General features: G+C 44.9%; 7 protein-coding genes and 3 long non-coding RNA genes across 14 annotated transcripts; 3 read left to right on the top strand and 7 right to left on the bottom strand.

The window, feature by feature from the left end:
- Positions 1-25,085: 25,085 nt before the first annotated feature.
- On the bottom strand, positions 25,086-26,933 carry LOC136479397 (zinc finger BED domain-containing protein RICESLEEPER 2-like). The gene has a single exon (XM_066477273.1). It carries the CDS (start codon positions 26,931-26,933, stop codon positions 25,086-25,088), a length of 1,848 nt encoding a protein of 615 aa, XP_066333370.1.
- Positions 26,934-28,617: 1,684 nt separating this feature from the next.
- LOC136481514 (protein GL2-INTERACTING REPRESSOR 1-like) lies at positions 28,618-29,460 on the top strand. Its single transcript, XM_066478853.1, has 2 exons — positions 28,618-28,644; positions 28,781-29,460. The coding sequence occupies exon 2, from the start codon at positions 28,796-28,798 to the stop codon at positions 29,171-29,173; it is 378 nt and encodes a 125-aa protein (XP_066334950.1). The 5' UTR covers positions 28,618-28,644; positions 28,781-28,795; the 3' UTR covers positions 29,174-29,460.
- Positions 29,461-67,251: 37,791 nt separating this feature from the next.
- On the bottom strand, positions 67,252-68,091 carry LOC136481515 (uncharacterized). The gene is made up of 3 exons (XR_010764736.1): positions 67,981-68,091; positions 67,521-67,644; positions 67,252-67,374 (listed from the first exon to the last, which is right to left on the bottom strand). It is a non-coding gene; the product is annotated as an uncharacterized lncRNA (long non-coding RNA).
- Positions 68,092-106,468: 38,377 nt separating this feature from the next.
- Positions 106,469-107,149, bottom strand: LOC136483229 (uncharacterized). The gene is made up of 3 exons (XR_010765363.1): positions 107,032-107,149; positions 106,866-106,958; positions 106,469-106,743 (listed from the first exon to the last, which is right to left on the bottom strand). It is a non-coding gene; the product is annotated as an uncharacterized lncRNA (long non-coding RNA).
- Positions 107,150-111,430: 4,281 nt separating this feature from the next.
- LOC136481516 (uncharacterized) lies at positions 111,431-114,667 on the bottom strand. Its single transcript, XM_066478854.1, has 3 exons — positions 114,195-114,667; positions 112,255-112,886; positions 111,431-112,172 (listed from the first exon to the last, which is right to left on the bottom strand). The coding sequence occupies exons 1-2, from the start codon at positions 114,614-114,616 to the stop codon at positions 112,427-112,429; spliced, it is 882 nt and encodes a 293-aa protein (XP_066334951.1). The 5' UTR covers positions 114,617-114,667; the 3' UTR covers positions 111,431-112,172; positions 112,255-112,426.
- Positions 114,668-117,610: 2,943 nt separating this feature from the next.
- Positions 117,611-118,203, bottom strand: LOC136479398 (actin-binding protein wsp1-like). Its single transcript, XM_066477275.1, has 2 exons — positions 118,197-118,203; positions 117,611-118,044 (listed from the first exon to the last, which is right to left on the bottom strand). The coding sequence occupies exons 1-2, from the start codon at positions 118,201-118,203 to the stop codon at positions 117,611-117,613; spliced, it is 441 nt and encodes a 146-aa protein (XP_066333372.1).
- A 1,426-nt stretch (positions 118,204-119,629) lies between these two features.
- Positions 119,630-123,245, bottom strand: LOC136481517 (uncharacterized). Of its 3 annotated transcripts, none has more exons than XR_010764739.1 (5): positions 122,735-123,245; positions 121,595-121,706; positions 121,344-121,424; positions 120,724-121,056; positions 119,630-120,062 (listed from the first exon to the last, which is right to left on the bottom strand). It is a non-coding gene; the product is annotated as an uncharacterized lncRNA (long non-coding RNA). The 3 variants fall into 3 exon arrangements; XR_010764738.1 differs by having other exon boundaries at positions 119,640-120,062; positions 120,944-121,051; XR_010764737.1 differs by having other exon boundaries at positions 119,641-120,062; positions 120,944-121,056.
- Positions 123,246-129,682: 6,437 nt separating this feature from the next.
- Positions 129,683-192,072, bottom strand: LOC136483523 (disease resistance protein RGA5-like). 3 transcript variants are annotated; one of them, XM_066480607.1, is made up of 21 exons: positions 191,938-192,072; positions 190,964-191,848; positions 188,328-190,406; positions 179,781-179,885; positions 179,444-179,672; positions 179,155-179,300; positions 177,950-178,037; positions 177,722-177,868; positions 176,558-176,645; positions 176,191-176,464; positions 175,979-176,078; positions 175,618-175,884; positions 175,459-175,536; positions 175,277-175,378; positions 175,146-175,195; positions 174,939-175,038; positions 174,752-174,850; positions 174,531-174,650; positions 130,109-130,184; positions 129,981-130,025; positions 129,683-129,839 (listed from the first exon to the last, which is right to left on the bottom strand). In XM_066480607.1, exons 2-20 carry the CDS (start codon positions 191,788-191,790, stop codon positions 129,982-129,984), a joined length of 5,019 nt encoding a protein of 1,672 aa, XP_066336704.1. In that variant the 5' UTR covers positions 191,791-191,848; positions 191,938-192,072; the 3' UTR covers positions 129,683-129,839; position 129,981. The 3 variants fall into 3 exon arrangements, with proteins under 3 accessions (XP_066336704.1, XP_066336703.1, XP_066336705.1); XM_066480606.1 differs by lacking the exons at positions 129,683-129,839; positions 129,981-130,025; positions 130,109-130,184 and adding exons at positions 170,807-171,530; positions 171,628-171,777; XM_066480608.1 differs by lacking the exons at positions 129,683-129,839; positions 129,981-130,025; positions 130,109-130,184 and adding an exon at positions 171,809-172,660.
- LOC136483524 (disease resistance protein RGA4-like) lies at positions 157,376-161,469 on the top strand. Its single transcript, XM_066480609.1, has 3 exons — positions 157,376-158,249; positions 158,804-161,108; positions 161,234-161,469. The coding sequence occupies exons 1-2, from the start codon at positions 157,438-157,440 to the stop codon at positions 160,983-160,985; spliced, it is 2,994 nt and encodes a 997-aa protein (XP_066336706.1). The 5' UTR covers positions 157,376-157,437; the 3' UTR covers positions 160,986-161,108; positions 161,234-161,469.
- Positions 161,660-163,451, top strand: LOC136483525 (5'-3' exoribonuclease 2-like). The gene is made up of 4 exons (XM_066480610.1): positions 161,660-162,412; positions 162,525-162,595; positions 162,828-162,956; positions 163,041-163,451. The coding sequence occupies exons 1-4, from the start codon at positions 162,305-162,307 to the stop codon at positions 163,207-163,209; spliced, it is 477 nt and encodes a 158-aa protein (XP_066336707.1). The 5' UTR covers positions 161,660-162,304; the 3' UTR covers positions 163,210-163,451.
- Positions 192,073-213,193: the final 21,121 nt, after the last annotated feature.

The following is a 213,193-nucleotide window of genomic DNA, read 5'->3' on the forward strand; positions in this document are numbered from 1 at the left end:
AGACCTCTTTACCGAGTGTAACACTCGGCAAAACGACCATATATTTTCAGTTTTTATGGTTCGGTCACGTATAAAGTACCCCACTCAAATAAACATTACGTGCATCACACATAGTTCACAATAAGCATCACATGCAGTTCATATAGATATATCGACAACACATAAATGCAAATAAACTTCAGAATCACAAGTAGGTTCATTCACAACCACAAATGCAAATAAAATTCACTGACTGCAACGGTGTCCGCTGAGTAGTCACTGAGTAGTCACACGTAATCCACAAATGCAAATGCAAATAAAATCACAAGTAGTCAATGAGGAGGCCATAGTGTCCACTGTGACCACGCTGGGTCATAAGGCTCATTCGATGCCGCTGATTGATTTTGCACAATGGAGAAGAGATAAATCATTCTAGTTTCTAATTTATTTCTAGTTTCTAGTTTATTTCTAGTTTCTAGTTTCTAGTGTCTGGGCATCTTTGTAAGAATGATTCTGCATAAACTAGAAACAGTGATTATAAGGTTGTGAAGTAACTTACGGTGCCTAAAACAGTATTTGGAGCAGGTTGAGGAGGAGGGACAGGCATCGGTGGCGGAGGTTGACCGATTGCAGTGTAAACACCCCTCATATATTCACACATCTACAGCCGTTCTGCCTCCATCCTCTACCACTCTGCCGTGGTCAGGGAGCGGCGGCCACATAATCTATTAAAGATAGCAGCACAGTGAGTTACATTAAATTTGACCAAAAGTAATTTTGCTCTAAATTTCAAATAGAAATGATTAATAGGTAACACTAATAATTTCATCTGCCGTGGTCTTCTACTCTCTTTTTGTTAAGCAAATGGCATAGTGTCTGTCAAGAGGAGTTAATACAATTAGCGTCTAAGCATTTATCCCTTAATATATTTTTTTATTCAGATTTCATTGCCATCCAAGTTGATCACTAGCTAATTGTTCTACCTTTTGTTCAGATGAGGCAATCTGGTATTTACAGTACCTTCGGCCGCGCGGGAGGCGACAGGCGCCAAAACGGCGGCGTCGGTGCGTGGGCGCCGACCGCCGAGGGAGGGCGTCGGCGCGTGGGCGCCGGCTGTCAGGGCGAGGGCGCCGGGGGGTAGGTGCGCCGGGGGGGCAGCGGGGTCCTGGGGCGGTGGGGCGCCGGGGGCACGGGGCGGCGTCGGGGTCCTAGGGCGGGGCTCTGGGAGGCCGGCGGCGAGAAGCCGGGGGCAGGGGGCGGCGGGGGATGCGTGTGTGCGTGTGGTGCGTGTGCGGTGGCTATGTGTGTGGGTGAGGCCGACCTAGGGTGGTTATCAGGAGGTTTGCCCAGTGCCTTGATCTAGCACTCGGCAAACACATTTTGTTTTGTTTTTCATTTTCAAACCCTAAACTATTGTGCGTGTGTGGGGCTGATGAGGGGGTTTGCCAAGTGTCCGTAGGGGGCGGCAGGGGATGCGTGTGTGCGTGTGGTGGCTGTGTGTGCGTGTGTGCGTGTGGGTGAGGTCGGGCTGGGGTGGTTATCAGGAGGTTTGCCGAGTGCCCGTGATCTAGCACTCGACAAACACATTTTGTTTTTTTTTTATTTTCAAACCCTAAACTACTGTGCATGTGTGAGGCCGGTGATGGGGTTTGCCGAGTGTCCCAGGTCTGGCACTCGACAAACGTCAACTTTGCTGAGTGCCAGATAATGGGCACTCAGCAAACCTAAATTTTTTTTTCATTTTCCTCCTTTTTCAGGCCGTGTTTTTTGTCAATTTGTTTCAATGTACTTTGAAAATACCTTGTCAAATTGACTCAACAATATATATTTGGTTTTTCTAGGAATATTATTCCATTATTTTATATAGTTATAGCTCAAATTTAATTTATATCAATTAAAATTCTATAATTACACTTAATAAATTAAAATTATCAAACGGATCCAAAAAGGTACCAAAATTTCGCATGAAACAATCTATGTTTTCTATTGCCTATACAAAAAGTTTTGAAGACAAACCCCAATTTGACCGTCATTTTGACTCCAAATCTTACCGAATTCTTCTCAACGCTACGATTCTTTTTCTGAGATGCTTTGGTTTGTAAACATTGTACGTGATAAATTATACGAAACCTTCTCAAATTTTTACCACAGCCTCCACGTATGATATCATCACATCATGACAAATCTCATGATTTTCGGACTTCGTTTGCTTTTTTAGAATTTAAAAATTATTCGGCCATACATTCGTGGTCGTGTTTCCTCGAGAAGATGATCGAAATTTCTTTTCATTTCCCGGGTAAGGCCTCACAATGGACTTAATAACATGAATACTTTTTTTCTACTCATTTTATTCTATTATTTGAATCACTTGCAGTTCAAATTTGACTTATACCAAAAAATTCCTTGAAATACAATAAATTAATTAAATATAGCAAACAGGTCCAAAAATATACCAAATCTTAACATGGAGTACCACATGTTGTATGTGGAGAGCAGAAAAAGAAGGTCAGAAGAGAAAAAAAACTTGTTTCTTTGTTGAGTGCCAAACAAATACACTCGGTAAATATATCTCTTTGCCGAGTGCAAAATAATTACAGTCGGCAACCTTATTTTTTTGCCGAGTGCCAAAAAAAAATACACTCGGCAAACATATTTCTTTGCCGAGTGTATTTGTTTGCCGAGTGTTTCCACTAACGGACACTCGGCAAACGTACTCACGGAAGGCACATGGACTAACGGTTGTCCACGTGGCGTTTTTTTGCTGAGTGCCTAGCTTTTGCCGAGTGTTTTTTTTTGTTTTGCCGAGTGACAAACTTTGCCGAGTGTTTTTTTGCCTTTTTTGCCGAGTGCATTTATTTTGCCGAGTGTTTTTTTAAAGCACTCGGTAAAGAGCTTTTTGCCGAGTGCTCGATATAATGCACTCGGTAAACATTCTTGCACTCGGCAAATACCTGGTTTCCGGTAGTGGTCGTTGCATTATAATTACAGCAAGATTGTGCTCTGCGTGCCGATGCTCAGCCCACCGCGCGCTGCAGCTTTCCACGCTCGTCTCGGCGCACACATCCTCCAACTCCTCCGTTCGGTCCGCCGGCTGCACGACACAGCTGATTTGCTCGGATAATCGGATGGCCCCTATTTGCTAGCCCACAGGAAGTAACGAGAAGCATCGGTGGCGGGATGCCATGGCAAAGCCACAGTGCTCCACCAGCGATGAGGCAGTCGTAGTGGGCCCGCTGACGCATGAAAAAGATCCTCCAGGATTCAGAAGGAACAAATTTGGATGCCGCCTGGTCATTGGCTGGAGCCGCGTGAATAGACAAGATTTGTTATATTATGGGCCATATACATGTAGGTCTGGTAGTTGGTATACTGGTGACGATTACCTAACATTAGGGTTACGTAAACCCCTTATTAAACACCTTTATGATGAAGTGAATCCCTTGATTTATTCTATCATGTAGTTACAGGCTCGAGGGATATACCTAGCGGGTGCGCTCGCGCGCCCCCGTTGGATACCGACCTGAGGCCCCCTGGGGCCTAGTTTTCCTGAGTGACAGGTCACACACTCAGCTCCTAATCATCACTGGTGGGGTGGGAGGACGACGTGACTCGGAAGACAGAGACCTAGGACCCATCGCTCGGGGATTCCGGCTGAACAAATGTGGCTCAACAGACGGGACCCAGAGGCCCTCGCTTAGGCCACCTTATGGAAGGGCTCGACCAGGCAAAGTTCCTTTGATGTGTGGCGTCCGGGGGAACTGGCGTGGATGTGCGCACCAGGGGGAACATGGAATCTTCTAACTCGCACCTGCCATAGGGCAGCCATCTGACATCTGAATATATATTAGTGCCACTGCTTCAGCTTTAGCATGGCGTTGTTCCTTCGCTTTAGCCGGGCACCGCTTGCCTGATTTTGCAAGGGTCATGCCCGAGGCATGAGAAAACAGGACACGGGGCTTACGCGCCGGTTGAAAGGTTCTATGGATGACTAGAGGAGGAAGGTGAATTGCCTATTTAAATTCTCTATACAAATACAACAACACTAGGCAAGATGATTAGTATAAGAGACAAACCTATTTAGCCACTACTTTCCTAGCGTATTCATTTCAATACAAGCCCTTCTACACAGCTCTAGAAGCACACAAGCTATTAGAGGTAGCAACTACAACTAGTGGGCTACACAAATTAATTAAGCTACTAAAACTACTCTACTCACCAGAGGGACACCACTGCTCTCTAACTATCACACAAGCACAATAAAGCTACTAAAATGGGAAGGGTGGTGGCATTGACAGGAGAGAGAGAGAGAGAGAGAGAGAGAGAGAGAGAGAGAGAGAGAGAGAGAGAGAGAGAGAGAGAGAGAGAGAGAGAGAGATGAGAGGGAGGTGGAGGTAATGGTCATGAGAAAGAGAGTGAGGAAAAGAGGCATGGAACTTATGTGGGCTCATGTTAACAGGTGGGCCAAAATTATCTAAAAACCCCCAAACCTAGGTTGAGTGCCCAAAATTGAATGGTACTAACAGTTCAAGTGCCAAATTTATAAGGTTTCGTAGTTTGCAATAAACTTTGAAAAACACTAGAGTTGGGGAAATAATTGGACTTATACAAATTGCTGGGGGTGTATATCATATGTTAGGGATCCATTGAGTTTGTTCATTGCCCAGTTTCATAGCCTAGAGGCTTGTGAGATAATGTTTAGGATCCATTTTTAGCCCCTAGAGTCTCTTTTGTAAATACAAGCCCTACTAGGGGAAATAATGAAAACTATCCCTCTCACCTCACTATATAAGGGAGAGAGAGGCAAGGTGAAAGAAGACCTTTCGCCCATCACTCAATTAGCTCTCTCCATTTCATTCTACTCTTCTCTCTCATGTTGGTGTTGTACACAAATAATTATAATGCATAATTGAGGAACTAGGATGCTACATGTCTCACATGCGACTAGGTGTCCCTTATCGAACAAATAGTTTTTACTATATATAAAACATTTTTATTTACCCCTTTGTCGTGGAACATTTATCTTGTTTGGACATAGCTAATTGTTCTAACAAAAGAAAAATATTATATGAAAAGGAAAGACATATATACTCTCATAAAAATTTGTTTCAGGATGTGGCTAGTTTGTTTCTAGTTGCATATGCAATAGACAACATTTAGATAACTAACTTTTTAGACAAATAGAGAAAAAACTTGTGGTTTGCCATGATTTAGGTCGAAGCATGAAATATTCTGTTAGAGAAGATCACCCTTTACTAAGTAATGATGTGAGGTATGAACCAAAAATTGAACGCCTGATGCTATTCAGACAGAATAGGGAAGTGCATCTACTGAAGGATTGCTCATTTGATGCTTTTGAAGCAGAACAAGTGGTTCGCAGACAAATGTTTGATGAACAAGAGATAGCCGACATGATGTACCTTATCGAGCCGAATATGCTCCATTAGCTTCAGAGCTTTGTTTGATGGAGGAGATCTTCAGACTTTGAAGTGGCGTGATAAGTCCTCAACAGTGTGCTTGTTTACTTAGACCACGCTACTTAGACCACGCTAAGCTCTTCTTCATTACTGCCATTGACTTCTTATTCACCAAAAATATATTTCTAAGTGGATGTAATGGAATCTATCACCTGCTAGATTGATGGGGTAACCTTCGACAATTGGAGACACTAGATTTGAAACACACATGCTTATGCAACATATCTAAAATCATCACCAAGCTTACAATGCTACAATATCTTTTTGCTCACGATTCGAGTCCTTATTGTGTTAACTCAAATAAAAACGTACTAAATGATCTGCCAAAGATTTTGTGGGGCATTTGTGCACCTAAGCTTCTGAACAATGTCGAGGAACTAGATGGTGATCCAAATTGGTAGGACGTGTGCACTTTCTAGTGCCATGTTGTGTTTCCTACTTTGGCATCAAGGAGACAATCTATTTGGTGTTGTACTGCCAAGAGGTGTTAGGAAGCTGAAAGCCCTATGCACACTGTTTGTTGTGAACATCAAAGGCAACGAAAAAGCTATCATACAGGACATAAGAAAGCTCACCCAATTGCGCAAGTTAGCTGTGACCGACATTAGTAAGAAAAACTATCAAGAGCTATGTTCCGCTCTTGTAGAGCTTAGCCACCTGGAATCGTTGTCAATGCAATGAACCACCATCATATCCTTAATTTTATCCATAGAATGTGATGGGCAGTGATGAAGAAGTATCTTGAAAGCGGTTTCATTTTTTCTACAGACGTCTTCTTTAGGAGGCCGATATCCATTATGCGGCATAGCTGCATAGGTGTTACATCATGTATACAACTTAACCGTACACCACTTTTAGCAGTGGCTCCTAATGTGGCATCTCTTCCACTGCCAACACCTTTTACCATAACTTTTGCTTGTTGCAAACCCATTGTATGAATAGCGTTCTCTGTTGTTCTTTGACCAGCATAGGTTGATGTTTTTCTTGAGATTTTGAATCCACAAGTACCTGTGGAGGACTAGAAAATGACCAAACCTTGTGGGCTTGTGAGTTGTGAGAAAAAATGCAGTATGAAATGTACCCCTTATTGTTAAATAAGATGATAAGATCATGCACTTCTCTTCTTGCAATTCATTTTACTAGGGGCATGTAGTGGAAATGTTGCAATAACTACTATACACCTTGATACTCTCAGTGAATCAACAATTATTACACAGGATCTACTCTCATGAGTCTCTAGACACGCATGATTTTTCATGCTGCATAGGTGTGACAGGTCACTATGTTTTTAAAGTAAATCGTGAACACATAACTAAAGTTGTCAGTTAGGGATCCTAGGCAGGATCCAATCCAACTGGATCCTAGAATCATGATCCAATTAGACTTAGGAAAGTATACATTTATATATATAATTTGTACTAAGATGAAATTCAAGGCTGATGTAATATTTATCTTGACAAAAAAATAGTTGATTCTTTTTGTAAATCATTGAGGACTTAGTAACATTATTCTCAGTCCACACATTTTTATTTTAAATAATAGTTTATTGTTATATAATAGCTAGTTTGACTATCAAGAATATGTATGTTATATAATAGCTAGTTTAGGAAAACATTGTGTATGTAAGAATATGGAGAACAAATTTAGAGAGGAAGGAAATCAGTTTCTCTTTTCTCTTATCTTATTTCCAACAAATAAGCCCTTCTATATATAGCCATACATGTGAGATGAAGTTACAAAAATTGATGCTAGGAGAGTTACACCATTGACGTAGAAGGTTGTAGCTTTGATGGTATAGGGGTTATGGACATCCACATTAATATTTCATAACACTCCCCCTTGATGTCCATTAATTGGTGAATTGCATGCTTCGTTAAAAACCTTGCCAAGGAAAAACCCTATGGGAAAAAAACATGGCCAAGGAAAAAAGAGTATGCACATATTCACTACCCATAATGGCAACATCACTTGATATCTTTTAGCCGTCGCAATCCAATACCATGTGCCAATTTCTTGAATACTGAAGTAGGGAGTGCCTTTGTGAACAGGTCTGCTAGATTCTCACTTAAATGAATTTGTTTGACTGTTATAATACCATCCTTTTGAAGATCATGAGTGAAGAAAAACTTTGGCAATGAAGTATATGTTTTATCCCATTCCAATGTCTTCTAGTAGGACAGGAGCTATATCTTGCTAATAAATTAATAGCAAATGCAATATCAGGTCGTGTATGAGTAGATAGATACATTAGTGCTCCTACAACACTTAGATACGACACCTCAGGACTAAGAATTTCACTATCACATTCCGGAGGTTGAAAAGGATCTTTGGTTACATCAAGGGATCTAACAACCATTGGGGTACTCAATGGATGTACTTTATCCACGTAAAATTGCTTTAGTATTTTCTCTGTGTAAGTCGCTTGATGCAAAAGAACTCCATCTTTAAGATATTCTATTTGCAAACCAAGGAAAAACTTTGTTTTCCCCAGATCCTTCATTTTAAATTCCTTCTTCAAACAATATTTCACCTTAGTGATTCCTTGAGGAGTACCAATTAAGTTTAGATCATCAACATATACAACTATGATCACAAGCTCAGATCTAGATATTTTTATGAGTATACATGGACAAATAGTGTCATTCTTATACCCTTCTTTTATCAAATACTCACTAAGACGATTGTACCACATTCTCCAATATTGTTTCAACCCATATAGAGATGTGTTCAATTTAATTAAATATTGTTCTAGAGAACCTGCTCCTGGCAGTTTAAATCCTTCTGGTAGTTTCATATATATGTCACTATCAAGTGACCCATATAAATATGTTGTAACAACATCCATTAGATGCAAGTTAAAATTCTCTTTCATTGCCAGAATTATAAGGTATCTAAAAGTTGTTGCATCCAACACAGGAGAGTATGTTTCTTCATAATCAATTCCTGGTCCTCGATTGCTTCACTTGACTTCTTGATTGAGCCCTTCTTCAATATTGAGTTCTTTGATTGTCTTGTCATCAACCATTGGGGTTGTCTTCACTCTTCATGCATTGTAGCCTAGCGTTAACACCCAATACTCCAACCCATATGGTAGCCACACATGTCATGTTGTCCTCAATTTTCTTCTTCATCCATGCTTGAGGAATTTGTTCATTTTCATGCTTTCTGACCTACATTAACATGTTTCTCCAAACACACATACATTAAGGTTGTAATTAACCACCGAAACCACTTACTTGATAGACCTAGAAGCTCAAAGAGGGGGTGACATCACAGACTCATTTCCTAAACTTGTGGTTGCCATGTAGCCAACAAAGAGAAACAACGAGCAGGGACAATGTAACTTGGCACTGGTGGTGCAAGAAGGTGGAGGTTGGCGCATATCCATGGAATTGAAAATGTGTGTAGGCAGGTGTCATGGTGCTACATGGCAACTAGTGGACACACGACTATGGAGTCAGTGACGTGGATTAGGATAGTGTACGGAGCCTAACGGGAGAACAAACTCATGATAGCATGTAGTATAGAGATAGAATTAGGAAACACCTCACCCTTAGATTGGGGGTGACCTTTCATAAACATAGCCAAGTTGGCTTGGTGTACAAGAATACATGATGTATACAACACATATATAAGCATATGGCAACATATATCTAACATTCTTGCACCTCCAGATGCTTCACTAGGCTGAGCAGTCCCCAACTCTTGAGATCATGGAACACCAGAGCGGCCGCATATTGAGCAAAAGATCATGCTAAAAGCATAGATAATTTCACACAGTCCATATATCTATAGATCTAAGCATATTTGTACACTGCATATCTTTTTTCATAAATCCAAAAGATTAGCTAGAGATTCAAAATAAACCATCAACATAGTGAAAGTGAGTACTACAACTCATTCCTAGACTAGCCTACACTACCCTTGCTTGCTCATCACCGCCATCGCAGGAGACCCCATGACAACCGGTTTTCATCCTCGTTGGTGATCATCTACAGTAATAACAAAGGTTACCACTGCCAGTTTGCAACCGGCGGAGATAAGTTACTATCACCCATGGCTTCTATAATGAAAATATTTAAAAATAAAAACAACCTAAAGGAGGTGCTCTAGTCGTTGGCATGGGATTTTCCATGCTAGGGCCACCACCGCTTAGAGGGTGGACGCCGATTCGCCGACTGCTAGGTGCCTAGGTCCATAGTCACGCCGACTATCGAGCAGAGGCCATTGTTGCACTGAGTGAGAGCCACCGCCGCACCAGGAGTCTCTGTTGTATACACTAGTAGAAAACAGACCTTTTGTCTCGGCACCATTTTTGGAGTTACTCCCGGCATTTTTTGAACCCGGGAGTGAAGGAGATTTAATCCCGGCTATACCCTCGAGCCGGAGTAAAGGTCGCTGCCCAACGCTGCTGGCTCGGTAGGCAAACCTTTAGTCCCGGTTCAAGGCTATAACCGGGACTAAAGATCGACATTTAGTCCTGGCTAGAGCCACTAACCGGGACAAATGTTTAGTCCCGACTAGAGGCTTTAGACGGGAATAAATATTGCTCTTTGTTCCTGGTTATAACCTCTAACCGGGAATAAAGCTTCCGCCAGTAGTTATTAAAAAAAATAGTTTTAGTTTATTAGTTTCATTTATATTCTTTTCTTAAGTATACTTTGATTTTTAGAGTCTTTTGTTGAAAAAATAGTTTTAGATTTTAGGGGAAAATTATAATTTTCACACATAAGTTTTTAAGTTTTATTTTACCGTATTTCGACGCAAAATTCTAGTGTTTTCAATCTATAATTCACCGTATTTTGTCTCATGCGGCACAAAGAAAAATGTAATAATAAAAATAATTATCAGAAAAACCTAAGATCTTGTGTGGGCCCATATTTTGGGGGTAAATGACTGCCAAAAAAATTTCAAGCCATTTCGACATAGGCGGAGTCGATGTGCTTCACAGAGGTATATAGAACCTTTCGTCGAACCCAATCTATACACCTAGATTCTCTGGGATTCTGAGGTCCATGTGCTTTCCAGTGCCGGATTGGTCTCAAACTTTTCTCAAGACTGCAAATGCCATGTGTGGGGCCACCGCCAAGTTTGAGATTTTTCTGAGCTGGTTTGGTGCTTTTTGCACTTTAATTGAATTTCCGCGCGAATTCACCGATTAATTATACGTTGAACTGAGTCCACCCCCGAAAAGATCTGGAATGGTGCCAAACTTTGACAAATGGTCTCTTGTGCCCTAGGTGACAAATCTCTGTGGAGGTCGACGCAAAATTCTAGTGTTTTCAATCTATAATTCACCGTATTTTGTCTCACGCGGCACAAAGAAAAATGTAATAATAAAAATAATTATCAGAAAAACCTAAGATCTTGTGTGGGCCCATATTTTGGGGGTAAATAACTGCCAAAAAAATTTCAAGCCATTTCAACATAGGCGGAGTCGACGTGCTTCACAGAGGATATATAGAACCTTTCATCGAACCCTATCTATACACCTAGGTTCTCTGGGATTCTGAGGTCCATGTGCTTTCTAGTGCCGGATTGGTCTCAAACTTTTTCTAAAGAATGAAAATGCCCTGTGTGGGGCCACCGCCAAGTTTGAGATTTTTCTGAGCTGGTTTCGTGCTTTTTGCACTTTAATTGAATTTCCGTGTGAATTCATCGATTAATTATACGTTCAACTGAGTCCACCCCCGAAAAGATTCAGAATGGTGCCAAACTTTGCCAAATGGTCTCTTGTGCCCTAGGTGACAAATCTCTGTGGAGGTCGACGCAAAATTCTAGTGTTTTCAATCTATAATTCACCGTATTTCGTCTCAAGCGGCACTAAGAAAAATATAATAATAAAAATAATTATCAGAAAAACCTAAGATCTTGTGTGGGCCCATATTTTGGGGTAAATGACTGCCAAAAAAATTTCAAGCCATTTCGACATAGGTGGAGTCGACGTGCTTCACAGAGGTATATAGAACCTTTGGTCGAACCCTATCTATACACCTATGTTCTTTGGGATTCTGAGGTCCATGTGCTTTCCAGTGCCGGAATTCGTCTCAAACTTTTTCTCAAGACTGCAAATGCCCTGTGTGAGGCCACCGCCAAGTTTGAGATTTTTCTGAGCTGGTTTGGTGCTTTTTGCACTTTAATTGAATTTCCGCGTGAATTCACCGATTAATTATACAATTATTGATGAAGAACTTAAAGATTTACGTTAAAATGATGTGAAAACAAATTTCTTGTCGAAAACCAATAGATTTAATGATTTTAATTAAAGTCTATATTTTTGCATTAACGAAAATAGTGATTATTAGTTGCATTATGTTCAATATTTATAATTAAAAAGATAATAGTTTAGGTCCCATATTTTTCTTCTGTGCAGTAAATCAAAAAAATTTATTACCTTTTAAAAAAAATATTATGCCTAGTATTTAATTTACTAAGCAAATAATAAGAATTTAACATTTAAATAAAAAGAAATATATATAATACACTAACCAACCAAAAAACTGGCGCGAAGTGAATTTTCCAGCCCCCTTTAGTCCCGGCTTCGATCACGGCCTGGGACGAAAGGTGGGCTGCATTTGGCGGCCCGCCAAAAATTACCTTTACTCCCGACTGGTGGTTGGAACCAGGACTAAAGGACCTTTAGTCCCGGCTGGTTATTGGAGTCGGTACTAAAGGTGGACCTTTAGTCCCGGCTGGTGGTTGGAGCCAGGACTAAAGGTGACCTTTAGTCCCGGGCAGTGTTAGGAGCCAGGACTAAAGGTCCCTCTCCTATATACGCCAGCTCCATTCTCTTCCTCCTCTCACTTCTCATCTTTGACTTCATCGTCATCAGTGAGTCGCGCCGCCGCCAATCGCCGCCGATTCGGCTCCCCGTCACCAAATCGTGGATCCCGGCCACCCCGATGTCGCCCTCCTCGTCGGCGGAGCCCCCGACACCGCGCCCATGACTGGAGGAGCCCCCGAGACGACGCCCCACGCGCGCTGCCTCTCACCGCAGCCCCCACGCCGGCCTGCACGCGTCACCGGCCTCCCCACCGATGGTGCCCCCACAGGCACTCCATGACACCGGTGCGCGCCTCCCCACCGACGATGCCCCCCCGCAAGCACTCCACGACGCCCGCGCGCCGCCTCTCGCCAGCATCTGCACGACGCCCCGTGCGCGCCGCCTCTCGCCGCGGCCCATGCCGGCCTCCACGCGCCACCGGCCTCCCCACCGACGGTGGCCCCCCCGCGGGCACACTCCACGCGACGCCCGCGCTCGCCTCCCCGGCCACCGACACTGGCCGTCCGCCCGGCGTGGGCACCACCGCCCCCGGCCATCAATAAGTATATAATTATTTATAAATTTTATTTTTTATATATATGAAATGTATATGGAAGTATATGAAATTATATGTATGAAATGTATAAATTTATGTTATATATAATGTTATATATAATACTAAATTTCATTTTATATGTATGAAATTATATGTATGAAATGTATAAATTTACAAGTATAATACTAATTAAATTTCATTTTATATGTATGAAATTATAATAATGGGTTATATATATATATGAAATGTATAAATTTATATTTATATCTATGAAATGTGTATGAAATTATATGGCTAAACCCTAAACCACCCTATATATATGTAATCCATTAAAATTATATATATGACATGTATAATTTTTACTTAGGAAAAAATCTATTGTGGAGTATGAAAAAAATTATATATCTATGAAATGTGTATGAAATGTCTATGAAACCCTAATTGCATAATTATTGTTTTATAATTGTTTAGGCTCTCTATGGCCGACCCGAGAGACGATGACCTAGAGGCGGAAATGATGGATATTATCAACGCTGGCACTAAACATTGTGCTGATGTTGATATTGACCAGCAGGAAGACGACGGGAGTCAATACTTGAATCTCGATCATATTGTTGAGGAAGTTGTTCATGAAGATAATTCCGGCGAGGTATATATTTCTCAATATCTAGCTCTCATTTATTTATTATGCATACATGTAGCCCACTGGATCAACCTTCGTTTTATAATACTTTTTGTGTTTCTATGCGTACATAGCCGTCTAGATCGACGACGACGACAAGGGAACACAAAGAATGTTCGAGGGGCCAAAAAGCCATTGGAAGGCCACTACATCATCTTAGAATTCAACGTGGCTACAGGCGAACCACTAGGACAATATGCATAGAAATTCGTGTACCACTATGAGTACCTTGTAAGGGACAAGCTCCCGATCAATGCCCGTGAATGGAAAAAAATAACAATGCTCCTCATATTAGTTATGTCTCTGATAAGGACAAGGAGCTGATTTGGCAAGATGTTCTTGCACATTTCATGCTCCAAACAGATGATTATCATGAAGACATCACCCACAAAAGGTTGACGGAGCGAGTTAGGCACTGGACAATGAAGAAGATGGCCACCCAATTCCAATCTTGGAAGAAGCAGCTGTACAAATCATACATCAAGAAGAACAAGACTCCAAATTGGAACGATAAGGGCCCAATCGCGAAGGCAAGGCCTTACTGGGAGGAATTTGTATAGTACAAGATATCAGAAGAGGGTGCAGAACGGGCGAGAAGGAACCAAGAGAATTCTAGACAAAAGCAATACCACCATAACATGGGATTAGGTGGCTACGTGACTTCCGTTCCCAAGTGGCAAAAAATGGAAGCAGACCTTATTGCCAAGGGGGTCATACCTGAATTAGCACCGTGGCCTGAACGCACAAAGCGTTGGTTTTTAGGTCATGGGGGAGGATTGGACCCAGTCACCGAGAAGCTCGTCCATGGCACAAAACTCGAAAGAGCAACAGAAAGGTTGATTCAAATTCTAAAAGCTAGAGATAGTGGACTATTCTGGCCCAACAGAGAGAAAGATGAACTAACATATTCCATAGGGACTACTGAGCATTGTGGACGAACTAGAGGCAAAGGGGCCATTCCATGGGTGCAAGGTTTCCCTGAATGGATCGATTTGTATAGAAGCCGCCAGAGATGGAAGGATGAGGAGGCAGAGAGGATCCACATCTTGCAGCAATATGTTATTGAGTCATGGGAAGCGGTGCTTGAATCACAAAGGCGAGAAAAAGAAATGCAAGCGAAAATGCAAGAGGAAGTCGCAAGGCAAGTGCAAATACAATTGAGTGCCCACGGGATTACAACAGCTCCGGGAATCAACATTAGCTTCGATCAGTTGAGAAGCAGTTGTGCTTCTACGGAGCTGCCTGATGCCATAAAAGATGCAGAGCTGCGCTTCCCCGTGGATGACGTCACTGAACCTTTTACATCATGTGAGCTGCACATTCCAAAAGATAATGGCACAGTGAAGGTGGCTATTGGTGTTGTAAACCCTATCGACCGTACCAAGACACCAAGAATCCATGGGGCAGTAGTACCAGCTGGATATGCTACCGTCTCGGTGGATAAAGCTATTGAAGGTTTTAGCGATGTGCCTCTTGACATTCATGGAGGTGATGGGGAGAAGACCGTGGGAGAAGTAGAGAAGTCATTCATTGCATGGCACAAGCGCTACATCAATATTCCCAGGAAGCCGTTGCCGCACAATAGGTACAGATGAAAGTGAACGAAATAATTTTTTTATTAATTTTATATTGCCTCTTAAATAACAATTGACTCATTATCTTCTGTACGCACACAGCAGGGCCTCCCCCAACCTAAGTCTAATAGTACAATCACCAGACTAGCATAGTGCTCCGGGCGGTGGTTACGATGGGGTAGAAGACACGGCTGCATCCCCACCATCTCCAAGACGGTCTCCACCACCGCCGCCACCACCTCCAAGGCATTCCCCAATGCCGCCTCGAAGGTCTCCAATGCCTGTTCCCCTACCTCCTCCCATGAACCAGGGAAGACGGCTGCAAACAAATAAGCCATCTACCTCGTCGGCGAAGACGACCAAGAAGGCCCCCGTGAAACCAAGGCCAATTCCATAGAAATTGCCTAGTGAAATGAGTAAAGAGGAGTTAGATGATGCGGTTAAAAAAACATCGAAGCATTCTTCTCAGGCACAGGGAAGAGGAAGCAGCAGGAGCAGAAGCACTTCCACCTACCTCCAGCTAAACTAAGGCGGATGGTGGAAGCTGAGCAGAAAAAGAGGTGGCAAGCTCGTAAGCCCTCGCCACCATCAGACTTTGACCGCACTCTTAGCAAGATAATCAAGAAAGCTGCTAAAGCAGGGAAAACTGTTGCACAACTCGGAGAACAAGAATTGCAATCAGTCCCTCCTCTAGTTATTGCTAATGAATATGGTTCAAACATAGATATGCTAGATATGATGGAAATACCTGCTGATAAAGAAGTGGATATGGTGGAACTTGCTAACTTTTATGCTATGAGAGGTATCGACCTTGGCGATTTCCTCTTCGAAAGTGCGCTGGTAGCAGATGAATGGCAGAAATATGAGCATGGCAGGAGTCTATGGAATCCTAAGACCATCAATGAACTGGGTACACAATTGTTCAAGCTAAACACCTTGTACCTCGACGCGTGTCACCGGAAAGAGTTCTATATTTCTGTCAGAATCAAAGACGACCATTGGTTCCGTGGCGATGACGTTATGTACATTGAGTTAGCTGAATTACACCAACTAGTCCACCGGAACTCTCTCGATAAGACTCTCATCAGCTGCTATTGTCTGTAAGTGATTCTTTCTACTAATTAATAATAAGTCGCTACATACGTACATGTCTGTGTTTATTATCCTCACTCTATATATATGATGCAGGTTTGAGATGGGAGAGTGCAAAAAGTAAGGGTGTATTGATATTGATTTCATTGATCCACATATCGTATTCAAAAACCCTAAACCCCAACCAACATGGAAAGCAGAAACGGAGGACAATATCAAGATGTTCTTAGAGAAGCAATGTGACAAGAAATGTATACTCTTCCCCTACAACTTCAGGTAAGTGTTCATAATGTCGATGATCGTGTATCCATATATATATATGTTCACAGTACCTGTGAGCTAATTAATGAGTGTTAATGGACATGGCAGTGAACACTGGATATTGATGGAACTCGATCTGGAGAAAGGTCTTCTAGTCATCTGGGACTCGATGAGAAAAGAGCAAAAAGAGTTCCAAGAGATGATAGATATTATTCAGAGGTAATTGCAGTCTCACTAGCAAAACTATTCTAGTCTCTCTGCATGCAAATTAATGGTCCAAATATTTTTTATGTTATTTGGTAGTTGTTGGGAAAAGGTCTGTCAGGAACACCATATGAAACGCAAAGTGCCACTAAAAGTAGTGCTATACAAAGTAAGTACTATATACCTACCTTAGTTCAATTTCCCTATGCTCGGATGATGACGAATCTTTTTCTCGTAAAGTGGGTTCTGCTGCAGCCCAGGGGACCAATCTCTGTGGATACTATGTTTGCGAGTTCATGAGAGTGTGCTAAAAAAGAACTAGTCTAGAGGAAAAAAGGGTAAGTGTACACATATGTATATATATATATATATTTGTGATAGATACAATTTATTTATCATTATTCTTGATACATATATATATATATACACACACACACACACGCACTAATATACTTTTTCTTCATCTCATATCTCAAATTGAAGACTCGTTGGTTGAAGGAAAAAACCTTGGACACACACCATCTCAAAGCAATCCAAGAGACAATAGGTGGATTTCTGAATGATCAGGTCTTAACTCCCGGCGGTGAGTTTTACTATGACCCAAATATGTGATGATGAAAGCCAAATTTCATATTGATCCAAAGAACATGTGATGATGAAATGTACAATTAATGCAAACTTTACATGTGACGATGAAATGTAATATTATGTTTTAGTTTACTTTTACTTGTGTTGCTTGCGTGCATTGATCGAGCGAAAACTTTACAGTACGCGCGCGCATACGTATATTACTTTGCAGCGAATAATGCGTATTCGAAAACCAAATTAAAACAAAAAAGAATCATCAATTGAAATAAGCAGGAAAAGAAAAAAAGACCCTTTAGTCCCGGTTGGTAATACCAACCGGGAATAAAGGGGCCAGCCCAGGCGCCGGCGTGGCTACCTTTTTAGTCCCGGTTGGTATCACCAACCGGGACTAAAGGTCCACTTCTATTCTCGGCTACTAACCCTTTATTCCCGAACTTCTATTCCCGGCTGCGTAACCGGGAATAAAGGGGGTTGGCAGCCAGGAATAGAAGCCCTTTTTTTACTAGTGATAGGGTATGCCTCCACGCCGAGTGTCGCCTTCACGCCGTCGGGGGACATCATCCTGCCAGGGGGCTACCTCCATGCGGGGTGCCGCCTCTGTGCTAGGGACGCCACATTAATTATGGTGTTGCCTCCATGCCAGAGGCCACCTCCGTGTCGGGGGCAATTGCGAATTTGCCATGCCAAAGAGGAGGAACGTGTGAGAGGGAGGGAGCCAAGGAGAGAGAGGAAGCCAGGAGGGAGAGGGAGGGAGGAGAGGAATGGGAGAAAAGTAACTGATGGAGGAGAAAGAGTGGCCAGTTGAGTGGGGCCTGGAATCCTTATGCTCCGTGTGAGCACCGTATGGTGACACGCGGGCACATGGCCCATCCTGTTAGCCACAATGAAGACGCTAGAGTGACGCTAATCCATGCCACTCGATGGGCCCCATGCCTAGGCACTTTTCACCGTCGGTTTAAGTTCGGAACCAGTGGTAAAAAATGATTTTTACCACATGTTTTAATAAAACCGATGGTGAAAATACTATTGGTAAAAACCAATTATGTACTGCACTCAAAGAAAAGGCTGTCAATGGCTACTACTGTGATTTGGTGTCTTACTATATATTACTCTATGAATTAATATGGTCACGGTTTGAATCATTAATCAATGATCATGCCATCATCACATCATCATGACATTGTTGGCATAGTACGTGGAGTACTTCCTCCGTCCGCAAAAGAATGTAATTATGTGATTCGTGCTGGTCAATATAGCTTAAGTTTGACCAAGTTTATAGTAAATAATATTAACATTTATGTCTCTAAATAAATATATTATGAAAATATATTATGTAACTAATCTAATGATATTTATTTCATATCTTTTTTTATATAAATTTAGTCAAAGTTCAAACTGTTTGACTTCTCAAAAAACGAGAATTGTATTCTTCTGTGGACAGAGGGAGTACACTTTACTAGGTCATTAACCTTCTATAGCTAGCAAAGCTCATGTCGTCCTTGGCCTGTGAACTTGAAGGCATCTGAGACGGAGCAATGAATTGAAGCGTGCAGTTCTCTGATTCACAACACTCACTGCGGCATCGTCGCCACTGCACGCTCGCATTGGTTTTTACTGCGGCCGGGATGCATGGATGATGGGGGTGCATCGTTTGACCGCGCGTCCCTCCACTTCTTTATTGTTGCCGCAGCGGTGGTTCAGCTCAGCTCAGTTCATCGATAGATCATCTCAGAGATAGGGTTAAAGACGGGAGCAGCGTGTGCTCAGCAGGAGATCGTGTTCGTGTACGTGAGGTCTCCATTGCGAAATCATTGTCGTGGAATCCCATATCCTGGCACCAGTACCGACAGCGGATACTGCGCTTGCTGCCTCGCAGGCAGGCGTCTCCCGGTCAGCGCGCTGCGTGATGTACATACACTGTTCATATCATTGAAAAGCAAAGGGTTTTTGTAGTACCAGTGTTGGATCAGGTAAATCCAACCAAAGTTTGTCATATCGATTAACAGTGTTGTTATCACTGAGGCCCCAAAATTGAGTCTTAGTGTTGTTATCACTGAGGCCCCAAAATTGAGTCTGGGCACGAATTTGACCCACATTTGAGCTGGGCACGGTCGTATGTTTTATGTGTTTCTTCTAGCTAGGTGATGAAATGAAATTTGTAAATATTTGGCATGGCATGGCACCCTGTCGCGCGCAGCACCGATTCTAGTTGTATACTGCAGTAATAACCTGCAGAATCTCTGGTATTGCGAGAGGATCTGGTTTTTTCTTTTACTACCTGGTAGACATAACTACTCTGAGTTTACTCTAAAAAAAAAACTACTCTGAGAGGGTGTTTGGATCCGGTGATTAAAGTTTAGAGGTGTCATATGAGGGTGTCGTATGGGGTGTTCGGATACTAATAAAAAAACAAATTACAGAATCCGTCAGGAATCCATGAGACGAATTTATTAAGCCTAATTAATCCGTCATTAGCACGTGTTACTGTAGCAACACGTTGTCAAATCATGAACTAATTAGGCTTAAAAATTTCGTCTCACGAAATAGTTTCAATCTGTGTATTTAGTTTTGTAATTAGTCTATATTTAATACTTCATGCATGCGTCCAAATATTCGATAGGACAACGACTAAAGTTTAGGAGGTGGAACCAAACACCCCCTGAGTCAACCCAACAATGTGGAAGCCTTTTGTTAGATCACAGTGGCAAGAGAGTACTGTAGTAAGCTGTGTACTGCCTCTACCATCCTAAAAAAGATTTCATTTTATTTTTGGATTTATCAAACCTTCTTACATTTGGCATTATGACTATATAAAATTATATTTCAGGGTTAATGTAATGTTTTTATTCAGTATACATATCAGAAATGTTAGGTTTTTTTGTATAAATTAGATCAAATTAAAAATTACTAGTCTTCTCTTTTGTATTTTTTCGGACGGAGGGGAGTACCTGACTGAAGGATCAGAGCCTGCCCCCGTTTCATCACCAAGAGATCGTCCAAAGCAGTTGCAGCCTGCAGCAGCTATAGATACGTACCGAGATACTCACTCTGCCATGAAACCAAAGCTGCGACGGATTTCTGCTGATTCAAAGCTGCTTGCTGCTGGAGACTGCTGAGACGTCATTTCACAACTTGCACCTTTATTAATTTTCTTGTTAATAAATTTTCTGAAACACTATATAAAAAAAGGATCTGAGTTATTGCTAGCTTTTTCTGCGAGGCACATCAAATGAAGTGGTGAAGTTAATGTGCTAGCTGCTGCTGGATTCCTATAACTTCATTGCAGGGCAAAGGGGGGCATTGAAGGTGTTAGCTACTAGGCTGAAATGCAAAGACATGTAGGGCATCGCCGTTCAATTAAAGCATGTATTTACCTAAAGTGGCACATCTTCTATTAGGGGGTATTTGTTTCTCTCCTAAACTTTAGTAGCTGTTCCATCGAATGTTTGGACACATGCATGGAGTATTAAATATAGACTAATTACGAAACTAATTGCACAGCTTGCGACTAATTTGCGAGACGAATCTTTTAAGCCTAATTAGTCCATGATTTGACAACGAATTGCTACACTAAACATGTGTTAATGACGGGCTAATTAGGCTTAATAAATTCGTCTCGTGGAGTATTGACGGATTTTGTAATTTATTTTTTATTAGTATCCGAATACCCCATACGACACTCTCACGTGACACCTCCTAAATTTTAGTCACCGGATCCCAACACCCCCTTAGAATCCATTTATTCATGAGAGAACCAGTGGCTCAGTTGATGCACATTTATTTGGATAGATGGAATCCTTTAAAGTTTCTTTGGCTAGCTAGCTTGGAGGTCCGGAATCCTCTATTGATGAAGGGCATTCAAGGTGTTGAGATTGTCAAGGGTTATGGCAATGTCTCTTTGATAACTAAAGGAGCACCCTTGTCTTTTACTGCTAGCATATATAAAAAAGGAATTAAGCATAGAAGTTTTTATTAATAATACTAAAATTTGGACTCGTAAAATACCTTAGGATTTTTTTATTATTACCATAACCATAAACAACCTAATAAGATATTTAATTTATGAACAGTTTTTGTAGGATTTGATCCCAAGACCTCAACCCTTGCGTGATCCTTCCATCAACGGAGGCTATTTTTAGTGTCGGTTTTCTTAAACGTATCCCATGTACGTAGAAACCCATTTCATTTATGGCTAACTTAGACAACCGCTTTAACAAAAGTTATGTTTTTTAAAATAAATCTAAGAACTTTTAACAAATATTTAGGCATCTAAATGATTTCAAATGAAAAAAACAGTTCAACTACAAAGTAAATCTTGTCGAGCTCTACAATTTGATATAGTATTGTTTTCATCTAACTTAATATGAAAAAGTTATCAAAATTTTATATACATACCATTTTGAATCGGATTTCTATTGCTAATTTTGTTAAGCAACCGCCGTTAGAAATTAATTGATTCCTAGTGGCGGTCACCGTAAGACAACCTCCTCTAAAAATAGGCTATTTGTACTAGCGTTAACGTAAGTCGTTACCTCCAATGAAAATATCTATTTCTAGTGGATGTAGCTTAAATCAGCCGCTAGAAGAAATAGGAGAATTTCTATTGGGAATAAAAAAAATAGACCCCTGATATAAATGATTTTCAACTAGCGGTTCTTGGTCATACATACTGTACTGGCATCTACTTTTGTGTACCATCACCGTTAGTGAAAAAATAGGTGACGTCTGTATTTTGTACTAGTGCAGCCAACTTTACTAGGTTATTTTTTAAAAGAAATGCACTATTAAATTCTCAATTTAATATAAAGCTTATGTGCTTGCCACAACCTTCCTTTTCGTTGGTTTGATTCATTTCCTTTGGTTCAATACCGCTAAGGTACAATATTACAGCTAAGGTGTTATTCCTCAACCGTTATTTCATCTTAACAAGAACAATTACATTTTTTTTTGCGATTGCATAGTACAACTCAGACACTCACAATACACGCACACTAACCCCTATGAAAACATGCACACAAACCCTACCTCTATGAGCATCTTCGAAGACTGTGCTAGCAAATCTTCAAGATTGACGAAGTCATCACATACGTCTCGCTCTCGATGGAAACGTCACCTACCGCTGAAAGCACAAAGTCGTTAAATCATGTAATATTCGCTCCCACGGGAGTCGAAACCAGGACCTGATGTGCTACTGAGGCTCTTGCATTACGTGATGTTAGACATATGAAACTAATGCATATGGTAGTAGTTGAAAATCTTGGTGATCACCTTTCACCTAGGGCCTGAGATATTTTTATTTGGCATATATTGGTATTAGTTAACTGCTTTAGTTAAGTAGATATGAGGCTGGTCATGCTCAATTTACTTCTGAACTTATGTGTTAATTAAAAATATCATTAATTGCTGGATTGTCCTTGGAGCAAGGTACATTTCCCATTAGTTTTGTGTTGCTAATACTGAACACTTAGCTAACTTCATATATTCCTTGACCAAACTTTCTAAACATATTTTTGTGCTGAAACTAACTTGCTAATAAACTTACTTATAAACTTATGTGGTTTTTAAAATTCTAGGTGACCACCATTATTTCGTGAGTTTAATATATTTTTTGTTATTTACATTGCCACTACTATAGATCTCATTTTCGGGGGCGCTCACAATAGATTTATAGGGGCAGTTCTCCCAATCGCCTCTACCCAAGGATCTCGAGAATTCAAGTGTTTCCTAGGGTGGGTTTGCTACCAACCATGGAAATCGATAGCCAAGGGTCTCTAGTAGCATGGTAATATTGATGAATACTACTCTAACTAGTTGAGATATCAAAGAAAATTTTCTAAATGAAGGGACTGACGCCCAAGAGGGTGGTTGAATTAAGTCACTTAAAGACTAAGGCGAAAAACCATTTATAAAAACTACACAAGATTTATCTAGATGTGCACTATAGATTTTTCTAAGTATTGTTATCTCTGACACTTAAAATACTTCCATCCTATCAATTATCCTCTTATGTGTTGATAGGTTTTAAGTGATGCACACTCATATGAGAGTTTGCAAGCTTTTAAGTTACTTAATTCAACCACCCCTCTTAGGTGAACTAAGAAGTGTTAGAGATAGCAACACTTAGCAAGACTTTTCAGTCCCTATCAACTATCACTCATATGAGAGTTTGCAAGCTAAACTAGGAAAGTAAAAGAACAAAGCTAAGGAGCACAAGAATATAAGTGATGAATATAAGAGGGTTAGAGAATGCAAACTCTCATATGACGATGCGTTTACCAAGGTATCGGAAGGCTCACGCTTTCCCTCAGTCCTCGTTGGAGCCCCTCGCAAGGATGCGCTCGCAATGGCCATGCTTTTAGTTGGGTAACTCTGTGGATAGCTCATGGGTCTTTGCCACGCATAAGTGGGTCTCTGTCAAGCCTCTCACAGATTGCTCCCACCGTCTTCATTTATTAAAGCTTTAGCCAAAATGTCGAGGGTCTCCCTCATCGTACACCATCGGCATCCACTCCACAAACATGGTTGGAGTGGTCTCTAAGACTTCTAGGCCTCAAAAATGTATAACCATTGTGCATGCTAGCACCGATAGCAAAGAGGTGTGCAAACCTCAATAAACTCTAGGCTGACACCTAAAGCAAAGTGTAAATATGCAGCCTAAACTAGGCTAACACAAGCTAATGGTTTAGCTAATTGTATGATGAAACACACGTCACAAGTTTAAATTATACCTCCCATCACCGCTGTTTGTGCTGAAACAAACATCATATATTTAATTATGAACTTATTATGTGTTAGCAGTAAATCTTAGTGACTAGAATCATCACTGTTCATAATTAAATTTAAATACCAAATTTATGTGGTGGCAAAGCAGAACCATATCTGAATTTATTCTGACCAAAATTTCTAGTAATAAGTTAGCATACCGGCTATGAGTATACTTGGCCATCGGGCCGGCCCGGCTCGGCACGGCCCGGGCATGGGCCAGGCACGACCCGGAGGATGTCGGGCCAGCACGGCACGCCGTGCCTCCCGTGCCGTGCCGCTGCGGGCCTCGTGCCTTGCCATCAGCCCAAGCACGGGCCTGTGGGCCTAAATCCGTGCCGTGCCGGCCTGCTAGGCACGGCCAAATCACCAGGCCATGACAGCCCGAGGCCCGTAGGGTTCAAAACACATAAAAAAATTCATCTCAACAAGAAGTATTCAAATTTGAAGTATTTTTTCTCAGAAGAGCTTCAAACCAAAACCAAAACCTTACACACAGAGAACAAGAGGAAATTAAAAGGATAAATGAGCTGTGTGCAATGCTGCCTCATTAAAAACCTTTCTGGGTAAAACTCACCCTTGTGAGAAACCCTAGAAAGGGAAAAAGAGTGAAACACAGCTCTTATAAGTCTTAAACATGTTCAAAGGTTTACATGATACATCACAGATACATATCATAATCAAGTCTCAGGCTCTCAGCTCACCTCTCAAGTCTCACACTCTCACTGTCTCAATCTCAACTCTCAACTCAAGAACCACCAGATGCAGAAGCCACAGATGCAAATGTGCTAGTAGAAGGAGCGCCAGAAGTAGATGTATCTTCATCAAGATAGAGATGCTCGAAGTAGTCTACCAGTTCTTGGTTGTCAACATCATGCTGCAGTCTTCTTTCATCCAGCTCCCGATCTTTTATGCAAACAAGCATCTCCACATGTTTAGGCAATATTCGACGGCGTCGCTCCTCAAGTATTCTTCTTGTCAAGCTGAAACAAGATTCTGAAGACACTGTTGAAACAGAAACTGACATAATGTCTTTAGCCATGATAGAAAGCATTGGATATGTTAGCTTATGGTCACGCCACCAGAGAAGTAGATCAAAGTCATCCTCATATGTAGTGACATTGTCACTGTCCAGATAAGCAGATAGCTCTCAAGCAGCAACAGAAGTAGATGAAGGACTGGGAGCAAAGGCAGGGGAAGGTCCAACAACACCAGATGCTCTAGGGCCTCCAAAAATTCTTCCCCATGCCTGCTTCCTCTTACCTACGATGTTTGCAGGATGTGCAGCCCTCCTTTGAGACCTAGCTGTACCAAACTTTTCTTCATACTTGTTAAATAACTTGAAAATTTCAGTTTTCACAATACCATAATAAGAACTGTGGTCAAAACCAGTTTTTTGTTGCATTATGGTAAGAACATTAAATAACCCTCTCATTTTACCTCTAGGATCAAGAATGAATGCAAATGAATACAACAGAGGTATGTCCTTCCAGTATTTTAGGTATTTAAGCTTTATAGGATAGACAATGGAAAATAGATTCTGATCCTTTGAACTTTCATGCAAATGAGTTATAATATCTAGCAGATGGTGCAGAATAAGTGGACTAGTTGGATAGTAAACACCAGAAAGAGTGACTGTGGAGTCATAAAAAACTTCCAGGAATTCAAGTATTTTATCAGCAATATACCAGTGATTTGCAGTTAACAACGTTGAGCCATAGTTGGAATTAATGAACACAGAAAAAACATCCTTATATGGAAGCAGGTGTTTAAGCATAAGATATGTAGTATTCCATCTTACATCCATATCCAAACCAAACTTTCTAGGTCTAACACCCTTAGCAATACAAAAGTTCTTGAACAAAGCAATCCTTTGATTAGATGAATTCAAAAAGTTAATAGCAGTTCTGAAATCCTCAGTGTAAGGTTTGAACCTTTTTAAGCCAGATTTTACTATCAGATTAATAATATGGCAAGCACAACGTTGATGTATAAGATGATACTTAACCTTATTAGGATCTGAAGGTGTAGGTGCAAGTTCAGAACCCAGATAACCAGCAAACATAGGTGTCAATGTTTCCATAGCCTTAGCATTGGAAGAAGCATTGTCAAGAGTAACAGAGAACACCTTGTCAAGCAAACCAAATTCTTCAATCACACAAGCAACTTTTTCTGCAATATTCTCACCAGTATGTTTTACCTCAATCAAGCGGAGACCAATTACCTTTTTCTGCAACTCCCAGTCAGCAGTCACATAGTGAGCACCAACACTGATATAGTCTTCCTTTGCATTACCAGACCAAATGTCTGATGTTAGACCAACAGAAGAAGCACCAGACAATACACAGTTCTTAATTATATTACGTCGTTCATTAAAAAGTTTGCTAAGATCTCTAGTGGTGGTCTGTCTAGAGACCTTAACAAACCTAGGATTATGAGCTCTAACAATGTATTCTTCCCAAGCATCAGTCTCACCAATTCCTAAAGGCAGATCAAGCTTAGCAATCAAACGACATAATTCAGATCTAGCAACTTCAGGTTTATAATCACAGTTATAAATAGAACCATCAGGATTGTATGAAAGCCTAGATTGAACCCTAGCACGTTGATCTATTTTAATCCTACATGATTTTTGGTGCCTTTTTAAGTGACCAGTGCCAACAGCAGATCTAGCAAACAAGGTAGATTTGCACATCTTACAAACAGCCTTGGTGCAAATTCTAGAACCATTAATAACCTCATAGATCTCCTCAAAATCAGCCCACACAGGCGATTTGCGCTTACTAGTGTTACCTATACCAGCAACCGAAGGAGCAGAGCCGTTGGAGTTCGCAGTAGCCGTCACCCCGTCTCCACCGTCCGCGTCCACATCGATTGGAGCAGCAGAGCCATCCCCAAGATCGAAACCAAACAATGCAGCAGCGTCGGCTCGAGTGTCGTCGTCGTTCTCGCCCTCTGGGGCCAGGCCAACCGGAAGGAGGCCATCCTCGTTAGCCATGGTCGCCTCTCCAGCCCCATTCCTCGACGGTGCGGGTGGTCGCCTTGCTCGCTCTAAGCCGCAGCTAGAAGACGATGCATCGGCTACTGACCTGCGAAACAATGGAAGAAGAAGAAATCAAAAGCATACATTGAAAGAAAAAAAGAAATTAGAACATGGTTAGGGTTAGGGTTAGGGTTAGGGTTAGGGTTAGGGTTTCACCTGCGTAGCCGGAGCCCGGTGCCGGAGAAGGACGACGAGCACCCAGAGCCCAGAGAAGACGACACTCAGTCAGCAACGACGGCGGATGGCGGAGGAGGGACAAATAGAGACAACCAACTCACATAATCTACGAGATCTAGAGGGGAGATAGGGAGAGGGAGAAGGGAGAGGCGGAGTAGGGAGCTGCTCGCCGGCGGCAGGCGGATCATCGAGGTCACCTCACCGGAGTCGAGGAGGATGGAGCCGAGACCGTGAGAGCCGAGAGCGAGGCCAGGCGACGGAATGAGCAAGGGTTCGGGGTGTGAGAGCCGCCGCGGCTGCGGCGTGCGCTTATATATGAGGAGGGGGGAGGCGTCGAGGTCACCTCACCGGAGTCGGGGAGGACGGAGGCGAGACCGCGAGGGCAAGAGCCGAGACCCGAGAGCGAGGCGAGGCGAGAGAGATGAGAGCGAGGCGACAAATGAGCTAGGGTTCGGGTGTGAGAGCCGTCGCGGTCGCGGCGTGCGGCTTATATATTAGGAGCGGGGGGAGGCGGGACGGTGGGCCGTGGGACGGCCGCGCTGGGTGCGCTGCGCGTGGGGAGCGGGGGAGGGGGTATGCCGGGCCGCTGCTGGGCCGACCGACTCAGGCCGGGCCGGGCCGTGCCAGCCCATAGGCCTGAGCAGCGGCCCAGGCATGGCCTGCTCCCTCGGGCTAGGCTAGCCCGGGCCCGCACATCACCGGGTCGGGACGTGCTCGTGTCGGGCTAAAAAACGGGCTTCGTACCGTGCCGTCGTGCTTCGGGCTGCATGGCCAAGTATAGCTATGAGAGATAGGAACATAAATGGGATGATGCGAAAGAGCCTGTAGTCTACTGGCTACGAGAGCCTCAGTAGCACCTTAGGTTCTGGGTTCGATCCTGTGGGAGTGAATATTTTAGGATTTAACAGCGTTGTGCTTTCAGTGGCAGGCGACGTTCCCGTTGACAACGAGGCGCCTGTGGTGACTTTATCAATGGGGTGATGTGAAGGAGATAGATGGAGCAACTTTGTTTGTATTGTATTTTCCCTCCTCCACCCCCCTATATAGTAGGGCCCTCGAATCCATTGAAGCCCCACAACCAAAATAAAATGAAATAAATAGGGTGAAGCCCCACAACCAAAATAAAATAAAATAAATGGGGTGATATGAAAGATGAGATGGCATGGGGTGGTATGAAGGGGAGAGATGGAGCAACTTTGTTTGTATTGTATTTATATACAAAGTAAATAATAAAATAAATGGGGTGATGGATGTGAAGGGGAGAGATGGAGCAACTTTGTTTGTATTGTATTTATATATACAAAGTAAATAACAACATTCACCTCCCCTCCTCACCTTCGTAACAGGTTCCTGGAATCCATTGAAGCCCCACAACCAGGAGGGCATTGACCTCCCCTCCTCCACCTCCCTATATAACAGGGGCCTAGAGCCCCACAACCAGGAGCTGCAAGCCGCATCTCCTTCCTCTTCGATCCTTCTCCATATTCAGGTAAATAACATCTGCCGTAACATCTCGATCATTGTTGTGTTCTTGATTACTCCTTGGAAGCCTTCTTGTTTAACAAACATCATATCAGCCGTTCAATCATTGGACCCTTGTAAATCTTGTTCGCCCGGCCGTGCAGTGCAGGCAAGCCGCCATGAGCAACGGCAACCGGAGCAGCGGCGGGAGGGGCGCGAGGTTGGAGCTGCAGCTGCACCTGTCGCCGCCTCCGGCCGGAAGGATGGAGGTGGACGGAGGCCACGGCAGCGACTCGTCGTCGTCCCCGAGCTCGTGCGTGTCGTCGGACTGCAGCCCAGGGAGCAATTCGCCGATGGTGATCGGCGCCTGCACGCGGTGCATGATGTACTGCATGGTGGCCAAGAAGGACTTCCCCACCTGCATCAACTGCAAGCAGCCCTGCCTCGTGGACCTCCTCCACGGCGCCGGTGCCCGTGCCGGTGCCGGCGCCAGCGCTGGCGGCAGCGGCGGCGCCGCGGGCGACGGCGGCGACAAGAAGCGCGGCAACGGCAAGTGAAGGACGGTCAGTCAGCGTGCCCCGTCCAGTGGATGCTCATACGGATGGTTAGCTCAGGTCCGGTTGGGCTTGGTGCGCTGATCTCGAGGCGCGGTGGGGGAGTGGCCGCCGTTGGATCATCCACTGGACGGACATGGCCTATTTGGTTTAGTGTACTAGGCTAGCATAGTACTCCTAGCTGCTGATGTTATTACTAGCGACCTTTATTTATGATGTTGTTGGTTGGTTAACCGTGGTAATGGGTATGTGATCGCCGGTGGTTCAGTGGTATTATTGTTGTGGGTAATGGTTTTTAGGTGTAACAATGCTCAATTTAACTTAAGAAGAATGCGATCTATCAAGGGTTGTTTCTAGAAACGACAATGCATGCACACTAACCAGTAACATAATAAGTTTTAGGGTGTGCTTGCAACGTGACAATTTCAACTGGCCAGCGAGCTTTTAATTTTAGGCTCTAGTACATCTATTTGCTGATGTTGACCAGTCAAAAGGATCTACTCGTATTTGCTAACGTTGACGGGTCAAAACGATAGGCATACCATTCAATGATCCATCACTTAGGCCGGTGTTTGGTTCCTCGTTCTGAACTTTAGTCGCTGTTCCATCGGATGTTTGATATATGTATGAAGTATTAAATATAAACTAATTGCACAGTTTGCGACTAATTTACGAGACGAATCTTTTAAGTCTAATTAGTCCATGATTTGACAATGGATTGCTACAGTAAACATATGCTAATGACGGGCTAATTAGGCTTAATAAATTCGTCTCGTGGAGTATTGACGGATTCTGTAATTTGTTTTTTTATTAGTATCCGAACACCCCATGCGACACCCTCACGTGACACCTCCTAAATTTTAGTTACTGGATCCAAGCACCCCCTTACAAGTTTTCTTACTAAAAGACATCTATGGTTGTTTTTTTTCTAATAATGGAAAGAGGTTTCCAGCTTCATCCTGGAAGAGGAATCAGAGATCTTATAACAACTCAACACATCAAAGCAAACGAAGTTTTTAAGATAAGAACACTCAAGACTTAGTTGTAAATGATGAAGCCCATCCATAGGACGCAGAGTCACATTGTTGCAGTCTCCAAAGTCAGGCAAGCCCCTACCATGAGCACTTGTCGAACCTCACATCGTTACAGTTGAGCCCAGAACCAAAGTCAGGGTCCTGTCCCCCTAAATAAAACCTGTAAAAGAGATTTGGATCGACAATTGTCAAAAGCAACTTTGTTTCTTATTATCCATATTGACTATAAAATGACTTTCACTACGTCAGAATACCCCATCACTGCCGGTTCAAAATACCCCATCACTGCCGGATTTTGAACCGGCACAACTATACCGGCAGTAATAAGGGTAAGCTATCACTGTCGGTTCCTACAAACCGGCAGTGTTCTTCAACTTTACTGCCGGTTCATAAGACCACCCGGTAGAGCTCAGTTCCAACAACACTGTCAGTTTGTGTTTCAACCGGCAATTTTGTAGTAAGAATCACTGCTGGTTTGTGACAAGAACCGGCAGTGATGGCTAAGTCAACACTGCCGGTTTGTGGCTCGAGCCGACAGTGCCATCACTACCGGTTTTGTTGCTAACCGACAGTGATGTTTACGATAACACTGCCGGTTTTCTGATAACCGACAGTGATGTCACGTTCGCAATTTATTGTTTTATAATTGATTTTAATTTATATTTTTTCGTGGAATCGGGTTTCGCTTTATATACGCTACGTAGACGACAGGTACATCAATATTAAACATTACAAATGTTACGGTTACAATTCAAATGTTCTTATCCACATCTCGATCCCTCAAAATAAAAAAAGAAATATTCTTGGACTTCACACATGCTTCTCAGACTTCTTACAATAATCTTGCGAGACGCTCTGGGCCATACTAGTCCTTGTACTTCACGGATTGTGCAATGGAAAAGACTCCATCTTTTTCCAATACCTCGGCTAAGATGAATTTTGTCAGCTCCGATTGCAGTGCGATGATCTCCATGTCTAACAACCTTTCATGGTTATATTTCTTGCGCTGTCGTTCAAAAAAGATGATATCCAAAGAGGAGCAGTAAATCATTTTGTTGAAATTTTAATAGACATAAATGAAATGGGGATTATACACACCAACTTATCGGCTTCTTCCAATTTCCCGCCGATGTAGCGAAGCATTGCCCACATTATATAATACATGCATTCATTGTTTCCTGCCAGCTGTGATAGGTACTTCCCCTCCATTTCGACAACCTTAAATGGGACTGACATCCCACCGATATGTCTTCTTCAGACACTGAGCAACATTAAAAGGAGAAACATTAGAAAGCGGTATGTGTGATTAGAAAATAATATGTTATTAGGATCGCTTACTAATTCAGTACTGCCACCAGTGCATCCAGATGATGAAATGGTTTTTTCTTCGAGTCCCACACCTCGAGCAGGTTTTTGGCAAGATTAACACAAATGAAGACGAAATGGTTGCTGCAATCACATAATCCTAATTATCGAATAATCTTAACAAAAAAAGAAGCATAAAATTAAAAGCCGAGAACACATACTCGCAGTTGTAAGCTAGAAGTATGTGGATTTTCTTCTTCATCGTGAATTCGTCAAAAACAACAATCAATCTCTGTTTCAGGTCTTCCACATCACATCCATAGAGGCCTAGACATGTCCTCTCATTGACTCGCATGGGGTCCAAGAAGCCTATGTAATCCCATTTGCTTTTTAGAATGCAAAATTTTGCTACACACCTACATAAAATCATGGGAAGTGCTCAAAAGTTAACAATTTGTGTCTCGAGAGAGTAGTTAATTGTAAAATCGTGCGTGTAGGGTACTTACATAGTCCACAGCGTCAACATTTGAACATCGAGAGAGCATTTCTGGTATAGCTAGAACAAGCACTCCCACTCGACATCGAACTTCTCTTCTTCAGGATAATGGAAAACATGTGGCAAACGGATAATAACCTCAAAACCAAAGTCAGGGTGGGAGCATATATGTTATCAGATTTTTATACTCATGATCAGGAATCAAAAGATTGCGCCTTTCATACTTCATTGCCGGTGTTGCCATCCCTTGTACATCATAATAGATGGTCGCGGCCTCTTTCATGGTTAATCCTGGGTTGTCTTCGACGTACTTCTGTATGTTCCTTAAATCTTTATTGTGTATTTCTTCGTCTCTTGTTGTAGCGTATTTATTTTGTGTTTGCCTTTCGAATTCAGACTTAAAAAAAATGAAGGCAGTGAGGCACAGAGATTGAAGAAACTAACAATCTTCCTTCGAGATGTGTGCTGTAAATTTTTCTTTTATCATGGTGGTAACACTGCCACTGAACGGCCTTTTTCTTTTCTTTTGGTCCACTTTGGGAGCATTAGCGACTGAATCCAAGGACCTTTTCTGCGACTACGAGGATGTTCTTGATCTTGTTTTGGGCTAAGGTGGAGGAGGAGGATGACGATGAGAATTCTGTTTTCCCAGCGCTGATGAAGATGGAGGAGGAGGAGGAGGAGTCTCTTTTCTTGGGGCTGATGAAGATGGAGTTGGACGAGGAGGAATAGAAGGAGACCTCTGTCTTCTTAGGGGTGATGGCTCCAGATGAGGAGGGGAGTGATCTCTATTGAGAGATGGTGAGTGATCATCGTGGGTGGGCGAAGACTCGCGGTCGTCCTCATCATCAGAGGACAATTGATGGTCAAGCTTAATGAAGCGCTTGCGCCAGGCCACTTGAGAGGCCTTGTTTTGACCAAGTTTTGGCCTGTCTTCCGCTACGAGGTACTCAATGGGTATCTTGTTATACTTCTTATCAAGTATTCTGTCAATGGTGACGTGAGCGTACCCCAGTGGAATTAGGCGGCCATTAATTGTCTCGTCTTCCGCAGGCTAGGCCTGGCCGAGCGCCACCTTGTCCTTTGTCCATTCCTGACGGATGTATAACCTGACATTGATGGGTTCAGTGATGTCGTCCACCGGATGAGGCACATTCGCCTCTTCTTCATCGAGCGGGGTCGATCCACAGCTGCTGCGACCCCTAAACTATGGGCTAAAAGCAGTAGGAGTGGGGTTTTGTGGTACTACTGACCCCTTGGATAGCAAAATTTGCTCGACTCGTGCTTCAATGGTCGCCTCAATCTATGCTTCCATTCTATCTTCCATCTCTTTTAGTCTCCTCAAATACTCTACCTCCTGTTTTGCTCTACCCCTCGAGCGGCTCCGGTAAGTGTTAGATTCTTGGGGGAATGCTAGTTTCCAAGGAACAACACTAGTTCCTCTAGTGTGGCCAAGGTGCTCCTTGGTTCCGAGTGCTTGGGTGAGTACGTCTTTCTCCCTATTAGAAGTGCGAGTCCCTTGCCTCACTTTCTCAGTTACCTAGGAGATCCTCTGGATGAGTTCGCTCTTGGGTTGATTTGAGGAGCTAAAGCTCCCGTCCTCAGCATGCCATACATTTCTCCCCATATAGTATAATACCGATCTAGGCTCCCAATCGGCGGTCTCAACCTAAACATCTTCCTCAGCAAGGTGATCCATCTTTTGAAGTTATGCTTCAAATTCTAGCATCTTTTTGGCGTAGCCACGAGAGCTAAGATGATGAGGATTCGTCGCTTTCTATGAATTCTCTTTATTCTTTCTGCTCAGTTCTAAGTACTCCTCGGATAACCTGTATTCCTTGAAATCCTACCAGAAGTCCTTTTGCTTGCTAAACTATCCACCATCGAAATCTGGCTCTTTATTTTGGAAGGACAAAATTCTTGTATAATGTCCCCTTGAAATTCTTAAAGCATGTCCCCATGATTTCTTTTGTTTTTTCTTGACTAACTCCCTATCATACTCAGCTAGGAAAGTGAAATACTCTGGGATCTTGGCATCCCATATGTAATCCTTCTCGCTTTCGAGAACCCTCCACCGGTCATCATCTTTCCCAATCCACTTCCTGTACTTAATCAGGGATGAAGTCCCTAACAAGTAACTCGAGGATAGTCTTGTATTTGGTCAAAGCTATAGGCGGTGAGAGTGGATCCCTGAATTCATCGAACTCAGTAATGTGCCAGTGTGCATTCCTAGCAACAGGAATCTTTAACACGCCTTGCTTGGATCTGGCCTTCCTGCTACCTGAACCCTCTGGCTCCTCGACCGACGGAGGCTCCTGCTAGAGACACCAAGTAAGCTATGATCCTCTCAATTGATTAGCATGTGTGGCTACATAGTCACATGATACCAAAGTTACCTGGCCATCTTGGTCATTTTGACCCAGATCGAGTAGGCCGGATGGGGTTCATGGTTGCTCGTTCTCACCGACCTGATTGACACCGTCACCGTTTGTCGGATCATGCGGCTCTCCAGTCCCAGCGATATCAGCCACTTCTTGTTGCCGATCTGTTCTTCGGCGACGAGGTAACAGGCGACGATGAGTCATGGCTGTGACACGATTGTGGTTAGTTTTGGCCGCGGACAACTACTAATAGCATATGTTCATATATCTAATATGTTTAATGCAAAGTCTAATAATAAGTCCACATACAACAAAGTCAAATAATAGCATATGTTCGCCTAGAACAAATTCATTGTTTGATTGACCACATACAACAAAGTCCACCTACTGTTCTATGAAACTATGCCTACATCAACTTCCAAATAAGAAAAGCGATGACCATAGCCATAAATAAAAACATGACATCTTTCCAAGACCAAGGAGCAATTCTCCTAATCTTCACATCTCCGGCGGGTGGCTTTCTCTTGATCTCCAGTGCCAGCAGAGGGCCATGGTTTGCATTTATTGGACCATAGTAGGCCGGTTGCCCATGGTTTGCAAGGTAGGCCGGATGACTATAGTAGGCCCTCAAAGCTTTAGCTTCTGTGTTGTATTTTTTGTGCAAATTACCAGGATAGCGATTGACTTGAGCATAGCAATCTTCCCAGGTTCAATAAATCCCAGGCATGTGACCAACATGCACTACATACCATGCCATGGTTGTCTATACATTTAAGTAAATTAGGCATGTAGTAAGTGGTAATGGTAACTCATTGAACAAGAGTTATTATTTAAGTTATATGGCCAAACTAAATCTATTTAATGTTCTTTATCCTTGACATGATAAAAAATTACCTCAATAATTAGATTGTTTATTATTCAGAGATCAATGTGGTTTAGTAATCATACTTGTTGCTGCTGCCGAGCCAATTTTAAAAGTTGTTTTTAACTTTTTTTCTGGAACAAACATCTATAGATGCCTTTTTTAAGCATGCTATATATTCCATCAAAATCAATTGACACTCTACCTATAGCGATTATACCTGTACACATTTGACAAGAATCCATCATTGCTTAAGCAAGAGCAAAAATTCTTATGTAATTCTTACATAAACAGAACACTCCCTACCGTCACAAATAAGACATCCACAGTCATTAACGTGTACCTTTGACTGCTAGTTTTCATTGCTTGCAATAATTACAAAGTACAGAGATATCATAACATTATGCAACTACTATTTGAGATAGATATGCTCATATCATTGTCACATATTCAATCTAACTATGTCAAGAGGTGTTGATGATCAATGTTTAAATACTTAGACTACACACAACGCAAAAGGTCACTTAGCTGTGACTCGAGGGAATAACTTATTGCGACAACATGCAAATAACACCAATGGTTCTTAAATAGTTTAGGGCCATGATTACTAGGTCCTCAACAAATTAGTAGGTAGCATAATCTCTTCAGAGAAAAACTAACTGATTTATGTAACAGCATGTACATACAAGGATAGCTAAACCAAGGAGTAACAGCATGTAACTCAATTGAATAGGAATCGACTGCTATTGGCAAGACAACAACCGTGGGGCATTTCATCAAACACTTAGCGGGCAGTGAGCCACACACTCACCGTGGGGGTGGGAAAGCAGGTGTCCGCACGCTCCTGAAGGCCTCGACGGTGCTCTGGCGTGGGGCGGTGGACGGCGTGGGGAGTGCTCTGGCATGGGGCGATGCACGAGCGTCGGCGTCGAAGAAGAGGAGAGCGGGGCTGGGAACGTGACGAGGGGGGCGGTGGATGGGTGCTTCGGCGTGGGGCGGTGCATGGGCATCGGCGTCGAAGAAGAGGAGCACGGGGCTACAAACGGTGGCGCAGGGGGCGGTGGACGGGTGCTCTAGCGTGGGGCGGTGTACGGGCGTCGGCGTCGAAGAAGAGGAGCGCGGGGCTGGGAACGGTTAAAGCGAGGTTGAAATTTGGATAATTTCAACCCGCGCCGGTCTTTTATACCAGACCTCATCACTGCCTGTTCTAATTATAAACCGACAGTGATGGAGGTACATCACTGCCGGTTGTAAGTATAAACCGACAGTGATGTAGAAATATCACTGTCGAGGCCATTTTTTAAACCGGCAGTGATTGTCGTATAGCGGTTACAGCATAAGTACGTTATCTTTTCCACTTCTTTCGAATACCTCCTACTGGCTCAATGGTTAAGACCCCATAACTTAGCCCCCTGATACCCGTGTTCAAATCCCAGGTGGCACAATTTTTTTGATTTAATTTTATAATTTATTAAGCAATCTAAAGGTCAAAAATAAAAAATAAATAAAACTTAGCACACATCCTATACTAAGCATCACTGTCAGTTTTCAAAATAAACCGACAGTGATAATCAGCATCACTGTCGGTTTCTTCTCATCACTGTCCGGTTTTTTGAAATTAACAGTGATGTTTATATATATTAAAAAAATTCTTTTATATACTGAATAAATAGAAGCATATGTATTCCTATGTCGAAATAGCTTGAAATTTTTTTGGCAAGCTTGTAAACCCCAAATTAAGATCCCACATAGGATCTTAGGTTTTTCTAATCATTTTTTTATTTATTATATTTTTCTGTGTGCTGAATGAGACAAAAGAGGGTGAATTTCATCTTGGACCCAATAGATTTTTTTCATCTACGTCCACAAAATTCTTATCCCCAGGGCACATTAGAGCCTATGTAAAAGTTGGCATCATTCTGGATCTTTTCGTAGGTAGACTCAGTTCAATCTATAATTAATAGGTGTCGTCGTGCGGAAATTCAATTAAACCTCAGAAAGTAGCAAACCATCTCTGAAAAATCCTAAACTTGGTGTTTCCTTCACACGTGGCACATGCAAGCCTGATAATAATTTTGAGACCAATACGACACCGGAATGCCTATGAACCATAAAAACCTTGATAACCTATGTGTATAGTTACGGTTCGATAAAAAGACAAATGTACCTCTGTGAAGCATGTATACTCCGCCTATGTCGAAATAGCTTGAATTTTTTTGGTAAGCATGTACACCCAAATTAAGACCCCACACATGATCTGAGGTTTTTCTAATTATTTTTTTATTTATTATATTTTTCTCTGATGCCAAATGAGACAAAAGAGGGTGAATTTCATCTTGGACCCAATAGATTTTTTCATCCACGTCCACAAAATTCTTATCCCTAGGGCACATTAGAGCATGTGTAAAGGTTTGGCATCATTCTAGATCTTTTCATGGGTAGACTCAGTTCAACCTATAATTAATAGGTGTCGTCACGTGGAAATTCAATTAAACCTCAGAAAGTAGCAAACCATCTCCGAAAAATTCCCAAACTTGGTGTTTCCTTCACACGTGGCACATGCAAGTCTGAAGAATAATTTTGAGACCAATACGACACCGGAATGTATATTTCTAGTTGCCCAATAAATGTTACACGAATTGCATGCATGACAATAATTAAACACATAAAGCCGTACATATTAAAATTAGAACCCAATTAAACTACGATCTTAAAAACCTAGCTAAATAAATATTAATTACTATCGAAATCACTGCCGGGATTGATCGGGCCATGCACACTAACATGCCTCTGTAGCCATATATGGTAATTGATGTCACGGATTATGTATCCGCTTGTATCGATGAAGTCCAATGCCCGTATGAGTGCACTCTCTCGTGCCTCATAATACCGAAAGAATGGTCGACCATAGATATAACCTACTAAACAACCACTGCCCCTGTTAGTAATTCTTATGCAGTACTAACGTCCTTCTATAGCGAGCTAGGCCGAGGTTTCCATTGTAGAAGTCCCAATCGTACCCGAGTTGCTCCGTAGCTTGGTCTAGAACGGCCCACAAGCCACATGCAGCATAGGTAAAGGTCCTATAGCACAATTTGCATGCGGAAGAAAAAGAAAAAAATTAGAGAATATTATTACAATAATAAACAACAAATAACCACGACTCAGGTATAAGTGACCATTTTACTACATCCGCATGGTTGTAGCTCGCAAACCATTCGCTTGCTTACGGGACGGGGATATCACCAGCATTCAAAGCAAGTGCCTTGAAGTGCTAGAAATCATGCACATCATAGCAAATACGTCGAAGTGCCTCTAAACAAATGCGCACGACACTTAATTGGGCGCTTATCACGTCTGGGCTCTATATTCCCGTCCAGTAGATATGGTTTCGATGATTTGAACCCCTCACAGGGATGAAAAACTGAGTTCACACATCCATAGCCAACCACTTGTATTAGATGTCGTGTTCTCAACGATGTCCGAGATAAAGAACCAGCTAAGTGCTGTTCACAGCCAATCTATTGGGGATATAGTCTGCGACATATATGCATGCAACAATGATATTAAACTAATTACACTTATTTGTTAGCATAAAAAAACAAAAGATATTGAAAAATATTTCATACAATAGCTGGAACAGGGAACCGTGGAATAGCCACATTAGGAGCGAATGGCTCATCGCCAGGGTGGAAACCTGATTCTTGTGGTGGGGGAGGTCCGTTGTTCATACCACCTGATCAATAAAATGCAAAAAATATGAACATAAAATATATGCACAAAAAAAATTCCAAGTAAAATGTGGCAGCATAATTAAATATAGATCGAACGCAAGGAAGAAGAATATATATAAACATAGAATGTAAAGAAACATGAATATAAATATAGATCAAATGAATATAGATAGAATATTGGAGAAGACAACATATCAATACCATTGAAAAATGTAGGAGCCATAACCAAATCACGTAGAGAGAGAGTGGATGTCTTGAGAAGTGAAAGTGAAACGTGAGAAATGAGACTGAGAGAATTCGTGGGTGGGTGGGATCGATGTATGTGGCCGGTAGTTTGTTTTATATAGGGGGCATGAACATCACTACCGGTTTTTAAATAGAACCGACAGTGAAGGTGGCCGCATGTGTGCACCATTTTGGTGGACTACGATGCATAACGATATCTGTGGTTTGTTGTGAGAGGAAAACATTGTATCATGGCTGATAAGGCCTAGCTGAAACCAACATATATGGAGAGGCTAGCTCCTGGCCGAGGGCCATTTTATAGGGGCTAGCAGTCGTGGTACATTTTTATTTCTGAACTAAAGTTGTCAGGGTAGGTGGGAGCAGTGTTCCAACTATTGTGGTCATGGGAGTACTATTGGCATGTGAGGAGCATCTACACATCACTGTCGATTTTAGTTTAAAAACCGACAGTGAATTGGGCCTTCTGTGTCGGTTTGAGCAACCGACTGTGATAGAAGCTATCACTGCCGGTTTTAAAACCAAAATCGGCAGTGAAGGGCCCTACTGCCATCGTAGCCTTTTAGTAAAAAAATATAAAAAATGACTATCGGTTTGGAGCCTGCCATCGCAGCGCTATCACTGCCGGTTTTAAAACTAAAATTGGCAGTGAAGGGCCCTGCCGCCATTGTAGCCTTTTAGTAAAAAAATATAAAAAAATCATAGTCTCATAGCCTTTTTATAAAAAAATATATAAAAAAAATTCTAAGCCTAGGATTCGATCCCAGGTCTCAAGGTTCTTAGTTTGGAGCCTTAACCACTATGCTAGAATAGAGATTACGTTAGAATTAGTTGTTCTTTTTCTTTTATCCTATCATAATGCACTACTAAATAATAAATACAAAATCAAAAAAGTTTGGCTCGCCTGGGATTTGAGCGTGGGTCTCAGAGTACAGAGTGCACGGCCTTAACCACTGAGCTAGGATAGGTAGTTCGCTTAGTTTGCTTTTCTTTATTTATTTATTAATAGAAATAATGCAGTTAGTTTATATTCTAAAATAACACAAAAATTTGTGTCTTGATTATTTAATTCTATGATAATTAATTAATGGTCTATAATTATCAAATAATAGTGTTTGTGAACATCATCTTAATATTTGATTACATAGTCAATAATTAAATTGTAGAGATGCGCATAAAATATAAATTAAATATTCAGTGCGAATTACTGATACAACGTCTGCATAATGATTACATAGTTAACAATAATCTAACTATCTTTAGGTGCATCAACAATGAGGGCCTCATTGTGATCAATTTGTATGTAAGCGGGTTCGTCACCCTCTTGAAGGATAGGTAGGGGTACGTTCACCCCGAATGGAGGTATTTCCTAATAGCCCATGTAGTCTTCTTAGTCTGTCACTCCATCGACACCGACAATCTTCCTTTTCCCTTCTAGGACTACTTTTAGCCTTCCTTTTGTCTAGTTGTCCCTTGCATAGAAGACTTGCATAACATCTCTTGCAAGGACGAAGGGGTCGTCTCTGTATGCGGTCTTAGTGAGATCAACGGTAGTGAACCCTTTGCTGTTAGTGTTGATTTCCTCAAGCCGGACCCACTGGCAATGAAAAAGAGCTGCCTTCAACGGATTGTAGGCTAGCTCCCATATCTCCTCTATTGAAACAATAGTATGTCGCCTGCATGTTACCTGTTTTGTCGTGAGCATCAAAACGAACACCATAATTTTGGTATGTGCTCTTTCCATCTTGCTTTTTTGTGTAAAATGTGAATCCATTGATCTCATACCCTTGGATACTTAAGATATGTACTCAAAGGTCCATTGGCTAAGGCATCTAGTTGATTACCCAACTTTATTCCAAGCAAGCGACGTCGCAACCAGCTGGCAAATTCCTCCTTATGTTTTTTATCCAGCCAAGCCTATGGCCTGCTCGGAATACCAGCGATTGCCTATGCTCAGTCAATGTATGGCATCATACCATCGGCTTGCTGGAGAACATCGAACTGTGCCTGTCTGAAAGAAATAGGGTCGTCTACTATAATAGATTTCTCCCCGATTGTTCCTCTGCCATGTAGTCTTCCCTCGTGACGAGATTCTGGAACTCCGACCCTTTTGATGTCCAGATAATATGTGTAGAACTCAATAGCCTCCTCCGTTGACCATCCTTCAACCATGCCCCCTTCTGGCATAAATCTATTCCCAACATACCTCCTGAAAACTTTCATCAGTCTTTCGAAAGGGAACAACTGATGCAGGTACATTGGGCCAAGGGCTCTAATTTGGTCTACAAGATGAATGAATAGATGCAATGAGATATCAAAGTAAGTCGACAGGGAAATGCATCTCAAGCCTAATGAGAGTTTCGGCTATGTCTCGCTGTAGCTGCTCTAGCATGGACACATCAATCACCTTTTTTGAGATCGCGTTGAAGAACGAGCAAAGCTTTATGATTAGGGGCACATGGCCTTTGGGGGGAGGATACCACGCATGGGCAACTAGGGAGCAGTTGAGTCATAATGACATGACAGTCATGGACCTTCATAGGGCCATAGTTGAACTTGAGTTCTCTCATGTTCACTAGCCTCTTCGGGTTCGCACAGTAGCCCATTGGGACTTTGAGTTCATTGAAGAAAGAAATAAGCACACGCTTTTGTTCCTTCTTCAATGTCCATGACGCAACCAGAAGTTCGAACTGGCCATTCTCTTGCTCCATGGGATGCAGCTCTTTCCTTGATTCCCAATGTGTTGCATGTCTAGGCGTGTGGCTAGTGAATCCTTAGATGTCCCACTGGTGTCCATCAAGGTGTTAAGAGTGTTAGCGCACATGTTTTTAGTGATGTGCATGGGATCAAGACAGTGGCATACACTCAGAAATGGCCAGTAAGGTAGTTTCTAGAAAACCGATTTTTTCTTTCCAAACTGCTCCCATTAGGCGTTGCTACTGCATTGTCCCCCTTCCCAAGGACAACCTCTAGTTTGTTGAGTTCTCGAAGTATCGTAGGCCCGTCTCGATATTTTGGAGCTAAGCGTTCCTCAATAGTACCGTTGAAATCTTTTCTGTTCCTGCAGGTAAGGGTGATCCTTAGGTAGGAACCTACGGTGTCCCATATAAACTATCTTTGAGTTATTTGGCAGATTTACCTGTATCAGGTGTCGTCCAAGCACTCGACACATACAGTATAGCCTTTTGTCTTCTCTCCGGACAATGAACCTCGACCTGGCAGGTCGGTGATTGTAGCGATAAGTACTCCCTTGATCATGACAAGTTCCTTTTTGTACTCGTCCCAAACATCCGGCACAGCCCTTTTCAAACATCTCCACTAGTTTGTTGATCACTGGTTCTAGAAACACATCGATGTCATTCCCAGGTTGTCTTGGCCCTTGGATCAGTAGTGGCATCTGGATGTACGACTGCTTCATATAGACTGAAAGGTCCTTGTGTGGTTTTGGTAATTGAGTGACAACCTAGGTGGACTAATTGTGTTTATGTGAGATACACCAGTGATTAGTCCACAGGTACATGTGTGTGAGCAACATATGCCATGAAGGTGAAAATGGCTTGGAGATGTTGCAAAGCTCACACATGTGATGATGAAGGAGCTTAAATGCACATGAGACATGACATTGAGTCATGTGATCAAGGTGGAGAAGATCAAGATAAGACTTGGCTTGATGGACCGGTTGCAAGCGTGAAGGGCAAGTCGAAGGCTTTGGAGTGATGGACCACGTGGCGGTGAAGCTTGAGCAAGACTTGGCACCGATGGACGATGGCAACGGTGAAGAGCAAGTGAAGTCAAGATCGATGAACCAATATGATCACGTGATGATATGAAGTGGATCATATCATTATTGATCGTGTTGGTGCATGTGTTGCATCGACATTGGAAGAGATGGAATGGAATGCGCAAGGCAAAGGTATAACCTAGGGCATTTCATTTCACCGGCTATAGGTGTGTAGAGAAGTTTATGATCGGGTTTAGGATAGATGGCCGTACTATCAAGAGGGGCAAACTTGTTTGCATATCGGTCATCTAGTGCCACTCGAGTGATCTAACTTTGCATCATTGCTAGGATCGAGTGGCGTGGCAAGTTGAGTGGCTAATCCTTTGAAAAATGATTGTGAAAATGCTAACACACATACACATGATGGTGTACACTTGGTGGTGTTGGCACATTTGCAAAGGAGAAGAAGTTGGTGATGAAAACTGAGTAAGTTGCGCTGGTTACAGAGTGATCAGGACACAGTCTGGTATGGTGATCCGGACCTGTCCGGTATTCGGCGGCGTACTCAGCGATCAGACACGTCCTGATCGCCACACCGGACGCGTCCGGTGTGAATCAAAAAAAGTAGAATTCGGCAGAGCAGTCGATCGGACTGCTGGTAGCGTCCGGTCTGGTGTGATCGGACGCGTCCGGTCGTCGGTGGGCGCTTACTGTACTCGACCGGACGCTGAGGCTCAGTGTCCGGTCGGCCCTGGAGGCTTACTGGACTCGACCTGGACGCAGCGGTGTAGCGTCCAATCGTTTCAGACTATGCGTCCAGTCGTCTTGTCAGAGAGCCGTTGGAGGCAACGGTAGGACATGTGGCGGTCAGACAGCTACCGAACACGTCCGGTATAGCGACCGGACACGTCCGGTATGCACGATCGGCGCGTCCGGTGCAACGTCCGGTGCTGCGTCTGGTCGACCCAAAAAATACCCAGTGAAGGGGTAACGGCTCTATTTGTTCATGGGGTTATAAATAGAAGCCATGGTCGGCCTTGGGCCAGTAGGAGAGCACACTAGAGCCTTGGTGGCTTGTGTAGTAGTGCTTGGGAGCCCTCCATCTCACACATACTTGATAGCGATCATCCGATTGTGTGAGTGAGCGATTCTAGTGCGATTGCATCGTGAGGTTGCATCGAGTGGCACTAGGTGATCGAGTTGCAAGCCGACGGTGCTGGGAAGCCCGTAAGAAGCTTGTGCGGCGCTCCAGAGAAGTGCTTGTGAGGGGCACTTGTGCTCGCCCTACAGGAGTCGTGAAGAGCAACTTTAGTAAAGCATGTAATTGAGCTACCCTCACTCAAGGGGTAGGTTCTTGTGGTGCCCGACGTGCGGGCTTAGCGGGTGATGCTAATTAGCCGCCGAACCACCAAGTGAGCGGTCGACACAACGGGGACTAGTGTGTTGGCAAACACGTGAACCTCGGGAGAAAAATCATCGTGTCAACCTTGTTCTTCCCATTGGTTTGCATCCCCGTTACACAAGCTTGCAATTATTCTCATATACATTAAGCTTGTGTTGTTGCTCTCATAATTAGTTAGCTTGTGTAGCTTACTATTTACCTTCTTGCTTGTGTAGCATAGAAGTAGCTCCCTTGCGTGGCTAATTTAGTTTGTGTAACCTTGTTAGTCACATTGCTTAGTTTGTGTAGCTAAGTATTTGCGCTCTCTAATTCAGCATTGGTTGCCTTGTTATTGAGCATTGCTAGTGAGCTTAGGTGGCTTTGTGCTTTTGCTTACTAGCATGTGTAGGAGCTCCCTTGTTGCTTAAAGTACTAGTGGCATAGGTTTGTGTGACCTAGCTCCTAGCATTGGTTAGGTGAGCTCTAGCTAGCCCGGCACCTTTGTTGCTTAATTAGTATCTTTGGAAGGTGCTAGAGAACATAGATAGAGGGGTATAGTCTTGGCTAGACTGATCGTCTTAATTCCACACTTGTTTTGGTTAACCGACGCGATTAATTTTAGAAAAGACTATTCACCCCCCTCTAGTCCGCCATCTCGACCTTACATAGACCCAAGGTGGAAGGTTGTATATACAGAGCATCACTGGCCAGGTGCTATGATTGCTTCTAACCTGGTCGAAAGGATTCATCCCATCTGTGCTCAAAGCAAACCAAAGGTGCCTTACCTCTCCACCGATGTCCTTATAAAACATAGTATTGACAGTCCTCCAGTCATGCCCATCGGCGGGGTGCCTCATCATTGTATTTTTCTTATGCTCGTCGTCATGCTAGCGCAATAGCTTAGCTGACTTTGCACTTGCAAACAGCCTATGCACCCGGAAAGCTATAGGGAAATATCAAATGACCTTTACGGACCTCCTCTGGTCTTGGTACCCTTATCTCACGGTCCTTCCTTGTACCGTGGAGCTTCACACTTGGGGCACTTGTCTAAGTCTTTGTATTTTTCTCCACGGTACAATATGCAATCATTGGAACACGCGTGGATTTTTTCAACCTCGAGGCCAATGGGGCAGATCATTTGCTTGGCCATGTATGTCTTTTCTAGCAACTCGTTTTTTTTCTGGGAGCATTTTTCTTATTATACCTAACAACTGATCAAAGCCTTTATCGCTCAATCCGTTTGTCGATTTGAACTCTAACAGCATGATGTTGGCTTCCAGTTTGCTCATTGGACAATTCCTATACAATGGTGTTTTGCCATCTTGTCTCATTTTCTCTAGCTTTCTCAGCTGTCTTTCACTAAGACATCCGGTCTCTACATTACGTAGCAGCTGAGAAATGCCATGTTATCCTCGGTATCGTCAGCTAGTGTGTTCCTAAACACATTATTAATTGTGGCCATAGGTTCCGTGTTGACACCGGGTCCCTCGTCAGCATCGTGGATGGCTATGTCAGGCATGTCCACAACATCATCGTTTCCCTGCAGAACATTCACACCAACCTCGCCATGCATAGTCCATATTGTATAGTTTGGCATGAACCCCTTGGTAATCAAGTGCGATTGTATAGACTCAATTTGACGAAAGTTTCAATGATTCTTGCAATCTTTGCATGGGCAGAAGACAGGGTTCCCATTCCTAGCATGGGCTTTGGCATTGGTGATAAACTGGCTGATGCCATGCATGTACCGCTTGTCTGTTTGGGACAGATGCATCCACTCTGGATCCATCTCTGGACAAAAAAATACTGAGACAGTAATTACAAAGAATTAATAAGAAATCGAGCTTCATGAACAACAATTGTAGCTCGAAAGTACCATTTTTGGAAAACATTATTGTACACTAATTATTGAAAAATTGAAATTGGTAGCCCCGGCCCTGTAAATTGAAAATCATAGTAAAAAACAATTATTGCACAATATTGAAGAACAACTATTCTACTCTACTTCTAAGAACTAATTATAGCATCACATACTAACAATGATGATCTTGACCACCATGGAATAATTAGCTAGGAATTTAAATGTGTTCATAGACACCAACCTTTTGGATGATGGATTCACCACAATTTGAGCCTTGCACAAATGTCCAATTAGAAAAATGCTCTCTAGAATGGAGAAAGAACTAGAATGAGAATCAAGCAATGTAGCCATCAAAACAAAGCTAATTAAGCAACAAAATCAAAGGAGTGGATGTTTGTTACTAACCTTAAAGCAAAAAAGATCAAGCCATTCTTCAAAATCCAAGCACTAGCTTCATGGTGAAGAGCAGCCGCAACAATGGAGAGAAGGGTCCAAACGCGCGCCTCTGTTCTCGAGATGGAAGAGAGGAGGAAGGAGAGGACGGCTGCAGCCTTTTTATGTTGTAGGCTTATCACCGTCGGTTCTTGGCTAGAACCGACAGTGATAGTGCCCAATCACTGTAGGCTCTTGGCTTAAACTGGCAGTGATGAGTGCCCGCCAAAACACTACCGGTTCAAGCCAAAAACCGGCAGTGATGTGGTCCTTCACTGCTGGTTTTAGCCCAGCACCAATCATTTTTTTCATTTTCAAGCTCATAACCGGCAGTGAAGGTACATCACTGCCGGTTCTCACAAATCCGGCAGTGATGTGCAAATCTGGCGTAGTGTTTCGCACCAACCAATAAAAGGGGTAGAAAAGTTTTATCTTTCCAAGAATACCATTAACTGAATAGGTGTTGGGCATTTCGAGGTAGATTAATTCCTAACACCATGTCGACAAGTCTCCATAAAAAATGGCGTGTGAGCATTGAAGGAAAGTGTGTTGGATGGTTTCAGGTTTGCCACAAAAACAGCATGACCTATCTTCATTTTGGTTTCTCTCCTAAATTGTCCTTAGTGAGAATGACCCCTATTTTAAAGAACCAAAGAAAGATTTTAATCTTCAAAGGGATCTTTAGCTGCCAAACTACTTGTGAAACTTTTAAACCACTACTGATTAGGTAAATATACATTGAATTTAACTGTGAATGATACCATTTATTTAGTTTCCAAAAATCCCCATCATTACCATGTTATTAGCCACTCTCGCTACTAGGTGATTCCATTCTAGTAGCTTGTTTCCCACTAAAACTGTTCTAAACTCAACATTAAGTAGGATCGTGCTTAATACATTGCAAGCTTTGCTTGTTTCCTACGGGCAATATTGAACAATGTTGGATATTAACTTTTTAGGGGTTCGTCTCCTAACTAGGTATCTTCCCATAACCTGATTTGGTTGCCATCATTTAACCTGAAGGCAACCAAAATCAAGAAAGTTTCTTTTACACCCATGAGACTCATACAAAAATGAGTCTCATGCTATTTTCTCAACTTGTGACAAGGTCTTACCTTTAATATATTTGTTTCTCAATATCGACAAATGGCCCATTCATTACTTAATTTAAAAAGCAACTTGCTCAGTAGTCGCTTATTTTATAAATCAAGGTTCATAATGCCTAAACCCCCTTGTTCATTCTTTGGGTTGACCTAACATAGGCCAATGAACTTGTCAATATTTCTTTGTATGATTGCCATTTTGCCAAAAAAAAAATCTTGATCTATAATACTCTATTTTCTTCGAAACACCTCTAGGGATCGCAAATAAACAGAGCATGTATAAACATCGAAAGGTTTGACGATACAGAATTAATGAGCACCAGTCTACCTTCAATCGACAAATGCTTTCCTTTCCAATTGCTAAGTCTTTTTCTATTCGTAGCATCTAATATGCTCAGGGGTGCTGCTAGCGTATAGGTGACCCCACCGTCATGCTACATCACCCACCTCCCATCACCGTTAGTGAGAATGAATTTCTTGATTTTGACCTTGTCTAACTCATTTTAGTGAGAATCAATTTCTTGATTTTGATCATCTATCTCTTAATTGCAAACACATGTGGGTTTCTCTGCACATGTACAGTAAGTGCATATAGACCCATTATTACTTTTAGGGAGTTTCACATCAAAGTGCTAATGTCTATATTGAGTTATGGATACCTTGAAGTGAAACAATTTATGATTGTCAACCCTGAATTTTATTTGAGTTTGGAATGATGGCATTTGGATAAAGGACTCTGATTTAAGTTCTTTCTATTTCTGAAACTAAGTATCGAATGTTGTATTGTAAAGGGGTTGAAATTTGCTATATTGTAGGTGTCTATGATAAATGAACCCTGTGAGACACAAACTCAACCCTTAGACATTTATCTATTTCCGTTTTATATCGAAGGTCCAATGATAGGTGCACTGACTAGACGCCTCATCCAAAGTCTAGTTAGTTCGCTCAGGTTGGTTGCTAGAGTGTGCTAACTTTCTAGAACAGGATGTTTGATACTTAATGTACCAGCTAGTTTTTGGTTGTGGAGCTATATCTAGTCTCTCTTCGCCAATATACAAACAAAATTGACTTGAGCTCATTTAATCCTCAACTCCTCCTATCTCTTCTGATACCCTTTGTAAGACTTTAGTTGCGATTGAATGGAGAAGATTGGGTTCAGCGATTCAAGTGAACTTAATCTCCTAATTTCTAGAGCATTTGTATACTCCTTCAAGTTTAAATTTGATTTTGTTAATCTTGGATTCATGGAATCCTATATAGCAAGGAGTTTCCCTTGGAGCACACAATTTCTTGTGGTCTACTCTGGAAAAGTTTGTGTTAACCACATTGATTTTTAGTAGAAACCCTCGTGATTGATCTTTGTGAACTGCCTAAGAAGAGAATAGAGTTGGAAGAAACTCAAGACCTTCTTGGTCTCCTCAACAACAATGACCTAGGCATTATTGTGGTTTGGCCGAACCTCAGGTTCAGTCTTGTGCCCTTGTATTCATGTTGTTGTTGTCCTTATTCTTGATTGACGTTTAGGATTGAGACTCAATATCTTCATACATGTGTGTTTGGCACTACTACAAAAAGCATTTGTAGGGGCAGCTGGCGATGGTTTGTAGAGGAGGCTCAGCCAGCCACCCCTATCATACCGTCTCTACAAATCATGCATTTGTAGGGCAGTTCCTAGACCGTCCTTACAAATCGATTTGTAGGTGCGGCTACAGTACCTAGCCGCCCCTATAATACCTATTTGTAGGGGCGGCTATAGTACCAACCGCCCCTACAGTACATTTTCCCGCAAAAAAAATCAAATTACCAACACGTGCTCCCCCAAATCATCATGTGACGAGTAAAATACATGATCAAGTATCCTGGCAAACTTGACTGTAATATTGTGGCTCAAACAAGATTGTTTAGCCAAAAGTTTCTAAACATCTTCTATAGTACAAGAATCACAATAATAACAAACATACTCATATTATGACAACAAAACATATATCTATATCACAAAAAGACCAAGCAAGCACTCAAGTGCTAACAAAACAAAAAACAGAGGTAGTATGTGTAGTACAAGTAGATATATCTAACATGTAATAAATTAGCAAAGAGGGTCAGAAGTTTCTTCTCATTTCATCAAGAACTAATAATTCAAACATTGAAATAAGCCCTGGAGATGCAACAAGTGCAGGTCGGCTTTGAAGGATATCGCACGGCTGAGCTCCGCTATTGCATCGTTCTCCTTGTGGCTATCCATCAACACTATGCAAATCAAAACCAAAACAATGTTTTAACCAGATTTATATGTTGTGCAGAGCAATACATGAAAGGCATGAAAAAGATGTATCATTGTCTAACACGTTATTCATCTTAGCACTTTCACAAAGACATGAGTGAGTACTTTCACAGGTACTGAGAGTTTTCACAAAGATGAGGTTGTTACGCCTGTGCATATTTTTATCCTAGCACAGGGTGGCTCTAAGTTTAGCATAGTTTGCTTGGATGAAATTATCTGAAAAAACAAGCCAAAGCTGAATTGTTGTGAGAGAAAAACATTGTTTCGGCTGAAAAAAGAAGCCGAACAAGCCGGCTTTTAAGGTAAGCCGAACGAGGGCCAAATCTACTTGATTCTCGGCTGCTGCACTAGTCAAAGTGGTGCAGGGTTCAAAACTTGTGACCAATTTATGTTAAGAAGAGGAATTCTGCAAGGAAATCCAGGAAAGGACAAGTGTTTGCAGCGATAGTCCAATGAACTTCATGTTGAACAATAAAGAGAAGGTAATCACCACCAGGGCAAGCAGAGTAAAACATGAGTAATTAAGTGCACTATGCTTAAAATAAAGTTTCAGTATTAAAGCTATATTTTAACGATGGCTACAATATCAGACATTCTAGATAAGAAACATAGTATTTCCATTTCAATCAATACACTTTAAACCGTAAAACATGGGGCCAGTAGCAATAGGTAAAAGTTATTCAAAAAGGAAGACAGCTACCAAAAAATGGCATTGCAAAAAATAACTCAAGCAACAATGACAAATTTGCACAGACAATTTGCAGGTTCAGAACTGGAACCACATTCGGCTACATTCAGTAGAAATAACTCAAGCAACCAGGCAGAGATTCAATACCAATTGAAGACGTGGCATTGCAAAAAATGAGCTCAAACTCATTTCCACTTGTTACAAGCTAGGCAGTAGGCAACGAGTTATATTCACACAACATCTCACCATTTGAATCCTACGACACAGCTAACGAATACCCTATGTCCTTTCTACATAGTGGGCAATGCCAAATCAATATGCCTGGCTAGAAAACATAAACATCACTTGATGCTACGGGGTATATAAAAAGTATGAAGAAGTATTGCAGCTTAACATATCGATTTCATGGAATGTTTACAGCAACAATCACAAATTGGATACAACTACAACACATAATCACCTATTCTGAGCTTCTACGACCAACCTACATTATGTCAATCAGACAAAGCAAAGCAATCAAAAAATAGAACTCCAAAAGTAAGATCAGCCATTACCTTCTTACCGGGCGTGGGCTGGTACGAGAAGATGAACTGGAGAAGGCATGGCACGGCGTGCGGGCGGCCGAGAACGGCGGGAGCCGACCCAGGGGTCCGCCACTAGGTGCGCGAGCGCCCTGGCACCCTCGGCCTCCGTGGCCCCCCGCACAACGCTCTCGAGTAGCCAGTTGAGGACGGCGCCGCCAGCCCACAGAGACAATGGCCGCGCGGCGTGCGGCGCTGGCGGCCGCGATGTCGGCGAGCAGCACGGCAACCCGCAGCTCGAACCCAGACCGCACCTCATGGTTGGCAGACGAGAGCATGGACAGGAGCGACTTCTAGAGCACCTGCGCGGCTGTCCACGTGTGCTGCATCCGCTCCACAATGTGGCCCGCGGAGTCCCTGGACCGCTGCAGTGTCTCCTTGAGGTTGTCGGTGGTGAGGTAGACCGTGCCCAGCGACGGCGAGGGAGAGCGTGGAGAAGGCGACGCGATCTGGTCATGCCACAAACCTAACCAAGCCACAGTGATCCAATACATGGAGTGAGATCTAAATGACGCGAATAAGCACAAACCTGTAGGATGAGCCCTCGGCATCAGCGGATCCGACCTCGTTCCCATCGCCGAACGCAGATCTCGCGCTGCTGCCACCATCTCGCCGTCCTCCTTGAGCTCGCCGAGGAGCTCCCGCATGGTGAACGGATGGGACCCCTCCGACCCCAGCGCCGCCTTCGCCTCCTCCTCCACTTCCTCCTCCTCAAGCTCCGGCGGAGGCCCCTCCGGCTCTCGCGCGCCGTTCACGAGATCCTCCGCACCGGCTGGCTTGGTCTCCGTGGGCTCCTCCATGGTCACTCCTCGGGGCTCGCTCGCGCGTGTGGCGGGATCTAGGAGTGGAGCCGGGAGCCGCGAGCGCGTGGTGGTCACTGGTCTCGTCTCGTCTCGTGCCCGCACGTACCACATGGTCAGTCACTGCGCGAACAGAAACCAGCGTGGGCCTGAGGTGGGCGTCGCGTCAAGGGAGGGGAGGGACGATGGAGCCCCTAAGAGAAGAGGGAGGGAGGAGAGCAGAGACAAGAGAGAGAGGGAGCCGCCGCCTGAGAGAGGAGGGAGAGGGAGAGGTGGATGTGGACTGCGCGAGAGGGAGTTAGGGTTGGAATTTTTTTTCTCGGGCTGGAGGTGGCTGCATATATAACAGCGGGCATTTAATTTATAGGGGCGGCTGGTGATTCAGCCGCCCCTACAAATGGACGCAGCAGGGGCGGCTGGTAATACCAGTGGCCTCTACAAATCGACTCATTTGTAGGGGCGGCTCGTATGAACAGCCGCCTCTACTGTGCCATTTGTAGGGACGGCTGCTATGCTGAAGTCCGAGTACGCCACTGTAGAGGCGGCTCCAATGCCAGCCGCCCCTAAAAAAAGCCCGTTGCTACAAACTATTTTTCACGTAGTGTGGATGAAGGTGATACTTGGAGAAAACTAGATACATCACTCTTCACTTGTGGTAACTTGTAGATGGGTCAAATTTGTAGAACAAGTAGGGGTTTCCTCTCTAGACGGGACCTCTAGTTTTCATAACATAATCTAGTCTAGACCAGATCATCCTGCCGTTGAAATCAAACACTAGGTCCTGCATATATTTAATACTCTATGAGTGTTTTAAATGCAGCATATTTAGCCTATTCGTACAACAAAGCTTTCATTGTACAAATGCTAACTTTGCTTATGTAGATGGTGATTTGAGCATTTTGCCATATGTAGTTGCACCCAACCCAACATGCAACAAGTTGTTGAACCTACATCGCCATGTTTTCCTCTTAAACATACTACAACTAAAGAAAGGGAGTGGCGTGGAGATATCCAGTGATCTCATTTTTTATGAACTTTACGGATACTAGATCGTAAGTACTTATGATCCCTCTATTTAAAAAAGGTTGTTGTCAGTGTTTTCCTAAACGCTAAACGGTCCATTAAACGGGCTAAACGGCCAATTAAATGGGCTAGATGGATGATTAAACGGAAACGACATACCACTGTGTAGCGTTTACACGGTGTTTAAACGGGCTAAACGGCTGTTTAGGCGAACAATGGTTGTTGTTCTAGTTTTGTCTAGGGTTAAACATTTCGGTCTTTGACAATCAAGTAGCTAGAAATTAATGTATTTAACATAATAATAATATTCAAGCTTTTAGATTTACCGTGAGAAATACTTTCATGACATGTAGTTTGCATGTTGTCAAACTATACAAATTTATAGGAATTGAATTGATAATGGCCGAAAATTGAAATGTTCGACTTATGGTATCACGCTTCACGCGAATACATGTGGTTCTTCCGGTTCATTTTTTTAAACAGAACTGCAGGAGAGCTACCTATTGTATTAAAAAGAAAAGAGCCTAGAAAGGCACTGTATGAAACATGTACAAAATTGTACAATGGAGCCAAAGCTCTAAACTCCTCGTCTCAAGAGGGTTTCTTCAAGCGTGCAATAATAAGTTAGAGACATGTTTTGCTCTCCGCCATTGTCCATAGGCCCGCTTCATCCTTGATTTTCTGGAAGAGTTGCATTGGCCCGGACTCCTTGCACTCAAAGATTCTTGCGTTTCTTTCATTCCACACCTCCCAACAAACAAGAATGATGATGGATCGGAGACCTTGTCTCGCCGCCGAAGGTGTGCGATCAATGTTGTCCCACCAAGTTTGTACCAAGTCTCCTAGAACCCAGGCCGAAGGTCACAGCTGCTCATTACCCAACCATATTGCAATGCCCTCCCAGATACGCCTAGTGTAGCGACCGTCTTGGAATAGATGGACGTCAGATTCTTAACTATAGCTGCAAGGGGCACACTCCATTATTCGGCCATCTCCGTGGTTGTAGCCTATCAGCGGTCCATATTTTGTTTTGGATGGCGAGCCATGCAAAGAATTTATATTTTGGCGGCGCCTGGACTTTCTAGATGAGTTATTTGAAATTTATCAGTGTTGCTCCAACAAATTGCGCGTGGTAGGCCAATCCTGTTGTGAATTTTCCATCCTGGTTAAAATTCCAGTTGATGTTGTCCTCCCTGTCAGGATGTAGTTGGATGTGCCTAAGAGCGCTCTACAGCTGGACATATTCCATGAAGTGTAGGGAGGTGAAGTGTGCATGTCGCTGGTCTATGTCTCTAATCCACGCTCTGTTGCGCATACCTTCATTGAGTGACTTGTTTTTGTTTTTTTGAAATTTGGAAGATATTTGGCGCTAGATCTTGGGGCCTTTGACCCTGTAGCCAGGCATTGCTCCAGAAAGATGTTCTCATGCCGTCGCCAACTGTGATTGAAGTTGCTGCAGCGAATAGGAGCCTATCAGTCGTGTCACACGGCGTGTCAAGGTTGTTCAGCATCCTCCCTTCTTCCTCCCATTCTTTCCACAGCCATATGAGACGTAGTGCTGATTCAGTTGGTCTTGTGGAACGTGGCCAATTCACTTTGCGTTTTCCCTCAGTTAGCTTGTCGGATCCAGCCCACTAGGAAGCTCTTTCTGAGGTTATCAATTTCCTACTGCGTGGTTTTAGGAGCTCTTAGTGATATGAGGCAATACACAACTTGTGAGGTGAGGACCGCCTTGACTAAAGTGGACCTTCCAGCATGGTTAATATTCTTGCCATTCCAAACAGTGAGCTTGCTCATAGCTTTGATGCGAGAAGATGATGTTGGCGAGAGGGCAGCCTACCCACTCTCTCCATTTTGGGGGGAGTTGCACACACCGCAGACCGCCAGTGGGCAAAATCGTATAACTGAGGAAAGCAAGCGCAGCATCATTACTGAAATACAACCCATTGATCGCTGCATCGAGCTAGCAAGCCAAGAGGCTCCGCGCCAAAGCCCAAAGGCCATAGAACGAACCTGTGCTGTGCATGGTGTGCCGCAGCTCTAGCGACCACGAAACACAGGCGCGCGAACAGAGGAACACAAATGTGTATGTGCAGTGCAGGGGTCATTGATATATACAGTGGTAGCTATACATGCTATGCATTCAGTACCACTACCGTACCAGACTTGGCCTCATGAAGCGGCGAGCTTGAATGCACACACAGCTGGAGAGAGTAATAGTGCTGCCTGGAGGTGGGGGAGGAAGAGGACGAGGAGCGTGCGGAGGTTTATTTATCCCCGTCAACTCTACGTCACTTCGTCTTCAAGCTCCATCACAGACCTGCCGGGCGGCCTGAGTACAGTTGTTCACTGCCCGCGCGCTGCTGCGCGTTTTAAACGCGACGCACCTGCCCGCGGCCTACTAGCTCTCTGCGCTGCGCGTAGGTGGATTACAGATGCTGCATTTACTTACAGATCAGGGAACTAAAGCCCTGGAGTTCTTAGGGTTAGAGAGCGACCATGCTGACACTGCCATCAGCTGCTATTACCCACCTTTACTATTATGAAACATAATAATAGTTATTACATCAATTCTATTTTCTAAATAACTACCCACCTTTGCTATTACGTAAAAAGCATCATAAAAATAACACATGACTCTACATTTAAACTACCCACATATGACTTTAAGAAACATGGTCTAAAGTATATCTAAATGTGCATCAATTACCCATGTCCCCTTATTATGATAGATAATTTACGTAACCCAATTTTTGTCTTATTATTTGAAAAAATAAATAAATGTTCTTTCAAAACTAAATCTAAAGATTATCAGCATCTTCTATTAATATTAATATATTAAGATTTGATTAAAGTAAGTGTACATATTGTGCCAGCACTGTATGAGCGATAAATAAACAAATAAATATATATTATGTTTCAACACAAAAAAATATTTCCTTAACAAATCATATAGGAATGATACTAACAAATTGTTTAAAACCATATGATTCACCATAACATATAATTTATATAGGTTGTTACTTTAGATATATTTATATATTTTAACTAAATGTTTTACACATCTATATTGATATTATAAACATAACTGCACATATAATTCCTTGAGATAAAATTTTAATCATCTTAAGAATTATGGAAGACCACTGGTGGCTATATTTTTCTGGTCCTTTAAAATTACTTTAGACTACAAATTCGATCATTATACAACTTAAGTATTATATTTCTCTTGAGGTTAGCAATACTACCCCTATCCGAGATCTAACTTGAAGCTCTATCACTTATGTTAAGTGATATGGTGTATGTTTTAAATGATAGGTGCAAGGCGCCGACGGAAGGTGGCACGGAGGAGGAGCGGCGGCGGCGGCGGGCGGCGGTGCTGGAGCTACTGCTCGTGGCCGTCCGGCGCTCCGTGGTGGCGTGCATGGGCTACCGGAGTTAGGTGGCAGGAGGAGGACGACGATGCGATGGCGGCGCTCGGGGAGATGTAGATCGGCGGCGCTCGCGGGGCGGCCGCGTGGCTCTCACTCAGATCTGGCGCAACCCTAAGCCGTCGACGGTGAGAGGTACACCTTCGACCACTCCTCTTACCAGCCTCTGGCATCGCGGTGACCCTCTCTCTCTGGCTGGAACTAGCAGATCATTCATCCGCGCGGGGAGATCCGAGGAGGTTCCATCGAGATCTGAGGAGCAATAAAAACCTTGCTAATGATTGCCTACTCATTTCACCTTGCTAATGATTTTTAGTATTATAGATTCTGAGGCCCAGTGTGCTGTTTTCGTTTCTTTGCAACAGAATATGCCATATTTGGAGATGATAAAATCCACCAACTAGAAAGTGAGTTCTTATTTTTTAATGTACTTGAGATAATCATTTGTGTATGAGATATATGTGATGAGCCTACTGTGTTTGTGTTGCTAGTGCTTAGTAGCTTCTGTATTGATCTAGTAATACTTCTCTTGATCAATGTGACATGCTAGATCTGTGTGATGAGCCTATTGTGTATGTACTGGTGCTTCCATGTTAGGTCTATTACTTAAATATTGCTAGGGTACCCACCATTGTGATGAATAAAAGAAAATGAAGTTCACATGTGGATAACTAAAATAGATATCATCTAGTATTGGTCAAATGGAACTTCAACTGCAATGATTTGTACTTCCCAGTCCTTTCATTTTGTCATTTTGTTTTGCTATTCAACTTATTCACATGCAGCAGGGTGACTGGATCATCTGCAGATGAGAGACTCCATGGTAGAAGTAGAGTTGCATTGGAAAACAGGAACTATCAGAATCAAGCCACATGTTGAGGTGCTGGTGCTGGTCTCATTTCAAGACTGAATGGTTGTGTAGCATGTTGGTTGTTCATCTTTTGAAGTGTTTGCCTGTGCATACACTTAGGTTGGTACTAACCTTTGGCTAGTTCTTAGTGGTGTGGATGTTGAGAGCTTTAGCTAGTACTAAATGGTTGTTAAATGTTTTGGACATCTTATATGTATTTACGTTGATGCAAACAAGACATCTTTGTATGTAATGGATTTATGTGACTAATCTATCCTGTCTATATATCAATGAGTAGTATATATGTTCTGGTCAGATTTGAATTATATATATATGTTCTGGTCGAATTTGAATTGTAAATTTGAAAAAAAATTTACGAAAAAATATACTCTAGGGGCGGTTGGTACTGTAGCCGCCTCTACAAATCGATTTGAAGGGGCGGCTGGTACTGTAGCCGCCCCTACAAATTGATTTTGTAGGGCCCTACAAATTGCCCCTACAAATTAGTTTGTAGGGGTGGCTACAGTACCCGTCGCCACTATAAATCGATTGGTAGGAAATGCCAAGACATTTTTAGGAAATGCCAAGACATTTTTTTTTGAGAAAAAGGAAACGCCAAGACAATTTGTTGAGAGGCACACACGCAAGTTGCCAAGCCCAACAACAATAGTCTCGGCAGCATGTTGGGCGGGCCGAGAGTATGGTTGCAGGCTGGCCCAGGTAAACGGACGGATCGGGACGACGAGTCACAAGTGATCCACAGACAGTTCAAACTTCGAAGAGGCTTGCCGATTGACAACAACGGATATAAGATAGGGAAAAGTTGCATTTATGCTGATTATATCTCATATTTTTCTTGTCTAAATTTTTTTTATATAAAGTGCATTGACCTTTGGACATATTCTACATTTGATTAACTTAGAGTTGGTTCCGTTCGCACTAAATGAACAGCTAGTGGGAGCGGCACCGCAGATGCCTTTGACACTAGTCTCGGTCTCTGGATATATATATTTTTCAACTTAATTTACTAGTTGCTATATATATATATATATATATATATATATATATATATATATATATATATATATATATATATATATATATATATATATATATATATATATTAGGGCACGCACGCACAATGCAACGAATCTTATAAAGACATTGTGTAATACTATATTAGCACAATGTTATATATTTTTTTCCATATTAGTCCTTGTTTGCATGTTATCAGATTAATCTCAATCCACATGTGTTGGGGTGGAATTTAGCTCAAGTTCTACTCCAATCCATTTGAGCACATGTGGATTGATGTCAATCCGACCATGTCCAAACAAGGTCTTAGGGAATACGTACGGTGTCGGCAAGCATCTCTTTAGAAGCACAATCTACAATAAAAAAACATTTGAAGGCACTACGTCAAAAAGCATTTCTAGGGGCGGTTGTAGACCATTTGTAGGGGCAGTTTACCCAGCCGCCCCTATGTAAGGGTCTCTACAAATCATGCATTTGTAGGGGCGGCTCTTATTACCAGCCGCCCCTAAAAATCAATTTGTAGGGGCGGCTGGAAACACCAGCCGCCTCTACAAATCGATTTGTAGGGGCGGCTCCTACTAACGGGTATTTGTAGGGGCGGTTCAATCTAGAACCGCCCCTACAGTACGTTTTCCCGACAAAAAAATCGCTTTTTCAATTCAAAAACGCTTTGCCGAATGTCCCACAACCAACGTTCCGAACCGTGTTCGCGTTGCCGAACGCCCCGTGACCAGCATTCGCGTTGCCGAACACCCTGCGACCGCGACTACAAACATAAGAGTATTCTATAAACTACAATTACAAGTCCAATTCACATGAATATATACAATCCATCATTAAATATACAAATTCCATACACATTGTTATCAACGTCCTAGAGCTAGCCTTTTTGTCTCACGAAGGTGTTGGTACTGAGGATTTGTACCTAACTCAGACTCTCGGTCATGGTAGGCGCCTCTGACGTGTACAATCTGGTCCAATATGAAGTTGCAAAGGTCGCCAACGAGCTCTAAGAGTTGGTCATCCTTGTATGGGTCTCTTTTCATTCCTTTCTCTTCTCTCCACTACAAGAAAACAAGTTTCGGTTTAGTATTTCATACCATTTACAAAGTTTTTATACTATGGGTGAAGAGGTTCAAACTTACCCTTAAGGGGTGTCTCCTGTAGGCACCGGTGTTACCCATTATAGAACATATATAGTATCCACAATGTACACTCCCAGGCTTCTGCTTGGGGCACTATGTGTTTTGCATATGAAAATGTTTAGTAATGCTTTTGACAGACATGTAACGGAGTACTGAAGAAGTAAGTTACACTTACCGCACATAGTGTTTTTATAGCCAGCTTTTCCTTCCTTGCTGGATCATGCCTTCCATAATGATTAGTGACATAGAACCTAAATGCTCTATTCGAATTATTTTAACAAATACAACTTGTTAATATCCAAAAGTGAACGTTACAAGTATGTATACAAACATATAAGCTAATGAGGATTGTCGATATGTATACGTCTTGAGAATCGATATGAAGTCTTTGTATGTCACCATGTCCTTATCTAATGAATCAAAGACCCATGCCATGCTCCTCCTGACATCGATGGCTATACAAATCTAGTGGTTGCTGCATGGATTTAATCATAGAACTAGATAAGCCCTTTTGCATCGAATGAAATATATCGAACAAAGCTTTAAGTATAGAGTTGAGCTTACTCGAAGTTGTATGGTAGCCATATAGTATAGTGGTGTTGGAGATTTTTGAAAGCCAAGACAATGTATGCCGCAACCTTAAGGGACTCTTCCCTTAGCTTCATACTACGGATGCGCTCTTTCTCCCGAAGAGTCTTTGCATCTGCTAGCTCTTTGGCATCCAGTGTCCACCATTTAGGGTAATTAAAATTTGTTTGGGCTATAGCTTGAGGGTCTACATACTCGGCTTTCACACTTGGCATTTGTTTGACAATGTGCACTTGCATTCTACAAATCACGGCGTTGGTTAGTTACAACATAATTCAAAGATTACATTCATATCATATCGGGAGGACAAGGACTTACAGGCACCACGTGCGAATTAGATTCATCTCCATTTCTCCCAGGTGAAAGCATGTGTGCATGTCATTGAAGTCAAAGACAATTTTCCCGACTGGGCTTCCAAATGTGCCGGTGGGAAAGCATGCTTGTATGATATCTATGCTCGTTGGGAGAACACGCAAGTACCAATCATGGAACCTTCTCATTCCAAGTGGTAGGCGATGGATGTCCCGGTTTGGTAGGAAGGGCTTGCCTCTTTCATATTTTTTCGGGCAATCCTTTGACCATTCGATGGCATCAATATTTGGATACTACTTTGCAATTTGGTGGAGTTTGCTACTGACGGCCTCCTCAGAACCCCGTGATGGGACTTTTTTAACTTGGTTTTCAGGCTTAAACTGATCATGGGAATACCACTTGGACACCGACGAGACATCTTTGATCAGAACATAAACTGGCCTTATGTTGATTGGAATCTTCTTTCGGAGTTCCCATTCAGGCACGTCCTCATCTTCTTGTGCATCACCTTCTTCAGGAGACACTCGTTGTTCATGTATCGGTTGTGCTTGTTGAGAAGACTGTGGTATCTCATGATGCACTTGCCCGGTATGAGCTGGAGAAGGTTGTGGCATCTCATCAAGCACATGCTCGATAGGAGGCGGGGAAGAATGTGGCATCTCAGGAATGTGGGGGTCATGAGACGGTGAAAATATCTCCCTGTCCTCAACAACTCGCTCCAAATATGGGAGAGGGAGAGGCGGCGAAGAAGCAGTCAATATAATGTCCCGTTTGTGCCAGAGGATGAACTGCCCCATAACGTCTACGAGTAACACCAGCCCCTCGGGAGTTGCGTAGTCTATCCTCCACTGCATGAACTCGGGCTTCACTGTATGCACCTCGACCCTAGTGTATTCCGACGGTATCTTATTATTGTGGTGTAAGCCACCGGGAGGATGTGCCACACCCGTTGCCACCTCCATCACAGTGTTCTGCCGGCCGCTGAGAAACACCAAGGTGCAACTAGTAGGTTCCCATATGAGATCGACTGGGGTTGTGGCTGCAGTGGAACCTTGGCTGCTAGGAACTTTCAGAGGGCTACCAACTAATGCCAGTTCTCCCGACAGCGTCACTAATATACGTGGCTCCATAGACATTCCTTGCTCCTCCAGCGCCTTCGCAACTAGAGCCTTCACTTGGAGCTCAAGACTAGTCTCCCGGTCTTGGCCATATTTCTTGTACATGTGCCTGTCCTCTTCGAATCCTTGCTTCCAGGTCATCCTTTTCCCTAGCCCCCTGGTGCGGCCTGTGTGCTCCTTGTTTCCCAAGCCAAGGCTAAGCTCGTCCCTCTCTCTGGAAGGATTGAATGAGCCCGTCTCTTTGTCTTCAGCATATTTCAGTATCCTTGATACCGCTTCTTGGGTCTCCGGCTTATCAAACTTAAGATTACTGCCGGATGGTTCTGTACTCCTCACATATATCCAGTTCCTTGAGCGTACCTTCAAGTTCGTCACATCGATATTCCCAGCAGCTGTGGCCTCTTCATCCATCTTCCTAAATTGCTCTTCCTTGGCATAGTAGCCACTGGGGCCTAGATGATGGTGGTGTTTGTTCCTCTTCGCCAGCTCGGTGTTACGGGCACTCCAATGCCTCCGCTGAAGTCTTCTGAGCCACGAGCTCCTCCCATTGACTAGGAGTTATTTTGCCAAACTCATTGAAGGGAGTTAACCCCTTTTGGATATACTTCGTGTTGAGCTCTGACCTCCAACGTCGAAATGACTCTCCCATCATCCTGATAGCATTTTTTTACCAATTCGTGCTTACCCTCCGAAAATCTAAAATTGACCTTCAGATGCCTATCCCATAGTGCATTCTTTATGTTCTCTGGTACCTCTTTCTAGTTAGGGATTGATGGGTTTAATTTATCTCTTACTAGGGCCCCGATCGCATTACAGAATCGTCCTCTTAATTCCTTCGGCTTAAGGATCTCCCTACTGGCCCAACCTCCGTTATCACATAGCAAGCCTTATCTAGATATAGATTTCCTTTTCTATCCCCTCGTTTCCTCTTAGGCTTGGTAGTCGTGGTTGTGTCTTGAGTTTGTTGAGCAGAGCCATCGTGATCTGTCTCTATGGTTGTTGCCTCTGCTCTCCTTTCCTCTACCCTGTCTTGTCCAGCAAGATGTCGCGGACGTCGACGTCGTCTTTTCTGAGTTTTAGGAGGGACCTGTATATAGGACAGGTCAAAGTGTTAGCAGAGGTAACACAGCCAAAGCTTTAGCAAAATTTACATGCTAAGGCTTCTTCCCTACCTCCTCGTTCGGGTCAAAATCCTTGTCTAAATCTTCCTCCATTGGCCTCCTTCTTGCTTCGGGTGGGAAAGGATTCTCGGGACTTTCATATCCCTCTTCTGACTCATCATCCTCTTCTTCTTCGCCTTCAGTAGCCTCTCCTTCGGGGCCTTCCTCCTCGTCACACTCCTCCTGAGTAAGCATCACTTCTAGATCCTTTTCTACCTCGTTATCGAACTGTTCCTGAGTAAGCTGGTCCTCTAGTGCTTGCTCCTCAAGGGTTGGATGCTCATCATGCTCGGGGCATCGAGCTGCACTGTCTGTTGTCCGCGACATTATTTCGCGCTTTGTTCTAAAAGATGCAAGAAAGTGTGCTTTAGGTACGCGAGAAGGTATAAGAAATAAAAAAGGTCTATAAACCAAAGTAGTCCTATAACAGAGAAGAGAGGAGAAGGTAATGTAGGGGCGGCTACTAATGATGCCAAGTTCCTCACAAGTTCTTGATCATCAGCTCATATTCCATATAATGTATGGACTTGGACAATTTCATCATCGGCAAAACAAAGGAGAGGAGAGGAGAGGGGAGATTTGGAAAAAAAAGCAACAGCTGCTTACACTACACCACAGCCCCAGACTAGGGACGTACCGTCGGTCGGTATAGGTCGATATAGCGATGCTCCGTCGGTCGGTATAGATCTATGCCGACACTTACTTGCAGCCGCTGAAAGTGGCGTAGGTATAGCCTACGCCGACCGACAAGTTTTTAGCGACCGACAGTCTGACGCCTTAGGGGCTACATACACCGACACATAGTTTGAAGCTATAAATACTTTTAGCAACTAACAATCCAACGCGAATCATTCACATAGAGACAATATATATGTTGCTAATCAGCAGTACATAATAACCCAAAAATAATATATTATCAATGCACACGCATTCATTACAAGATATATTAACCATAACTGATTCATTCATATATGAGTAGCCCAATGTAAGGTCGGTCAGATTCAAGTTCATAAGTACAAAATAGATTAGAAGCTCGCAAACATGAAGTTTGTGCATGAGCAAGCCATCAACATCCCTACATCTACCTCATGTGACCAAAAGTCATACATCCACCACTTGTAACCAAAAGCTTAGCTCACTAACACCTAAAGCTCACTACTCAAATTTCACTAACAGTGAGCTCAGAGTCTTGTCTCTAATAGGTTCAAAACAAAACACAGCTTCGATGAGCCCTTTTAACTTGTCGACACCATCAGGTACGCTGCCTAGGCCTTGCAGGATGGCTGAAATGCAATATGAATATCCAATTAGCGACAATTTTTACCAAAGTTGGAGAAAGACAGCCAATAAGATCAACTCCAAGAGGTTCTCTAAAATTAATAGCCAAATTTCATAAAAAGGAAAGTTCAATGTCGCAAACCATTGTAAATGAAATAAATAAGTAAACTGATAGTACCTAACTCAAAGCAATATACAGATTTAGTATATGGGCTGGCACCGGAGGTTAACATATAAGATGATGAATTAAACATAGTCTATACATGCTGATATAACTAATAAAATAACCATTAGCGTGTAAATACTAAATATGCAGTGTCAACACAAAATATTGTTGTCTAGATGATATTTAACATGAAACAAACTAAAAGTTGGCAATACATTCTTTATACACCATTTATAGAATAGGAAATCATGTGATCCTATAGTCATTTCAACTACATGATATGTAGAAAGCCAAAGGAACAAAACCTGAGGAACGGTCCTCCTCCTAACAATTCGAACTCCAAAGCAAAAGGTTCGGGCATCAACTCTTGACAAGCTAATTTTATTGGTCCCTTCTCTACTGCATGTGGTTACCTGCAAAAACATACAAGAATGACAATTTTAACCCATGAACAGAACTTGAAAAAAGAATTTCAGAGTAATACAACATTGCGATCAAATTATCATATCAACTACAAAACTGAAACTAGGTCTCCATATGCTAGAAATGTGCACCCAATTGCTTTCTATCTCTGAATGTACAGATAGAAGAGTATAACTTGAATCTTGCCTCATAGCATGTTTCATATCAGCACTAGAAATCTCTTGATAAAACCTGACAATGGCTATTGCATCATGGACTTGCCTCAAATCAACTACAGGGCTATGTGCTAATGTGTTATTCAATTTTTTGGGGGAAATGATCTATTAATATAATGCCATTCTGTATGCTCATGGTTTATTTCATATTATTTTTATGTTATTTTGCTTTTTTCCAATGGCATTCTTTAGCCTTACAATCCTACTACTCCTATGATGCAGATTGCAGGCTAGCATCATTGAATATAAACTTGTGTGTTCAGCCAATTTAAGGCAAGACGCTTTCTACCAAAAAAGAGAAAATAGTATCCATGGATCCTCACATACACCACATCGCAAGAATGACATGATACATGCCACAATCCAGCTCGATGTAGAAGTAAACCATGCGCTTCACTAGCTAAAGAATGACATGATACATGTACAAAAAAATGTCAAATTGCTAATGTGCTCAAATCTTGTTAAGAGTGTCATATAGTGATAAAGAATGCTACTAACTTCAGTCATATATAGGTTGACATTATAGACAAAAAAACAAGGAACAATCGAGCTTGGTTTCCCTGTCTGAGCATCAAGTACAAACAACTGGAGGGAGTATAAACCATAAGAGTAACCTCAAGTGAATGGAAGGAGTATAAGCCGCAAGAGTGAAGACCTCAAAACAAGCTTAACGTAGACATACTTAATGTTACTAACCCCTTCATATACTTCACACAAAAACGGATGAAAAACAAGCCTGTACTGTGTTCTAATGGAGTTCAGTTAAAAGGTACAACTGACCCAAAAGAACATGCCCAAAAGATAATGGAAACGCTTGTTAGACCCCCACCTAAAAAAACACCACCACCACCACCAAATGAAATAAAGAGGTAGTACCAAATGTCCGTCCAACCAGCATCCGGATCCTACCAGCGGGACAAAGTAAGAATAAACTCACCAGTGGTCCATCATCCCGTCCATTTATCCCTAGTAACTGAGAACCGTCCCTAGTAACTGAGAACCGGGCCTGGTCATTACTCGTACAGGAATACCTGAACAAACAGAACTAAATATCACACTGGCAATCACTTAATTTCGTAAAAATATCAATGTAAATTAAACCTATATGGCTCAGTATACAACATATAAGCCAAGATTTGAGCCCAAATGCATTTTAATAAATCCAATTTATACAATAAATTTTTATGCATTACCATTCACTTGCAATTCTGCATATTGAGGCCATTGCATCCTGAACTGGACTTTGTCATTTATAAGAATGCACCAAACCTGTCCACAAACCAACAACACAATCGGTAGTTAACAGGACTGTGCAATAGAACCAATCGCTTTTTCTTTGTTGGATAGGACATGAGAAATCTTAATACATCAAATCAAGACGTTTTTGACAGAAGCTCTCAATGTGCAATACTCAAGTCTCTATTGCACACACAATTTGCAAATGATTTACGTAGATAACTCATAAGTCGGGTAGACATGAGAAATCAAAGATATTTGATGTTAGAGAAAGGTCATAATCATACATAGCTATTTTCCATCAGCAAAATCACCAATGTACCATGCATGCACAGCTAAAATATTTATTTATGGCATAGCAGCATCATGTCATTAATAAAGTGTGCAAGATTTTTTATCAGGATTGAGGCAAATGAAACTTAGGTTGTGGAGGAGAGAGCAAACCTAGAGATCATATTCTAGTCTCTGGACTGTTTCTCTATCTGCTCGGGAAAGTTGGAAGGTCTTCTCCACAATTTGAGGTACACTTGCTCTAGAGATATGAAGGTTTCACAAGGAAACATTTATGCATCAGCAACACAGTAACATCAATGTAGATAGTATACAAACTAAAATAGCAGAATAGTTTAACCACATATATCATACGTTGGATGATGTGTCAGACTGATAATGCATCTTTTAAGAACAGACCAATGAACATTGTATGGCACTACATGCAAATGAGTACTAGTGTTATACATTCATATCAATGAGCAAAAGCTTGTATTACCAATCAACAAGACTGCGAGGATTATCATGTCAAATCTAACAGAGGAATTTAATTACTAACCAAAGGTCCTAAACTGAAGTATATATGACTGTTGTTGAAGATATTAGTGTTTGTTGATTGGGTAACAAGGATATATTTATGTATAGCACAACATCAATGGCATAATATAGATATCCATATGGCTAAAATAATAATTCTTGACAACAATGGAGCGTCAATTTCCCCTCAAACCTAAAATTGACATTAGCTATGACACGTGTAATGTACTTGTATTGACAACCCCCCCCCCCAAAAGAAACAATTAAAGAAATGCACATTAGGTAAGGGAATGATTATTGTTGTACGGTAAACTATTGCCACTCTTGAAAAAGAAACAAAAGTGAAACAAAGAAAGCCAAATAGATTGTAGCAGAACATACGGGCTGCACGGCTAAGTCGGCACAATTCACAATAAAAATGAGGTGGAATATCAGGGCCAGCACCCTCCGTGGGCTTATCTGGAATGAGTACGCAGGTAATATGCTGCCAAACCTGGCATTTGCCATCTTCGCACTGCAGGAAACAAGATGCAAGAAAAAAGATTAACAAGGCGCATGACACCAAAACAAACAGGTTGTCGTTAAGATAAATTGTTTCACATCCTATGTGCTTTTCAAATGAAAACAAAATACATGCACATATATAAAAGGGTAAGATACCTTGATCATATTGTCATTTAGCATTGTGCTATTGCAAAGGCAGCGGACCTTAGCCTCTACATGGTAGAAGTCAGAAGATTCCTCTTTGGGCCTGAAATGATTGAAATCTGATCGACTGTGGCTCCTGGAGGGAATTTTTTTTGGAGAACCAGCGGACCTTAGCAGTCAGAAGATTACTTCAAAAGCATTTATTTGGAGGTTGACAAGAACTGCAATGTTGGAGTAAATCAGCAATTCAGCACCATGGCTATAATGAGGAAGGGGCTCCTAAAAGCATAAAAGAACTACAATACTGACACAAATCAAATTAACAGGAACAGAAGATAAGTTGTGCATCTAAATCACATAGCATCCGAACTCAGATGCTTTTAAAAAAAATATTTTGCTGAACAAGCATCGTGGGCTCGTGGCATATGACCAAATACAAAATAATTTACAAAAGTAATGAGCAACATAGCACCTTGCCAGGCACTGTATTATCAGAGGACTCGAGCTTCACCAGTACTTGCCAGCCCAATGTGTAACGCGTCGTCTTCCTCCAGCGTTTCCTACAACGAGCTGAACATCAGCCATGGCGGACGGTCAAACAATGATTCAGAGGGGGTATTCACATGCCAGGGAAGAACATAAGCAAATTGTTGAAGACAAGGACAAGCAACATCTTAATTACCTCATCAATCAACTGGACCGGCGTGACTCTCGGGGGTCCAAGCAGGCAGGCGGCGTTCTCTACATCTTGGGTCATGAGGCGCTGCTGGTTGGGGACAGGGGAAGGGGAAGGGGAAGGAGGCTGGCGTTGCTCCCTCCTTCTGCACCTCAATCTGGGGTCACGAGGTGCTGCTGCTTGGGTACAGAGAAAGGGGGCTGGCATGGAAGGGAAGGCTCGGCAAGGAAGTGGAGGATGATGGAGGATTTGGTTGCACGTCGCACGGCTGTGGATCTAGGTGGCCGTGCAGGGTTGGCGAGCGATGCTAATCACGCAGCGGCGGAGTGGGGCGACGGCGGTGGCGGCGACAGCAAAGTTGGAAGGCGGCGGTGGAGGCGGATTTGGGCGGGCGTGTAGGGATTTGGTGGGCGCGAGACTACGATGGAGGTGGTGGCGATGACAGCAGACTGAAGCAATGAAGAGTTAGGGTTAGGACTAGAGAGGGTAGAGAGTGGTATTTGGGCCAAAAAAAATTACCGTGAACGGGCCTTTTTCCTTTTCATTTTCCTGCGAATGAGTTTTCTCTCGTTTTGAGCCAGCGCGCCAGAGGCACGGACCTATACCAACCGAAGGTTGGTCGTCTTTGCTTATCTATCGCGACTCATGGTTTGACTCTACAGGCAAATATCTATACCGACCGATAGTCCATTGCAAAATGCATATTTATCGACATTTGATCTGTTGGCTAGCTATACCGACCAACGGTTCAACGTTATTAGTATATTTATAACGACACACGTGTGACGCTATATTAGTGTTGTGGTGTAGTGTTAACAAACATAGAGAGGAAAAGGTGTAAAAAAGCAGCTACTGCTTCCCAAACATAGAGGATAGGAAAGGCGGCAAAAATAGAGGAGAGGGGAGATTTGGCAAAAAAAAAAAGCAGGTGCTGCTTCCCAAAAAAGCAACAGCTGCCATACTGACTTTGCTCGATCACACATGAACATCATATGCTTAATATCTTCTGAACCTAATAGGCAGATTGGACAATCAGAAGTAGTAGACAGTAGTAGTAGGGAAGTAGTAGAATTAGTTGACAGAAGTACAAGTAGTTGATAGAAGACAGAAGTAGAAGTAGTAAACAGTAGTATTAGGGAAGTAGTAGAGTAGTAGTAGAAGTAGCAAAAGCTGCTTAGGAGAGGAGAGGAGTAGAGTGGAGTAGAGGAGAGTATAGTAGTAGAGTAGTAGTAGGAGTAGCAAGTAGTAGTAATAGGAGTTGTAGAAGACCAGCCAGCAGCCAGCAGCCACTAGTTGATAGAAGACAGAAGTAGAAGTAGTAAACAGTAGTATTAGGGAAGTAGTAGAGTAGTAGTAGAAGTAGCAAAAGCTGCTTAGGAGAGGAGAGGAGTAGAGTGGAGTAGAGGAGAGTATAGTAGTAGAGTAGTAGTAGGAGTAGCAAGTAGTAGTAATAGGAGTTGTAGGAGACCAGCCAGCAGCCAGCAGCCAGTAGTTGATATAAGACAGAAGTAGAGGTAGTAAACAGTAGTATTAGGGAAGTAGTAGAGTAGTAGAAGTAACAAAAGCTGCTTAGGAGAGGAGTGGAGTAGAGTGGAGTAGAGGAGAGTATAGTAGTAGAGTAGTAGTAGGAGTAGCAAGTAGTAGTAATAGGAGTTGTAGGAGACCAACCAGCAGCCAGCAGCCACTGGTACCAGCCAGCAGCCAGCAGCCAGCAAGCACATTACAACCAACACAATTAATTTCTTATAGTGGCCGATCTCAGCCCGATACTGCCTAATAAGTAGAGTAGTAGTAGGAGCCAGTAGCCAGCAGCCAGCAAGCCCGATTACAGCCAGCCAGCAGCCAGCATTGATGGTTACAACCTGTTTAGCAATGGAAAGTAGTTTAATATCATTGGGAAAAGCAGAGAAAGCGAAACTAACCTACAATCTAAGAACAGAAAAAACAAAGAAAGATTATAGAAGAATGATGTAAAAATTGCCTAATAATTTGAATTATTTTGCCTTGATCCTGCCACAATATTGGCTGGTTAGAGTATATTTAGTTGCTTATTCCCAATGAAGCTCAGTAACTAATCAATGCACATGTACATTTAGTTGCTCTAAATGCTGATTATAGACACTCACACGCACTAGCATTCAGTTCATGAAAAACAACAGTGGAATGACTATAGGCATTTAGATAACTCTCACATCAGGTAGCATTCAGGTATCAGGTATTAGGCAGTAGCATTCAGGTATCAGGTAACTGGAATTTAACTGAAACTAAGACACATCAATGCAGTAACTAGTAGCATTCAGGTACCAGGTAGATCACAACATTAGGTAGATCACAGCATCAAGTAGTTCACATTCAGAAAATAGCACTGAAATTGAAACTGAAATGAGCACTAAAACTGAACTGAAATGAGCACTAAAACTGAACTGAAATGAGCACTGAAAATTAACTAAAATGAGCACTGAAACTTAACTGAAATGAGCACTGACACTTAGCTGAAATGACCACTATCCAGTTTTTAGAAATTTAATAGTACTGACGAGGTTTACTAACAGTAGCAGGTTCACAACCATACTCAGTTCGTCAGTAGTTCAGTACAGGCCTACAGGGGGAGAAAAGGCTTCTTTTCAAGCTCTAACATCCACTACTCAGTTAGATAGGCTAATTATTTCTATTTTCAAAAAACAAAAAGAAGATGCAAAAGGGACATGAAACAAATGCACTGCAACTTTAAGCTTTCCACACACTTAATCTGGAAAGACCATGTCTTCCTATAGTGTCTGACCATTCTCGTGCTCATAAATAACATGATTCGGATCAAATACAAGTACAAAACCAAGCAAACCAAGTTTGGGTGATCAACAGAAACACAAAATTACTGCAGACTTGCTAGAGCACCATTAACTAGTAAACTAGCATACTTCAAAGACAGTAAAAATTAGGAAATCTCTTTCAACATAGGACATGCGGCAGCAATTTACTTTTTGGAACAAAAGCTGAGATCAATTCAATGATACGACTAAAAACCCACCAATAGTCCTATAGATGCATCATGACAGAGAAGTGACCTGGAAACCAACAAACTGACCATGTGTCATACAAGTACAGACCACTGGCCCCTTGGATATGTTTGTGATTAAATTCCAGGTAATCCACTAACTGATTGAATACCATAAGTGTGCTAGAGACATGTACTGAACTGCACCAGTGGAAGCAAAGTAATCAAGGTAGCAGAGCCCGAGCACCAAAAATGTATGCATAGCACATCAAGGTCAACTTTGCAATATATCATATTCCTATATAAATGAGATAGCATGGATGAAGCCTTCAAAGACTTTTAAGCACAGGAAGAATTTTAAGCTGCTTTTGGAAGGACTAACGTAGGACTGATAAGCATTGCCCTATATAAGAAACTAGTATCCATTAATTCATCATAATTAAAAAATTCCTAACTTCTTCAAGCATTTAACTACATTTCTAAACCGGTGAGATGGACAATATGAAATCCACAATGGTCCAGGCAAACTAAACTCACATTCGAAATACATTTCTGCATTTAACTACCTTTAGCTCAGTATTTTCAGCAACCAAATTCGAAATACAACTTTTAAAGTCCTCCAAATCAATAATGGAAACTTAACTGAAATGAGCACTGAAGACAAGAAGAAGGTTCAAGGGACGGAACAGACCTGAGCTGAGGGCCGGGCGTGGGTCGTCGGCGTGCGGGGGCGGGCGCCGGGGGCCGGGCGCGGGTCGCCGGGGGTCGGCACGCGGGGGAGGGCGCCGGGGGCCGGGCGCGGGACGCCGGGAGTCGGTGCGAGGGGGCGGGCGCCGGGGACCGGGTGCGGGTGTCGGCGTGCGGGGGCGGGCGCCGGGGGCCGGGCACGGAACGCCGGGGGTCGGCGCGCGGGGGAGGGCGCCGGGGGCCGGGCACGGGATGCCGAGGGTCGGCGCGCGGGGGAGGACGCCGGGGGTCGGCGCGCGGGGGAGGGTTTAAAGTGGATGTTCAACTAGAGTCATCTGGATGTTGCAAAGTGTAGTCTCACACACATGCATAAAATGTAGTCTCATACACATACAAAAATATGTAGTCTTACACACGTACATAAATATATAGTCTCACACGCATGCATAAATGAAGTCTTACAAACACACACTTACACAAACACTCCACGTTCAACAACTAGCTAGCCCGCTGTAATGACTTTTCCTTTGACACCTTTTCGTTCCTATGGCATTATGTCTTTGGGGAGGTTCTTTTCCACAACACTGATCTTCTTAGGAAAGTCTATGAATAGCGGCATCTCATCGTACTTATTGTAAGCTTCAACATCATCCACGCCATCGACTCCAATAATGTGTTGTTTCCCGGAGGCAACCACGTGCTTTGTCTTCTTCTTCGGGGGGAGGTTACTTTGTGGGTCAGACATATAGAAAACCTGTGCGACACGTGAAGCGAGCACCCAAGGGTCATCTTGGTAGCCTAGATTCTCGAGGTCCAGGACTCTCAATCCGATCTCGTTCAGTTGGTGTTGTTTGATCCAGCGGCATCGAAACAGGGCCACCGTTATATCCCTTCCATAGTCAAGTTCCCATATCTCTTCAATGATGCCAAAGTATTGGATCTTTCGCCCTAATCCATCGAGAGCCTCTATTCGAACGCCGCTGTTTTGGTTCACATATTTACTATCCTTTGCGTGGGTATAGTACATGTACCCATTGATGTCATAAGCATTCCAAGATGTCACTTGTCTCGATGGCTCCTCCGCCAACCTACTGATGGTAATAGAGTCTATGGTTTCTTCAGGCGGTATGTTTTGGTCCTTCAACCATGTAGTTAGTCATTGCTTGTGCTGTTTCATGACCCAATCATCTGAACGGCCATTTCTCTCCACCATAATGATAGCCAAGTGTTCATCAATATACGGTTGCATCAGTTGTGTACTCTGCAAGACACTGTAATGCGCCCGACTCACCTCTTTGTAATCATGGTCGATGAACACTTTTCTACCACTGGTGCCCTTCCCAGCCAGCCTACCCTTGTGACGAGAATCGGGTTTACCAATCCCTTTCTGTACTTTTAGGTACTCTTGACAGCACTCGACGACTTCTTCAGTACTGTAACCCTCTATCATGGAGCCCTCTGGGTATGCTCGATTATGCACGTATCGACTTAAAATCGACATGAACCGCTCATATGACCACATTTCATGCAAGTAGCAAGGGCCAAGCGCCTGTATCTGATGAACCATGTGAATCATGAGATGTGGCATTATATCAAAAAAAGCAGGAGGTAAACACATCTCCAGTTGGTTTTGTGTCTCCACCACAAATTCATGTAGGTCACTCAGCTCTTCCTTGCCAATCGTCTTCTGTGAGATCTTTGAAAAGAAGTAGCACATGCGGGTGATGGCCATTTTCAAGAACTCTGGCTTTATAGCCCTAATTGTAATAGGTAGAAACACTGTCAGCATCACATGGCAATCGTGAGCCTTGCAGTGTGTTATTGACAAGTCCTTCATCGACACTAGCTTCTTCACATTTGCTGAAAACCTAGTCGGGACTTTGATCCCCCTTAGGAAAGTGCATATAGCTCTCTTCTCGTCTGGTGTTAGGTTGAAGCACGCCGTGGGCAGAGTGTATTTTCCATTAGCCTCAGGTACCGAGTGAAGCTGTGGCATCACGTTTAGCTGCACCATGTCTTTCTGTGCTTTCAGACCATCCTTTGACTTGCCTATGTTCATCAAGGTAGCAATGAGACTCTCAAAGACATTCTTTTGCACGTGCATAGCATCAATGGTATGGGGGACCTCCAAGTCTGGCCAATAAGGCAGATACTGAAAGAAGATCAATTGTTTCTTGAAAGGTACGCCTTCGACAGGAGGTGTGCTTCTATCTCTATTGGTCCCATCCAGATTCTTCTTTCCATAGATGACATGTATGTTTTTCACCATTCTGTACACATGTTCTCCGTTATGACGTCTCTCCAGAGGGGGTTCAATCTCCGGGGCGTTGTCATAAAATCTAAAGAACAATTTGCTGCGGTACTTGTGACTTGTCTTTAAGAAGCGTCGGTTCCTTAGGTAAACTATCTTCTTGGATGCATCCAGGTACACCCATGTAGTACCATTCAAGCAAACCAAGCATCCCGTCTTCCCTTTGATCTGTCCAGACAAAGCAAACAACGCGGGGTAATCATTGGTAGTAACAAATATTATTGCTCTACATAGGAAGTCCTCCTTTCGGAACGCATCGTACATCTGCTCCCCATGCCTCCATAGCCTTTCCATTTCTTGCATCAAGGGCTCGAGGAACACGTCTATATCAATGCCTGGTTGTTTAGGGCCAGAAATAAGAATAGTGAGGAGAAGGTACTTTCTCTTCTGACACAACCATGTTGGAATGTTGTACATGGTCAAGATCACTGGCCATGTGCTGTGGTTGCTCATCCTCTCATTGAAGGGATTCATTCCATCAGTGCTCAGGCCAAACTGTATATTTCTTGGGTCATCGCTGAATTCTTTGTGCTTCTCATCAAACCTTTACCACTGACTACAATCAGCCGGGTGTGCAATCTTATCATCATCCACCTTGCGCTCATCATCCCACCATGTCATGAGTGCGGCTTCTTTAGGGTTTAGGAACATATGTCTCAAGCGGTCGGTCACTGGTAGGTACCACATTACTAGAGTAGGAATTCTTCTCTGTTTTGCATCGTTGCCTAATGGAGTGTCCTCTGGGGGCTGAGATTCTTGTACCACCTTTTTTGTACCCTTCTTATTCCTCTTTTTCCCCGTGGATGGTTCGTCCCCACCGTAAAGGTCATTGTTCTTGTACCGGCTGGCCCCACACCGGGGACATTTATCCAATGACTTGAACGTTTCGCCACGATAAAGTATACAGTGGTTGGGGCATGCATGTATTTTTTCAACCCCCATTGTCAATGGACTTATGACCTTCTTCGCTTGGTACGTGTTGGCGGGAACTGAGTTTGGTTGTGGCAGCACCCATGACAGGAGATGCAATAGATCATTGAAACTACAGTCTGACCAGCCGTACTTAGACTTTAGGATGAGCAGCTCAAGCACAAAACGTAGTAATGTCCAATGTGTCGGACAGCCCTTTTCAACACCATACACAGTCTCCTTCGATGCTTTTGTCACTCTTTTCAAATTTTCTAGATCTTTCGGGCTATTTAGTAAAATCTCTGGTCCAAGGGTTCGAATCATGTCATCTAAATCATCTTCAACTCCGACACGTGCTCCACCATCATTATTGGCACCACATTCGTCGTTACCATCCCAACCACCAGCATCACCACCTTGTTCATTGCCAAACTGAAAATCCATTCGTGCATCAAGCTCTGTTGAATATTGGGACAGGGATTCTATGGTTTCGTCGTCGTATTCCTCCTTATCCTCGTCGTTAACAATAACCGTTTCACCATGATGAATCCACACTGTGTAGTCCTCAATAAATCCTCGCATAATCAAATGTGATCTGATGATAGTTACATCTATCCATGCCATACGGTTCTTGCAATCTTTACAGGGGCAAATAATTGTATCCTTATTCTCTTTCAATGCCGTTGCATGCTTCGTTGCGGCTTCAATAAATTTATCCACCTCTTCACGGAAATCTGCTTTGAACCTTAACGAACCATACATCCAAGAGTTCCCGTACTCCATCTTTTACAACAACAACAAAACAAACATTAAAGGACTACTTATTCAGATATATATAAAAATAAATCAAAGTAATAATTATTTGAGAATAATTGTATATACCTCAGATATATATATGAATATAAATCTAATATAATTACATGAAGCATACAAACACACCATGGTAGAGAAAAATTAATTAATGGTCCATTTATCCATAAATAATTAAAATACATATTTATTGATTACAATAAACAATTTCAAAGACAACAATTAGCAATAATTATACTTTACCCAATATCTTTCATACAAACCCTAGTCCAATTTTATCAAACATAAATTTACAAAAATGAAATTAATAAAAAAACCAAACCCTAGATCTAGATCACATGCACATGAAACATCCATAAAACTAACTAATGGTTCACTAAAATCAAGAAACATGGACCAAATAAGGGTATGATCTTGTTCCCCTCCCTAATTTACCCTAGTACATTTAAAAGTTTGGTCTAATTTGCTCATAAATAGCTCAAGCACCATAGAAGAAAGAGAAAAACAAAACTCTAATTACTCACTAACCAACCATTAAAACTTCAAAAAAAAGTTTGGAATAGCATTTTCTTACCTTCTACAACCTCTCCACCAAAGGATTTGAGACTAAAACCTTCCCCCCTTAGTAGAGCAATTTTTAGGAGGTGCCCAAGGCCTCCCCACCTTTTTTTCACGGGTTGGAGTGAGTGGCCCGAGGAGGAAGAAGGAGTTGCATCTGTTTTATATGGAGGGCATTTGTAGGGGCGGCTGGTGATTGAGCCGCCCCTACAAATCGGTACTATAAATACGGGGCCATTTGTAGGGGCGGCTCAATCACCAGCCGCCCCTACAAATAGCATTTTCAGGGGTGGCTGGTGATTGAGCCGCCCCTACAAATCAGACCCCATTTGTAGGGGCGGCTCGTAACACCAGCCGCCCCTGCTGTTCCGTTTGTAGGGGCGGCTGGTGTCTGGTCACCCTAGCACGCCACTGTAGGGGCGGCTCCATCACCAGCCGTCCCTACAAAAAAATTTGAACCGTTGCTAAAAATCATTTTCTACGTAGCGAGGCGATTATTAACAAGTCAGGAGAATCGGTTGTGGCCATTTGCGCCGCGTGTGGAGACCTTTCCGGGTGCCCGGCTTTAGCAGTCATACGGGAGCCAGTCCAAGCGTCGCTACCTCGCGGAATGGCGACTCCATTCACGAGCACCCCCAAAACGTACGAGCTAGACTCTCCACCGTGGCAGAAAAACGATTTAACTGTACATAAACAGTCCATAAGCATCTAGCGTTGTACAAGCTCTTACAATATCATGTGTATATATATGGGGAAAAAAACGTAGCGAGCATATCGGATAGGCGCCCACGTTGTGCGAAAGCCAATTCATAGAGAGGGAGAGAGAGGAAATATACCAAAGTCAAGACCAGTTTTCTATGATATATAAGGAGGCCTTATAAATTATGGATGCACATTAATGTCCATAACGTGCCAGCTTGCATGGAATCTTTATATAATATTTAATCTTCTAAGCACTATGTCAAGTCTTGATGCCCTAGTATAATTAACATATACCCACTTTGTCGTTGTTTGATCAATGTGCCGGCCGGCAAGGGGCGGAGCTTGCTAAGAAACGCTGGGGTAATCGTCACTTTGGAACAGTGCAGAACATCGATTCTCACGGATTTACCTGAAATCTGTCGTCGGTTCCAGTTGAAACCGATGCTCAGGCCTTGCTCTCCCACTGCGAGGTGCGTGCCGCCGAGCTCCTCTCCTGTCCTGACCAACTAACTGGGTCAAAGGACCAAGGCGATCGAGAAGCAGCTTTAATTTGCAGCCTGCGTGCAGGCCGCCCTCCATCTTCCAGGTTAGTGACAGATCGTTTTACTCTTAATAATCCGTGCTGTTCTAACGCTCTGCTTATTAGGAAACGCTTGTACATGCTCAATATCCCACTCGTTGTTGCGACTTAAAGACGCGCTAGAGGCAGAACGTATGACAGGCAGTTAGGCACACCACTATACTGCAGCATGCAGTGCTTTCCCTTCTTTTCCCTCTTTCATTCGCGCACAAATAAACAGGAAGCAAATTGACATCTGTTTCTGAATTTCTATTCAAAACGAACAAGAGATCTGTATCTGTATGTGTGTAGATTTAACAAACGAACGAGTTGCCCAGAGAAGACACGGCCACCGGCGGGCACCGAGAAACGGCACCGGAGTCACTGCGCGTGGTCGATCGACTTCGTTGCTTGAGGGCGACGGACAAGTGGGCCGTCGGTGAAGACGGACGCAGCCCATTGCGGCGGCGCGCTACCAACATCACCGTTACAGAAGGGGATTTATTTGCTACGCAAAGTAGTGATTTATTTGAACTAGAAACACGATTCTAGGAGACAGAATCTTCTATTAACAGAGATGGTTGCAAAGTATCGTGGTCTTCCAAAATACCAGTGATGTTCTTGAACTACAGAAACACTATTCTAGGAGACATGCTCTTTTATTAAGAGAGATGTCTAGAAAGTATCATGGTCTCCTAAAATACCTAGTGATGTTCAGAACCGGCCAGTCCATTTATGCAGACAGTCCAAAAACAACCAAGCCTGTAGATGAATTTTCAGAGGCAGGGCTCTTACAAAGGTCATCTTAAAAAATGACCTTCAATATAGGCATACCTCTTTTTTCTTTGCAAGTATAGAGGCATACCTCTTTAAGTGTACTGCCTGTATAAATTGATTAACACAGGAAGAAGTAGTTGTCAGTTTGTCACAAAAAAAATATATAACTTTTGGGAAGACGAATTTTACGTCAACATTGTAGAACTCAACAAGGTCTAAATCTTTATAGTTGACAAGGTTTTTACATGAAACTATTTAGACAGTCAAAATTTAGTTTTTAACACTCAGATTTTATAAACTACGCTTGCCTTCAACTCCCATCTCAGCCGATTGCGGGTGAGTATTAAGTTGCATGCACCGACCAGTTCAACCCAAAAGCTTAAGCTGATGAAAAGAGGTGATGAGCAATTCACTTATATTCCAACATGAGAAATAAGCACTAATAGCATAATGCAATAGTGCTTGAAGCACAATTACTACATATTTTATAATCAAGTGTTATTGTGTAACTTCTTTTACACCTGCATGCTTCCTTCTAGTACCCAATCCCGGAGTAAATGGGATTTAATTTGGAGCTAGTTGTAGAAGCCACTCTCTACAGTATTAGTGTATCTACCAATTTTCTTTATTAGTTTGGTTTTATCCTTTTATCTCTCATTATGTATTTTTCAGTTCGGTTTTATATATTTTTTTATCTCTCATTATGTCTTTTTCACCCTATATATATATGCAGACTGTGCAGAAGGGATTACATCTTGGCATATCTATATAATAGAGATGTTTTGCCATTCTAGAGTGGCACCAAAAGTCATGTCACTAGAAACATTGAAAGAAATTACAAACAATTTCTCCATAGATCGAGAACTTGGTAGTGGGACGTTTGGAATAGTTTACAAGGTAAGCATGCATTCATTTGTTCTCAGCTACAACTTGCTAGTTGCTATAAAGTATTGTGTTCTGCTAACAAAATGTTCACTGCAAAGCCCTTTTAGCTCAGCTTCAATTCAATAGGCATATAGCTAGTTCTTTTTCTAAACAATTGGAATAATCCCCAATAATAGTTGGAGTCATATTTTCTAGAAGAAATTCCATCTATAAACATCGCATGTATACAATTTCTTTGACATGGCACACTTATATGGCTGGTGGCCACCAATGTTGGTTGAGCGAACTATTAGGGTGTTTAGGTTTGAGGAATGACTCCGTTCTAGACGAGGTGGTGTATCATGAGTTCATTTATCAAATTTAGTGATTTGACTCCATTTCTTATAATAGTAAAAGTTATTAGCTTGTAAGGAATAAGGTGACTGATGGATCAACCCATTATGTTCCACAAACCAAACAAAAAGTTGAGGACTGAGAAAATGATGGACTAACTTATTCCTCAAACCAAACACCTTATATATGTCATGATCAAGGACCTTGGTGGGCTGCTACACATGATAACTTCAAAATTTTGGTTTTTCATTAAGATTGCAATGGGAATGGCTCCAGCAGAACAAACTCACACATACACGTCAGCTTTGCCAGCAAGTACGAAGGGCATCTTCAGGGTTAAAATTTTGAGACGATAACACATCCAGTACGGGAGAGATTTTTGGTGCTGAAACCAACAAATAGGCCCTACTTTTGTTATATTGTAAGTATCAATAGTATTGCAAAAGATCCATCAGTGTCAAGTGTAAGATATTTTGATTAGGGAGTGCAAGATGGGGAAGAAATAGCTGTGAAACAACTTCAGACTCAAGGACATGATGATCACGAGGAGTTCATGAAGGAATTTGAGAACCTTTGGAGACTCAGGCATCCAAATGTTGTACAACTACTTGGCTACTGCTACGAAATAAAACGTGAAGTTGTTGCTCTAGGTGATGGAAGATTTGTTTGGGCTGATAATATCTATAGAGCTCTGTGCTTTGAGTATATGCACAATGGAAGCCTAAGGAAACATCTTTACGGTGAGATAGTCCTATAATGTTTCGCATATAAACTGATTATAATTACATTTATATATTTCTATTCATTTATTTATTCAGATGAATACCATGGACATGACTGGCAGACACGGTTCAAAATTATCAAGGGTACCTGCGAAGGTTTAAAGTACCTTCATGAGGGACTTGAACGTCCTATGTACCATTTGGATTTAAAACCCGAAAATATACTACTAGATAAAAATATGGTGCCAAAACTTGCTGACTTTGGCTTATCAAAGTTCGTCCACAACATCCAGACTCAAGTTACACAAAGTTGTATAGGAACGAGGTAAATTTTTGTGGACTTTGTGTAAAATCATTTTGTGGACTTTGTGTAACTTGAGTCCATTTCGTAAAATCATTTATTTTATATGTTTTGACTAAACATTGGTTTAATAACACTATTGTATCCATCATTCATGATATCATGCGCAGGGGATACTTGCCTCCAGAATACATCGAGGACAATTTAGTTTCCAATAAGCTAGACATTTTCAGCTTGGGTGTTGTTATGATAAGGATAATTGCTGGATTTGAAGGCTACTTCAAGAAATTTCAAATGTCTTCCCAGGCATTCATTGAAAGTGTAAGGAATTAATTTCCATGATACCAAGACATCCCAAGTTTATATGCAAACTTACGCACACTTTTCAAATTTCTGTTGCATTTTGGTGCACTTATTATGTGTATCAATCTCGTATTATAGGTCTATACAAATTGGAGAGATAGGCTAAAGGGAATGTTAAGCTGCACATCACTGGAAGCTGAATGCCATCAAGTGAAGGGATGCATTGAAATTGCAATAAACTGCATCGATGCTGACCGACAAAAGAGACCTACAATTGGGGTGGTCGTATGTAGGCTGAACGAATTAGAGCATGTGATAGATATGTCTGCAGCACCATGCCAGCTGCAGCAAATCAGTGCAACCGTGGGACCTGGAGAGAGTAGCAGTGAGGTAAGTTGCTGCTGTATATATATTACCCTATAAAACATTTGCTAGTTCCGAGGAAGCAAAACATGCTTAGGTATCCACTTCGAGATGATGGAAGTCCAATAACTGATCTCTAATACATACTACAATTTAGTTTGCAAGAGACAAATCCAAATTTTGCAGTTGAAATTATAGTTACGAATGAGAAATGCTTAATCTTGAGCATGAAGTGGTATCGATCCGGCATGCACACACACAAAATGACAAAAGAAAAGATTGGAAAATGAAAAAAAAACTAGACGCCTTGTGAGGTTAACGAGCAACTTGAACTTAAGTATACATAATCAAGCTCTGGATATGTAGATCTAGTAGTGGAATTGATTGAACAGTACTAAATTAAACCATATTTTCTCCCAAGCATAACAACACAATTAAATTAATTATATAAAAAAATAAACATTTTTTTGACAGACCTACCAGTAATAATAATAAAAGGAATCTAACCGAAAGTAGTCACACAATGCAAGTTTTCTTATTAAAATTGCAGTATTAAAATCTAGGCGTCTTTTTACTTATTTTGGTGGAATATATTGTGAAAATGCAATTTACAGATCATTACTTTGAAGATGTATATGTGCTCTATTGTTTTATACCATGTGCAAAATGGGACTTATTACTTGGTAGTTAATTGAATGTATACCTCAGCTATATTAAGATTGAGAGTGTGTTGTTTACGTGTATCAGACCTACTATATATACTAACTACCCATCAACCTGTGCGTTCGCACAGGCTGTTTTTTAATAGTCGTACCATATATTTCTTAGGACTATAGCAACCATGTGTGGGCTAGTAGGTAAACAGGTTTTTTAGATCATTATTATGTGATATTTGTATAAAGGATACTAACTCTAGCGTGAACGCTGGCCTGTTGATACTATATATATAATGATCCAAACACCTGAGATTATGAGTAGGATAATAATATTTTAACCACCGAATTATAATGACACTCACATATATCACCATCGAATTGGGTGATGTGATTATGCAGTCAAACGTGTGATGGTTGGTTAGTTATGGAAGTACAATTCTGCATACCCCATTGCAAAAGTGGAGTAATGCTTCAGGTCTAACCATTTTTATTCACTTTTGTAAAAACACCGATCGTAGAAGAGGAGAAATGTATCTACAATCCCTGTAAAACCCACTGTAAAACTATATTCACTAAAACAAAACGTGTAAAAACTGTAGTTTGGAAATTTTAGCGCTGCATATTTTTTCCCCGTAGCTAGTGTCTAATCTCCCATCCATATATAACAGGCACCACCCAATCTAGAATGCGGTGGTTTCCAAATCAAACATCCCATATGGTTCATGAAAATCTGATAAAATTTGAGTGGTGGATCATTGGTCGCAGATACACGTCCCCATGTCTAGCAAGCTGCTGGAAATGCAACCGCTGGAGCTCGGCCTGCCATTCCAGCAATACAAGTGCAACGGGGTCCAGACTCATGGATGCGAGGAGCCCAACAAGATCCTTGGCAAGGTTGATGGTAAGAATTTACAAAGAATACTTTCTAAAATGCAAATTTCTTTTTTTTAGTACTGGTTGATGAGTGTATAGCAGAGAATTAGAGGTAGAGATAAAATTAGAGATAGAGATACACACCACTCTTCCCATGCTTTCATGTTTTGCTAAAGAAAATTCTTTCTTCTTACTTTTCCCATTCTTTTGTCGTCGGCAGCATGCAGGTGTGTACCAAAGCAGCCTAGACGTACAGCAACGGCATGCAACGGTGTCCGGCTATAGGGACCCGCACACGGTCATCAACAAGCTGAACAGGACCAGCGAGCCGGCTCAGCTGTGGGGTTCTTCTTCCTCCATGCCCGACGTGGTGAGCCAGATTCAGAAACTGGAGCTTAATGCGGTGCAGAAGGGGCTGAATGTGCCGCAGCAGCTTCAGTCGATGAGCGGCAAGATGCCGTTCTCGGCGGCGGCGCCTGAGGAGGACCCCGTGTCCGTCGTGTTCAACCTCCCCAGGAAGGACAACGAGATGCATGTACAGGGAAACGGCAACGGTGGCGGAGGAGCGAGAAGCGAAAAGCACGAAGGAGAACAACACGGTGGTGGAGCTGGAGGCGTCCACGACAGCACTGGCGGTGGTAAAAATGGAAACAGTGGGCAACCGCAGAACACAAAGGGTGTCGCCCCAGGCGCCGCCGCCGCCGTTGGCGATGGTCCGGGCCCGTTAGGTGGCATGCCGCCGCTGGTGGCGGGCATGATGGGGCCTAACATGAGGGTGGGCAGTGCTGATTTCCCCGGTATGTACCAGATGGGCGGCGGGTTCATGGACCATCTCCATGGCCACAATGGCAGCATGCAGCCGGGTAGTGGCAACGGCGGTGCCTCTCAGGGCATGCCGGCCGGTGGGATGCCAGCGTCGGGATCCTACCAGGGAGGTGCCAGCGCAGGTAGGAGCGAGTCTTCCGGGCCGGAGATGCGGCAGGCTGCCGCGGCGACCGGGAACCTTCTGGTGCTGCAGCAGCAGCAGTACTACATGGCCTTGATGCAGCAGCTGGGCCTGGGCATGTCGTCCGGCAGGATGGAGACGTTGTTGACTGCCATGGCGGGCGGGAACCTGATGCAGCAGCAGTACTACACGGCCTTGATGCAGCAGCAGCAACGGTACATGCCGTCGCCCTGGGCGGAGACGCTGAAGGCTGCCATTACGGCCGGGAACCTTAGGGCCCAGCAGGGGTTCATGGCTTTCCTGCAGCAGCAACAACGGGACGTGTCGCAGGACATGCTGCAGGCTGCCATCGCGTCCAGGAACCAGATAGCCCAGCAGTACACGGCCGCCATGCACCAGCAACAAGGGGACATGTCGTCCTGGCAGGAGACACTGCTGGTGGCCATGGCATCCATGAACCAGGGTTCTGGGATTCAACTAGAGAAAAACCTTGGACCAAACCGAAATGGGTGAATTTCATAAATTTGAGAGTAGGATTCAGTTTGTGTTGAGTGTTCACTAGTGAAAATATTTATGTTCAGACAATACTTGGGTGAATTTTAGCCAAAGTTTGACCTAAAGGTACAAGAGGAAACGAATGGATTGTAGTTTGATAGTGTTAAACTTAGGCTTAATTAGGATCTTATTTAGCCAAACACATGAACACACATAAATCAATTAATTAACTCGTAATTGCACATTGACCAGAGAGATGTAGATGTGCACCTAAATTTTTTTTAGAGTTGTAGGGCATTACACCCCGGCCTTTCAATTAGCCTTTCAATTAATATCAAAAGACCAAATCCGTTTACAGCACAGTTTATCCAGAGAAAAACCCCAGCTCCATCCGGAAGCGGGAAAAACACCGAAGGGTCTACCAACCAGGATAACAAGACCTGATGGAGCTTAAAGACCAGACACAAATTCAGCTAACAGAGCACGACTAGCCACCCCTATTACATTCTCAGAAAATCATCATTCAGAGCCCTCCACCATGGTAGGCTCGGGGAGTTCAGCAACACCGAGTGGTTCCCCGGCGCCTGAAAACCATCCTCAGGGTCATCAGCAATCACACCTCTGAAGAGCTTTGCGCCGTGCTTCTGGGAATGTCGGGTAGCCAAGACACCATCCTTGCTGAAGTCTTCAGATTCCTCAGGAAACCATATCCAGTAGTCCCCTTTTGTCCGCCAGGCACAGAACTGTCCAGTTCTGAAGGGGGGGGGGGGGGGGGGGGGGGGGGGGGGTGGCGGGCACGGGGCCCTTGGCACCCCCTGACGTGCTGCTAGTCTCTCTAGTATATACTAGTTAATATCCATGCATTGCATGTATGCTGTTAATTAGGCTCCTCCCATTCATTCCAAACGTGTGTATAAGTGTATTTGAGGTTCAATAAGAAGCAGCCCATTTACACGAACATGTAATTGCTGCTGCTCCCTTCATCGACTGAATATGAAGCGTCGGGCCTTCCTTCGTTTCTCGCCTACAAAGCGTCCAGCCTTTTTGACTTTCTTCGTTTCTTGCCTGTTCAACTGTCCGTCTTCTCTTCTGCTTGACTGCTTCACCGGTTGGCGGACATCGCCATGATGGTACGGTTGGAGTGGGAGGCCAAACCTGAGACACCACGCCATGTCGCCACCGCTGCCCTAAATTGACGCCGTCGGGCGCCGGCTGCTGATCTGCCGTCGAAATTGCCTTCTGTACCGGTCAGGCCACCAAAAGCAGCAGGTAATCCGCAATCCATAATCATGCAGTGTTATACTTTTATCTAGTAATTAACGGTCACTTTTATTCTTTTATCGAATTGCCTATGATCTCATTGGTAGTCGTAGAGTTAAATTTAAGATAATAGATGTGCAATTTTCTTTTGGTTAATATTTGTGAAATATATATTACTATTATATATGTGACTAAAACTTGGTATGGTTTACTAGTTCTAGTCTTGTACATGGCCCCCCCCCCCCCCCCCCCCCCTATACTCAATTCCTGGCTCCGCCCCTGCACAGAACAGACAAGTTCCATCGTCCACTTTTCTTCGTTTAGCTATCTCTAGGAGGACTTTGTACAGCGATTGGGAAGAATAGGTGCCTTTAGAAGTGAACTTCCAAATCATTTCATCTTCCTCATCAGAAAGGTAGACCGTAGAAACTAATTCAACTACTTCTAACCAGGACTGGTATAGATCTTCACTTAAATTCCTCCTAAAGGTGCACCTCAAGTTGTAACCATCCCACAAATCTGCAACTGTCTTACCATGCTCGTTAATGATTCTATAAATTGGCCAAAACTGTATGGCTAAGCTAGAGGAACCTAACCAGGTCCAGGTGTCTTCCCAAAACCTCACCTTTCTTCCATTTCCCACTTTCCAAAAATATCCGATCTTAGCAGCCTGGGTGGCCCACATGAAACCCTTAAAGAAACTAGACGCATTTTTAGTTCTGGAGAGCAGCACATTCAGCTTTAGAGTGTCATATTTAAAGTCTATTAACTCTTTCTAGAGTTTATTCCTATCTGAGTTATATCTTTTAAGCCAAGACGCTAAAAGACATAAATTTAGTTCCCTCAGATTAGGAATCCCTAAACCACCATACTCCTTACACATGGAAACTAGCTCCCAGTTTGCTAGGTGGTATCTATGCTTATTTTCAGAGTCATCCCAAAGAAAATTACCCATGTGGGTGTTTAACATTTTTATTGCCTACTTAGGAAACTTAATAAAGGATAAAAGATAGACTGGAATACTAGAAATTGTCAAAATGTAAAGGAATTCCTAAGTACTTAATTGGAAATTTGCCAACAGGACAGGAGAAAATATGTGCTAATCTATGCACTTCATCAGCTTCCAAATTAATTGGCACCATCTCACTTTTGTGGAAATTGATTCTCATTCCTGAGACTTGTTCATACCACATAAGTATACATTTAAGGTTTTCCAACACAGAGTCCTCTGCTTTGGAAAATAAGATTGTATCATCTGCATATTTCAGAGCTACAATCCCCCCACTCTAAAGTCTTCTAACAGTCCTGTCACAATCCCCTTATCCACAGCTTTCCTAAGCATCCTAGATAAGCCATCTTCTACCAAATTAAAAAGGAATGGGGACAATGGGTCTCTTTGCCTTAACCCCTTTCTAGGTTTAAAGTAAGAGCTTTCTTCCCCATTCACCATAATACCCAAAGATCCTCCCTCAACAATAGGTTTAAACCAGTTTATCCAAATTGGGTCAAAACCTCTGGCTTCTAACATATCAAACAGAAAACTCCAAGACACCCTGTCATATGCCTTTTCATAATCCAATTTAAGAATAATCCCTGGTTCACTACTCTGATGAACACTGTGAACCAACTCATGAGCTACTACCACACTCTCCAAAATGTATCTACCCTTAATAAAAGCTGATTGGGTTGGGGCAACTATCCTTTGCATCACAGAGGTCAATCTAAGAGTTAACAACTTCGAAAAAAATTTAAAGCTACAATTTAATAGACTTATTGGCCTAAACTGCTTCATGTTTGTTGCTTATCCCACCTTAGGAATTAAAGTAATCAAAGCAAAATTAAGTCTCTTAAGGTCAAGCACACCTTTATGAAAATCATCAAAAAGAGCAACCACATCATTTTTAATGAGATTCCAAAACTTTTGGTAGAAGAGGAAAGATAAGCCATCAGGCCCAGGGGCACCTTCTGGATAACAACTAAAAATAACTTCTTTAATTTCGGTTTCCGTAAAAGGAGCTATGAGCAACTCATTTTCATTCCTAGAAACCTTATCCTCTTCCTCCCAAAAATCCTGACCTAGCTTGAAGGCAGGGTCTGGATCTTTAGCAAAGAGGTTCTTATAAAAGTCTACAGCAACTCTCATCATCCCATTCTGGTCATAAACTAGGTCCGTACTGCTTTTCAAACATTCTATCTTCTTCTTCCTACTTCTCTGGTTAGCAACAGCCTGGAAGTAAGCTGTATTCTTGTCCCCTTCAAGAATGTTTCTATCCCTAGAACGTTGTCTAATTTTAATCTCTTCTAAAGCCCAGATCTATTCCAACTTGTCCTCAATTTGCTCTAACTCTCTCCTCTCATCATGAGACAGATCCCTGATTTCAGCTAGGCCTTCCAGCCTAGTGAACTCCTTAGACAATTCTACTTTGGATTTATTTTGGGCTGCCACCTCATTTGCCACCCATCCCCTGATCATCCTTCTCAAAGTCCTAACTCTAAATTGCCATCTATCTATACTGTTAGAGAAAGAGCAAGGAGTTCCCCAAGCTTTTTCTACTACACTACCAAAAGGCTCCTTTTCTAGCCACCACTTTTTAAATCTGAACCTTTTTTGCCAAAGCAAGTATTAGCCCCAGAATCTAACACTAATGGATTGTGGTCACTTGGAAATCTGTCTAAAGCCTTAACACTGGACAAAGGAAAGGCAGCATCCCACAGACCTGAGACAAAAACCCTATCAATTTTGGCTAAGATGGGATTTCCTGATTATTTGTCCAGGTAAATCTTTTATTACTGGGATTAAGCTCAAGCAGAGCCCACTTGCTAATCCAATTATTAAAACCATCAACCCACCTATGATTATAAACACCAATGCTTTTATGAGAGGCAAACCTAACAAGGTTAAAGTCTCCACCAACCATGGTTGGGTCATTCCAAGAACCCATCACAGTTTCTAATTCATCTAAGAACTCTTGCCTAAAAATCATCATAAGCTGGACCATAAACAACCAGTTTCCATACAAAACCATTAGACTTGTTAGCCAGCATCACAATGACACAAAATTTTAAAACATCACCAACTACCATGTTGAATTTATCCATGTTGGCACCAACCAGGATTCCTCCTGCAGAGCCTTTAGCTTCTAAATGATGCTAGGCAAAAGGAACATTACCAGATAAAGATTTTAGAAAACCCAAAGAGAGTGAGTTTTTCTTGGTTTCCATAATACCTACAAACTCAGCATGAGAATCTTTGATCCTACTAATCAGGGCTGGTACCCTACCAAGTTTACCCAGACCTCTAACATTCCACAATAGACTTATCATTTATACTTTTTCTTATTCTTTTTCCTAGGGCCTACTTTGGACCAACCCAATTCCTGGTCATCCTTAAATTGATTAGGCTTTCCATACTGATCATTCTTCTGAGGTGTACTAGTTCCATTATCTGGTTTCTCTAATTGGGCCTGAGAACACAATCCTGTGTCTAGAGTGTTACTGGAACAACCACAGTGACTACATTTAGCTTGCATATCTGCTATTCTAATTGAATCCAAATCTACCATCTTATCTAAAATAGGATTTCCATCCTCTATTCCAATGCCAATATCCATGGCCATAGATATTAACAATTTTTTAGAGACAACATGGGATTTGGAGGGATTTTTCTTATACCTGCATTGTCTTCAAAGTTCCACTTTCTCTTGAAATCCTGAGCATTTTCCAAAACAGTCTTGCCACTATCAATGAGTCTACTACTCCTCCTTGATGGAATTACAGGGCCCCACTGTTGTTTCTTGTTAACCTTACTTTGTCTTTTCTAGGTAACTATCAGATCTGTACTTCTCCTTATCCTCTGTAGTGGGCTGAGTCCATGCTACATCTCCCCCACTTTCATCCATCTTTTCTGTTGGCTGAGAAACTTCACAATGAGGGCCTTGATTCATCTGCTGTGACACCACAGATCTATAGCTATTACTATCAGTATTTTTGACAAGAAAGCTTTGGTTCTTCAACTGCAGGTCATAGATCCATTCATCAGGCAACTGGGTTTTCTCATTGTCATCCTACAAAATCATGGAGCTATTATCTTCTAAAATTTCATCTTCAGCATCCTCTCCCTCCAATTCCATAGCCCCAAGCAAACTTGCACGGTCAATTGCCAAAGAATCTTTCTGAGGTGGAAAATCATCCTCAAACAGCAGAGCTTTTTTAGCAGATTTGCCACCAGCAGAAGAACTACCACCTCCCTGTGGTTTATCAGACGGTTCAGGTAACTCCCCCTCCTTTGGTTCCTAGCCATCCTCCTCCTTTGGTTCATCATCCTTGATGTGACCACGCCAGCATCGACCACCTCGGCGAGCTTTCCGACCACCTCGGCGACCTTTCCGACCACCTCGGCGAGCTCTCCGACCACTTCACCGACCTCGGCGACCACCTCGGCGACCTCTCAGACCACCTCGGCGAGCTTTCCGACCACCTCGGCGAGCTCTCTGACCACCTCGGCGACCTCTCAGACCACTTCGGTGATCTCTCCGACCACCTCATCAGCTGATACACCACTCCAAGTCCCTACTGGATCAATCACTCGTAGCCGCGCCAAAAAGATACAACAAGAGGTGCACGCGCTACTTTGTGAATTTCAATTAAACATTGATGGTAATTTCGAGCTACCTAAGTCGTGCATGTTGTTATTACTCAGGTTCTCCGAAAAGGAAGACAACGATATATCCAGGATGGATCAGAGAGAAGAGCTATGTTCGAGTCAATCTAGTGTGGCGTCCGACCAGTTTTAGTGTAGACTGCTTCGAAGCTCAACAGTCTGCATGAAGCTAAAAGATCCCGTGCAAAACTGAAGGAGTTATGACCAAAATAATGAAGTCTGCACAGAAGTCCAGAAGACACGCGGAAACTGAAGGCCACTTCATAAAAGCTCTAACCAGTTGACCTTCCACTTCTCCGACGTGTTATCTTCAGTTCACATCTATCTTAGAGACTTCTCTTTGTATAAATACCACCTCTAGGCTATTAGAAAGAAAACTTTTGATGAATTGATAATTCCAGTGATATTGCAGCCGAGCTGCCGAGTGTTTATGCAACCCTTGTTCTTCCTTGTTCTTCCTAGACTTGTGAAGAGATTCCTCTGGGATCCACTAGTTCGTGCTTTGCGGGTTCCAGTACGGCTGCCCTGCCTTGTGTGGATTAGCTCCGGTTGTGGTTCTGTGGTCGTTCGGAGATCAAGTCGAAGTCTTCGTGGTTTTGGTGTCTCTCTTCCCGTCGCCTGGTCGCATCCAACCTTGGTCAGGTATAAAGCTAGTTACCCCGCTGTTCTTCAGCAAGTTACCCTTTTATTCCAGCTGCCTTGCTGCAAGTTACCTTGATCGTGACCTACTGCCGTGAAGATCGGGCCAACCCCCGTACTGAAATAGTTTCAGTACCTATCATCTGGTATCAAAGCTTTGGATTGACACGGTAGGTCTTGTCGTCATCCACATCGTTATCCTTGTTTATCCTATAGTCCAAGACCACACAAAAGTACCTATAACCTTTTCGCAGTACTGTTACGTTGTGTTTTGTGTTCATCGAGTGCTAGTCGCCACCGTTTATATATATAATTTGAGTTGTTTAGTTCGTTACCGCCGTCAGTGTTATAAAAAAATATATATAAAAAAAGAGAAGAAAAGGAAAGATTAGTTTAAAAAAAGAGAAGTGAAAAGAAGTTGAAGGATCTGTGTTGCGGTGTATTGCTGAAAATTTCAGTTTACATATTTGAGTTGGTGGTGATCTTGTTAGCAGCAACATCGTATCTTTGATGCACATCAAACCACTCGGTTGGCAGTACCGTAGCCCTCCTTGATAGCCACCCATAGCTCCACCAAAAACCTAAACCGGGACGTTCGATTCGTAATCCTTACGACCTCTCTACCACCTCCGTTGAAGCTGCCACACCAGCACTGTTACGGTCCTTGAGATCAGGAAAGAACTTGGGTAAGTAAAATGTGAGATCGAGTGTTTTCACAAATTTACATATTCCACTTTTTGTTGCAACTAGTCTAACATGGCAGGATCCAATTCGAGTATTCATGGTGAAAACCATGGAGATGGGGAGCCCCCTGTCACACGGGCTGAGGTGCGCCACATGGCAAACTCGCTGGTGGAGGCGATGGAGAGGATGCTTGACGCTCGTCTTCCCACGGAGGGAGGCCGAGGACCACATCGTCGTCATGAAGAAAATCACCGGGAGGAGTCTGGTGATGAGAATTCTGGTTTTGGCCACGGGTTTGACCGCATCGGCGATGGCCATGGGGGACATGGTGGTGGTCGCCGTGCTGGTCTTGATAATCAGCGTGGAGGCCGTCGTGCACATGGACGTCATGTACGGTTTGAAGATGAAGATGAGGTTCATGATGAGTATGAGGCAGGATTTGATGATAATGAAAATCCTTTTGGTCACCATAGGCGTTTTGGACAGCCACATGAACATCGGCGTGGTGCTGGTCCTGATGGGGAAAATCATCGTGGTCGTCGCAATAGAGATGATCCGGACAGCATTGCTCGTGTAAAGTTGAGTGTTCCAAAATTTTCAGGGAAAGAAAATGCTGATGCTTATCTTGAATGGGAGGAGCAATGTGATCAGATTTTTAGAGTGCACAATCTTTCTGATCAGAGGCGTGTCAACCTTGCTTCTGTTGAGTTTTCAGGTTACGCTCTCACATGGTGGAACCAAGTTCAAGAAAATCAACATGTGTTGGGACGTGATCATATCAACACATGGGCTGAGATGAAGAGAGTGATGAGACGACGCTTTGTGCCATCAAGCTATCAGCGTGACCTCCGTAGTTGGTTACAAACATTGAGACAAGGATCAAAATCTGTTGATGACTACTTCAAGGAGATGGAGTTATTCTTGGTGAGATCTGGAATTAGAGAAGATGAAGAGTCAAAAATGGCAAGATTTTTGAATGGTCTCAATGAAGAAATTTCAGGTTTTGTTGAGATATTTCCATATCATAATTTGCAAGACCTTGTTGATCAAGCTATGCGCACTGAGAGGAAAATTCAGCAAGAGGGATGAAGAAGGTCATATGGGAGCCAATCAATTTCAGCTCCGTGGCATCGACAGCAGCCCGGCATCTCTGTTGGTGGGGGAAGATCACAAGGAGTTGCTACTAGGCCTTCTCCATCCATTGGTGCTGCAAAGACCACAGTTTCTACTACTTCTTCACCTACAGTTCCGCAAGAACAGCGACGTCCTACAGCAAGCACAGCAACCCCTTCTGTTGCATCAGCTGCTGCTTCTTCTTCTCATACCCGAGGCATTATTTGTCACAAGTGCCAAGGTCGAGGACATATTGCTGCTCAATGTCCTAGTCGAAGGATCATGATTATAAATGAGCAAGGTGAATGGGAATCTGAAAGTGAGCCTGAGGAAGAAGCTCCAAGATATGATGAAGAACTTATGCAAGATAAAGGTGATGAAATTCAACCTGATGAAGGAGACAACAATTGCTTCATTTCTCACCGAGTGCTTAGTGTTACTGCTGTCCGAGAAGAGAATAATCAGCGGCACAATCTTTTTCACACCCGGGGCATGATCAAGGACAAGTTGTGTCAAATCATTGTTGACAATGGCAGCTGCAATAATATTGCAAGTCGAGAATTAGTTGAAAGAATGGGACTGAAACAGTGACGCCATCCTTCTCCATACAAGATGCAATGGTTAAATGATTGTGGTGCGCTACGTGTAACAAATATTGTGACCGTTCCCTTCTCCATTGGGCGGTACAATGATCAAGTGGAGTGTGATGTGGTTCCAATGGAAGCATGCCAATTGCTGTTAGGAAGACCTTGGTTGTATGACCGAGATGCTCAGATTTGCGGTCGCGCCAACAAGATTGTTCTCATGTACAAAGGAGAGCGCCTCACTTTGCTTCCCTTGTCACCGGAGGAGATTGTGAGAGATGATTTGAAAAGAAAACAGCGAGAGAGCGAGAAACACCTACGAGTGACCCACAAAAATAGTGAGGGAGAGATTCCAAAGCCAAATAAAACCCCACAGCCTCAAAGAACCAAGACAACGGAAAAAGAGGGATTAGTTATGATGGCTAGGAAAGGGGATTTTAAAGAATTGAGTGAACCCAATGCTGTGTTCTATGTACTCCTGTACAAGGACAGTTTTCTTGTCACTAACGACTTACCCTCTACTTTGCCAAGTGTTATCTTTGATGTGTTACAGGAATATGAGGATGTCTTTCCAGATGAAGTGCCACCAGGACTACCACCTAAGAGAGGAATCGAACATCAAATTGATCTTGTGACCGGTGCTCCACTCCCAAACCGTGCTGCCTACCGCACCAACCCTGAAGAAACCAAGGAGATTCAGCGACAAGTGGAAGAATTGATGAGAAAAGGGTACGTACAAGAAAGTCTGTCACCTTGTGTTGTTCCTGTCCTTTTAGTGCCTAAGAAAGATGGGTCTTGGCGGATGTGTGTGGATTGCCGAGCAATAAATAACATTACCATAAGGTATAGACACCCCATCCCTCGTTTAGATGACATGCTTGATGAACTTAGTGGTGCTATCATATTCACTAAAATTGATTTAAGAAGTGGATACCACCAGATTCGCATGAGAGAAGGAGAGATGAATGGAAAACAGCCTTTAAAACAAAATTTGGGTTGTATGAATGGTTGGTAATGCCTTTCGGGTTAACTAATGCACCAAGTACATTTATGAGATTGATGAATCATGTGCTTAGAGCTTTTATTGGCAAATTTGTTGTCGTTTACTTTGATGACATCTTAATTTACAGCAAGTCTCTTGATGAGCATGTTGAACATATCCAATGTGTGCTTGCTGTCCTACGTGAACAGAAATTATATGCTAACCTTGAAAAGTGCACCTTTTGCACCGACAAGGTAGTCTTTCTTGGATTTGTTGTTACAGGACAAGGAGTGGAGGTAGATGAAAAAAAGATCAAGGCTGTCTGGGACTGGGTGCCTCCACAGAACGTGAGCCAAGTAAGAAGCTTCCTTGGACTTGCTGGTTTCTACCGGCGGTTCGTGAAGGATTTCAGCACTGTTGCTGCACCAATTAATGAGCTGACAAAGAAAGAAGTGCTTTTCAAGTGGGGAGAAGCACAACAGAAGGCATTTGAAGAATTGAAGATGAAGTTAACAACAGCCCCAGTCCTAGCACTCCTAGATTTTGGTAAGTCCTTTGAAATAGAATGTGATGCAAGTGGAGTTGGGATTGGAGGTGTGCTCATGCAAGAACAAAGGCCAATTGCATACTTCAGTGAAAAGCTAAGTAGTCCAACTCTAAATTATTCAGTTTATGATAAAGAATTATATGCTCTTGTTCGGAGTCTGGAAACTTGGCAACATTACCTTTTCCCTAAAGAATTTGTGATACATTCAGATCATGAATCTTTGAAACACCTTAAAGGACAACTGAAACTGAATAGAAGACATGCAAAATGGTGTGAATTTATTGAATCATTTCCCTACATTGTCAAGTACAAGAAAGGAAAAGAGAATGTTGTGGCAGATGCTTTGTCTCGACGTCACACTTTGCTAACCCAACTTGACACTAAGATTCTTGGATTAGAAAGCATAAAGGGTTTATATACAACCGATTCATATTTTGCTGAACCATATTCCAAGTGTCGAGATGGCAAAGGATGGAAAAACTTTCATGTGCATAATGGGTTTTTGTTTCGAGCTAACAAACTATGTATTCCAGATTGCTCTGTTCGAATTTTACTTATGCAGGAAGCCCACGCAGGAGGACTCATGGGCCATTTTGGCGCCAAGAAGACAGAACAAGTCCTTGCCGACCACTTCTTTTGGCCAAAGATGAGAAGATATGTGGAGAGACATGTTCTTCGCTGCGAATCATGCCACAAAGCTAAGTCTCGTGTGAACCCTCATGGATTATACACCCCTCTACCTATCCCTACTGTGCCTTGGGAAGATATCTCCATGGATTTTGTTCTTGGTTTACCTCGAACCAAGCGGGGAAGGGATTCCATCTTTGTTGTGGTTGATCGTTTTAGCAAAATGGCACACTTTATTCCATGCCACAAGAGCGATGATGCTTCACATATCGCTGAATTGTTTTTCAAAGAAATTGTACGACTACATGGAGTGCCACGAACCATTGTTTCTGATCGTGACACCAAATTTTTGAGTTACTTTTGGAAAACTTTGTGGGGAAAACTAGGAACACGGTTGCTGTTCTCTACGACGTGTCATCCACAAATGGATGGACAAACTGAAGTTGTGAACCGTACTCTATCAATGCTACTGCGAGCTATCCTCAAGAAGAACTTGAAACTTTGGGAAGAAAGTTTGCCACATGTCGAGTTTGCATACAACAGGGCAGTACACTCGACCACTAAATTTTGTCCATTTGAAATTGTATATGGGTTCAAACCCACTGCTCCCATAGATCTTTTGCCTTTACCTATGCAGGAACGTATAAACTTCGATGCAAGCAAGCGAGCCGAGTTTGTTAAGAACCTTCATGATAGAGCTCGGACAAACATTGAAAAGATGACAAAGATGTATGAGAAGCATGCCAATAAAGGTCGAAGGAAGGTGTTATTTGAACCAGGAGACTTGGTTTGGGTGCATCTACGCAAGGACAGATTTCCTGAACAACGCAAAAGCAAGTTGCAAGCCCGAGCTGATGGTCCATTCAAAGTGCTACGCAAGATCAACGACAACGCTTATGAAATTGATCTGCCTAGTACTTATGGTGTGAGTACCAGTTTTAATGTGGCCGACCTATCTCCATTCTTGGGATTGGAAGAGTCGAGGACGACTCTTTTTCAAGGGGGGGAGGATGATGTGACCACGCCAGCATCGACCACCTCGGCGAGCTTTCCGACCACCTCGGCGAGCTCTCCGACCACCTCGGCGAGCTCTCCGACCACTTCACCGACCTCGGCGACCACCTCGGCGACCTCTCAGACCACCTCGGCGAGCTTTCCGACCACCTCGGCGAGCTCTCCGACCACCTCGGTGATCTCTCCGACCACCTCATCAGCTGATACACCACTCCAAGTCCCTACTGGATCAATCACTCGTAGCCGCGCCAAAAAGATACAACAAGAGGTGCACGCGCTACTTTGTGAATTTCAATTAAACATTGATGGTAATTTCGAGCTACCTAAGTCGTGCATGTTGTTATTACTCAGGTTCTCCGAAAAGGAAGACAACGATATATCCAGGATGGATCAGAGAGAAGAGCTATGTTCGAGTCAATCTAGTGTGGCGTCCGACCAGTTTTAGTGTAGACTGCTTCGAAGCTCAACAGTCTGCATGAAGCTAAAAGATCCCGTGCAAAACTGAAGGAGTTATGACCAAAATAATGAAGTCTGCATAGAAGTCCAGAAGACACGCGGAAACTGAAGGCCACTTCATAAAAGCTCTAACCAGTTGACCTTCCACTTCTCCGACGTGTTATCTTCAGTTCACATCTATCTTAGAGACTTCTCTTTGTATAAATACCACCTCTAGGCTATTAGAAAGAAAACTTTTGATGAATTGATAATTCCAGTGATATTGCAGCCGAGCTACCGAGTGTTTACTCAACCCTTGTTCTTCCTTGTTCTTCCTGGACTTGTGAAGAGATTCCTCTGGGATCCACTAGTTCGTGCTTTGCGGGTTCCAGTACGGCTGCCCTGCCTTGTGTGGATTAGCTCCGGTTGTGGTTCTGCGGTCGTTCGGAGATCGAGTCGAAGTCTTCATGGTTTCGGTGTCTCTCTTCCCGTCGCCTGGTCGCATCCAACCTTGGTCAGGTATAAAGCTAGTTACCCCGCTGTTCTTTAGCAAGTTACCCTTTTATTCCAGCTGCCTTGCTGCAAGTTACCTTGATCGTGACCTACTGCCGTGAAGATCGGGCCAACCCCCGTACTGAAATAGTTTCATTACCTATCAATCCTTCTCCTTGAGATTATCCTTAGGATCATCATCATCTAATAGATCATCTTCCTCTAGTTCCTCTACCCCTCCAGAGTCACCATCAGTGGAATTACTAGCTTGGACATATCCCTCAGGCTTGAAGGAGATTTTGTACACCCCAGCCTTGAACACATAAAGTCTTTCCCTAGGAATTCTGGTAGGATCCTTGTAGAGAATTTTCACTCTGACCAAGCTAAAGAAGCTATTAAACACTGAGTGCTAGTCCAACTCTATCATCAGACCAAGACTTGAGGCAACCTCACTCACAGTGTTCCAATCAACCCACTTAGGGGGTATTCCTTTGATCTGGACCCATACCTCAATCAAACTCCCAACTGGTTCCACATCACCATTCCACACACTCAAAGAAGCAACTACTTTGGGTCTATTCAGCTGAAAGAGAGAAGCCTTGCCAATCACAAAATCCTCAACCTTCCTGCTAGGAGGAAATCTGACAATGTAGCTAGCCTCATCAGTTTTCTTCAACTGCCAATTCCAGTCCTTATCAAACAATTCCCTTAGATTTTCTAGAATCCCAGCTTCATCTATATCCCCCTCCACAATATTTAGAACCCCAAAGTTGTCCATACTTTTCCAGTGATTGAATTTGTTGTCCCTTGCTCCCACATCAATGTGATAAAAGCCAAGTCCTATGCAAGCACTACCATAGTACTGAGCACCCATTGGGGTTTGAGCCATTCAGGGCACTGCTCCACCACATGATCAGTGCGTTGACAATTAAAGCAGACCTTGGGACGATTACAGGTAGAATTCATATGCCCCATCTCACCACAGTTGAAGCAGACAACATACAGATTCCTATTCAGAGTAGCTCCCGCATTATCTCCCACATCATCAGCCTGTCTATGACCCTCAGCTCCAGGAACTCCCTCTCGATGCTGCTCCCTCACATTTGTAGCCTGATCCAGACCCTGCCCAATCGGATGCCTGGCTGGTTGCTGTTGTCTCCCCCTACCTCTGCCAGGATTGCCGCCTCCTCAAGGTCGGGGAGCATCAAACTGCCAATTGTAGCCTTGTTGAGGGGGGGTGAGGGTGCATTTGACCTTTATTAGGGAAGAAGCTGAAGGGTGGCGGCGGTGGGTGATTGTAGAAGGGCAATGGGGGCTGCTACGGGAACTGGTTCCAACCTCCTCCACCCCAGGTCTCCTAGTTCTCGTCAGGGCTATGAGGTCTGGGACCACGACCCCTTCCTCTTCCCACCATGGATTCCTTGACGAAGCTCTTCCGCTTCCCTTCACCCCAGATATCTTCGGCAAAACTCAGCTTGGACGGCGGCTCATCCCACTTGTCACCCTCACCAACTGGGAAGCAATCCGTGGGCTCGAAGGTTTTGGCGAGCCACAGATCACAGTGGATCCACACGAGGCTCTTGTCCCTCACCTCCTGAACCCTGCTAGCCCCTGAGTTGGAATTGGGGACGAACCACAATTGACCCCAGAAATCCTAGATCTCATCTCCCTCCAATGGGTCCCGGGTTTTGGGTTTGGATGGAGACGGCGCCCGAAACCGCGACCACAATTGATGCGGTTCAGCCACCTGCTCCTTCCGCAGCACGCTACGTCTCTCCCTTCCGGAAACGAGACTGCCAACCGGGCCATGGTGGGAGGCAACTCGCTTGACGTGGGGGAGTCCCGCGCTCCCTGATAGGCGAGTCGGGGAGCCTCGTCGTCGGCAAAATTTGATTTATAATATTTTTTATATAATTTAAATTGGAAAGGGTGTTGCATTCATGCCTTTGCATTTAATATTTAATGTCTGAAAAATGAATTACAAAATTCGAGTTAAGCCTCAAATAGGATTTTAATCTATTTGCAAAAATAAAGTTTGAAAATATTAGTTCTTATAAAATTCGCTTGAGCCAATGATTAATCCCTTGAACCCAATCTTTATCCATCTCACGTGATCACATCTTGTCTTTCTAGCTGTCAACAGTACCAGTCATACTTCTTTTCTTCTTGTTTCTCCTATTTCTTTTCCTTTTCCTTTGCACGTGATCCACATCTTTAGCCAGCAAATCTAATTTTCTATTCCTTCTTCATTCTTTTGGCAAGCCATGTCCTCCAAGTTTAATCCTATATTAATCCATCCTAAATATTATTTATCTATCTCTTGATCTCACGTGTATCTGGACTACTTCTAGACCATGCCAACATAGCGTGCTCTCTCTCCTTGCATTCAAGTTCGTCATTTCTCATCCGTTTCCTGGCTGCCTTGGTCGGTCAGCAATGCATGTGCATGTGCACATGCATGGCATATTAGAGGGCACTAATGAGTAAATTGCAATCGTTACGAGCTCCTTCAACAATTGTCACCACCGGACATGCAAACCGCTGCCTACTAATGGCATTTGGCAATAACAGAAGCTCCACATTTGCTCAAGATTAATTCTGCATGCAGACCTCTCCGTCTCCCTCCTCGCAGCTATAAAAGGATGCTTCCAGCAGGACCATACATATCGCTCCTCTCCCTCCTCGCGCTCCCATCACGCCGCTTCACTGCCGAACTCCATCAAAGCTCCAGCAAGATCACCACGGCCAAAAGTTTATTAGCAGACTTCTTTATCCTTCATTTGCTTCTTCCTGTACCGGCTGCATTTTTCTGGCATCCACCGGCGGCAAGCACACCGACGAGCTTCGCTGCTGCACATGATCTCGATCAAGGCGTCTCCGCAGCTTCCATCAAGAGCCCGTCGCCGGAGGGCCTCGCCAATGTCGACTCGTTGATGTCCATCGCCTCTTGGCCGTCAACTGTGAAGCATTGGTGCGAAGCATTCTTATCCTTGTCCTTTCATGGCTTACAACCCACTGCAGACGGAGTTCACCTGTTAAGCATCATCCATAGGGTGCTTCGGTTATTGTTTATTCCTTATAGAAGCTAGCATGTTCATTCTCTTGTACTAGACCCAAATGTCAGAAATCGCACACTTCATTGTATACCAGCTTAATCTATCTAGCCTTGGCATGCATGTCTTGATGCCGTACACAAATAGAGAAGCTAGTAAGCTTATAGATGAGAAAGCACGTGCATCATATTTATCTTGATGATGCCAGCACCACACCATTCTAATGTTATATACCTTTTTCATCTAAGATATAATTCCAATAGTCCTATTAATATCTCTTTTAGCCATCTAGCCCATGATACTGTTTATTCTTCGATATCACTGCCATCCTTTTTGTCAGTCATTGATATATCTAGTCCTAATTCATTTCTGTTTATAATTTACATTTATTCCAAAAATATTTAGTTTATTTATAAAAAATGTCAATTTTAATTTAAGTCCATAAAACTTTAAAAGCTCATAACTTTTTAACCGCAGCTTTGTTTCTAGTGGTTTTTGCGCTCACGCGATTGTAGAAACAAGCCCTACGTGGTAGTAACCTTTATAGTTAGTGTTTCTCATATTTGGTGTACTGTTTTTGTTTAGGTAAACTTGTTATGCTTGTACCTTCTATTGCTATTTATCGAAGAAGGCTTGATCAAGGTTGAACATGAAGGAAAGATCAAATGTTTGAACAACTTTTTGGAGGCAAGTGTCCTTGACCATACTTGCACCTATATTTATTTTATTTTGAGTTAGAGTAGTTAGACCATTAGCTGCACGCTGAGTCATAAACTTGAATCTCATATTAGGGTTTACTATAACTTGTTACATCATCCTTGAAAACCCGGTTTGGATGGGTAGTTGTCATGCTTAGCTTGCAGTCTTGGGTTTGGGAAGGTTATAACTTAATCTTGATTAATGATCTATGAAACGTGGAAATGGTATTGTTTTTAGCAACATGGTGACTAGGAATCCGGTAGGATGGATGGAAATGGTGGTGGTATGTTGTCAGAATTTGGTAAATGTTTTCCGGTGGATTGTTGAAATTGGTGGAATGGATTGTGTTGGTTCCTGCTTGGATTCTAAGGACCAGTTCTCGAAGCATGTAACCCGGCATAACAGCGCAGCCACGAGGTCAATATGGTACGACCTGGCCAAGTAATTAGTTTTCTCCAAGTTATGCTACATCGGGATGGTTTGTGTGGCTCAAGAGGGGTCACCTGGAGTCGTTGACTTATGTACGGGGGAGAACCTTAGAGGTAGGTGTAACACAGACTTGGAGGGCCTTTGTAAAGGCCTTGTAGTGTGACCCTGTTGGGCTCCAAGGCAGTGTTTAGCGTGATGGGGAAACATGACTCGTGAAACTATGCAACCTCTACAGAGTGTAAAACTGATATATCAGTCGTGCTCACGAACAAGAATGGCCTGGACTCCTTCGTGATTAGATGGCTCTTGGTTGGGTGGTTCCTTTGGTTAGGGAATGGTTGGTTCAGATGGCTGTCTCCGATGGTATCCGAGTGTTGGTTCAGGTGGTTCTTTGAGGAGAAGGCAGATATCACTTAGTAATTAGGTGCTAAGGATTTAAGGTAAACTTGTGTCGCTTAAGTGCTTGTGTCAAACCTTGTAATCCTTTCTGCCCTCATGTCATACTTTCCTACACCCATGAGACTCATCCGAGAATGAGTCTCATGCTATTTTCTCAACTTGTGACAAGGTCTTATCTTTAATATATTTGCTTCTCAATAAATATTGACAAATATTCCATTCGTTACTTAATTTAAAAAGCAACTTGCTCACTAGTCGCTTATTTTATAAATCAAGTTTCATAATGCCTAAACCCCCTTGTTCTTTGGGTTGACCTAACAGAGGCCAATGAACTAGTCAATACTTCTTTGTATGATTGTCATTTTGCCAAAAAGAATCTTGATCTATAATACTATATTTTCTTTGAAACATCTCTAGGGACCGCAAATAAAGAGAGCATATATAAACATCGAAAGGCTTGACGATACTGAATTCATGAGCACCAGTCTACCTCCAATCGACAAATGTTTTCCTTTCCAACTACTAACTCTTTTTTCTATTCGTAGCATCTAATATGCTCAGGGGTGCTGCTAGCATATAGGTCACCTCACCATCGTGCTACGTCTCCCACCTCCCATCACCGTTAGTGTGAATCAATTTCTTGATTTTGATCTTGTCTAACTCATTTTAGTGAGAATCAATTTCTTGATTTTGATCATCTGTCTCTTAACTGCAAACACATGTGTTTTCCTGTTTGGTCAAAGAGATATATGAGGGTTTCTCTGCACATGTATAGTAAGTGCATCAAGACCCATTATGAATTCTGGGGAGTTTCACATCAAAGTGCTAATGTGTATTTTGAGTTATGGACAGGTTTCATACCATGAAGTGAAACAATTTTTGATTGTCGACCTTGAATTTATTTGAGTTTGGAATGATGGGATTTGGATAAAGGACTCTGGTTTAGGTTCTTTATATTTCTGAAACTAAGTACGGAATGTTGTACTATAAAGGGGATTGAAATTTGCTATATTGTAGGTGTCTATGATAAATGAACCTTGTGAGACTCGAACTCAACCCTTAGGCATTTATCTATTTCTGTTTTATATCGGAGGTCCAAATGATAGGTGCATTGACTAGATGCCTCGTCCAAAGTCTGGTTAGTTCGCTCAGGTTAGTTGGACCGAATCGTGGTCTGCCCTTGTGGGTTGTTTTGAGGATGCTAGAGTGTGCTAACTTTCTAGAACATGATGTTTGATACTTAATGTACCAGCTAGTTTTTAGTTGTGGAGGTATATCTACCCTAATTTTTTGCAATTTGGTCCTTTTTTTGAAGAAAACTTATGTTTGGCCCCCTAGGAGACGTAAACTCATCTTTGGACCCTGAGGGTCGGCGCTAGGACTCATGGCTCCGAGGTAACACGTCTCGGCACCACAGATCTTGGCTCCGAGGTGCTTGGCCATACACAGCAGGGCATCCTAGGTGGCGTTGACGTGGCCGGTACCTCGGAGCCACAGATCTTGGCTTCGAGCTCGGAGCCATAGATCTTGGCTCCGAGCTCGGCGTCAAGATCTATGGCTCCGACCTCGGAGCCGTGGATCTCGGCTCCAAGCTTAGAGCCATGGATCCTGACGCCGAGCATGGATTCAAAACCCACGGCCAAGTTTCCCTTGCCGAGGCTGCTTTCATTTCATCCTCCTCCCTCTCGGGTTCTTCCTCTCCCTAACCCGCCCAATCTCTTGAATCGACGAATTTAACCTTGGATACTTGGATTTGATCCATACATCTTCGCGAGCAAGGTATCCTCTCTCCCCTTATCAATTTTTACGCATTGATTTGGTATATATTACGTCTATTTTGCAACCCTAGATACGTTATTACCTAATGTTTGAAGTGATTTTTTTATTTTTTGTATTATGTAACGGTAGGATGCCAATGCATGGTAAAGCTAGTAAGCCAAGGTAATCTCTTATCATCGTGTTATATTATGTTTTCATTTATGTGCAACAAATGGAAAACCCCTAGGTTTAGGGTTTAATGTTCATTGCTTTTGGTTCTTAGAACAAATTTGGTTCAATTGTAGTTATGACCGGATGACCGGAAATGCCTTCGACCCATTGCCTCTGCCTAGTAGTGTTCTAGTGCCCATGTGCTGGTGCGGTGATCCTTGCAAGGTAGCCAAGTCCGATAAAGAGGACACATATAAGCAGATGTATTGGATGTGTGCCAATTTAGCGTTTGAGCCTACACTTCATCAGCGCCGCATTAACAAGATGGTGAGAAATTGATGTTGTGTAATAATTATTTTGTGTCAAATGAAGTCTTGCATGATTTATTTGTTTTGTTACAATTGCATTTGTTGCAGACCCCTCCACCGCTCTGTGATTTTGAGCAGTGGATCGACACTGAGATCAAGCTAGAAGACAAGGAGTGGATGCAGAAACTGTTACGGTGGGAGGCAGAGGACAAGGAGATGATAGAGAAGAGACGCAGAGAGGAGGCTCTAGAAAAGGAGCACAAGGAAGAAGAGGAAAGGAGGCATGTTGCTTCGTACAGGGAGGAGAGGGAGAGGAAGCTTGAGCGTGCGCTCCGAGCGAAGCCAGCGATAGAGGAGAATCCCGATGCCCAGAGGAAGGGAAAGTGGCCTCGTTGCGCTCAGTAGTCTTCATGACTTGCTAGTTCTATGGTTTATTCATGAACAATGTTGTCTAATTTTGGACTTTGCATTGTGTTGTCATGTAATGCACTTTAAGTATGGACGTACCTAGGACATGTTCTGCGTTATTTAGTTTGTCGTCATGTACTTCAAATGTTGTTATGTTGATTAATGTGCTCTATTATTGGACCTTTCATAGTGTTGTTGGTTTCATTATTTGTTGTCATAATATTGAGTTTAATATTACATAGGTAGTGAAACGAGTTCATGTAGTGCCACTACAAAAAAAAGTTCACTTCTGAGACGATTCATTTTTGTCACAGTACATGCAAATAACGTCATCAAAACATATCTGTGACAAACTTATGATGAAATTCTGATCGTCATCTTTGTAGCGTCACATTTGTTGCACGGTGACGCTTTAGTGTTTTTCGTCACAGATAGAGTTACATCCATGACGCTTTCCCCTCCGTCACTGATCTATTTCAGCAGGTGTTCTAGTGGACACGTGTATGATGGAGATGTGTACACGTGTATGATGAGGATGTCGACACGTGTTTGACGAGGAGGTTGACACGTGTACTGTTTGCAGGTTGACACGTGGCGCTCTCGTGCTCGTTTACGTGGCAGCATGTAAGATGACATGGCAAGACGTTGGAGATGACGTGGCAGCAAGTTAGAGATGACATGGCGACTGTTACTTAGTGACGTTTGTTTTCGTCATAGTACAGATTTGACGAATTCGATATAATTCACAGGCAGTACCATTATTGTCAGGCCTGAGCACTGATCCCATACACATGCAGCACAAGTTTATTCATCAAGCACCAACATAGTTTCATACAACACAAATTTATGTTCAAATACAACCAGAGTTCCCTAACACGGGAAACAAGTTCACACACATCCAACAGACCAAGTTCCAAAGCAAAGGTACCAAACCATAGACAAGTTCACAGGCAACATAACTGATAGACCAAGTTTAGTAACTTATTATGAGGACCAACAGCACCACCACTCCACTGCTCAGCAGCACTCCATGGCACTCCAAGGAACCCGAGCTGCACAGGAGCAAGCTAAGTAGCTCGATTACCTGAGTTGAGGTTCAAGATGCGCTGAAGTAACAGATCATTAGCTTCTTGTTTCTTCTTGAACTCCTCCATCTCTTGCTGGGCCTTGCGCACTTCTTCTTGGGTCTTGGCCATTGATTCTTCTGTTTCTTTAGCTTTCTTCTTCAGGTAGTCCAATTCTTCTTGAAGTAGATCAGCCCGTTGCTTTTCGGCCTGCACCTGTTCTCTTAGTTGTGCTTCTCTTGCAGCTGATGCAGCTAGATTTGCTTACTGGTGTTTCAATACCAGCATTCTTGAGGAATGTAGAGGCTGCACTGGTTTGTGAGAGAACCTTGGAGACAATCTCAGTACTAGATCTTGGTGTTTCTAAATCTTGAGCAGGCTGGGCCAACATATTTTCCATGGCAGCCTACAGCAAACAGGTGGAAAAAGGATAAGATAACTATGGAGTCCATTTCACAAGCAGACATGAAAATCATCACAAACATATTGATGTATATATGTTTAAGTACATGAACACAGTTAACAATAACTTCACATGGCACATCAGAGATGAATATCCTATCCATTTCACAACAACAATAGGACCATGCACAGAAAACATATGACTTCACATATAAGTGTATACATATGAACATTTAGTCTATGTACTAATCCATCCAGCAATTATATAGGAACAACTTTCGATTTGACAGGCACAGACCATGCACAAAGAACATATGATTGCATATATAGGTGTAAACTTATGAACATCTTGTCTATGTACAAATCCCATCCAGCAAGCACATAGGTAAAATTTTCCATTTCATAAGCATAGATAGAACCATCCACACACAACATTTAAGCATATGAACATCCTTCCATGTACTAATTCCATCCAGCAGCAACTGTACATGAGCAAAAATTGACATATATACCCTGTCCATCAATCACATATGCAGGTACTTACAACTGTTTCTTTGACCTCTTCGCTCATGCCCTTCTTCTTGCTGGTATGGCATTCCTTGAACATCTCCACTGCATCCACTTCTCTATCCTTGGTTTTCTCCCTCTGTATTAATTTTAAGCGTGAAATGCAGGAAAATTAGCTTTTGTATCTAGACTAATTTATAGGAAATAGATATGCATGTTTTCATAAGATACAATGTATTGAACCAGAGTTGTAGCACTTACATATGCATACAAATGTGAGATGTAGCTGTGAGATCCCGTCGCTTGATGGTGCCTGACCTTAGCACGGTTTTTCTTGTTTTTCTCAGCCGTTTCCTATAAGGCAAACATGTAAGTTTCAGACACAGAGATGAAACAGTAGAGTTTGTTGTTTGGACCATCATCGTACCTTTGCTTTTGCACTGGACCACAACTTCACGAGTTCAAGCCACTGCTCATCAGTAAGATTAGCAATAGGGGAAGTTGTTCTGACTTCATTAGCTGGTATACCATTGAAGTACTTCTTCTTCAACAAATATCTACTCTGGCGTACAGCACTTTGGAGCATATTGTTGCAGGCTTTCACTGTTGGCTCATGCTTGTCATCAACTGCCAACCTAACCTACAGAAGTCAATCACCCATCAGATTTAGGTATTAGCATTTGATATAGCAACTTATATGAAGTACCAAATACATATGCAAGGTATCAAATTACTTACAGACAACTTGCCCATGAATTCTTTCAATTGGCTTTCATCATTCTTGTAGTGTTTCCAGTGAGTTAGAATGGGCATGTTCTTCCTAGTGATAAGGCCAGCCTCAGAAGCTAGCTTAGCAGCTTGTACAGGCTTCTCTGGCCTCCTCTTGCCTTCAGCAATTTCAATTGGCAACCTTCTTCCCATAGATTGTGTCATATTGTCAAGCAATTTGCCTTTTGTTGGCGGCCTTGGTTTTCTTGGAGCACGTTGTTTACCTACATTGTTGGCACTTATAGAATTAGAGTAGTCCAAGTAGTAAAGCAAAGAATGTGAGGAAGCTGGTCTGTTACTTGCCTTGAGGAACAATCTCTAACTCTTCTGAGGCCTCAGCTTCATTTGATTGTGCATTTATTGGGTCATCAAAAGCAGACCAGTCCAGAGCAGGTTCTTCTTCATCTTGTCCCCCAGTGGCTGCGGCATTCTTCTCTAGTGGCAGCTCCTCAGCCACAACTGCTGGGTGGTTGGTGGTGTACTTCTTTCCAGACCTTGTTGCAACTCCAGGAGTTGTCTCACTCACTGCAGCTGCCCTCACTCTTTTCGTGCCACCTGGAGCCATCTTGGCCTTCTTCTTCGATCCTGAAGCCCGCTTGTTGCTGCTGTCAGATTCCTAATATAGAAGGGTAAACAAATCTATTGTTAGAACCTGCATGAAAATAAGTCTCACAAAATACAACGAACAGCATAATGTAAAGACACCCCACCAAGACACTTTCATCTTCTTCTTCCTGGCCCTCTTCAGCTCCAGGAAGATATTCGGATGAATCTGACCCCTCCCCATGAACTTTCTTGTTTCTTTGCTTGCCCTAGATTCAGAGAACTTTCTTTTTCAATGCTATTTTGAAGAGAAGAAGCCAAGGTACGGAGACCCAATGCTTCCATCTTCTTCTTGTTCTCCGCGACTTGCAAATCCCGTAGCTTTTCATAGTACCCTATTTTAAACAGATTTTAGTCAAATTAATCCCTAGACTATAAAACCTAAACCCTAACCCTAACCCTAACCCATAAACCATAGAACCCTAGACCCTACCTAGTCAACTAGAAGAACCTGGGCTTGGGGGGCATTCGGAAGTACCTGGGCTTGGGGGGCTGAGGCGTTTTATGGGCCGTTTAGGCATTGTTGATGGCGAGTGTCTTCGCTGGAGTGGATGTCGTGGTCGTCGTCGTGGTGTCTCCGGTGATGTAGTCGTATGGCTCCTCCGTCATGGCTCCATTGATTGTCCCTCTTGCGGCGGAGTGGATCTGAGAGCAGCGACGACGGCGTGGATCTGAGAGCGGCGACGGAGGCGTGGAGCTGAGAGCGGCGACGGCGGCGTGGATTTGAGAGCGACGACGGCGGCGTGGAGCTGAGAGCGGCGACGGCGGCGGCGGCGGCGGAGTGGATCTGAGAGCAGCGATGGCGGCGACGGAGTGGATCTAGGGGACCGGCGGTGGAGAGGATCTACGCGGGCGGCGATGGAGTGGATGTGAGGGCAGTGGTGGCGGTGGAGTGGAGTTGAGGGCAGTGGCGGCGGTGGAGTGAAATGAGGCATATATAGCCTGTAGCGAAGTTACTATCTTGTCCCTGCTGTAGTGAATGAGGAGGAGTGATGGTTGAGGGTAGTACAGGATTTTCGCAGTGACGCCCAAATTTTTGGCGGGGGATGCGCGTCGACGGCCGAAACTAAGATGAGGAGGCGGGAGGTGGATTCATTTTTTTTGTTTTTTCTTCTCAAAACAAAATGGTTCTTTTCTCTAGCTTTTATGGACTAAAATGATATTTGTTTCTATAAATTTGACATCATATTTCCATTGTTTGTGATGATGGTTTATAGTACTATATAGTAATCCACAATGGTAAACGTTTTATTACTTGTCACCTTCTTTGATACATCACAAGTACGAATTATATAATCATCAAAGATGATAATTGTGTGAAGGATGAAAACAAGCTTTGATTAACAAAGTAAATGTGTAAGATGATAACGGTGTGCTCTCAAATTATAGGGAGATATACATGTGGCCTTACTTTGTGTGCATTATACATATAGGGAGATATACATGTGGCCTTACTTTGTGTGCATTATACATATATAATCCATAATGTGTGCATGAATGAATTTTAACACTTCATAAGATCCTAGCAACACACATACATACAAGAACTTAGTATGTAAAGTTTGTGCTTGGTTCACTTGATAAGATCATATACATCTATGTGCTTGGTTATAACTTCATAAGATCTTATATATATGATCCCTTCTTACCATAAGCTATGCACTTCTCAAACTATGCACTACATAAGATCATATACATTCTTTGTTATAGCAAGACACATAGGTATGCACTACATTAGATGACATAGCTAGTTTGGTTACATATACATTAGATGACATAGCTAGCTTGGTTACTTCACTCATAACACTTGCATACAAGCTTGCTATACACTTATACACTTGAAATGCATGGTACGATGAAGATTATTGTAAGAGGTCTACAAAAGTTGTTCATTAATGTACCACATAACATTTCATTCAAAATTCGCTTGAAATTTGCTTAAAAATCAACTGAAATCATGGGTTTGACCACCATTTGACCGTCATGGACCCACCCGTCAGCCTGACTCCCAAGCTGAATCGAGTCTAGCCAGCTTCAGAGCTAACCTGGTGGGCCTATCCTGTCAGTCTCAGAAGGCAACGGTCTAAAATTTCCCCCTTCCCCCAAATCCTCGCCCACCCGCACCCCAAACCCCCCCCACCGTCGGCCGCCGGCCACCACCCACCGCCACGCACCCACTCCACCGGTGAGCCCCCGCCCCCACGCTTGCAATACAGTAGGTATCCTCCTGCCGCCGCACCCGCTCCACCGGCCAAGACCCGCCGCAACGCAGCCGCTCGACTAGGCCACCGAGCGCCGCTGCCCCGCGTTTCCCGGTTAGGGTTAGAGCTCCATGGCAGCCGAATCAAGCTCGTCGAGGAGCTCCATGGAGCGCTATGGGGTTCGGTCCCCCAACTCCTCCCCAATTCCCTATCGCCACCCGCCATACTCATACAGTCCGGATATCAACTGTGAGTGCGGTCGCAAGAGTCCCTGGTGGATCTCATGGAGTGATGGGAATCCAGGAAGGAGGATACCATTGCTGCTACAAATATCGGGTGAGTTCAATTTACATCCTCCCCAATTGTTAAGATGGGTTGATTTGAATTGTAGAAACTGTCTACCTGACAAACTGCAAATTGGTTGTGGATGCAAGGATGGTGGATGCACTTTTTGGGAGTGGTTGGATCCGAAGCCAACAGATCATCAGATTGAAATCCTTGTTGATTTGCGAGATGCAGTTAAGGCCCTGCGTACCAAGAACCAGACTCTAGAGGTGGAGAATAGTGAACTGAGTTATTTGCTTGATGAAGCACAGGCCAAGATTGCCCAACTAGGTGACGGAGAATGAGAAGGCTACTGTACTTTCCAGGGATCAGGAAGCCAAGATTGCTGAACTGGTGAAGGAAAAGGAGAAGGCTAGTGTTCTTGCCAAGGATCAGGAGGCCAAGGAGGTGCAGGGCAAGCTGGTGTTCAGTAAAGTTGGCAAGGCCTGTTGTCGTGCAGTGATTTTTCTTATCGTGTGTTTGGCACTTCTGGTGGCCATGTTTAGTAAAGGTCCTGAGACCATGAAACCACAGCTGCTGTGAAATAGTTGTGTCAATGTATGAACTAGTTTAGTCAATGTATGAGTTGTTCAATGTATGAATTGTTGTTCTGAATGTATGAGTTGTTCAATGCATGAATTTATAGCATGTTGTTGCATGACTGCTGAAAATGGCCACAAATTGAGAATGAGTGTCTGATAGCAAGCTGTTGCATGACTGCTGAAAATGGACAGAAATTAAGAAGTGCTTGATAGCATGCTATTACAAATGTGTTATACATGACTGTTACAATTCCAGAACATCAATATCCAAAAAAAAGGCAGTGTCAAGCCAACAAAAGAGTCACTGTTACAAATGTTCACTAAAATGAAGCTATAAATACAAGAAAATGAAGCTAATCATCATCATTACATTCCATGGGATCCCTATCATTTTCACTAAAATACTCCAATATAGTGTCATCTTCACAATCTTCAGAGTCACTGTCTGCATCCAGGTCTTCTTCCCTTCTACTGATAAGATCTTGTAAGTTACCAGCAATAGAAGATTTCTCTCCATGTACACGTCGGTACACTGGTGCAAGCTCATCTAATCCATCATCATCATCATCAGCTTGCACCAAAAGCTCATTATCAGAACCAGCTTCATCTTGGTGAACAGCGCTCAATTCTGCTTCAGTGATATCATACATACTCCTATGCTCAAATTTCTGGACAACACGCCAATTTTCACCAAACTGTGTGTCTGGCACATAGAAGACCTTTTTTGATTGAGTTGCTAATATAAATGGGTCTGACTTGTACCAAAACCTCTCCACATTAATGGATCTAAAAAGGCCATCATCTCTAACAGCTCTTCCTTTGCCATCTTGACTGAACCACTCACACCGAAAAAGTACCACAGTTCGAATGGATTCCAAATTGGAGTTGTAGCTCAACTCAACAATCTCTTTGAGCTGACCATAAAATTCAGTCGGCACACTGTTATGTGTTCCATCTGCCAGCACACCACTATTTTGTGTCTGCCTTTGTCTTTCACGGTCGACAGTGTTGTATCGAACACCATTGACACTGCATGATGCCCATAACTTCACTCTAAGGCAAGGAGGACATGATATTGCATATAGGCCTTCACTAACATCTTCATGATTATCCATCCATAGCATCTTGATCTAATAAGACCACCAAACAAGTTAAAATTTGAAAATATGAAAAAAAACTTGCTGCACACAAAATAAATATGAAACCACTTACATGATTCCTAAACCAAGCAGGAAATTCCTTTTCCAACCTATTCTCAACATCATGGCCACCTTCTTCCTCTAACTGTTGTCTAAACTTGCTGCACACATAGTTTGCAATATGTATTGGTCACCCATGTTTAGCATTGTTGTTTACTAGCACACACAATTTAGGAAAGAAGCACTCACCTTAAATATGGCTCTACCTCATCACAGTTGTTTAGCACATACCAACAAATCTTGTCAAATTCTTTGTCATCAAGATATGTCTGCCTGTGTGCTCCCAAGAGTTTAACACCATGCTGGAAGATAGAGAGGTCACTATCTGAAACTCCCTGATCCCATTTGTCATCATCCCTGTTAAATCTAGTGACGACATCATCCATGTACCTTGAGCAAAAGGTCAAGGCCTCATTAGCTATGTACGCCTCAGCGATGGATCCTTCAGGTCTAGCCCTATTCCTCACATACCCCTTCAAAGTGCCCATTTGGCGTTCTATCGGGTACATCCATCCATATTGAACAGGACCTCTTAGGAGTGCTTCATCAGGAAGGTGGACAGCCAAGTGGACCATCACATCAAAAAAGGCAGGAGGAAAAATTTTCTCCAGCTTGCATAGTATCACAGGGATTTCTGCCTTTAGACGTTTGATCACATCAACCTTTAGTTTCCTACTGCAAAGCTCTTGGAAAAATTTACCCAACTCTCCAACTGCTTCATATATGTCCTTATGCACTAGTCCTCGGAGGCCAACAGGTAAAATTCTTTGGAGCAGTATGTGGTAATCATGGGTTTTGAGGCCCTGCACCTTAGAACCATCTGCACTAATGCATCTTGTCAGGTTGGAAGCGTATCCATATGGAAACCGAATACTTTTTAGAAATCCACAAAATGCAGCCCTTTCTTCTTTTTCCATGGCATACCATGCTGCTAGCATGGAAACTGAATTCCCACCATCTTCTTCTAAATGCAGTTCAGGTCGTATGCCCATATCCTGCAAATCAAGCCTTGCATTAACTGTATCCTTATTCTTGCCCTCAAGACGGAGTATTATGCCTAGAAGGGCATCACATATATTCTTCTATATATGCATCACATCAAGATTGTGTGGCAGCTTCAAGTGTTTCCAATAAGGTAGTTCCCATAGAGCTGACTTTCGGCTAAACAATTTTGGCTCCTTGTCCTTCTGTCCACGCTTCCTTTTCTTGCTACCATCATGCTTACCAGAACACACATCTTTTACCTTCTCTAGACACTCCAATGTCTCATCCATACTCAGCATTTGTGGCTCAACCCAATTTTCTCGGTGTCCATCAAAGGCCAAGCTTCTTCGCCACTTGTGATTTTTTGGAAGGTAGCGACGGTGTCCAATGTAACAAATCTTTTTCCTAAGACTCCTTGACAATGGATCTCTGTTGCAATAAATGCATGCATAGTAGCCTTTGGTAATTCGCCCTGACAATACACCCAAAGCTGGATAGTCATGGATGCACCATAGTACTGCAGCACGAAGGTCAAACTTTTCGCCAGTGAATGCATCATAAGTGCTGACACCCTCCCAGAGTTTTAACAAATCCTCAATGAGTGGTTGTAAGAATATGCCAAAGTCCTTGCCTAGAGACTTTGGTCCTGGGATGAGCAATGACATGTAGCAGTTGGATGCATCGATGCATGATCATGGAGGAAGATTGTATACCCTTACAAGTACAAGCCACATGCTATAAGTTGTGTTCATGTTCCCGAAAGGATTGAAGCCATCTGTAACTAAACCAAGCCTTAGGTTTCTTGCATCTTCAGCAAAGCTTGGATACACCTCATGAAAGTCTTTCTAGGCTTCGCCATCAGCTGGATGGCTCATTTCATTATACACAGGAACCCGCTTATCCTTGTGCCATCGGGTCTCCTCAGATGTTGATTTCTTTGCAAACATCCTCTTCAGCCTAGGTATAAGAGGAAAATATCTCAAAATCTTCTTAGGAATCCTTTTGGCACCATCTGCATCTACCCACCTAGATTTCTTGCATTTTGGGCAGTTGTCCACTTTGGCAAGATCCTTCCGAAACAACACACAATTATTGTCACAGACATGGATTAACTCATAACCAAGACCCAATTCTTTGAGATACCTCTTTGCTTTGTCATATGAATCTGGAAGACCATAGTTAGGGAATGACCCTGACAATAACTTCAATATCACACTTAATGTTGTGTTGCTGATCCTATAGAAGGACTTGATATGTAGCAGTCTCACTAGAAAAGAGAACCTAGACTGAACAGAACCTGGGCAAAGAGCACGTTTTGCATCTTCAAGTACTTTCGCAAACATAGGCTGTTCTCCATCTTCTTGTACAGCTACGTACAAGTCAGCTAGCATCTCTGACGTACCATGATCATCCTCATTGTTAGGCTCATCCACATGCAGCACATCAACAAGATCATTAGGTTCATTTGCATCCTCTGCATGTTCCACAATCTTAGCATCAAAAGCTTCTCCATGGTGTACCCACCTAGTGTATGTAGCTGACCATCCATAGAGATACACATGGTCATACACTTCCTTCTGACTCCATGAAGACTGATTCAGACAATTGCGACATGGGCAAGGTATAGCATCATCCGCATTGTATCTACCTCGAACATAAGCCATAAACTGATCAATGCCATCATTGAATTGATCACTGAACCGAGCAGCACGAATCCATGTTCTGTCCATCTAATAAAAATGTAACAATTACCTCTAATTAGCCATGTCTAAACAGCTACCGAATCCACTGAATTGCAAGCTTTGGGAGAGGACAATACCTCAGGTACGCCATAGCAGAGAAGCCACAGCAGCAGGTACACCGGAGCAGGCAGTAGCAGCAGTAGCAGGTATGCCGGAGCCGAGAAGCCACAGTGGCTGCCGGGCGAAGGAGCTGCCTGCCGAACCAGCTACGCCGCAGCAGCTGCCCGCCAGAGCAGCGCACTACGCCGCTGCAGCAGCTGCCCGCCGACGCATCCCATAGCAGATGACCGCCGGAGCAGCAAGGCCGGTAGAGTAGTCCGCCAGAGCTTCCCACCGGAGTGGCTCACCGTAGATGGCCGGCGCAGAGGGCCGCCGTCGGAGCACCTCCTCCCGCCCCGCTCAGATGATCGCCGGAGCTGCTAGGCCAGTAGATCTGCCCGCCGGAGTTGCCCACCGGAGAGGCTCGCCGTAGATGGTCGGCGCAGAGGTCCGCCGCCGGAGCACCTCCTCCCACCCCGCTGATTCGATTTGTATCCACCACCGCAACACGATTGGATTGGGTTTGGGTCATATGAAAGATCTGATAGTCAATAATAAAATAAGTTCCCACACTTTGCCATGAACAAAATTGTGCTCTGATGGTAAGGTAACTAGACTCTGAGTCGGCAGGTGTTGGGTTCGATCCCCACGTGCCGCACATTTTTTTTCAAATTTGTCTTTTATGACAAAAATAAACACCTGACAGGTGGGACCACAACTGCCAAAATATCAGGTTTTTTAAAAATCCACATTTATGACAAAAATGTATATCTGACATGTGGGACCACAACGGTGAAACTATTGACTATCACTTCTATGACGAAGCTCAGAACCCTTCTATGACGGTAATTCCAAATTTGTCACAGAGGAACAAATGGGCTGACGGCCAAACCAAGCATCCATGACGTTCTACATAATTTCGTCATTAATGAACCATATTTAGTGACTGAAATTGAATTCGCCATTCCCAAAACATCACAGATGAAAGGATTTCAAACGTAACGAAGTACTGGATTACCTAATTCAACACACACAACACATTAAATGGCATGTGATAACATGTACCAAACTAGGGTACAGAGGTCCTGGACTAAACCTAACATGCCTTAGGTAATTGAAGCAAACAACAAGCACATGAAATGACATGTGAGAACATGTGCCAAACAAGGGTACATAGTTCCTTCGACTAACCCTAACATGCCTTAGGTGATTAAACCAAAAAAACAAACACATGGATGTGGCCCGTTAAAAAGATTGGTTTGTCCTAGTAGTGTGGCCACATAGCAAATTGTGTTGCACATTCTCCATAGTATCCTCCCATTGTTGGTGGTGGTTGCGGCGGGGGTGGCGGCGGAGGCCCCTTGTTCCTGTGATTAGGGCAGGTGCAATATGGATTATTGCAGAGAGCCTCCTATGAACTGGCACCATTGTTGTTGTTGTCCTGTTCGTTGTCCTTGTAACCGCTGCTAACTTCCCTTTCTAGATCGAGGATACGGTCCTATAGGTAGTAGATGTACTCCGCATGCGGATAAATAGGTCGAGGATCGACCCACCTAGTGAACCCACAATTTTCTTCGGTCAAGGAAGACTGCAATAAGTATGTCGTGTAAGTTGTATAGAAGAGGAACATATTGAAGAATCAAATAGTAATAGCAATTACCCATGCTCGCGGGCATTTGAAGAAACGACGACCTCCATCTATTCCCTCGGTGAACATCTGCACTAGGCAGTCCTCACCATGCATGCATTTTGGCCACTCTTCTTTCCGTTCATTGTATCCTCTTAGTGGTGCCTCTTTGGTGAAATCACTTTTGCTCTCAATTGGGAACCTCATAAAGAGCTTCCTCAAAGAAATCGGGACCAAGAGAACCCTCCCTCACAATGGTAGTTCCCTTTCCCTTTCCTCTCCCTCTGGATGACCCTCCAGACATTGGTACTACAACGAAAGAAAATACTAGTTGGGAAGTAAGTAGCAATGCATCCAACATTGCGTATATATAGGCGGAGGCAGGTTTAGTTGTCGTTTCAATGTGTTATAACTGGTCACAGGAAGCCTAATTAGTTTCACTGAAGAGCCTATTTCAATGGACACTGAAAAGCCTAAATTACATACATATAAAAGTTTCCGACTCTCTACCTAAATAAATAAGTATCTAATCTAAACCACCTATCTATCTAACTACATCTACTACAAGTACTACCTATATAACTAAATTACCTAACTATCTAACTATCTATCTAAATTAGCTAAATAAATATCGACCTAAATTAGCTAACTAAATTACATCACTAAATCACTAAATAATTGTAATAGCACATCAACAGTAGAATAGAACTAACAATCTAGATCAGGTAAGGCACGGTAACAATCAAAGCTGCAGCACAACTCTCATATCACTAGCCTCTCAACTAGTGCCCTGCACGGAGCAAAAGCAGATTGTACACGGTAGTACAACAGAACGGAAAGAATGGCATCGAACAAGGACAGACGCAACTACTACACCATGGATTCATTCAGTTACAGCAGCATCATATCAGATCACAAATAAACCAACCTGACTGACGCTCACGACGAGCTTCGGGTGGGTGGTCGGGGGACGGTGGTCAGGTGAGGCGCGTGGAGGAGGACACCTCGGCCTTGTTGAGCCGCCGCAGCTGCCATGCACGCAGCACCAGGAAGGCGCCGAGGACGACCTGCATTGCGACGGCCACGCCGGCGAAGGCGATCCCGAGCCGCTCCCCGAAGTTGAGCCGCTGCCGCCTGGGAGGCGGAGGCGGGGGCGGGGGCGGCGGCCGGGGCCTCCGGTGCCGGTGGCGGTGTCGCTGCGCCGAAGGGGGAGGAGGGGACAGGGCGTCGCAGGCGGACGCAGCCTGCCGCTGTGTGGCGGGCACCGTCGGCGACGAAGGGGCAGCGGCGGCGGAGGAGAAGGAGGAGAGGGACGGGGAGGCGACCGGCGCGCGGGGGATGACGGGCGGTGGCCTGCTGCGGTGGAACGGGCGGCAGCCGACGGAGGAGGCGCGGGCGACAGCGGGGCTGGCTGGCGGTGGCGGTGAGAGGGAGAGACAGAGAGCATGACAGAGAGGGAGAGATAGAGTGCGAGAGAGAGCTGCGGCGGCCACGCGATTTTGTATCTCGGCGCCAGAGTGCGTGGCTCCGAGCTCGGAGCCATGTATTCTGGCGCCGAGGTACCGGCCATGTCAGCGCCACCTCAGATGCCCAGGTGTGCATGGCCCGGAACCTAGGCGCCATAGGTACTGGCGCCGATACGTGTTACCTCGGAGCCATGAGTCTTGGCGCCGACCCCCAGGGTCCAAAGATGAGTTTACGTCTCCCAGGGGGCCAAACGTAAATTTTCTTCAAAAAAAAGGACCAAATAGCAAAAAATTGGGGTATATCTACTCTCTTCGCCAACATACAAACAAATTGACTTGAGCTCATTTAATCCTCAACTCTCCTATCTTGTGATAGCTTTTGTAAGACTCTAGTTGGGATTGAAAGGAGAAGATTGAGTTCAGTGGTTCAAGTGGTGAACTTAATCTTCCAATTTCTAGAGCATTTGTATACTCCTTCAAGTTTAAATTTGAGTTTGTTAATCTTGGATTCATGGAATCATATCCTATATAGCAAGGAGTTTCCCTTGGAGCACCTAATTTCATGTGGTCTGCTCCGGGAAAGTTTGTGTTAACCACATCAATTTTTAAGTAGAAAACCTCGTGATCGATCTTTGTGAACGCCTAAGAAGAGAATAGAGTTGGAAGAAACTCAAGACCTTCTTGCTCTCCTCAACAATAATGACCTAGGCATTATTGTGGTTTGCCCCAACCTCGGGTTCAGTCTTCTGTCCTTGTATTCTTGTTTGTTCTTGTGCTTATTCTTGATTAATGTTTAGGATTGAGACCCAATATCTTCATGCATGTGTATGTGTGTTTGGTTGAAGGTGATACTTGGAGAAAACTAGATACATCACTCTTGATTTGTGGTAACTTGATTGTAGATGGGTCAAATTTAAAGAACAAGTAGGGGTTTCCTCTCTAGACTAGACCTCTGGTTTTCATAAGATAATCTAGTCTAGGCTAGATCATCCTGCCGTTGAAATCAAACACCTTGATCCTGCATATATTTAATCCGCTATGAATGTTTTAAATGCACACATCTAGCCTATTCATATAACAAAGCCTTCATTGCACAAATGCTAACTTTGCTTATGTAGATGCTGATTTGAGCATTTTGCCATGTGTAGTTGCACCCAACCCAACATGCAACAAGTTGTTGCACCTACATCGCCATGTTTTCCTCTTAAACATATACTGCAGCCAAAGAAAGGGAGTGGCATGAAGACATCCAATGATCTCATTTTTCATGCTACCTAAACTTGTCCTTAGAGGGCTACTTATGATCTATCCCTCTATTTCAAAAAGGTTGTTGTTCTAGTGTTGTCTGGAGTCGAACATTTCGGTCTTCTACAATCAATAGCTAGAAATTCATATATTTTATATTTTTTACATAATAATAAGATTCAAGTCATCTTTAGATTCACAACGAGAAATGCTTTCATGAGATGCAATTTGCATGTTGTTAAGCTATACAAATTTATAGGAATTGAATTGACAATAGCCAAAAGTTGAAATGTTAGACTTATGGAAAACTGGAATGACAACCAATTTGAAAAGTCTGGCACTCGGCAAAGTTTGAATTTTTTTTAAAAAAAAAAATTCTTTGCCGAGTGCCCTCTGGCCGGCACTCGGCAAAGTTTGAATTTTTTTAAAAAAAAAATTCTTTGCCGAGTGCAAAGCATGTGACATATGTATGATATCAGAAAGACAGAGTAGCATGACATATCTTCCTAGTCAGGTTCTAGTGCTACTGCTAGTAGCCTACACCGTACAGAGTCTGATATATGAACCAAATCATTGCTTCTTCAAAACTGAAAATTCTAAAGTGACCATGACATACAAATGCATACTATGAGTAGTAAGATTGTCCACCTTAGCCAAGGGTTTCACCAGCACTACTCCACCCATGGACCAATGTACAAAAATTATCAGTACTGCAAACCTGAAAATTAAACAAATACATAGTGTGAGTCTGAGATAGAACATACATTCAGAAAATAGCCTGATATGACATTGCAAAAAGACAGACTAAGGCAAGCAAAAAGTAAAAGTTTATTCACTACTAATCTGATGATTATAAACTAAGGAGAGCTAATATGTACATGTTAATTGTAAGAAGATAAGTTGCTGCGTTATTTCCACTACACATAAATCTGAATAAATATTCCAACACATGCCTATGTAAATAGAGCAAATAGAGACGGACAGCTGTGCCTATGTAAATCAAAGTTTTCATGACCCATCATCATACATAAAAAGAGACCTGTGGGATACTGCCAAAGATGATTCCAAGCTGACAAACAGAATAGGGGTTTGCTATTTCAAGCTATGATAGAATAGGTGTTATGCTATATATGATGATGAATTCAGTGTTGTAAACCTTGATTGTTGCAACCTTAATTTACATAGCTTGATTAAACACTTTCAATTAATCTGGTAAAGGCATGTATAGTCTGTAGAATACATACTTGTCATTTTTTATATCCCAAACTGTGCAGCCAACAGGCATTTAGAATCCGCAGTTATTAAGATTGTGCACAGCCATGCAGGCAAATATACTAACTAGTATGTAAATCTACTGTCAATGAATATGAAAATAGCACCTTCAGCAGTATTATCACTAGGACAGCCCAAATATTGATTGTGATTAGAAGTTTTGGTGCTCAGTAATGTGATGAATTGCTGCCATAATGCGATGAATTGCTACCATTGATGACAAACCCCGGCTATATTTATCTATCACAGGGTATTTGAAAAATCCAAGGCATCAGCTTGTATGAACTTCCAGAATCATACTGCAACGCAAAAAAAGATGGACTTAACTATCTCAAGGTCATGCCAGGAAGGTGCATAGCAACCGACTACTTTGAGAGGGATGACATGATCCCCTCATTCAGCTGTGGATAGCTCTTCTCTTCAGCCATGCTCCTGCTGCCCTACAACAAGAGAGAAAAATCACAATGAATCTCATTTGCATGGAACAAGCAATGTACAGGAATGTTTCAGTAACTCATCTGCTGCAGTACTTGCAGCAAAAGTCCAATAAAATGCATTTGTAAAGAGATTTCGACATTTATCAATTCCAGTAGGATTTGATCTGGGTGTGATCACCAGGATGAGGACACAGGAAGCACAGTACCACAGAAGCAGCAGCAGGTTATATAGAACAACAGTAATTATGAGTTGCAATAAAAAATCCAAATACTAGTAGATGTAAACTCACACTTGAATGATTTGTGTGCTCTCATGATTTCCTCGAAGTATTGTAATTCTATCTCTGTAATGGAATTTCAAAGCCACTAACCTGCAAGAAGTGAGAATATGATCACTAGCTAGTAGTCATCAAACAAGAATTGTGTAAACAATTCTGTATGTTCAGTTAAAGAAAATGAACTCTCTAGTGAAAATGAACTATAATGAGCTTGCCACGGACTACAAAATAGCAAACTAGATTTAGAAAGGTAGCAGAGTCACCTTGTGCAGATAGGCTATCGTCACCCTTCTTGTACTGAGTCACTTTGTGCAGAGTATGCTTCCAGCACTCCTTGTTCTTGCAGTAGGTCTTTTTGGTCCGAGGAATGTTCACCTGTATAACATGTGAAACAAATAGTCAAAGGCATATATTCAGCAAGCCTATAATACCATAACAGATTACATCCAAGTCTGCATCATATTTCTGCAGCATACTTTGATCTTCAGTTGGTCATAAAGTTGAATGAAAAGAAATTCTTGGCGCTACAATAATTCTGCAGCATACTTTGATCTGCAGCATATTTCAAGCATTTTGTACTGACTGCTACGTCTTTTGCAAGACCTCAAAAGCAGTCAAGATCAGAATAGGCATATTTCTAGGCTGCATTCATGAATCATAAATATGTTTGTGCCACACAACAAGGCTGAACTAAAAATCACTTGATATGAAGCTAATATAGGACTAACTCAACGTTAGCTAACCAACTAATGACTTAATGAGGCATTGAAGTAATCTAGTTATCTGAAAATCTTCAACGAAATTAACCACAAATGCTGCCATTTACTCATGATGAATTAACCACAAATGCCGCCATTTACTCATGATGAGAACATATTGACGGGAGAGTGGCCAGCATCCTTGCAGTAGAATTTTCCCTCATGGGCACATAAGTGTCTCTGCTTGGAAGAACAGCCTAATTAAATTACATCATTATTTTCCTGGGCACACTCCTATGTTTTAAACAAGACAGTAGTGGACCACAGCATCATACTAGGTTTACTTGTATCCAATGCTGCAGTGCTATATGTCATGTGTTCCATAGGTAGAGTTAAAAACAATCTTTCTGTAGTAGAGCAAAAAGGCCTAGTCAATAGGCTTAATAATTTTCTAAATAATTTAGGCTGTTATAGTAGCAAAGCAATATGGGTAAATTGCCCAAATCCTCCCAAGAGTAGACTAGTAGTAACTGAAATCAATGACCATCGAGACTGAGACACTCTATACTGAGTTCATACAACACCTGTATCTCAAGGTAATACCAGTGTTTGCCAACTACAATTCAGCTATCTACGGTGAAAAGAGACATATCAAATCCATGTGGGAATGGAGATCGGACGGGGGACTGGGATTGGGATTAGTACCTGGGGCTGCCTGTACTAGGATGGCAGACGTGGTCTTCTGGTGGTGGTTCGCTGCTACCTTCTCGGAGATGCCGCCGGTGGGCTTAGTGGCGGGGGCGCCGGTGTGTGCCTTCTACTGCCTTGGAGATGAGCGCGAAGGCGTGGTGCGGGGCGCAGGAGACGACGCCATGGATCCGGCCACCCTCGCCCGAGCTGCTGTAGATCTGGCCGCCCACGCCTGAGCACGAGCCGTTGGAGCACCTCGTTGTGGCAAGCATGGAGGAGCCCAACCTGGCGGCGCAAATTGAGGCGCCCGTCGGAGCGGAGCGAGAGAGGAGGCGTAGAGAAAACAAAGGTGGGGCGAGGTGCCGTGGCCTCCACGAATCTTCGGCCTGGAGATCTGGCGGCGCTGTGGAGGAGGAGGGGCTGTATTAGTGGCGGCGGCGACGGCGGCGGAGGACGGTAGCAGTGGAGCAGATGAGACGAGAGATGGGGTGTTCGGACTTTGGGAGATACCGGACAGGAGGGGGGCGATGGGATCCGGACTTGAGTTGCGTATCCGCTGTAATGAATATATTTTTTTTAAAATGCCTTCGCCGAGTGCTAACCGCTTCGACACTCGACAAAAATTTATTTTTTTTTAAATATCTTTGTCGAGTGTCCTGGAAAGACACTCGGTAAAGAGAAAATTTTAAAAAAAAATTCAAAACCCTCTTTGCTGAGTGTCTTATCCGTGGCACTCGGCAAAGACCCTTTTATCGAGTGTTATGTCTCAGCACTCGGTAAAGTTTTTTTTGTTTTTTTTTTTGTTTTTTGCCTCCAAATTTTTTGTGCAGCCCTTTTAAAGCACCAGGAACTCGTAGTTAGAATTTGGAAATTTTTATAGCTTTTTGATATATTTAGTTACTTTATTTTATTTACTTGAATTTTTTCGAAAAATATAATTATGAACTGCACGTGGTACGAAAAATAGAATTTAATGATTCAAAAAATTATAGTCATGTTACTGAGTGTAGTGTGAGGCCGTATCCAGGGACGGACCCGAAATTTCGGACATCTTGTTCACGAAACATGACTGCGAACTTGCGTGCGAAGTGTTTTTAAATTCTATAAAAAGCAAACGAAGTTCGAAAATCATGAAACTTGTTGAGATGTCGTGATATCATATGTGGAGGCTATGATAAAAATTTCAGGAGATTTCGTGCACGTTGCCACGTACAATGCTTACAAATCAGGATATCTCTACATGTATATAACATGTAGAGATGTTATGGTTTGTAAGCATCGTACGTGGCAACGTGCACAAAATCTTCTGAAATCTTTATCATAGCCTCCACATATGATATCACGACATCTCAACAAGTTTCATGATTTTCGGACTTCGTTTGCTTTTTTATAGAATTTAAAAACACTTCGCACGCAAGTTCGCGGTCATGTTTCGTGAACAAGATGTCCAAAATTTCGGGTCCGTCCCTGGATACGGCCTCACACTACACTCAGTATATGACTATCATTTTTTGAATCATTAAATTTCATTATTCGTACCACGTGCAGTTCAAAATTATATTTTTTGAAAAAATTCAAGTAAATGAAATAAAGTAATTAAATATATCAAAAAGCCATAAAAAATCTCCAAATTCTAACTACGAGTTCCTGGTGCTTTAAAAGGGCTGCACAAAAAATTTGGAGGCTAAAAACAAAAAGAAACTTTGCCGAGTGCCGGGGCATGGCACTCGGCAAAGGAGTCTTTGCCAAGTGCCACGGATAAGACACTCGGCAAAGAGGGTTTTGAATTTTTTTTTAAATTTCCTCTTTGCCGAGTGCCTTCACAGGACACTTGGCAAAGAAATTTTTTTAAAAAAATTAAATCTTTGCCGAGTGTCGTGCTAGGGGCACTCGGCAAAGTATTTTTCAAAAAAAAATTTAAAAAAAAATCTTTGCCGAGTGCCGTGCCAGGGGCACTCGGCAAAGTATTTTTCAAAAAAAAAATTTAAAAAAAATCTTTGCCGAGTGCCGTGCCAGGGGCACTCGCCAAAGTATTTTTCAAAAAAAAATTGCCGAGTGCTAGTCTGGGACACTCGGCAAAGAATTTTTTAAAAAAAAAAATTTAAATCTTTGCCGAGTGCCAGATCTGGGACACTCGGCAAAGAATTTTTTTTAAAAAAATAAATCTTTGCCAGAGTGCCTAACAGCAGGCACTCGGCAAATAAGGACGTGGCCGAACACCGTTACGCGGGTCAGCCTATGCCGAGTGCCGTGCTTTTGCCGAGAGTCTAGCACTCGGCAAATAAGTCCTTTGCCGAGTGCATTTTTTTGCCGAGTGTCCGGCACTCGGCAAAGAACTCTTTGCTGAGTGCAATTCTTTACCGAATGCCTATTTTTGACACTCGGTAAAGAATTTTGCTCTCGGCAAAGTCTTTATTTCCAGCAGTGCACTGATCTCACTTGCGTACACAAGAATATACACCGTAGTATCAGCCTATTCGTTTTGTCGTATTTGGCTTATAAGCCATGGCTGAAAGTACTGTAGACTGATTTGATGTGAGAGAAAAATACTGTTCGTTGGCTGAAAATAAGCCCAAACAAGTCAAACAAGCCCCAATGAACAGAGTTATACTCGTAGCTACTTACTGTACCTTAATTAGGGTGAGTGAACTGATAATATTAGTACTTATCAGTTCACTCGAGCAGTAAGAATCATCTACAACCGCGTGTCTGCTAGGCTCGCTCTGTTGTCACACACTGACACACACGCAGAGGAGCGGACACATAGATTAGGGTGGTACAGTATCCTAGAAAATGCTGTGCATGTAGATTAGGTGCAGTGCAGCTCTGTACCTGTACGTGTCCGGCCGGATGCTAGCTGAGCCCTGGTTTAGTTTTACCCTAACTTCCAAAAAGTTGCTACAGTACCTGTCATATCGAATGTTTGCGGTCCGTGCATGGAGTATTAAATGTAGACGAAAAGAAAAACTAATTGCACAGTTTGGTGGGAAATTGCGAGACGAACGTTTTGAGTCTAATTAGTCCATGTTTGAACACTATTTACCAAATAAAAACGAACGTGCTACAGTAGCCCCAAAATCCAAATTCCTCCAACTAAACACAGCCAATAATGGCGCGCAGAGCGTGCGTGCGTATCCACCTGCCGCACGTTACCTCCCTCCCCTGACTGACGCCAGCCTTGCTCATCACATCTTCAGTTTAGCACTGCTAGCTAGCTAGCTAGGACGACCTAGGAGGAGTAGCCCTTGCACGCTCACTGTACTCCCCCCTGTCCGGAAAGAGCGTGTGTGCGATCGATCATTGCATGTTTCCTCCTGCTCTTTACTTGAGCACTCGATCGTCCATACTAGATCCATGCCGCCTCATCCACAGATGGTGGTAAATGGTAGAGACCTCCATCCTCTTACTTGAGCTCTCGTTCCTCTGCTCATGCATGCCCGCGCTCTGCACCAAGGTGTTCTCTGCAATGAAATGCACCGGACCACATCCACATCACGAGCACGAGCCAATTTGGCTCTCCCACAAGAACAAGGCAAAAACTTCTTTGCAAGAACGGACGACGAGGTAAGCTGACTCAAGAACCAAACATAAGGGGTTGCTTAGTTTGTTTGATGGACACTATTATACCTTGCCGAGTGAGCATGGCTAGCCTCAATGCCGGTTTGGTTTTTCTTACCTGAGTGGTAAGATTCACCTCTCTCCTATGGGAGAGCCAAATTGGCTCGCCCGCCTAAGCAAGCTTTTCTGACGCAGCCAAGCGAGGTGAGGCAAGACAGACCCTAAGTTTACATTTGATTTCTCACCTAGTAAGGCCACAAAAGGGCTAGCAAAGAATCCAAGCACTAGCTAGGGATTCAAGTTAGACAGCAAAATGGTCCAACAAACCCACATGAATATGGGCAACAAGGCACCAAGAATAAAATCTAACCGGTGTTATACTCCCACACCCACCCAACCAACCCTTTAGCTTGCTGAAAAGCCCTGTGGGAGCAGGAGCCCAGGAGCAGAGCACCGCTTTTCTTCTCAGCATGCAACCAGCCATGAGCCCATACATGGCCACGGGTGATGACACCACTGCCCACCATCCATCCATGAGCCACAGCCACCACAGTCCACAGCGTCATGCACACACAAACACACACTCACACGTAGGAGTACTACAGATTCGGGCACTGTGCACACGCTCACGCCTCGCCACAACCGCCTGCGTCCGCTCTGTCCCCCTCCGGCTCTGCCTGCTGCTAGCCGCACCACCGAGGCCTCCGCCCGGTCTCCAATACTAGTCCATTTCACCAGTGCTCGCTGACAGGCGAAACGAAAAGAATGCGATGGAGCCGGCACCGCACCACGGCCTGCATGCAACGCAGGTGCAGGCACTGCCACGGCGAGAAAAAAGGCGCCTACCAAGTGCGAAACATGACCACCATCGCCCTTCTCCGTCACGTCAGCGAGCCGGCCGGCGGCAGGCACGGATCGTCTGCGCCTCTGCTTTGCCCTGCACTGCACACAAAGATACGCTAGCCGGCCGCCGGCTAGCCGCCTAGTACCTCCAGAGATCACAGAACAAGTCACTGCGCACTTGCAGTCTCCAACGCAACGTGGCAGGTTAGTCATGTCACAGTTTTTCTCGCAGCTCGCTGCCATAGCTACGGCGTGCCACACTTTCTTAGTACCATGTCCCACACGTCGTAGACTCATTTTCTTGCTAAACTTTGCCACAAGTATGGCTCCAATTTTCCTCGCCGAACTTTCTCTGGCAGCCACAGTTTGCCGAAGATTTGGCGTGGCAAACTGTGGCACCAACCAAACAGCCCTTAAGATTACAACGATGAAAAACAATATATTTAACTAAATAAACTCGAAAGATGGGGTCATGGAAGCTAGACCATTCTTCTAATAGGGATTAAAGAAGAAACTTGTCGGTAACACACCCCACTATAAGCATTACAAGTGGAGGGCAGGAGAGATGAAGATTCAAATAGGAGGAAGGATCTAGCATTGGGTCAGGTGGGGCTCAAGCCCCTCCTAAGACTGTCTCCAACGATCGAACCTAAAAACGAGATGCATACCGTGGTTTGGGTAGCGCACAGGGAAAGGTCACGGAGCCAAAAAAATTACCATTTCCAACAGCCGACGCAAAGCCTCCCCTTCCTCTCTCCCTCTCCCGAGGTACAGGCGTCCGTGTCCTCAAGCTCGTCCGCCATGGCTGTACGGCACGGCTCGTGGACAGCACGGCCTGCGAGGGGAGAAGGGAAATAGATGCTAGAGGAAGGTGGAGGAGGGCTTGGAGAGCCTCACGATCAAAGGAATCGAGCTGTGGTGGCCGGGCGCCGGAGATCGACGAGGTGCTCCCTATCCAGAGCAAGAACAGAGGTGGAGAAACTGGCGCGAGCGGGCAAGCTCGGCCCCGGCCGGCCGCCGAGGGCGCGGGGGCGGGGGAGCTCCGCCCCGGCCGCCACGGCCGCCGCGGGCGAGCTCGGCCCTGGCCGGCGCGGGCGCGCGGAGCGGGCGAGGACGGAGAGATTTGCGTAGCGAGGAATCGCGATGCTTTTTTGCGTATCCTTTGCGCCGGTAGGCAAAATGGGTATGGTGTTTGGGTCGTCCGTTGGAGTCTGATTTTGATAGGCAAAAGAACTGTGCGGCACCTATATTTGGGTTTAGGTCTCCTTATTGGAGACAGTCTAAGCCACCCTTTCTCCATCCAAATTTGCAGCCATAGAAGCTTAGGTGGAGGGGTACAGGTAGAATATGAGAGGAAGGAACCTCTACTAGCATTTTTTTCTGAATCCGCGGCACAGTCACCGGGAACATGGTACGGTGCCACATTCCGCGTCCCGGGAACGTGCGTTCCCGTTCCGAGAACGTGGATTAGTTTCGTTCCGACAGTGAAAAATCCTTTCTCAAGGAGCGTTCCGGAGCGTACCACGTTCCACGATTCCTGTTCCATGACCTAGTTGTTTCGTGAACTTTGTGACTGTATTCCGCGGCCTCTTAACAAATGGGTGCTCCAAAAGTTGTGATGCGGAAGACCAGGTCTCTGGATCAACTCTTACACACTGGCAAATGAAATCTTGCGCTTCTTCTGACAGGTACTTTGGAATAGGAGGTTGCTCCCCTCTTCCAATCATGTATAAAGCTTTTGTCTATAAGAAACAAAGCAAAATTAGTGGAGAGATGGAGACCAATACTGCACAAACTTGCTACGGCTTCAACGGCTTAAAAAGTTATTGAGAAACACAATGTATATGATCTCACGCACTAGTAAAGGTTCTAATCTCACACAAAGTGCTAAAAAATCAAGGAAAAGCCATCATTGAGGCAGCATCAATAAATCTTTGTAGCCACAAGGATACAATTGTTTCTGGCAAAACTCCTGCAATTTTATATTGAAAAAACAAGGATACAATTGTTGTAATTCCAATTAAAAACTACAAGAGATGCAATATACTAGATTGCAAGGAAAATAAGCAATGACTTTAACGACTTAAAACATTATTAAACGAGAAGCACAATGCAAATGTATATGATCTCACACACTAGTAAAGGTTCTATTCTCACACGAAGTGCTAAAAAAATCAAGGAAAGGCCATCGTTGAAGCAGCATCAATAAATCTTTGTAGCCACAAGGATACAATTGTTTTTGGAAAACCTCCTGCCAATTTTATGTTAAAAAAAGGATACGATTGTTGTAATTCCAATTAAAATTTACAGAAGATGCAATATACTAGATTGCAAGGAAAATAAGCAATGACTTTCACAGTTGACTTTACTTGACAGATAAAGGGAAGTTTCCCTTTAATAAAACAGAAAAGGGAGGAAGTTTTGACATTCTAGTGTTTCTTATTGCAAAGTCCAGTAAATAATATATTTCTAGACTCTTCTTGTCTAAATGTTAATCATACTAAATATCAAATAAGGCCCACACACAATATTTAAACTTGCCAGTGTTTGAAAAGGGATGGGTAAATCAATATTACATAACTATAAACGGTAAAGTCAAAAGATGATATACCCACTCAACATCAGGAAATGGTACTTGCCGGGTTAGCATTTCCAACACGGTGCAGCCAAGTCTCCATATATCAACTGGAGGCCCATGCATCTTTTTAGGATTAACAGCCTGAAAATGAGAAGGTGAGTTAGTTCCAGTCGACAGATACTACATTATTATCATCCTAGAAAAAATTAACCGTAATTGCAAATTTGCCATTAGTTTGTTATCTTTTGCAAGAATGCCACTCGAATATTAAGCAACCTTTACCTCAGGTGCCATCCAGTAAACACTTGTTTTGCATGTATTTGACATCTGAAACTTGAACAAGAAAATTTCCAGCATAAGAATTCACATTAAGAGGATGAAAATAACTGAGCAAAAAGATGAAGGCTGACCGCCTTTGCCAATCCAAAATCTGCAAGCTTTACATATCCGTTTGCATGGACCAATATATTGGCACATCTTATATCTCTGCATACAAGCAATTGTTTCAGCTGAATGAAATTACTGCACCAAATGAAAGGATACTATAGATACACACAATTTTCAGGTTAGGTTGTACATTTAGACAAGTTTTAGAATAATCCGGAAAAGCAGCCTGTTGCCAGGTTCGAATAATGAATTCAAGTTTTTCCTTGATCTGGATTACCAAAAATGCTGATAGTGAGCTAACAAGGTGTTCAGGTTGTCACTCCAACAAGACTATAGTGTATTAGCAACTCTGAATCTCAAACTCACATGCCACCCAAGAACAGACACGCAGGGGATAAGGCCCTACAACAGAAATGTATGATCCATGGGCTGACAACCCCCACCCACCTCGCTCCCAAAAAAAAAAAAAAAAAAAACTTGATGGATGAAAGGTCTAGGAAAACATGGTGTCACCACTACAGCATACCAATGCAGGCATTAAAACTAAACCATCCCCAATAAATTTTAGATGATGGGCAGCTTAGTACCTGTGAACCACATTTCGCTCATGGAGGTTGTAAAACCCTAAAATATGCTCCTTTTGAAGTAGATGTAAATTGAGGTAATTTTGAATTTTTGTGCTCATGAAAACATAGGAAAATAAAAATTTTCATTAATTTAAAATTCATCATAAGGGGTAGCAACATGTTTGAGCATACATGCTTTTGCATTTGGATTGTTGTACTGAGTGGTTGAATCCAAAATTCAAAATGAATTCAAATTCTTTGGGAATAAATTTGAAAGTGGCTTTGAAGTAAAAGAAGAGAAAAGAAATTGGGAAATAAAAGAATTTAAAAAGTTATAAAATTTATTTTTGGAAAACTTGCCAAAATTGCTCATTTTTATTGAAAAGTGTATTTGAAACCACATTCAAATTCGATTTGTATTTGAATTGGGTTTTGAAATATGAAAAGAAAATAGAGAAGGGAAAAAAGAAAAACTCTCTCCTCTCTCTCGGTACGGCCCACCCCGGCCTCTCTCTTCCCACTCCCACGCGGCCTGCTCCCTCTCCCCACAGCCCGTTCCCACGCGCAGGCCCAAGCAAGTAGCCCAGCTGGCCGGCCAAGCACCGCTCCCTCTCCTCCGCGTCACCGCGCGCACCGGCCTAGCACGCCTTCCGGCCCAGTCGCTCCCGCGCTTCTCCTCTCTCAGCGCTCTGGCTTGCTGACAGCCCAGCCCCGCTCTCTCACTCGCTACGTCCCCGGGCCCGCTTGTCGGCGTCGTCTCCTACCTCCCGTGCCCGGAGCAGACTCTACCCGATGTAGTCCCACCGCCGCACACGCGCCCCGGTCTTGGCGTGCGCGCCACGCCTAGGCCCTATAAAACTGAGCTCCAGGTGCGCCGCTCCCCTCTGCCAACCCTAGCGCAGCCGCCATAGCCCTAGCTTCGCGCTGCCGCCCGATTTGGATCTCGCCGAGGTGCCGAGCTCGCCGCCGAAGCCGCCGCAGCCGCCTGTTGTTTCTCCGTCGTCCCTGAGCATCTACCGAGCTCCGCGTCGTGGTAAGGAAGCTATAGGTACCGGCTTTGCTCTCCTTCTCGCTCCCTATCCCTTTATTCACGCTTTCCGAAGCTACGCCGGACTCCTCGAGCCGCTCGAACAAGTCCCGAGCCACCCTGGTGCCCTCGCGTCCTTCCCCGATTCCCTAGCTGAGTTCGTCGTGCTTCCATATACCTCCCCATGCTCTTCCCGTGACCAATGAAGGCCGGAGTCGACGATTCGATGAACTCCGGTGAGGTCCAACCCCGCCGGTCATGGCGTCGCCGGGTTGGCCTCTGTTTCGGCCGGCCGCGCACTCTCCCTTGCTTTTGTTTTTGGCCGTCCAAAGTAAATCCAACGGTCAGGATTCACCGGTACCCCTTCGGTGGTAATTTTGTTAAAGAGCCCCTTCGTTTATGCTAAATAGAACCCGTCGTCCCTGGTTTCTTTCAAAAGAGCCCCGGTGTTTCTTCAAAATAGTGCCCGTAGTCCTCGGCCAGATTTAAAAATCAAATTTTATTCGAAAATCAAGTTCCACTTATTTATAGTTTTGTCACTACCTTCTTTAGGTCATATCTTCTACGTTTTAGCTCTGATTTGACCCATTCAAGTTGCGTTAGATTCGTGACAACATAATCTACGCATTAGTATCAATGTTTTCCATGTCAAGAGCTCTAGAATTTCATGGTTTAAACTCTAACTTGAATAATAATTATGCAACTGGATTTTATAAATAAAATATGATTTGTTTTACTTTAGTTTTATAATTCAAATATAAATTTAACTTAATTGAATTTATACTATTTATAAAATATCTTATATATATGAATTTATATAGTTAAAATAAATGAAGCCTATAATTTTCTTTTTAAAGCAAATCTATCGGTAGATGTATCTTTTTTACCGTAGCTTCGATTAGCGTGCTCTTCGCGTCTATGTGATCGTAGCAACGCGCCGATTTGATTTCAAATTCTTTTTCATTGATTGGTGTACTGTTCTAATATAGCTATGTTTTGTATGATATGCATGTCTATTTGGATGCTTGTGTGGTGCTATATGATCTTGTCTAGTCAGTGAGTTATACGTGGTAAATCTAGAAATAGATCTTTGAAGTTTTGGACTTGAAGAAGGATCTAATTTTAAGGCAAGTATAGCATGGGATCTTCCTTGTTGTCCTATACACCATTAATCACTTATCATACTGCATGTGTCTACCTTGATTACCACTAAGGATTCCCTAGTACTTTGTACCTTGTGCCTTGATACCTATGGGGTATTGCATTGGGTACTATGATGCTAGTGCTCAACTACAACTATGATCTTGTAACTTGACTAATGGTATATGCAATAAACACTAAAAGATGCTTTTTAGCAACATGGAACAAGGGGGCTAGAGCATTGGGCTATTTTTATGGTGCTCTAGATTTCTCTCCCTAAAGACTTATCTGTAAGTGATCATCCGGGACTTATAGTACAACTATGAGGGCTACATGGCTCTGATTTTAGCTCAGTATGAGGACCTTTCCTAGCTTGTTAGTGGTTACCTTTATTGGCGTAAGAATGGCTTGCCGAATTGGGTATAGTGCGGCCTTTGTCCCCTTGTGTATAGGCTGCGCGTCATTGTGCCATCGGGAAGGGGGGCTCTACATCTATTTGCCGAGTGAATCTAATGGCCCTAACTTATTGGACGAACCTTTGAAAGGCTTCATAGTGAACCTTGTCGACCTTCCTTGGTAGTGGGTCAAGAGGCTGATCACCTCGGGCGAAAGGGTAAATCACGACTCACAGTGAAAGTATACAACCTCTGTAGAGTGTAAAACTGGTATATCAGTCGTGCTCACGGTCACGAGCGGCCTTGGACCCTTACGGAATAGGTGACGAACACTGATGATACTGATGATAAAGATGCTCATTAATGACTACTATTTATGCTTTTCATTATTCATGTTTTCCTAATCATGTGTTTATGTGGGCTTGTGATAAACTTGTTGCTACTCAATTGCTAAAATTGTGACAATTAAAAGCTAATCACAGTTAAACCAGTGTCAACCTTTTGAGCCTCATGAACCCCATGATATATTTGTTGAGTACGACATGTCCTTACGCTTGCTTTATTTTTAAAATCCTTGGATAAATCCCGGATGGGTACCAGATTGCTAGAGTTTGGAGGTGTCGGTGCGAAAAGTGACCAACAAGTAAATATTTCTAGTTTTGATGTACGTTGTGATCGGATGTGGCCTAGCACTCAATGACATAGGGTTTATACTGGTTTAGGCAATGTGCCCTACGTCCAGTTTGGGTCGGTTTGTGACTTTATTCCTGAGCCCATGTGCTCGAAGTTTGCAGTGGGGTTACAAACGAGAAGGAGAAAGATCGGGGGTATCAGAGGTCTGGTCGGACTCTAGACCGAAGGGCTGAGAGTGACAGGTGCTCCGACGTGTGCTAAATGTTTGAACGTCTGTTGTTCATTGGGATCCTTGGTTGTTTGGATCGTGTGTGTGTTCAAGTCATCTGAGATCGATCATTGGAATGGTTTAATCCTCCCCTTTGGGAGAGAGCGCATCCCCTTTTATAGATGAAGGGGATGGCCTCACAAGTGAGAGAGAGAGAGCGTGTATGCTACTAAGTCTTGTTGCCCACGCAATCGGGTACAAGATGATGGTAGGCGCCCATAATACTGTTGATGTCAGACGCATGTGGGATGTTTTCACCGTGGTCACTAGGTATGGTAAATGCCGGGGCCCACAACACTGTGGATGCCCAGATGCATGTGGGAGGCCTTACCGCGTTTGCCTGGTATGGGAATTGATGGTGCCCGCAACACAGTAGGGCGAATGTCGGCGCCCTCAACACTGTTTGGGTTCTGACATATCCAGAAGGTTGTAGAGCACCCTTCTAACATGTCATGTCGGTACTATCCTGCAGGTGTGTAGGGTACGGTCCTCGGTATTACATTTGTCTTGAGTGCCCTACCTTGCTCTGCCTATTTCCTAGGTCCTTACCGAGCGGGCGTCCTCGGTCGGTTGGTCCCAGTCGGCTCCGACTGTGCTGGCCGGAGGATAGCTATAAGCAGAGGTTCAGTGTACTTCGGGCCTTCCGGTCGAAGAGGTGGATCGGAGTCAGAAACGAGCTTTGCCTTCTTGCCCAGGCCTTTCGGTCGGAGACCTCCAGTCAAAGACATGGGTCGGAGTCGGAAGCGAGGGTCGCACCTCCTCGGCCAGGCCTTTCGGTCGGAGAGGCGGGCCGGAGTCAAAAGCGAGCATCGTCCCTCCTTGGCCAGGCCTTCTGGTCGGAGAGATGGGCCAGAGTCAGAAGCGAGTGCTGTTCCTCCTCGACCAAGCCTTCCAGTCGGAGAGGCAGGCCGAAGTCGGAAGCAAGCGTTGTTCCTCCTTGGCCAGGCCTTCCGGTTGGAGACTGGATTGCCCTTCTGGCCTAGGAGTTGCGCGTCATTCGCAATGTTGTCTGCTGGGCCGAGCCTTTGCTAGGAAGCAGGTCCATGAGGGACCCCGGGTTTATGAACCTGACAGGAGCCTCCGAGCCCTTGGGTGATTCGGGTAGAATCATCTGGGGGATTTCTTCGTTTTAACGGTGGGTGCGCGCGAGCGCACCCATGGGTGTAGCCCCCGAGCCCCCGGTGATTCGGGTAGAATCACTCGGGGGGGGGTTCGACATGTCAGCGGGGGAATATTTCGTTTTGACAGCGGGTGCGCGCGAGCGCACCCATGGGTGTAGCCCCCGAGCCCCCGGGTGATTCGGGTAGAATTGCCCGGAGGGTTTTTTTGACTTGTCAGCGGGGGAATCTTTTGTTTTGACAGCGGGTGCGCGTGAGCGCACCCGCGGGTGTAGCCCCCGAGCCTCCAAGTGATTCGTTTAGAATCGCTCGGGGTTTTTTTCGACTTGTCAGTGGGGGAATCTTTCGTTTTGACAGCGGGTGCGCGTGAGCGCACCCGCGGGTGTAGCCCCTAAGCCCCCGGGCGATTTAGGTAGAATCCCCTGGGGGGTTTTCTTGACTTGCCGATGGGTGCGCGCGAGCGCACTTTGGTGGGCGTAGTTTCTAAGTGAGATCTGACCCCTTGCTGAGGTGCCTTTTTAGGCTCTGGGCCATTGTTTCTAGGAGCGGCCGAGGGACCGAGGGATCGAGCGAGTCGGAGTCGCACACCCCGATGTCTGGCATTTGCGGTCCCAGGCGCTGGTGCGCCGAGGGATCATGTGAGTCATAGTCATGGATCTAGGCGTCGGGCGTGCCGAGGGATCGGGTGAGTCGGAGTCACACACCTAGACGACGAGCGTTCACGGTCCCAGGCGCTGGTGCGCCGTAGGATTGGGCAAGTCAGAGTCGTGGATCTAGGCATCGGGCGTGCCAAGGGATCGGGTGAGTCGGAGTCACACACCCAGACGTCGGGCATTCGTGGTCCCAGGCACAAGTGCACCGAGGGATCGGGCGAGTCTGAGTCGCGGATCTAGGCATCGAGCGAGCCGAGGGAGCCCCGTTGGGCTCGGTAGGGGTCAGTTGAGTTTCATGTGTTACCCTGTCCGTGGTTTTCACAACCAGAGGGGCTGAGCTAACATCGCTTGCCTCGATGGCTCGAGTGACGCACTCGGTGAGCTCGCTAACGGGCATGTTTGAGTGGAATCTAGATCCGTCGTTCATAACGGGGTCGGCATAGCCCTCATCTGGCATTCCACTACTCCTTAACCCATGTCCTAGCAGATGCCTGGGTCATTCCAGAGACCGACCCAGGTGGCCCGCTGGCCTCCCCTCGATGGAGATTCTCTAAGCATGGCTCGAGGTTAGAATCGAATGAGAAGGTTGAGATGACCCTATCTGCTTCGGAGCAGACTAGGAGAGGGCCGCTGGGGCTCATCTACGTTTTCTCCCCTAGCTCTATTTGACACGAGGTAGCCTCGAGCCCTTCGTGGGCCAGCCTTCGAACCCCGGATGGTCGTTGCTTATGCTAAATGAGGCAACTACCGCTTCGTGACGCAACACGAAGCGTTGTGATGCATCAACTGCATATGCGATGCTTCGGATGCATGGGATGAATGAATGAATGCGTGCATGGATGAATATGTGAATGCGTGTATGAGAAATGATGAATGAATGATTATGTAAATAAATGAAATAGAAGGTTTTGGTAAAGTTACCTTGATGACTCGAGTGACGGGATTGAGGAGCTCTTTGTCGGATGTGTTTGACCAAGATCCATGTCCACCGTTCGTGACAGAGATGGCATAGCCCGCATGGGACATCCCTCTACTCTTTACCTATCTCTCGACGTTCGCCTGAGCCATTCGATCAACTTAGGAAGCCTGTTGGTCTCTCCTGGACGGAGATCCCATTGTTGGGCCCTTTCGAGGCTTGCCTGGGAAGGTGGAGGGCCGCCTGCGTGCGGTTGCGCCTCGTTTTCCTAGCCCGGCATGTGGTAGTGGTGGGCCATGTCTAGGCCACGTCTCATTTGACTAGGCGCTGTCTTATCGAGTAGGGCGCATCCCATCAGTCAGGACGTGTCCCGCCACGTTCCATCCGCATTGAATGGGGGAAGGGAGAGGGGTTTTTTCACCCCAATCCTTCGCCTTTCCCCAACTGCTATGCCTTCTCCTTAAATAGGGGAAGGGAGAGGGGTTTTGTTCATTCCTTCACCTATTCCCCATCTGCCGCCTCTCCTCCTTCTTCCTTCTCGCCAAGAGCATTCGTGTGCCACGGTGGTTCCTAGGAGAAAAAGGGTAGAGTGAGGGAGAGGAGAAACTCATAGATCCATTCATGAATCCGGAGCGTAATGTCAAGCTGGAGGTCATCTTGTGTAAGCGAGTCGGTGCTAGCCGCCTTCGCCGCGAAGGGGATGCTACCGCTGAAGGAGGTGGCGCACTAGAGGGCTCCTCCGGGGGAGGATTTTCTGCATCCTCGGGCCAGCGAGGTCGTCTCCTTCCTCGCCTTCCATGAGCATGGGCTAGGCGCACTGGTTCCTACGCGGGCTCCTCAATGAGTGGGGCCTAGAGCTGCAGCACCTCAATCTAACTGGGGTGCTGCATATCGCCGGCTTCGTCACCGTCTACGAGGCCTTTCTCGGGATGGAGCCACACATGGACTTCTTTCGGCGGCTCTTCTCCAGGCGAGCCTTGTTGGAAGGGGACTCGCCCAAGATTACACCGGTGGGGGGCTTCGCCAGGCATAAGAAACTGAGTGCGTCGAGCGCCTACCCCGTGTACTCCCCTTGTGACTCCAATTAGGGTTGGCATGGGGAGTGGTTCTACATCAGGAACCTGGTGGAGGTGCCATTCCCGCCGTTCACCAGTAGAAGGCCGATGAGGCGGGAGAGTTGGTCATGGGGCCCTACCAGCCGGCAGAACAAGCTAGAGATCATTAGGGCAGAGCTTCAAAAGCTGGTGTAATAGGGCCTTGATGGGGTGCGGGTGTTCCACACCATCTTCTACCATCGGGTCGCCCCATTGGAGGAGAGGACACGGCCGATGTGGATGTACACCGGCTCGATGGACCCCAACCGTGCGTCACCGGAGGAGTTGGTGAAGGATGAAGTCTAGAGCCGAATGGACTGGGTGCTGCGACTGAGGCCCAAAGAGTCCCACGATGGAAAGCCTAGAGCTCTTCACGCCTCCAAGCTATCCAATCTGGTATGTTCCCCTCTTCTTATTTCGTGTCCCTTTTGATCCTGCTCTCCTGTAATCTTGACTTCAAGTCATCTGTTTCGTAGGGACTCGAACGTTACAAGACCCGGACGCATCTTCTAAAGGGGCCGGAGGGCGTGGCTCGGCAAGCCACCCTAAAGGAGGCAACGGACGCCAAGAAGAAGAAGAGAGATGAGGAGGCTCGGAGGAAGAAACAGAAGGAGCAGGAGATCGCCCGACGTGTGTGGGCTAGGGAGAATAGGAGCAACGTTAAGGTGGAGCTCGAGTCAGAGGACCCCACAGAGGTGGGGGATGACACGAGCTCTTCCGAGGATGGTGGAGGCCGGGATGCCATCGTGACCTCAGTGGGCCATCGTGAGCCTGCGGCTGTGTCTACTAGTGGTGGGCAGGACACAGAGAGGCGTGGCGACGTTCCCATGCAACGGAAGCACGCCGCGAGCTCGGACGCCGTCGGCGAGCGGGAGGCGAAGTGGACGCGGTCACCGCGCCCTTCGGAGGAGCGGGCTCGCACCCGCGCGTCATCGGGGCTGGCGCTGGCTCATGGCCCATAATGGGGGGATGCCCCACCAGCTGCTCCGATCGGCATGCCTCGAGCCAGCGGTCACGGCGACTCACGGGCCGATCAGGAGCCGGCCGGGTCGACTCCCCCTTGATTGAAGCGAGGGGGCGCAGGTCACAATATGAGAGCGGCCCTCTTCCGACGGGCCCATTGCCAGTGGGTTGGGGCTTCAGAGCCCTGCCTCTTACGTCCTGGTATGTATTCTTTGTTTCTTTTTGATCTCATAGTTTGAGTTGTTTGAGCGACTAACCTGTACCTTTTAATAGGGGCCAGATGCTGATGGGGTTGAGCATCGCCTCGGCTCCCGTGCGGGTGGAGTGGACACCCTGCCTGCATCGAGCAGCGAGGAGTGGCTCGGAGAGCAGGCCGGTGGCAGTGTGTCCTTCCCCTCTGGGGGTGGTGCCTTCCTAGCCGGTCACAAGTATGGCGGCGGTGGCGGCGACGGTGTTGGTGGCGATCCCGGTGGCCACGGCGGAGGTTGGGTCGGAGGTGACCCTTGCGGCCCCTCCCCCAACAGTCGTGGTGGAATAGAGGAGGGAGATCGGGCTCCCTGCCTCGCCCGGCAGAGGGGTGCACGGCTCACCCTCTTGGCTAGAGCCGAAGGTGTTGGGGGGAGACGCGGCCAGGCCAGAGGCGGAAAGTCTATCGGTGGGCCGTGAAATCGAGGTAGCGGAGGTCTCCTCCGACGGTGAAGCAGGTGATAGGGTGGAGTCGCTAGCGCCATCGCAGGAGCTGGTGGTGGTTCGGTCATCGGCTGGGCCCTCTAGTGGGCTAGGGGTGACCGACCTGGTGTGGCCCTGCCCCAAGGACCCAAGGAAGGTTCAGTTCATCCTTCGGGGTGAGCAGGAGGATCAGCTCTGGGAAGTGCTAGGGGGGGAGAGGACTCGCCATGGAGTTCGATCTCGCCCAAACTAGGGTGAAGCTGGAGGAGGCCCTAGAGCGGGTCAAGTCCATCCAGTAGGTGGTCACGGTTGACCTGCCCCGCGTCATAGAGGTGAGTTTTCTATGTTCATCCTTGACTCCTTGGTCTTTCGTCGGTTGCCTCAGCATGCTTATTTCTTGTTTTGCAGGGTATGGAGGAGATGTCAAGCCACAAGTCCCATTTCCTCCGGATGGAGCACGCTCGGATGGAGCGAGAAGCCACGGCGAGTTGCCGAGCTCTAGCGCTAGCTGGAGTCCACCCACTGTGAGTCCTAAGACCGTGCGACAGAGGCAGCCGAGGCACGGGTGGTGGAACTGCTCGCGGCGGGGCGGGCGACCATCGCCGAGCGGGGGCTCGACATGGCGAGGCCTCGCCAAGCGGAGACCGAGGTAGTGCTGTAGAAGTCCTTGGCGGACACCAAGGCGGCACTCTAGAGTTCCCTGGAGGCCCTGGAGTCAGAGCGGAAGGCTCGGTCGGAGGTCGACCAGGAAGTGCTCGCGCTCCGAGGGCGGATGCTTGGGGCGGAGGATTTGAATGCCCGGCTGCGCGGGTAGGTGACTCGACAGGAGGAAGGACTCTCCATCATGGAGAACACCCACCTCGGTATGTACCTATTCTACTTTTGGTTGATGTCTTGTTTTTTCCTTTTCCTTGCATCTGAGCTTGTCATCCTTCTTCCAGTGCTGGGCGGAAAGGTGGAGTTGCTGGAGAAGGACATGGAAACGGCCAAGGTGACGATGGGTCAGAGCATGAAGGCGCTGGCCAAGTCCCTTGAAGAGTGATGTGCTCTCGAGGGGGAGCTCGACCAGCTCCGCAATGTCGCCTAGGTCGTCATCTCGAAGGTGTTCAGGTCGACGCCGAGCACCAGCACGCCCGCCATCCGACTAGCGGTGGTCCCGAATGAGGTTCGGGCCCTCATCATCGATGGGATGTTCTACAGGACTTCGGGGGTGCTGACTTCAGTGGCGACGCATCACCCAGACCTAGACTTTGCCACCATCTGCAACGGGTATGCTGACGGCTGGAGCGTGGAGGACATCCATGCGCTCAGGGAGAGCTTGCTGCCACACGCACAATTGGTGGCCGAGCAAGTCCCCACGCAGTGGGTGATGGATGCTCGTCGTGCGAACGCGGCCAAAGGCACGCGCCAGGAGGATGTCACCCAGTCTGTGGATGGAGCGGAGCTCGGATCAGAGGTGAACATCACCCCGCCTCCGACCGAGCCTAGTGTCACCGTGTCGGAGAGCGAGCAGTCCCTACCTTCGCTGGTCGCGTCGTCAGCCGATGCCGCCGGGCAGCCATTGTAAAATTTAGAGTAGAAGTACTTAGCATATGTAAAGCATAAGTTCATGGGGAAGCCCCCGTGTGAGCATTTTTGTGTATCCATGAATACAACAACTTTGTTTTTCTGATGAATTGCTTCGTTCAGGGAAGTCTTGTCCCATCCGTTCCTTTTTTTCCCTAGCATAGCTCTGTTTTTATTCTTTCCCTCTCGCACCTACCCGTTTGTTCCGTAGGCTGCAACCTTAAGAGCCCAGGAGTGGCCCGCAAGGCTCAGCTGCTCATAACCATTGGTAGAGGCAGGGTACGATCGGTCGGAATGTTGAAAGCAAAGTTACGTAAGGTGATTAAAGGAATGGACTACCCTTTCGTTCTAGAAAAAATGTATTTACCATATGATAGTAAAAAAGAGAGGTGGTATCACACCCCCGTGGAGCCCCCGAGTGACCTAGGCCAATGGTGTTCTGTCCACGGTGCTTTTTAGGAGCGAACATTGAATGAAAGAAAACGGTAAGACCTAATTTTTAAGGGAAGAAATGACGTAACTATTCGATGTTCCAAGTGTTGGTGACAACATCGCCGTTGTTGTCCTTCAGTCGGTAGGTGCCCGGTCGGATCACTTCGGTCACCATATAGGGTCCTTCCCCATGGCAGAGAGAGTTTATGCTTCTCCTTGGTCGATTAGGTCCTTCGAAGCATGAGGTCTCCGACCTTGAGGATCCTTCCTTAGATTTTCCTCTTGTGGTACCTGCGAAGAGTCTACTGGTAGCGAGAGGAGTGGATGACGGTCGTCATGTGGGCCTCCTCGAGCAGGTTGACTGCGTCTTGCTGAGCCTCCACGGCTCAGTCGCAGTCGAAGGCCTTTACTCTTGGGGCACCATGGTCGAGGTTGGTGGGCAGCACTGCTTTAGCTCCGTAGGCCAGGAAGAAGGGTGTGAACCCTATGGATTAGTTTGGGGTCATTCTCAGGCTCCAAAGGATCGCTGGGACCTCTGGAACCCATCACCCAACATACTTGTTGAGTTGGTCGAAGATGCATGGCTTAAGTCCTTGGAGGACCATGCCATTGGCACGCTCGACCTGACTGTTAGTGCATGGATGTCCGACTGAGGCCCAGTCGATCCTGATGCCATATCCATCACTGAAGTCCAGGAACGTCTTCCCGGTGAAGTTAGTTCCGTGGTCAGTGATGATACAGTTAGGAACGTCGAACCGATAGATGATGTCGAGGAAGAATTTGACTGCCTCTTCCGAGCGGATGTTGGTGATGGGCTTCACCTCTATCCACTTGGTGAATTTGTCGACCGCTATGAGCAGGTGAGTGAAGCCGCTCGGGCCCTTTTTGAGGGGTCCTACCATGTGGAGGCCCCAGACTATGAATGGTCAGGTGATAGGGATGGTTTGGAGCTCCTATGCCAGCAAATGAGTTTGCCGAGTGTAGAACTGGCATCCCTCACACCTACGGATGACCTCCTCTGCATCTCGTAGCACGGTGGGCCAGTAAAAACCTTGACGAAAGGCTTTTACGACCAGCGACCTTGGGGCCGCATGGTGTCTGTAGATTCTAACATGGATCTCAAGGAGGAGTTGTTTCCCTTGGTTGGTAGGGATGCACTTCATGAGTACCCCTGATGGACTTCGTTTGTAAAGTTCATCACCGAGCATGATGAACGTCTTGGCGCATCGAGCGATCCATCATGCTTCAGTCCTTTCAAGTGGGAGAACCTCCTTAAGGAGGTAGGCGAGCAGTGGTGCTCTCTAGTCGGCTTGATCGAGTGCCACCACGGCGACGTCGGCGGGCGACGTCATCACGGAGGTACTGGGGTCGGAGCTCTCGAGCGCCGGGTTGGCATCAGGGTCGGAGCTCCCAAGCACCGGGTTGGCATCAGGGTCAGAGCTCCCGAGCGTCGGGCCGGCGTTGGGGTGTGTCTAGGTCGGACCTTCCAGGATGCGGGCTGATGGCTCGTGGAGGTTGTTGATGAAGACGCCATCTAGAGATGGAGCCCGCCTAACAGCCAATTTTGCGAGAAAATCGGCGGCGTCATTGTCCTTTCGGGGGACATGATGCAGCTCGATTCCCTAGAATTTGTCGCAGTCCATTGATGAGGGCCTCGTACTCCGTGGCTAGGGCTAGATATCGAGCCAGCTCGACTCATTAGTGGCTCAGCTCATTATAGCTCGGCTCGTTATGGCTCGGCTAGTTATGGCTCGTTAGTATAACGAGCCAGAAGGCTGGCTCGGCTCGGCTCGTTAGCGAGCTCGAGCTAGCTCGTTTGGCTCGCGAGCCAAATCAAAAAAACACATGCACAAAGATTATAACCGCAAATCACTAAGAAACACATCACATGTATATAAAAAAATAAAATAAATAAAATACATATGAACTTTGCATTGGAAAATATAAGTATGCCATCATCCATGACCATGATATATCATCATCCTTTGATCGATTCCATTAATCCATATAATATTGTCATTTATCTTGGCTCGTTAGGGCTCATGAGCAGCTCGTGAGCCAACTCGAGCTGGCTCATTATAAAACGAGCTGGCTCATTACCAAACGAGCTGGCTCTTTATAAAACGAGTCGAGCTCGAGCCGAGCCATTAACGAGCGAGTTGAGTGAGCTAGCGAGTTACGAGTTTTTTGTCCAGCCTTATCCATGGCATTGTTTGAGGCCAAAAAATGGAGGCGGATCGCGTACCAGAGCCTACTCCTGTCCGGGGAGATCAAAACCACTCCAGCCCCTGAGCTGGGCCCTATTATGGAGCCATCAAAGTACATCGTCCATTACTCATGGGTGACGTCTGGGGTTGGGTGCTGGACCTCCATCCATTCGGTGACAAAGTCCGTGAGAGATTGAGACTTAATAGCGGTGCGTGGGATATACCTGATGTCGTGGCCCATTTGTTTGAGTGCCCACTTGGAGATCCATCCTGCAGCATTACGGTTGTGGATGATGTCTCCGAGCGGGTATGAAGTGATGATTGTGACTTCGTGGTTGGTGAAGTAGTGCAAGAGCTTCTGGGTCGCCATCAGCACGGCGTATAGGAGTTTCTGCACCTAGGGGTATCAAACCTTGGCGTCGGTGAGTACCTCTCCAATGAAGTACACGGGTCATTGGACCTTAAGGTGGTGTCCTGGCTCCTCCCTTACGACAACCAGGGTGGCGCTCACCACATGGTTGCTTGCCACGACGTAGAGGAGGAGGGGTTCTCCCTGTTCGGGAGCGACGAGGATTGGGGGCGACATTAGTGACGCTTTGAGGCTCTCCCAAGTCTGCTATGCTTCCTCAGCCCAAACAAACACGTCCGCCTTTTTGAGGAGCTTGTAGAGAGGCATCCCCCATTCACCTAGCCGAGAGATGAACCGGCTCAGGGCGCCCAAGCAGCCGGTGAGCCGTTGTATGCCCTTGATGTTGCGTATGGGGCCCATGTTGGAGATGGCCGTGATTTTCTTGAGGTTGGCTTTGATGTCATGTTCGGACATGATGTATCCAAGCAGCTTCCCCTTCGGAACCCTAAAAACACATTTCTTGGGATTCAATTTGATGTTGAACCTTCGGAGGTTCGTGAACGTTGTGGCTAAGTTTGCGATCAGGTCGCAAGCTTGAGCCGTTTTGACCACTATGTCATCAACATAGATGGCGATGGTTGGTTTTGGCCAATCGACCTGATCAGGTTGGTCGAGCGGGTCGATCTGGTCGGTGAAGCATTGCTGCATGCACCATTGATAGGTGGCACCAGTGTTCTTCAGGCCGAAAGACATGGTTATGTAGCAGTACGAACCATACGGGGTGATGAATGAGGTTGCGAGCTGATCGGATTCTTTCATCATGATCTGGTGATAGCCTGAGTAGGCATCCAGAAAGGAGAGGATCTCACACCCCGAGGTGGAGTCAACTACCTGGTCTATGCGCGGCAAAGGAAAATGATCCTTCGGACATGCCTTGTCAATGCCAGTATAATCAACACACATTCTCCATTTTCTGGTCTTCTTCTTAACAAGAACGGGATTGGTAAGCTAGTCGGAGTGGTATACCTCCTTGATGAATCTGGCTACCAGAAGTTTGGTGATCTCCTAGCCTATGGCCCTACGTCTCTTGTCGTCAAAGCGATGCAGGCGCTGCTTGGTGGGCTTTGAGCCCGGGATGAGGCGCAGTGCATGCTCGACGACCTCCTACGGTATGCCTGGTAGGTCAGAAGGTTTCCATGCGAAGACTTCGCGATAGGTGCACAGGAAGTCGACGAGCTCGCATTCCTATTTGGCCAGGAGCCGGGTCCCGATCCGCACCATCATGGTTGGGTCGGTGGGGTCGATCCCTACCGCCTTAGTTTCCTCGCTTAGGTGGAAGGTAGCCGAGGAGGTTGACTTGTTGTAGTCCGGGACACCTGGGGTCGACGATTCTCCGAGCTGAGGGAGCTCGGCTGAGTTGACGATGGCTGTGGCGAGCTTGAAATGCTCACGGTCGCATGTGAAGGCGTGTGAGAAGGTGCTACCCATAGTGATGACGCCGTTCGGCCCCGGCATCTTTAGTTTGAGGTAGGTGTAGTTGGGGATCGCCATGAACTTGGCGTAGCATGGCCACCCCAAGATGGCATGGTAGGACCCTAGGAAGTCCACCACCTCGAAGGTAAGGATCTCTGAGCAGAAGTTGGCTCGGTTGCCGAACATGACAGGTAGGTCGATCTGCCCATTCGGGTACGCCTGCGCTCTTGGGATCATGCCATGGAAGAGAGAGCTTGTCAGACGAAGCTCCGACTGGGGGATGCACATGGCGTCGAGGGTGTTGACATAGAGGATGTTGAGGCCGCTGCCTCTATCCATCGGCACCTTGGTGAGGTGCTTCTTGTGGACGATGGAGTCAACTACGAGCGGGTAGCGACCTAGTCTAGCGACGTGGTAGGGATGGTCCCTCTGATCGAAAGTGATCGGAGATTCTGACCAGCGAAGGAAGGAGGGGACGGCCGTTTCGGTGACGCATGCCTCTCTATAGCGCACTTTGTGCTGGTGCTTGGAGTGGACGGCATTAGACCCCCCGAAGATCATGATGCATTCCTCGGGATCGGGAAAGTTGTCCCCATCCTTGCCTGCCTTGCCTCCTTTCTTGGCCGCTGCTTCCTTGCCCTTTCCATCCTTTGGCCTGCCTATTGCAGAAAGCGCTTGAGGAGCTCATAGTCCTTGTAGAGGTGCTTGATGGGGTAGGCATGGTTGGTGCATGGGCTATCCATGAGCTTGTCGAAGTGGTCAAGCAGGCCCTGCTAAGGCTGCTTGCCCGCGCGATCAGCAGCGGCGACCAACGCGGAGTTGGCCGGTCAGCACCGATCCTTCTTGTTCTTCTTGCCCCTCTGCGTGGAGGGGCCCTCGTCTTGGTCCTCACGCTTGGCCTTGCCCTTGTCCCGGCCTCCGTTGAAGACTGCTCCGACTGCCTCCTCACTGGAGGCGTGGTTCGTGGCAACGTCGAGCAGGTCGCGGGTGGTCTAGGGCTTCAGACAACCAAGCTTGTGGATCAAGGACTCACAAGTTGTCCTGGAAAGGAATGCACTAATGACATCTGCGTTGACGACATTAGGAAGGGAGTTCCATTGTTTCGAGAACCTACGGATGTAATCCCATAGGGATTCATTGGGCTGCTGTTGGCAGCTCTTGAGGTCCTAGGAGTTCCCAGGGTGGACATACGTCCCCTGGAAGTTCCCGACAAAGACCCTCTTGAGGTCCGCCCAGTCACGGATGCTGTCGTGCGGGAGCAATTCGAGCCACGCTCGAACATGTTCCCCCACACAGATGGGGAGGTACTGAATAATGAAGTGGTCATCATCCATTCCCTCGGCTCAGCAGGCGAGCTGGAAGTCTTCGAGCCATATACTGGGGTTCGTCTCTCTGGTGTATTTGGCTATGTTGGTGGGCGGTCAGAAGCACTATTGGAATGGCGCTCTCTAGATGCGTTGGCCAAAGGCCCGTGGTCCCAGGCCATATAGGTTGGGACTCCGGTCGTCTGGCCGGCGACCATGCCTAGGGTGCGTTTCACCGCTCCCCTCAATGGTCTAGCCAGGGCTCATGCTGCCTGCTCTCACCACCGCCCGATGGACGTCATCATCATACTGGGCCTAATGCCGATTGCTGATGACACTATGAGCGTCTCGGTTTGGCCCAAGCCATTCGCGCATAGGGGCTTGGTGTGGAGCGGGCGCCAGGTCAGGCCATGGTGCAACTGTGACCTCCTATTTCGTGCCCAGCGGTTATAGTGGTGAGTGGATGGAGCGATTCGTCTGGTGTGCCCCCACTCCCCTAGTGGGGAGAGAGGCCATGAGTCGGTGTCGCAACACGGAGCTCTCCGCCTGTTGAACAGCGGCAGTCTCCACTAGTGCCCGGATGTTAAGGTGGACCGCCCGCTCCTGGGGGTCGACAGGCTCAGGAATGCCGTGCAGAAGCATCGCCGCCGCGGTGATGTTCTAGCCAGCCCGAGTCAACTATGGGGGATCATTCCCCCCGTCTATGATGTTGCACTAGACCTGTCGGGTGCGACCCCGATCGCCGCTCACCGGGTTATGTGCGCGTGGCGCAGTGTGCTAGCCGAATGCGCCGGAGCAGGTGGCGGCTGGTTCTGCCACCTTTGCATAGTTCCTCGCCGTGCTCCCGCGCACAAGCGAGGGCCTCCATACGAGGGTCTGGAGGGGTGTGTGTCTGTAAAGACTCCGCTACCACCGGTGGCTATCCTAGAGCATCCGCCATAGCGCACTCCCAGGACAGATAGTGGCTAGGTGCCACGTCGCCGATGCTGGAACCATCGCTCTCAACCTCGTCATCCAAGAGGTCATGGAAAGAGGAGGGAGCATAGCTCGCCAACACCACAAATTCGAAAGTGAGAGGAGGCGGTGTCAGCATCTTTCGGAGCCCCCGGGCATACGCGTCCGTGGGGGACGCGAGACCGTAGGGGAACTAGTTGAATGGTGGTTGCGGTAGGGACAACGGCGTCCCTTCGGAGAATTGGTGGAAGATAGTAAATAGCAAGTAAATAACAGTATGTATGTTACTCACAGCGGGGTTTGAGCAGAGCGTATGCTTGGAACGAAGCGTAGGCACCTCGCCGTTGAAGTCGCTGGGAGTCCTAGAGCCGATGGAGGACACGCCTCCTTCGACAAGCGCCGGAACAAGTGCCTCCTCAGAGAGGTGCAGCACGTCGAGCCGGTCGGCGACGAAGTCCAGACTTCTGAAGAGGAAGGTCTAGGACGGCTCAAAGACGAGTGGAACCCACATCCCAACAGGTGGGAGTGCGGGAAACTCTAGCGAGCCAAAGCAAGTCGTATCACTTGAGCCCGCCATGGCAAAGATGGTGGAAAAGTGGGCCATCCGATGACCAAAAGCCTGAACGTATGGCGTCCTCCCCACGGACGGCGCCAACTGTCGGTGCAAAAAGTGACCAACAAGTAAATATTTGTAGTTTTGCCATACGTTGTGGTTGGATGTGGCCTAGCACTCAATGACACAAGGTTTATACTGGTTCAGGCAACGTGCCCTACGTCCAATTTGGGTCGGTTGATGACTTTATTCCTGAGCTCAGGTGCTCAAAGTTTGCAGTGGGGTTACAAACGAGAAGGAGAAAGATGGGGGGTATCAGAGGTCCGGCCTTCCTATCGGAGAGGTGGGCCGGAGTTGGAAGCGAGTGTTGTTCCTCCTTGGCCAAGCCTTCAAGTCGGCGAGGCGGGCCGGAGTCAGAAGCGAGCGCTGTTCCTCCTTGGCCAGGACTTCTGATCGGAGACTGGATCGCCCTTCTGGCCTGTTGTTAGGTTTTTGGGCCGGCCTAGGAGTTGTGCGTCGTTCGTAACGTTGTCTTCTAGGCCGAGCCTTTGCTAGGAAGCAGGTCCATGAGGGACCCCGGGTTTATGAACCCGACAGGAGAAATTAGGCTTGTGATCAACCAGTCAGTTGTCCCTGTGGAAGTGGAGTCTTCACCTAAAGATCGGAGTTGTCGTTCTGCTGTCTATACTCTGAGGTTGTATTCTTTATACTAATACGCTATGTAGTAAGCATTGTCTTATGATATTGCCCTTATTTGTAGCTATATATGAGATTTGACTTCCTGAGCTCACATATAGTGTGTATCTGGTTTTGTTCTTAAAATCGGGTGCTACAAAGTGGTATCAGAGCAATATTGACTGTAGGACGCAAGCCTAGTAGAAACTGGACATTTTAAGGTTTAGAAGTTGCTATAAAAACCCTTGCTCTATGAACCTTGATATTTTCTTCTCTACTACATCTCTACCCTTGTTTTTCATCTCTACCTTGGTGCCTATTTTGAAGTCTTTGTTCTCATCTTCACTCCTTGATTTGATATACTTTTAGAACTATTCCTCATCACCTTCTTGCGTAATCTAAAGATGAGTCTTAGGATTGTTACCCCTAGTACAATGAGGACGATAGTATTGCAAGTTGAGTCAATGATTGAGTTGTGCACCTTTATGGCTTTGTCGAATTGTCATTATGTTTATGCTTATTTTGGATCTTTGTAATGAATGCAATGATCTTATGGGATTTGCCCATAATTTCATTTAGTTTATAGGCCTAAGGTATAAGGATCAGTGCAATAAATAGTTGGGTTTTGGTTTCTCCTATTTCCTTTATCTTGTCTTTCGGAGCAACCTGTCTTTATTGGCTTATATATTTATTCTTTGATGACCAACAATCATGAGAAAATTCTGTACAACAGTGGACTTCAACATCTTTCTCTGAACACAAGAATCACCCTGATAGCTATGTTGGTTATGGAATTATGAAAATCACAAGACAATGCACCTGTCTGAAGCCTAGAGTAGATTCTATTGTGCACTGTTTTTGACTACCTAAATTGCAGAATTTGGAAAAGTGTTCTTTAAGGAAGTTGTGGAGGATTTGATAAGCTTTCCAACGGTATAAGCTACAACTTCATTGGATTAACAGAATGAGAGTTTCAGCTATTTTACTGCACTGCTATTTTCCTGTCCCGCGAGTGAAATTGAGTTGTCTGTTCACACCTTTGCACATGAGTTTCTTTGGGATGTCAGAATGCCCTTATGCTAGTTAATCCATCTAGAAGAAGGTGGAAGCTACCCCATTTTGTCCCCTAGTTGATCTTTTCTTAAGGGGGATAGCCAAGTTGAAGAAGTTGCAAGATGAAGTTTCATACGTTCTAGTTATTCATTTGGAAGCATCGATTATCTCTGTGATGGTTGCTACCATGAGAAGGTGCTTGTTGCATCCAGCCAACTCCAAGGCACAACATAAGACCGGTGAGAGTCTTACCAGTATGAATGTCCCAACAATGTGGACAGATCATCCAGAAGGAGTTTAGCGAGAGCCTCAGGATGTACCACATTCCCACAGGTGTGGTAGAACTTAAGCAAGAAGAGTTCCTCAACTTGAAGCAAGGATCTATGTCAGTGTGTGAGTAGCACAACCTGTTCACTCAATTGTCATGCTATGCTCAGAAGAAGTGGATAGTGATGTTAAGAAACACTCGTCTCTGTTTTGCTACACAACCAGAATGTCAGTCACACCCTATGAATCTGCTAGGAGGTAATGATCAAGATCAGTATCATCAACCCAATAATGAAGTGCAGCATTTTAGCTCTCAAGAGCCTTGTCTGCCATCTCTCACTATCACCTCGATAACGACAAATACTTCTAAGGAATGTTATGATTGTGGGGAGAATGAACCCTATAAGAACGATTGTCTGGATAACTTTGCTGAGAGTAATCAAAGCCAGAATCAAAAGCAGCAAGAGCTGGAACAGAATGTCCAAAAGGAGCAGGTGCGAGGCAATAGGTTAAAGCAAAACTACATTCAAGGTAGGTTGAACAATGTGGATCTAATTACCACTCATGGAACTAAGGATGTCGTTTATGGTTTGATTGCAGTAAGCTTAGACACTGCTATGGTGTTGTTTGACCCTAGTGCATCACATTCATTCATCTTTGGGGAATATGTGGAAGAACATAAGATAACTATGCTTCCGATGAGGAAACCTCTAATAGTTAACTCTCTAGGAGGAGAAAAGAAGGCAAACCGCATATGCCCAAAAGTTAGTCTTAACGTAAAAGGGAAGAACTTCGAGGCAAATCTTATAGTTTTGGAGTTATTGGACATTGATGTTATCCTTGGAAAGGGATGGTTATCTGCTTGTAAAGGAGTAATTAAGTATGCTTAATGTTCGGTGCTATTAACAACACCGTTAGGAGAAAGAATTGAGTATGAGGGTATTCGACCTGCACCTGAGGAGTATGAGAATGACTTACTAGAAAGGGTGTCCTATGAGGATAGTAAAGTGGATTGTGTGTTTTTAGATGTCAATGTAGAGGAACAAACACCTTTGGAGGGGATTAATAAGATAGATGATCACGCCTATGCAAACTATTCAACTAAGAATGGTCCAAATGCTCAAGGTGCCATATGAAGTTTAGTTATGCTCTCTAGCTCTCACTTGGAAGAATTGGTTAATCTGATGAGAGAGGTGGTACTCAAGGATGTGAGAGAGAAACTCAGAGTTTTCAATGATCAGATTTGTTTAGAGGTTTAAGCAAGAAAACATGAGATGGAACCTCTGACGTATGATCTGGAGTTATCCATTGTGGAGCATGGAGGTACTATCTACTTAGACATGATAAGTGACATCTATGAGGATCATAAGAATCTAAGGAACATCTTCATAAAGTTGGTTTTGAGCATATGATATCATCATTGGTTTGGTATTGATGAAAATTATGACTTGGAAAAGTGCTATCACCTGGGGAAGAAAAAGTTGTGGCCGATGCCCTTAGCAATGGAGAATTATGCTAAGAAGGTTCGGGTGACACCAAGGACAAAGAATTGTATTCCAAGTTCAAGCAACTTAATCAGAATCATTAATGTTTTGAAGATAGGCGATAGAATCTATTGTGGACCAAAGAGATTCGTAAGGCTCTATTGGAAGATGAATATTTTAAGAAAGAGAATTGATAGTATGGACTAAAAAGGAAAGGTGGCCTAGTGATTGGAGTTACCTGAGTATTGTTTGGAGTACCTTTCAGAATCTTGGAATCAGTTGACAAGTTACTTAGGGTAAGATCAACAGGTATGTAAAGTAAAGTGGGATCCTTATCAAGATGATGGAACTACACGAGGAAGTAAAGAAGAATCCAAAGGTGAAGTATCCCTATCTCCTAGTCGACGCCGAATCTCGGGGACAAGATTCATTTTAAGGGGGATAGAATTATAACACCCTAAAATATGCTCCTTTTGAAGTAGATGTAAATTGAGGTAATTTTGAATTTTTGTGCTCATGAAAACATAGGAAAATAAAAAATTTCATTAATTTAAAATTCATCATAAGGGGTAGCAACATGTTTGAGCATACATGCTTCTGCATTTGGATTGTTGTACAGAGTGGTTGAATCCAAAATTCAAAATGAATTCAAATTCTTTGGGAATAAATTTGAAAGTGGCTTTGAAGTAAAAGAAAAGAAAAGAAATTGGGAAATAAAAAAATTAAAAAGTTGTAAAAATTATTTTTGGAAAACTTACCAAAATTGCTCATTTTTATTGAAAAGTGTATTTGAAACCATATTCAAATTCGATTTGTATTTGAATTGGGTTTTGAAATATGAAAAAAATAGAGAAGGGAAAAAGAAACACTCTCTCCTCTCTCTCGGTCCGGCCCACCCCGACATCTCTCTTCCCACTCTCGCGCGGCCTGCTGCCCTCTCCCCACAGCCCGTTCCCACGCGCAGGCCCAAGCAAGTAGCCCAGCTAGCCGGCCCAGCACCGCTCCCTCTCCTCCGCATCACCGCGTGCACTGGCCCAGCACGCCTTCTGGCCCAGTAGCGCCCGCGCTTCTCCTCTCTCCACGCTCTGGCTTGCTGACAGCCTGGCCCCACTCTCTCACTCACTGCCACCCCAGGCCCGCTTGTCGACGCCGTCTCCTACCTCACATGCTCGGAGTAGACTCTGCCCGATGTAGTCCCGCCGCCGCACGAGCGCCCCGGTCTTGGCGTGCGCGCCACGCCTAGGCCCTATAAAACTGAGCCCCAGGTGCGCCGCTCCCCTCTGCCAACCCTAGCGTAGCCGCCATAGCCCTAGCTTTGTGCTGCCGCCCGATTTGGATCTCGCCGAGGTGCTGAGCTCGCCGCCAAAGCCACCGCGGCCGCCTCTTGCTTCTCCGTCATCCTTGAGCATCTACTGAGCTCCGTATCGTGGTAAGGAAGCCATAGGTATCGGCTTTGCTCTCCTTCTCCCTCCCTATCCCTTTATTCACCCACGCCAAAGTTGCGCCGGACTCCCCGAGCCGCTCGAGCAAGCCTCGAGCCACCCTGGTGCCCTCTCATCCTTCCCCGATCACCTAGCTAAGTTCGCCGTGCTTCCATATACCTCCCCATGCTCTTCCCATGACCGATGGAGGTCGGAGTCGCCGATTCGACGAACTTCAGTGAGGTCCAACCCACATTGCTTCGTGTCACAAGGTGGCACTAAGGTATCTAATGCTAATGTGGTTGATCATGTTGATCCATGTTATGAGCTTGTTAGTAGACTCTCTAAAGCTTTAGAAAATGAGATGGCAAAAACAAAGAAATTGAAAAATAAAAACTCATTTCTAAAGAACACATGTGAACAACAAAAGCATCTACTTTTTGTCATTAGTTGTTCACATGAGTTAAAATTGAATCATGAGGAGCTTAGTGTTGTTCATGATAACTTGGTAAAAGACCATGCTTTTCTCAATAACAAGCTTTCCAAAGAAAAAATTAAAACTAGTGAGAGCTCATCACATGGATTAGACGATCAATTGCATATTGTTGCTAACCCTTGTGATGTAGGCAAGAAGCATGTATCCACCTCTTGTGATGATTTATTAGTTATGCCATGTCCTTCACATATAGATGCTTGTTCTACTTCTATGTCTTGTGAGACTAACCTTTTGAAGGAGAACAATGAGCTCAACAAACAAGTGAAGAATTTGAGCAACAAGTTAGAGAGGTGCTACAACTCAAAACTCACCTTTGAGCATATGTTGAAGAATCAAAGAAGTTATGGTGACAAGTGTGGTGTTGGCTTCAACAAGAGCAAGGGCAAGAAAATGAAGAAGAAAGAAAAAGAGAAGCTATCTCATTTCATGTGCTACCGGTGCCATGAAGTGGGACATCTTGCAAACACATGCCCCAACAAGGAGAAGCTCAAGTTAAAAAAGGAGGAAGAGAGGCTCAAGCATGTCAAGTGCTTCAAGTGTCGCACTTGGGGTCATTTGACCTCAATGTGCCCAACCAAGCAAGTGGTGAAGCAACAAGAAGGGCCTCAACCAAAGCCACAAGTTGAGCAAGAAAGCAAGCCCCAAGATCAATTTCAAGTCAACCATGAAGATGGTGGTAATTCGGGGGGTGGAAGAGCAAGGCATCCAACTCCTAATCAAGAAGCCAAGATGTTGAGAAAAAATCAAGATGAGAAGAGAGATTTGACTCACATCAAGTGCTACAAGTGTGGTGATATGGGACATTTTGCCTTGAGGTGTCCTACCAAGCTTGAAGAGAAGGCTCAAGCAACTCATAAGATGCAAGGCAGTGAGAAGCAACTCATGAGCTTGGCTATGTCATATATGTATGAGGCTTGTTGGTACTTGTGATTTGTTGGCAGGTTTGAATCTTAAGCTATACTTTATTGTGGGCAAGATTTATTCTTTTGCAATATGTCATTGAAGTAGTTAACCATTGAACGAAGTATCTCATATGCACATTGCATGTCATAACATTTGCATTTGAAGTTGTGTCACCGTTTGCTGGCTGCGACTTGTACCGGTACAATATCATATAATGTCCCGTGGAGGGGTATGATGCACACTCTTACAGTGTCCCGTGGAGGGGTAAGAGGGCAGAAGAGCATGTCATTTGCATTACATATGCATTCCTTCCATGTGGTGTGAAGTGAATGCAAGCTATGTTATTTTTGTTACTGAAGTGTGAATCATGTATCGAGGTAACATTGTGATATATTTTTTATGGAAGTGATTTTGTGGTGGTGATTCTAACTATCATTCATTAAGTTTAAAATGTTAAAATATGTTGAGAGGGTGGTCTACAAGGTAGAGTATTTAAATTGATATTCGTCTAACTCTACTTTCTGTACATTATATGACTCACTTAAATCGTTGTCTAATGAACTTGTCAATTAAATGGCATGCTAAAAAGTTTACTTGTTGGGATTGTTTTCAATCTCACACTCTTTTACTATCTTTCTAGGTACTTGAGTGGCATGCTTTGAAGGGATGGGAGTAGCAGCACACCATGCACTTGATATAGTTATCTAAATAATTTGTCTTGAATAATAAAGAATTGGATGTTTGCCCTTTTAATAGTTTGGTTGTATAGTACTTTGCTTAGTTTTAAGAGTGGGTTTTTGTTGTTTTCAGTCTCTAGCACTCATGACCATTGTTAAGGTCATTCATGTTAGCGTGCTATATTATATATCCATTTGATGTTTTTATTATTGTTCCCGTGTTCGCTTAAACAAATGTTGCTGAATTGTTTTTACAAGTTTAGGTTTGGGAAGTGATGTTAGTGGCATCTCAGGCTTGTTGCCGTCGTCTGGGGTGTTACATTTTCCTAAACTCAAATTCAAAATAGAAAATAATTTAAACATCTTTGAGTCGGTTGTCACGTTCTTTTATAGTTGTTGGGCTCCACCATTGCATGTATTATCCTCCTTTTTCATTTTACCTGCTTGTCATCTTGATAAATCTCATTAGTCCTCTAATTGCATGGTCATTATCACCACGACCCTTGCTAGCCCCCTAGTTCTGCCAGAGCTCATGAAATATGATCCCACGTACTATAGCGAATGGTGTTTGTACTCCATCCATCCTATTATCGATCACCGCAACTAGAGATGGCAACGGGTCGGGTTCGGGGTGGGTGGAGCATCTGTAGACCCGCCCCCAAAACCCAACAAGAAAACTCGCCCCGCCCCCGAACCCCGATTCAGGTGAAAACTCACCCCCCGCCCCAAACCTAATGGGGACCATAAACCCGACGGGGACTCGAAACCTGAGTTTCACGTAGAGGTTGCCTGAGGTCGGAGGTAGTTTGTGGGTGGCACGTCACGTTGAGGTTGCCGAAGGTCGGAGAGGGTTAAAGCCTTAGGGCGTCGGACGAATCGAATCCATAGGAACAAGACCGCAAGCGCATGGTGGTCGGCAGAGCCGCGTTCGCTCGATGCTCGTGCTCGTCAGGGGTTGGACCGACAGAGGCGGAGCCGGTGAGCCACGTGGCCCACGTTCGCTCGTGGTGGTGGTGGCGCCGCGCGCGAACTAGCAAGGGCGGACCGCGCGGAGGAGGCTAGATTCCGCCGGAGCAGCTTCCCTGTCCATGTGATGCTCTGGCGATGGTGATGTTGTGCGGCTGCGACAGTCTAGAAGTCTGGATGCTGATGTTGTGTGGCTGCCGCAGGGGTGTGTGGAGAGGAGGGTCAACCGATCAAAGTCATTTTGGTCTAAATAGCTATGGTTACTTGCTCCATAGTTGGGCTAGCCACTGGACTTTGTTGTGGGTTGTGTTAACTTCAAGTCCCCAGTGGGCACCCGTGGGGGAGAATCAAAACTCGCGTCCGCCCTGCCCTGTTCTAGGTCCTCGAACTCGAAGACCCACGAGGCCAAAATTAGACCCGCCCCCGACCCCACTGGGTCTAAAACCCGCGGGTTTCGGGTCTAGACCCGACCTGCTGCCATTCCTAACCGCAACCAAAGAAAAAATAGGGATGGACTCATCTCTCCCAACCAAACACTAGCCAGAACGATCCCATCCTAAAAAAACAGGGATATAATCATTCTATCCTACCTCGTCTTCAAATCAAACACACGCTTAGTGTGTGGGGTACAACAGAGCAGGTAATCAGCATGTTCCATTCCAACGTATCTCTGGCCATCTATATGAGCCATCATTGTGCAGGGAAACCATCAGGCCAGATGGGGCTAGGGGCCGAACTATTAGAGCATCTCCAACAATGCCACTTTAGCTAGCATGTAGAAACTCTTGTCAGTATTATTTTTCTGTGGAAGAAAAATAAGACAGAAAAAAGAAAAATGCATCTCTTATCTCCACACCTATCTCGTTTAGAATACAAGATAGCCTATGAGCCCACTCTTAAAAGAGAGGAGAGAGAAGAAAGTAAGATGTAGAATAAAAGTAATTATAGGGTTCATATAATAAAGTGACAGTGACATGACGTGGGTGAGGTCGCTACTGTCTACCGACGACGCCCTTAGATATGGTCTACTGTCACGTGCCCGGTGGTAGTGCCGTAGTGGTAGTAGCTAATCTCTTCCGGGGTAGTGGCGGATCATTCTGCTCTAGTTTTGGGGAGAGAGAGAGGCGGGAATGGAGGCCGCTCTGTTGAGCGGGTTCATCAAAACTATCCTGCCGAGGCTCTTCTCACTGGTAGAAGGGAAATACAAGCTGCACAAGGGCCTCAAGAGCGACATCAAATCCCTGGAGAAAGAGCTCCGTATGATCGCTGTTACCATCGATGAACAGATCTCGCTGGGGAGGAAGGATCAGGGAGCTGTGCTGAGCCTGTCAATTGACGATCTGCGTGAACTGGCTCATCACATCGAGGACTGCGTAGATCGCTTCCTGTACCATGTTACCCGGGAGCAGCAAGCATCCTTGTTTCGTCGGACCGTACGGTCGCCGAAGACTCTGCTGTCCCGTCAGCGGCTGGCCGCCGAAGTCCAGGTCCTGAAGAAGATACCGGAGGAGGCGCACCAGAGGGAGAAGAGGTACAGGGTCTTCGCCGCCGCCGGCCTTTCCTCCTCTACCCGGCACGCTGAATCGTCTTCCTGTTCGTCTGGATCTGATCCGCACACACTTCAGGCCGACCTCGTCGGCATCGACGGTCCCAGGGACGAGCTTGTGCAGCAGTTGACCGAGGAGGCAGAGGGACTAACAAAGCAGCTCAAGGTTATCTCCATCGTCGGGATCCATGGCTCCGGCAAGACCGTCCTTGCCAGAGAGGTCTACGAGAGCGACGTCGGCCGGCAGTTCAGTCTGCGGGCGTGGGTTTCTGCTACTGACAGGGGTCCGAGAGAGGTGCTCATGGAGATCCTCCAAAAATTTGGCGGGCCAGTGGTGGATAACTCTAGTGTTGACCAGCTTACGGTAGATCTCAGGAAACACTTGGGTGAGCAAAGGTAAAAAAATCTAACTTTTTTACCTTATTTATTTCTGCAGATTGTTCATGAACCCAATTACGGGTTTCCATGTCCAGATTGCCTCTCTGAACTCTCAAGACCTAATAAACGTGTAATACCAAGTGAATCCAGGATCTTAGCTTAATTAGCATTGAAAAGCTTTTGGTGTTGACAAAGTCGGTAGTCTTTTGCATACATTTCTCACTGTTCTTTTATTCATTTTTAATTTCGAGTTCAGAACAGTATCTATTTCGAAATTTATTAGCTTCCTGTTCTTCACGCTTAACAGCCATCCCAAAACATAACTCATTCAAACTATCTTTTCTGATAGAGAACAGGAGTTTAATTTTGTTTGAACTGAAGAGCAAACAAACTTCATAGTACTGATTGAGTAGTAACAAGAAACAGAAGTGTTCACCAACTCATTCAGAAAGAAACGGTGTTTACTCGACACACTGATTGTTGAGGATAGAGACTATGTTTGCTCTGCACGTTTTGATATATGCTGTCGTCAGCTGGGTCTATTAACTTTTTGTTGACAATTTCTCTTATAGGTATTTCATTGTAATTGACGACATGCAAACAGATCAGTGGAGTACCATTGAAGCTGCCTTCCCAGAAGATAATGTTGTTAGCAGCAGAGTAATGGTGACAACAACTATCCAGTCAGTGGCTAATGCTTGCAGCTCTTCTAATGGTTATGTGCACAAAATGAGAAGACTTGGCAATAAACACTCAGAGCAATTGTTTATCAAGAAAGCTTGCCCAACAAAATATTCAGGTTATACTCGACCAGAATCAAAAGAAGTTCTGAAGAAATGTGATGGCCAACCACTTGCTCTTGTTACCATGGGTCAATTCTTGAGGAAAAATGGTTGGCCCACAGGACCCAACTGCGAAGATGTGTGTAGAGATCTTAGACGTCATCTGGAGCAGGATGATACATTGGAGAGAATGCGAAGGGTGCTTATCCACAGCTTCTCTAGTCTTCCTGGCCATGGTCCCAAAGCCTGCCTTTTGTATTTTGGTATGTTTCCATCTGATCATCCCATAAAGAGGAAGAGGCTGCTGAGGCGATGGTTAGCAGAGGGATTTGTAGAAGCACAGCCTTCATCTAGTGAAAATTTTAACACCCTCATAGACCGGAACATTATTGAGCCCATCAGCATATGTAACGATGATCAGGTAAAGACATGCAAAACATATGGCATGATGCGTGAGTTCATTTTGCTAATGTCCACCTCCCAGGATTTCATCACCCTACTTTCTGGCAATAAAGTTGAACGCAAATATGTGCGTCGGCTTTCCCTCCATCACCATAGTGCTACAAGTGGCAGCTCTTTGGACATGGACTTATCTATTGTCAGATCTCTGATGGTTTTCGGGGAGGCTGGCAAAACTATTTTGAGTTTCCCAAAGTACCAGCTGCTGAGAGTCTTGGATCTTGAACAATGTACCGACCTGGAAGATGACCACCTCAAAGACATATGCAACCTTTTTCTTCTGAAATATCTAAGCCTTGGGGAAACTGTTACCAGTCTTCCAAAGGAGATAGAAAAATTGAAACTTTTGGAGGCACTTGATTTGAGAAGAACAAAGGTGAAAATACTACCTATAGAGGTCCTCCTGCTCCCCTGTTTACTCCATCTGTTTGGAAAGTTTCAACTTTCTGATAAAGTCAAGATAACAAGTGACATCCAGAAGTTTTTCTTGACTGAACAGAGTAACTTAGAGACATTTGCAGGATTTGTCACGGATGGGTTTCAAGGATTTCCACAAATCATGAATTACATGACGAATTTGAGAAAGCTTAAGATATGGCTTGAGAGGAGTGAGAGAAGCACCAACTTCACCGATGTTGTGAATGCTGTCCAAAAGTTCGTCCATGATGACAAAGAAGAGAGCAATGATCCCCGTTCTCTATCACTTCATTTCGATGACGGCACTGAAAACATCCTGAACTCTTTGAAGGCTCCTTGTTACCTTAGGTCATTGAAGTTAAAGGGGACTTTGCTGGAACTTCCCCAGTTTGTCATATCGATGCGGGGTCTCCGGGAGTTGTGCCTTTCATCAAAGAAATTGACAGCGGGCCTCCTTGCAGCATTGGCTAACTTGAAAGACTTGCAGCATCTCAAGCTGATTGCGGATGTGCTTGAAGATTTTATCATTGAAGATCAGGCATTCCCCGGGCTGCTACACCTGTGTTTTGTCCTGCAACGTGCCACGTTACCAACAATTGAAGAAGGAGCTTTGCCATACCTCATCTCACTTAAGCTAATCTGCAAAGACCTAGTTAGTCTTGCTGACATCGAAATCAACCGCCTCATATGTGTCAAGGAAGTCAGTCTAGATCATAGAGTCGCTCCGGAAACAAGAGAAACCTGGGAAAAAGCTGCCAAGGAGCATCCAAACAGGCTAAAAGTATTGTTGGTCAACGCAACTGATGAAAGCGAAAGTGAGGCTGCAGACTGTTCTGTTGCTTCAATGCCAGCTGTGAGTGAGGCTAAGGAAACTTCTCCCACATCAGAGGTTGCTGTACAAGAGTATGACATTCAGATGAAAGTTAACCAGGGGCCGCCTGCTGCTCCTGAGAAACAGAAGAATTGTGCAGATCAGCCAAGTTCAAAAGATGAACGGAACCCTGCTTTCAGTAATATTGGTTTCCCAGAGGTCGCGCGTGGTTTAACCGAGTTGTCAATTGCTCAGAATGGAAATGTGTCTTCTTACACCTATTGATCCATGATTGCCCATGGTCAGTTTGGTTGCACCTACAGCCCATTACTATGAGGCTAGTATCATGTAAATTACAGATCTTTTGTTGTTAAGGCCATAAATTGCAGATTATGGCACAGCAAGCTGGTACGTCTCAACAATGGCATTATTTTTTTTTCTCTGTACGAATCTATACAGTGTCATCACTCTTTGCAATTATTGTTGCAATTTTTATACAAATATGGTGATGACATGTGATTTTGACTTTGCAGCATATATGAAAGCAACGTTTTTAGTTGCTGAGTTGCTAGAATATCGATGCAACTTCAGTTTACTCGAAGGCTACAGGGATCTCATAACAAGGATAGTAGAAGATAATTTGCGATTGTTTCCTTCTGTGTCACTGAAAAGCCTTTTGTAACAATAAAGCATACCTTTGCTCTCTGCTTTTTTTTTTAAAGTTGCTTCAGATGATAGGTTCACGGTTGGGCTTGGACTTTATTACTATTGGTGATTTTGTTGTTATATAATGCTAAGTGAATTCTCCACTTGTTGCGGGAATTGGGAGGTTGTTTTTATATGAATGAATGCTGAGGGTAAAGGAGTAACGACATAGATAATAGCAATAACTATTATGCAGTTGCTGATGAAAAGAATTTGAGCACTGTAGCCAGGCTGAGCGGCCGAGTAGGTGCTCGCCAGGCACCGCACGGTGGGCGCCTAGCTACAGTACTCGGCCGCTACAGTACTCGCGCCAGCTATAGCACCGTTTTCCGGATTTTTGGTGTCGTGTTGTTTTTCGTCGTTTGTGGCGTCCCACCGTGTTCCTCGTGAACATCCAGCCACCAGTTAGCTCGAGGGCATCACGTTCGCAGTGTTTAATGCTTTTGGTGATGATTTAAGGATAGCGACCATTTCGAGAGAAATTTTGATTCGGCTCCTATTCACCCTCTCTCTGGTCGCCTAGTTCGGTTCTTCAGAAGAAAATCCTGATTGTCCAGTCTTGAGAGTAAAATCTTTTTCAACACAGTGCAGTATTTCCACCTGCAGCCAAGATGAGTCAGATGTAGGGAAGAGCTTACCAATTTCCGTTATATTTATAGATTTGGAAATACCTTATTACTTATCCTAAACTTGTTTTGCAAAATCCATCCATATTATTCCTCTTGTGTTGAGTTTGACTCCTGTTGCATAGGTAACCGCGAATACCCTGGAGCTGAGGCGAAACTTAAAGGATACTCTTCGTAACAAGCAAGACCTTATAAAAAGTGGAGCCTGTAAACATGACGCGGTTAGTATAGCGCCTATTTGAGTAAATATTTCGCATATTTGCTAAGTTTGACATGCCATTGCAGATAAGATTGGGATTGGCGGGGTGGAAATCTCGATTCTACAGGGAAAAGTTTGGTGTGGAAAAATCTAATGAAGTTAAGAAGCTGAAGAATCACATGGTTATGATTTTTCCTGTTTGTCTGTGCAAATAAATTTTTAGTACCACCGGTGGGCGTTCTGAAGAGACAACATCAGATTGTGTTAACTTTCTTTATCACTGGCTTAATTTAGGTACAAAAGTATCTGGAAGGACTTTGTTGGGTGCTGCGGTACTATTTTGCAGATGTGCCATCATGGAGCTGGTAGGATGTACATATTTATGATCTGAGCTTTCATTTGTCCTTGTATATCCATATATACACTGTACTCGTATGCTTTCATCGTCTGAAATTTGAATGATGAATAGTAAAAAAATTGATAATCTTGATAAATAGTTCCACGTAAGTGATATGTGACTGCTAATTCTAATTGATATATTATATATATGAACTAGCAAATGTTTCCATTCTATAATGTCTATTTTGTTTTCTGCAGGTACTACCCCTTCTATTATGCTCCTTTCGCATCTGATTTTAAAGGACTATCTCAGTTCAAGATATCTTTCACCGCTGACAAGCCACTAAGACCATTCGATCAGCTCATGGCAGTTCTTCCAAAGGAAAGGCACGTGAAATGTTCTCTGTTTTATAATGCACATTCTTCATTGCAATCTATTAATTGAAGTTTTAAGTTTATTTTCTTTTGCAGCTCATGTGCACTACCAAAGTGTTACAGAGAACTGATGGAAAATGAAGAGTCTTTGATACAAAAATTCTATCCCTCTGAATACCATATTACAGAACTAAACGGGCATTTATTTTTCTCACCAGATCTACAGATTGATGCCCATGGGAAACGTTTCTTGTGGCAAGTTTAAGACTAGGTTACTCATATTTTGACGCAAATTGGCTGGGTGGTGTATGATCTTAGCCATCACTTTTCAGTTGGGAAAAAGTCTAAATAACCCCCTGACGTTTGCTGGTTGTCTACTTAATCCCCTCACCTATAAAATCATGTATTGAACACCTTAAACTATTAAAAGCCACACATATAACCCCCTAGAATGGTTTCACCACATAGGATAGAGTTGCCAATCTGGAGCTATGGCCCACTTGTCGGTCACTCTTATTCATCCACCCACCCCTTTCTCTTTACTAGAACCGGCGGCCGGCACTCGCCGATATTCTCCGTCTTCTCCTTGCACTGTTGCACAACCAGGTGGTCCTAAGTACATGCCTCGTGGAGGTGATGTTGAGCCCTAGACAGGGCGGCCATGTCGGAGGTGGCTGCATCGTCCTCGTCACCCGCGGTCGTGGCTGCTGCAAAAGTGTCGTGCACCTCGCGCTGGCCACTGTGGAGCACGAGCAGAGAACCTGGAGGTAGGCAGCAGACGAAGAGGAATGAGTGGTCCGCATGACAGATACGGAGGCCATCGAACCCGGCGAGCGTGGTGTCCGCGCGAAGGTCCGCTCTGCAGCTGCTACGCCACAACAGAGAAAGGGCGAGGAGGCTTACTCGGATCTACGGTTACAGAAAGGTAATCTACGATCCTAACATTGGTATCAGAGCCAGGTTGCCGCTGTGTTACCCTAACCCTAGCCGGGTAAAAGCAAACAGAAAGAGAGACCGGGGTGGCGGATCTCAATGTATACCGGTCACCACCACCACCGCGCGGGGGGGGGGGGGGGGGGGGGAAGATGCCGTGCCACCGTTCTCACCGGCGCACGGCAAGAACAGAACAAATCCAATTCGGATCTAAGGAAAGAAGAAGAAGACCTAACCCTAATTTTAACCCCATCCCAAATCGGGTTAATCCCAAAAGAAGAAGGGGAAGGGGGAAGAAGGGGAAGGAATCAGTCTCGGGGAAGAACAGTGAACCCTAGCAACTCGATCTCGAATCAAAACAGATCGGGTTGAACCCTAACCCTAACTCGCATGGAGAAAGGGAAAAGGCGAAAGCCATTCGGATGAACTCCGAAAAGAAAAAGAAATCAAAAGAAAAGTGCAAATCTCGAACCCTAACCCCAATCGGTTGAATCCGTAGAAAGAAGTAGATTCAAAAGAAAAGAAAGGGAAGAGGGGATAATCTCACTGATCTCGAATCAAACCAAAAGAAAACATGAATCGGGTTCAACCGAACCCTAACCCTAGATCTCCTTTTCGGGTGAACAAGCGAAAAGAAAAGAAAGCAGATACAACTCAAATCGGAGAAGGGGAAAAGGAGACAAACCCTGCCGTGCGTCGGGATGGCTCTTCGTCGGCGCGGGAGAAGAAGGGCCGAGCCGGGGGGCAGCTGCTCGCTGGGCTCGGCCAAGGGGGCGCCGCGGCCAGGCCGCTCGACGGCGGCGTGCTCACCCGTTGGGGAGCACGCGCGCCGGCGAGGGGGCCAGCGACGGCGCCATGGATCGCCCGCTCCACCGCCTTCGAGTCGCTCTCGGTTGCGCTCGCCTCGCTGCTGTGTGAGGAGAGAAGAGAGAGAGCGAAGAGAGAGAAAGGAAAGAATCGAATGGCCTCTAGGGTTTGAGGACCGCGGCCGGAGAAGGCTTTTATTCGGCCGAAACGAACGGATGGCCGTCGGATGAGATCTGACGACGATGGAAGCACGGGCCGCATCGTGGCCCAGGCGGGCGCGCGGGCGCGTGGAGCTTTGCCGGCCCAGGCCCAGGTTGCGGCCTGGGTGCAGCCTGCGCGCGCGCGGTGAGCTGGGCCGGACCGGCTTTTGCTGGTTTTGGGCCGAGAGAGGCAGAATGAGCCCGTATTTTCTTTTTTCTTTTTCCTGGAAAATTGAAAATGCAAATTGGCTCAAAAGAAAAAATATATAAAATAAAAAAAGTAATTTTTCCCTGTGGGTAAAATTCAAGAAATTGAGTAAGAGTTTTTCCGCTGCTAAAGAAAAAGTATATTCTCCAGTTATATTGTACCAACGTGATATTTAATTGGAGAAAAAGAAAGTTTTTCCGCTGCTAAAGAAAATGTTTATTCTCCAGTTATTTGAACCAATGTGACATTTAATTGGAGAAAAAGAGTTTTGACATGATTATGATGTTGTTATTTTCTGACCAACGTTGTTAATAACAATATCATAATTTTAATGATTTATGCATTAATTCTACTTCTGCCCAACAGTGATGTGGAATTAGTGTATAAGAACAGTTGTAAAATTTTAATGATTTATGCATTAATTCTATTTCTGCCCAACGGTGATGTAGAATTAGTGTGTAAGAACAATTGTGAATTTTAATGATTTTATACATTAATTCTATTTCTGTCCAACGGTGATGTAGAATTAGTGTATACGAACAGTTGTATGTTTTGATTTTGACCAACGTTGGAATCAAGGCATGCAAATGGTGTTATTTTTATGTTAAGAAAATGTTTGACCTGGTTTCATCTTGGCTGAGGTGGACTGGGTAGTCACCTCACCGTGTCCCACTAAGTATGTGGTACCGGTGAGGGAGACAAAAGAGAATGATGCCGATTAGGCAACTAAAGAAATGGATTTTGAATCACAAAATATGTCATATGACTTTAAGCATAGGAAGTGGGTCACTACCAACATGAAATGTTTGGCTGTGATAAAGAACACGATTGAGCCTGCAACTGTGGACTCAATCCTAGAGTGTGACACGGTCACCGAGTACCTCGATAGAATAAAGAGTCAGTTCACTGGCTCTTCAAAGATATATGTTACCCAGCTGATAAAGCAGCTGGTGACAGAGAGTTACTCTGGAAATGATGGCATAAGAGAGCTCAAGATGCGTCGTCGAAATTATGGCACTGTCGTTCAGGCCATATTTCGAGAGGGAGAATAGAAAGACTAGTTAAGAATGATATCCTTCCTCCATTAGATCTCTCAGATTTATAGATTTAGAACAATGCAGAGAATGCATAAAAGGAAAGTATGTAAAGAAAGATAACAAACGAAGCGCAGGAATTTTATAGATTATTCACACAGACATCTGTGGTCATTTTCCTGTAAAGAGTGTGGATGGTTATGATTCGTTCATAACATTCACAAATGATTACTCCCATTATGGCTATATTTATCCAATCAAAGAAAGAACAGAAGCATTGGATAAATTTAAGATATTAAAGATTAAGATAGTCAGGTCTGACCGTGGGGGAGTATTACGGTCGGCATACCCTAAAAGAATGACATAGTAGCCCAGTATTCTACACCGGGCGAACCTCAGCAGAATAGAGTAGCTAAAAGAATCAATCGTACCCTGATGGATATGGTGGGCAGTATGATAAGTTACTCCACCTTACAGTTGAGCCTGTGGATGGAGGCGTTAAAACCGCCATTCATATTCTCAATAGAGTATCAAGAAAGTCGGTGTCCAAAACAACATATGAGTTGTGGACAGAAAGAGTACCCTCACTAAACCACTTGCGTGTGTGTGGGGAGCTCTGCTGAGGCTAAAGTATTTTAACCCAAATATTGGGAAGTTAGATCCCAAAATAGTAAGTTGCCATTTGTTTGGCTACCCAGAAAAGTCAAAAGGTTTTTGTTTTCTACTGTCCAGAGAGACATACAAAATTTGTGGAAACGAGACACGCTGTCTTCCTAGAGGATGAATTGATGAGGGGGAGCATGGTAGCTCGAGAAATTGACCTTGAAGTGAAGCGGGTGTATGCACCCACTCCAGTGATTCATGAGCCATTTTTCTCACTACCTGCTGTCGCTGCACCGACAGTGCAAGACACTATAGTGCCAGCACCTGTTGTTATCCCACATGTGGCAACAATGAATGACGATGAGGAACCTATTCTTTAGGATCCTATAGAACCTATTGCCACACATGACGGGGAGCAACAACAGCCTCAAACAGAACATGTGCCAAATGTGAAGGCCCCTAGAAGGTCTCAAAGAGTTAGAAAATCAGTTATTTCTGCTGATTATGAAGTGTACAACACTGAGGAATTTCAAATGGAGGATGATCCCACCTCATTTGAAGAAGCCATGAAAAGTGATCATTCATCAAAGTGGCTTGAGGCCATGGAAGATGAAATGAAATCTATGAATGCCAACAAAGTTTGGGATTTGGAGATAATTCCTAAAGGAGCAAAAACAGTAGGCTGTAAATGGGTCTACAAAACAAAACTTGACTCTCAAGGGAATATAGAGAGATATAAAGCAAGACTTGTGGCAAAAGGATTTATGCAAAGAGAAGGGATTGATTATAATGAGACCTTTTCTCTAGTCTCATGTAAGGATTCCTTCAGAATCATAATGGCATTAATGGCACATTACGATTTAGAGTTACATCAGATGGATGTAAAGACGATATTTCTCAACGAGGACTTGGAGGAAAATGTTTACATGGCACAACCGAAAGGTTTTGTCATGGAAGGAAAAGAACGAATGAGATGCCGCCTAAAGAAATTCATTTATGGATTAAAACAAGCTTAAGACAGTGGTACTTAAAGTTTGATCAGACAATAAAGAATTTTGGTTTTAAAGAAAATATAGATGATAATTATGTCTATACAAAGTTTAAGAATGGGAAGTTTATCTTTCTTGTCCTGTATGTGGATGATATTTTACTTGCTAGCAGTGATGTCAGTCTACTACTGGAGACAAAGAAGTTTTGTCCTCAAAATTTGATATGAAAGATCTTGGTGAACCTTCGTTCGTTCTAAGGATCGAGATTCACCGAGATAGAAGTAAAGGGGTATTAGGACTGTCACAAAAGGCATACATGGAAAAGATCTTAAAGAAATTATGTATGCACAAATATAGTCCCTCACCTGCTCCTATAGTCAAGGGCGACAGATATGAGGATTTTAAATACCCTAGGAACCAATATGAGATCGATCAAATGAAAAACGGTTCCATGGGCTTCAGTTGTCGGAAGCTTGCAATATGCTCAAGTATGTATGCGCCCTGACTTGGCATTTGTTACCGGGTTACTTGGCAGATTCCAGAGCAATTCTGGAACAGAACACTGAAATTAGTAAAGAAAGTCTTACGTTATTTGCAAGGAACGAAATGCCTCATGATGACATATAGAAGATCTGATTTACTCCACATAGTGGGATATTCAGATTCTGATTATGCGAGAGATGATAGAAAATTAAGAAATGATATGTATTCACTCTCGCAAAAGGGGAGCTATTTCATAGAAAAGCTCAAAGCAAACTGTCACTACATCGTCCACAATGTGTGACGGTTTGTAGCGTGTTATGAGGCAACGGGCAGGTGAACTGACTAAAGAAGCTCATACCCGGTTTGAAGGTGGTTGACGACATCTATAGACCACTTAAGTTATACTGCGATAATAATCCGGCAGTACAGTATGCTCACAACATAAGTCAAGTGGTGCTGCCAAACACATTGACATAGAGTATTATGTTGTGAAAGATAAAGTCCGGGATCAAGTCATAAGTCTTGAGCATATAAGTACAGAAAAGATACTCGCAGATCCGCTTACAAAAGGCTTACCACCCAACGTGTTCAGAGAACATGGTGTTCAAAGAACATGTAGCTAGCATGGGTTTAAGGGAAAACCTAAAATTCCTGGACAAAAGAAGGCACAAAGATAAGTATCTATTTCAAAACAGAGTAGTGTGTTGTAGCTGTTAAGTCTATCGACAATGGACCGTGACGATGAGACATGCTCTATGCGCTAATCTGTAATGGAATGAACAAAAGTAAATGAAATTGAAAGATGGTAGTGAGATCAAGGGGGAGAATGTTAGTTGATCTCCACCAATAGGCCCAACGGCCTATTGGACCCTTGTCTCTGCTCCCTGATCGGGGGAGCCCAACCCTAATACGGTTGGTGGGCCCCTGTCGCACAACACATATAAAAGGTAAGGTGGGGATCAGGGCTCGGTCTACGAGGTTCAACGGAGCCGCCGTACCCACTTACAGAGAAACCTAATCCGATCTAACGGAGTGCTGCCAGTGACGGGATGCTCCACCGACTCCGCCGTCGCCCCTGCAGGGTTACCACCGAGGCCTCTGCAGCGCCACTAGACTTCATCTCCACCGCGCTGGACGCCTACTACACTGTGGCACCGGCGTCTACTCTGCTGCTACGCCGCAACAGAGAAAGGGCGAGGAGGCTTACCCGGATCTACGGTTACAGAAAGGTAATCTACGATCCTAACAGCGGTAAGTGTTGGTGGGCAGGCACGCGAGACGATGGAGCGCGTTGTCCTCGCCGGGATGTCGCGATGGTCTAGTACGGCGGTAATGAAGGATGCGAGACGGGCCTCCCGCGCGAGCGATGGATGGCCTGTAGCTCCACGGCGTCCCGCAGCGCGACACAGATGGTGCATGACTGCATGAGGCTATGCCGACGGCGTGCGTCAGTGCGTAGCCGCGTGCGGCCTGAGAAGGTGCGGAGGGAAGCCGACGCGAACGGGAGGCGGAAGTGATGCGTGGTGTAGAGCCAAGGTCCACACTGAGCACCGAGAGGACCCATTATGCAGCTGGTGATGTTGTTGGACACCGGCCTTGGCCACCGACGAGGACAACATCATGGCGACAGGGTGGAGGGCGGCGACGAGGCGCAATGCAAGCGGCATCAGGCGAGCTGCACGGGCGAGTGATGTAGCCTAGATGCAGGGAGAGCAGCGGCGGCCAGTGAGCTGCATGGGGCTGCGGCGGCTGAGCTATGCTGGACGAGCGCCGAGCGCGCTAGAATCACAGGACGAGCAGAGCAGGCCGAGCAGCACGGGAGCTGAGTGGCCCTGTAATGGCTGAGCGAGGTTACCACATCATAATAGACATTTGTCTTCACGCCACATTAGCAACTGATGCCATCAAGGAGTGCCACTTTAGCAAAACCGGGTATAAAACCACTTGGGGTTATGTGTCTGCTTTTTAATAGTTTAAGGTGTTCAATACATGGTTTTATAGGTGAGGGAATTAAGTAGGCACCTAGCCAAATGTCAGGAGGTTATTTAGACTCCTTTCTTTTCAGTTGCTAGATTTAAGCCCCAAATATTAGTACTACCGCATTCCCTTTTATGCACACATATATCAAGATTCAAACTTTAAAAACTTTGGTTAACAATGATTTTTAACTATTATAATATAACCTCGATATGGTTATATTTGTAAGCAGTTGTTACTATCTAATAACCATAAGTTTATAACAGATAATTAATAGGCAATATAAAGTAAATAAATGTTCTACACCTTATAAAACGGAACGGAGGGAGTAGTTGTGAAAGATAAAAGAAAGCCTTCTTCACTCGGTGCTTTTTTCACAAGCGGACCAGACCGAAAGCCTTCTTCACTTATGCTGGTTTTCTCCAAAATAAATTGTTTCAGGGTATTGCAATGTTGCCATTCATTGATGAAAAGCTGCTAATTTTGGCTACCAAGACGGTGGAGGACAAACTTGCAGTAAAAGAAATTGCCTATCTTCTATGCAAATGGTCTACTAGACTTTGTTGCACGTGAGTGTTTTACATTTGTATTTTGTAGGTGCATGAGATAAATAGAAACGCAGTTCGGCAAGAGAAGATCTTCGTGAGGAACTCAAATACTCTGCCAAATGGTGCAGCACTTGCGCAGACATCTGACCGTTCATCAAAAAAGTTTCCAATAGATCAATCTACCTGGTACAACCAAGTTTGAATTGATGCTACGTTGATATGCATTTCTTTTATTTCTGAGCAACTTATAAGAATGTTGCTAAATCCTAAATTTCATTCGACATAGTGAACTTGAGGGTGGTTCTTGCCTGTCAACGACGATAGTATAAGCTGTGGTTGCTTCCAGTCACAGATAAGAGATCTACAGGACATTAGGAATGACCAAACAATGTATGTTTTTCTCTTAACCCTGTCGTATCCAGGCAGTACTTTCCTAAGAGAATAAGTCATCCTTTATTTTTTAAAGTACATGTTCTTGCGTATGTTCCAGATCATTCTTGTTTTCCAACCCAGAACCTGTGAAAATCATTCCAAGACTACTTGATCATATCAAGAAACCTGAAAAACGTTTATTCAGATGTCAAGAAAGCTGATATATACTGCCGGGTGGTGGCTTTACCCAGCAGTGATACCCTGCCGGGTGTTTGGCTTCCCGCCAATTTTCTAGATCCTCGCCTTACCACACGACAGTGATTAGTAGTCACTGCCGGCTCCAGCACACCCGGCAGTGGCTTCGGCAGTGGTTGCTTATGACATAGTGTTATCTGCCAATTGGTTGTGCAGGAAGTCCAAAACAGAGAGGCGCTGCATAATAATCCAGATAACGCTTAGCTCACAACAACACACAGGGGTGCAACGATGATGAGGATGAGGAGATATGATGGGGATAAATAATGCTTACCCTTTGTTCAAGACTAGCTTGCTTAGAACCTAGCTTCAGCTTCTCAAGGCATTCAATTGCTTCCTTTAAACCTTTGACTGCAGCGCTTTCATTCCCAAGATTTCTATCAATATCCGCAACTTTGGCAAAAGAAGTTGCTAGATCAATTACCTATATCCAATAATTATCAACTTATCATATTATAGGTTGCCCATCATAAGGAAACCACACTGAAGTCTGAATCATCTATTTGTTGTACGTAACAGCTTAGCTCAAAGAGAAACAGTTAACCCAAGTTAGGGTGTGTTTGGTTGAGCTATGGCTGTGGGAAAAAGCTGTTGTAGGCTGTGAGTTGTGGGAAAGCTGTTGTGGGCTATGAGCTGTAGAAAAGCTGAAAGCTGTTTGGTTAAACAAGTATAAAATATACCTTCTATCTTTATCTCTCTTGAAACAACTATGTAAGAGCTTTTCATTTCACCAATTTCGAAAAGCAGAAAGCCAAAAGCCAAAAGCAGGGTCAAACCAGCTTTCAAAAATGAACTACGGAAAAGCAGCTGCTTCTGAAAAAGCAGCCTCCAAAAGCAGCCCCTTTGGTTGGGCTTTTGGCTTTTAGGGCCAAAAGCCGAAGCCAAAAGCCCAACCAAACAGACCCTTAGACTAAATCAAGCTTCACTGCTCAAACAAAACTATTTGCAAAAGAAAAATTATATAAGAGCAATGAAAAATTTTACAAAATATCAAATAAAGATACATTCCATAAAAAAACAGATGCAAGCAAACCAAGGAATCTAATGTTGACATTCTAGGACTGCAGTTGTACAATAACGAGATGCCTTTGAAAGTATGGATCCTAAAAAGGTCGAATTTGATAACACATCTGCAGTGAAGCATATAATTTGATTTATTTAAGCTATATACTGGAGATAGTGTGTTAGGGAAATACAAAAGCTTGCAGCTATGCATCTTAACAGGAACTTGCGCTTTCCTCAGAAGTACAGGTTATCTTGGCCACGTTTTCTTCATTAATTATTCCGTTGCTCTGCCATCAATACATCTGTAGCAGTCCAAACAAACTAGAGATTTATGCTTGTTTCTCACGATCACACCCATTTTTAGCAATGACTCTATCATCCTCAATTTGTACAGTTCCATCTCGTCTGAGATCCTTGACATTGTGATGCAGAAAGCACAACACCCCAGACCATTTGGAATTTGGAGCAACATCAAGAATCTCTTCCAAGATAACAACAAGAGTGGGGAAATCTACGTGGGAGCAGAAGTTGGCATCCTCATCCATAGTCATATGTCAATTACCAACTATTGACATCTCCTAATTATCTTGGATGACACTTTGGCCACTTTGGGCAGCTGGTTTCAGTTGCAAGGTTCAATTTTTAAATGGCTCCTCAACACGGGGATAAAGCATGGCGCAGGGCCTTCAGGTGATGGAAATAGTCAGTTATCGATATATTCACCTTGGACAAGCGCACAAAACATGTACTCAAAGATGCAGCCCCCATCTCTCCATATAATCCCTCAAGTTCTCTATGCTGGTGCATATGATGTGAACCATCATGCTATTCTGACGGAGGACAATAATGTAGCCAAGTTGTAGACACTTGTTCTCTTCCAGAACTTAACTCATGAGGGTATCACACGTCCGACCTGGACCCCCCACGTCGGGCTAAACGGGCCAAGCGAGGCCCAATGCCGGCGCTAGCCGGCCTCGGCCTCGCCCTGCGTGCAGGCAGGGGGTGCGCGGACTAGGGGGGCATGGCCGCCGCCGCCCCTCGGCCCCCTCCCGCTCGGAGAATCCAGGATAGATGGGAAGTTTGGGAAATTTTAGGGAAAATAGAGTAGAGTTTTGTTTAGGAAATAATATTGAGTAGATTTGAGTTTATCTTGGAACTAAGAAGCGTTTGTTAGGAAAGGAGAACCCGCATCTATAAGGACTCTCCCTCTAGTTTGCTTGGAGATTAAGTCTAGGTTGCTTAAGGGTCAAGTCTCCCAGGACTATAATAAAGGGGCGATGTAACCTTTCAATCTTAAGCAAGAAAAAAGGGCATAGTGCCTTTCTATCTCTCTCTCTCTCTCTCTCTCTCTCTCTCTCTCTCTCTCTCACGCCGACGCCGCCCTCTCCTCCCTGTGCACGCCGCCCTGCCCTAGCTGCGATATGATTGGCGTCGTCAAATTAAAGAATTGAGCATGAATTAGGGGGAGATTGTTGGATAATCCAGGCTCATTCTCTAGCTCCGATCTTCACTCCGGCTATAGATAGGAATGTGTACTCGATCCCAGCCAAATCGAGTGCATCTGTACAACCTGATGCATGCTGCGTTCATGCAAAGGTCCTCCTTCCTTTCTAGCTGTAGACTTAGCAAGTAGTGGTGATCGCGCCCGCTGTGTGCTCGTCCGTGGGATGGCGTGGACGGGTAGGAGTCCATGGCATGCGCGCCGTAGTAGGATCAAGGGCCATGGTGGCCATGTAATCTTTGCCTATTTATATCAGCAATAGTGTAGAAGAAAAGCTGTGTCGTTACAGCACCAAAACTCGCTGAGTCTTTCCACTGTGTTTGCGTGTGTTCACCACTTGTTCCAGGGTCGTCTTCCTCATCTCCGGCGACGGGCACCGGCGAGCCGAAGACTTCAGCGTAAAGGTCAAGCACAAAGAGAATGTGGGTATTCTAGGCCACAGTTAATCACTGTCCCTACCCTTTTACCATGTAGCACACTACTACAGGAATGGTTTCTAGGGGCGGCTGGTGAGGCTTTGTAGAGGCGGCTCGGCCAGCCGTCCCTACCATACCGTCTCTACAAATCATGCATTTGTAGGGGCGGTTCCCAGATCGCCCTTACAAATCGATTTGTAGAAGCGGCTGCCTACAAATCCAACTGTGAGAACAAAGGAAAATGGATAAACTTACTTCCTCATGAACTGGAGTCAAGCAACCATAGTCAGAAACTTTATGAACAAATGACGGACCAAAATCATCAACATCAGATCCTGATTCAGCATTTGATGTATCACTTAACATGCCCTGCCACTGAAAGAGCAAAATATAGTAGTAGTTTTAGAACAAGAATCCAGAAAAGCAATCAGCTTCCTGCAATACTACTAATGAAGGCTGTAATTTTAGAATCTTACTTTCATCTGTTCCAGCCGAAAGGAAGAGCTGCTTCTTTCGTCCACCTCAGAAATAGGTTTGATTTCCCTCACGCATCCAGCTTCCAAATTGTGGATCAGCTACAAATAATGTCTATCAGTATATAGAAAAACAAGGACAGCATCTAGATAAACTATTTTCATGTAAACACAACACAGAAAATGGCACCTTCAATATATAAGGATCATTCCACGGCCCTTTGCTCGATCCAAGACAACCACCCTTGTCACTACATGTGCATAAACCACCAAGGAATTCTGGCAACTCACTGAGAAAATTCAGGCATTATTAAATGCTGAGGGCTAAAGCTAGGAAACAGCTAAAGAGAACAAGTTCAGACAAACACAGCTAAGCTACCCATGAGTACACACCTACCTCGAATCTATTACTTCAAGAAGCCTACTCTGGTAGTTCGAACCGAGCACCTACACAGACGAAACAAAAACTAATGATTGTGCTACAATACAAGTGTCCACTAAGGATGGTATATAGTTTATGGAACTTACATGAATCTTGGATGAAGTTTTTGGGTCAAGGAAGCCCTTCACACTATTCCAGATCCACTTGAATCCACTGCCAGCGTTCACGACAAACATTTGGTGGAGTGTCTGCATTTATCACATTTTACTTGATTGGGTCACCAGGCAAAAATCCTAACAACATATTACCCAGTCAAAAGTATAATTACCTCAGGATAATAGTCACTATCAATCTTCTGCATCCGGTGTACTAGTTCTCTTGCAGTCTTGGAGAAATTCTTAAACCCCTGCAGAAAACAATCAAAATGAATAAACTACAAACAGATCTGCATTCTGTAAGCACAGTTCAAACTGAACCATTCACATACCACACCCTGGACGTCCAAGATGGTAGTGATGGAGTCAATGTGCCTCTTAGCAGCCATTGAGCAGGCAGGGAACCTCTCCCTGAAGGCCCTCTCAAACTCCTGGACATGGTACTTGATGTAGCGATCCACCGACGTGATCTGCATGAGCTTGTTCGGATCCACCTTCCCTAGCCTCTCGATGTACACCGGCCGGCCCTCGCAGTCAACACCATGGTAGCCCTGAGGGTAGTAGCGCAGCACATCATCCAGTTCCTCAAAAACAAAATCCTGAACGCATGAAGTCACAGCAGAGTATTAGTATATCAAACAAAGACTAGTATTTCCCAAGTACTGCTTGCAGTCCAGACTTCACAGTGATCACCTCAAGGATCGTGTCAGTTCCGAACTCCTTCCTCCATTTCAGCATCTCTGACCACATCTGCATTGCCTTCTCGGCTTCGAACTTCCTGGCCTTCATGAACCTGAACCAAACATTAACAAGGCGACGCGAGTTTCAAATACTGGATACTGGAATTCAACAAACCACGTCCAAACGCAGGCAACGAAATAAAGGGACGGGATTTAAAATGTGACCTTAGCATCATGTGGAAGTCATCATGCTTCTCGGGGAGGAGGTCGTGCGCGGCAAGGCGGTCCCGGAACGAGGCGACGGCGCGCAACTCCTCGACGTCGCGGTTGTCCTCGATGGAGATGGCAGCCGGCGGGAAGCGGAAGTCGACAAGACGCCTCCCTCGCTTCTTGAGCACGTGGATGGCCTTCCGCCGCAGCGAGCCGATCTTGTGCCGCCACCGCTCGTCCTCCGAGTTGCCGTCGCACAGCGATATCTCAATGTCCTCCGCATGGCTCACTGCAGACAGAGATTGGGCACGGCACCGCGCTAATCATTACAACAACAAAAAAAAAATCCAAGACAAAGAACAGGAATCGCTTGTCCCCTTACCAGACATCTTCGCCGCCATCAATTCTGGATTCCTGGATATCCCAGCTGAGACGTCGCGCTCTCGCACCCAATCTTGAATCACCACTGTCTGCGGGGGAGAAAAAGAAATACCACCAACGATCAGTTCGCTGCATCAACCATTAAAAAAAAGAAGCACATTTGGTAGCGCGGGCGGGCAGGCATGAGTGCGAGCCCTGCGCCGCGGACAGATCTGAGCAGGAAGGAACGGAGGGGAGGCGAGGACCAAATCTCGTTGCCAAAATAAGGATTGCAGCTTCCAGGCCCTGAGGAGGAACCTGCATTGGTTACTACTAAAAGCAGCGTGGCATCCAAGTCGCCATAAATTCCACCCAAAGGAACAGCATGTACGTATCCACAGGGGAGGGAAGGCGCCGGTCATTTACTCCTCCCAACCCAGGAGGAACTTCTTCTAGGCAGAATAAAAACGAAAGATGAAGCCTGACATGACAGCTCCAATCCGTCGCCACGTACCCCCGCAAACAAAAACACGCGAACAGCGAAACAGATCGTCGCGCAAAACAGATCCCATCAACGAAACAAAAACCAGTAAAAATCTCTCGCGGGACAGGAGAGGAGAGGATGAGAACTCACATTTTTGTTTTGGGTGGATTGGAATCAATCAAGAACCTTGGCAGCTAGGGCGGAGGCGAGAGGAGAGATTGGAGGCTTGGACCTTTCTCTCTCTCCCTTCCCTGCTCCCGTGCTCCTTCTGCCTCTCTCTCTCCAACAAATGGATACAGCAGGGCAGCTAGTAATAGCCGCCTCTACATACCAGCCGCCCCTACAAATCGACGTATTTGTAGGGGCGGCTCGTATTACCAGCCGCCCTTACTGTGCCATTTGTAGGGGCGGCTGCTGTGCTGGAGTCCGAGCACGCCACTGTAGGGGCTGCTCCAATGCCAGCCGCCCCTAAAAACAAACCCCGTTGCTACAAACTGTTTTTCACGTAGTGGCACTAATAGGTGGAGCACAGATTACGGATTTTTAGAACTATGTAGATAACAAATGGCTGGCATTTTATTTTATTTTCCATAGAAGTTTAGTGCTATATTTGTAATGTTCCTTCCATTTCTTGTTTAAGACAAAGAAATAATTGTCTCATTTAGATTTGTGCTAAATCATAACTGGCAGCACAGAAATTACCTGGGAGGCAACTGCTAGGTGTTCTTTTACTGCATTTCTGCGAATATCCAATGTACGGGCATAATAACTTCGTGCAGATTGCAAGTCCCCTTCATAGTAGTGAAGGTCTCCAATTTTATTAAGTGAAACTGAGAGAGTGTGGAGTATCTGTAGATGGATGTATAAGCTGAATTAACAGAACATTTTTTTTTGTGAAGTCATCACACTGGTAATAAAATTGAATATGACCTCAAGATCCTTTGCAGGCAATTTTGAGAGTAACTCGGCACTTTCTTCATAGTAAGTGATTGCTGAAGGAGCATCTCCCAACACCCGACTAAAACATAAAACAGAGTTATATGGATGCAATTCAGTGATCAACAGACCAACAAAACAAGGGCAAAGTAACAGTGGTAAAGAGGGATGGTGTGTATTAAACATACTAAAACAAGTACATCCCCAAGACAATAGCTTGTTGTAGACTGTTATAACGGTGTGGTAGGAGTAAATATACAAAAGTAGATGTGCATCAAGATACAGTATCAGGTGAAAGGAATAACCAGCTTAGCCATAACGAGACACTTCTTTTATTCTTCTTCTGAAAGAACAGGCTACAGTTATAGATATGGTACTGGTATTAATTCCACAGAAAATCTCTTGTTCAGTTGCAAGAACCTAGTTCAATATGCACTTGGAAGTATTAATTCCATATAAAAATCTTGCTGATTTGCTGGCATTACTACCTTATACTATGATGGACTCTGCTACATTGCACAAACCTTTATTTTTTTCAGAAAAAATAAAGCTATATAGACATTTAGATGTTAACGCATTCTGTTACCAAGAACATTCATGATAACTGTTATCTCAATTAATCAAACTCAATCCATGCTTAAAACATCAGTGGCAAGTTAGCACACACACACAACTATTGCTCATTACTATCTAGATGGAATGAGCCTTTTTTGTTCTTTTAGGTGGAACTAGAATGGCCTTTATGCTTGGCAGAGCAAGCATTGTGCCTCCAAATTACAGAATATTATCCATTGTATACAAATTTATGTCATTTTGTACATGATGCACAACCTTAGTACTAACGTGAGCAAATATAACATGAGCAAATACATTTAGACTGACAGCAGAGGCACTAATAGTTTCAGCACCCAAATTTCTTTCACTGTACTAAGTTCTAAAAGTTTCCCGAAAATATTTTCAAAGGAATTTAGTAGTCATACTCTTCCTCCTTTAGGTATTCCATGCACAAAACATGATCACACGTTTATATAGAGAGGGGTACACAAAGATAATGGTAGTAGTTGGTAAAGATTTACTGGGTTGAACCAACAGTGCATTAATAATTCATAGAGTTCGTACCAGTACTCCAGTAGTATGCTTATAGTTTGCCAAAGTGGGAACAATAAACTAGGAGTATCATAGTCAACAGAGAGCCATACCAGCAATCCCCAAGCATTCCTAGAACAGCTCCAAGCTGAGAGCGCAGATCTATATTATCTACTGAAGAACTCAACTCCTCCCTCATATCTTCTGCACACATACTGAGCCTTGTCTTTGCACTTCCAATATTCTGAGCACGGAAAGCCTGGAAATGTAAAACTTACATGCATTGTCAAAACATCATGATCATTAAAACAGTGGTATAGACCAGAGAATAATTAGCGATAGAAATTTAACCTACTAACGAGTTCATACTAAGAGGTAAATGCAGTTGATTAAATCACTGACCCTCATAGCTTGCTGCACCAGAAAAGCTCCTCTCTCCATGGAAACATCCTCATATATCACCTTGTTCTTCCCACCCAGTACTTCTGCCTCCCCTGCAGCATGTGATCTTTTGATTCGGGCATGACTGTCAATGAAGAGATGGACAAGGGCCTGAACTTCAGCATCGGGCTCGACGCCCTCTATATCAGCACCGCACAACGGGCAGTCCTTAAAGGGCGATACACAAGCCCTGCATTGAAATCCGGTAACAAACTATAATTTCAGCATTTCAGGCGACGAAGGAAATACAATATTGATCTGGACGAAAAAATAGAATGTACTAGTACAAGAGACATACTTGCAGAACTTATGGGAGCAGGGCTTGCATCTGCTGCATTCGTGGAGAAGCGCCTGGCAGATCGTGCAGCTGAGTTCGCCGAGCTTAAACGTTTCATTTGCCAATCTAAGGATGTCCATTTGATACCATTAAATATTAGTTATTTGCAATAAACTTAGTGAAATTTATGATAGTTTGACTTAGGAAAAACTCATAAAATCCTTATATTTTTGGATGGAGAGAGCAATAAATAGGATACGGGAATATTGGATAAGCAATACGCTACGTGATTGGAATGTCATGTCCATCCCATTAGTGCCTATGTGATGATGGATGAAAAGAACAGTAAGCATAACACTGTTTACATGTAGTGCCACCGAAGTTGCTATTCACACTACATTAGAGTGTAGCAGCCCCTTATCCAGCAGCCCAACACATAATCAAACACCAACCAAACAATCAAATACCAGTTACTTAAGTTCTTAACTTAACAGAACATGTGGAACCTTTTTAGCGCTGCTAAATAAATAGCCCACTAAGGGCCTGATTGGTATAGCTCAACTTCACTAGTGAATCAGCTTTTGTTGGCTTTGGCTCCAAAAGCAGCTTTACAAGTAAAGCTAAAGCTATTTTCAAAACTGTTCGGTAAGACAGCTTCTTAGGGAAGATAGCAGAGAGAGAGAGAGAGAGAGAGAGAGAGAGAGAGAGAGAGAGAGAGAGAGCTAGGAGAAGCTAGTATTTTCAGCTTCACCCAGCTTCACCTGGAAAAATATGCCTGTGAGAGGAGCTGAAAAACATCTTTTAGGGAGAAGCTGTTTTATCAAGGGCTGTTTGGTAGGAGAAGCTGAAAACAAGTTTGTAAAGCTGGGGCGAAGCCCTACCAAACAGGCCCTAAGCCATTTAGTGTAGCTATTGCTTGATATAGCTCCAATGGCCATAGTTCACACAAAAAAGCAAAACCGTAGCCGGGAGGGGCCCCAGCCGCTATATCTACCGCCGCTATAGCCTGCTATTTTCAACAATGGTATAAGGTGGGGTAGTCCTTGCCCATTAGATTAGTCTTTGAAGTTGAGTTAGGGTTGACGCTTTGGTTTGGTGTGGGCTCCAGTGGACCTAGTTTAGTCACACACATCGGAAGTTGATGGTAGGGGTGCACAAAATATAAAGTGATATCAAAGCCCATGGTAAAAAAAAACTAGAACATCTCATGGTCACATGGTAACGAGGGAGCCCAAAGATGCGTTGTGTGTGACGTGGATAGTTGGACTCGTAGCCTAGCATAACGTCTTTCAGAGATCACAAAGGGTATGCGATTTGAAGAGTTAGGTTTGATGTATGATGGGGAAGATTGTTAGGTTTAGTCCCACATCAAAAATTGATGGTGGGGAGCACAATATATAAGACGAGGCAATCCTCAGCTATCAGACTAGTTTTTTAATTCAATTAGGTCCAATGCCTTGGTTTATTTTGGGCTCATGTGGACCTAGGCATAGTATGGGTATAGCGAGCTAGCCAGAATCCATTGGGCACTGTAACAGTTTGCGAGCATGGGTTTTTAGCTGCCAAATTAAATCTTATGAGATGGCAATACCTAGCAGATACGTTGTACCTGTTAAGTGTATGAAAGCCCATCTATTATAGACCCATATGGCCATGAGACTTTCTATATATGGTTATCTCCACTGATAGAGTAATTCATTCTCTCAAATCTCAAGGTTAGTAACATAGTACCAAGGCCACGGATTAGGGTTAACGTTAGAGCTAATCACACTTGTTAACCAACCGATGATCCATTTTTTACCCCATCGGTGTCACAAGTTCAGCCGCACATGCGGTCCATCTTTCGTACGTCGTTGTTGTAGGGATCGTCGTCACCGTTCGTCCTCTATTGCGGCACGTTCACTTCATCTCGTCACCCGTCTGTGCAGCGTATCTCCCATCTGCGCCTCATGCCCATCTGCGCGCCCTTCGCGTGCCACTGCCGTCCGTGACTCCGTTGGCATCCCCTCTGCACATTGTCCGCGACTCCACCTCCTCTTCGTCGTGCATCACCGCCCGTTTGTGCAGGGTTCTGCGGGCCTGTCTGCTCCATCTCTATAGCTTCTGGTGTCCGTCCTCGACTTGTGCCTTTGCATCTGCTCTGTTCTGGCTAGGCACCTTTTTGCTTGGATTGATTGAACTCTGCATCTGTCTGGGCTCCTGGTGCTGCTGCCCGACCACCTGCTGCTCTGTTCTGCTGCTGTGGTGGTGCCGCAGTGCTACAAAGTGGATGGCCCTAGTAACTATCGAGAGTGGGCTCTCTCTATCAAAACATATTGAGGGGCCATCGTATTATATCTCATTTGACTAAGGATCCTTTAGTTGGCACCTCAAAGGATGGTTGTACTGCTACAGTCACAACTTGGACCAATGATGATGGATGTGTCATGAGTGCTATTGTCACAGTATGAAGCCTTCTTTGATCATGAGTCTTGAGAATCATGAATCTTCTAAGGAGATGTGGGAATATTTGCAGGGCCAATATGTTTAGAATAGTGGTGCTCTCCTGCTCACTCAAATGCAAGGTCTTCATGAGCTTCAAAAGAATGACATGTCCATAGAGGATTACTACAACGCCTTTGATCGTGTGATGGGGCCTTTTCCCTCAATGGTCCCTAATTGTGATAGTGGGTGCTCAGGTTGTTGTGTAAATAAGAACAAGTTCATTGAGAAATTTCTCATGTACCAGTTATATCATGGATTAAGGTCTGATTTTGAGCACATTCGCAAGCAGTTGCTCAATACTCCTACTCCACCCACTACTAATGTCCTGACTGTTTTGATTGCTGAAGAGACACGTCTCTCTTAATCACCTTTTGTACCAGTACATCACAATGTGCTAACAGCCTCTCAGAAGAACAACATAGCAAAGGGCGAGTCTTCAGAACCTTGTGAGCATTGCAAGAAAACTATTCATTGTTCAGAAAATTTCTTTGCTCGTTATCCGGAGAAGTTAGCTGATTTTCGTGCAGGTCATGCTGCTCATGGACGTGGTACACCTTCCACATCTCGAGGCTCAGTGCTATTGCTGCTGCCTCACCTGCTATTACTTTTCACCCATCTTGGGTTCTGGATTTAGGAGCTTCTTTTCATGTGACATCGGATCACTCCCAGTTAGTTCGTTGCAGGTTAGTCACTGACGGTGCTTCTATTTAGACAGTTGATGGTACATCCTGTCATATCACTCATCAGGGTTCTCTTTTCACTTCCCATTTTTTAATACCTGATGTTTCTTTTGTACCTCAATTGTCCATGAATCTTCTTTTAGTAGGTCAAGTTAATGACCAAAATTGTTTTGTTGGAATTTGATAACTCATCTTGTTTTATTCAGTATGGTCGCACCAGGACTGTGATTGGGACTGGCCATCGCCGTAAAGGCGCTCCTAGCCTCTACATCCTGGACACCTTGTGTCTTCCTTCATCTACAGCCTCCACCGCTTGTGTCATCTACTGCATCGTCATCAGTGTCTTCCTTCGCCAAATGGCATTATCGTCTTGGTCACCTATGCGCATCTCGTTTATCAGCATTAATAAATAAAGGTTGCTTAGGTCATACTTCTATTGAGCCTAGCTTCATTATAAGGGTTGCAAAACTTGGCAAACAGACACACTTCCATATTTCTCTAGTGTTTCCCATGCTGCTAGACCTTTTCATCTTATTCATTAAGATGTATGGGGTCCTGCGCCTTTTGCTACAAAGGGTGGTCATAAATACTATGTCATTTTTATTGATGATTACTCTTGTTTACACATGGATTTATTGGCTACTCTGTTCATCACAAGGGATACCGCTGCCTTGACACTATCTCCAATAAGATCATTGTCTCCCACCATGTGATATTTGACGAGACATCTTTTCATTTTGCCGAGCAACTCGGCAAGCCTTCCCCTGCGGAATTCGAGTTTTGAGGCTTTCTAACCCTGTGCCGATGCCCATAGGCCCGCCACACCCTCTGTTGTCTACAGATCCATCCACGCCATCACCACCATTGGTGGCCCCCTCAACTGACCCTACACCAACGCCTATAGGCCCCGCCACACCTTTTGTTGCCTGTAGATCCGTCCACGACATCACCACCATTGTGGCCCCTCGACTGACCCTGTCGGGGACACCTTTGTTCCTGCACCAGTCACCTCCCCTAGCGTCCTTCCTGCACTACCACGTGCAATTGCTGCCTCTGGAGCACGGGCTGCATTGCCATGAGTGGCCCCCTCGCCAATGACCCCCGCTGGTTTGCACCTACCATAAGGTGTACTCCTAGTGCCCGGCTGCACCTGCGCCAGCCTCTCCTATGCCTGCATCGCCGGTCCCAAGGGTGCGGTGGCCGTTCCGCCAATAGATAACCAGCACCCCATGGCCACCAAGGCAAAGCATGGTTCTTGGTGCCGACCCTATACCATGCAGTGCCCCTCTCCCCGGTGCCGAAGACCTATCGTGACGTGCTTGCTGGTCCCAATTGGTGCGCCGCCATGATGGACGAACATGCTGCCCTCCTGCAGAACAACATGGGATCTCATGACACGTCCATCGCGTGCTAACGTGGTCTCCGGAAAGTTGATCTTCAAGCACAAGTTCCATGCTGACGACTCCCTCAAACGCTACAAAGCACATTGGGTACTCTGCGGGCTCACTCAGTGCCCAAGTGTGCAATACACCAGACCTTCACCGGCTGGACATCAAGAATGCTTTCCTACATGCCACCCTATCCGAGATGGTTTACTGCGTTCAACCTTCTAATTTTGAGGACTAAGCGCATCCAAACTTCATCTGCCACCTCATCCGTTCACTCTATGGTCTCAAACATGCCCTCATGCGTGGTATAGCCGGTTTGCTGCTTACCTGATCTCCCTCGGGTTCATGGAGGCCAAGTCCGACACTTCGCTCTTCATGTTCCACCGAGGAGATGATACCATATACTTGTTTCTCTACATCGACATTGTCCTCACTGCATCATCAGCTGCCCTGTTGAGCTGCACTATCACTGCCTTGCAACAGGAGTTCTCTATGAAGGACCTGGGCGAGCTCCATCACTTCCTCGGGATGTAGGTTTGAGCTCCATCACTTTCTCGGGATGTAGGTTCAACGCTGCGCCGACAGCTTGTTTCTCTCGTAGCACCAGTACATGCCTGATCCTTGACCATGCTGGCATGGTTGCCAGCAAGCCGTGTTCTACGGCCATTGACACTTGTGCCAAAGTGTCGGCCGCAGATGGCACCCCAATCAGTGACTGCTGCAGACTTCCGGAGTTTGGCTGGCGCTCTCCAGTACCTCACCTTCACCAAACCGGACACCTATGCCATACAACAAGTTTGTCTTCATATGCATTATCCAAGGGAACCTCATCTCACAGTTCTCAAACGCACTCTAATACATCTGTGGTGCTCTCCGTCTCGGGCTTCTCCTATGGCCATCAGCACAGATCGATCTAGTTGTTTACACCAACTACGTTGGCTGTCCTGGCACTCACAAGCCCACCTCGAGCTATGTAGTGTTCCTCGGGGATAGCCTCGTCTCCTAGTCATCCAAACTCTAGTACAGTGTGTCTAGGTCCAACGCAGAAGCAGAATACCGCGGTGTCACCAATGCAATAGTCGAGACCTCCTGGCTGAGCCAACTGCTACGTGAGCTTCACTTACCTCACCGTGCGACCTTGTTGTACCGTGACAACATTAGCGTTGTCTACATGTCCTCCTATCCAGTTCAGCATCAACTCACCAAACATATCGAGATCGATCTTCACTTTGTTCGGGAGCATGTTACCATGGGTGTTGTTCGTGATCCACATGTTCCGATGTCATCCCAGTATGCTGACATCTTCACCAAAGGGCTACCAATGCCGGTCTTCAAGGAGCTCATATTCATCTTCACCAAGGGTCTGCCATCACCGATCTTTATAGGGAGTTGAGATCTGTTGCAGTACTAACACGGGGTGTTAGACAGATAGCTGGCCAGACCTTATTGGCCATCCCTACTATAAGCGCTAGGTACTTGAGCCCATTGTGGTTTCTATAGATTGGTTACTAATCATGATAGGCAAGGATATCCGACAATAGTGATACTTCTATAAACTAACCCTAGATCATCCTAGCCCATATATGTACATGTACTCCATGGCCCTATAATCAATCTACAGTTTTATCGTGCAATTCCATTGCCTTCATCGACCACCACTGCTAACAAACCACTGATCTTCCATGCATAGCGTCAGCAATGCTCATCAGTGTGGGGGCTACCGAGGGCTGGAACCATGGCATGCACCACAACACGAGTGCCAGTTGTTTCCCGAAGACGGAGATGTATAGGCAAAACTAATGATCACATTTGTGAATAGAAATCACAAATTGTAGCAAGGGTTCAAAGAGGCAAGGATAGGATGTCTTATGAGAAAACTGCAAAAAAAACACCCCTTAAGTCACTTGGATTTTGAGTCCCCCGCCCCAACCTCTATAAGTTATTTTGTGGCAAATACTGACCCCTACAGTGTTGTTGCGAAAAACACCGCACACGAACATGGTTAACCAACTCAACATTTTCATCAATTTGGGACCACCAATGTAGTTTTTATTAAAGTAAGATACTTACAAGTATAATCCCTACACCTTTTCAGGATTCCTCTAAAAGAATCGCCGATAAAGGCTTAAACTTTGTCACATCATCTTTCGCTATATGCATAAAATTTTCATTGAAGCGTACTGAATAAACTTAATCCTAACACTTCAATAAACTTAAATTGGCCTGTCGTATCCCTACACCAAAAAAGCCAGGAGGAATCAGTTGATTTTATGCAATGTGGGGTGGTTTTGCAACAGAGCTAAATGAGAGGGGGGAGCATTTGCAACAAAACAAATTATGGGGACTCTCAAACACAAAGTGACTTATGCGATGGTTTTTGCAATTTTTCCCTGTTAAAGATTGTTGTCTTTTAGATATGGTTTGTAAGGATTTGGTTAGATCGTTTCTAGGAGTTAGGTTTACTTAAGGGTTTAAGTAATTCTCTCTACATGGAGAGATAATGCATCATTAATCTAAAGGGGTTGGCTTGAGGAATCACCTCAACCTAGATGAGGTTGTGCATCATAAGTTTATCCTATGATTTTGATGGAATGGTTCCATTTCTCATGCTTATACTAACTATTTCCTTGTGAGGGATGAGGTGGTGGTGGATCAACCATTTCCATACTCCATAAACCAAACAAAAAAAGTGAAGAGTGAGATAAGATGATGGATCACTGACGCAACTCAAACATAGGGATATGTTAAGTCCCGGGATGACAAGTTCCCGATCGAAGGACCCCTCGACCGATCCCTCCATGATCGCTTGGGGGCTCAGGGGCTATACCCATCGGGTACGCTCACGCGTACCCTCCGGCAAAGGATCAGGCGAAACCCGAGCACGCCCTTGGCCTCTGCTCGGGGCTCGGGGGCTCACCCGAGATCCCGGCTCCCGATCAACGACGGCTCACGCTTGATCCTCGACTCCGCTTCCAGTTCGAGCCAAGGGTCGGACTAGGACCTAGCGTCCCAAGCGTTCAAGGCTCGAGGGCTCCTCGACGCCGCCCCGATCAACGGGCGCGGCACAATCGCCCACTCCTCCGACAAGGTCACTCCCGCGGCATGACACAAGAAGACAAACCTTCCATCGGCTCCAGGAGCTTAGGGGTTCCAGGGCCCACTTGCCAGTCCCTCAAGCTGGACACCTTTGCCACCAAGGAAGCCTCCGAAAGGTGCACATGGTGGAGGCCGGTCCAAGCCGGCAACCTCTCTGACGGCCAGTGCGTCAGAACAGAGCAGTCGGACGATGCTCGAGGCTCCTCCGACTCCACAACAACGGTGAGGTCCATCCACGCCGCAGCAGCACCCTCCTGGGCTCCGGCGCATGTAGACCATATGCTTAACCTCCAAACCGCCTTGTACCCGACCTACCTCAGTTTATAAGAGGAGGTCAGAGCCTACGAGAGGGGAGATGACGAATCAAAACAGAACTGAGAGATCCAAACAGAGTCCTCCGAGTCAACTCCGAGCTCTGCATCGAGAGCAGAACAACCCAGAGAGGAGCAACCGAGAGCTCCTCCCCTCCGTCCTTCTCCATCGCTGGGGAAGAAAACTCACCGCCGACGAGCCATCGGATAGCACCGAGCGATCGCCTTCCAAATCTCTTACACACTCTTGTTGTAAGCCCCCGATTTGGGTGCTCTCGAATACAAAGAACTTCTACTGCTGGACGTAGGGCCCCGATAGTCCGAACCAGGATACATCGCCGTGTCTTCTCTGTGTTCTTGAGTCCACCCGAGCCACCGGAGACTCACACTCAGTGACACCCGACGAACAACAATGCTTGCCGCGGTTCCGACCCCGCGACAATCACCACATTCCTTAGATCAAACACATCCTAAGTAGGTCTCTCCAATCTATAATCTAGTCTACTTCCAAGCCCAATCTGCTCGCTAACTTTCTTGCGGTGATTACCCCTAATGAACACATGGGAACACATTGCCATGATAAAAGATTTACTGCATAAAAATCCATACCTGCTATCAAGGTCTTTGTTTGTACCTTCTGCACAGTCTTTCTCTATAATCTCATGTTGACCTGATGAACCTTCCTGTTGCCCCTGAGGCAACATATGTAAAGGATGATATTCTTCCTCTATGAAATCTACCGATTGTGAGTCAACTCTAGGATACCTTGGATGCTTTCTAATGGTGTCCTCAAATGATAACTTGACAACCCTTCTGTCAGATTCATCACCATCTGGGGAGACCCCAATTCGTCCAGCGACCTCCTGAAGGTTTAACAGGTGCTCAATGCCATTGAGCACTCTGCCATGATGCTCTCCTCTATGGGCATTGAAACAAAGTTTGAGCCTTTGAAGATTGGGCATGGCCCCTGCCTGAAAAGACAAGCACATCACACCGCATGTGAACTTGAAATACTTGAGAGCTGGGAATGCCATGGTGCTGAAGATGACGGTTCCAGTCAGAGCTGTCCACACATACAGTGAGAAAACTACAAGGGAAGGTAATCCAGCAATGTTATTAATATCATTTCCCTGCAGTTCTTTCACCACAATTTTCAAAATGCGGAGTTTGTGCAGTTCACCAAACCGAGTGGGCAATCTGGAAAAGAAGCAAATTGGTGGCAACAACTCAAGTCTCTGAAGAAAGATGGAAATGCAGGAGATACTGCTCGAGGTATCAAAGAAGAAGGATGTTGTTAAGGCATCAGGAGTCAGGGTGAGAGATTTAAGATTGCCAAGTTTCCCAAGAGAAGAAACTAGCAGTATCAGCTTTCTCTTCAGATGGTTACTGGACAGAACTGCAGAACAGGTTAGATGAAGATGCTGAAGGTTTGTCAACTGCCCTAAGCTCCGTATATTGTCTTCAGAGTTATATCCGAGGTCAAAATACCACAGTGTACTTAGGGATTTGATGTGTCCAATCCCATCCAGTTGCTTTGTTGCATCTCGAAGACCAAGATGCAACAGACTTGGAAGATGGACAATATCAAAAGGAACTGCAGATACTCTTGCATCTATTTCTAGTGTTTCCAAATAATGTAGCCCTTGCATCTGTTCTGGTAGTTCAACCATGATATCACTTGTAATCTTCAAATATCGCAGTTGAAATAATATGTGAATTCTTGAGAGGTTCAAACTCATGTGCCCATCATGATTGCCCCAAAATTCAAGGATTAGAACTCGGAGATGCTTAAATTCCACAATTGGAGGCATACACTTTAATAATCCAAAGAAACCAATTGATCGCAATTGTGACATTGCTATTACTGCTGGTTGGTTTGCATATTTTGCACTACTAGATCGGAAGGACAGTCGATGGGCCTTTGTAGAAAGACCTGTTATGGGTTGAGAGTAATCTATTGCAGCAATAAATTCCTCTTCCTTGGAATTGTGATTAATAACATCAAATATAATATGGTGCACTGTACAGGACAAGACCTCATCATTGTAGTCAATTTTCATAGGTTGGATCATTCCCCTATTGACAAGTTCCTCAAAATAGCCCTCTGCAATTTCCTCTCTGTCTTTTCCTTGTTCTGCATTAATAAAACTTTCAGCTATCCATTGCTTCACCAGATGAACCTTCCACATTATGTAACCCTCTGGGTACATACTGAAATACAGCAGGCATGTCTTCAAACAATGAGGAAGACTATTGTAACTAAGGTTTAATATTTTTTTCTGGATCTCTTCAACTGTATGACTTCTATTAAGAATGGAGCATAAATGATCATGTACATGGTACCACAGCTCTGAGTAGTCTATGCTTGCTAAAAGACCAGCTACATGGATGAGGGACAGTGGAAGACCGCAACATTTTCTTATAATACCATATGAAACTTCTTTCAGTTCATCAGGACATTGTTGTTCAGAGCCAAAAACTCGATTGAAGAATAAGTATCCAGAGTCTTGAATGCCAAGAGGTTTCATCTTCAAAATATTATTTGCCATATAACCACAACACTTAAGAGCTACATTCATGTTTTCTGTAGTTGCTACAATTCTACTGAAATTATTTCCCTCTGGAAAAGCACCTCTTACAATGTCCCATGCTGTTTCTTCCCATAAATCATCAATTACAATGAAGTACCTGTAAAAAAAATAATATAACAAGTATGTTATATCAGGTAGAAGTCTATAACAACCAGATGAAGATGATAAAGTATCTAGATAAGTATGGTGTTCGAATTTGAATAAATGAGAGAGCGCAAAACACGTTTGTATGTCACTCACATTCATCCATGAATCTATAACACTTATATCTTAGAACTAATAACCCATGCAGAGGCAACCAAGTTGGACCAGTAGGAAAAATCAAGCTCTACACCTTAGGTTACACATAGTGTAGGGTGTGGGTATGTGTTCCCAAAAAGGATTTTCTGCATCTTAGACCGTATGTAGTAGAAACTAGTAATCGCAGTAAAATTTCACATAATAGTTGGTGCAGTTGTACATAAGGTAGTAAGTGGCACCATTCGGTAGAGTCAAACCACAAGTATTTTGGATAGTAAGATCTGAGATACAAGAGGCTTCCTCTTCGCAAAACTGTTTAATAACCTACTTAATACTATCAAGTAATGAGTCCACTAAGCCATTGTAATAACTTCGACGCTGGGAAAGCTAAAAATAAAGTGGCAAACAAAATACCTCTTATGTCGGAGTTGTTCCTGAATACTGTCAATGAGGCTCTGCACTGTACCAGCAACAGAGGGTAGTTGGTGGTGCGGCTGAACTTGGGAGAGAATGCTCCCAAGAAGCCTTCTCATGTCAACCTTTCGCGAAGCATGTACAAATGCTTGCAACTCAAATTGGCCTCTAAGTTCACGGAAAATTTCTTTAGCAAGAGTGGTCTTACCAACACCTGCAGGTCCGACAATGGAAACCACTTTCAGCTGCTGCTCAGCTTCCCCAGTAAGCATTTCAATCAGTTTGATCCTGGAGGCCTCGATTCCGACAAGATTGGCCGCATCTCCATACAACGCCGGAGCCCGGCGGTGCTGAGTGATCAGATTCATATGCTTCGGGCTGGAGCAACAAGCGTCAAGCTGGTACCTTTCGAGCCGCTCGCTAGCCTGCCACAGTAGATCCCTCAAATGGGCAATCTTGGCGACCCTTGTGCTGCGCCTCGGCGGCGCCGGAAGCAGAGCAACCTTCACGCGACCAACCCTATGGCTGCTGACAGATTTTAGCTTGGCACCGGCGTCTGTGCGGATCAGCATCAAGTCGTCGACAAGGTCTTCTATATGGTAAGACAGTTCTCGCGCCTCCTCCATCCAGCACTTGGCCCTGAGGCTGGGAGTATCCAGCATCGATAGATCCACGAGGGCGGAGCTTACTTCCTCTAGATCTTGCTTGAGGAGTCCGATTCCATCCTTCACCCTCTTCCGTAGCCGGGATTCGGGAGCTAGCAGCAGATCGAGCTTCCTGAGAACAGGGCCCATGGCGCCCAAGGAGGAACTTACTGCAGCCTCCATTCCTTACCGAGGTAAGAAAGTTAGGCGAGATGCAGAGCTTAATCCGACATCACTAGCCCTGCAGATCCAAAAATATGCAGAAGAAAAAAATGAAAAAGAAGCGGGAAACTCGGTGACGAAGCAAGGAGGAAGGTGATGACGACCTACCTGAGTACGGCAATAATGGAACAATACCAGCGCTGCAAGAATCAACATGGTGGACAACTTGACATTACCCAACTGGACATCATCGATCATTTTTGTTTATAAAAAATAAATAACCAGAGATTCTTGACAGACGACAGCGGCCCCAACGCACTTGCACGTGCGCGCGTGCTTCTTTCGTAGCTACCGAAGCATTTAAAACCGAGTACTCCCTCCCTCCGATTGGCCCGTTCGCTCGGCCGAAATTGGCTAAAAAAAATCAAAGCTGAATTGTTGTGAGAAAAAAATACTATTTTATCTGGAAAAAAGAAGCCTAACAAGTCAGCACATCACACCTATCAAAAAGTCAAACTCTTTTTATATTTTACTAAGTATATAAAAAAGGGAAAATTATGTTATCGTCCTTGTCCAGTACTTCAATTGTGATTTTGCTTCTGTTTTCAACTTTGTGTTTCTGCCCTTGTTATTTTGAACTGAACTATCCGTCTATCCCTACTTTGGATGTCTGTCTGATGCCCAGTGAATAGATGAATTAAAAAAATTCCAAACCTGAAAAGAAAAGACCAAATGCCTACGCTGCCCTTTATCCCTTCCATGTTGTTCCTCGACTCCTCCAAAACACTGACTCCTCCAAAACAAATCGGAGAGGGAGCGGGCGGCGCGGTGCCTGTCGACGGCGTGGGCGGTGCGGGCGTGCGGCGGCTCCCGGCGGCAGCACCCTGACGCGCGGTTTGGGCTGCAGGGTGGGCGGGCGTGGCGGCCGCACGGCCGGGCTGCAGGCGGCAGGCCGCGGCGGCCGTGTGCAGTGCGAGCGCGCGGCCTCCTCGCCGGCCGGCGATGCGGGCACGAGGGCCACCGTGGGTGCCAGCGCCGCCGCAGACGCGAGCTTGGTCGCAGGCACGAGTTCCAGCGGGCACGCGTGGTTTGTCGAGGTCACGGCGTACTGCTCCGGCAGCCGACGAAGGAGGAAGAAGCGGATCCGGGAGTCTCCGCGACGACGAGGTGCACGAACTGCAGCGGCCAGGAGGAAGAAGCTGACTACTTGTTCAGTTACTTGCAAGCTCGATGGTCTCGTTACAGGAAGCATCACGATTTTCTGGATTCATTTATCATATGGTACTTTTCAAGAGTTTATGATCTTTGCCATTCCCAATTGTAGCAACGCATTTTACGACCTAGTAATTTCCAACTGTAATTTGACTCGGTGGATTAGGACCGCAACAGTTTACCAGATTTCCAACTGTGATTTTGAATATTTTTTTCAATATTAAATCTGATTTGAAATATTGCAAACTGGGCCAAATAAATTTGATCAAATCGAACGATTTTTATCAAAATACAATATAAATGTCTTATTCTAAATTAGGGGTAAAATCACAAATAGCCATAAAAAACAGAGACAAAATCACATGAGCATATTTGTCCTTTTTATAAAAGTTAACACCGTTAGAGAAGGATGACGGAATAGGGGTAAATTGGTGCTTCGTTTTGAAAACACAAGGGTAAATTCATAAAATTAAAAAAGTTGGGGCAAAACCACAATTTCAATACAAAACAGCGGCAAGAATGCAAGGGCCCCTATAAAAATAATATCAATATTTGTATCTCTAAATAATTTTATTATAAAAGTACATTTCATGACAAGCCATGTGATATTTATTACACCTCACAAACATTAGTAACTTTTTGTATGTATTTGGTCAAATTTTGCAAAGTTTGACTCCTCGATACGTGAGATATGCATTTATTTTTAGGACGAAGTAAGTTTTATGGGTGGTGCTCAAACAGAGTAAGTTTCTTGAGTGGTGCTCCGAATTGTCCAGAGTTCTCATCTACTCCCTCCATCCCAAAGTAACTGGCGTTCTCGCTTTCTAAGAAATAACTTTGACTAATTTTATATAAAAAATATTAATATTTATGGTACACAACTAATATCATTAGATAGATAGTTGAATCTATTTTCATAATAAATTTATTTAGAGATACAAATGTTGCACATATTTTCTACAAATCTAGTCAAACTTACGGCACGAAAATCAAAAAGAACATTTATTTTGGGACGGAGGGAGTATATTTTGATACTTTCAAAATACACAATCAGCTCCTGGCTTATCCATGTAGCCACGTAGTGCTGCACCATGCTCGCCCTGCTACCCCATGCCTGTCTATGCAATACTGCACCCACGTTACCATGCTAGGCTATGTCGTGTCCACCACGCCGTTATGCCACGTGCTACACTCACCTACTGCACTGCAGCGATAGTCCTATCGTTGCCGAGAGAGGTAACTGACTGCGAGATGATGGCGAGAATGAGCATTAGCTCCTACTCGACGAGGGAGAGGAAGGAGTGAGGTGGTGGCGTTGAAAGAAACTTTCGCGAGGCAGGGGGCCGACGCCACGGTGAGGTTGAGTAGGATCGAGTGAGGTGAAATCAAGGAGGGCCACGATAGCGAAGGCTCGGCTGGGATGCGTGGTAGGGCAAGCACGACAAAAGGCGGCCAAGCGTCGTAGCATGTCCTAGGAAGCTAGGTATGCACATCATATCCCTCACATCAAGTGCTACAAGTGTGGTGATATGGGACACTTTGCCTCGAGGTGTCCTACCAAGCTTGAAGAGAAGGCTCAAGCAGCTCATAAGAGGCAAGGCAGTGAGAAGCAACACATGAGCTTGGCTATGTCATATATGTATGAGGCTTGTTGGTACTTGTGATTTGTTGGCAGGTTTGAATCTTATGCTATACTTTGTTGTGGGCAAGATTTATTCTTTTGCAATATGTCGTTGAAGTAGTTAACCATTGAACGAAGTATCTCATATGCACATTGCATGTCATAACATTTGCATTTGAAGTTATGTCGCCGTTTGTTGGCTGCGACTTGTACCGGTACAATATCATATAATGTCTCATGGAGGGGTATGATGCACACTCTTACAGTGTCCCGTGGAGGGGTAAGAGTGCAGAAGAGCATGCGCGCTGTGGGATCGGGCAAGGCAGAGCCGTGAACGGACCCAGGCGTCGGTGCATGCCGTGGATCGAGAGAGTTAGTTTAGTTAGTTCAGGAATCGTACGAGCCGGAGCTCGTGGATCCTGGGAGCGCAGTCGGAAGTGAAGCCGTTACGCGAGTTTAGGAGTCACGGTCCCAGTTTTATTGGAGCGTAGTGAAGCCGTCTGAAGCCGTTATGAGAGTTTAGGAGTCGCGGTCCCAGGTTTTATTGGAGCGTAGTGAAGTCGTCTGAAGCCGTTATGTGAGTTTAGGAGTCGTGGTCCCAGATTTTATTGGAGCGCAGTGAAGCCGAGCGCAGTGAAGCCGTTACGTAGTTAGTTGGTTAAAGATCAGACGAGGCGATGCTCGTGGATCCTGGCGTCAGTGCGCGTCATGGGACCGGGCGAGTCAGAGTCGTGGATCTGGCGAGTTCGAGGTCGCCATCCTTGGCATTTTTCTTGAGCCCCCGAGCCCCATCAAGCCATCGTGGGGGTCGATGTGAGTATTGTGCGTTACCCCATCCTCGGTTCCTTACAACCGGAGGGGCTGAGTTTCATCGACTGTCCCGATCGCTCGGGCTCGAAGACTAGCTCTGTGAGTTCGCTAACGGGTGTGATCGAGTGGAATCCGGGTCCGTTGTTCGTGACGGGGTCGGCATAGCCCTCTTGTGACATTCCACTACTCCTTTTCCTGCAACCCGACAGATGCCTAGGTCATTCCGAAGACCGACCCGGGTGGCCTAACGGCCTCCCCTTCGATGGAGATTCTGTGGGCCTGGCGAGAGGTTTAGGATCGAACAAGAAGGTTGAGATGACCCGGTCTGCTGGTTGCCCTATGTCGAATGAGGCAACCGCCGCTTTGTGACGCAACACGGAGCGTTCTGGTGCATTTTGCTGCACGTGCGATGCTTAGTTCCCGAGCCCCCGGGCGGTTCAGGGCCCGAATCGTCCGAGAGGCGCGGACGTATGAAATGAATGCGTGTATGGATGTATGAATGATTTATAAAGAAATAGAGGGGGTTTTGGTAATGTTTACCTTGATGATTGGAGTGATGGGGCTCGGAGAGCTTCGGTTGGAAACGTCCGACCGGGGACCCGTGCTCGTCGTTCGTGACAGAGTCAGCATGGCCCGCCTGGGACGTCCCTTCGCTTCCTACCTGTGTCTTCGTGTTTATCCTGAGCGATTCGATCGGCTTGGGGGATTGGTTGGTCTCCCGGGGGAGATTTCGTTTTTGGTCTCCCTGCCTGCTCGTGGTGACGCTTCGGTTTTCACGCCTGGTCGTGCGATAGTGGTGGGGCATACCCCGGCCATGCTTCATTTTACCAAGGGGTGTTCTGTCTGACCCAGCGTTGCTCCATCGGTCAGTGCGCGTCCCTTTGGTCAGGGCGTGTCCCATCGTTTCCTATTCGCATTGAATGGGGGTAGGTGGAGAGTTTTGTGCTCTAATCGTTTACTTTCTTTAAATAGGGGGGAGGGAGAGGGCTCTCCATCGTAGTCCTTTGCCTGTTCTCCAACTATTGTCTCTCTTCCTTCTTTCTTCTCACTGAGAGTGCCTGTATGCCGCGGCGGTTCCTAAGTGAGAGAGAGAGAGAGTGAGCGAGGGGGAGGACTTATAGATCCTTTTGTGAACCCGGAGCGTGATGTCAGACTAAAGGTGATGCTGATCTATGGGGCCTTCTTCAGGATAGAGACGTGTGTAGACTCTCTCTGGTGGATCTTTACCGGGCGAGCCTTGTCGGAGGGGATGTTACTCACGATTGTGTTGGTTGAGGGTTCTGTGCCAACAACTGCTCAAGTCGGACAGTTTATAAAGTTTGACGAGATTCCTTCCAGCCATGGCGATCATACCTCGCCAACGGTGCCCCCACCTAGGAGCTGCCTTGGCTGCATGAGAAGGTCAAGAGCTCCATGTTCTTCTGCTGAGCATCTATAGGTGCGACGCCCCTGAGGTACCCGGTGCGTTTTGTCGAAGCTTTGAAGGAGCGGAACCAAGCGATTTCTAGCATTCAGGCGAAGTCGTCGAGTGGCCGCAGTAGTATTTGCAATAGTAGAGAATGTAATAGTTAAGTTTTGTGGGTAAGTCCCCATGTAACTAGTTTCTTTGTATCAATGAATACAATCGTGCTGCCCCTATGATGAAACCACCATATCTGTTTCCTTGTTTTTGTCCTAGCGTAACCTTTGTTTTTATCCTTTCTTTCTCATCCTTGCCCGTTTGTCCCGTAGGGTATGATCTTGGGAGCCCGGGGCGTGGCCCCGTGAGGCTCGGTTGCTCGTATCCGTGGGGAAAGGCGGGGTGCGTTCGGTTTGGGAGTAAGAACATGGTTACGTAGGGTAATCAAAGGAATGGAATGTGTTTTCGTTCAGGGAGAAAGTTGCATACATGTGATAGTAAAGAGAAAGAGAGGTAATATTGAATATTTGTACACTTATGGAGCCCCCTGAGCGACCTAGGTCAAAAGTGTTTGGGCGGGGGCGCTCTTACAGGAGCGTGTGTTCTAAGCGAAAGTGTTTAGACCAATTTTAAGGGAAAAAACGACGTAGCTGTTCGATGTTCCAAGTGTTGTTGAGAACATTGCTGTTGTTGTCCTCCAATCGGTAGGTGCCTGGTCGGATTACTTCGGTTACCATATAGGGTCCTTCCCAGGGTGGAGAGAGCTTGTGTTTTTCCTTCGTCGATTGGGTCCTTCGGAGCACGAGATCGCCGACTTTGAGCGTCCTTCCTCTGATCTTCCTTTTGTGGTACCTGCAGAGGGTTTGTTGATAGCGAGCGGAGCGGATGACGGTTGTCTCACGGGACTCTTCGAGAAGGTTGACTGCGTCCTGTTGAGCCTCCGTGGCTCGGTCGCGGTCGAAAGCTTTTACTCTTGGTGCGCCGTGGTCGAGGTCGGAGGGCAACACAGCTTCTGCTCCGTAAGCCAGGAAGAAATGTGTGAATCCCGTGGATCGGTTTGGGGTCATTCTTAGGCTCCAAAGGATCGCTGGGACCTCTATAACCCATCGCCCGGCGTGTTTGTTGAGTCGGTCGAAGATGCACGACTTGAGCCCTTGGAGGACCATGCCATTGGCGCGTTCGACCTGACCGTTAGTTCGTAGATGTCCGATGGAAGCCCAATCGATCCTGATGTCGTATCCATTGCTGAAGTCTAGGAACTTCTTTCTGGTGAAGTTAGTGCTGTGGTCAGTGATAATACAGTTAGGAACGCCGAATCGGTAGATCATGTCGAGGAAGAACTTGACCGCCTCTTCCGAGCAGAGATTGGTGATGGGCTTGGCCTCTATCCACTTGGTTAACTTGTCGACTGCTACAAGTAGGTGAGTGAAGCCGCCCGGGCCCTTCTTGAGGGGTCCTACCATGTCGAGACCCCAGACCACGAATGGCCAGGTGATTGGGATGGTTTGGAGCTCTTGCGCCGATAAATGCGTTTGGCGAGCGTAGAACTAGCATCCTTCGCACCTGCGGACGACCTCCTCTGCATCTCGTAGTGCGGTGGGCTAGTAAAAACCTTGGCAAAAGGTTTTTCCAACTAGGGACCTTGGGGCCACATGATGCCCATAGATCTCGGCATGGACCTCGAGGAGGATCTGCTTCCCTCGGCTGGCGGGGACGCACTTCATGAGCACTCCTGACAGACTCCATTTGTAGAGTTCGTTACCGAGCACGACGAAGGTCTTGGCGCATTGAGCGATTCATCGGGCTTTAGTTCTTTTAGGTGGGAGAACCTCCTTGAGGAGGTAGGCGAGTAGTGGTATTCGCCAATCGGTTTGATCGAGTGCCAATACGGCGACGTCCGTGGGTGACATCATTATAGAGGTACTAGGATCGGAGCCCTCGAGTGCTGGATTGGCATTGGGGTCGGGGTCAGAGCCTCCGAGCGCCGGCTGGCCGTCGGGGTGTGTCTGGGTTGGACCTTCTAGGATGCGGGCGGATGGCTCGTGGATGTCGTTGATGAAGACCCCGCTCGGGGATGGATCCCGCCTGGCGGCTAGTTTTGCGAGGAAATCGGTGGCGTCGTTGTCCCTTCGAGGGACGTGATGCAGTTCGATTCCCCAGAATTTGTCCTCGAGCTTACACACCTCTTGGTAGTATGCTATCATGAGGGGGCTTTTGCAGGAGGACTCCATAACCTGATCAACGACTAGTTCTAAGTCGCCGCGGACGTAGAGTCGCGTAGCACCGAGCTCGATGGCGATGCGTAGTCCGTTGATAAGGGCCTCGTATTCCACGATGTTGTTTGAAGCCGAAAAGTGGAGGCGGATGGCGTAGCGGAGCCTACTCCCATCTGGGGAGATAAGAACCACTCTAGCCCCTGAGCCGGGCGCCATTACAGACCCGTCGAAGTACATTGTCCAGTACTCAGTGGGAGACGTCCGGGGTCGGTAGCTGGACCTCCGTCCATTCGGTGATGAAATCCGCGAGAGCCTGAGACTTAATTGTGGTGCGGGGGGTATATCTGATGTCATGGCCCATGAGTTCAAGGGCCCACTTAGAGATTTGTCCCACGGTGTCACGGTTGTGGATGATGTCTCCGAGTGGGTATGAAGTGATGACTGTGATTTCGTGGTCGGTGAAGTAGTGTAGGAGCTTCCTAGTGGCCATTAGCACGGCGTATAGGAGTTTCTGCACCTAGGGGTACCGGATCTTAGGGTCGGTAAGTACTTCTCCGACGAAGTATATGGGTCGTTGTACCTTGAGCTGGTGTCCTGGTTCCTCCCTTTCGACGACCAGGGCGGCACTCACCACATGGTTACTTGCCATGACGTAAAGGAGGAGAGGTTCTCCCCATTCAGGAGCGACGAGGATCGGGGCAGACGTCAAGGATGTTTTGAGGCTTTCGAGAGCCTGCTGGGCTTCCTCAGTCTAGACGAAGGCATCCGTATTTTTGAGGAGCTTATAGAGTGGCATCCCCCGTTCGCCGAACTGAGAGATGAAGCGACTAAGGGCCACCAGGCAGCCGGTGAGCCTTTGTACGCCCTTTACGTTGTGTATTGGGCCCATGTTGGAGATGGCTGCAATCTTTTCAGGGTTGGCCTCGATGCCACGCTCGGATACGATGTATCCAAGCAGCTTCCCCTTTGGAACCCCAAAAACACATTTTTTGGGATTTAGCTTGATGTTGAACCTTTGGAGGTTCACGAACATTATGGCCAAGTTTGCGATCAGGTCGCAAGCTCGAGCCGTTTTGACCACTATGTCATCGACATAGACGACGATTGTCGGTTTTGGCCGTTCAGCCTGAACGGGCTGATCAGGCGGGTCAATTTGGTCGGTGAAGCATTGCTGCATGCACCTTTGGTAGGTGGCGCCAGCGTTCTTTAGACCAAAAGGCATGGTTATGTAGCAGTACGAACCATACAGGGTGATAAATGAGGTTGCGAGCTGATCGGAATCTTTCATCGTGATCTGGTGATAGCCTGAGTAGGCATCTAGAAAGGAGAGGATCTCGCAACCCGAGGTGGAGTCGATTATCTGGTCTATGCGTGGTAAAGGAAAATGATCCTTCGGACATGCCTTATTAAGTTCGGTGTAATCAATGCACATTCTCCACTTCCCGGTCTTTTTTCTGACAAGGACGGGATTGGCGAGCCAGTCAGAGTGGAAAACCTCCCTGATGAATCTGGCTGCTAGGAGCTTGGCGATCTCTTCGCCTATGGCCCTGCACCTCTCGTCGTTGAAACGACGCAGACGTTGCTTGGCGGGCTTCGAGCCCAGGATAAGGCGTAGTGCGTGCTCGGCGACCCCCCGTGGTATCCCCAGCATGTCAGAGGGCGACCATACGAAGACATCGCGATTGTCGCGTAGGAAGTCGACAAGCTCACATTCCTATTTGGCCGAGAGCTGGGTCCCGATTCGCACCATTTTGGCTGGGTCGGCGGGGTCGACACCCACCGCCCTGGTCTCCTCGAGCGGGTGGAAGGCCATCAAGGAGGTTGGTTTATTACAGTCTGGGACTGCTGGGGTTGACGACTCCTCGAGCTGCAGGAGCTCGGAGGAGTTGACGACCGCGGTGGCGAGCTTGTAGTGCTCGCGGTCGCACACAAAGGTTTGCGAGAAGGCGCTACTCACGGTGATGACGCCGTTTGGACCCGGCATCTTTTGCTCTAGGTAGGTGTAGTTGGGGATCACCATGAATCTCGTGTAGCAAGGCCGTCCTAAGATGGCGTGGTAGGACCTTAGGAAAGTCCACCACTTTGAAGGTGAGGACCTCCGACCGGCTGCCGAACATGACGGGCAGATCGATCTGTCTGAGCGGATATGCCTGTGCTCCTAGGATTACCCCGTGGAAGGGGGAGCCCGCTGGGCGAAGCTCCAATCGGGGGATGTGCATGGCATCGAGGGTGTCGATGTACAGGATGTTGAGGCCGCTCCCCCCGTCCATTAGCACCTTGGTGAGGTGCTTTTTGTGGACGATGGGGTCGACGACGAGCGGGTAGCGTCCTGGTCTTGCTACGCAGGAGGGATGGTCCCTCTGATCAAAGGTGATTGGGGACTCCGACCAGCTGAGAAAGGAGGGGACGGCCATCTCGGCGGCGCACGCCTCCCTATAGCGTACCTTATGCTGGCGTTTAGTCCAGATGGCGTCGGACCTGTCGAAGATCATTATGCACTCCTCAGGTTTGGGGAAAATGTCTCCATCCTTGCCTCCCGCGCCTCCCCTCTTGGCTATCGGCTCCTTGCCGTCTCCCTCCTTTGGTCCACCGGTCTGTCGGAGGAAACATTTAAGGAGCTCGCACTCCTTGTAGAGGTGTTTGATAGGGTAGGCGTGGTTGGGGCATGGACCATCCATGAGTTTGTTGAAGTGGTCAGGCAGTCCCTGTTGGGGCTGCTTGGGCGTGCAATCAGCCACGGTGACCAACGCGGTGTTGTCTGACTGGCGCTGATCTTTTTTGTTCTTCTTGCCCCTCTGAGTGGAGGGGCCTTCATCTGGATCCGCGCGCTTGGGTTTGCCTTGGTCCCGGCCTCCGCTGAAGACCGCTCTGACCGCCTCTTCGCTAGAGGCGTGGTTGGTGGCCACGTCGAGCAGATCATGGGTGGTGCGGGATTTTAGGCAGCCAAGCTTGTGGATCAGGGACTCATAGTTTGTCCCAGAAAGGAATGCGCTGATGACGTCTACGTCGACGGCATCAGGGAGAGAGTTGCATCATTGAGAGAACCTACAGATGTAATCCCACAGGGACTCGCTGGGCTCCTGCTGAGAGCTCTTGAGGTCCCTAGGAGTTCCCCGGGCGGACGTACGTCCCTTGGAAATTCCTAACAAAGACCCTCTTGAGGTCCGCCCAGTCGCGGATGCTGTCGTGTGGAAGGAATTCAAGCCATGCCCGAACATGTTCCCCCACACAAATGGGAAGATATTGGATGATGAAATAGTCATCATCCACTCCTCTGGCTCGATAGGTGAGCCGGAAGTCTTCAAGCCAAATGCCTGGGTATGTCTCCCTAGTATATTTGGTGATGTTGGAGGGAGGCCGAAAACGCTGTGGGAATGGTGCTCTCCGGATGCGCCAGCTGAAGGCCCATGGCCCCGGGCCCTCAGGGCTGGGGCTCCGGTCGCCCGGCCGGCGACCGTGCCTAGGGCGCGTTTCACCGCTTCCCTCGATGGTTTGGCTAGGATCCGTGTCGCCTACTGCCGTACGACGGACGTCATTGCCGTGTCGGGCTCGATGTCGGTCGCTGATGATGCTACGAGCGTCCTGGTGCGGATCGGGCCGCTCATGTCCTAGCGGTCGATGTGGAGCAGGCGCCTAGTCGGACCATGGCGCGGCTGCCACACCTCGAGCCGAGCCAGACGGCTGTAGTGGCGAGCGAACGGAGCGATCCGGCTGGCGCGTCTCCGTCCCCCCGGTGGGGAGAGAGGGCACGGGTTGGAGTCGCGATGCGGAGCTTTCCGCCTGTTGGACGGCGGTGGCCTCTACTAGAACTCGGAGGTTCCGGTAGACTGCCCGCTCCTGAGGGTTGACAGGCTCGAGAACACCGCACAGAAGCATTGTTGCGGCAGCGATATTCTGGCTGGCCCGGGCGAATTGTGGGACATTGTTCCCTTCGTTCACAATGTCATGCTGGACCTGACGAGCGCGACCCCGGGCGCCACCCGTCGGGCCATGCGCATGGGGCGCGACGTGCCGTATCGACCGCACCGGCGCAGGCGGTGGCTGGCTCTACCGCCGTTGTTGTAATTCCTCACTGTGTGCTTGCATAGACGTGAGGGCCCCCGCACGTGTGTCCAGAGGGGTGTGAGTTTGCGCAGACTCCGCAACCACCGACGGCTGCCCTGGACCGTCCACCATAGCACACTCCTAGGACGGATGGTGGTGGGCCGCCACATCGCCGATGCCGGAACCGTCACTCTCGCCCTCGTTATCTGAGAGTTCGTGGGAAACAACAAGAGCGAAGCCTGCCATTCCTATGAATTCAGACGTGAGTGGGGATGGTGCCAGCACCCTTCGGAGCCCCTGAGCGTAAGCATCCATGGAGGACGCGAGGTTGTAAGGGAACCAACCGTACGGTGTTTGTGGTGTAGCCCCTCTAGGTGATCAGGCGGGAGACAGTAAATAAAGGGCGAATAAAAGTACGCATATTACTTATAGCGGGATTTGAGCAGAGAGTTTGCTCGGAATGAAGCACAGATGCCGCACCATAGAGGTCACGCGTCCCGGAGTCGATGGAGAACGTCTCTCCGACGGGTGCCGGGTCGTGAGCCTCCTTGCGGAGGTGCAGTACGCCAAGCCGGTCGGTGATGAAGTCTAGGCTTCCGAAGAGGAGGGCCCTAGATGGCTCGAGGATGGGTGGAACCCATATCCCGGTGGGTGAGAGTGCGGGAAAGTCCAGCGAGCCGAAGCGAATCGTATCGCCCGAGCCCGCCACTGGTGGGGGTGGCGGAAAAATGGGCCATCCGATGACCAAAAAAGTGTTGAACGTACAGCGTCCTCCCCATGGACGGCGCCAACTATCGGTACAGAAAGTGACCAACTAGTGAATATTTGTAGTTTTGCTGTACGTTATGATCGGAAGGTGGCCTAGCACTCAATGACACAGGATTTATACTGGTTCAGGCAACGTGCCCTACGTCCAGTTTGGGTTGGTCGGTGACTTTATTTCTGAGCCCAGGTGCTCGAAGTCTATAGTGGGGTTACAAATGAGAAGGAGAAAGGTAGGGTGTACGAGAGGCCTGGTCGGGTCCGACTGGAAGGGCCGAGGGCGACCGGAACTCCGCTATGAGCTAAGAGTCTAAGCGTGTGCTTGTGGGGTTGTGAGCTATCGATCTAGTGAATCTGAACTTGGAGGAAGTAGACCTCTCTTTGTTGGAGGGAGCGTATCCCCTTTTATAGATAAAGGGGATGGCTTTACAGGTGAGAGGGAGAGGGTACAGATGTTTCTAAGCCTTGTTGCCCACGCCGACGAGGGTAGCGATGATGGTAGGCGTCCACAATACTGTTGATATCACTGTAGAATGTCAGGTGCACATGGGAGGTTGCGTTGGCTTCTTCAGGAAGGGTGGACGTCGGTACCTGCAAAATACTATTGGTATGTGAGGAGCCCTACCACGTGTACCAGGTATGGCGAATCCTAGCACCCACTATCGATGCCCGGAGGTATGTGGGGGGCTTTTTGCCGTATGGGAGCCCAATGGCGCCTACAATACTGTAGACACAAATGTCGGCGCCTATAATACTGTTTGTGTCAGGGCGGTTAAAGAGCACTGTTTCTGTAGGCGTACAGGGTATGGTCCTGGTATCGTGGTTTGACTTTGTGCGCTGCCTTCTCCGTTCGCCCCTGGTCCCTTCCGAGCGGGCGCCCCCGGTCGGATGGCCCCAGCCGGTCCTGGCTGCGCCAGTCAGTAGAAGAGCGGTAAGCAGGCTTCCTACGAGTCCTCGGTCGGAGTAGGAAGCAGAGTTTTGGGCCAGGCCTTCTGATCGGAGAGACCGCCTGGAGGCGACTGGTGCCCGAGGCGAGCGCTCCGGTCGGAGGTGGGCCGAAGAAGTTTGATGAGCGGGCGTTCGTTCTTTCGGGCAGACCTTCCGGTTGGCGACTGGACTGTCCTTCCGAGCCGTCGTATTTTTAGACTTTTGGGCCGGCCCATGAACTACATGCTGTTCTCCTGGGCTGAGCCCGAGCGTGGAAGCCGTTCCCCGAGGGACCCCGGGTTGAACCTGACACATTCCTTCCATGTGGTGTGAAGTGAATGCAAGCTATGTTATTTTTGTTACTGAAGTGTGAATCATGTATCGAGGTAACATTGTGATATATTTTTTATGGAAGTGAATTTGTGGTGGTGATTATAACTATCATTCATTAAGTTTAAAATGTTAAAATATGTTGAGAGGGTGATCTACAAGGTAGAGTATTTAAATTGATATTCGTCTACCTTTACTTTCTGTACATTATATGACTCACTTAAATCATTGTCTAATGAACTTGTGAATTAAATGGCATGTTAAAAAAGTTTACTTGTTGGGATTGTTTTCAATCTCACACCTGTTTACTATCTTTCTAGGTACTTGAGTGGCATGCTTTGAAGGGATGGGAGTAGCGGCACACCATGCACTTGATATAGTTATCTAAATAATTTTAGTCTTGAATAATAAAGAATTAGATGTTTGGCCTTTTAATAGTTTGGTAGTATAGTACTTCGCTTAGTTTTAAGAGTGGGTTTTTGTTGTTTTCAGTCTCTAGCACTCATGGTCATTGTTAAGGTCATTCATGTTAGCGTGCTATATTATATATACATTTGATGTTTTTATCATTGTTCCCATGTTCGCTTAAACAAATGTTGCTGAATTGTTTTTACAAGTTCAGCTTTGGGAAGTGATGTTAGTGGCATCTCAGGCTTGTTGCCATCGTCTGGGGTGTTACATTTTCCTAAACTCAAATTTGAAATAGAAAATAATTTAAACACCTTTGAGTCGGTTGTCGCGTTCTTTTATAGTTGGGGGGCTCCACCATTGCAAGTATTATCCTCCTTTTTCATTTTACCTGCTTGTCATCTCGATAAATCTCATTAGTCCTCTAATTACATGGTCATTATCACCAAAACCCACATTAAGGCTTGATTGCACTTACACACCTCATAAGTGTGATAAATATAAACATCTAAGCGTATGTGTATGTCTCAACAACTATTTCAATGATTATGCCCATGTAGTTAGTATTAATAGCAAAAATCACATATTATATCAGAGATAGCAGTAAATTGATGACTTGCTGTGTTGTGTACTAAAATATTCAAGGGGTGTTAAAAATTTCTCATTGTGTTAGGGGGCACGACCCTTGCTAGCCCCCTAGTTCCGCCATAGCTCATGAAATATGATCCCACGTACTATAGCGAATGGTGTTTGTACTCCATCCATCCTATCATCGATCACCGCAACTAGAGATGGCTACGGGTTGGGTTCGGGGCGGGTGGAGCATCTACAGACCCGCCCCTGAAACCCAACAAGAAAACTCGCCCCGCCCCCGAACCTCGATTCGGGTGAAAACTCACCCCCGCCCCCAAACCTGACAGGGACCCTAAACCCAATGGGGACTTGAAACCTAAGTTTCACGTAGAGGTTGCCTAAGGTCGGAGGTAGTTTGTGGGTGGCACGTCATGCAGAGGTTGTCGAAGGTCGGAGAGAGTCGAAGCCTTAGGGCGTCGGACGAATCAAATCCGTAGGAACAAGACCGCAAGCGCATGGTGGCTGGCAGAGCCGCGTCCACTCGATGCTCATGCTCGCCAGCGGTGGGACCGACAGAGGCAGAGCCAGTGAGCCACGTGGCCCACGTCCGCTCGTGGTGGCGGTGGCACGCCACGCGTGAATTGGCAAGGGCGGACCGCGTGGAGGAGGCTAGATTCCGTCGGAGCAGCTTCCCTATCCGTGTGATGCTCCGATGATGGTGATGTTGTGCGGCTGCGCCAGTCTAGAAGTCTGGATGCTGATGTAGTGTGGCTGCCGCAGGGGTGCTGGAGAGGAGGGTTAACCGATCAAAGTCATTTTGGTATAAATAGCTAGGGTTACTTGCTCCATAGTTAGGCTAGCCACTAGGCTTTGTTGTGGGTTGTGTTAACTTCGGGTCCCCAGTGGGCACCCGTGGGGGAGAATCAAAACTCGCCTCCGCCCTGCCCCGTTCTGGGTCCTCGAACTCGAAGACCCACGAGGCCAAAATTAGACCCGCCCCTAACCCCACCGGGTCTAAAACCCGTGGGTTTTAGGTCTAGACCCGACCTGCTGCCATTCCTAACCGCAACCAAAGAAAAAATAGGGATGGACTCATCTTTCTCAACCAAACACTAGTCAGAACGATCCCATCCTAAAAAACAAGGATATAATCATTCTATCCTACCTCGTCTTCAAATCAAACACACGCTTAGTGTGTGGGGTACAACATGGCAGGTAATCATCATGTTCCATTCCAACGTATCTCTGGCCATCCATATGAGCCATCATTGTGCAGGGAAACCATCAGGCCAGATGGGGGCTAGGGGCCGAACTATTCGAGCATCTCCAACAATGTCACTTTAGCTAGCACACTACTGGAATCTCTCTTTTTCCTGTGTGTGCGAAAACACACAGAAAAATGCGAATACCGTCAGAAAAATATTTTTTCTGACGGTGTACCATCAGAAAAATACCCACATAAATATAATGACAGAAAAATCCAATTTTTCTGTGGGTTCACCGTCAGAAACAATTTTTCTGTGGGTCTCACACGCACAGAAAAATTATGTTCGCCCAGATTAAAGCTAAGTTTTCTGTGTGTTAATCCACACAGAAAAAGAAATAAACGCACGGAAAAACACATGTTTTTTTCTGTCGGTCTAGGTGAACTCACAGAAAAATTCATTTCGTCCAGATTAAAAAAAATATTTCTGTGTAGCCAGCCTCACAGGAAAAAAGAGTTAAACACAAAAAAAATATTTTAAAACAGTAGCAACAGCATATTAAAATATATATTTTCCATACAGTCATCTACATGTTCAACATGAATACTACAATGAATTTACAAATATGGATATCGAAAAAGAAACCAAACTATTTTTTCTTGTTCAACCAGTGAAAAGTTCACAAAGGAAGTGGAGGGCAAATTCACTGCACCATGGGATCAGGGTTCCCAGCAGCAAGAATATCAAGCAAAGAGTTATGGGGCTCCAGCTCGTCGTGCCACAGGGGTAGCTTGTCGCCAGGATAAAAGTTCCTCTTCACGCCATCGGCATTTATCTGCAGTGCAACCAAATTGAGTTTATTTTGAACTAAAAAAAGGTTTAAGCCAAGAGAACACAAGCATAAGAAATGGCAGTAAGAGATAAGTATAGGCAAAACACAAACACAGATTGCAGGTCGTCACTGCATTCTTGCAGACTGAACATAATTTTTTTACAAGGTAAACCTCAAGAAAATGAAAACTGAGCAAATAGATAGAATTCACTGAGTGGATGTGGTAAGCAATTGAATGAATCAAGTAACAGAAGAGTAAACAGCATGGAGTCTAGCAACATTGAGATAAGGCTACTACAGTATTATAGACCTGACACATTACAGAGCACACAGAGTATTGCATCATACATTTCCCTCTTACAGATAGATAACAGCCTGTCACACAAAAAGTATAGCGTACCTTTTGCAAAACAAAACTATCATGCACAGAAGAAACCACAATAGACCTATAAGTAGACCCACCACCACTGCACCAAAAATCGCCACATTATCATATACCAGCTATGTTTCTAATGAAGAAGTCCCGCAAGCTATCAGGAATAAGACAAACTGATCCAATGATAATATCATTACAACAACACACTAGAACCAATTCTGTTATCCATACACATAGCAATTCCAAAAAATGAAACCTGAATAAAGAATAACAAGACTGAACTGATCTACATGACATACAATCAAAGAATGAATAAGCCACTTAATATATTACTGCTACACAAGAGATTTGATGAATACTTTCAAAGCACATGATATTAGATACGGTTCTGAAAAAAAGTGCTATGAAACAGTGAACCGAAATAAAAAGAAAAAATAATTCACCGACTATCCACAACCACTAGAAATCGTGAGAAGAGAGGAAAGGTGGGTGGGTAGATACTGAAACTCATGAGATTTTGCTACATGTGCAAGGGAAAATGTGTGCAATGCAGGCATCAGACAGGGAGCGAGTAGAGACAAAACAGAAACCTCTCCCTCTCTCTTTCTTGCACCAACAGCAAACTGGAACCAATTCGTTCCAGTTAAAATGTTTCCAGCGTGCAATACATAAAAAATTGGAAAAGTTCAGGTGGACTATGAACCTTTGTTCTAATTCATTTTCGTACAATCATTTTTTTTGAAACTACAATCCATTTTATTAATTGACAGAAGAATGTACAGCACCACACAAGAAGTTAAATGATCAAAAGTTACGATTTTCAGTTACAGCTGATTGAGTTTCACTCCGAAAGCTATCAAAAGCATCATGCTAGATATAAGTGCCAAAACCAACATAAGACAATCCATGACACCCAACTAGTTTAGGTGATTGCTACATTTTGTAAAAGAATGTACAGAAGATTCATTTTGTAGTTCAACAAGAGTTTAACATCAAATTCCGATACCTGGTGCTTATCAATGAAGAAAGTAAAAGAATGTTTTAACAGTCTGTGCTGGAATGCTATGGAACATACCTTGTTCTGATAAGCTAGCAACCTAATCAAGTTGGCTGCAACCTCTTGGGTAAAAAACACACGGAAGGTATCAAAGGGTGAGCCGACATTAGAAATCATTGTTGAAAAAGATGATGATGTATAATATTCTGAGGTGTTGTATAATACTTAAGTTGGAGAACAAAATATTCAGAAAGGCAGCTCATGGGAAAATGGCACAACAATGAACTCAAATGGAGTTGGAGCGGCTGCAAAGCCAGCAGATCAAGATAATTCATGGAGTAATTTGCCGCAGAAGACTCCTGGGGTAATCTGGCTGCAACACCAGTGGGCAATTCAGATGCTACCAACTCAAGATAGTGTCTGATAGCAACTACCAACTCAAGATAGAGCTATTCACTTAAATCATTTGGGTCATCTCATATTGGCACTTAAAATAGAGATGACAAAACAGCATAAACATCAACTAAGAGCAAAAATGAAGTGCACAGAGTAATCTTACATGACAAGAGCAAAAGAACTCGAGAAATGGCTCAGATTTACCCATTATCAGCATGACAACTGCAACTTAATTTCACCTGGAACTTAATTTAATTCTCTCTCTCTAATGGGAATTGAACTGGCCACAGAACTGGTTGCTTGTACTGGTACAAGCCATCCTAGTTAAGCAGCAAACAGAACAAAATATCCCAAGTACCAGCTCATAAGGTGCTAAAGTGCAGAAGTTCTCTAATGGAAACTTGATTCATCACAGCCACTCAAGAGTAGTACAAAACAAAAAAAGTCACAAGGCATAGTTAGGGAAGGGGGAGAGCAGCGCGGCACGAAACTGCAACATAGAAGGTGGTAATTAGATTACTATAAGTATGATGGCTGCAGTCACTAATAGAAGGTTCATTTGGAGGAACTTGCTTCCAGAATTCTGCGAGCAACAAAGCAACAACGCTTATTCCAGATTAGGAAGTTTGGACAGTTGCTATGCCTATCTTATGCAATTAATTTTAGCATTTCCCTTTCACTCCACATACTACTGTAATTAATAAAGCAATTTTAAAGAACAATTACCTCAATTACAAACGTAGATGATAGGACATCGACACAGTTCTAAATGTGACATTTTGACTTGTGATTTGTAAGAACATATGTAGTTTCAAATAAAAAAAATATATATGCTGTATATTTTTTTTAAGAAAAGTAGGACTGAAGAGAGCCCTGGACTCTTCAGAAGTCTTAAATGTTGCTACCTGCTGTTACCGAACTCACAACCTCATGGAGCAGCATTCAACAAGCCTCCTCCAGCCACATAACCCTCCCACAACGTAAAGGTACTATACATAAGAAAATCTGCACCACACATGAAACATTTATTTAGCTGTTATACATAAGAAAATCTACAGAAAGTAAAAAACAAGATGGAGATCCTAGGACAATTGGTTGAAAAGCAAGCTCCTAATTGAGATCTCTGATCTCGCCACTTTGCCAGATATAGACAAAAAAAGAAATTACAGTTGCAACTAAACAATCATGGATGTAGAACAGATAAATATCAGCTGAGTTTTTTTTTCCTTTTGCCCCTATTATGATCTTGGCAAACCTCTCTTTGGTATGCTTTAACTCTGAATTAGTACAGATATGGGCAGAAACAAAAAAACAGCCATGACTATGTTACATTATGCTTTAACTCTGAAGATATGGGCATAAACAAAAAACAACCATGACTATGTTACATTACTAACAATTTGCTAGACTTAATTTGTTCAATTCTTCAAGGCTATACGATCCAAGAGTTAATTCCTCTTCCCGGCATCTACAGAGCACAGCACAGCAAATCAAAACAGAAGTGAGGCGAGGAGGGAGAGGGGGGCACTCACCGTGAGAGCGAGGATGCATGGCTTGGCGAGCCTACCGAGCTTATCGAAGATGCTGAGCGGCCCATGGCGATACGGATGGAGAAGGCCACCAGGTCACCATGAGCGCCTGACGCCGTGCTCAACCTCTCCGCCTATACGGGAAGCCGATCTGAGGAGATGGGGCAAAGAGCGGGGGACACCTTGATGTCGCCCAGATCCACAGAGGCTCCCCAAGCAGGCCATGGCACCCTCGATGGGAGCACCACTCACTCCCCCCCGCAGCCCGCGCCGCCAGATCCACGACGGGCAGGGAGGTAGGGTTTGGAAGAGGCAAGTGGTACTCATGCGCGGAAATCCAGGGGTAGGGAAGGGGAAGTGGAGGAGGAGGAGGAGGAGGAGGGGGCGTGCCAGGGAAGAAGGTAGGGGAGGGGGGGAGAGGGAGGGGGCGACACCGGCCACCAGATCTCGCCGGTGGGGAGCAGGAGGGGAGGGGCCGCGCCGGGGAAGAAGGTAGGGAAGGGGGGGAGAGGGAGGGGGCGGCACCGGCCGTCGGATCTCGCCGGTGGGGAGTGGGAGGGGAGGGGCCGCGCCGGGGAACGTCGGCCGCGCCAGATCTCGGGAAGAAGGTAGGGGAGGGGGGAGAGGGAGGGGGCGGCACCGGCCGCGCCGAGGAAGAAGGGGAGGGAGGGGAGGGGCGGGATCTGGCGGAGGATGGGCGGGTGCGGGTGCGGGAGGAGGGAAGGGGAGTGGGGGGGGGGGCTGGGGAGGGTGCGGCGGGGAAGAACGGGAGGGAGGGGAGCGTGCGTGCGTGAGGAGCCGAGCGGACGAGTCCACGGCGGGTTAGGGTTAGGACTTTTTGGTTTTTTCTGTGCGTGTGTACGTTTTTTCTGTGCGTTTTAAACTAACCGACAGAATAATAATATTTTTTCTGTGCGTGTATATATTTTTTCTGTGTGTTTTTAAAGAACCGACAGAATAAGTTGTATTTTTCTGTGAGTACTGATTTTTTCCGTGTGTGTATTGTCACGCACAGGGTTTTCGTATTTTTCTGTCCGGATATTTTGAAACCGACAGAAAAATCGTAATTTTTCTGTGCGTACCGAAAAAACGCATAGAAAAATTAAACACCCACAGAACAATTCGAGTTTCTAGTAGTGGCATGTAGAAACTCTTGTCAGTATTATTTTTCTGTGGAAGAAAAATAAGACAGAAAAAGAAAAAATCATCTCTTATCCCCACACTTATCTCATTTAGGAATACAAGATAGCCTATTCTTAAAAGAGAGGATAGAAGAAAGTAAGATGTAGAATAAAAAGTAATTACGTGCTTATTTAGTTCCTAAAAAGTTTCCCAAAAAGTGATGCAGTAGCCATTACATCGAATCTTGCGATACGTGCATGGAGTATTAAATATAGACGAAAAAAAACTAATTACACAGTTTGGTTGAAAATTGCGAGACGAACGTTTTAAGCCTAATTAATCTATGATTGAACACTAATTAACAAATAAAAACGAAAATGCTGCCGTAACCAAATTTCCGAAATTGGCAAGTAAAACACAGCCTCACACGTACGGTTCGTATAATAAAGTGACAGTGACATGATGTGGGTGAGGTAGCTACTGTCTAGTGACGACGCCCTTAGATATGGTCTACTGTCCTCTCTGTGCCTGGTGGTAGTGCCGTAGTGGTAGCTAATCTCTTCCGGGGTAGTGGCGGATCATTCTGCTCTAGTTTTGGGGAGAGAGAGACGGGGATGGAGGCCGCTCTGTTGAGCGGGTTCATCAAAACCATCCTGCCGAGGCTC

Source organism: Miscanthus floridulus, chromosome 9, assembly GCF_019320115.1.
Source record: "Miscanthus floridulus cultivar M001 chromosome 9, ASM1932011v1, whole genome shotgun sequence".
Lineage (NCBI taxonomy): Eukaryota > Viridiplantae > Streptophyta > Magnoliopsida > Poales > Poaceae > Miscanthus > Miscanthus floridulus.

Excerpts from the sequence above, each read along its gene's own strand:
- LOC136479397 (XM_066477273.1), bottom strand. The coding sequence starts at position 26,933 with ATGGCTAACGAGGATGGCCTCCTTCCGGTTGGCCTGGCCCCAGAGGGC.
- LOC136481514 (XM_066478853.1), top strand. The coding sequence starts at position 28,796 with ATGAGCAACGGCAACCGGAGCAGCGGCGGGAGGGGCGCGAGGTTGGAG.
- LOC136481516 (XM_066478854.1), bottom strand. The coding sequence starts at position 114,616 with ATGCTAGCTGACTTGTACGTAGCTGTACAAGAAGATGGAGAACAGCCT. Across the intron at positions 112,887-114,194 it reads AAGATTTTGAGATATTTTCC|TCTAAAGGCAGAAATCCCTG; the intron begins TCTTATACCTAG and ends TGTGATCAAACG.
- LOC136483524 (XM_066480609.1), top strand. The coding sequence starts at position 157,438 with ATGGAGGCCGCTCTGTTGAGCGGGTTCATCAAAACTATCCTGCCGAGG. Across the intron at positions 158,250-158,803 it reads AAACACTTGGGTGAGCAAAG|GTATTTCATTGTAATTGACG; the intron begins GTAAAAAAATCT and ends TTTCTCTTATAG.
- LOC136483525 (XM_066480610.1), top strand. The coding sequence starts at position 162,305 with ATGCCATTGCAGATAAGATTGGGATTGGCGGGGTGGAAATCTCGATTC. Across the intron at positions 162,413-162,524 it reads AGAAGCTGAAGAATCACATG|GTACAAAAGTATCTGGAAGG; the intron begins GTTATGATTTTT and ends GGCTTAATTTAG. Across the intron at positions 162,596-162,827 it reads GATGTGCCATCATGGAGCTG|GTACTACCCCTTCTATTATG; the intron begins GTAGGATGTACA and ends TGTTTTCTGCAG.
- LOC136483523 (XM_066480606.1), bottom strand. The coding sequence starts at position 191,790 with ATGGAGGCTGCAGTAAGTTCCTCCTTGGGCGCCATGGGCCCTGTTCTC. Across the intron at positions 179,673-179,780 it reads TGCTCCCATAAGTTCTGCAA|GGCTTGTGTATCGCCCTTTA; the intron begins GTATGTCTCTTG and ends ATTTCAATGCAG. Across the intron at positions 174,651-174,751 it reads TTCGGCTGGAACAGATGAAA|TGGCAGGGCATGTTAAGTGA; the intron begins GTAAGATTCTAA and ends TTGCTCTTTCAG.